This window comes from Blennius ocellaris (assembly GCF_963422515.1).
Source record: "Blennius ocellaris genome assembly, chromosome: 2".
In the NCBI taxonomy this organism is placed as follows: Eukaryota; Metazoa; Chordata; class Actinopteri; order Blenniiformes; family Blenniidae; genus Blennius; species Blennius ocellaris.
In genome coordinates, this window is record NC_137651.1 from 12,741,409 (window position 1) to 12,969,300 (window position 227,892).

The 227,892-nt window shown below is 39.4% G+C and overlaps 24 protein-coding genes across 24 annotated transcripts; 16 read left to right on the plus strand and 8 right to left on the minus strand.

Annotated features, from left to right (window-relative positions):
• Nucleotides 1–20,773: 20,773 nt before the first annotated feature.
• Nucleotides 20,774–24,483, minus strand: LOC308137471 (extracellular calcium-sensing receptor-like; the record flags this gene model as incomplete). Its single annotated transcript, XM_080506185.1, has 10 exons — nucleotides 24,281–24,483; nucleotides 23,846–24,149; nucleotides 23,559–23,645; nucleotides 23,325–23,432; nucleotides 23,039–23,205; nucleotides 22,452–22,929; nucleotides 22,136–22,366; nucleotides 21,911–22,034; nucleotides 21,316–21,788; nucleotides 20,774–21,214 (listed from the first exon to the last, which is right to left on the minus strand). The coding sequence occupies exons 2-10, from the start codon at nucleotides 24,122–24,124 to the stop codon at nucleotides 20,774–20,776; spliced, it is 2,388 nt and encodes a 795-aa protein (XP_080362311.1). The 5' UTR covers nucleotides 24,125–24,149; nucleotides 24,281–24,483.
• An 11,465-nt stretch (nucleotides 24,484–35,948) lies between these two features.
• Nucleotides 35,949–39,258, plus strand: LOC308137478 (extracellular calcium-sensing receptor-like; the record flags this gene model as incomplete). Its single annotated transcript, XM_080506197.1, has 6 exons — nucleotides 35,949–36,091; nucleotides 36,176–36,464; nucleotides 36,559–37,314; nucleotides 37,773–38,000; nucleotides 38,079–38,202; nucleotides 38,354–39,258. Exons 1-6 carry the CDS (start codon nucleotides 36,003–36,005, stop codon nucleotides 39,256–39,258), a joined length of 2,391 nt encoding a protein of 796 aa, XP_080362323.1. The 5' UTR covers nucleotides 35,949–36,002.
• A 1,658-nt stretch (nucleotides 39,259–40,916) lies between these two features.
• LOC308137483 (extracellular calcium-sensing receptor-like) lies at nucleotides 40,917–44,343 on the plus strand (the record flags this gene model as incomplete). Its single annotated transcript, XM_080506212.1, has 6 exons — nucleotides 40,917–41,053; nucleotides 41,135–41,423; nucleotides 41,690–42,496; nucleotides 42,585–42,812; nucleotides 43,168–43,291; nucleotides 43,433–44,343. 6 exons carry the CDS (start codon nucleotides 40,917–40,919, stop codon nucleotides 44,341–44,343), a joined length of 2,496 nt encoding a protein of 831 aa, XP_080362338.1.
• Nucleotides 44,344–44,940: 597 nt separating this feature from the next.
• Nucleotides 44,941–48,158, plus strand: LOC308137488 (extracellular calcium-sensing receptor-like; the record flags this gene model as incomplete). The annotated part of the gene is made up of 6 exons (XM_080506224.1): nucleotides 44,941–45,146; nucleotides 45,282–45,567; nucleotides 45,689–46,513; nucleotides 46,599–46,829; nucleotides 46,998–47,121; nucleotides 47,254–48,158. 6 exons carry the CDS (start codon nucleotides 44,941–44,943, stop codon nucleotides 48,156–48,158), a joined length of 2,577 nt encoding a protein of 858 aa, XP_080362350.1.
• Nucleotides 48,159–49,237: 1,079 nt separating this feature from the next.
• Nucleotides 49,238–52,822, plus strand: LOC308137498 (extracellular calcium-sensing receptor-like; the record flags this gene model as incomplete). The annotated part of the gene is made up of 6 exons (XM_080506238.1): nucleotides 49,238–49,488; nucleotides 49,665–49,962; nucleotides 50,213–51,004; nucleotides 51,136–51,363; nucleotides 51,501–51,624; nucleotides 51,903–52,822. 6 exons carry the CDS (start codon nucleotides 49,238–49,240, stop codon nucleotides 52,820–52,822), a joined length of 2,613 nt encoding a protein of 870 aa, XP_080362364.1.
• A 1,603-nt stretch (nucleotides 52,823–54,425) lies between these two features.
• On the plus strand, nucleotides 54,426–58,279 carry LOC308138702 (extracellular calcium-sensing receptor-like; the record flags this gene model as incomplete). Its single annotated transcript, XM_080507918.1, has 6 exons — nucleotides 54,426–54,658; nucleotides 54,835–55,132; nucleotides 55,277–56,071; nucleotides 56,168–56,395; nucleotides 56,518–56,641; nucleotides 57,366–58,279. 6 exons carry the CDS (start codon nucleotides 54,426–54,428, stop codon nucleotides 58,277–58,279), a joined length of 2,592 nt encoding a protein of 863 aa, XP_080364044.1.
• Nucleotides 58,280–58,934: 655 nt separating this feature from the next.
• Nucleotides 58,935–67,882, plus strand: LOC308137505 (uncharacterized protein; the record flags this gene model as incomplete). Its single annotated transcript, XM_080506255.1, has 13 exons — nucleotides 58,935–58,938; nucleotides 59,547–59,703; nucleotides 59,813–60,110; nucleotides 60,243–61,037; nucleotides 61,154–61,381; nucleotides 61,558–61,681; nucleotides 62,168–63,063; nucleotides 64,231–64,505; nucleotides 64,615–64,912; nucleotides 65,045–65,839; nucleotides 65,956–66,183; nucleotides 66,360–66,483; nucleotides 66,969–67,882. The coding sequence occupies 13 exons, from the start codon at nucleotides 58,935–58,937 to the stop codon at nucleotides 67,880–67,882; spliced, it is 5,136 nt and encodes a 1,711-aa protein (XP_080362381.1).
• Nucleotides 67,883–69,281: 1,399 nt separating this feature from the next.
• LOC308137511 (uncharacterized protein) lies at nucleotides 69,282–76,293 on the plus strand (the record flags this gene model as incomplete). Its single annotated transcript, XM_080506263.1, has 12 exons — nucleotides 69,282–69,514; nucleotides 69,621–69,918; nucleotides 70,029–70,823; nucleotides 70,932–71,159; nucleotides 71,253–71,376; nucleotides 71,653–72,564; nucleotides 73,006–73,063; nucleotides 73,228–73,516; nucleotides 73,662–74,471; nucleotides 74,760–74,987; nucleotides 75,133–75,259; nucleotides 75,374–76,293. 12 exons carry the CDS (start codon nucleotides 69,282–69,284, stop codon nucleotides 76,291–76,293), a joined length of 5,022 nt encoding a protein of 1,673 aa, XP_080362389.1.
• Nucleotides 76,294–85,505: 9,212 nt separating this feature from the next.
• Nucleotides 85,506–88,657, plus strand: LOC308137520 (extracellular calcium-sensing receptor-like; the record flags this gene model as incomplete). The annotated part of the gene is made up of 6 exons (XM_080506273.1): nucleotides 85,506–85,708; nucleotides 85,822–86,092; nucleotides 86,214–87,017; nucleotides 87,180–87,410; nucleotides 87,502–87,625; nucleotides 87,741–88,657. The coding sequence occupies 6 exons, from the start codon at nucleotides 85,506–85,508 to the stop codon at nucleotides 88,655–88,657; spliced, it is 2,550 nt and encodes an 849-aa protein (XP_080362399.1).
• A 1,421-nt stretch (nucleotides 88,658–90,078) lies between these two features.
• On the plus strand, nucleotides 90,079–93,097 carry olfcn1 (olfactory receptor C family, n1; the record flags this gene model as incomplete). The annotated part of the gene is made up of 6 exons (XM_080506284.1): nucleotides 90,079–90,167; nucleotides 90,286–90,577; nucleotides 90,668–91,498; nucleotides 91,589–91,810; nucleotides 91,925–92,048; nucleotides 92,199–93,097. 6 exons carry the CDS (start codon nucleotides 90,079–90,081, stop codon nucleotides 93,095–93,097), a joined length of 2,457 nt encoding a protein of 818 aa, XP_080362410.1.
• A 1,594-nt stretch (nucleotides 93,098–94,691) lies between these two features.
• Nucleotides 94,692–108,882, plus strand: LOC308137542 (uncharacterized protein; the record flags this gene model as incomplete). Its single annotated transcript, XM_080506294.1, has 14 exons — nucleotides 94,692–94,780; nucleotides 94,935–95,217; nucleotides 95,330–96,160; nucleotides 96,259–96,480; nucleotides 96,568–96,691; nucleotides 96,837–97,734; nucleotides 104,837–105,043; nucleotides 105,236–105,524; nucleotides 105,613–105,699; nucleotides 105,797–105,988; nucleotides 106,342–106,875; nucleotides 106,961–107,185; nucleotides 107,756–107,879; nucleotides 107,981–108,882. The coding sequence occupies 14 exons, from the start codon at nucleotides 94,692–94,694 to the stop codon at nucleotides 108,880–108,882; spliced, it is 5,007 nt and encodes a 1,668-aa protein (XP_080362420.1).
• A 1,025-nt stretch (nucleotides 108,883–109,907) lies between these two features.
• On the minus strand, nucleotides 109,908–114,102 carry LOC308137553 (extracellular calcium-sensing receptor-like; the record flags this gene model as incomplete). The annotated part of the gene is made up of 10 exons (XM_080506305.1): nucleotides 109,908–110,264; nucleotides 110,438–110,518; nucleotides 110,619–111,091; nucleotides 111,502–111,625; nucleotides 111,828–111,924; nucleotides 112,493–112,623; nucleotides 112,743–113,306; nucleotides 113,423–113,623; nucleotides 113,722–113,874; nucleotides 114,007–114,102. The coding sequence occupies 10 exons, from the start codon at nucleotides 114,100–114,102 to the stop codon at nucleotides 109,908–109,910; spliced, it is 2,277 nt and encodes a 758-aa protein (XP_080362431.1).
• Nucleotides 114,103–116,888: 2,786 nt separating this feature from the next.
• Nucleotides 116,889–120,586, minus strand: LOC308138709 (extracellular calcium-sensing receptor-like; the record flags this gene model as incomplete). Its single annotated transcript, XM_080507931.1, has 8 exons — nucleotides 120,423–120,586; nucleotides 119,730–120,024; nucleotides 119,357–119,646; nucleotides 118,931–119,226; nucleotides 118,439–118,644; nucleotides 118,084–118,305; nucleotides 117,875–117,998; nucleotides 116,889–117,793 (listed from the first exon to the last, which is right to left on the minus strand). Exons 1-8 carry the CDS (start codon nucleotides 120,560–120,562, stop codon nucleotides 116,889–116,891), a joined length of 2,478 nt encoding a protein of 825 aa, XP_080364057.1. The 5' UTR covers nucleotides 120,563–120,586.
• A 4,162-nt stretch (nucleotides 120,587–124,748) lies between these two features.
• LOC308137564 (extracellular calcium-sensing receptor-like) lies at nucleotides 124,749–128,398 on the plus strand (the record flags this gene model as incomplete). Its single annotated transcript, XM_080506316.1, has 8 exons — nucleotides 124,749–124,813; nucleotides 125,252–125,546; nucleotides 125,630–125,919; nucleotides 126,052–126,347; nucleotides 126,634–126,839; nucleotides 126,973–127,194; nucleotides 127,288–127,411; nucleotides 127,494–128,398. Exons 1-8 carry the CDS (start codon nucleotides 124,764–124,766, stop codon nucleotides 128,396–128,398), a joined length of 2,388 nt encoding a protein of 795 aa, XP_080362442.1. The 5' UTR covers nucleotides 124,749–124,763.
• A 1,699-nt stretch (nucleotides 128,399–130,097) lies between these two features.
• Nucleotides 130,098–133,992, plus strand: LOC308137575 (extracellular calcium-sensing receptor-like; the record flags this gene model as incomplete). The annotated part of the gene is made up of 9 exons (XM_080506327.1): nucleotides 130,098–130,261; nucleotides 130,336–130,630; nucleotides 130,774–130,860; nucleotides 131,227–131,496; nucleotides 131,637–131,840; nucleotides 131,922–132,197; nucleotides 132,462–132,689; nucleotides 132,773–132,896; nucleotides 133,079–133,992. The coding sequence occupies exons 1-9, from the start codon at nucleotides 130,152–130,154 to the stop codon at nucleotides 133,990–133,992; spliced, it is 2,508 nt and encodes an 835-aa protein (XP_080362453.1). The 5' UTR covers nucleotides 130,098–130,151.
• Nucleotides 133,993–145,374: 11,382 nt separating this feature from the next.
• Nucleotides 145,375–150,153, plus strand: LOC308137586 (extracellular calcium-sensing receptor-like; the record flags this gene model as incomplete). Its single annotated transcript, XM_080506338.1, has 9 exons — nucleotides 145,375–145,517; nucleotides 145,803–146,097; nucleotides 146,247–146,333; nucleotides 146,499–146,768; nucleotides 147,526–147,726; nucleotides 147,818–148,087; nucleotides 148,702–148,929; nucleotides 149,011–149,134; nucleotides 149,240–150,153. Exons 1-9 carry the CDS (start codon nucleotides 145,408–145,410, stop codon nucleotides 150,151–150,153), a joined length of 2,499 nt encoding a protein of 832 aa, XP_080362464.1. The 5' UTR covers nucleotides 145,375–145,407.
• A 778-nt stretch (nucleotides 150,154–150,931) lies between these two features.
• Nucleotides 150,932–155,163, plus strand: LOC308137597 (extracellular calcium-sensing receptor-like; the record flags this gene model as incomplete). The annotated part of the gene is made up of 9 exons (XM_080506349.1): nucleotides 150,932–151,176; nucleotides 151,428–151,722; nucleotides 151,896–151,982; nucleotides 152,146–152,415; nucleotides 152,920–153,120; nucleotides 153,206–153,481; nucleotides 153,746–153,973; nucleotides 154,054–154,177; nucleotides 154,250–155,163. The coding sequence occupies 9 exons, from the start codon at nucleotides 150,932–150,934 to the stop codon at nucleotides 155,161–155,163; spliced, it is 2,640 nt and encodes an 879-aa protein (XP_080362475.1).
• A 1,512-nt stretch (nucleotides 155,164–156,675) lies between these two features.
• LOC308143122 (extracellular calcium-sensing receptor-like) lies at nucleotides 156,676–160,819 on the plus strand (the record flags this gene model as incomplete). The annotated part of the gene is made up of 9 exons (XM_080513820.1): nucleotides 156,676–156,806; nucleotides 157,120–157,414; nucleotides 157,559–157,645; nucleotides 158,039–158,308; nucleotides 158,572–158,778; nucleotides 158,877–159,152; nucleotides 159,365–159,592; nucleotides 159,710–159,833; nucleotides 159,909–160,819. Exons 2-9 carry the CDS (start codon nucleotides 157,154–157,156, stop codon nucleotides 160,817–160,819), a joined length of 2,364 nt encoding a protein of 787 aa, XP_080369946.1. The 5' UTR covers nucleotides 156,676–156,806; nucleotides 157,120–157,153.
• Nucleotides 160,820–162,408: 1,589 nt separating this feature from the next.
• On the plus strand, nucleotides 162,409–173,837 carry LOC308137608 (vomeronasal type-2 receptor 1-like; the record flags this gene model as incomplete). The annotated part of the gene is made up of 19 exons (XM_080506360.1): nucleotides 162,409–162,518; nucleotides 162,734–163,028; nucleotides 163,151–163,237; nucleotides 163,446–163,715; nucleotides 164,087–164,296; nucleotides 164,818–165,093; nucleotides 165,745–165,972; nucleotides 166,061–166,184; nucleotides 166,260–167,156; nucleotides 168,613–168,632; nucleotides 169,061–169,191; nucleotides 169,407–169,701; nucleotides 169,819–169,905; nucleotides 170,113–170,382; nucleotides 170,754–170,963; nucleotides 171,485–171,760; nucleotides 172,412–172,639; nucleotides 172,728–172,851; nucleotides 172,927–173,837. 19 exons carry the CDS (start codon nucleotides 162,409–162,411, stop codon nucleotides 173,835–173,837), a joined length of 5,049 nt encoding a protein of 1,682 aa, XP_080362486.1.
• A 1,495-nt stretch (nucleotides 173,838–175,332) lies between these two features.
• On the minus strand, nucleotides 175,333–179,311 carry LOC308137619 (extracellular calcium-sensing receptor-like; the record flags this gene model as incomplete). Its single annotated transcript, XM_080506371.1, has 10 exons — nucleotides 175,333–175,755; nucleotides 176,180–176,461; nucleotides 176,686–176,879; nucleotides 176,978–177,101; nucleotides 177,189–177,398; nucleotides 177,518–177,991; nucleotides 178,179–178,301; nucleotides 178,416–178,595; nucleotides 178,752–178,843; nucleotides 179,113–179,311. The coding sequence occupies 10 exons, from the start codon at nucleotides 179,309–179,311 to the stop codon at nucleotides 175,333–175,335; spliced, it is 2,301 nt and encodes a 766-aa protein (XP_080362497.1).
• Nucleotides 179,312–181,725: 2,414 nt separating this feature from the next.
• LOC308143292 (extracellular calcium-sensing receptor-like) lies at nucleotides 181,726–185,923 on the minus strand (the record flags this gene model as incomplete). The annotated part of the gene is made up of 10 exons (XM_080514031.1): nucleotides 181,726–182,148; nucleotides 182,238–182,519; nucleotides 183,159–183,352; nucleotides 183,501–183,624; nucleotides 183,728–183,937; nucleotides 184,103–184,576; nucleotides 184,678–184,866; nucleotides 184,948–185,127; nucleotides 185,543–185,634; nucleotides 185,722–185,923. 10 exons carry the CDS (start codon nucleotides 185,921–185,923, stop codon nucleotides 181,726–181,728), a joined length of 2,370 nt encoding a protein of 789 aa, XP_080370157.1.
• A 4,345-nt stretch (nucleotides 185,924–190,268) lies between these two features.
• LOC308137631 (extracellular calcium-sensing receptor-like) lies at nucleotides 190,269–194,361 on the minus strand (the record flags this gene model as incomplete). Its single annotated transcript, XM_080506383.1, has 11 exons — nucleotides 190,269–190,691; nucleotides 191,265–191,546; nucleotides 191,634–191,827; nucleotides 191,924–192,047; nucleotides 192,122–192,331; nucleotides 192,545–193,009; nucleotides 193,088–193,276; nucleotides 193,394–193,573; nucleotides 193,679–193,770; nucleotides 193,842–194,071; nucleotides 194,216–194,361. The coding sequence occupies 11 exons, from the start codon at nucleotides 194,359–194,361 to the stop codon at nucleotides 190,269–190,271; spliced, it is 2,535 nt and encodes an 844-aa protein (XP_080362509.1).
• Nucleotides 194,362–197,788: 3,427 nt separating this feature from the next.
• LOC308137641 (olfactory receptor 2AT4-like) lies at nucleotides 197,789–198,757 on the minus strand (the record flags this gene model as incomplete). Its single annotated transcript, XM_080506396.1, has 1 exon — nucleotides 197,789–198,757. One exon carries the CDS (start codon nucleotides 198,755–198,757, stop codon nucleotides 197,789–197,791), a length of 969 nt encoding a protein of 322 aa, XP_080362522.1.
• A 2,286-nt stretch (nucleotides 198,758–201,043) lies between these two features.
• On the minus strand, nucleotides 201,044–201,979 carry LOC308137649 (olfactory receptor 2AT4-like; the record flags this gene model as incomplete). The annotated part of the gene is made up of 1 exon (XM_080506407.1): nucleotides 201,044–201,979. One exon carries the CDS (start codon nucleotides 201,977–201,979, stop codon nucleotides 201,044–201,046), a length of 936 nt encoding a protein of 311 aa, XP_080362533.1.
• Between the last annotated feature and the right edge of the window lie 25,913 nt (nucleotides 201,980–227,892).

A 227,892-nucleotide genomic window follows, 5' to 3' on the forward strand; every position in this document is an offset into this window, starting at 1 on the left:
CTCTTTCTCGCTCTCTCTCTCTCCCACTCACTCCACTTGTAGAAAGACAGATATACCTCAGTTGCCTGTATTTAGATACTTAATAATAATGTCTGATAATCACTTGCAGGAGCATTTTCTTTTCTTTCAAAATAAATCTTTCATAACATGCTTAGTCTGAAGGAGACAAGCCTTACATGGTGTGCGTGTGTATATCTTTCTGGATGTGATATACCTGCAAAGGTGTTACTAGAATAGGAGATACACTATATGTTACTCTGCATCACTGAATAAGACCGTACCTTGTCAATGAGCACATTTTAAACCTCACATTATGCTGGAAGTATGTCAATATGGTACACATGTTAATAATACATTATTCCAACCCTTTTATAGATCAGACATTGAAATAAATAGTAATGTCAAACCCAGAGAGCCGTTTAGAGCCTTAACACTTTTGAGACTGAAATCAACACCTTCATGTGTAGTTTATACATGCAAAATATTTCTACCAAGATAATGTGATGGATATCTCACCAGATTTCTGTGAATGTTAATTTTCATATTACTGAGTCTGTCACACATTATAATGTGTTATTTTCTTTAAGATAGGATGGATTGGAATAATATTTAAAAGAATTCACACTGTCACGAGCACTAGAAGAAATGCAGACGTTGCCAAATGAAGTTACTTGGCTTATAAAGTGTTAACTCTGTACTTCTTTCTAAATGTATACAGACACTGCATTCAAACCATACTGTTGGCTTGAGAGGGATTGCCAGGGATATGGGGGTTTCCACAGTGAGGGGAAACATTCATTTAAGTGCAGCATTACCTCAGATGACTAATTGTGCTAAGCAATGGACGAGTTAGAGTGAAGTTATTTAAAAGTCAGGCACATTGTGAATAAATTAACCTGCAATATCTTAGTAGCAACTCTGAATCTGCCGCTTGGTAAATATATCCCTTGCAACTATGAACCAGCAAGCACATTTGTTGGCATGCGGATGGCTCGCACCCCGACTGAAACTGGAGAGGTCAGGCATCAGAGATGTACCGAGGGGAAGGAAAAGAAAAGCTTCAAGAAATCTACAAGTAAAGGAGAATCGCGCAAAAGCGAATTGTAAGACCCAGGATGTATAGGAGGGAGATGTCAAACACAAGGACTAGAAATATGACCAGACCTTGAAGACAAGTGTCAAAAATATCTGGAGGAATGATAAATGCAGCAGGGGCAAAGGGCCATGACACACGTTGTGCAAATATACGAAGTTGAGTTGGGAATTATATTACCTTTATTTTGTTTATTTCTCCATTTTTATGACAGTTTGCTATAACCACAATGTATAAGATTTGACGTTTGAGTGGTCTGGAGTTCATAAAACACACCGTTGGGGTTGGCAGACCATCGGCATGTTTTGGACTCAATGCTTGAAACCACAAAATGTCACCACTGCGGCAGAGGCAAATGGGCGGGCTTTGAAAATTCAGCACAGAAAGTATTTCATAAAGCTTTGGCGAGTGTTCTTTTTTTGTTCCCATCCAAATACGTCATGGAAACTGTATGTGAGTAGAAGCACATCTCGACCTCGCTGAAATTCAAGTACTGTTTACAGGTGAATGTCATCTGCAATTTGCCTATTTACTGCTAATCTCTCCTTTTTTGCTCCCACTGGCTGGTAGCCCTTGGCAGACAACTGAAACTTCACACCACCCACTTTCCTCGTGCTCTCACCCTCCCTGTCATTAGCAGCTATGGTAGCTAACATCACAGCTAACATTACAACACCTCAGCATGTTCCGAGGAGGTTGGAGTGTTTTGCACTTTGAACATTATAGACTGCTGAGGTCCCTATTCCAAAGTAAAGTCAAGGCCTTTCAATCTCAACACTAACGACAGATATGACTTCATTTAAATTTGTATTGCCCATTCGAGAAAATACACTTTGAATCTGTGCACATTGAAAATGAAGACTTGATGACAATTTTGAGAAAGTGACCCATGCCAGACCTCCTCTCGTTTTTGATCTCAGTAAAATAATCTTGTACCCTCAAATGCCCTCCAGTCATAAAATGACTCAGTTTTCCTTCATGGGCCCTTTGGGTGCCCAAAACTGTGGGTCGAGTCTGCGAGTTTGTGCATATGTGTGTGTGTGTGCGTGTGTGTGTGTGTGTGTGTGTGTGTGTGTGTGGTGGTGGGGGGGGGGGTGACACAGGCAGACCTTGGAATGTGTGCCTGTGTGCATGTGTGCATTTGCCTGAGGTATGCGTTAAAAGAGCACAGCACAATGTGTGTCCCTCGCACACGCAAAACAACCATGTGTGTGCACCGACACGTTCAAATTAGGATGATAGGTGCGCAATTATAGGAAGTATTGTGGTGTTGCACTCTGAATTCGACAGGCGCTCTTATTGTGAAGTGCACCCTTACTGCGCTCTCATTTTTAATGGCCACTGATAATTACTCTTTCTGAATTCAAAGAGGCTGAGTTTTCTGTTAAAGAAAGACTTTCAACTGACATGACTGTAATACCAATACCATTCTCAAGAAGAGACATAATGATGCTGGGGGGGAATCATCACGTTTTTATATTCACCTTTAAAAATCTGTTAAAGTGGCATTTGATTTATTACAAAAATCAAGTAACTCCCAAGATTTAATAGCACATGAAGAGCAAAAGAAAACTCCAATGCATCTTGGAAAATGATAGATCAGAGATTTATGCATTTGATGATCTGACAAATTGCTTTTCACAGAACAATGAATATGAAAGATCACACATTTACCTTACACATGCTCCAGGTTGACCAAACTCAAAGACAAAGGTCAGTCACATGCCTCAAAATGTGAAGTGTTTTGTCATTAATAACACGTGTAATTTATTTCAATGTGAAATGTATGAATTTAGTCTTGGAATATCCACATTGAGTTAATTTCTAATTATGTAAAACAGTGACCTCCTGTGGTTGTTTGACAAATGTGTGTTTTCCACCTCTTCAATGATTGACTGCTGTGAAGATCTACTTAGGTGGAAAGTATAAAATGTAACTGATTTTAAAAATTACAATGAACTTTCACAGAGTTAACAAACATAACCTCTTAATCACAGCTCAAGCTGTATGAATTTGACCATCAGCTATGAACTACTCAGGTAATAAAGCATGTTTAGGTGGTTTAATCATTGAATTGCACTTATATTTTGCTGGTAATTAGATCCTGATTGAAGGTACTGTACAGTTTAAATATGCACTCTGGGAAGGTAACCATGATCCTTTCAGCAGAAGAGAGGTGAAAAATCACTTCCAATTCCTCCACATCTTAGTGCACACTGTGACACTTAAGACCATGCAAGTCTTATTAATGGCTTCAAATTCAGGACTGTCATGAAGGTCACATCATTTAATTGGCTCGGCTCATACAATACTGTCACAATCAGTAATCCCACCTTCTTCCTTAATATTCTGAACTGTGCAAGGTTTTTGTCACTTACAGATTTCACATTTTAATCGTACTGAAATGCAAAATGATCTATGAAAGCAGCAGCCATAGTTTGCCTTTTAAACACTGTTTTTCACACATATTTAGTGAGTTGAAATGAAATGGACAACAGAGACAGAGACATCAACTCCCGGATGTTTAGGACTATTTAGGCACTGAGGAAAAGTCATGCAATCGTTATAACCCAGATCATGAACACCAGTAGAAGTTGTTTACTCCAGACTTTGTACATTACCTTAATTAAGTCAAAGCTTTTATGTCTTCAGCTTGTTCAAAATGCTGTAACTCTAAACGAAGATGCATTTCTCAAAATTTGGCTGTGAGTACCAGAATTTATTTTAAGGTTGTATTGATTTTTTTAGATGCACAGCTGGATCTGGCCTACAGCTAGTAGTAAAACAACCTAGTGGTTTTCCTGTGCGTTAGTCAAAAGCACCAAAGACAAACACACACACACACACAAACATGCAGGGACCTTGTACTATTTCCAAAAACAGATTTAACACTGAAGGGAGGGCTTGCTTTTGTCAAAATATCTCTTGGGTTTCTAACAATCTGCCTAAGGCTTGGTAGTTTCAGGGCCATATTAACATTAGGAGTGCATGATGGTAATACTACAGAAATACCCTGGCCTGGTTGGACCACTTGGACTGCTACTATTGAATCGAGACTTGACGTCAGAATATATATATTGTGGTAATTCGGTTAACATAACAGACATATGTTGTCGTTTGTGATTGCATAGAAAGCAGCCGGTTGAGCTGGGTTCAAATGTTCAGTGAGAACATCTGTTTGACTGAAGTTGTAATCATGGCCTTCCTATGTTTTGTCTAAATAATTGGCAAACATGTAATCCAAACAACAGAGACAGAGTTTTTCCTGAGCTAATTTACAACACCTGGAAGATATCTTATTATCCAGCACCATGCGGCACATCTGAATCAGGATCTATTAGAGGGCAGGAACGCCAATTGGAAACCGCTTGCAGTTTTTAGTTGTGAGTCCAACCTTGTCAAGACAATGTACAGTAATGTTTTGTTGTAATTGAAGCTGATTGAGAATTCAATCTGTAAAAAACACATTTAAAGTACTCTTGCAAGCAACATGATACAACAAGATTACTCTGAGGTCGTGTATGCATGTGTTAGTGGAGTTATTGGGAGGAACATAATATTGTTGAATGGCGAATGGTAGAAGCGAGAACAAAGAGGTTGAGACAAATGATCAGCATACAAACAGCAGCAGATATGCCTCAGTACGGTAAGCTGAATTATAGCTACTGTGGATAAAAAAGAATAAAAACAAACCAAAAAACAACTGCTAATTCAAAAGCTAACAGCTGACCAAGTCAGCTGAGTGACAGCAGCTCTGCAGCTGTATTCGTGTACAGCTGAAGCGATGAATGACAAGCTCATGAAAACTTCACAAATTATAAGTATCTGTTATTTTACATCAAAAGTAGTTGCATTACTGTAATTAATTATATATTAATCAAACACTGGCTATAATCTTACGACAACCTGAATAATATTGTGTAAATCTTTCCAAGAATTTCCCTCTGGGATTAATAAAGTATTTCCATTCTACTTTGCTGCAGTTTCAACACTGATCCTTGGAGACATGAACTCCCTTAGACCTCTGCAAGTGTGATTTGGTATCTGCCAACAGGATATTTGGCTCTTATCCCTTAAAGGCAGAAATATACTGTGAAATCTGTGGAAAATGTGAAAAAAGATAAGCAACATTAGGATATGTTTGATTATGACCTGATACATGTAGTCTTCTGCTGGAAAGTGACACTGGATATTGCAGACGGCTATTGTCATGATTATATAGAAAGCCTAAGATATATGATTTACAACATATAGAAATTGAGGGGAAAATAATGTGATTTCCTACAGGAGGCATATGTATTATGAAAGGTATTGGTCAGAACCCTATGGAACGCCATGCTTAATTTTAGTCTGCGCTACCACAACTGCTTCATGCTCTTTAAGCTTTGTTTACTTATTTTACAAAAAGCAATGCTTGCAAATATAGATGGCATACCAGACAATATTGTTTCAAGTTTTGCATATTGAATTATTATATGTTGTCCCACTCGTTACCTTTGACTCAGTAGTGACATAGTGCAGTAAAACTTACTGCTGTGGCCAAGTTAATGAAATATTGCACATGTCACTCTGTGTAACAGGTTATGAATTTAGAATTCTGTCGAAATTGCACAGTGTGGAGAAGCATTAAGTCATGGATCATTTACAGGACCTCATGAACAACTGAACTTTGACCACCCAAGAGCCTGTTGTTAGTTCGCTGCATTTCCTTTCTTGAACTTTTGCTAAATACTAACCACTGCAAGGGGCATTGTAGGATTAGAGATGCTCTGACACAGTGGTCTGACCATCGCAGTTTGGTCTAAAGCACTTCAAACCTTTCACTTTTTCTGATTTTAACACCATAACTTTAAAGACTAAATGCAATGTATCGCATCCTCGAACAGGTGTTTTGACAAAGGGATGATCAGTGTTGTTCACCTCATCAGTCAGTGGCCATAATGTTACGGATGATCAGTGAGGGCGTAGGGAAACTGCATGTGTAAGCGTCTTTGCTTACATGATGTGTGAGCAAGTGGTTGTTGATTTACACATGTTTTTAACCCCATTTCAGCATTGTGGTGAAGAAAGTTTCCATCCCGAGCCTCGTTACCTTGGCGGAGCGACGGCTGCATCTGGTGCACATTTTGAACTTGACACTAAATCTAGAAGCTTATTTGGTCAGTGCAGGATTATAAGGTTTACATTTCTTTCCGACTGGGAAGTGGATGTGGCGTGACCTGCTGCAACAACCAGACAATCTAATTCCCTGTTATTAAAGGCAGACTTGAAAATACCCTTTAAAGCTGACAGTGGTACTATTAAAGAATCTGAGACTGAGCTGTAATGTCAACTTCTGCACTGGCTTCACAGGCGAACAGGAGTTGTTTGATTGCTTTCGCTGAAGTCCAAATAATGGGCTGAAATATTCCACACTGAGTGTAATTTGTGTTGGGTTTTTGTAATCCATTCAAAAGTAAAGCTGTTCATCAAGTGTTCACTTTTGATAAAACAAATTAGGATCAAAACTCCCTCTCTTCCATCTGAGCACATAACAATTAGACGCGCTGAAGAAAGTGCAACTCCCCACCCAATTTTCTTTCCATTGTTTTTCTCTGCACATCCTATGAGAGCGTGCAGCTACTCAAAACGAAAACAGATAGATTTGTGGTGTCCATGGAAACGACAGTGCAAGTCCTAACACCCGATATGTTTTGATGCCCAGCTGTGTGACATGAATGCACAGAGAAAGCACGCTCACAACTTTTGAGGCCAATTCATTTTTGTGTTGCTTTCCTCCATCTTTTACCATTACCTAAACATGACTATCACACATATTATTCCATAAAAACCTATTTGATGAAGTGGTTAGCATTCTTAGCTAGAATGTCTTCGGTTTAAAACCTTTTGGGGGAGAATTTGCATGTTTTATCTATGTTTGTTTCAGTTTTCACTGGGTAGCAACACCAATTTTCATCCACAGTCTAAAAACACAGGTTAATTGTTGACTCTGAGTTACTATAAGTGTGAATCTGAGTATGTACGGTTGTTTGTCTGTCTGTTGGTGGTGGCCAGGTGCCCAGTCCAGAATGTATCCGGCCTTTACACAGTGTTAGCTAAGATTATAGTTTTAGCCACACACAACCCTGAATTGGAAGATTTGGGGTGCTTTAAAAAGTGGCCCAGGTCTTGGGCATCAAATAATGTGTATAAGTTTCATTTCATGTCAGTCACTCTGGTGTTAATCTGTCATTGGTGAGATTGCTACTAAACTCCCCCTCCTCAACGCACACAGACACACAAACGCATACACACGCACACACATGCACACACACAGCAATGAAGAAATCCTCTCTTTTATTGAAGATTATCTGTTGAAAATTGACCACCTTCAACTACCAAAGACATGTGTTCATGCAGCATTACTGCTTATAACCGGGTTTACATTGTCGTTGGTTTATCATAGTCATCATCAGCTTTGACAAACATGGAAAAACCTGGAAAGCTCTGACAGTGACCCCAGGCCACACAGGGCAATGTCAGCTTAATGAATATTTTAACATATTTATGTCAGCACAACTTCAGTAAAACAAGCAGCCAATCACACTGAAGTATATACAAGGCTTATTTCAATCTCTAAATCATAAAATATAGCATGCTTTAACTCTGAAGAGCTTGGCTAGATGAGATACAGCAGTCTGGATATGCATTACATCTGTTAGTGTTCATAGAAACAGCTGGGTGTTCTCATTGGGACTTAATGGATTTTAATCTGCAATACTTTGAAGTGTTAGAAATCACAGTGTATAAAACATTAAACAATCTGTCCAATAGCACAGGAGAATACTGCGGAAAAATGTTCATTTGAGTCGTTTATAACAAAACACGCCATTTTTCATGTCAAATGAAGCTTTGTTTCGAGCTACAACATCATTACCACTGGACCATTGCGGAGATCCTTTGCAAGTCGTTGCTTTTTTTCATCCAAACATTTTCACGTCTGTCACAAAAAGATGACAGAATGTATTGAATGGAAAATTAATCTCAGTCATAGAGATGATGTCTTCTCTTCTTGGTCTCTGGGAAGTGATACTACATTTCAGAGATGAAGTCAATTTCTTCCTCATACGCCTCTGTTCTGCCAAGGAAAGAAAATCAAAATCCATTAGCCGAACAAACACACAAGCTGAGTCTACAGTCTGATGTGTTGGTTTTCAAAGAGATTGTTTACTGGATTTACTGAAAGGATTTATTTCTAAGTTGGGGCTGCACATCTGGACCTGATGAAAAAATTAACTGATTACCAAAGGTATTTGAATACTTTACAGGGAAAGCATGAAAATCAGTCCTAAATCAAATTAAAGTTACTCAAACACAAAACCGTGGCAATATATCAGCTGTTTCCAGAGATGGTTCAGTCTGGATAAAAGTGGTGGAGCTCCATGTCAATCTGACCTACTTCGTCCTGCAATGTCAAGACTTAAGATATTTAAAATTATTCACAATCAGTTACTTTACATTTGCAGTATTTTCTTTGTAACTTATACATAGAAAGATGGAATCATGTACCGAAGCAAAAATGAAGACAAAGTAGACGACTGCCATGCAGCCGACAATCCACCCAGTCATCAGTACAACAGCAAATAGTGATGACGTTGAACCCACAGCTAAAGAGATTAAAAAAAAACATAGACACAACCATCATGAGCTCCAAAGGTGCGAAATGATTCATTGAATTCAACCATGTGTTGTATCTAAGTTGGTGGGACGTGTTTCTTACCTCTGTGGGATGTGACACTTCTCTCTGCTCTAATCTCTGTGTTGTGATGGGTGCAAAGCCGGGCTCCGTGCTGGGAGGAGTTGACGTTGGCATCCTGCAGGGCAGAGTGAAACAAGTCTGCTGGACTTGGGATTAAATCCATTTTGAGCTTTTCTTGGGTCCCATCTAACTGTAGCACATTCCTCCCTCGCCAACATTTGCAATGGGAACTACAGTACTGACAGAAACTTAGGGTTTTTTCTTATATTTTTGAGGTGACACTATCCCCGTCACATTCTTTTCTCAATGGACCAAGTCCCAGCTGCTCTGAGCCCTATGCTTCTCTTCTAGTATCCCACAGGAAGACATTTTACAGCTGCTAACGGTGTCTCTAGAGGTTGTTCTGGATATTCAGATGGGTGAATACTCAGGTCAATAAGAAGCTACCAAAAGGTACAAACACTTATGTCTGTTAAAGTGTTGGTCAGTGTGAATGGGGCAGCATACCTTTACATAAGTGTTACCCTTGTGATGAATGTGCAAATGCTAAATGATAAAAGTTGTGTAGTGATTTTACTACTCATGGAATCTGAACATGATCAGTCACATTCACAGCAGTGATGATGGCTGCCATGCTGGATGCATCCACACCATTGGCAGTCTATTTGGAGTTCAGTGTCCTCTCTAAGGATGCTTCAAAGCAAGGACCGGGCGAGACAAAGGATCAATCTTCCAACCCCGGGATGGAAAGACAAACTGCTATACTTACTGAGCCACAGCTATGACCTGACCAGTGACCTACCAATCACTCAGGTGATCTGGGAACAGCTCCAGGTCCCCTATAATACAACCCTATGGATAAATCCGGCAGAGGAGACGGATGGACTATAATTGTAAACAATCTATTAATGGGTCAGCTGTTTCAACATTCACCATTTCCTCACACACCAATGGTAACAGCTGCTATGCAAGCTGCTTGTAGATGATTGGCAGAAACTCAAGTTCAGAGACTTGCCCAAGAACTCTTTAGCACATGGCTGAGATGGGTGACCGAACTGCCAACATTGCAATTGGACGGATTTGATAAATGACCAGTCAAAATCCTGATGGTGGGTAAACATTTAAGATAGATGTTTTCTTTTGTAATTGTTTAATATTTGTGTATATTTTCTATCTTTTCTATCTTTTCAACTATCTTGTTTGAATTCCAGATGTGAAGAGCAATACTATGCTCATGTCTGTTTTTGAAAGTAGCCACTGTTAAAATCTGTCTCTGACCATGGATGAAAGCCTCTTAATTTAAAGAGAGGGCCAGTAATTATTGAAGACCTTTTGAGAACTAATAAAGGATAAAGATGGAGAACAGAAGGAGAAAGGGATCAGGTGGTCTAGGAAGTGGAGGGCACAAAATGAATGAGACAAGGGAGGTTTAGCAGAAGGGAGAAGAAAGGACACTCGTGGTGTAATTGGATGAACACTTGCAACTGACAGGGTCTGCTCCTGAAAATGACAGCTCTCTTCTTCTCCGTCTAACCCCTCTCAACATTAATAGGCCTCTTTAGTCTTTCCCCATGGTAATTGCACGCCTACACAATCACCCTCAGATGCCAATATAGAGCACAGAGTCTTTATGACGAGATCCAAGATATATTTTTTTACAGGTAGGTAAAGTTACAACTGGATCATCTATTTTAAAACTTTTATCCCAGGCGATGTGAATAAACACATGGGGATTTCATTTCAGCTCTGTGTGCAAATAAATTGCTTTCTGCTGAATTGTTTTTCATTAAAAATCTCTTTGCTGAGGCAAATTCTTATTTTCCTCACTTGTGGTAGTGGAGCCTATGTATCAGGGGCTTTGTCGTGCCCCTCTTTGCTTTGGTATGCCATGCAAACTCCTCTGTTTGAATAAGCATCCATTCATGTTAATGAGGTGTGGAATGGGTTACAGTTTTGAGCACCAGACAGAATTTAATACTCTATTTACATCTTTCTTTTTTTAGTTCTTGTTAAATTCATTATTTTCATCTGGGTTTCTGTACATCCTCATTATTTGGATATAGATTGTATCACAAGAGAGCAATAGCGCTTTGTCTTTTTGCAGGTTTTGCTCGTGGGATTCAAGGACGTTGTATACAGACCACCTACTTAATGGCAATGTTATTGCAAGGTACTATTTCTCATGTGAGTTGCAGCGATAGTTGGAATCCTCCGTCTTTACCTTTAAGGTGCCACAAACAACAGTACAATTAAAAAAAAAAAAAACTAAAAAAGGTTTGTTTACTGTGAAATGTTGCATAATAAAGCAATGACAAGATGCTTTGCTTCCTTGTAAAGGCAACTAAACTTGTCATTGTGAGTAATTCATGCAATCCTTTTTAGACATATTTCACTATTCGCAGTTTTAACCAGCAGTATTACATCTGGTTTCTATGCACGATCTTCGCAGTGGAGTAAAATTAACAATGACCCACACAACCTAACCAGCCTCACCTGTAGGACCTTTTCTGGCAGCCGATACTTGGCTTGCAGAAAATAGAACTTTGTAGCCATTTCTATACTTAGAAAATATAATATTGCAAACTCAAAATGTGGCTCTTACAGTCTACATTTCAAATAATTTTTGTTAATGCATATTCCTCAGACTTTAATGTTGTGGCAAACACCTTTGGCGTGTTTGATATACGAGTGCTGAGGAGAAATTATGTTTACTAACATAATGATCATTTATATGCGTATTCATTTTCTTGTGAATTATTTCGACGCTGTTCTCTCATTTCACACAAGTGTTTGAGCTGCTGTGTGTTACACTGAATCCTCGCAGGACAAAGCTTGCAGCTTTGTACTTCTGTGTTCTGTTACCAAGTTTTTCCTGTGTTCACTTCTTTTGTTTCTTGCTCCCATTTCCTCACAGAAAAAAAGGAGGCAAAAAGGGATACATTTTGAACTGCTGGCTTGCTTTGGCAAAAGTCACGCTGCACAGGAAAGTTCACCTGCTTGTTGTTCTCGGTTCTGTTTTTTCTTAATCCCCAAACTTTGAAGTGGGGACTTCTAGGCATGGATGGTTGAGTTTGCTCCATAGCACACCTGCATTCAGTGGATGCATCTTAATGCATGTCTACAGAAAGCCTAATACCAAACCACCTTTTACAATTAGGAGATTTGAATACCGCAAAACCATGCAAGACTGTAGCCCTCTGGGAATGCCCATCTTTGCTGTAACCCCCCACCTGTCACAGCCGATGCTGCCATCTCTGATTTCGTTTCTGCTTGGTGCTAGACTTTATCTTCTTGTTTTATACAATATTCATCTGATGACTGTGATGCTGAAATAATACATACAACTTAATTGAATGACCTTTTTGCCCTCAGGCTACTCAGTTTATTTTACAGTCTTGTCATGTTCAACTTGTGTTAATTTCAATAATTCCTACTCACTACAATTGAGATTTACTGTTATGGCCATCATGTATTCCATCTGTCTGTCAAATGACTTCTATTTTTGTCACAGCTACTGCATCTCAAATGTGTGTTTGAGTGATAATAACAAGTACCCGCTGATCTTATGCAGAATGACTACTCATGCTGCACAAGTAAAAGGCCATGGCTGAGGTGCTTGATGGGGTCGTCTTGAGTAGGCATTCAATGCCAAACAACACTCTAGCATGAAATGACGTGTGTTTTACTATCACATAATTTCAAAGGCAATGGTAAAGCTCATTAAGTTTCAAAACAAATCCTCTTTGCATGACATTCCTTCTCATTAAAAATGGTTGCAGACACTCGCCAAGAAACTCTACAGTTGTTAAAAGAAAACCCATTTGAAAATAGCTTGACATTTTTAGTTTATGTACGGTTACATATAAAAACTAGAAGCACCCTCTCAGGTACACAACAAAACTCGGCCACTCTCATATTTGTCAGGCTTTGTTTGAGTCCGTTCAAGCATTACCTGATTGGCTGGGATCATAGGATTTTCTCTGCAGAAGGCTGATACACCCAGACTGGAAGCCTTACTAGCACACATTAATGCCAGCATGAGTTCACACAACTCTGAACCTTTTATGAAGGAGCTTTGTGGAACATTGCTGGAATCCTCTCTCGTTGCTGAGTCCCAAGAGACTTTATGTTCACTCTTTAGAGGTCATAGTTCAATAAAACCCCATGAAAATACTCATTAGCAACATTATATACAAGCATTATATTTTTTTTTTAATCCAGTGAGTACTGAGTAATTTTTTTTCTCACCCCTCTTTTTACAGAGTCACTTCTAAATGATGTGGAAAGTTTGTACACAAATGTCTATAAGCCAGGAGAGTCATAGTGATTATACATCTGTATACATACCCTTGGTCTCCCAATGAAACACATCCTGTTGTACAAATATGTAAATGGTCTCCACCTGCAAGGCCAGAGTGTCTCTGGCTGGAGGCAGCAAGGAAATGTATTTCTAAAATCTCTAACAGAGCTCAGAAAGGATAGCAAGCACCCTACTCCTCTCTCAGATTGCATGCCAGAAATATCGGCATGGATGAAATCTAGCAACAAAGGAAACCTCCAACTTGCATCAGAAATTTGCTTGTAAAGCACTTTTTGACTTTGAAAAAGGTTATACAGGTAGTCCTCCAGAGTGTGTGTGGGATGTCTTCCTCTGAAGGTTAGAAAAGAGCTTCTAGATGCATGCAGCAACAGGGAAAAGCTGCCTTTTCTGAGCATAATCTTTATAATAATTATATATAATTATTGTAACAACAAACCAGATATTTCAGATTAATAACTTGCACAAGAAGTTACAAAACATGTGTGACTCTGAGAGGGAGGTTCATACCCCTACACTATGAAAAATTCCTGGGCCACACCAAATATGGAAAAAAAGGTAATCCCATTAGTTTACATGTGAGAACAAATAAAGCTAAGTTTGGCACTGGGAGACAAAATGTGTCCTCTCAATAGTCAGACTACCTATTTCATGTTGACATGGATAGAGTGGAAAAGACCTTTGCTGCTATTCACCACCAACAAAAAATAGTTTACAAAGTAGAAAATGCATGGTCTGTCACCACTGAGGTCTTGCTATATGATGTGTTAATACTATGCTCCTTAATTATGAGTGGCTGTGTCTGTATATATCACGACTTGTGCCCTTAAAATCAAATTTGGCACAGATGAAAACCTGTACGCCTACATAGTAGCTACTAAGAGAGCAATTATATCTACAGAGGACACTTTGGAATCTTCATTATATTGAATTATACTTTTGATGAATACGTTTTATTAACTGGAGGATACTACACCTTCACCTGCAGCATTTAAGATCAACGATGGGCATAAATAACGTGTGCTCACCTACTGCAGAGTCTGACATGCAGAACAACTTCATTCTACTTCTCATCTGATAAACCTAAAATGTTCATTTGTACTTACACGACATCGCCTATTTACTCAGATATTGTGTATGACACAAATAACCTTGATCCACAGTGTTGTGATCAATTTAATATTAAATATATAAAGGTGCTTATTCTCAAATAGTGACTAATATAAATGTGTGAGACAGATCTGCACAGTGGTATAGTGTTCATTCCTCATAGAAAACCTATCCTCGGTTCAAGACTGTGTAATGCTAAGGGGCCTTTGCGTATGAAGTTTGTATTTTTCCGCCATGCATAGTTTTCTTCCGGTACTCTAGTTTGCTCCCAGCTTCAAAAAATATGCAATTGGGGCTGAAAGGTGGACTTTAGATTACTCCCAAGTGGGAGTGTATGTGGTTGTCTGTGTCTCTGTGTTTGTGCTGTGATGGACTGGGTGCTCGACCAGACACAGGGTGTATCCTTCCTTCATCCACAGTCAGCTGGGATTTACTCCAGCAACCTGCAACCATGACTTAGATAACATTAAATGCATTGATGTAAAAGAGATGAACAACTATGTTTTCAGTATGCTTCACAAAACACTAGTATTTTTCTGAATGTCTTTAACAGCACATCTAATTAATTTCATTTGGTAAATATTTGTATTCTTTTTTGGTTGCTTTTCTGTTTACTACATTCAAAATATCAGCCAGTTATTCCATCAAAAGTGTATTTGGTGTTCTCTGTAGTTCTGATCTAAACCAAACCACAGTCTGCACTCCTGAGCAGGTGGATTTTTCTTTTTTATACTAAAACCACTTTGATTATGCTTTTTATCGCCTCAGCTGCTCAAGCAGCGCTGACAGCTGCCACATTGTCCACATTCCTCCTTTATCACCACTGACGCACCTTTAGTTGGAAGTAGAACCACCCCAGATGATGGGAAATTACATTTTTAAGACACCATGGGCGTAACATCCTTATTCAAAGATAATCTCAGTGTAACAATGTTAAATTTGATGACTTGTTATCATGTATTTCACGATAAAGATATGCATGTTGTAATAAAACATCCATCCCTTGCTTTAAGGCGCGAGCCAGTGCCACGTGGAGTCACTTCTTGGACCTGCTGTCACTGAATGTGTTTTCTCTGGATGGCCTGCAGCTCTGTCCTCTCCGTGCTTAGACATGGGCTCTTTAGAATCAGCATTGTGATGTTTATCTCCTTCCTGCTAAGCTGCACCAAGGTGGTCCTGGTGGCTTTTCATTCTGTGCTACTGAGGGACAACCTGGTGCTTTATTTTAGTCATATCCAGATGAGGTTACACCAGGTCACTTCATTTGCACCCAGGTACATTTAACTCTGCGGATACAGATGGGACAATTTAATTTGATTAGATTCTATTAGGATTCATGAATGATATTCCACTTCCCACACCATCCTCGATATGAAGATTAGTTATACGCATAGAGTTTCACTCGTGTTTGAGGCCCTGCAAGCTGCCTTCATTTCACAATCTGAATTTCCTAATCAGTCAGACTCAGTCATCGCCTTTGTATTCTAAACAGGTCTCCCTCTCCATTTCCTGGCTCAACCCTATTTTCCCAGGTGTTGATGTGGGTCCCGTGGCTGACCTCCGGTCCTTCTCAGACTACAGAGAGACATTCTATACAACTGGGAAACCATGTCCATTCTTGAATGTATAATGAAGTCTATGGTGTATACTTGTTCTAGTCTCAATTGGTTTGGCCTATCACTGCAGCCTTAAAGATTTACAAACAAGGGAACTTTCTGACTGATTCAATGAAGTCAAGCTAATCGACTTTTGTATACTGACCATGTTGTCAGGAGAAACTCTTTCCTTTTAACCAATCCAGACCTCAACTTATGTTGTGTGTCTTCTCAAAAATGTGCTGAACTGTACTCTTTTTAATTTGTTTTGGGGGTTTTTTTAGTTTGAAGAGAAAATACGGATCAAACTGGGACAAAGAGATTGATAATAAGAGAAAAACAGCAAACTCCTAAAATGAAAAGAACAGCATTTAAGGATTACTTCTTTTGAGCGATAAGTGACGGTCACAACCTGTTCTTTGAGGAGGCCATGGCCGACACGTTTTTCTGAAAAGTGGCAAGAGCAGGGAGGGAGTACATCAACACAGGGTGTAAGTACGTGGTCTGTAGCCTGAATGCAGTCCGAACGCAGCAAAAGTTCCTCATGCACGAAAAGTGCTACGTTGTGCCTGCATGCTCCAAATCCATACGGAGGCGGTACTCACCATGTACGGATCCCCAAATCTTGCCCACATTTTTGCACGTAGACAGATTTGTTTATAGTGGGCGCTAGGGTGTTGAGGGTGTCAAGGTGCAGCCAGGTGCAGGAGGGCATCATGTGGGGAGGCCAGAGGGTGACTTCTCTGCTCTTTGTGGATAATGTTGTCCTTCTGACAGCATTCGCTGGAATGGTTTGCAGCTGAGTGTGGAGCAATTGGAATGCGGATCAGCACCTCTAAATCTGAGTCCATGGTCCTCTCATGAAAAAGGATGGCATGTCCTCTCCAGGTAGGGGGGGGTTGACCTTCCACAGGTGGAGGAGTTTAAAGAGCCCAGGGTCTTATGCACAAGTGATGGGAGGAGGGATTGTGAGATAGGCCACAGGTTCGGGCAGGCGGCTGCAATAATGCAGTCACTGCCCCAGACCGCTGTGGTGATGAGGCAACTAAGCTATAAAGCTTAGTTGCCTCATCACCTTAGAGCTACAAAGCTCTCTGTTAACCGGTCAGTCTTCATCCCCACCCTAACCTATGGTCATGAACATTGGGTCATGACCAAAAGAATGAGATTGTGGATACAACCTTCCAAAATGAATTTTTCCCACAGGATGGCGGGCATCACTCTTTGTGATAGAGTGAGGCGATCAGCCATTCGGGAGAGACTCAAAGTCAAGCCACTACTCTTCATTGAGAGTGGCCAGCTAACGCGGTTCGAACATCTGATTAAGGATGCCAACTGGTCGCCTCTCTTTAGAGGTCTAAATGTCTAAATGTACTCTTACAGATTATAAAATTAAGTCAACTGAAATTCATTGAACATTCAAAGAAACGTTTGTACCATCAAGTCTAAAATAATGTGAAATTCCACTTGTGTACAAGTAAGCAGCAGAAAATGTTAAATATGAACAGCTTAATGCTACTTTATACTGAGATTACATGTTAAATAATACAAATTGGCCAATATATGTCATTCTCAAATCACCGTTAGTCATTGCATTTGGAATACACAGCATTAGACATTTGAAATCTCTACATGCATGTTTCAATAAAAATTCAAAAAACATTGCATCATACCATCAGCTCCGAGTTGGCGAGGCACTACCTTGATAAGAGACCCTCATAAACATTCAGTCATCAGACAGTGGATGTTGTGAACGTGCTATGCATGTTGAGAAATGTTTGCCTTCTCATCTTATTCAGTGTGACAAACCCAGTAGTGCTGTCTTCAATTGCATTCTGTCAGCACATCTTTTTTTTTATCGCTCCTCCCATTTCAGAACACCCCAAAAAATGAATGTGGCACTTAACTTATTTTGACATTCTGACTCGTAACAAATCAAAAGGCATCATCATTCTTCAATTTCAGTAAATATTATAAACTTCCTAATCATTTGATGCTCGGTATAATGGAAGCAACCACATGGGCTCCAGTGAATGACGCCATTATGGTAAAGACCATTAGTTTCTACTGCAGTTCATAGAAACTACTTCTCCTTTGCCCATCTTGCCTATGATACCTGCTCTGAGGTGATATGACATAAATAAGACCCTTGTAAAGAGTCAACATCAAGACACACGAGGCATAGAAAGCTATTATCATCATTGTATACAAAGATCTCGTTATAGAAATCAGTGCATTCACTCAGTCTGAAAGCAATGTTTAAGGATTATAATCTACTGCTTTTCATTTTCCATAAGACACCTGACAGACACAATCCTTAGTTACAATGATTCATTTGGAAAAAGGTGAATACGATTATAGATAATCTGAGTGTTGATTTCCCTTTTGCTTTATATGAATCTATGACTTCATAATGGTTCAGATGTAAACTGCTTTCCCTTTACTAATCTATTCTCATTTAGTCACACTGGCTATCAGAATTTTTCAGCTGATTCTCTCTGGTGATTTATATTTTTACACATTACAGACAAGCCATGTTCTGTTGCATTGATGACTCAGGAGGGGTGCTTGTCAGAAAGCTGACACATAACACTAATTGCTCCTTTTGTAATTATAATTACCCTCATGATTTTCTGGTGTTGGTTATAAATGCTTCAAAATTAGGGGGGATGGAAAATCTTTGGAAATATGATTATAAAGTACAATCCACAAAGAGTCAATAGTGAAAGCTTAATTGAATATTTGCTTAACTAATCTACAAACAACATCTTCAAATATATGTTAGGATTAGGAAAGATTCCCAACCTTGTCAAAATAAATCCAACAAAAGAGGCCACAATGCAAAGATATTTACAGCATAAAAAAGTGATTATTATTCATTTTGAGCTGTTGGTATGAGATCATCCACCTCGAGTATAATCATCACTGATGGGTTTTTTGTTTTGTTTTATTAGACCGCCGCCCTGACGAGATAATGTTGATAACACTATTTAAATGAATCTAACCTCTGTCTTTGCAGAGATAAACTTTGGACATCTGGTAAACATCTGTTCTCGATTGCCTCATAAAGTCACTAATGACAAGACCATGTAAATAGCTGTATGTGCGAGTAATGCTCTTATTACATCACTGTCTCGCTTGTTTTGTTTACCTCACTGCTGGCAGGCCCAGGTTGCCAGGTTTCAATATATCCTTAGTCAATATTTCTAGGGAAGGATTTACGTCAATTTCAGGCCCCAGTATTCTCCATGCTCCCTTGTACTTCTAAACGACTGTAATTTCAGAGCAGTTTCATCTTGGTGAACAAATTGTCATGCTGTTTTCTCATTCAATACAAATTAATTATTTAACCTTCACATTCATCTTTTACGGTTTCCTTGATCAGATTATACAACTAGTGATTTGATGTGAAAGCTTTATTTAAAGTAATCAGACTTGCTGGGTTCATTTTCCATGTCTTCACAGTCACTGAACTCGTGCAGACATTTTTTTTTTCATTTAAAAAAAAAAAGGGCAAGTGGGGTAAAAGCAGGAATTAATAATAAATCAAGTAATACAGGGTTAGTAAAGCACGCCAGTAAAACTGCCAATCCCATCCCTGTTTTCTTCCTGTCAGTCCCTGATGGACGTCAGAGACCCACTATCTCGCTGTACTCCGACATATCCCTCTGCCTTGGAAGGAAGAACAGATCAATCAGCATTGGATAATCAATGCTGGCCTGAGAGCAGCTGGGGAAGGCAGGAAAATGTCTAATGTTTTAGTTTGTTATTGTAGGGAACCGCCAGGCGTGATGTTTGTATGTAAAGGCCTCTGGAGTATGAGGATTTAATTAACCAATGACAGCTGGGATTTCTACAAAGCATACCTCGGAAACCCTGGGCCTCATCATTCTATCTCAAGTCAAATCAGCTAGACACTGCTGCCAAATCCCATTCAGATCTAGTACTCATTTGTCCTTCACATTTCCACTGAGTATGTCGAACCTCTGTCATGGCTGTAGCTGGATAAACACGCTCATTTGAACCAATGAAGTTTGATGTTTGATGTTATCTGTATACTGTGGACTGTCTGATTCCTTTGATTTGTGGTCATTGAGGGGAAAAGTTGATGGAGGCTGGGTTAGTGGTATGTGAGTGAGTGTTATGAATAGATATTGGTAAGAAATATAATAAAGTGTGATGGGTGTTCATTTTCTGACAAAAACATGACAAACGACTGAAGATACCTATGATGGCACGCTACTACCATCTGGTGGCAAAATGTGTTTGCCACAATCAGTGGCACCTCCAGTATATGCTATGCATAAACATACTGTACATACCAAGAACTTCACAAAAGGCCTATTTTGGATGTGTTGTAAACAAGGAAAGTGTGCATGAATAAACATTGCTGAAAATCTGCTGTGTGCTACTTAAGATGGTATTTGACCTCTGCAGTCCCTGAACAGATATTACAGTCTCTCCATGAAAACCGAATATGATAATGTCTTAAATTATAAAGAAAAAACATAATTTATAATCATGCAGACAAGCATATTTAAAGGTGAAAAAAGAGTATATTTATTCAGGAGCTCCTTAAATAATTCAACACAAAAGCACATAACACAAAATCAGCAAGACCCAGACATGCCTTGACACTAATAGTGTCATGGTTTCATTAGAAAAAAGGGACAGAAAGGCTTTATTTTGGTTCTAGGTTGTTTTTTGTTGTTGTGGTTTCCAGCAGTACTCAGCTACAATGCATCATATTAAAAGATGTTTCTAATGTAATGGCAGCCTCTGTAGCAAACATGAGATGTGAACATAATGGATATCTCACTATCCAAAGTAATCTTGGTCAAACCATGTCAACAACACACTTAAACTTAGCATGCTACATGTGGTGGCCTAAATTCCACTTAGTGTATGGATATGATGCCCTAAAATCTCATCGTGGAACCTTTAGACATGAGGTATTTCCTAGTGTTCTTGTGTGGTCTGAGTAAAATTATGTAGCATTTTGGAAGAAAAATACAACAGAGCAGTCCATAACTTGAAGCTAGGATAGCAAATACCTCTGTGACTGTTGAGTACTTCCCTGGAGAGCTAATGTAGGCGGGAATGAATGCAACCCACACAGCACAAAAAATGAGCATACTGAAGGTGATGATTCTGGCCTCGTTGAAATTGTCAGGAAGTTTTCTCGCCAGAAAGGCCAAAACAAGGCAGAGGCAGGCCAGCAGGCCTATGTAACCCAGGACAAGAGCAAATGCTATGTATGAGCCTTCGTCACACAAGAGAATGACAATCGCACTCTCACGCGGCACCAGTCGATGTGGAGTGGGAGGAGCAACAACCAGCCATACTGTACAGATGACCGCCTGCAGGGAAAAAAGCACATGTTAGCATCAATATATATAAATATATATGCATGTATAATTGTTCTATGATTCTTCAAACCATACACGGGATAAGTGGTTACCTGAATAAGTGTACAAAAGATGATGATTGCCTTCTGTTGTGCTGGCCCAAACCATTTTATGACACTACTGCCTGGAAGAGTGGCTTTAAATGCAATCAGTACAACTATAGTTTTCCCCAGAATGCAAGAGACACAAAGGACAAAGGTGATCCCAAATGCTGTGTGTCGCAGCATGCAGGACCACTTAGAAGGCTGGCCAATGAAAGTCAGAGAACACAGGAAACACAGAGTCAGTGAGACGAGTAATAGGAAGCTCAGCCCAGAGTTGTTGGCTCTGACAATGGGAGTGCTTTTGTAACAGGAGAATATAATGACCACAACACAGGTGCTGAAGGAGCCAATGAGGGATATAGCCATCAGGGCGATGCCCATGGAGTCGCTAAAGGAGAGAAACTCCACCTGCTTAGGGATACAGGCGGTCCTGTCGGCATTGGACCAGAACTCTGGAAGACAGCGCACACACTCTATGGCATCTGAGGAACAGACAAGCAGGCCGGAGCTTATTCACTGGGACTTTTTGTAATGCATTGTTACAATGTAACAATGCATTACAAAAATTCTCAAACAAAATATGGGCAAACATGCTTCCCCTCACCAGTCTGATTGCTAATCTCCCCAGCTGCACAAACCACACAATCATGGCAGCAGATAGGGAAGTTAGGTCTGATTGCCTTTCGGGTACCTGGGGGACAAATGTTGCTGCATACTGACAAGGGAACCTATGCAAAAGAGGAAACACAAGCTACACCAGTCACTTCAGGAATATATTAATCAGAAACTATTGATTCACAAATTGTAATAATGTAATAAAAATCCTTACTATGGTTTGGTTGCCATTCCACAGTATGAACTGTTCTTGAATCTGAAGTTTTTGGTTGACCAATGTGCTTGTCTTGTCAAATTTGCCAATTGTGATGAACTCTATTTCTCCATTTTCTCTTAGCTGCCAATTAACCAGGTCATACATGGCTGTAGGGTCTCCGTTCTCATCAAACTTAATTTCATCCCCAAATGAGGTTAGATATTGCACCTGCTTTATGGAATGAAGCAGCTAATGGGAGAACATTTGATGATCATTTTGTGGAAAAGTAACATTTCTGAATTGAAATGCAGAAAGAAGGCATTTGTACTGCTACCTTCCAAGGCTGAATCGTATCGACATCAGGACAAGCCTGCTGAGAAAATGGTCTTTCTCCTTTCACACAGCTTCTCAGTGCCTCGAGTCCATGAACAATGGCATACACAGCTTTATAGACATTGTATGAAATCCTTAGCTGTGACACATCTGAATAGATATTTGTTATGCTACTCAGATTCTCTGTTCCGGTGCATGGAGGTTTGCCCATGGCATTATTCTCCTGACCTTCAGCTCGTCTACCCAAGTTGCACTGGAACACCTCCTCCCAGAAAGGGACCAGGAAAGGATCTGCATGTGCGTCTGGGCTGGAGGGTTTCAAGCGAAGCAGGAAGTCTTGCAATCCTGGTATATCTACTCGCCGAAGAGCAAATCCCATTGAACCCTGAAGGATCTGATGGTACTTTCTTGGAGTAGAGAGGACAGCAGCTGTGCTCCAAGCCTCACTTGCCAGCCACTGAATTCCAGTGAGTCCCATTCTATATTTGAGAAATATATAAGACAAAACATTTGAAATGAAGATCAATCTTCAGAGTAATATGAAAACAGTGCAGGTTGAGACATAATTAAAACAAGTGTCTTACACACCTGAGAACTTCATCAAACAATGCTGCTGCATCTTGTTCCACTGCAAATACAAGAATTACCCGAGCAGCAGATGACCGGATGTTGGAAATGATGGATGAAATGGCAGCCTGTGCTCGATTCTTTGGGATGATCTCATGAAGGGCAACACAAGCACCTAACTTTCTAACCTAAGAGGTCATGAAAACAGATAGTGTTTATTTTTAAAAAAATGTATTATTAGTACTATTATTATTGCTTCAAAAGCAAGAATATAGTGATCTATTTGATTTATGTGGGTGTGACCCACCTCGTTTGCAAATATGTTTGCACCACTACGACCATAGGCATCATCTCCTGCTATTACACCAACCCAAGTCCAGCCGAAATGCTTCACAAGTTGTACCAGTGCATCAACCTAGAGATAACGAGAGGGAGGAGGCAGAGAAACGCACATACAAGTCATGATATTGAAATCTGTGTGCCTGTGCGTGCGTGTGGGCATGCGTGAGTGCGTGCGTGTACATGTTGTCATAACCATGACCTGGAAGAAGTCACTCGGCATAGTCCTTAAAAATGCAGGAAACTCCTTTTTGTCACTGAGACAGGCACAGCTGGAGAAATAGCTGACCTGAAACCAAAAAACGACAACTTATTCTTCAAATAAAACAATGATCCATGTCCAGCATTAAAACAGCTACACTGGAAACACAGTACATAAACTATTGATCTATCCTGGTGGTGCTATATAAATATAAAAAAAGAAAAACAATCCCTTCACCAGAGCAATAAGGTTGCATGCTGGAGTTAGATAAGATAAGACAAATTTACCTGTGGAACGTGGAAAACTCCCAGGAAATGAGCTACTACCAGAGACTGAGTTGAGCCGCCATCTCCTATCACTGCAGGTACAGTGCCATGACAGCTTCCTTCAGTCTGTGTTTTTCCATCAACCCCTGCACCCTTATCACTTCCCATTAATTCCACAGCAGCCTTCAGAGCTTGATGTGGGGTACTGCATGAATCATAGATCTTATAGCCAAGTGTGATGTTTGGAAGAAGTTTGCTGTCTCTGTTGATCTCCTCAATGGCAAAGATCATAGTTTGCATCCAACGAAATGTCCGGAAATTAAATCTGGATGACACAAAAATCAAGCGAAAACAGGAGACATTTCTTTTTCCAAAATAATCAGTGGCAAACAGAGTGATGATGTCAAAGGCGAAGTACAAGTAGCCACAGGTGCACCTTTATTCAAAGCTGTTTACCTGGTGCACTGTGTGGGAGGAGGCGTGAAGGTGAAAGACAGACTGGGCTCCACCACGCTGTCATGAAGAGAGAAGAGTCCTCCCAATGTGATGTCCCCCTTTTTCTCCAATACGGGCAGGGACACAGAACCGGGAATTAATTTGCATTGCAAACTTCCATCTTGGTGAGACTCGAATGCAAAAATCCCACAGCACAGGAGGCTGAAAAGCCCAAACTTCATCTTTCTACATGAAGGACTTGGCTCAACTGATCCTTTGAAGAAAATATTCATCCTCTTCTTTCAAATATATCAGCACATATCTTTGATAGTCCATTTGAGCTCATACCAGCTCAGATCGTGAATCCACACTGTGCATTGCCTGCAAAACAACCATGGTCAGGTGAAAACAAGTGATAAGGTACATAAAACAATATTAAAAATCAGATAAAAGCACAATATACACCAATATACACTTGAATCCTTGAATCCTTGAATCCTTGAATATAATGTCAATGCAGCATTGCTGTTATTACCAATTGTAAAATATGTAATCAACATAATGGTGATACAGACACAGACATCTTAACATTACCATCTCCTCTATCTCACAAATGCATAAATAAGCTTCCAACTCCTTAATGCCAAAAACAAGATGCTGCCCAGGCAGCCTAATATATACACTAACCTGTGTAATCTGAAAGCTGTCAGACCAACAACATTTCCCCTAGGCTCTGATGAATGGAAAAGAACCTCCAATTTCACAGCAAGTTACAATAACAAGGAACTGGAACGAGCAGTTGACCATAATAGAGGAGGACATGAGCTGTGTCACTTCTCAGCTTTCTGCCTGACTAGGCCTTATTCACCCATCAGTGATCTGAAGAGGCAGACGGTCGTTCAGTGCCACCAGAGGCTGTCCAGCTACACTGCACACACACAGAGCCATGTTTTCATCACTTCAATAGGCAGCATAAAGTTTGTATTTGGTGAAATGTCCGGCTATAAGCACTGCTTGTCTGACTTCAAATGCTGATGATTGAAAACAATTGAAGACTGTATGAGAATGAATATTGTATTGGCATTTATGTATATAATTATTCTCTGTCAAAATGAAAGCTTCATATAAAATGTACATGGATGACATTCAAAGGGGTGCGTAACATTGGAGCATTAATGAGTCATTAGGGTGTTAATTATATCATTGTCAGGATAAAGCCTGCCGGCAACAAAACAGAACTATACAGAAATATCACATGTTGTGCTGCCCCAGGTCATATAGGGTTTCTTATTCACTTAATATGTCCCTGTGTGATGTGCAAAAGCAGAAGGAACCATTTGCCCAAAGACTGTATGCTTAGAATTAGGTTACCTTTGTGACCTTTTCTTGTAAGATCCGAGACTCAAAGGATCAAATGCTCTCAAGAGGAAGGGTCAGCCCTGTTGTTTCTGAAAACAAGCTGATTAGAAGTAGAAATTAATGAGATTGCAAATGTGTTCACAGTTGTCCTCTCAATGAAATGCTTCTGAAGATAATTGAAGCCCAAGAGAATATTGGTGTTCCACTGTATTTTGCTAGCCCTCCGAATGTTCACCAAAAAACAAGATCAAAAACAGCAGAATGAGGAATAGAAAAGCATAGCTGCAGTTTTATTGATTGGGTGGCGAGAATATTCATTTCAATCAACAAGAGTGGCATAATAATTAAGATGGTTTACGAGACATAGACACATCTGTCACACAAATGGGAGGAGGTACAGTCACACAGTGAGGCAAACTAAGAAAGACAGATTGCAGTGATTACGAGTAACGTCCATTGATTATTTATGTGTGATTTAGCTGTTTATTTTCCCCATAAAAGATGTACTTCAAACTCAGTTTTATTTGTCTTTGGAGATATAATCAAATGAAATATTTCTGCTTAGGATCAGTCAATCAAATTCTGTGCTTTGAAAAACATACAGAATCCTAAACAGGTGGGAATTCACGCCAAGTCTGGAGTTGAGTAAAATAAATAAAGAGGCAAACGAAATAAGTAAAAGAAATAACCAAAATAAAGTGTGGTCTGTTCATTACAAAGATATTATTAGTGCCGTGTTGAAAGAAACACAAGATTGTGCTATAAGAAGAGTGTCAAACAAAAAGTGTCCTGGTGGGCTCAGGAGACCGTTGAACTGACAGACAGACTCTTGTGGAAGGTCAGAGAGGTGGAAGCATTTGTGGCTGCAGAAGTAAAGACTATGGTCAGTCCCTGCAGAGTGGAAAATCGGATCAGTGGCTGACCACAACCATCAAGACATCATCCTGCTGAGTCCCCCGAGGAACTGGGTTCAATGGTCCCTGACTGCTAATGTTTAAAGCAATGGCATGCAGTGAAGTGTCAGTGGGGATGAGAGTCGAAAACTCCCCAGTCTGAGACCTTGACGCTTTATAGCTCCATTCAGTTTCGGAGTGACTCCCTGCTCCAAACGAATGCGATTAGGTATGTGAAAGCGCTTGCTCAACAGTTGAGGGTAAGTTGCAGCAAAAGTTCCACATGCAGCCTGGAGCTGTCTCGGCAATTATGTGAAAGCTGTAACCAAACTGCTATGGTCCAAGGGGACTGAGAAGAAAGACAAAACATTTGATTATCCAGTCAATCCACATTAGAGATTTTTATTTTTGGTTCTGAGTTTCAGGGCCAAGCTGCCACAAGAAATGTTCTTTGCAGGATGACTGCAGGATGAGGTACTCCGTCAGGGAAGTTCAGTTCATGATGTTTGGATGGTCTTTGGATTTCTCAGCCATGTTAAATCATCAGCCCACAGAGCAAATTAAATATGTGGAACATTTTAAATCTTTCATCTTTCTTCTCCTTCTAACTCAATAAGGCTGGAGTTCCTAAAAATATATATTTTTTTAAATCTTCCAAACTTTCAAAACCACTTCATAAATCCACAGTGCAGTTTTTATCTAATGTATTAAATGTCTCTTGTTTATCTTAGCATATTGAAGGCAGGTCATGCTTAAAGGAAGCATCACTTTCAGCAAAGTTACAAGAAAGAAAGGCTGGAAGATAAAAGCTCTTCTTGTGAGGCGCAAAAACTTTTTTAACCATGTTTTTATTAGACATCAAAACTCTAACAGTGAATTCAGTCCTCCAATGCTCAACTGACTGCAATGAAAATAAGTTAGCATTTTTAGTGATAAAATCTGACATTCGCATAACTGCACTTTTTCTTTCTCCAATATTCTCATACTCTATTCTCCCCAATTCAACCCTGTCCCAGGGGTCTGCGACCTTTGACTTTAGAGCTACTTGTGGTTTCTGAGCTCTTCTGCAATGGCTCTGCAAAGCTATCAATGTGGTTATTTTTAGGCTTTTAGGCCAATGACTGCTTGACAGACCAATTAGGACAGGTCAGATGTCTGAATCCAAAAGAGCCACTTCGGCCCACTTTCTAGCAAATAAAATATGTTTGGAGCTGAAATATTTAAGAATAAGAATAACGACATGTTTGATATTTCACTACTACAATTTAGGACGTGGACATATTTTTTGGAAGTTCATTTAGTGGTTTTAACTTCTTTGTTTCCAAATGCCATTTTTATTTTTGGCTGTGTTGGGGAACGTGTTCACTAGTGGACTTTCTGCCCTGATTTTGTCTGTTCTTCCTTGTCTTGTTGTACTGATTTGAGGCATTTTAAGATTTATTTTGACAGTTTACTAATTTTAGCATTTTCAACGTATTATTTTGGTGTTACTATTTCAATCAGTTTAGTTGCCATTTATTTCAGACATTTTTAGCCAGAAGATAAAAGTTTTGGAAAAAAGTTTAATGTGCAATGAAAATGTAACATGTTTTTTATACATTCAATATTCTGAAGTCAGTTTCCTTGTTATTTTAAGCATAAAGAAATTACAAAAGATTGCACAAATGACACAAATGATTAGCACAGATCAGGAAGCCTGACCGTCAACAAAATAATGGATAAAAAAATGGCAGCACTACAAAGAGAGCAACAGTTCAGTATTAATGAGGTAATTTTTGGAGATATTTTCAATTTTGGATCTCAACTTCCTGAATGAAGCACTTTTGAAAACAGCTTTTAATGTAAAAATAACAACTATATGATGAAGAAAAACAGGTAAACGGTGCTGGAGTGCTTAGATTGTACTGTTTTCTATACTTCTGCTGTTGCATGATAGAAACACCCTCAACTAGTGGCCTGGCATGCACAAAGTTTTCAAATGTGCCTTACCATCTTCGGCAGATCATTCTAGTGTAAAAAAAAGCCTCAAGCGCAACAGTCAGCTCATAAAAAGGTCAGAGAGAGAGACAGAGAGACACAAGCCTCCCCAGAAATTGTAATATTGGTTTATTTGTTTGTAATTTCATTATCTTGTCCCTTTCTGTCTGTAACGCTGCAGTCCAGGATTTACTGAAGTAGATCACACAAAAAGCTGAATTCTTTTGGTCTTAAAATAATTTCTTGTCACTCAATTTTTTGTGTTCATTATGATTTCTTTGAATTTAGTTTGTTCATTATTTTGAGCCACATAACTAAGGGAGTTAAATGTAACTGCATTGAAATAAGGTTGGATTGATTGGTTGAGCAGGAATTTGTTATTTATAATAACATTCACTGGTGCCTCTTTATTGTGTTGTTGATTTGTTGTATATTTATTTAATCCCCAACATACCCCCCCACCCCCACCCCCACCTACACACACATATCAGCAGATTCAATTAGCTGCTGTGTGACGCAATCAATTTTCAATCTTGCTGTGTTTAAATTATAAACCCAGGGAATACATTACGAGAGAAATTAAACTTGGAGGGTGATAAATAAATTGATCATAAAACCATCGCTATAAACCCTTTATCAGGCAAATGCTTTTAATTGGTAACAAACAAATGTTTTAAATAAATATAGATAGTTGTCCGTGACCAGGATTTCTATGGAAACAATGAGGCCTCAAAATGTCAGCCTTGTAGTTATTATAGTGTGAAGCTTATGTTTTTCTGCTTTGCTTTGGCAAAACGTGTTATTTAAAAAAAAAAATAAGAAAAATAAAGATTAGCTAAAATAATGGATCGCATTTAAATCTTGCTGTCAAGTTTTAGGAAGTAATAGTAATTTGGTCTGGTTCTTTTATTATTTTTATTATTTTTATTTTTTTTATTTAAACTTGCTTTACCAACGTTATTTAATTGAGAATAGACTCTTCAATAGACACCTTCCATACAATAAATGACTTGGTAAATGTTAAAGATTCAGCTGCTAGAACAAAACTACGAGACATACTGTGTAATTAAGTAAATTCTGTTGCACACAGTTAGAGGCTGAAAAAAACACAATAACAACACTTTCAGGTCAAACATCTAGTTTGTAACTGTGCTCTTTGATTTAGCGTATTATTTGTTTTAAACAGCAAATAAAATGTATTATTTAATATTGATATTACATATTGAACACACACACACGCACACGCGCACACACACACACACACACACACACACACACACACTTGGGGAGCACTTAAGCTTGTTTTTGTTTTGTGCAGGAGTTGAAAGGCAGGTGGTGTCATGACAACATTTTAAACCTGCCAATGTACCTGTATACCTGAGGGGGCTGCCGGGGAATCAAGGGGCCAGCTGGGCAAGCAAAGACAAGAAACTGTTTCCGATGTGACTGATGACATCTGAGCCTGAGGCAACCAAACAAGGAGCTCACCAGGTGTTGGAGATGGAAGTTAATTAATTTTGAGTTCTAATTGATGGTGTTTTTCACCTTTTCAAAACAAACCCCCACACATTAATTAGTGAGACTCTTGAAGAATCACTGTTCAGCCTCAGCTACTCTTAATTAGTTTAATTTGCAAAAGATGAGTTATTATCTTCATCTTCTGGAAAGAACAAACCTTCGAAACAACAACTAATGCTATAGCGAAAGTCATTTCTCACTTCTTTATCATATCGGGGTGTGAAATAAAAACAAGGAAGGTTTGCCAAAGTCAAAACTTTTATCATACTTAAATGCAAAGAAGGTCAAGATTATATGTAAAATATGAATTAAAACTTATCTGCAAATGATCATTGTACAGAGTTGTGGTCAGCTGGTGTCAAGCATGTGTATGTGTGTTTCATTGTGTGCCTCCCTGTGGTTTCCTCGTCATGGCTTGGTGACCAGTCCAGGGTGTAACATGGCCTCACCCACTGTCAGCTGGGATAAAGCCCAATTAGGATGAATAGATTTGTAAATGTACACCATATTTAATTGAACAAAGAACATGAAACATGAAAATAAGGCATGACACTATTTTAGAGGCAACGGTGACTCACTTTGAATTAGACGGCAGCCGTCCCAAATTTTTCGAATTTGGGTAACTTTGCAGAATGTGTTGTTGCACAGAGATCGATCGCTGGAAATTAATCTCACAGAATAGAGTATGCTAAGATGGCAACAGTACAGAAATATGTTTATGAACGAGGTATCCAGATTTTATCATTTCAAGTTTCTTTGGAATGCTTTAAAATCATCTAACAGTCCTCCGAGCTGACTTTATCATGTCTGAGCCAAGAATTAAAACGACTTGGCTGCAATCACTAAATTGAGCAACGCAACCTTACATTCAACTGGCTTTTGCTAATCTGATAAGGTCTGATGCAATTTGATTTGGCTGTGCGGAGGACTTAATTTTCCAGCTGCCAGCTGCTTCAGGATCAGGCAACCTGAAGCACAGGGAAATTCACAGCCTTCAGAATGTTGTGCTCATATCTTTTGCAAAAGTGTGCTCAAATCAGCAGCACAAAGATACAGTGTTTAGCAAAAGGCGCTCTGCCTTATCGACTCTGCTGGGTGTCCATCAGACATAGACATCCAGGGCAGAATGAAAAAAATTGACCACAAAAGATGACCTTCATTAAGTCCTCATGGTTTTTTTTTGAGCAGATGAAAGATTTTCTTTTCACATTTGGTCCCTGTGGGAGTTTCTAGTGGTACTTCACAACAGATTAGCTGTCTCTCTCTTAGTGAAGGTCACCCTCTGAGTTCTGGAGCATGGGGAAATTTGTGGCCACTTTAATTCTGTTTATGGCTGTTGGGAGTAGAGGCCTGTTATCCTCAGCAGAAACATACTGAGGAAAATGTTCCAAATTAATTTGTGCAGCATGCGTATGAGCAGCTATTAACACTATAAACTACCTTCAAGACGTTTAATGGTGGAGAGTTTTTAAATCACATGGGAACATTAGAACTGTACATAACGCATAGGTTGGTGGTCTTGCCTCACAGAGAGGTTGGAGGCCCCTCTATGTGCAAAAGCATGCGTTTCAGATTAACTGCTCTTGTGTGTGAAACTGTGAAGTCATAAATTTAGTTTGGGCTGCCTCTTAAATTGGTTGTGCATGTTCTCCGGGTTCCGTGTGTGTGTGTGTGTGTGTGCGTGTGTGTGTGTGTGTGTGTGTGTGTGTGCACGTAACTATTCTGTTCATTGCATAAGCAAAACATTTCCCATGATGCATTGCTCCACAGTCCAAAATTTCAGATTAAACGCTGCTTTACCATTTCTGAAAATGCTTTAATCCTTAATTAATATTCATTTAAATTCAGTATTTTTTTTTATAAAACAATAAGACTCTGAGTGCCTCCACATGTGTTTCAGAATGGTTCAGTTTACGTTACATATTTAGTTTTCACAATTTGTTTTGTTTTAATTTGTTTTGAGCTCTTATCCTATATGTTTAGGTTTGGATTTATATAAAAAGTGTATTAGATGTATATCTTTACTAAGGACATTCACCCTTTGAGTTTTATTTTGTTTAACACAAGCAAGCTATACTATGTAGTGTTCTCCTTGGATTTAAAAATGAAAGTACATTTTATTTTTAAATTGGCTCTATAATTTATGCCTCCTCTTAATTTATCAAATAATTTTCTAATAACTTGCTTACAAAATTATTTTCTTTTTAAAAAAGCATTTATTTCATGTCTTCCATACTTGTGTAGTGTCCCAAAGACTTGAAGAATGATGTTCTCCTACTTTTAAATTTAACATTTAATAATTAATTAAAAAAAACAAAGTAGATTAATCTTGTTTGCTGTTATATTCATATCAAAGACGAAAGAAGCGGATATTACATATTGAACACACGCTTGCATCTTTCACTGATTACACAGTCATGGCAGGAGATGGCAGCATTGTTCATTGTATAGCGAGGGTTTTTCAAGAGCAGGACTGATGTGTGTTTTATGTTGAGGTAATCATTGTATTGTTGTAGGAATAAAAATACTTTCAAAAACTCAATTGATATGAAATCTTCCACTTGCCAATTCAGTTAGTAAACAGGCCTCTATCGTGCCAGCAAAAACAACTGTAAAAATCTAGATTTTCAAACATCACCTCACATTTGCTTCATTAATTTGTTTCTTTTCTTTCTTCCAGATATATGGAAATGTAGCTACAGCATCAAAATAAACAGTATAAAAAAGACAATTTCCATATTTCATGGTGGTGTGTTGTCTCATATGCTAGTTGAAGTCACTGGTTGAAGGATTTCTCCTTTTATTATGATGCCATTGCCTTGCATGAAACCAGATCTATTAAGTTTGCTGTATGATCAAACAAACATCATGAACCACAGAGTACCTGACTTGAGACAGGTTAAGCAGCAGTTGTGGTGGGATGGACAGGTCATCAATGTGGTAATGAGTGATATAAATTATGGGTAGAATCGGCCTTCAAAGTAATGTTTTTCTCCATTTATGAATTTTATTTCCCTCTTAATCATTATGAAGTGATATGGAGAGCAAATAGGCCTTGTACAAACCAACTTCCTTCAGCCTTGAGGGGGAACACAACAAAAGGCATAATCCCTCCAGCAGGTCGAGGGTGACCGTGTGTTTTGTTGTGACAGAAGGCTTACATGATTGCCAGAGCTACACATTTGGTAGCAATATGTGCCAAGTAGGATCATCCAAGGCAAACATGCTTAATCTCGGTGATGACGAAGACAAACACATACAAAGCTCCTGAAACTGGTACACATGCGTTTGTGCACCCTGCTCAGAAGAGGGCCACCAGAACCACGGGCCTGTTGGCCAGGTAGCTCACAATTGCCAAACAAGCTCTGTGGGAAGCCCACATGGGCCTTTCATTTTGGAACCTAGTTTTGATGACAGATTGATTAGTGTCAGCCATCACTGTTCAAAATGCAATCAAATGTCAGATTTCTTTGAGTGCTTTAAGTTAATGTTTAAAATATTAATTTTGTTTCGCACACTTTGGTTACTTTGTCTTCTTAAGTCAATCCAAGTGAAGTCAATCCTATGGGCAAATGTTAATTGCACCATGACAGGTCAGCTGTAAATCACAGGGCAAACACAGAGTAACAATCAATCATATTCAGATCTATAGGCACCTATGATCCTAAAAGGCATGTTTTCTGATTGTGGGAGGAAATAATAGCACCATAGAAAAAAAAAAACATGGAGGCGCAGGAGGGTTATGTAAAGGAAACAGAGAAAGACAGCTACACAAAGACAACAGTATCAAGACTATCCCCATCTCTGGCTCCAGCCAAAGCAAAGGTCAACAGGTTTACAATGGAGATCTCCAGGGCATAATGGTGCAACAGGCCTGGAAGTAAGTTTCTTGTAAGCTCAGAAGAGACTTAGGGGAGAAGTCTGGGAACATTACGAAGTCCAGTGGGAGTTCTGTAGCTCGTTAGCATGCTTGTGATTTGGAAAAGCCGGTGTTGCAAGTCATTGTCAGGCCTGAGGCATCAGCACTTCAACACTTCCTACTAAACCAGATCCCAAAGGGCACAACCAACAGAGAGTTTGTAGTGTTTCATAAACAAACAGGCAGCTCCACAATACATACAAACAACAATTTTTTTTTAATTAAAAGGGACCTAAGAGACACATCAGCTGACTACTAAAAACCCCTACTGATTAAAAAAAATACAATAACACCAAATTAAATATCACACAGCTCAGCGCATGGCTAAATCAGGTGTGGTAATAGTTTGATCAGCTGTCAAAAGTGTGACTTTAATTCTCTTATTAAAACACAGACATATTTTTCAAAATAGTATGACAGTTTGAAGTCAAATGTAAATATTGTCAATATAATTTAGTAGAAGATCATGAATATTGATTGAGGATTGTCCTTGAATGATTGGATTACGTCACCTTTTGGACAAATGAAGAATGATGGTTCAAATCAAACCATAACTTTCATAGAGTTGTGACTGTGTACATAAAAATAAGATTTCAACTTATCCCATATCTTCAAACACTTTAAGTACAAATACATCAGATGATTAAAGTAAGGCATTTGTAATTTGAAGTTAAGGAGTTAAATGAGTAGGCTATGTCAGGGGAAAAAAATACACATCACATGCACACAGAGGGAGAAACTGCAAACTTCACATCGAAACTTCCTCAAACCCAAACAACATTCTAGCAGGAACCTATGCCTATAACCTGCTATGGGCCAAAAGTGCAAACCCAAACAACACTATACATACCTATGCTCATACAGTAACCCAATAAATGGATATTCTTAAGCTGCCAAAAAGTAGAATCATAGATACGTTTCTTTTTGAATGTATAAGGAGATGTGTCTGAGTCCAGGCTTTGTTCGGTGCACTTCAGAGTTTATCTCTAATATTATACTATATACAGAGAAGGGAAAGTCAATATTTAGATAGAGCGGCTGCCTATAAGTTTAACTGTCCATATAATAGCACTGGAGCCAATCCTACCTGACCATGGATGAAGTTGTAGTACATCCTGAACAGGTCACTGGCTCATCACAGGGCAATGAGACAAGAGACAGACAATCTGTCTCACACAAATTCACTGTCACAAGGTGAATTAACTACAAGCCGAAACCAACCAACCTCAGATGAACGCAAAGAAAACATTCCAAAGAAAAACAAAGAACTACACCACAACTAAATAAGTAAGTAAATAAATGAATGAATGAATAAAAGAATGAATGAACAAATACAGTAAATAAGTAAATAGATAGATAGATAGATAGATGGATAGATAGATAGATAGATAAATGATCCCGTTAATAATTCAATTTAACTGGATGTACTTCAAGTAATGGGCTGCTGTTGTGCCAGGGGTCAAAGGCCTTGATCATAATGGTAGCTTAGCAACTACAGCATTCAAACATGTTACTCTCCAAACACAAGCATGCCACTCCAACTTCTAGGCCACCAACCTAAATGAAAAGCAAACTTCTGTCATAAAAATGAATTTTACTGAATGCATGAAGCAATTTATTTTCTATTATGTGTATTGATATGCTTTTTTTTTTTTGTAACAATGCATTGTATTACATTTAATGTTATTCTAAGTGATCTCAGAAAGTCAAGAAATCATAGCAACTTAAATTTAATAACTCATCACAACCATGACAAGACCTAGGATCCATGACACAGAACCATGGCAGCCTAAGAACTAGGCTGTCCTTTCTCTCTTATCTCTGATTGGATAGTGGAGATCCAGTGGGCACTGCCATCAGCAAAGATATTGGAACTTCACATTTAAATCTGTTTTGAGCCTGGCCTCAGTTACTTTGCCTAATCAGTGAGAAGAAAATGTCATTGCTGACAGCAAGGCTGGTGTACATAGGGATCCTGTTGACATTCGAGATACTGGCAGAGGAGGAGAAGGAAGGTCCTCTCTGCCAGATACTAGAGAGTCCTGAGTTTCCACTGTTATCGAAAGAAGGGGATGTCATGATCGGAGGAGCCTTTTCTATCCACAGTAGAGTCACACAACCTTCACTTTCCTTTACAGAGAAACCTCCACGTCTAAGGTGTTCAAGGTAATTATTATGTCAAAAAGAAAGCACTGTTTAATGGGTTTTTGACTAATGAACACATTTGTACTTTTCTTCTTCTTGTGGCAGCACCAACCTGAGGGAGTTTCGCTTTGCACAAAGCATGATATTTGCTATAAAGGAAATAAACAAAAGTGCATTTCTTCTTCCCAATGTTACTATTGGATATCGTATTTATGACAACTGTGGCTCAACACTGTCCTCAATGCGTGCGGTGATGGCTCTACTCAATGGTGATGAGTGGACTTCAGAAAAGAGCTGCTCAGGTCAATCTGCTGTCAATGTGATTATAGGAGAGTCCGAATCTTCTTCAACCATCGTCTTGTCACGTACCACTGGACCTTTTAAGATACCTGTGGTAAGAACTACATTAATAGATGTCAACGTGTAAATTATGTTCAAACTGTTCTTACTCTGTCACATTCATGTGTGCCCCTGCCATGTAAACTCAGATAAGTCACTCAGCTACCTGTGAGTGTTTGAGTAGCAGGAAGGAGTATCCCTCTTTCTTCCGAACCATTGCCAGCGATCTGCACCAAAGCCGAGCCCTCGCACAGTTGGTCAAGCACTTTGGCTGGACTTGGGTTGGGGCAGTCAACAGTGACAGTGACTACGGCAACAACGGCATGGCCATCTTTCTCGCAGCAGCTCAAGAGGAGGGAGTGTGTGTGGAGTATTCAGAGAAATTTAACCGGGCAGAACCTCAAAAACTTCTGAAAGTGGTCGAAGTGATTCGAAAAAGCACTGCTCGAGTCATTGTTGGTTTCTTGGCTCATGTAGAAATGAATAACCTGTTAGACCAGCTGAGTCTGCACAACATCACAGGCCGACAATTTATCGGTGTGGAGGCCTGGATAACAGCCGACAGCCTGGTGACTCCCACCAGCTTTAGTGTGCTCGGAGGTTCATTGGGGTTTGCGGTGCAAAAAGCCAACATCAGCGACATGAAGAATTTTTTGACAAAAGACTTTTGGGAGACAGAATTTCAGTGCGAGGAGGCGGCTGATGACAGTGTGGCAAAAATAGCAAATTGCAGAGAAAACCAGGATCTAATTGAGCTGAAAGATTACAACGATGACGTGGCCGAGCTGAGATATTCTGCTAACATATACAAAGCAATCTATGCAGTTGCTCATTCTCTGCAGAGTATTCTGAAGTGCTCTGACAATCAGGGCTGTGACAAAGCAGTGAAGGTCACGCCTGAGCAGGTAAAATAAATTACTGCATTTTATTTGTTCTTCCACGTTTCTTCCAAACTGATACTAGCGATACACACTACTATCTGATACTAATAGGAAATAGATGTGTTTAGCAGGGGGATGGCATTTGTGAGGATTCCAGAATTTGTGGGAGTTCTGAAATATGTTAGTTTCACAATGTGAGAGAGTTCTACAATGTGTATAACTTCTGAGACTTTTTGAACGTTTGAGTATTCCACACTTGTGGGGAGTTCTAAAGTGTGTGAAGACTTTAGAATATGTGACCCCCCCTAGAGTTTCAAGAGTTTTCTTTTAGAGTTCCAGAATTTGTGAGCATCTGTTGAAATACCATAGAATAGGTTATGATAAAAATATTACATTTCCAGGTATTCAAATATTTGCCCTATAAAGGATGAAGTGTTTTGTTTTGTTTTGTTTTTGCTTTTGTTTCTTTTGTCTGTCTTCAGGTAGTGGAGTCACTGAAGCAAGTAAATTTTACCATCAAGAATGGAGAGCAGGTATGGTTTGATAGCAGTGGAGCAGCTGCAGCAAAGTACGAGGTGGTGAATTGGCAGCGTGGGTCAGATGGATCCATTCACTTTAAACCGGTTGGATACTACGATGCCTCCCTGCCTCATGGAAAGATGTTTGTTCTTCAGCCTGAAGCTATAATGTGGCCCGGAGGAAACAATGAGGTGAATGTCATATGAGACAGTTTTGACATTACACTCTCGACAGATTGTTTAAAACATCTATTTCTATTTGTTTCTAAGCCCCCAGTGTCAGTGTGCAGTGACAGCTGTCACCCAGGAACATACAAAGTCCTTCAGAAAGGAAAGCCTATCTGCTGCTATGACTGCATTTTATGTGCTGATGGCGAAATAAGCAACTCTACAGGTACTATAGTGCTGAGTTACAATTTACATGTACTGTTTTCTTACTGCAGTCTGTGCATTGTGATAAAATTTGCTATGGCAGGCTTACAGTCTCTCATTTATATATTTTGGATGTAACTCATTGAATAATAGTGACAATATTTTGATTACAGATTCAAATGACTGCAAAAAGTGCCCCGGGGAGTATTGGTCCAATCAAAACAGAGATGCGTGCATATTAAAAACTGTTGAGTTCCTGTCCTTCACTGAAGTAATGGGTCAAATACTTGTGTTTTTCACTTTGTTTGGAGTGCTCCTGACAATTGCAGTGGGTATTCTGTTTCTAATCAATAAGGACACGCCATTGGTAAAGGCCAATAACTCCGAGCTGAGCTTCCTGCTGCTCTTCTCTTTGACTCTGTGTTTTCTGTGTTCTCTGACCTTCATGGGCCGGCCCTCTGAGTGGTCCTGCATGCTGAGACACACAGCGTTTGGCATCACCTTTGTCCTCTGTATCTCTTGTATCCTGGGGAAGACAATAGTGGTGTTAATGGCTTTTAGAGCAACTCTTCCAGGCAGTAATGTCATGAAATGGTTTGGGCCTGCGCAACAGAGAGTGAGTGTGTTGGCTTTCACTCTTATACAGGTCCTAATTTGCATACTGTGGCTCACAATCAACCCTCCTTTTCCCTTAAAAAATATGAACTACTACAAGGAGAAGATTATCCTCGAGTGCGCACTTGGATCACCTGTGGGGTTCTGGGCCGTGCTTGGATATATCGGACTTTTAGCCGTTCTATGCTTTGTGCTTGCATTTTTGGCACGGAAACTTCCTGATAATTTCAATGAAGCTAAATTTATCACTTTCAGCATGTTGATATTCTGTGCAGTGTGGATCACCTTCATTCCTGCTTATGTCAGCTCACCTGGAAAGCTCACTGTAGCTGTGGAAATTTTTGCTATTCTGGCCTCCAGTTATGGGCTCCTCTTTTGTATATTTGCACCAAAATGTTTTATTATTGTTGTGAAACCTGAACTTAACACAAAGAAACATCTCATGGGGAAAAATACAGTCTGAATAAATATAGTCAGATAAAAAGAACTATATATTAATAGCTTCATATTTTGTGTCTATTAGAATATCTGTATTTTCGAAACTGAATTAAAAGTCAAATTCCAGCATTCAAGTTAAATATGTAATGTATTAACTTTGTGACAAATGTTTCTGGAAAATAAACCTTTGTAATCAACTTGTGCTAACTATATAAAACTCCATTTCATTTAACACAAATAAAAACAATGATGCAAAGACATCCACCGCTCTCTGTGTCTTCATTTTGATAACCACAACTGAGACATACAGAAAGGCTACTCAGCATTTACTTTGTTTTATTCATGGTCAACAAGTCACAAACACTTTCACCTTAGACACAGTTGGAAATGTTGGACACTTAAGTTCAAACTCAGTGTGGATGAAAAACAAAAGGTAGACATAAAATGTTTCGCTTTTATCTTTCAAGCATCTATTTAATCACAGAATTTGAGCTGAAACATGGAAGTTTGGAGTTTGTGGCCACATGATCACTGTGTTCTCATTAGAATCACATTTTTCTTTTGAGCTGCCAATGTTTGACAAACCAAGTCATATACTCAACAATTCAGAATAAACTATATTTCACATCAAGTATAGATAAAATGTTTTCAAACAGAAAGGCCTGTACAGAAGCTATATATATATATATATATATATATATATATATATATATATATATATATATATATATATATATATATATATATATATATATATATATATATACAACGTTTGGAATTCCCTGATATTAATCATGCCTCACATACATCTTCTAGCCACATGCTGGCATTTTTGCACACCTGACCACAGAATAAGAAAGCATACTTTTTTTAAACCCCTTGGGAAAATTCATTCTCAGCTTTTAGCCCATCCACCTTATAGCTACCCTGCAAGCACACTGCTGCAGTGTGACAGGGAGCATGCTACAATCTATCGTGGTAAATAATAAAACACAGTTGTTTATTAATTCACTTATCAAACAAATATAATTCTGAACAGGTTTTATTTTTTCATACGAATCAATCCACATGAATCAATTGATAATTAAAGCCAAAATGTATTTGTGTATTACAGCTCAGCATTTAATGATATTCACTTTTATCATATGGCCTCACTTGATATTATTTTTTTCATCAACATAAAGAAGAAAATACATTATTTTTATTCATAAATATTTTTTATTCATAAAATACATACATACACCCACTTTCATAAACCCAAATAAAATTCACCAATTTCCCCTGTTTAGCTTTCTTATCCAAACATTTAAAGACCCTCAAACAAGTTTCATACATGACTGACATTGCTGTGATTTTCAAATATCCCAATACAATATTAAGGTAATAATTCAAAACAACTAATTCAGAGGCTGACTGAGCTATTTCTAGACACCATGGTTATGATTATATCATGTTTGTAACATGTTTCCTCCTCTCAAATGAAACGTAGCTTGACATCATCATGGTCTGATTTGATAAAAAGGCTTCGGTCATCATCATCATCATCATCATATCGAGAGCATTGCAGCTTTCAGTTTTTCTGCTTCTGTGTTGTAAAAGATGTGTGACTCCATCCGTGTGATGTTTATGTTTCTGGTTGTTACAGGAGCCTTCGGAGCAGCAGAGGACAGAGCTGTGTGTAAAATGCTGGGAAGCCCCGATGTTCCACTCTTGTCTCAGAAAGGTGATATTACTATCGGAGGAGCTTTTTCCATCCATACTCACATTTCAAAGCCTTCACTGTCCCTGAAAAATACACCAAAGCCTCTCGTCTGCTCCAGGTACCAATTTATGCATCACCTTGCTTTTCTATTTCGTGCAATAAGGGGTTTTTCAAAATTTGATTTCTCACAATTTTTTAGGATAAATTTGAGTGAATTTCGTTTTGCACAAACAATGATTTTTGCAATTGAAGAGATCAACAATAGCAGCTCTCTACTGCCTAACATCTCAATTGGATATAAGGTGTTTGACACCTGTGGCTCAACACTGCATTCGACACGTGCAGCGATGGGTCTGATGAATGGACAGGAAAGGACTGTGGGACAACACTGCTCTGGTCAGTCATTTGTGCATGTCATTATTGGAGCCTCTGAGTCCTCGTCAACCATTGTGCTGTTACAACTTTCAGGGATTTTCCAAATACCTGTGGTAAATATTGACATATTTGTGTTATATCGGGTTGAGTTGTAGGCTTATATATGTTAGCTTAATCAGCATATGCTAAAAGAAGATCTTGCAAAACAAAGTTTCAGAGTTACTCCAATGAAATGACAATGAAACTCCCCAATTCACACCAAATTTAAAATACATTTTTAAATTCTCTTTTTTAGATTGTGTTTTAATTTATGCTCAAAAACTGTGCATTTGCCTACTCAGGTCCTCACGGATCCTTTGTTTGCCCTTTACCCTGCTAGGTCAGCCATTTTGCCACTTGTGCTTGCTTGAGTAACAGGAAGGAGTATCCATCCTTCTTCAGAACCATCCCCAGTGACTACTATCAGAGCAGAGCCCTAGCAAAGCTGGTAAAGAACTTTGGATGGACTTGGATTGGGGCAGTCAGGAGTGACAATGACTATGGTAATAATGGAATGGCAACGTTTATCACAGCTGCAAACCAGGAGGGGGTTTGTGTCGAGTATTCTGAGGCCATTTCAAGGACTGACTCCGATGAAGACGTTGCGAGGGTGGTCCAAATGATACGCAGAGGCAGTGCAAGAGTTTTGATTGCCTTCCTTGCACAGAGCGAGATGAACATTCTACTTGAGGAAGCCCTGAAGCAGAACTTGACTGGGTTGCAGTGGGTGGGCAGTGAGTCTTGGATTACAGCAGGCCATTTGGCTAATAAGAGGTATGCTGGCATTCTAATGGGAGCTCTGGGTTTCACCATCAGAAAGACTAAGATCAAAGGTCTGCAGGAATTTCTTTTGAAGATTAACCCGAGTCAGGACCCTCATAATAACCTGCTAAAGGAGTTCTGGGAATCAGCCTTTAATTGCAGCATTCAATCCAGTCTCAATGGCCAGAGTCAATGCTCTGGTTCTGAGAGTCTCCGGGAACTAAACAATTCCTTCACTGATGTGTCAGAACTAAGAATTTCAAATAATGTGTATAAAGCAGTTTATGCTGCAGCTCATGCAATGCACACCTTGTTAAAATGTGGACAAAGTGGTAAAGCACTTAATCACACATGTGTCTGGAGAGATGATATAGATCAAAATCAGGTGAGGGATCATCTTCATAAAATCAGTACAAAAAATGTACTTATAGTTTACTGAATGCTAAGTGATTCATCGTAATCTGCTTTCATAGATTGTGAAACACCTCCAAGATGTGAACTTTACTCTTCAATCAGGGGAAAAGGTGTATTTTGATGAGAATGGAGACCCTGCTGCGACCTACGAGCTGGTGAACTGGCAGACAAACCGGGTGGGAGATGCTGTATTTGTGACTGTAGGAAGCTACGACGCTTCACTACCAAACGGAAGACAGTTTACCATGCAAGGAATAAATATTACATGGGTTAAGGGATCCCTAAAGGTATGTATTAAAAAAAAACTGCGGTAAAGAAGATTTGCTTTTCTATGCATGGCAAAAGATCATTCTGGAAGACTGAGGAAACCATGACAAGCTTTTAAAAAAACGACTCAGATATTTAGACATTACACTTAAATAATATTTTATAATTTTTTGTAATTGAAGTACTCAGTCATGCAAATTATTTCTCGTTGAGCAACATGTAAGTTCAAGAGTTCAATTAAAGCTAAAATCAAATTTGAAAAGATGAAAACAAACAAAAGCGCATTTATTGTATATTTTCTTTCAATGTTAAAAATATATTTATATTTGAAAGAGATTACAAGCGTTGACACATTAAGTTTTAATTTTGTTGTAGAGGCCACTGTCAGTCTGCAGTAAGAGCTGTCCAACGGGTTTCCGACAGGCCATGATTAAAGGAAAACCAATCTGCTGTTTCTCCTGTATCGCCTGTGCTGCTGGAGAAATCAGTAACTCAAGCAGTAAGTAAAGTCTTTCCTATCATTTCTTACAATTTATAATGTTATAGCTTTAATGTAAATCATAAAACATATAAACAGTTTCCATATCAAATCTTTCAGCAATATATAAACATAATTCAGTTTTGCATGCTTTTCATTCAGATTCTGCAGAGTGTTCTCGGTGTCCATTGGAGTACTGGTCAAATGAAAATCACAGTCAGTGTATTCCAAAGGTGATCGAGTTCTTATCTTTTGGAGAGACCATGGGGGCTGTTCTCACTGCGTTCTCTTTGTTGGGAGCTTCTCTAACTTTGGCGGTGTCATGTGTCTTCTTTCGGTTTCGTCACACACCTCTCGTCAAGGCCAGTAACTCAGAGCTGAGCTTTCTGTTGCTCTTCTCCTTAACCCTGTGTTTCCTGTGCGCCCTGACCTTCATTGGCCAGCCAACCGAGTGGTCCTGTATGCTGCGACACTCAGCTTTCAGCATTACATTTGCCTTATGCATGTCATGTATCTTGGCTAAAACCATAGCAGTGGTGAGAGCCTTTAAAACCACAACGCCAACAAATACAGTCCCTCAGTGTTCTGCTCCACTTCAGAGAACAAGTGTATTCAGCTGCACTTTCCTCCAGGTGTTGCTTTGTGTATTGTGGTTAACGATTGCCCCACCATTCCCCTACAAAAACACAGCTCATGCCATTGAAAGGATCATTTTAGAGTGTGATTTAGGCTCGCCTGTAGGGTTCTGGTCCCTGTTGGGGTATATAGGACTTCTGGCTTTGCTGTGCTTTATTCTCGCTTTTTTGGCTCGAAAGCTGCCTGATAATTTCAATGAAGCCAAATTCATCACATTTAGCATGCTGATATTCAGTGCAGTCTGGACCACTTTCATCCCAGCATATGTCAGCTCTCCTGGGAAGTTCACCGTAGCTGTAGAGATATTTGCGATTTTGGCTTCTAGCTTTGGGCTGTTGTTCTGTATATTTGCCCCCAAATGTTATATTTTACTTCTGAAACCAGAGAGAAATACCAAACAACATATGATGGAAAGAAATCAGTCAAAATCAGTATAAATGAATATATAGTCTGTGATGTTAGTGTCAGTGTATTGGTAGTATAATTAAAAAAAAAATTTAAATTTGGAATTTAATGTAATATACATTTTTCAAAACTTGTCAGAATTACATTTTTAACTGACTTTAAAAATGTATTTAATTTTTTTTAAATTAATGAACTTCAATTTAATATCTGAGCCAAATTGACATTTCAACCCAAAGCCCCTCTATACTTGAACCTTTAGTTCCAATGATGTGGGTTATTTATCAGTGTGGCACATTACCTATTTATATCTAACACTTTTTTTAGTCTCATTTAATTAATCTTTTGTTCATTTTAACAAATACACAACAAAACTCAGCACTATGACATTGTTTGTGAAAATGTATCTCCAAGTGGGTGATTTCAGTAACTCAAAAGATGAAAAATTTAAAAAGGTCCTCCAACAGGTTGATCCGGCTGTCGGTCACACCACCAGCAACACCATTGGCTGAGGGAAACATAATATTGATAAACATTGCAACCAAGCCCCTGTAGCTTTGTGATGGGAAACTCATAAAATGCTGATAGTTGAGGGAGCTTCTCTCTGGGCCTTGGGTAGCAGATGAGCAACTATGCTGCTGATAGCCGACATCCTTCTTCTTTCCCTTCTGGCTGTGAGAGGAGTAGAGCCAATGTGTCGAACATATGGGACAAAAGAACTGTCTCAGTTTTGGAAGGAGGGAGATATCAACATTGGAGGGATTTTCTCCTTCCATCAGAATCCAGTCATTGTTGATCCGACTCTTGAAGTCAACCCGGGAACAATCCATTGTGAAGGGTAAGATGCAATTAAAAAAAAAAAAAAATGTCCATGCACTATTTTTTGTTTATTCATAATATAAATATTGTATACTGTTTTGGGTTTTTTTCCTGACAAAAACACATTGTAAAACTTGTCTTTTTTTTTGTTTAGATTGGACCCAGGAGAGCTTCAGTATGCATATACTATGATGTTTGCCATTGAGGAGATCAACAACAGCTCACAGCTGTTACCAGGAGTCACACTGGGTTATAGGATCTTTGACTCTTGTCCGAGCATCCCATTGTCTATCAGAGCCTCTCTAAACCTAATGAATAGGTATAACAATGGGACCGCCGGCTGTAACAAACTCTCTAACGTGTACGCGGTCATAGGGGAAACCACATCCACTTCTACAATAGGCATTGCACGCACCATGGGACCCTTTCATATACCGGTGGTGAGTGCTCATTGCACACCCACATTGTCATGAAAAAAATGTTTTCTAGAATTTTAAGATTGTGGAATGTTGTGGAAAATCAATACTTATGCAATCAAAATATGTTTGTTTTGGCTTTCAGATCAGTCATTCAGCCACATGTGCATGTCTTAGCAATAGGAGAGACTATCCCTCCTTCTTCAGAACTATACCAAGTGACCTTTACCAGAGCAAAGCACTCGCCAAGCTTATGAAACATTTTGGCTGGACCTGGGTCGGAGCCATCAGAACTAATAGCGACTATGGAAATGGCGGCATGGCAACTTTCTTGGATGCAGCAGAACGTGAAGGCGTGTGTGTGGAATATTCTGTGGCCATTTACCGAACAGATCCCAGAAAGTGGTTCTTGGAAGTGGTGGACATCATCAAGAAATCCACATCAAAGGTGATAGTGGCGTTTGCTGATGGCACTGATCTTGACATACTTATCAAGGAGCTTCACGCTCAGAATGTGACAGGCCTGCAGTGGGTTGGAAGTGAGGGCTGGATAACATATCGTTACATTGCCTCTCCTGTAAACTATGCTGTGGTTCAGGGGGCAGTAGGCTTCGCAGCACTCAATGCTCACATCCCCGGGCTACAGGAGTTTCTAGCTGACAGCAGACCCTCCAGATCACAGGGGAATAGGGGTCTCAATGAGTTGTGGGAGATGTTGTTCAACTGCATCCTGACTCCCGCACGACAGACTCATGCTGAGGATGCACCAGGAGCATGCAATGAGAAGGAGTCCCTGAGGGACATGAAGACACGCTTCACAGATGTTTCAGATGCCAGCTTACTGAACAATGTTTACAAGGCTACATATGCTGTCGCTCATGCACTTCACTTACTTTTCAATTGTAAAGATGGAGATGGTCCATTTGAGAATAATATGTGTGCTGATAGGGGAAATGTACAACCATGGCAGGTAAATGCTTGCATCCATATCTCAAAGTAGTGATACTTGGTAATTATTGTACAACTCAATAACACCATTATCAATCACTGTACAGGTGCTGCATTACTTAACTCAAGTCAATTTCACCACAAAGATTGGTGAAAATGTGTTCTTTGATGAGTTGGGTGACCCTGTGGCACGCTATGCACTGGTGAACTGGCAGATGGATGAAACAGGGTACATACTCTTTGAAACCATTGGTTACTACGATGCTTCCCGACCGGAAGGCCAACAGTTTGAGATGAAAGAAGGTGTAAGAGCTACCTGGGCAGGGGAGAGTCTGAAGGTGAGTAAATACTGCTAAAACATTGTCATTGTTTAAATTCGCAGACCAGAACATGTATGCCACCCTCAATCACTAATTATACAGTTACATACAGGATTCAAAATACCTGAGAGATTTCCCATTTTGGCATGATTTTTTATGAACTTTTTTGATTGATTTCTGAAACAGGTGCCAAGATCTGTGTGCAGTGAGAGTTGTTTGCCAGGGACACGTCGGGCTTTTGTCAAGGGCAAGCCTATCTGCTGTTTTGATTGCATCACATGCGCTGATGGAAAATTCAGCAACAGTACAAGTGAGACAGCAGGATTAATGTCCTTTACTCTGGCGGTCGTTGTTTTTGTTTTGGGCAAGATCACTGTAGGCACTTTTTTGGTTTATTTGAAGATGTATGTGCTGTACAGCTTAAACATGTTTATGCTTTCAGATGCAGTGAAATGTGAAAAATGCCCTCCTGAATACAAGTCCAACGAAGAGAGGAATAACTGTGACATGAAAGCTATTGAGTTCCTCACGTTCACTGAGCTAATGGGTATACTGTTGGTAACCTTTTCTGTCATTGGTGCGTGCCTGGCAATAGTTGTGGCCCTGATATTTTTTTGCAACAGGAAAACTCCCATTGTCAGAGCCAACAACTCCGAGCTGAGTTTCCTGCTGCTCTTCTCTTTGACTCTGTGTTTCCTGTGCTCACTAACATTCATTGGCCGACCCTCTGAGTGGTCCTGCATGCTGCGACACACGGCGTTTGGCATCACCTTCGTTCTCTGCATATCTTGTGTACTTGGGAAAACAATTGTGGTGTTAATGGCATTTCGAGCCACACTTCCAGGCAGTAATGTGATGAAATTGTTCGGGCCTGCACAGCAGAGACTCAGCGTCTTGGGATTCACACTAATACAGGTTTTAACCTGTATACATTGGTTAACAATCAATCCCCCCTTTCCGTACAAAAACATGAGACATTACAAAGATAAGATTATACTAGAGTGTGCCCTGGGGTCACATGTAGGCTTCTGGGCTGTGTTAGGATATATAGGGCTTTTAGCTATGTTGTGTTTTGTACTTGCTTTTCTGGCCAGAAAGCTGCCTGATAATTTTAATGAGGCAAAATTTATCACTTTCAGCATGTTGATATTCTGTGCTGTCTGGATTACATTCATCCCAGCATATGTCAGCTCTCCTGGGAAGTTTACAGTCGCTGTGGAGATATTTGCTATTTTGGCTTCAAGTTATGGAATGCTTTTTTGCATTTTTTTGCCAAAGTGCTACATCATATTATTAAAACCGGAAAACAACACAAAGAAGCACATGATGGGTAAAGGGACTAGATGAGGCCTTTGAGAAAAACACTATTATAAAGTTGTTTTTTTCATTTTAAAAACCCATTTTAAGTCAATTTAAGTACTGTACTGTTATTTCTGCAAAATATAAAATGTTTGTTCTATCTAAATGACATAGCAATTTCACCAATTATGAAAAATCAATTGTTTTCTTTATGCATATGTTTTGTATGTATACAACTTTACATGCATGCAATCTGTACTGTTTAGATTTTGATACAATAAAACTATTAGATCAACGTTGCACTATTGCTTGTGTTGTATTTGTACAGCCAGCACAAATAGCTTCGATATGAAAACAGAAGGTTTGCACGAAAAACACATGCTGTCAGATTTGTAATTTATTAATTGTAACTATGTAACTGTATTCGTTATAGTTGCCGTCTAACTAACCAATCAGGATGTTAGAAGCCAGGATTTTTCAAATGCAACCGAAAGCAGTTTTATGTTTATGTTTCAGGTATTTTAAAAGAGTTAAAGTTGTTGTAATAAATATTTCAAAGTCACAAATGACTGACTATGGTGGCATTAGGGAAGCCCATGTTCGATAATGACCTTTTGTAACTGTCTTTAAAAAACAAGATTAAAAAAAGAAAACCTAATCTGATCAGGAAACAGTAAGATAAAGAAAATATAATATTATTATGGCTACACTTATTGTTGATCAACACATTTCAGCTAATTCTGTTATAAAGATCTCCCTATATGTTTATTTTCCAAGAACAGATTAGCGATTTGGTCATTAAAGTATGTTTTCTGACATGAAGGGAACCTTTAAGGACCTTGTCGGTCTAAAGTATATTTTTTCTCTGCTCAGTGGTTTTGGTGATTACGTTAACAATCAAATAAACAAAAGTAGAAAATGCATGCTTTTGTCAAGCTTTCATAACCAAAACAAAATAGTCTGTCATCCAATAACCCTTACATGTCCAACTTTCCTATAAGATTAGACATCATGTTTTCTATGTTGTTCCAAAAGGTATAAATGCCAGTGTAAAGAGAGGCATGTGATGCTCTCTCTACTCTAAATAAAACTCTCTCTCTACCCAGTGATTGAGCACATTCATAAAGATGACAGGACGCACAAGCCTCTTTTGGTCACAGAGGCCACCAGAACGGGGTTGGTCCCTTTTACAGCTGTTATTGGTGGCGTCGCTGTCTCACACTGAAGAGCTAATATGCAGGCAAAGAGGGGATCCTGAACTGCCCAACCTTTTTGAGGACGGAGACATTATATTGGGAGGAATCTTCTCTTTTCACACCAGTTGGAAAGTTAGCCAAGATACCTACTCACACAAACCGCAGACACTGCAATGCAACAGGTAATTAAACCACATCAGTCAATGTAATCTTTTTTTTAATACAATATGCTGCTGCAGATGTTTTTTCATTTATTTGTGTAATAGCATTGCATAGTTTCAATTATTCCATTATTATCCTCAATATTTAAAGATACCTATGATTGTGAAGTCAACTATTCATATCATTCTGAATGCAGTCTGAATTTCAGAGAGTTCCAGTTTGCCCAGGCGATGCTTTTTGCCATTAAGGAGATAAATAACAGTACAGACCTGTTGCCAGGGATCTCTCTGGGCTACAAATTATATGATAGCTGTGGCTCTATTGCCCGAAGCACAAGAGTTGCACTGGCCCTGGCAAATGGGAATGAAATTGTTTTTACACCCTCTGAAGGGACCTGTACCAAACCAGCACAAGTGCAGGCCATAATGGGAGAAACCTCCTCATCTCCCTGCACAGCTATCGCTACTGCCATTGGACCCTTAAGAATACCAATGGTGTGTATACTTGAATTTTGTTTCAAAGTTGGGGACTGTACAGTTTTTCTCTCTAGTTAATTAGATTGGCTTTGTGAATGTTGTATATTTTACACTGTCATTTTCTTTAATACAAACATTACGTTTGTTTAGATGATTGGCTTGGTGTGCAATGTTTGTTTTTCCCCTCACATTGTTACCAAAGGTAACAGAAGATTTGTTGATTGTATGTACTTGAATCTAAGGAGCCCACTTCTTTTATTCTCTTTAGATCAGCCACTTTGCCACGTGTGCTTGTCTCAGTGACAAATCAAAGTACCCATCCTTCCTCAGAACGGTACCAAGTGACTACTACCAGAGCAGAGCTCTGGCTCATTTGGTCAAGCACTTTGGATGGACTTGGGTTGGAGCGATTAGAACCAATGATGATTATGGCAATAATGGCATGGCCATATTCACTGAAACTGCACATCAGCTGGGAATCTGTCTGGAATATTCTGTTCCTTTTTACAGAACAGATACAGCAGACAGAATTGAAAAGATAATAGGTGTTATACAATCCTCAACTTCTAAGGTGATTATTGCTTTCCTCTCCCACAAAGATATGGATGTGTTGATTCCTGAGTTGTCCCAATATAACCTGACTGGATACCAGTGGGTTGGAAGTGAATCATGGATCTTCGACTCTCAAACTGCAGCAATTGATAAGCAACGTATTCTGGATGGAGCCATCGGTCTCTCCATCCCCAAAGCACATGTCACCGGCCTGAAAGAGTTCATGTTAGACGTGAAGCCACTAAATCTATCAGGCAGTGAAATGTTTACAGAGTTCTGGGAGACATTATTCAACTGCAGATTTAAGCAGTCAAAGCCATCAGAAGGCGTGGACAGAGAGTGTACTGGACATGAAGATCTGACTGGAGTTCAAAACAGCTTCACTGATATGTCTCTGATGCCCATTTTCAACAATGTCTATAAAGGAGTGTATGCTGTGGCTCATGCACTTCATAATATACTCAACTGTAGTAAAGAATGTAGGATGGCGACGTTAGATCCAATCAAAGTGAGTTTCAAAACACGACAAGACACATTTCTATTAAATCAACTATGAGCAGCTAAAAAACAAACAATTGACCTATAAAAGTCTGTCATTCTTTATACTCATACTAATGAACCCAACGTTTTGCTTTTCAGATTTTACAACAAATAAGGAAGACCAGTTTCAAAACAAAGGAAGGAGATGAAATATACTTTAATGCGAATGGAGACCCACCAGCAAAATATGAAATTGTGAACTGGCAGCCAAGAGAAAATGATATTGCAAACTTTGTTAAAGTTGGCCTCTACGACACAACGTTACCTGCAGATAAACAGCTAAATTGGCAAAATAAATCTTTAATTTGGGCACAAAACTCTCATGAGGTAATCTGTTTGTTGTTACAAGGGAATTATATATGTATAACCATGTACTTGTTGTAGATATTCATATGAGGAATTAAAATTACTGCTAAGGCCAGTACATACAGATCACACTTTTGCCTCACTTTTTGTCCATGCAGGTGCCCGTGTCAGTTTGCAGTGAAAAGTGTCCTCCGGGAACACGAAAAGTTCTCCAAAAAGGGAAACCTGTCTGCTGCTATGACTGTGTACGATGTGCAGAAGGCGAAATCAGCAATAATACAGGTGTAGTTTTCTATGACATTCTATGTGTCACAATTATTAGCTTAAAGCACGATAAAAAGCTTCCACCCTAAATGGGGGCATTATATAGAAAAAGTAGCCTTACTAAAAAGATCCAGTTGAGTACCATACGTTTAAGAAATAACTACTCAACAGACAGCACCAGAGCAACCGTAGTGGGAGTGCAACAAATATTAGCATTTATAAAACTTCATTTAATATAATGTTTCCATAACGATTATCCAATGAAATTTAACATATCTGTCATCTTTACTTTGCAGACTCTATAAACTGTGTGAGGTGTCACCGTGAGTATTGGCCAAATAAAAAAAGAGATGCCTGCATAAAGAAGGAGGCTGTGTTTTTATCGTATGAAGAGATTATGGGCACCCTGCTCACTGCAGCCTCTTTATTTGGAACATGCATGACTGCTATTGTGACCTTTATTTTCTTCAGATACAGGAAAACTCCCATTGTCAAGGCCAATAACTCTGAGCTGAGCTTCCTGCTGCTCTTCTCTTTGACTCTGTGTTTCTTATGTTCACTGACCTTCATCGGCCGGCCCTCTGAGTGGTCCTGCATGCTGAGACACACAGCGTTTGGCATCACCTTCGTCCTCTGTATCTCCTGTGTGCTGGGGAAGACTATGGTGGTGTTAATGGCCTTCAGGTCCACGCTTCCAGGCAGTAATGTCATGAAATGGTTTGGGCCTGCACAGCAGAGACTCAGCGTCCTCGGTTTCACTCTCATACAAGTGATTATATGTATCCTCTGGTTAACAATTTCTCCTCCTTTCCTATCTAAAAATTTTACAGAATTCAAGGACAAAATAATCTTGGAGTGTGCTCTGGGCTCAGCTGTAGGTTTCTGGGCTGTTCTTGGGTACATTGGACTTTTGGCCATTTTATGCTTTATCTTTGCTTTCCTGGCTCGCAACCTACCTGATAATTTCAATGAAGCTAAATTTATCACGTTCAGCATGTTGATATTTTGTGCAGTGTGGCTCTCCTTCATCCCAGCTTATGTCAGCTCTCCTGGGAAGTTCAGTGTTGCTGTAGAAATATTTGCTATTCTGGCTTCCAGTTTTGGTCTGCTGATTTGTATTTTTATTCCAAAATGTTACATCATTTTAATGAAACCAGAGAAGAACACAAAAAAGAATATGATAGGGAAGGGGGATATACATCTCTCTGAAAACTGAAAGCAATCTCTAATAAAGACTCATGTTATGGGAATAAGGTTTTTGTATAACTCGTTAACCACATGTCAAGTAATTCAATATTGTTTGACATGCAATCCTGTTTTCTTCGGTTTGTGTGTTGTGCAGTCAGCATATCATACACTGCTTATGGAAAGGTGTACTCATGTTTATGTGTTGTAATATAAGATTTACAAGTATGAACGAGCAGGTGGCAATGCCAGAAGCACAGATGATTTTTTCATGCAGATAGATTCAAGCACAGGCTCTATAGACTAGAAACAGCACTTATTGTCAGCTATTGCATCTGCAATTATGGAAACCTAATTAGACCAAAAAATGTTGTATCAAAATATTTTAAAGAAGAGATTTAGAAAACTTCTTATTGTGCTTTAAAGGTACATTTTTACACCTTGTGTTTTTAGGCAAGGTGAGGCACAGTAGAGTGGCTATGACCACGTTACTTGCTCTCTGGTGTGCACTGAAGAACTGCGACCAAGCTCAAGAGTTGATCTTGAATCTCATGCTTCCGCAGCACAAGTGCAGTGTGAAATTAAGTGCTTCCTATCATGCCATGCTATGAGATATGCAAACCAAATATGTTTCTTAATCCATAGCCTCATATTATTGTAAAACTCCCCCTTTTGCAATGAGAGCAACACAAACAATACTGAATATAGACCATTGCTTCCAAAAACTGAAGTGCTTTTCAAAATTGTTTACTCCTCCCAAATTTCCTTAATATATTCTTTTTTTATTTTTTAAACATGGTATATATGCATGGAACCACTCAAACAAAGTTTAATTCACTTATTTTAGTTTATTTATAACCAGTAGCTGTTGAATAAAACCACATCCTTTATTCCAACGGTCAATCTTTTTCCAAGAACATATCATGTGGTGTACATATAATAGGCAAAGGACAAAAGATGGTGTCGAGATTCCTCAGAAACTACTGATGACAGTAGACATTTACTTAAAATCAATAATCTGCATAATATCTAGTACACCTTAAATTAAAAAATGTTTCCTGTCACGATTTTGCTCGAGAAAATTACTTTTTTCCTATAGTCATAAGAAAATGTCTTAGTGTAAGATTTATTGAGGAAATATTCTGTTATTTTTCATTTCCCATTTTAAGCATAGTAAGCTCATCTATGGGCAAATTAAGTTACTGAAGACAGCAATATCAATTTTGATTTGGTGACAAAGTGCAAATGAAATCTGGACCTAAAAACAGATAAACTGTGAATGCAAATAAATAAAATCAGAACTATAAGGGGAAAGGAACGTATTTGTTTAACAGTACATAATTTAGCTCAATATATTATTGGCAAATGGTATTGTGAGAATGGATCAAACATCTGATTACATTATGTGCTTTATTGTACTGAAAAAGTCTATAATTACTATATTAATGCGAGTGTAGTAAACAATAAAGTAGATGCTTTTTATAAAACATTTTCCATCTTACACACATTTTGATAATATTATTCCAATGTCGTATAAAAAGGCTAATGAATATATTTTTTGAATGTGGTTATGTCCCACCCTCTCATTCATACCACCATAAAGACTCCTGCAAACTGTCATTCCCTCAGCAAGCATGACATCCACACAGAAGTGGCCAGAGCAGGGTTGGGCACTTCTACAGGTTTTCCTGGTTGCATCCTTCTCTCAGGCGAAGGAGACAGTGTGCAAACACAGAGGGGATCCAGAAAACCCTCAGCTGTACAAGAGTGGAGATATTATGTTGGGCGGGATCCTATCTTTCCACAGCAGCTGGAGAGACAGACAAGAAGCCTACATGAAAAAACCACCGCCACTGCAATGCACCAGGTAAATGACACCATCACAATACCTTCTGATTAAAAAACATCTCCAGTGAATTAGTTGTAGACAGAGAAGAACAGCTTTCAGATTTGCTTTTAAAATACAACTTACATCTTTTCTGTGGTATTATTTCAGGAAGGCAATGATTTTAATATCTTCTCTTCATTATTGTCTGAATATAGTCTGAACTTTAGAGACTTCCAGTTTGCCCAGGCAATGCTTTTTGCCATTGAGGAAATTAATAACAGTACAGATTTACTACCAGGCATCTCTCTGGGATACAAAATCTATGATATCTGTGGCTCCATTGCCAGAAGTGTCGGAGTTGCACTCGCCTTGGCAAACAGTGATGATGTTGTTCTGGCTCTCCCAAAAGGATCATGCACCAAACCTGCACAGGTTCAAGCCATAATCGGGGAGACTTCTTCCTCTCCTTGTATGGCAATAGCAACTGTCATCGGACCCTTTCATATTCCACTGGTGGGTAATATTGGTCAAAGTAAATTGACATTTGATGGAGATGTTGGTGTTTTTATTCTTGAGTTACTGAAGATCAAATATGGATGTACAAAGGTTTTAAAAAAAATATGTCTTTATCTAAAGATATTTGTACTTCAATTTTAGATCAGCCACTTTGCCACATGTGCTTGTCTCAGTGACAAAACAAAGTACCCATCCTTCCTCAGAACGATACCCAGTGACTACTACCAGAGCAGAGCCCTGGCCCAGCTTGTGAAACATTTTGGATGGACTTGGGTTGGAGCGATTCGATCAAACAATGATTATGGCAATAATGGCATGGCCACATTCACTGAAACTGCACAGCATTTGGGAATCTGTCTGGAATATTCTGTGGCCTTCTTCAGAACTGATTCAGCTGAAAAAATACAAAATATAATAAATATCATCGAGGCTTCCACCTCCAAGGTGATTGTAGCCTTTCTCTCTCTCATGGACATGGATGTGCTAATACATCAGTTGTCTGAGCACAACCTGACTGGACACCAGTGGGTTGGAACTGAAGCATGGATCTTTGACTCTCAAACTGCAGCAATGGATAAGCAACGTATTCTGGATGGAGCCATTGGTCTCTCAATCCCCAAGGCACATGTTACTGGCCTCAAAGAGTTCATGTTGGATGTGAAGCCACTGAATTTATCTGGCAATGAAATATTCACAGAGTTTTGGGAGACATCTTTTAACTGCAAATTCAAGAAGTCAAAGTCATCAGCAGGAGTGGACAGAGAGTGTACCGGACAAGAAGATCTGACTGGAGTTCAAAACAGCTTCACTGATTTGTCTCTGATGCCTATTATCAACAATGTATATAAAGCAGTGTATGCTGTGGCTCATGCACTTCATAAACTCCTCAACTGCAATGAAATGTGCAAGAACAATCTGAAACTAGATCCATTCATGGTGAGTTCCAATCCAACTTGATTAGTTTGTTCATTAGGTCACAATTAAAATGTTTAGGCTTTTATTTAACAGAAAAACTATTTTGCATTTTTTTAGATTCTGCAACATATAAGTGACATTCGCTTCAAAACTAAGGAGGGGGATGAAGTTTACTTTAATGAAAATGGAGACCCACCAGCAAAGTATGAAATAGTAAACTGGAAGAGAAGGGAAAATGGCAATGTGGACTTTGTCACAGTGGGACTTTATGATGCATCGCTCCCTAAAGGAAAACAGCTGATACTGCAAAATGAATCTTTGACCTGGTCACAGAATTCATCTTATGTAAGCTATCATTGTATTCAATGATATGATCAAATGATCAAATGTTTTGTGACTACATTGAGAACAACTATAAAGGCAAAATGCATCAAATGAATATCTCATTGTGCTTTTTGTCCAAGCAGGTGCCCGTCTCAGTTTGCAGTGAAAAGTGTCCTCTAGGAACACGTAAAATTCTCCAGAAAGGAAAACCTGTCTGCTGCTACGACTGTGTGCAGTGTGCCGAAGGCGAAATCAGCAACACAACAGGTGTACAATGACTTCACTTGTACAATAAAATGAAATTTTTGTTATTCACACAATTATTTATCAGTAATTGCAAAAAGATTATACCATTTTTTTCCAAATTATGAAATTATCATCGTCAATATTTAGATTATAGCATATACAGGTCCATATCAGAGAAATAATTGAGGATTTAATTATTTAGCCTTTTGTTTTAATAATCTTACCATACCCCACAAAATGCTTTTGGGAATTCTTCAAATTTTAATTGTAATTGCAACAATGTCATCTCATACACATGACAAAAGATTTTACATTCAAGACTTAAAAGAATTAAAGTTTGGGGGAAAAAAGCCATTTCAATTAGATTCATTTGTTTTTGTAGAAAAACCTGTACTACAGAAAAGAAAGCATAATTATATTCCTCAGAAATATGTTGATGTACAGTATATTCTCATTTTTAGCCTCCTAATAATTAAAAATGGTCAAAGCCAGACATGACACAATTCTTGTTGGTGCAATTGCTTTGAGATTTCTATGAAATTACCTTACTATCTATGGACTCAAAAAAAATAGAAAAGGGTGGATTGTGAGACTGCATCTGTGTGGTTAACCAGAAATCAAAAAAACAACAACAAAATATATAGTGTATCGTGCCATTGAGTTGTCAATGGTGTGTCAATTGCTGACATGTGTAACAAAAATGCTTTTAGAATCAGATTTAACCACATTTGTCATTATGTTACAGATTCTATCATCTGTGTGAGATGTCACCCTGAATTCTGGTCAAACGAGAGAAGAGATGCCTGCATAAAGAAGGAGGCTGTGTTTCTATCGTATGAAGAGATTATGGGCACCCTGCTCACTGCAGCCTCTTTATTTGGAACATGCATGACTGCTATTGTGGCTTTTATTTTCTTCAGATACAGGAAAACTCCCATTGTCAAGGCCAATAATTCTGAGCTGAGCTTCCTGCTGCTCTTCTCTTTGACTCTGTGTTTCCTGTGTTCTCTGACCTTCATGGGCCGGCCCTCTGAGTGGTCCTGCATGCTGAGACACACAGCGTTTGGCATCACCTTTGTCCTCTGTATCTCTTGTATCCTGGGGAAGACTATGGTGGTGCTAATGGCCTTCAGGTCCACGCTTCCAGGCAGTAATGTCAGGAAATGTTTTGGGCCTGCACAGCAGAGACTCAGCGTCCTCGGTTTCACTCTCATACAAGTGATTATATGTATCCTCTGGTTAACAATCTCTCCTCCTTTCCCATTTAAGAATTTTAAGGAATTCAAGGACAAAATAATCTTGGAGTGTGCTCTGGGCTCAGCTGTAGGTTTCTGGGCTGTTCTCGGGTACATTGGACTTTTGGCCATTTTGTGCTTTATCTTTGCTTTCCTGGCTCGGAAACTGCCTGATAATTTCAATGAAGCTAAATTTATCACCTTTAGCATGTTGATATTCTGTGCAGTGTGGATCACCTTCATCCCGGCTTATGTCAGCTCTCCTGGGAAGTTCAGTGTTGCTGTAGAAATATTTGCAATTCTGGCGTCCAGTTTTGGTCTGCTGATTTGTATTTTTATTCCAAAATGTTACGTCATTTTAATGAAACCAGAGAAGAACACAAAAAAGAATATGATGGGAAAGGGGGTCCATACATCACTCTAAGAACTAAATACTATGTGTGGAGAATTAGAGGATACATTTATAGATATGTAGTATTGTATAATTATTATACAAGATCATGTGATTAAACAACTGTTAAAGGCTCTTTCTTATCTCTTCTATTTTTGTCATCATCATATAGTTTTTGACACATTTTAAAAGTCTATATAACAGATAACTTGAAATCTGCAAACTGAACCTCAACAAGAGCACACTTTCAGCAGTGGCATTATGGTGTCACAAGAATAAGTTTGAAGCTGGTGGCAAAACAAAAATAAATACACTATGACTACAGCTAAATGTTTCAGAAACTAAGTCATACCTTTGTACATGATAAGCTGTGATCAGAAACCAATCCTGCCTAAGTTGGATAATGTGTCATAGATAATGGATAATTAATCATGAAAAAAATAACTGAGACGAAGCAGTCCAAACTTAACTTTTTAACTAAAATATTGAAGTTATCCCTTGCAACATCATAAAACAAAACATCTCACTTCAATCAAGACCTTCATTAACATTACACTTATATATTTGAAGAAGTTCAACTCAGATTTGGAGTATGTACATTGATAAAATGATGCATTACAATATTTAAAGCAATATTTAAAGTTAACAGAGACTGAAACCAGCACTGGCCTCCTCGGCAAAAAGCAGAATGGGTCATTTTCATGAATGGATGACTTTCACATAACTTAATGACAACAATTTGAAATATTTTTGTTCTTTAAGTCAGAAATGCTAAAAAAAATAAAGCTGTATGTTTCTTTCAAACCCTCTTCTCACAAACTAAATTCCAGCTCCCCTCACAATAAGCTAAGCTTGTTGGTGTGAACACTACTGAAGACCTTGATTATAGACTTTCAGCCCAATTTTAAAGGAAAAATTATTTAATTGTTTACATGTTGTTTCTCAAAATAGAGAAACAATTTACATGCTACTCAAACAAGAAAAATGGTTTAACACACAACTCAACATTCGTTTTCAGATCGACAAACCTTCTCAAAGGCTGGAAAAAAAAATACTTTCAAATTGGACAGATCCCCTTTGTTGCTCCACCTTCCCTAACCAGAGGTGCATATTTTATTTAATTTTTTTAACTGTGCATCCCCAAAATCTATAAATGTGATGCAATATTGAATTGACATTCAGGTAGATGTAATGACACTCATTTGTTTGGCGCTTTCAGACAGCATGACACACACACATAGGTGGCCACAGCAGGGTTGGGCTCTTTTGCACCTGTTTCTGCTAACGTCTTTTTCTCTAGCCGAGGAGAAAGTGTGCATACATAGAGGGGATCCTGAGAATCCTCTCTTGTCTCAGGATGGAGACATTATGTTGGGGGGAATTTTCTCTTTTCACAGCAGCTGGAAAGATCGACAAGATACCTACATGCACCAACCAAGACCTCTGCAGTGCACCAGGTAAATTAAGTGAAAAATTGAGAACAGATGACAAATTAAGTGTCGTGAAGTGAATATGATTTCCTGGTGTGTTGCTATTACCATTGTGTCACAACTGTCTGAATTCCAGTTTGAATTCCAGAGGCTTTCAATTTGCACAGACCATGCTCTTCACCATTGAGGAGATTAACAACCGCTCAGATCTGCTGCCTGGCATCTCTCTAGGCTACAAACTCTATGACACTTGTGGCTCCATCGCAAGAAGTGTAAAGGTTTCAATGGATGTGGCAAATGGTATTGAAGTTGTACCTGCACTCTCTGAGACATCGTGTACAAGACCTGCTCAAGTGCAAGCCATAATGGGAGAAACCTCTTCATCACCTTGGATGGCAATAGCAACAGTCATTGGACCATTTTATATCCCAATGGTGGGTTTTACTGAGAAATATGTGTACTATATTTGTGACAGGTATATTATTCTGTATTTTCTTCGCACTGTTCAGAGCAGCACATGTATGATTGTAAATGATTACGCTTTATGATGTGAATTATTTTCTTAGATCAGCCACTTTGCCACGTGTGCTTGTCTCAGTGACAAAACGAAGTACCCATCCTTCCTCAGAACGATACCCAGTGACTACTACCAGAGCAGAGCCCTGGCTCATTTGGTCAAGCACTTTGGATGGACTTGGGTTGGAGCGATTCAAACCAATGATGATTATGGCAATAATGGCATGGCCACTTTCACTAAAACTGCACAGCAGCTGGGAATCTGTCTGGAATATTCTGTTCCTTTTTACAGAACAGATTCAGTCAACAAAATACAAAAAACTATTGAAATTATCAAAGCTTCCATCTCCAAGGTTATTGTTGCATTCATGTCTCATATGGATATGGATGAGCTCATACATGCATTATCCCAATATAACCTGACTGGATATCAGTGGGTTGGTAGTGAGGGCTGGATCTTTGACTCTCAAACTGCAGCCCTCGACAAGTACCACATTCTGGATGGGGCCATAGGCCTTTCTATCCCCAAAGCACATGTCACCGGCCTGAAAGAGTTTATGGTGGATCTGAGGCAGCTGAATTCATCTGGTAATGACATTTTTACAGAGTTCTGGGAGACACTGTTCAACTGCAGGTTTAAGCAGTCAAAGTCATCAGCAGGAGCTGACCGAGAGTGTACTGGACAGGAAGATCTGACTGGAGTTCAAAACAGCTTCACTGATATGTCTCTGATGCCTATTTTCAACAATGTCTATAAAGGAGTGTATGCTGTGGCTCATGCACTTCATAATATACTCAACTGTGATAAAACATGTAACAACACAGTGAAACTCGAGCCATTCATGGTGAGTTCTAGCACTAATCTCAATATTGCATATAGTCACAGAAGAGTAAATATTTCTTGCTTGTCAGATTTTTTTAAACTATAGCTCATGAACATTTTTATTACATATGTCCTTAGATTTTGCAACACATTAAAAATATTCGCTTCAAAACAAAAGAAGGAGATGAGGTCTATTTTAATGAAAATGGAGACCCACCAGCAAGGTACGAGATTGTTAACTGGCAACCAAGAGAAAATGATATTGTGGACTTTGTCACAATTGGCCTTTATGATGCATCGCTGCCTCCTGATAAACAGTTGGATCTGCAAAGTGAATCTATAATTTGGGCAAAGAACTCACTGCAGGTAAAATGGCTCTAATAATCACATTGAACAGATACTGTAAACTCTTAAACTCTTTCTGTCATATTTAGTTTCGATGAATTGCATAAAAAATGATACCTTCAAAAAGTCAGCATCATTTTACACACAAAATAACAAAAACAAACATGCATTTTCTTTCTACACGACTGTCCAAGCAGGTGCCTGTATCAGTTTGCAGTGAAAAGTGTCCTCCAGGAACACGTAAAGTTCTCCAGAAAGGAAAACCTGTCTGCTGCTACGACTGTGTGCGGTGTGCCGATGGAGAATTCAGCAACACCACAGGTGTAGTAAAATATATTGTATCATTAAGCAAACATGTCAAGTAAAATCTTTTTTGAACTGTAAAAAAAAGCATGTGTGCGCGATGTTTCAAAACTCAGAGTTTTGGAAATTATGCCCACCATGTGAAATTAAATCTTAGTTTGAGCTGTGTTTGAGCAAAATGTAAAATATCACAGGGTTAATTTTTCCAGTATGTATTTATCTCTTTGTGCTGATGAAATAGAAAAAAAGGGGGGAATTGCAAGTTCAATAAACTATATCACAGCTTTTGTTCTATAAAGGTTGAATCAACACAAACAGGAATCATCTATAAATGAGAAAGTATAATAGTGGCTCACTTTGTAGATTACATCTCCTGAGTTAGATGCAGCAGAAATTCTGCAATTCTGTTTCCCAACCATTACAAAAAAACCCAAAACAAAACAAAAGAGAAAGATATCTGCCCTGAAATTTAAATGGACCAGTTCTTTTGTTGTTATGTTACAGATTCTATCATCTGTGTGAGATGTCACCCTGAATTCTGGTCAAACGAGAGAAGAGACGCTTGCATAAAGAAGGAGGCTGTGTTTCTATCGTATGAAGAGATTATGGGCACCCTGCTCACTGCAGCCTCTTTATTTGGAACATGCATGACTGCTATTGTGACTTATATTTTCTTCAGATACAGGAAAACTCCCATTGTCAAGGCCAATAATTCTGAGCTGAGCTTCCTGCTGCTCTTCTCTTTGACTCTGTGTTTCGTATGTTCACTGACCTTCATGGGCCGGCCCTCTGAGTGGTCCTGCATGCTGAGACACACAGCATTTGGCATCATCTTTGTCCTCTGTATCTCCTGTGTGCTGGGGAAGACTATGGTGGTGCTAATGGCCTTCAGGTCCACGCTTCCAGGCAGTAATGTCATGAAATGTTTTGGAACGACTCAGCAGAGACTCAGCGTCCTCTGTTTCACTCTCATACAAGTGATTATATGTATCCTCTGGTTAACAATCTCTCCTCCTTTCCCATTTAAGAATTTTAAGGAATTCAAGGACAAAATAATCTTGGAGTGTGCTCTGGGCTCAGCTGTAGGTTTCTGGGCTGTTCTTGGGTACATTGGACTTTTGGCCATTTTGTGCTTTATCTTTGCTTTCCTGGCTCGGAAACTGCCTGATAATTTCAATGAAGCTAAATTTATCACCTTTAGCATGTTGATATTTTGTGCAGTGTGGATCACCTTCATCCCGGCTTATGTCAGCTCTCCTGGGAAGTTCAGTGTTGCTGTAGAAATATTTGCAATTCTGGCGTCCAGTTTTGGTCTGCTGATTTGTATTTTTATTCCAAAATGTTACGTCATTTTAATGAAACCAGAGAAGAACACAAAAAAGAATATGATGGGAAAGGGGGTCCATACATCAGACTAAGAACTAAATACAATGTGTGAAGAATTAGAGGATACATTTATAGATATGTAGTATTGTATAATTATTATACAAGATCATGTGATTAAACAACTGTTAAAGGCTCTTTCTTATCTCTTCTATTTTTGTCATCATCATATAGTTTTTGACACATTTTAAAAGTCTATATAACAGATAACTTGAAATCTGCAAACTGAACCTCAACAAGAGCACACTTTCAGCAGTGGCATTATGGTGTCACAAGAATAAGTTTGAAGCTGGTGGCAAAACAAAAATAAATACACTATGACTACAGCTAAATGTTTCAGAAACTAAGTCATACCTTTGTACATGATAAGCTGTGATCAGAAACCAATCCTGCCTAAGTTGGATAATGTGTCATAGATAATGGATAATTAATCATGAAAAAAATAACTGAGACGAAGCAGTCCAAACTTAACTTTTTAACTAAAATATTGAAGTTATCCCTTGCAACATCATAAAACAAAACATCTAACTTCAATCAAGACCTTCATTAACATTACACTTATATATTTGAAGAAGTTCAACTCAGATTTGGAGTATGTACATTGATAAAATGATGCATTACAATATTTAAAGCAATATTTAAAGTTAACAGAGACTGAAACCAGCACTGGCCTCCTCGGCAAAAAGCAGAATGGGTCATTTTCATGAATGGATGACTTTCACATAACTTAATGACAACAATTTGAAATATTTTTGTTCTTTAAGTCAGAAATGCTAAAAAAAATAAAGCTGTATGTTTCTTTCAAACCCTCTTCTCACAAACTAAATTCCAGCTCCCCTCACAATAAGCTAAGCTTGTTGGTGTGAACACTACTGAAGACCTTGATTATAGACTTTCAGCCCAATTTTAAAGGAAAAATTATTTAATTGTTTACATGTTGTTTCTCAAAATAGAGAAACAATTTACATGCTACTCAAACAAGAAAAATGGTTTAACACACAACTCAACATTCGTTTTCAGATCGACAAACCTTCTCAAAGGCTGGAAAAAAAAATACTTTCAAATTGGACAGATCCCCTTTGTTGCTCCACCTTCCCTAACCAGAGGTGCATATTTTATTTTATTTTTTTAACTGTGCATCCCCAAAATCTATAAATGTGATGCAATATTGAATTGACATTCAGGTAGATGTAATGACACTCATTTGTTTGGCGCTTTCAGACAGCATGACACACACACATAGGTGGCCACAGCAGGGTTGGGCTCTTTTGCACCTGTTTCTGCTAACGTCTTTTTCTCTAGCCGAGGAGAAAGTGTGCATACATAGAGGGGATCCTGAGAATCCTCTCTTGTCTCAGGATGGAGACATTATGTTGGGGGGAATTTTCTCTTTTCACAGCAGCTGGAAAGATCGACAAGATACCTACATGCACCAACCAAGACCTCTGCAGTGCACCAGGTAAATTAAGTGAAAAATTGAGAACAGATGACAAATTAAGTGTCGTGAAGTGAATATGATTTCCTGGTGTGTTGCTATTACCATTGTGTCACAACTGTCTGAATTCCAGTTTGAATTCCAGAGGCTTTCAATTTGCACAGACCATGCTCTTCACCATTGAGGAGATTAACAACCGCTCAGATCTGCTGCCTGGCATCTCTCTAGGCTACAAACTCTATGACACTTGTGGCTCCATCGCAAGAAGTGTAAAGGTTTCAATGGATGTGGCAAATGGTATTGAAGTTGTACCTGCACTCTCTGAGACATCGTGTACAAGACCTGCTCAAGTGCAAGCCATAATGGGAGAAACCTCTTCATCACCTTGGATGGCAATAGCAACAGTCATTGGACCATTTTATATCCCAATGGTGGGTTTTACTGAGAAATATGTGTACTATATTTGTGACAGGTATATTATTCTGTATTTTCTTCGCACTGTTCAGAGCAGCACATGTATGATTGTAAATGATTACGCTTTATGATGTGAATTATTTTCTTAGATCAGCCACTTTGCCACGTGTGCTTGTCTCAGTGACAAAACGAAGTACCCATCCTTCCTCAGAACGATACCCAGTGACTACTACCAGAGCAGAGCCCTGGCTCATTTGGTCAAGCACTTTGGATGGACTTGGGTTGGAGCGATTCGAACCAATGATGATTATGGCAATAATGGCATGGCCACTTTCACTAAAACTGCACAGCAGCTGGGAATCTGTCTGGAATATTCTGTTCCTTTTTACAGAACAGATTCAGTCAACAAAATACAAAAAACTATTGAAATTATCAAAGCTTCCATCTCCAAGGTTATTGTTGCATTCATGTCTCATATGGATATGGATGAGCTCATACATGCATTATCCCAATATAACCTGACTGGATATCAGTGGGTTGGTAGTGAGAGCTGGATCTTTGACTCTCAAACTGCAGCCCTCGACAAGTACCACATTCTGGATGGGGCCATAGGCCTTTCTATCCCCAAAGCACATGTCACCGGCCTGAAAGAGTTTATGGTGGATCTGAGGCAGCTGAATTCATCTGGTAATGACATTTTTACAGAGTTCTGGGAGACACTGTTCAACTGCAGGTTTAAGCAGTCAAAGTCATCAGCAGGAGCTGACCGAGAGTGTACTGGACAGGAAGATCTGACTGGAGTTCAAAACAGCTTCACTGATATGTCTCTGATGCCTATTTTCAACAATGTCTATAAAGGAGTGTATGCTGTGGCTCATGCACTTCATAATATACTCAACTGTGATAAAACATGTAACAACACAGTGAAACTCGAGCCATTCATGGTGAGTTCTAGCACTAATCTCAATATTGCATTTAGTCACAGAAGAGTGAATATTTCTTGCTTGTCAGATTTTTTTAAACTATAGCTCATGAACATTTTTATTACATATGTCCTTAGATTTTGCAACACATTAAAAATATTCGCTTCAAAACAAAAGAAGGAGATGAGGTCTATTTTAATGAAAATGGAGACCCACCAGCAAGGTACGAGATTGTTAACTGGCAACCAAGAGAAAATGATATTGTGGACTTTGTCACAATTGGCCTTTTTGATGCATCGCTGCCTCCTGATAAACAGTTGGATCTGCAAAGTGAATCTATAATTTGGGCAAAGAACTCACTGCAGGTAAAATGGCTCTAATAATCACATTGAACAGATACTCTAAACTCTTAAACTCTTTCTGTCATATTTAGTTTCGATGAATTGCATAAAAAATGATACCTTCAAAAAGTCAGCATCATTTTACACACAAAATAACAAAAACAAACATGCATTTTCTTTCTACACGACTGTCCAAGCAGGTGCCTGTATCAGTTTGCAGTGAAAAGTGTCCTCCAGGAACACGTAAAGTTCTCCAGAAAGGAAAACCTGTCTGCTGCTACGACTGTGTGCGGTGTGCCGATGGAGAAATCAGCAACACCACAGGTGTAGTAAAATATATTGTATCATAAAGCAAACATGTCAATTGAAATATTTTTTGAACTGTAAAAAAAAGCATGTGTGCGCGATGTTTCAAAACTCAGAGTTTTGGAAATTATGCCCACCATGTGAAATTAAATCTTAGTTTGAGCTGTGTTTGAGCAAAATGTAAAATATCACAGGGTTAATTTTCCCAGTATGTATTTATCTCTTTGTGCTGATGAAATAGAAAAAAAGGGGGAATTGCAAGTTCAATAAACTATATCACAGCTTTTGTTCTATAAAGGTTGAATCAACACAAACAGGAATCATCTATAAATGAGAAAGTATAATAGTGGCTCACTTTGTAGATTACATCTCCTGAGTTAGATGCAGCAGAAATTCTGCAATTCTGTTTCCCAACCATTACAAAAAAACCAAAAACAAAACAAAAGAGAAAGATATCTGCCCTGAAATTTAAATGGACCAGTTCTTTTGTCATTATGTTACAGATTCTATCATCTGTGTGAGATGTCACCCTGAATTCTGGTCAAACGAGAGAAGAGATGCCTGCATAAAGAAGGAGGCTGTGTTTCTATCGTATGAAGAGATTATGGGCACCCTGCTCACTGCAGCCTCTTTATTTGGAACATGCATGACTGCTATTGTGACTTATATTTTCTTCAGATACAGGAAAACTCCCATTGTCAAGGCCAATAATTCTGAGCTGAGCTTCCTGCTGCTCTTCTCTTTGACTCTGTGTTTCTTATGTTCGCTGACCTTCATCGGCCGGCCCTCTGAGTGGTCCTGCATGCTGAGACACACAGCGTTTGGCATCACCTTCGTCCTCTGTATCTCCTGTGTGCTGGGGAAGACTATGGTGGTGTTAATGGCCTTCAGGTCCACGCTTCCAGGCAGTAATGTCATGAAATGTTTTGGGCCTGCACAGCAGAGACTCAGCGTCCTCGGTTTCACTCTCATACAAGTGATTATATGTATCCTCTGGTTAACAATCTCTCCTCCTTTCCCATTTAAGAATTTTAAGGAATTCAAGGACAAAATAATCTTGGAGTGTGCTCTGGGCTCAGCTGTAGGTTTCTGGGCTGTTCTTGGGTACATTGGACTTTTGGCCATTTTGTGCTTTATCTTTGCTTTCCTGGCTCGGAAACTGCCTGATAATTTCAATGAAGCTAAATTTATCACCTTTAGCATGTTGATATTCTGTGCAGTGTGGATCACCTTCATCCCTGCTTATGTCAGCTCTCCTGGGAAGTTCAGTGTTGCTGTAGAAATATTTGCAATTCTGGCTTCCAGCTTTGGTCTGCTGATTTGTATTTTTATTCCAAAATGTTACGTCATTTTAATGAAACCAGAGAAGAACACAAAAAGGAATATGATGGGAAAGGGTCCACCAAAATCAAACTGAAAATCAAATCTTATGTCTTTGTAAATATATTTTATTTCAAAAATCAGTTTATACATCAATATGATTCAATAAGCAGCAGATTAATGAATCGGGCACAATTTAATAAAAAAGGTAGTTGTTAATATTTAACACTACCTTGTAATTTTTTACAGTGGAGTGAAGCAAAACAAACCTAAGCATTGTAAACACTCTGGATTCAGCTTTAGCAACATTGATCAAACCCTAGACATTGATCACATCCACGCCAAAGCTTTCTATTCAGCTCAATGTAATGCAATGCAAGTTGACTTCAGGCCCATCAAAAAACTACACATGGAAGGAAAGAAAATGTGCACTGAGAAATATAAGAAATATTCTTTCGTTGTCTTTGTGATAGCTCTTACACGATTGGAAAACCTCATGCCTGTACTTACTTGATTTTGTAGCGTCACATTCTTCAATGGGAAATGGATCCCAAACATTTTAACTGGTAAAATAAAGGTAAAACAAATAATTAATAATAGGAAACATGTCTTTCCTATTAACCACAAACAAATAAGATTTGGCAACTTTTTAATAGGTGCACTCCGCTCAGCACAGATTTCCTATGGTTAAGAATTTCCTTCTAATTGTTAAAGTAAATCATCACAGTCAATTAAATAATGCCTTGCCAAAACTTGAGTGCATTAAATAGTTTTATGGTAAAGTATGTACGGTAATTCTATCTCTTTAAAACATATAATAATGGTAGGTTTTGAATATATTTATTTAATCTTTATTTTAGTTGTGATGAGCAGGTTTATCTTTTCATACTGGACAAGACCACAGTGTCTCCACGTAAACTAAATCAAATTGTTCTCAGTGGAGCTAGCAGATACATATCAAAATGTACAAGCTGAATGTGGTTGTGTATTGTTAAAATCTATTGAATATATGCATTTTCTTTGTGTCACAGCCAAAAGGTACCTTGCAAAACCATAATTTTTCAATGGGTTAATATTGATACTTTTTTAGTGAGTTTTGGTAAAAAACATTTTTTTTTTTATTAATTTAGTTATTTAGGCTGGCAGTAAGACATCATAAAGCAATATGTTTTAATTTACATTTGCAAAATGCCAATAATGGGAGACTTGGTGTACATGAGAGTTTGTCCAAGTATTTTTATATTCTCTTTCTTTCCAGCCTTCAGTAATTGTTTTGTTCAACAATATTTGTATCACAAAATGAAATAAAGTTCAAATATGTTTTATTGGGCACATCTCTGTGTTTGCTCCCCATTGAATGTCCACAGGGGTGGAGCATCACCACTGTGCCTGGTTTATTTCCTATACTGGTCAAAAATGTATAAAAACCAGGCCTGATTACGCCTTTCTTTAAGCCACGCGTGATGTCATTCAGTTGTTTTGTGCTTTCAGACAGCATGACACACACACATAGGTGGCCACAGCAGGGCTGGGCTCTTTTACAGATGGTTCTGGTAGCGACATTGTCTCCAGCTGAAGAGCGAGTGTGCAGACACAGAGGGGATCCTGAGAATCCTCAGCTGTCTAAGGATGGGGACATTATGTTGGGGGGAATTTTCTCTTTTCACAGCAGCTGGAAAGACCAAAAAGATACCTACGTGCACCAACCACTGCCACTGCAGTGCACCAGGTAAATTAAATCAAACACTCATCACTAAATATTATGCACATTACTTTTATTACTGTTTCAAAGATGGATACATTGCAATGTGATGTTTGTGGCTGTCTTCATGCAGTTTGAATTTCAGAGACTTCCAGTTTGCCCAGGCTATGTTGTTTGCCATTGAGGAAATTAATAACAGCACAGACCTACTACCTGGCATCTCTCTAGGATATATATTGTATGACAGTTGTGGCTCCATTGCCAGAAGTGTAAAAGTTGCACTAGCCTTGGCGAATGGCAATGATGTTGTGTCTGCACTCTCCAAAGACACCTGTACAAGACCTGCTCAAGTACAAGTTATAATGGGAGAAACCTCATCCTCTCCCTGCATGGCAATAGCTACTGTGATAGGACCGTTGTATATACCAATGGTGGGTAATGGTGCTAAAACTGGAAATAGAGTTGTAATAAAAGCTGTAAATTTGCCTTTCATACTAAAAACTCGATGCCTGAATTCATCCGGTTTTGTTTACTTTCTTAGATCAGCCACTTTGCCACGTGTGCTTGTCTCAGTGACAAAACGAAGTACCCATCCTTCCTCAGAACGATACCCAGCGACTACTACCAGAGCAGAGCCCTGGCTCATTTGGTCAAGCACTTTGGATGGACTTGGGTTGGAGCGATTCGAACCAATGATGATTATGGCAATAATGGCATGGCCACTTTCACTGAAACTGCACATCAGCTGGGAATCTGTCTGGAATATTCTGTGGCCTTCTTTAGAACAGATCCAGCTGACAAAATACGAAATATAATTGAAGTCATTAGATCTTCCACCTCTAAGGTGATTGTTGCTTTCCTTTCCCACATGGATATGGATGTGCTAATACATCAGTTGTCTCACCACAACCTGACTGGATATCAGTGGGTTGGTAGTGAGGGCTGGATCTTTGACTCTCAAACTGCAGCCCTCGACAAGTACCACATTCTGGATGGGGCCATAGGCCTTTCTATCCCCAAAGCACATGTCACCGGCCTGAAAGAGTTTATGGTGGATCTGAGGCAGCTGAATACATCTGGTAATGACATTTTTACAGAGTTCTGGGAGACACTGTTCAACTGCAGGTTTAAGCAGTCAAAGTCATCAGCAGGAGCTGACCGAGAGTGTACTGGACAGGAAGATCTGACTGGAGTTCAAAACAGCTTCACTGATATGTCTCTGATGCCTATTTTCAACAATGTCTATAAAGGAGTGTATGCTGTGGCTCATGCACTTCATAATACACTCAACTGTAATAAAACATGTAACAACATGGTGAGACTAGATCCATTCATGGTGAGATTTGTTAATAACTGTCAATAATTCAGCACGACATGTCACTTAAATTATGGGATTTAGAAAGATTAATCTCAATGAACCTGAAAATAGAACATGTGTTTTTAGATTTTGCAGCATGTAAAAAATATTAACTTCAAAACAAAGGAAAGGGATGAGGTCCACTTTAATAATGATGGAGACCCACCAGCAAGATATGAAATTATAAACTGGCAACCAAGAGAAAATGAGGCTGTGGATTTCATAACAGTCGGCCTTCATGATGCATCACTGCCTCCTGATAAACAGCTGGATCTGCAAAGTGAATCTATAATTTGGGCAAAGAACTCACTGCAGGTAGCACGTCACAGCATGTCACAGCATCTTTGACTGCCAACCTGTGACATATATTAACCATTTGTTTTTGTAATACTACTACTGTCCAAGCAGGTGCCTGTGTCCATTTGCAGTGAAAAGTGTCCTCCAGGAACACGTAAAGTTCTCCAGAAAGGAAAACCTGTCTGCTGTTACGACTGTGTGCAGTGTGCAGACGGGGAATTCAGCAACATCACAGGTTTATGAAGTTAAATTGAATCTACTTCAGTGTGCACATGTTAGTCAATATTCTTTTAGTGAAAGAAATACATAAATTTTTCAATAGCTATACACTACAGCAAGAATCAAAAAACATCAACCCTGATAGACAATGATGGATATGAACCCATGGTTGATACTTTTTTTATATTTTAGTGTAAAAAAACAACAAAAACTGAACAAAACATTTTCAAAAAAACAATGTCTGTCTCTGTTTTTTCCTTGTTTTTCTCACTGTTTCAATTCAATTTTACAGATTCTTTCACCTGTGTGAGATGTCACCCTGAATTCTGGTCAAACGAGAGAAGAGATGCCTGCATAAAGAAGGAGGCTGTGTTTTTATCGTATGAAGAGATTATGGGCACCCTGCTTACTGCAGCCTCTTTATTTGGAACATGCATGACTGCTATTGTGACTTATATTTTCTTCAGATACAGGAAAACTCCCATTGTCAAGGCCAATAATTCTGAGCTGAGCTTCCTGCTGCTCTTCTCTTTGACTCTGTGTTTCTTATGTTCACTGACCTTCATGGGCCGGCCCTCTGAGTGGTCCTGCATGCTGAGACACACAGCATTTGGCATCACCTTTGTCCTCTGTATCTCCTGTGTGCTGGGGAAGACTATGGTGGTGCTAATGGCCTTCAGGTCCACGCTTCCAGGCAGTAATGTCATGAAATGGTTTGGAACTACTCAGCAGAGACTCAGTGTCCTCGGTTTCACTCTCATACAAGTGATCATATGTATCCTCTGGTTAACAATTTCTCCTCCTTTCCCATTTAAGAATTTTAAGGAATTCAAGGACAAAATAATCTTGGAGTGTGCTCTGGGCTCAGCTGTAGGTTTCTGGGCTGTTCTTGGGTACATTGGACTTTTGGCCATTTTGTGCTTTATCTTTGCTTTCCTGGCTCGCAACTTGCCTGATCATTTTAATGAAGCCAAATTTATCACCTTTAGCATGTTGATATTCTGTGCAGTGTGGATCACCTTCATCCCTGCTTATGTCAGCTCTCCTGGGAAGTTCAGTGTTGCTGTAGAAATATTTGCAATTCTGGCTTCCAGTTTTGGACTCCTAATTTGTATTTTCATTCCAAAATGTTATGTAATATTATTGAAACCTGAGAAGAACACAAAAAAGAATATGATGGGGAAGGGTACACCAAAATCCCAATAAAAGTTGGAGATAGGAGCAAAATAGTTTTTACAAACTGTTAACCAACTCACAACACAACTTATGGGGCACACCTGCAATGAAGTATGTAATTCCCATGGCTAGTCCATAAGAGTTTTGAAGTGCATACTGTGAAGAATCATCAATTCAATAAAACATGTTACAAAAATATTTGGTTCAACTTGTTTGTTTCAATCTCATGAGAGTAAATTGAAACTGTGAACTCACCCCCTTCTGTTGTTGGATATGTATAAAGCCCAGTGATGAGATGTGGGGCTGATTGGCTCAGCTGCGAGAGCCATGCCACTACTGGAGCTGATCCTCTCGGTTCTGCTCATAGGGAAAGGACATTTTGTATGTCAGTTGCAAGGCTCAGCACAACCACCTGAACTAACCCAGGATGGGGATTTTTTTATCGGAGGCATTTTTTCATTCCGCACAGGGCAAGATTATGTAACTAATACATTTCAGACAATTCCAGAAATCAGAAAATGCAAAAAGTGTGTATTCATAGGATATTATAACTTTTTTTTTATTTCTTGTAACAATTATTTAAATGTTTGTGCATTCAGCTTTTTCTTATATGAATGTTTGTGTTTTTTAACTGTATTTTATAATGCTATACTGTTTCACTTTCATTCATTAATCTGTTGTCATTTTTCAGCTTCAATTTCAGAGAATTTAAGTTTGCACAGGTAATGATCTTTGCTATAAATGAGATCAACAGGAACCCTGACATGCTGCCTAATTTTAAACTTGGATACAAGATTTATGGTAGCTGTGGAACAATGGACATACTGAGAGCTGCTCTTGCTCTGGCAAGTGGACTGAAACGAGAAATCCGGGATGACAACTGCACTAAAACTGAGAATGTGCAAGCCATACTGGGGCATTCGGGTTCAAGGCCAACCATTGCTTTTGCACAAGTAGTTGGAAGGTTTGAAATCCCTGTGGTAAGCAAAGTAAAAAAAAAGTGTCCACTTCAGGACTCAATTTGCAAAGTCTGATATAACAAGTGGCTTTAAATGACACTCAGACATGAATGCATGCGTCTGCTCTTTCACTCTGTGTCATATCTGTGCATTTATTTTATTGCAGATCAGCCACTTTGCCACTTGTGCCTGTCTGAGCAATAGAAAAAAGTACCCCAGTTTTTTCAGAACTATCCCCAGTGACTATTACCAAAGCAGGGCCCTGGCAAAGCTGGTCAAGCACTTTGGTTGGACCTGGGTCGGTGCAATAGCCGTGGATAATGAATACGGATTAAATGGCATTGCAGCATTCATACAAGCTGCACAAGAATATGGAGTATGTATTGAATATTCTGAAGCATTTTCATCATCCGATCCACCAGAACGTCTCCTGAAAATAACAGAAACCGTAAAGCAGTCCACTTCCAAAGTGATTATGGCTTTTATGTCACATAGAGAGATTAAGCTGCTCTCTACAGCACTGTACAAACAGAACATCACAGGACTGCAATGGATTGGAAGCGATGCGTGGATCACAGATCACTCTCTGGCTGACAGTGAAGGATTCAGCATCTTACAGGGCTCACTCGGCTTCACTGTCTCCAAAGCAAATATCTCGGGGCTGGGGGAGTATCTGAACCAGCTCCAACCCACACAGTTTCCCGACAGTCAGTTTGTCAGAGATTTCTGGGAAGACGTGTTTGACTGCTCCCTTGGTGAAAGTGTTACAACACGACAGCCCTGCAGTGGCTTTGAGAGTTTGCAAAATGTCAAATCACAATTCACAGATGTGTCTGAGTTAAGGTTTAGCAATAATGTCTATAAGTCAGTTTATGCAGTGGCTCGTGCTCTGGACAAACTGATTAAATGTGATGATGGAGGAGGACCGCTCTCTAATGTGAGCTGCGCAGACCCGAAACAGATTCAACCATGGCAGGTGAGAAACATGTGAGGGAAGCCCCATGATGAATGATAGGATTTCCACAGAAACATATTCCCATGGTGCACTCATATTCAGTATTGCTGTCTTTTTGGTTTGCTCCACGCATGTATTGATAACACTGAAACTTTTATTTAATAATATGTCACATGACATTTCCTTTTGGCAAAAAATTCCATGTCCATACATGTTCAAATAATTCTGACATCAGACTGTATTATCAGAATCAGTGCCATGTGTTTGTAAGTGAATCAGTTATTTATATTCTCTTTACTTCTTTTCAAGGTCTTGCAATACCTCAAGACTGTACATTTTACCACTGAGGAAGGGGAGCAAGTTTATTTCAACAGTGAAGGAGACTCTCCAGCCAGATACGAGCTTGTTAATTTACAAATCGCCAACAAAGGAAGTCTGGCAGGAGAAACAGTTGGCATTTATGATGCTTCTCTTCCAGACAGTCATCAGTTTATCATGAACAACATCCCTGTTGTTTGGGGTAATGGGTTGACTGAGGTAAAAAAGTAATGTGCACCACTTTACTAAAGTCATTTAGAAAATTTTGATATTGTGCTTTGATACATTTATTTATTTTTATATTTTAGCATTTCTTTTAATGTGCAAGAAATTATACTCGCGACAGGTGTTTTCATGTTTGCAGGAGGTGCCTCTGTCAGTTTGCAGTGAGAAATGTCTCCCAGGAACTCATAAGGTCCTCCAGAAAGGCAAGCCAGCCTGCTGTCATGATTGCATACCCTGTCCTGCAGGAGAGATCAGCAATATAACAAGTAAATATAATGTATTCTAGTATTTAAAACATTTAAAAAAAAGCAAATTTCGATCTTCAATTTTGATCTCTGACTTTTTCCCTCACTGGTTCCTTCCCTTGTTTTTCATTACAGATTTGATACAGTGTATGAAATGTCCATCAGAATATTGGTCCAACAAACAAAGGAACACTTGCATTCCCAAACAAATAGAATTCCTCATGTATAATGAAATTCTAGGGACATTGTTAGCACTATTTTCATTGCTTGGGGTTTTTCTGACGATGATCACAACCATAGTATTTTATTGCCACAAAGAAACTCCTTTAGTAAGAGCTAACAACTCTGAGCTGAGCTTCCTGCTCCTCTTCTCTTTGACTCTGTGTTTCCTGTGTTCTCTGACCTTCATCGGCCGACCCTCTGAGTGGTCCTGCATGCTGAGACACACAGCGTTTGGCATCACTTTTGTCCTCTGTATCTCCTGCGTTCTCGGGAAATCGATAGTAGTCTTATTGGCCTTCAGGTCCACACTTCCAGGCAATAATGTGATGAAATGGTTTGGGCCTGCACAGCAGCGACTCAGCGTCCTCAGTTTCACTCTCATACAAGTTTTGATTTGCATTCTTTGGCTAACAATTAATCCACCTTTTCCTTACATGAATATGTGGCTGTTTAATGATCGGATACTGTTAGAGTGTGATCTGGGTTCAGCTTTAGGATTTTGGGCTGTTCTTGGATATATAGGATTTCTGGCATTATTGTGCTTTGTGCTTGCTTTTTTGGCCCGGAAACTACCAGGTAACTTTAACGAAGCTAAATTCATCACTTTTAGTATGCTGATCTTCTGTGCAGTGTGGATCACATTTATCCCAGCCTATGTCAGCTCCCCAGGAAAGTTCACAGTTGCTGTTGAAATATTTGCTATGTTGGCTTCCAGTTATGGACTGCTATTCTGTATATTTTTGCCTAAATGTTACATTATCTTGTTGAAGCCAGAACAGAATACTAAGAGACACGTAATGGGAAAGACTTCTCATAGAGATATTCATTTTTAAATCCTTCATGTTCCAATTTTCACATGCTGCCATATTGTGATTAAAATGTCATTTTGTGGTCATATGTATATGTATTTCATAGCAATTGATACAATTGAAGTAAATAAAACCTTCATGATATATATTATTGTTGCCAATATGTATTTATTCCACATAACTCAAACACATCACAATGAGAACATCAATATAGAGAACATGAAAGAGAGTATTGTACAAAATACAGTGAAGCTAATAGAAAGGATACGTTTCCATTCCAATATTTATTAGAGCAAATCAGAAGCATTATATTTTATTCTAGATAGTAAACAATGTCACTGCTACATTCTAATTATTGTTATGACTACAAACTCTGTTAGGGTTAGAGCTTATTTGGGCCTTTCCATCATTTATTTCATTAACCATGTAAAAATGAGGGCAGATGGAGAATTCTACCAGACATATGTAAAATAAAACAAAAGGAAGTCATCTACAAGAATAAATAAGCCATTTTACAAAAACCTCGTGGAGTCATTTGGTCAACCCACTTGCCAAATTTTGTCCATGCACAAAAATAATACAATTACAAGCTCAGGTTTCACAGGTCATCACTACATTAAGACATTTATTTTCAATGCGAAGCCTAAAAAAAAATTATGTCAAGTATGAACATATTATTTTGGTCTATGCAAATACTTTTTTAAGGCCACATTTTGGTGAAGTGATTTGTGCTCCCACCTCTCAGCGAGAAAATCTTGGTTCAAGGGCCAAGGCATTTCTGTGTGCAGTTTGAATGTTCAATGGATGGATGGATGGATGGATGGAAGATCCTTGAAAAATGGGTTTGCGTTTCAGCTCATGGCATGGCAGCCACATCTATTTGAGTTTGAGCGTCAGACTGGGTGAATGTGACTAATATTGTAAACCAATAATGTAAAATAAATGTTTATAAAGAAGACGGAAAAATAAGAGTTACTTTTATGATATTAGTGATGTAATACAGCATTTGGTATGAAAAATAAAGCTTACAACTTTTGACACAAAGAAAAACAATAGCCTGAAGCTGTTATTCCTACAAACATTTCCGTGACGCGCCATAAAAAACAAAAAATGAAAAACAAAAAAACATCACAAGAAATACAAAACAACCCTGGAGGAAAAACCGAGATAGACAAATAGGACCCCATCTGCCGCATCCATGACTCCACTCCAGTGTGGCAGGTGCAGCAGGGCTACAAACAGCGGACACAAGAGAATAAACATTGCAACAGATTGCTTCATCCTGTGACACAACAACAGGAAGAACAGGTGGCTTATTGCTTCAAGCAAACTAAATAGGATCTGTATTAATTAAAACCTGTGTCACAACATGTGACTGTTGCATGTTATTTACAATTAAGATTTTGTTTTGATCTTTACCCCCTTTCAACTTAAATTCTTTTTTTTTTTTTTTTACTTTTAACAATTATTGGGAAATGAAATGATGTGCCTTGTTAATTGAAATAAAATGTGCATGTAACATAATTTTAAAGTTGTTTCTTAATGTCAGTGTCCTGTACATCAACATTTAAACATTGGATATGAGCTCTGATATAAAAATGCCAATATTATATATATTGGAATGTCAAAAAATGGTTTATCCATATTGAAGAATATACATTTCACAGTATTGTCTTGTACTTTCAAAATCACATTTAAATTGCATCTCATGTAGATGTCACATATGAATTTAGCATTTTTCAGCCACTTTGCCACCTACTGTATACATGTTCGAACAGCAAGGCGTTTGCAGCTTTCTTCCCAACTATTCCCAGTGATGCCCATCAGAGTGGAGCCCTGGCAAAAATAGTCAAGCACTTATGCGGGACTTTGTTAGGGGAAAATATAAGTTAAAAAAAATTAACAAAATATAAGCACCATACTTTTATTTTTGCCCCCATTTTTCAGGAATCGAACTCAAAGATCTCAGACTTTTTTACGGACAAAAAAGCCTATTTGGTATGGACCCGCAAATACACCTGGTTCAGAGCTACCATGAGCATGCCAAACCTGTAGAACCTGTAGAAACCTGGAAACATGGCCTTCGGCTGGCCACAACAAAATGCCACGCTCTGCAGTTTTACTGTATCAGAGGGTTTCAGAATTTAAGGCTACTTTTTCATGTACTCAGGTTTTTAAATGATTATTATTTCTCTGTGTTTGGGCCTTGCATTTATACATAAACGCAGCTACAAGTCACCACAAATGATAATTTGTGAAAACTCTGGCCACAGTGGAGATCTGGAATAAATCTCTGTCTCTGTTTGCATCTAAAGGGGGTTAGGCGGATATTAATGTCACAATTAGTGACGTGTTGTTTCTAGGATTCTGACTATCATGGCGTCATGCTTCTCGTTACACTGCCTCCTACAGGTTTGGCATGCTCATACTAGCTCTGAACCAGGTGTATATGCAGTCCATGTCAATTAAGATTTTTTTTAAACAAAGAGGGGGAAATATCAATATTTGTAAAAACCCGGGTACGCGTAAACGTGGCCCAAGTCAGTTTCAGACAACCATTTTCCTCACGCAGGGCAACATATCCTTCACATTCAGTTGATCAGGTTGTTGATTGTGGCCTGTGGAATGTTTGTCCACTCCTCGTCAATGGCTGTCCGAAGTTGCGGAATACTGGCTTGAACTGGAACATGCTGCTGTATTCTCCAATCCAGAGCATCCCAAATGATGCTCAATTGATGACATGTGTGCATGTGCAGTGGGTATGCTGGCCATGCAAGAACTGGGATGTTTTCAGTCTACAGGAATTGTGTCAAGAGCCTTGCAGTATGGGTCCATGCATTATCATACTGCAACATGAGGTGATGTACATTAATGAATGGACAACAATGGGCCTCAGCATCTCGTCACCGTTTCTCAACAAAATGCACCTTTGTTTGTTGTCCATACCCTTCCTTCACCTTAACCTTCACACCACGATGGGCCACTCCATTCACAATGATGACATCAGCAAACTGCTCACCCATACGCCGCCATACATGCTGTCTGCCTTCTGCTCTGTATAGTGGATCCATTAATGAACCTCTCCAAAGTGCCAGGCGCCATCAAATCTCAGCATTTTCCCAGTCAAGTCAGTTTAGAGTCAAAATTTTAGACAATGAACTGCAGGCAGGTCGTGACCCTCATGAGAATGACAAGCATGCAGACGAGTTTCCCCTGGAATTTTTTTTGACAGTTTGCAGAAATTCTTTGGTTATGCAAACTGATTGTTGCAGCTGCTGGCTGGGCTCAGGAAATCTGATGGCCTTTCCATGCTCTCCGCAATGCGCATTTGCAGACTGTGCACGGGCCGCAGGTGTGCACACGATTGCATCCGTACCCCACTCTGGCTTCACTTTCATGTGTGTTCCATAACGTAACATAACGATCCCGAAAATATCTCCACTTCCGCTGCCTGGCATTTTCATTTCAGGATGTCTCAACCATCTGGCTATGTTTATTTGCTTTTAAATAGTGATTGTTCAGACAGGGAGATGGAGGATCTCCTCACACAAGCACCCAGTAGGCTCTGACGCATGTTCCAGTCGGTGCACACAGGTCACACAGTCACAGAATTTGGGCTGCGCACTGTCGACCGCAGAGGGGTCGGTGCGCACCACAGTGCACAGAGGTGGATGACGATTTTGACATAAGGCGTACACTGAGCACACACGGAGAGCATGGAAAGGCCTTTAGAGGTGAAAATGATGGACCCAGTGTTTACATGCGATTTGTGAATGAGGCCGATTAGATGTATTGCCAAATTCTCTGAAACACCTTTGGAGACATTTGTGGTGACTCATAGCTGCGTTTATGTGTAACTGCAAGGCCCAAATGCAAACAAATATCACTGTTTTTGTAAATACCTGGGTACGCATAAATGTGGCCTTAGAAAAATGTGTGAAAAACTATTCACACATCTCTCTATTTTGAAAGAATTATGCAATTAATTAACGTTTATGAACCAAGAAACAGTATTAGCTCATTAAAAATGGGAGCATAAACAAAAGTATTGCATTTATACTTATGTTCATAAAAAATGAAAAGCAAAACAAAAAAGTTTGTTTTAAATAAAGGCTCTAATTCAACCATAATTTTATGATTGATTCCAGTTTTGTCTAATTTTTGGCTTTTTTTAATATTACATACACCAACTTTTGTAAGATTAGGTGATGAATACAATTGTGTGAAAGTCTCAGTCTGTTACAGACCAAGCATGATAATGACAGTGATATATACATTGAAGGGAATTATATTTGCTAATGTTTACAAAACAAAATCCCAAACAGCAATAACTTGGAGAAACTATTTGGAATTTGTCTTCTTATGACTATTGATGTTTGCATAGTTGTATCATTGTGGCCTTGGTGTGACACATTAGATGACATATCTTGAACATGTGTGCAATTCCAATGACTGAGTTTAGAGTTAACAAGATCAACAGGAGTTTTAGTGAAATAGGAAAAGAAAAAAAAAAACTCTCTTTGAAACTTGTGTAAAAATGAAAGTTATCTTTTAATAAAGGCACTAAACAAATAAAGGCACTAAACAAATAAAGTAAAAAATAAAATAAAAAAAAACAGTCAGAAAAATGTCTCAGAATATTTGTGTTGGATAAACAAGTCCCATGTGTATTGCCATCAGAGCTATCATTCATGCCTCACATCTTTGAGGTCTGGGAGCAGGAAAAAGGAAAGATTTGCATGGATTACTGAGAGTGGCCAGCTCAGATTCCTCCTACATTTGGGTATCAGAGAGGAAGCTATAAAACACATCCTTCCATGAAATGCACATTCCAAACGTAGAGTTGCGAGATGACAACAGTCACATTTTTCTTCTTCGCACTTTTGACTTGGATGGTGTCGTCTGGCAGATGGCTCAGCCTGAACCAGTGTGGTGACCTCAGTCAGCGTGAGCAAGATGAAGAAACGATAAAGGCCTTAACTGCATCATGTGTAAACACCATCACTCATGGCAATGACATAGCAGAAGTAACCATTTCAAGCCAGAGGTGAGTAAACTGCTGAGTAGTTGGTCACCTGTCCATTTACTTGTGAATTGTGCTGTGTCCTGCCCATTAACACTTGTTTTTTTGTCAGGACTGGAATACCCCAGTGTGGTTTCCCACAGATCCATCAGCAGACAGCATGTAATTTAATGATTTTCTCATCAGGGAGTCAACCTGAATAATCTGAGTCTAAATACCATATTGAGGGAGCCCTCAAAAGACAATTAAATGATCTCTTGAGGAGCTGCATTTGAGTCATTTACAATCTGGCGCCAATTAATTGTAATTATAGAAAAGTAATGGTCTCACGTCTGTCTTATTATGCCCTTAATATGCATTTAATTACACTGTGACATTTGTAAGTGTCTCTTAAATATTTTTCAGAGTTGACTGGGTAATTTGAATAAATCCTAATATGTGAAAAGTGCAATCTAACATGATGTCCCCAATTGTCTGTTGCATGTTCAGATCTTGTGATGTCAGCCTCGTCTTGGAGAACATTATTACCCAGAGGTGCTCAAAGGGCTTTACTGCTTTTACTGGTGTATATTTAACCCACATGCCCTTCATTGGGCATGTTTACAAGTTGCAAAAGTTTAAAGACGATGTGAATGCAAAGAAGAAAAGCAGGCATGTCTGTCAGAGCCAAACGACTCAATTTGTACTACAATTCCTGTTAAACGCCAGCTGCTATCTACCTACAGCAGAGGTGGGTATCAGATTAATTTTGTCAGAAATAAAATTTATGAAAATCCATGTAAAATGAGATAATGTTAATGCAATGAAAATTCCACATGCCAAACCCTGATAAAATGTTTCAATAATATTAGTTTTTATTAACTTTCCTTTATACAGATTAAAGTGGATACTCGAAGCAAAAACCTCAATTACAAGAAGAAATGCCACTCTGTTCTCCTGAGAGCTGTCCTTCTACAGATCTACAATTGGAAAACAATGGCTCATATCTGTAGCTGGGGCCTGGAATTCAAATCCCCAGTTGGTTTTGTGTACAAACAGTTTACACCTGTAATACTAGAATGCTTTATGTCAACCCATCAAGTGATCCCAGTTCACTCTGAAGTATTGCCAAGTGCCTACATTGGGATCTGCTCCAATGAGGTTTGTGCACCTACATTCTGTGACATTGACACCCACATTGTAAGCAAAATGAAATTGACAGTCAAATGTGCAAGACTGAAATGTTTCTGACGCACAAAGCATGTCTCGCGTTGCAAGTGGCTGTACATGACAGGCAGATATTATAGGATTTACAACTCGGTATATTCCTGCAGGTGGATAATCTATACAATTAGGAAATGAAAAAAGAAATTTCACAATGAAATATTGGTCATAGACAGTTATTTCAGCTACACACATTTGCATCTGCAAATGGAAGAAGTACTAATCTTGTGTATCATTCTGCAGATTTCCTCTATGTGCTATTCAACCCACTGTCCAGAAGAAGCATTGCTAACTTTACCAGGTAATCCAATAACACGTGTTCATCACTCCAAGAAGAGTCTACTGGATTATGACGATTTCTTAATTTCCTACAGACTGCCTCAGTGTTTCCTCAAGGAGGGTGGACTGTGTGAGAGGTGAAAAGTTATGCAGATTGAAAGTTGAAGTAATATTTTTACCGACCATATTACTACTTGCAATCTGCAGTTCAAGAATGAAGCAACCATCCAACAGAGTCAGCCATACTCATGGTAAAAACTCCACAATCATGATGCTGTTTGGACTGACACTGCCCTGTTTCTTAACGACAACATCGACATCAACTGAGCCCTGTGTCAAAATGGTGTCTCTGCATTGTCCTCTCGGGAGAACTGTCCACATTTTTATTGTCTGCAAAGCAGTTCATAAGGTCATAAGAGGTTTCTGTCCCATAAAGAAGGAATTTATAGTTCTACCTTTTAGTGTGGTCCTACTCTGGTTGACTTTTAGCATTTCTCTACCAAATAAAAGCATGAAACACTGTGTTAAAGCCATACTTTATATAAGTGCTCAGCTACTCACAGCATTGTACTCTCTGTGACCGTTCCCAGTTTGATGCAAATTATCATGACTAAAGTTAAATATCTTGAGTGTTGTCTTCTATGTAGCACTGGTTGCCTCCCTTAAATTCAAGAATGCTAATGAAATATGTGCTGGTTGTGAGGTTCAACAGGGAGATTTGAGGGTGTTTTGAAGGTGATGTATCTTTAAAGCTGTCATATGATAAATAAAAGCCATTAAAAAAATGGAAATTCAAATTTTGAAATGTTCAGTTTCATCTTTTGATTATTTGATTAGGTTATTTTAATTCTGATTATTTAGATTTATGTGAATATACATCACATAAACACACACACACACACACACACACACACACACACACACACACACACACACACACACATATATATATATATATATATATATATATATATATATATATATATATATATATATATATATATATATATATATATATATATATATTACACCTTGACTTCTTCAATAATTTCATTTTAAAAGTCTTTAAGGAGACACATTACAAACAGTACATGAGCTGTACAAAAATATATGTGTGTAAACATACAATAACATATTTGTATTAATACAGTGTATATGCATTGATCAATATAAAAAGGAAATGTAAGTATTGGATCACAACAGTAGTATCCTCCCAAAATACATATGAGTGGCCTCTAGGAAATAGTGTCGGGGAAGTACTCCTTAGGCCAGACGCTGCCATCTAAGTTACAGAAGCTTGTTTGGTTACAAGCAGTTGGGAAAGAGGAGGTCGAGCAAGCGGTGAACAAAGCCATCAAAGCAAAATCCCAAAATTCAAACAGAGAACAGTCAGGAGCACAAGGACTGCAAAAATTACAGGAATACAATCACAATTGAAACAGACAAACCGGCAGACAGGGTACACAATACAAGTCCAGTATATGCTGCTGCCAGGAGGTGCAGACAATCACACACTCAGGAAAAAGAAATAAGGGCAGAGAGCTGCAATCAGACACATGGAGGGGAATTCAAGGAGCCTGAAACAAAAGACAGTCAGTATCACAAAATAGCACTGAACGGGAACATTGACAAACTGGTCCATTAGAAGATTGATTTAGGGACTCCGAGAAAGATAGAAAAATACATTAAGCTAAACTGAGGGGCTGCCTTGAGAACATGTCCACCTTGCTGGTACCAGATTGGACCTCCTTTATCCCTTGGGGCAACCTCCATTTTGTTTTGGTACAGATTTGCCATGATTACTTAAATATTTGAGTATTAGAAAAAAATGCAAAATGGGAGATTATCCATCACATTGCAAGACCTCGATGGGATACAGCACAGAACATATCGTATAATGCAGTATGCTGTATCCAGAACAGACACAATAATAAACAGCACAAACATTTCAGAAGCTGACAATCACATTCCGTGTTAGCATAAACTCCTCCGAGTTTACTGTGCATTTGGGAATAAATGCCAATATTCCATATCAATGTATGAAAATTTACACTGAGTGGAAAATTCCAGCTGAAAGGACCACTCAAGGTGGAGGTGAACACAGATGTCCCCGTCCTTGTAGATAATCAAAAATGTTAGTATACATCCACCAAGCACATTAAACACATACAAGTTCTTTCAAAAGTGCATAGCTAAATCCTATACATACAATACAAAAAACAAAAACAAAAAATAGCATTACCCAAATTAAAATATCCAAAGACAAGCCAAGACAAAAGTAATTCTATTAGCCCCAGAGAGGGACAGAAACCAATCTCAAGTAGGCTGTGGTGTTTAAACAATCCATGTGAGGTAACTGGAGGCCTAAAATGTTCAACAAGTATCTCCAACATAACACAACATATATCATAAACCTGTGATACAAGGCAAAATGAATCTTATTAGAAGTGACAACCTTTTTATTAAAATGTCCGAATTACGTGTAAAATGCAGCATATTTGCGCAAATTCATTTCTGCTGTGAGTTTTCAAAGATGTTAATTCAGACCTTTGTGTCCTCTCAAGTCAATCAGCCAAATTAGGTTCAGTGATGTGTGATGATCAAAACAATCATTCGGGGATAAGCAACATGCACACATTGGCTGTTGGCATTTTTCTTACACCAGAAAGAAAATCTATAAAGGTCAGCTCTCAGGCCACAGTAGCTTTAGTGAAAGGGAGGGTGTGTCAGGATGGGTTGGATCATTTTTATTGTATTCACCCTCTTGACACGGATAAAGTCAGAAAATCAAACATGCAAACTGATTGGGCAAACAGGGTTCATTGAATTTTCTAAAGAAGGTGACCTTATGATTGGAGCAATTGTTTCCATGACTAGTACGCGAAAACTGGTCGACAGTGGCTACCAGGAACTTCCAAAATTCTACTGCACAAAGTAAGTGATATGCTTCAAATGTCTTGCAGGGTAAAGGGAAAAAAAAGATGTGTTGGAAAATGATCACCTTGTGCTTCATGGCTTTGTGTGGTCACTTAACACTGTCTTTCCAGGTGGAACAACAGAGAGCTGAAATTTGCCAGAACAATGATTTTTGCTGTGGCGGAGATCAACAGAGACACTGCACTCCTACCGGGAGTGACTCTGGGTTACAGGGTGTACAATGGCTGTGGGACAGAGAACCTGATACGGGCAGCTGTGGAGGCTGTAAATGGAAATGATTCAAACAGCTGCCGTGATCGGATCCAGGCTGTCTTAGGGCATTCATCCTCTGGAGTGAGTGTAGGCATAAACCGAATACTGAGCCCGCTATCAATTCCACAGGTGAGAAAAATAAATTGGGGAGCGAACTACAAGCGCTTGTTGCTATGTTAATGTATGAATCTCTGCAGGTACATGCACAATCCTTGTACAGTGACATTTTTTTTCTTTCATGTGTTTTTAGGTGAGCCACCTCTCAACCTGTGCCTGTTTAAGTGACAGAAGACATTTTCCAACCTTTTTCAGAACAGTTCCAAGTGATCGTTTTCAAATCTCTGGTCTGGTACAGCTTATGAAATATTTTGACTGGCGCTGGGTGGGGGTTATCTACAGTATAGGTGTATATTCAGAAGAGGGTACTGCTGAATTTGTTCAGGGGGCAAAAAAAGAGAGAATATGTGTTGAATATCGGCTGCCTTACTCAAGGACGTCTACAAAATCAGTCACCACTATTGTAGAGACACTCAAGACATCTACATCAAAAGTGGTTCTTCTGTTTGCATCTCTTTATTACACCAAATTGCTCTTGGCAAAACTGGAAGCTTACAATATAACTGGAAAGCAGTGGGTTGGCACAGAAGCTTGGATCACACAAGGACACTTGGCTTCTATTGAGAGAAAGAGCATTTTACAAGGGGCAGTGGGTTTTGCCCTTCCGAAGACATCCATACCAGGTCTTGGTGAATTTCTGCTCAGCTTGAAACCATCCGATGAGCCACACAGTGCTATCATTAAAGCTTTCTGGGAGAAGTTCTTTGACTGCAGCTTCTCTCCATCAAATACTTCTGTTCAGTGCACTGGTACTGAGGATCTGAAGACAGTCTCCAGTTACTACACAGATGTGGCATACTTCAGGGAAGAGAATAATCTGTACAAATCTGTATATTCAGTAGCATATGCACTGCATTCACTGCTGCAATGTCAAAACGGCTCAAATCCAACCACAGGAAAGCCCTGTGTCAACAAGAATGAAGTTCAGCCTAAGTTTGTAAGTAAATGTAACTGTTTATTGTTGACGTAAATTGTGAAAAAAACCCAAAACAAACCCTGCTTCAATTACTCAATTATTTTGAAAAAGAGGTGTTCGATTGCTTTTGTTTTACAAGCATGTATTTGGGTTTGTCTATATTTAATATATTTCGCTCTGCAGGTGTTGGAGCATCTTAAATATGTGAACTTCACAACAAAGAATGGTGCCAAGGTTTTCTTTGATGAAAATGGTGATGCAGTTGCCCAGTACGAAATAGTAAACTGGCAAATGAAAGAAGATGGCTCTGTTGAAATTATAAATATTGGTAAATATGATACCTCATTTGCATCAGAGGAAAGATTTAAACTGAAAAAAGGTGTCAACATTGTTTGGGGAGGAAACAGCACTGAGGTGATTTCCTTTATGACTTTCTATTATTTGAGATGATTTAGTGGCATATTTTGTTGTTTTATGAGAGTTCAACCATGTTGTGTCTAATCAGGTTCCAAGGTCTGTCTGCAGAGAGCCGTGTCCACCTGGGACTCGCAAGGCCACAAACAAGAACAGACCTTTGTGTTGCTTTGACTGCTTTGAGTGCCCTGAGGGAACAATCAGCAACCAGACCGGTAACAATCATGACACAAAGATACAGATTACAGTCTTTACATTTTTTTTTTTATATAAATAAAAACAAATATAGAAATATAATTGTTCTCCTGTCTGATGTTGATTCTTTCACAGATGCTCCAGACTGTTTTAAATGTCCACCTGAATTTTGGCCAAATGAAAAGAGAGACAGATGTCTCCTAAAACCAACTGAATTCCTTTCTTACAAAGAGATCATGGGGTCACTATTAACTGCAGTTAGTATCATTGGGGTGTTTTTCTCTCTACTGATATCAACAATATTTTGGACTCATAAGGAGACTCCCATAGTGAGAGCAAACAACTCTGAGCTGAGCTTCCTGCTGCTCCTCTCAGTAAAGCTATGTTTTCTGTGTTCTCTGACTTTCATCGGCCGACCCACTGAATGGTCCTGCATGCTGCGGCACACTGCATTTGGGATCACTTTTGTCCTCTGCATTTCTTGTGTTCTGGGTAAAACGGTTCTGGTTTTAATGGCTTTCAGGGCAACACTTCCTGGCAACAATATAATGAAATGGGTTGGGCCAGGGCAGCTGAGGCTCGGCGTTCTGTGTTTCACGCTAATTCAAGTTCTCATTTGTATACTTTGGCTGACAATCAACCCTCCCTTCCCTCACAAGAATATGAGACATTATAAAGAAAAGATTATTTTGGAGTGTGCGCTGGGTTCCCCTGTTGGATTCTGGTCTGTGCTCGGTTACATTGGAATCCTAGCTATCTTGTGTTTTATTCTTGCTTTCCTTGCTAGAAAATTGCCTGATTCCTTTAATGAAGCCAAGTTCATCACCTTCAGCATGTTGATATTCTGTGCAGTCTGGATCACGTTCATACCAGCATATGTCAGCTCTCCTGGGAAGTTCACTGTAGCTGTAGAGATATTTGCCATTCTGGCCTCCAGTTTTGGTTTGCTGGTTTGCATTTTTGTTCCAAAATGCTATATCATAATATTCCGTCCTGAACAGAACTCAAAAAAGCATTTGGCACTAAAAATGCAACAAAAAGCTGCCATTTAAAATATAGTTTTGTGTTGTGCTCAAAATGCGGTAGCTGTTTTAGAAGTTCACTTGTACAATGAGGCAGCTTTGTGTAATCGAACAAACTATTACTGTAATTTAAATAAATGGATACAATACCATCATTGATGTGGGGCTTCCTTTTATTGACCAAATATCTGCAGAGATTATGCAAAAGTTTAAGTTTGTAAGTGAACATAGTTATAGTAAGCAATAGTGAGAGTAGAAAATATAGTTGGTCAATAATGTTGAGGTAGAGTGTTTCACCTCGCAAGACTAGTAATTGCAAATCCAGAGATGTTATACACTCTAACCAGCATGTGCCTTAGCTGGGTTGTTATACTAATACAATAATTTCCCTTGAGTCAATCAAGAGGCTCATACAGACTGTTCTGGAAATTCATAATAGAAAACTCAGTCAATCAAAACTCAAAATCAGTGTTGGATTGTATAACTACTCTCAATTGTCAAGACACATGTTGTTTAATTTGCATTTAATGGTCTTTGTGAAAAATGTTACAATTTTTATGGAAAATTATTGTATTTTTTGTCAATAGCTCCCACATCATGTGACCCATTGACTCCAAGTCAGTGTTGGTTTGTATAACCACCCATGATTGTTGAAAAGCACATTGTTTAATTAATGTTTAATAGTCTTTATGGAAAACATTCTAAATTTCTATGAAAAATATTGTAATTTCTCTAATATTATAATAGCTTCTTAGTCATGTGACCCACTGACTCCAAATCAATGTTGGATTATTTAAATATTTAACATCGTTGAGACACAGGTTGTTAAATTTGTGTTTACTGTAATGGTCTTTATGAAAAATATTTCAATTTTCATGAAAAATACTGTAATTTTGGTAAATACCTACTAAGTAATGTGACCTATTGACTCCTACTGAGGGACGAATGGGGGCTGGGGCCTTCTCTGTTCATTGGGGTTGTGGGGGGTGGATCAGCTCCTGGGGGTTTAACTTTATTGATGAGATAAGTCAAGTCTGAATTGAAAAAACATTGACCTTTTTAAATATGTTTGTCAACAACTGACAATTTAAATCACCCTTGAAATTTCTACAAAGTTATCAAATCAATTTTAGGCCCTAATACATAACTATTTGTAAAAGACCTGTTATGCTCAATTGTTTTAATGAGCATTTTATAGCCTCTGCCTCTGGCTGCGTTTTGCTACGCCTTGTGGGAAATTATCGAACTTTCCTTGATGACATCATGTTTCATTTTATTTCAGTTGTTATAAGACCCACACCTACATTCAAAAAAAAAAAAAAACGTATACTGCAAACATGCATGGAGCTACTGTGGTGTTTCTTTGTTCTGTACTCTACTTGAATGCAGTGGCTGGCTGTGAGATGCTTGGTAGGTTTGACATGCCAAGCTTATTAAAGCAGGGCAACATAATGATCGGAGGCATTTTTCCAGTTCTCAACAAAGAGGTTGGCAGCATTTCAACATACCAGCAGGAGCCTCGGGGTGTGAATTGTGCCATGTGAGTTGTATAGCCTCTCACCTTTCCATGAAGGATTCTTTATTCTTTCTTTTGAAATCTTGTTTATACAGCAGCATTGATGTAATCTTATCTTTTTCAACCACTTGATTGCTTTTAGATTTGATCTGCGTGCTTTTCGATGGGCTCAAGTCATGATATATGCAATTGAAGAAATCAACAAAGATCCTGCTCTCCTTCCAAATATATCACTTGGCTATCAGATCCAGAACTCCTGTTCATCTCCAACAAATACTTTACGTGCAGCACTAAAGTTAGCAAGTACAGCTGAAAAGATAAGAAAAGAAAATAATAATTTTTGTCCCCCCAAGATATCTGCTGTCATTGCAGAGGCTGGATCAACTCAATCTTTAGCTGTGGCTGGGATTCTTGGACCATTTCTCATGCCAGTAGTAAGAGAGGATGTTTTACTAACTCACATATTTTGATGATTTTTCAAATCTTGGCTTCAACCTATTTTTCTGTTATTTCTTCTTTTCTAGGTAAGTTACTTCTCAACATGTGCCTGTCTGAGTAACAGGGATAAATATCCTTCTTTTTTTCGGACTATCCCCAGTGACTACTTTCAGGCAAAGGCTTTGGCAGCTCTGATCAGACATTTTGGCTGGAAGTGGATTGGTGCCATACAGTCAGACAATGATTACGGGCGGAATGGGATTCTGGCTTTTACTGAAGAGGTTGAAAAGTTTGGAGTCTGTGTTGCTTTTGTTGGAACAGTTAAACGTACATACAGCTTGGATAAATTTTTAAAAGTTGTGAAAATGATTAAACAGTCAAGTGTCAAAGTAATTATGGCTTTTGCTGCAGAGGGTGACTTTTCACCTTTAATGAGAGAGTTGCTGAAACAAAATATCACAGGTATTCAGTGGATTGCGAGTGAGGCCTGGATAACAGCACCACAGCCCTCCACGCCTGAAATGTACCAAGCTTTTGGGGGATCTCTTGGATTTGTGGTGCAAAAGATGGACATTCCAAATTTAAAACCTTTTCTTACAGCTATAAGTCCTTATGCAGATCCAAATGCAGCCTTTGTGAAAGATTTCTGGGAGATTATGGTGGGCTGCAGACCTGTTTCACCTGGGATGCACACAGGCACTGACACTGAGCATCCAAATAAAATGTGCTCTGGAAATGAGACATTGCTGAATTCCCAGGATGTGTTCTTTGATGTGACACAGCTCAGAGTGTCCTACAATGTCTATAAAGGAGTTTATGCTGTTGCACATGCCCTCCATCAGCTGATATTCTGCAAATCAGATAGTGAAGGAAGCATGCAGCCATGTTTGAATATTTCAGATATTCGGCCAAAACAGGTGTGAAATAAGACCACACAACTGTCTGCAAAATATAGACAAAGCACCTCGGAACATTTGATTTGATTAGATTTCTTTTCTTCCCTTCAGGTCACCGATCAACTACAAAAAGTCCATTTCAGGAATCTGTTTGGTGATGATATCTTTTTTGATGAAAATGGGGACCCCCCTGCTTCATATGACCTTATTAACTGGCAGCTGAAACATGGACAGGTGCAACATGTGACCATAGGTCATTTCTCTTATTTGGTGAATGGTGACTACAAGCTCAACATCAAGGAGGATCAAATAGTGTGGAGGACTGGGAACACGGTGGTCAAAAAACATTTTGAATTAAAACATTTTTTCTCAATGTAGTCCTGTTGAAGGACAAAATAATCTGGATATAGTTATATAAAACATTTGATAGTCTCTTTTCTTTCTCAGGTGCCCACATCTCTCTGCTCTGATATTTGTCCAGTAGGAACCAGAAAAGCTCAAATTAAGGGAAAACCCACTTGCTGTTTTGACTGTATACCGTGTGCTGATGGAACGATAGCCAACTCAACAGGTAAACATACATTTCAATGGCATTTAAAGTATCCGATTTTCAACTGAACATAGCGAAGCCAGTATACTGTACAAGACTCACTGATATATGTGCTTTTTGAAACCATGAGATCTAAAATTATACCACACGTTCTCTCTTTTTTTCTAACAGGTGCCTCAGACTGCACACCCTGTCCACAGGATCACTGGTCTAATGACAGGAAGAGTGAGTGTGTTGCTAAAACTATTGAGTTCCTGACATATCGTGAACCACTGGGAATTGCTATTACAGTGGTTTCCCTGGTTGGGGCCTTGCTGTCATTAGCCACAATAGTGGTTTTTATCCACCACAGCGATACTCCTATTGTAAAGGCCAGCAACAAAGAACTAAGCTGTTTCCTACTGTTCTCTCTCTTCCTGTGCTTCCTGTGTCCTCTCACTTTCATTGGCAGACCAACAGTCTGGACATGTATGCTGCGCCACACGGCTTTCGGTGTGACTTTTGCATTTTGTAACTCTTGTGTCTTGGGCAAAACTATTGTTGTTGTCACAGCATTTAAAGCCACTGTTCCTGGCAGCAAATTAGCAGGAAAGTTTGGTCCTACACAACAACGGATCATTGTTTGTTCCTGTACTTTGATTCAAATAGTTATATGTGTATTGTGGCTGAAGTTAAACCCACCGTTCCCTGATATGGTTTTCAAATACAGTAACAAGAAGATAGTTTTAGAATGTAACCCGGGCTCTGAGGCTGCTTTCTACTCAGTTTTGGGTTATATAGGAATACTCGCAATCATATGTTTGGCCCTGGCATTTTTAGCAAGAAAGTTACCTGACAACTTCAATGAAGCCAAATTCATCACATTCAGTATGTTGATATTTTGTGCTGTGTGGATCACCTTTATCCCTGCATATATCAGCTCTCCGGGAAAGTTCACTGTAGCAGTGGAAACGTTTGCAATTTTGTCTTCAGCATTTGGATTGTTTGTCAGCATATTTGCACCTAAATGTTATATAATATTGTTGAAGCCAGAAAAAAATACAAAGAAGCATGTTATGGGAAAAGTTTGATTGCAATAAAAATATTTACATTTTACAGGTGGTGGAGTCACTCTTTAAAAAAAACAAAAACATAGGCATACATACTAGATAGTTTATTTCATAAGAAAAGCAATGCATTTTGTTATAATATATAGCCGAAGGCAACAAGCACCGTTGTTATACCATAAAAGAGGAGCTGCCGGACACAGAAGTGACAGGCGGAGGAGACAGACACAGCAAGAGAGCCTGGGGCCACATTTACATGTACCCAGGTACTGGAAAGATTTTGATATTTCTCTGCATTTGGGCCTTGCATTTACACATAAACAGCTACGACTCAACACGAATGATGATTCTTGAAAACTCTGGCCACAGAGGGGATGTGTTTAAATTATGTGTCTTTGGTTGCATCTAAAGGGGTAGAGGCAGATATTTACATCCCCAGTTGTGAGGTCATGTTTTTTTTCCACGATTCTGATTGGTTATCATAACTTCATGCTTTTTGTTGCACTGCCCCCTACAGGTTTGGCATGCTCATTGTAGCACTGAACCAGGTTTATAAGTGGGTCCCTGTAAATATATATATATATATATATATATATATATATATATATATATATATATATATATATATATATATATATATATATATATATATATATATATATATATATATATATATATATATATATATATATATATATATATATATTTTTTTTTTTTTTTTAATATAGAGGGGTAATTATCAGTTTTTGTAAAAACTCTGGTACGTGTAAACATGGCCTGAATGAGGCTGTGGGTGTGTGTGTGTTTTCAGTTAGTTTTTGCTTTAATTTAATAAAATAAGGGTGTTTTGGAAATTTGACTCCATGCCTCTGTCGGAGAACCCAATAATGACATGTGCATGACTGCCACAGTGGCTCCTCGTCAGACCCACATACCATAGAGGAGTGCCTCTGCAGCAGTAGCTCACCGTGATGGATTCACTACTATTGCAGAAGGTGAAGCAAGACAGTACACATGAAAATACAAAAGAATTAACTATCCAATCACGAGTAATTCAGTGTGTAAAACTTTTGTTGTGTCCAGAGGTTCAAGCAAAAGTCTAACTTAAATACACAATTGTTACAACAAAGGAATGCAAAAGACCATCTCTGAATGCACAACAGGTCAAACCTTGAAGCTGATGGGTTCCAGCAGCAGAAGACCAGTGTACACACTACCTGAGCAAAGAACATGAAACAGAGGCGACAGTCTACACAGGCTCACTGAAATTGGGCAATGAAGAGTGTTTATTTCAAATGCACTATATACAGATACATATCATTTATTAGAAACATTGGTTAGAATACATATGGACAGCATTGCATTGATCATTACTGAAGAAGTCACGTTTCCAAATTGTACCAATCAGAGACTGCGTTGTCACGAGGGAAAGAAGTCAACCTGCCTTTAACAAAACAGTAGTTATAAAAACTGTGTCCTTTCATGCATTAGATCATGTGGCACCAACATGCACAGGGCTGTTTGGATATATGTTTGTGTACTCAGTATGAACACAGCATCTGGCTGTGAACTGTTTGGCAGGTTTAATAGGCCAAGTTTGTTTAAGGATGGGAGCATAATGATAGGGGGAATTTTCCCAGTTTTCAACAAAGAGATTAGCAGCTCTTCTTCATTTGAGAGGGAGCCTCAGGAAGTTAAATGTGAAGGGTATGATTAGGATTTGTGTACTTCACACTTGCATGTATTGTTTTGTTCTTTTTTTTGTTTTTTTTATTAATCTGCTTTTGTATGGACATGTGGAGTTGCAGTTCTGTCACTTGATAATTTCTTACATTTATTTGAAAAAAAAAAAACTTTTCAGACTTGATCTGCGTGTTTTTCGATGGACTCAAGTCATGATATTTGCCATTGAAGAAATCAACAAAGATTCTGCTCTCCTTCCAAACATAACGCTTGGATACAGGATCTTCGACTCATGTGCCTCTCCAACAAACACTTTACGTGCTGCACTGACACTGGCAGGTGGATCAGAGGAGGCAGAAATTCTTACTTGTCCTCCAGCTGTATCTGCTCTCATAGCAGAGTCTGGATCAACTCAATCCTTAGCTGTGGCTGGGACTCTGGGACCATTTCAAGTGCCAATAGTAAGAAAGAAACGTGTTTTATGGACACAAATGGTCATTTGTTATTATTGTTTGTGATATTTATTTGCCCTTTTTCTTAAAACATATGTTTGTGTTATTTCTTCTTTTCTAGGTAAGTTACTTCTCAACATGTGCCTGTCTGAGTAACAGGGATAAATATCCTTCTTTCTTTCGGACTATCCCCAGTGACTACTTTCAGGCAAAAGCTTTGGCAGCTCTGATCAGACATTTCGGCTGGAAGTGGATTGGTGCCATACAGTCAGACAATGATTACGGGCGGAATGGGATTCTGGCTTTTACTGAAGAGGTCGAAAAGTTTGGGGTCTGTGTTGCTTTTGTTGGAACAGTTCTTCGAACATATACCCTAGATGAAATCTTAAAAGTCGTGGAAATGATCAAACAGTCAAGTGTCAAAGTAATTCTGGCTTTTGTTCCTGAGGGTGACCTTTACCCATTAATGAAAGAGGTGCTGAAACAGAATATCACAGATATTCAGTGGATAGCGAGTGAGGCTTGGATAACAGCGGCTCGACCCTCAACCCCTGAAATGTACCAAGCTTTTGGGGGATCTCTTGGATTTGTGGTACAAAAGATGGCAATCCCAAATTTAAAACCTTTTCTTACAGCTATAAGTCCTTATGCAGATCCAAATGCAGCCTTTGTGAAAGATTTCTGGGAGATTATGGTGGGCTGCAGACCTGTTTCACCTGGGATGCACACAGGCACTGACACTGAGCATCCAAATAAAATGTGCTCTGGAAATGAGACATTGCTGAATTCCCAGGATGTGTTCTTTGATGTGACACAGCTCAGAGTGTCCTACAATGTCTATAAAGGAGTTTATGCTGTTGCACATGCCCTCCATCAGCTGATATTCTGCAAATCAGATAGTGAAGGAAGCATGCAGCCATGTTTGAATATTTCAGATATTCAGCCAAAACAGGTGGGAACAAAGAGAACAACATAGAAACAACTGTCTGCAAAAATGTAAAAAAAAAAGGACTTCTTAATATTTCATGAATATTCTATTTTCTTTTTCAGGTCACTGATCAACTACAAAAAGTCCATTTCAGGAATCAGTTTGGGGATGATGTATTTTTTGATGAAAATGGGGACCCCCCTGCTTCATATGACCTTATTAACTGGCAGTTGAAAAATGGACAGGTGCAACATGTGACCATAGGTCATTTCTCTTCTACGGCCAACGGTGACTACAAGCTCAGCATCAAAGAGGATCAAATAGTGTGGAGGACCGGGAAAACAGTATAAAAAGATTACATCCAAATGCAATTATTTTCTTACTTTGTGTTTAATTGAAGGAAACATTTCACAGTCCCTTTTCTTTCTCAGGTGCCCACATCTCTCTGCTCTGATATTTGTCCAGTAGGAACCAGAAAAGCTCAAATTAAGGGAAAACCCACTTGCTGTTTTGACTGTATACCGTGTGCTGATGGAACGATAGCCAACTCAACAGGTAAACATACATTTCAATGGCATTTAAAGTATCCGATTTTCAACTGAACATAGCGAAGCCAGTATACTGTACACGATTCACTGATATATGTGCTTTTTGAAACCATGAGATCTAAAATTATACCACACGTATTTTTTTCTAACAGGTGCCTCAGACTGCACACCCTGTCCACAGGATCACTGGTCTAATGACAGGAAGAGTGAGTGTGTTGCTAAAACTATTGAGTTCCTGACATATCGTGAACCACTGGGAATTGCTATTACAGTGGTTTCCCTGGTTGGGGCCTTGCTGTCATTAGCCACAATAGTGGTTTTTATCCACCACAGCGATACTCCTATTGTAAAGGCCAGCAACAAAGAACTAAGCTGTTTCCTACTGTTCTCTCTCTTCCTGTGCTTCCTGTGTCCTCTCACTTTCATTGGCAGACCAACAGTCTGGACATGTATGCTGCGCCACACGGCTTTCGGTGTGACTTTTGCATTTTGTAACTCTTGTGTCTTGGGCAAAACTATTGTTGTTGTCACAGCATTTAAAGCCACTGTTCCTGGCAGCAAATTAGCAGGAAAGTTTGGTCCTACACAACAACGGATCATTGTTTGTTCCTGTACTTTGATTCAAATAGTTATATGTGTATTGTGGCTGAAGTTAAACCCACCGTTCCCTGATATGGTTTTCAAATACAGTAACAAGAAGATAGTTTTAGAATGTAGCCCGGGCTCTGAGGCTGCTTTCTACTCAGTTTTGGGTTATATAGGAATTCTCGCAATCATATGTTTGGCCCTGGCATTTTTAGCAAGAAAGTTACCTGACAACTTCAATGAAGCCAAATTCATCACATTCAGTATGTTGATATTTTGTGCTGTGTGGATCACCTTTATCCCTGCATATATCAGCTCTCCGGGAAAGTTCACTGTAGCAGTGGAAACGTTTGCAATTTTGTCTTCAGCATTTGGATTGTTTGTCAGCATCTTTGCACCTAAATGTTATATAATATTATTGAAGCCAGAAAAAAATACAAAGAAGCATGTTATGGGAGACAGAAAGTTATGATGTCTTTATTACCTTTTTGAAAAATACTTTCTAGCAATGTCTGATTAAAAAGCTGTGTGGTGTGAATAAACGTATTGAACAAACAAATACATAAGTGTTGATGTGCTTTCAATCTATTTTGGAGTTCTGATATGAAAACATTTGTCTCATAGAAAAATATAAATGCATAGAAATTAAGGTTTTTTTATGTCTCACATGTGAGCATTATTCTCTCTTGTGTATTTTGTAACATGAAAGTAAAGAATAAAACAACTAAAGCAAGATTCTGTTTGATGATGTTACAGCAGTGATGGGAAACCGTAATCATGAAGGAGGAAACTAGAATTGTATCATCTGTACGAGAGGGCTACAATGGATTCCAATATATGAGAATTGAGCTACTAACCTATGTAGAGAGCAGACTGAATGGCTGTATATCCAGCATACTGTATCATATAATCCATGCATTAAATCATTTTCACTTTCAAATCCTATTTATAAAAAAAATATATCAGGAAGATTTGTAATAGATTTAGGTTTTTAAATGCAGTCCAAAACTATTCTACCTTGTTTGGAAATTCTATTTCAAGCCCTCAAAATACAGATAGGATGAGGGCAATGGGTAAGAAGAAGATTTAAGCATGAGTGTTTTCAGGCATAGTTGCTGACTGGGATTCATCCTCATTGAAAATGGCCAACAACATTTGTGCCTGTGTGGCACCTTGAGTAGCTAAATAGTTAATATAGTTAGTATACAAATATATATATTATATATTTAAAGTGCACAGCTCAATAGATGTCATACAGGCCTCATTTTGGACATTCTCTTTTACAACGAGTTTGATCATGACAAGCGATATGATTTCAAAAGGTTTTTATTTATTTTCATCATAAACAACTCAATTTCATCCAATTAAAACATTCTGCTAACAATGGTGTTAAACACATACTGTACACATAATTTTACCGTTGCATTAGGCTTTTCTTATTGTTTTTTTCAGGCTCAAAAAGTATGATATAGCACTTTGGAGCAAAAATGCAGAAAAAAAGCCCAAAAGCTGAGGCTAAGATGGCAAAAATATGGACAGAAACAATGTATTTCCCCACTGTGCTCACATAAACAGGAATGAAGGTAATCCACACAGCAAAGAATATTAACATACTAAAGGTGATGAACTTTGCCTCATTAAAGTTGCCAGGCAGCTTTCGAGCCAGGAAAGCAATCAGCAAGCACATGCAGGCCAGGATGCCGATGTATCCGAGAACACACCAGAAGCCAACCTCTGAGCCAGTAGCACACTCAATGATTATGATTGCACTATGGGAATCTGTATTGCTCTTAGCATGAGGTGGACTGGTGAGTAACCATATCATGCAGATGATTACCTGAAAATAGGAAAACAATCATAACACAGTTTGTATTTTCTATTCATAGTTATCCTTAGTAATTTTGTACCTGGATCAATGTTCCCAAAAGCACACTTGCTCTTTGCTGGTTGACTCCAAACCATTTCATGACATTACGTCCTGGCAGTGTGGACCTGAAAGCCACCAGGACCACTGTTGTTTTGGCCAAGAGACATGAAATGCAGAGTGCAAAACTGATCCCGAATGCTGGGTACCTGATGCGACAAAGCCAGTCTGAAGGCTCACCGATGAACAGCAAGCTAACAAGAAAACAGACTGCTAGGAACACCAATAGAAGGAAGCTCAGTTCCATGTTGTTGGCCCGCACCAGTGGAGTGTCTTTGTGCTTGAAGAATATGGCAATAATAAGAATGGATATAAAAGCACCCAGGACAGATGCAGCACACAATAGAATTCCCATGATCTCATGATATGAGAGATACTCCGTAGTTTTGGGGATGCAGCCTTCTCTCGCTTCATTCGGCCATGTGTCCTCTGAACAGCGAGAGCACTCCAAAGAATCTGGAGTCAGAGAAGAAAGAAGACTGTTCAGTGTAGATTGCCCACATTTAAATATATTCCAGGCAGTTTGAGCTCACACTTCTCCAATATCTCAACAAAGTTGTGGGACTCATTACACACCAGTCGTATTACTAACTTCTCCTTCAGCGCAGGGGACACAGTCATAACAGCAAATAGGTTCCCCTTTTCTCCGGACGACGCGAGTACCTGGAGGACAACTGTCACTGCAAATGGACCGGACAGCCTGAGAGGCAAAGATCAGCTCAGAAATACACCTGTTTACTCCTTGATGCTTAAACAGAACTGTCAGTACTATTGTCTGCAGAAAGTGAAATTTCAAGCTAAAAAATAAAGACACAGTTTTGAATAAGATATGATGATAAATTGTTGACAGGATTACAGGATTATGTCAGTTAAAATGTATTAGTATTTTAAAATATTCAGTTGTATATACAGTTTAATGTCACTTCACTAAATGCCTAAAAAATAACCAATTACTGGGAAAAGTAATTGATCTTGTGTGCAATTGAAGCAGTCACCCAATAATGACATTTCTATTTGTAGCATTGCATTGCACTTGATTCTTATGTTAAGTAACATGTATGTGAAAAGGCATTTTATTTTGCATAATTAAGAATACAGTCTGTTGCACACAAATATGAACAAGTCGGCTGACGTGCTGATCAACAGTATATACAACAGTCTATGAGGTGAACATGGTCTCAGTCCTGTTCGCAGTGAACGCACCTGCCGTCCTGCAGGCCACCGGATCGCAGAGTCATTTATGACAAGACTGCATCCAGAAGCCATTGAAGCGTCGTAGAAACCCACTTTAACCAAATGACGAGAACCATCGGGCATCTTCTGCCAGTTCAGGAGGTCATAATAGGCAATTGGGTCACCGTTTTGGTCAAAGCTGACGTTTTCTCCCAGGACAGAAAAATTGGCTCGCTTCATATAGTGGATGAGCTGAAAAGAGAAGAGAAATACGCTACTCAACAAAATGTTATGCCTTTAAAATATTAAGACATAGTTTTAAAGCTATAGATAACCTCACCTGCCAACCATTAAAGCTCTTCGGGTCGGCACAGCTACCATTAAGAAATGGTCCTTCTCCAACTTTACAGCTACTCATATCTTGCAAGGCGTGAGCCACCAGATACACAGCCTTGTACACATTATAAGATATTCTTAGTTGTGTCACATCAGCATAGGGAGAGTAAACATCATTTAAATCCTCTGTTCCTTTGCATAGTTCTCGATCAAGATAGCTTACAGTTCCATGAGAGTGACTGTTCACAGAGCCGTTTAATCGACATTGAAACAGCTCCTCCCAAAGTTCTGCAAAGAAAGCTTTTTCATGGATGTGAAAAGGTTTGAGACTGGTGAGATGCTGCTTTAGCCCTGGGATTGTTGCTGCTCTTTGGATGGCGAATCCGAGTGTGCCTGTCAAAATATCTCCAGACTTTTCCCAGAGAGACTTTCCAGTAGACCAGGCTTCACTGGCAATCCACTGAAGGCCAGTTATATTCCTGGACTGTATCTCCTGCAGGATGGCCTGCATCTCTGACTCACTACAGAAGTTAATGATGACCTTTGAGGATGACATCTGTTGAGTGAATGTTCGGAAATGGTTAAGAGATTGTAGGCATCTTCAATAATGCTACACAGCATAGGATGGTTCTTAAACTATCTGAAAGACGAATAAGCATAAAGTAAAGTTGAATAGCCAAACAGTTTGTATTTTTCACGTCTATTCTTTGATGGATTTTCAGTATTAGTGAATCAAGAAATCAGAAATATATTTAATTGTTTTTTCATTTTCAAAATGCAAGGAATAGACAACTAATTTACATTTAAATGAATGTAACTTGGGACATACTTTTCTCTTTTCCCAGCTCAACCCACTACGACAGTGTCACAATAAAACACCACAGAATGTCCTGGTAGTATTTGTTGCATTTGTTTGGGTTGAATATTTGAGTTAAATAATTTTTTTTATTTGATCTTTGTGGGCCAATTGAAGTAGATGTAGTTGTGCAGAGGTACCTGGATGATATCCACAAGCTCATTCAAAGCTTGTTGATTGAGCACTACTGGATAGAGATGAGTGTAGGCAGGGCACACACCATAGTGTGTCGACTCCTGAAGAAAGAGCTGAATGGCGAAGCGTGCGTACTCTGATTCAACTCCGATGATTCCCACCCAGGTCCAGCTGAAGTAGCTAACCAGCCGAGCCAAGGCTCTAATCTGGAATAAATCACTGGGCATTGTGCGCATGAAGCTGGGAAACTCCCTTTGGTTACTCAGACAGCTGCACGATGCAAAATAGCTCACCTGGAATCATGACACATGAGAGTTAACCTTTTTTCACTGGTTCTCAAGAATCTGTAGAAGAAGAGGGTGAAATTGCACGAAATGGGAATTGTCATGCTAATAATTTGAAGTGTAGGGTTTCCTCTACAGTCTAGAATAAAAGGAAGCTCATGAAGAGATTTACCTACTCAGTTAGGACATTAAATCTCAGGTAATGTTGATTCGACAACACATTCCAAAAAAACAAAACAAAAACGATTGACATTTTCTAGTCTTGAACTTAGAAATTACATTAACAGTCCTTATTGGAAATTCACAAGCATCTCAGAGGATGCATCTGCAACTCCACTCAAAAATAATGAACACTTGAACTCTTGTCATTAAAACCACTGTCCATCCAAATTATATGATTATTGTTTTTTCACTTTTGAATAGAAAACAATAGATAAACAATCTTAATAAGAAATTTCTAGTGACTTTCCTTTTTACTCTGGATAAAAATATGCTTACTTCTTAATCAAAATCAACAATTTAATAATTGTATTTGAGTAATAATAGTTAATAATAATAATAGAGAATTCCATTCACACAGATAAAACGTAAAAAGCAACAATTTTGAAGCCAAATTGCCACTAATGTCACAGAAAGACATTTCACAGTTCAAAAATACACACAAATAATAACTTTATGAAGACTAAACAGCTCAGGCAGACTGAGGCGGTCTCACCAGGGGGATATGGAAAGAGCCAAGGCTTCGGAGCAGAGCCATGGACACACCAGAGGCTGCACCTCCTATTATTACATGGGACACAGTCCTGTTGACAGCTGCACAGCCTAAATCAAAAACGCTGTTTACCCCTTCACTTTTGTATCTCTGCACACTCTCTGGACTTATGCTTCTCTCTGGCTGGCCATTTACCAACAGCATAGATGCTCTGAGAGACACAGGTATATCATCACAGCTGTCACGGATGTGGAAGCCAAGTTTGAGCAGAGGGAGAAGGTCGCTACGCAGGTTGATTTCTTTGATTGCAAAAATCATGGTCTGCACCCAGCGCAAGGCACGTGACCTGAAACTACAGAAAAGCAAATATTCACAACATATGACATACAAGCACACAACAATATATATAATAGGATATATGTGTATCAGTAAACCAGCGACTATCAATCTTATGAAAAAAAAACTTACTACTTATACATAAAGGGTGATGGCTTTGTCTTAAATGTTGCAAGATTAGCCACAGGACTGTAGTGAACAGGAAATAAGCCCCCAATAACTACATCGCCATCTTCATGAAGACTGTTATTATCCTCGTCCCCCAAGAAAGCACAGTTGTCCACAGCAGCGGCTGAGCCAGGTCTGCTCCTAATGAGAGAGAGCAACAGCAGAAGCTGTGCAGCAAGCAGTGCCATCACTGGCCTGAGTTTGAAAGAAAACTTGTATCTTAATGAAATAGTTGCTGCCTTTGTTGATGATGTACAAATGATTATGCTTCTCAAAACAGCCTTTTTATGTAGTGTACAGATGACACATGGATCTGAGAGGACCGCCCACACACAGCGACATCAAAGACGCTAAAATATCTGCCTTGTTTGATACAAAAAAAGGACATTTTCTTATTGACACAAAATGTCTGCAGCGTTTGACTGTATTTTGTTTGTATATATGATAATGTGTCAATTAAAGTGTATCCCCTTGGTAAATGAGTAAAATAACTTCACTGTTAGACATTTTCACTCATTCACTCACACTCACACCACAGGTGTGCCATAGAGGTGCTTCATCTAACTCATTTGGGGTTTCAGTGCACCATGGACATTTTGTCAGTTTGAAAGACAACCTGCTACAACAACCACACCATATACTACCCAACATGGGAAATTCTCTAATGAAGTCTGAATATCCTTCACCATTATTAGTTCTGCATGTGCAGACAGCTCATATATGAAACTCCACCTCATACTCAAACAATACAATAGGCCCTAAATCCCACTCAAAAGCGGCAATTTTTACAAACTGTTCTGCGGTATAATAATCCCTTTTAAGTGTAACAAACAAAACAATTAAATTAGTAGGCCGAAAGCCTTATTGTCCCACTGATAGTGTCAATTACTGTGCTAATCATTATATTTTTGATTATGCAGATGCATGATCATTCATTTGTAGCCTGTAGTGTGTGCCAAACCCTGCAGTTAAAGAGTGTGTTCAAAGACACCTCCATGCCAGTTCAAAGCCATGTTACCCAGCTTGTGGCTTTTTAGGGGTAAAAGAGCCAGCATATCTAAATGAGCCAGTAACATCAATCTAGCTCTGAAATACAGTATAACACACAGTACTTGAATTGGATTGGGTTTACTGTAATTGGTTTGACATTTCGCGCTCATCATTATGGCAGTTCCTGATGTAAAATTGGTATTCCTGTTACTCACTTAGCTGTCAAATTCCTTTGCCTTGAATTCTAGGCAACTGTCAAAGGTATGCCATGGGAATTGTACAAAACTTTTCCCTTTAATGTAAAAAAGACACAGTTACTCCCAAACTCCAAACAACATAAAACATTTTTTTTTTAATAATAATGGTTAAAAGTTTTAACTTGATAACTTGATCTTGGCAATACACGTTTTAAATGATATATGTGTTACAAAACATGACTTATTTTTCTTCATATAATCCACATTGATCATTCTTTGTAAATGAGGAGGAGCTGCTTAGGTCCAATCCTGAAGCACTGATGGATTTAATAACACTTCATATGTTGTATATAACTTGTATCATCCCTGTCTCTCGCTCTCTTTTCCTCTCTCCCTCTCTGTTTGCTGTGTGAATATGATATTCCTTGCTTTGTTTCGTTTGCTCTACTCTGTCAGTATCCTCACTTTAACCAACCCACCAACTCCCAGCTTTATCATTCCAGTCACGTCTGCAGATAAAGTGTGCTCACTTCAGAGCAGCTTTCAGCCAGGCTTTGTGGCCAAAGGTGACTATGTTATTGGAGGGATCTTTCCTCTGCATTATAACCAGGAAATGCCAGACCTCAACAGTACCTACAGGCCACCTCCAGTCAAATGCAATGGGTAAGCTTATTAAGGTGTTTGACTTGCTGTTTGCAAGCATATAATATTTGGCTTTCTTCCAGAGGCATGTGAATCTTTGTCTCTGGTCTGCATCATCTTCAAAATCTTTTATTTGTTTTTCTGCGTTGCACTCCCAATGTGTTTAATATGTGTGTGATGTGTGTGTGTGTCTGTGCGTGTGTCGAGATACAGGTTTGATCCCCGAGCTTTCCGCTGGGCTCAAACTATGAGGCTGGCAGTGGAGGAGATAAACCGGAGTCCAGAGCTTCTGCCCAATCACACTCTGGGGTACAAAATCTTTGATTCATGTGCATATCCACTGACTGGCCAGAGGGCTGCTCTGGCTGTGCTCAACGGTCTCAGTGAAGAAGACTCTCCAATGTGTGAGGGTGCGTCTCCACTCCTCGCTGTGGTTGGGGAATCTGGATCCGCTCAGTCCATTGTGGTGTCGCGAATCCTGCGGCCATTCAGAATCCCCATGGTAACAATGATGTTGTTTCTACCATCTCATAGGTATTAATACCAGTTTATGAAACTGTTTACTGTGCTCTGCTGTGCTTTGTTTTCAGATCAGCTACTTCTCATCATGCGCGTGTTTCACTGACAGGAGGAAATTTCCCACTTTCTTTAGAGTAATTCCTAATGATGACTATCAGGTGGGAGGTCAATATGAAAAGAAAAACTCTTCATAAGTCTCAGTCCTTTCAGTCATGATATGTATTTATTTATTTATTTACATTTTTTTGAACCAAGGTCAAAGCCATTGCTCAGCTGCTGCTTCGCTTTAACTGGACTTGGGTTGGGTTGATCCGAGGAGACCATGAATACGGCCGCTTTGCTGTGCAAGGTTTAATAAGAGAGTTACAGGGTACCCCAGTGTGTGTGGCATACCAAGAAATGATCCCACTACTTTACAATCGGAAGAGGGCGCTGGAGATCATGCAGGTACAAAAGAAAAATATAATTCATTAATTTTATTGTCTTAGAGAGTTTTCATTCACCTATTTTCTTTTTCACTTACTTTTCACATGGTTGGTGGTTGTATAGCGTTTACCCTTTGTCATCAAAATAATTTATATGAATTGCAATGGAAAAAAATATTTTACACCTATTTTAGGATATACTGTGCTTAGCTTAGTAAAGGGTCACTCTTAAATGTACCAGATTTGTAAATTAAGCATTTAAAATAGAAACTATTAAAACACATTTTACGTGAATATACCTGTATCTTGTTCCGTATCGTTTTGCTTTAGCTCAGATTGTTTTTACCATCTTTCTTCCCATGTGACTGTGTGAAGGTGATGCGTAGCTCAATGGCTAAAGTGGTGGTGGTATTCTCAGCTGAAGGGGAGATGACGCCTTTCCTTCGAGATTACATGGAGAAGAACATCACTGGCATTCAGTGGGTGGCTAGTGAGGCCTGGGTCACAGCATCAGTCTTTACAGGCAGCGAGTATGACCCCTACTTGGGGGGCACCATTGGTTTTGGGATAAGGAAAGGTCACATCCCCCGACTCAGTGACTACCTGCAGACAGTAAACCCTCAAACATATCCCAACAGTGTCCTTGTGGAAGAGCTGTGGGAGGCTCTTTATGGCTGCAGTCCCTCTCAGTCTTCCCAATCGCAGTTTGCACCCTGCTCAGGGCAGGAGTCACTCCTGGAGCAGCATTCAGCCTACATGAATACATCAAGTCCACGAGTGGCCTATAATGTGTATAAAGCTGTGTATGCAGTGGCTCATTCCCTGCACAACCTTCTTCTCTGTCAAGCAGGCAGTGGGCCTTTCCAAAACAAGTCATGTGCTCAAAGCAACAACATAGTTCCATGGCAGGTAGGGGTCAGCCTTCATACTGTCACTGAGTTTCCCTTTGGTGTGTTTTTTCTTACATATTGCATATTATCTTGTGACTTTCAAGCTACAGTACTACCTCCAGGAAGTAACATTTAACGTTGGCGAAGAGGAGGTGAACTTTGACCTTAAAGGCGACTCCATCCCCTATTATGACATTATAAACTGGCAGAGGGGCTCAGGTGGAAACATTGAATTTATCCACGTGGGGTTATTTGATGGAACCAAACCTGCTGGCGAGGAACTGGTGATCGAAGACAACAGGATAAAGTGGGCAGGGCATCAGAGTGAGGCAAGCTGCTCACACTGTGTTTTTACCTTCATCAGATGCCAACTGTTGAAGTTCTGTAGGTTACGGTGGAGGTAAGTCAGGTGGGCAGGACAGTGTGGATCTAGTGTGAGTCTGTTTGCATTCATATAGTAAACAGTGCATTTGAAGGCAGCAACATTTACATGTGTTTGAAGATTTAAGCCTTCGGGCTATATTGTTCAGGGTTGAATTCCTTCAGGATAAGGCATCAAAGCACAAACGTATATGTAAGATGAGCACAAAAACACATAAAAGCCTACACTTTGTAATTATTCTCCTCACCCCCTATGCCCCATCCTCCAATTCCCCACCAACTAAAAGAAGTGCGTTTTAGAATCGCAACAATGTTTCTTCAAAGATGGATTTGAAAAAAAAAAAATCAATACAAATCAATTGGTGGCTCTGTCATTTCTTGTAATTGTAAGAGGATTCACATAAACATATGTATATGTATATGGACATTTGGTCCATGTACTGGTCAAAGCATTGAAATTGGCTTCAGGTGACTCTGAAACTCTGCAGGGCTCGAAATCATCATGTTTATCTCCCCAGGTGCCGCTGTCTGTATGCAGTGCCAGCTGTCTACCAGGGTACCGGAAGGCTGTCCGTCGTGGCGAGCCTGTTTGCTGTTTTGACTGTGTACCATGTGACTATGGCAAAATTAGCAATCAGACAAGTGAGCTTCAGAGACACGTTTTAAATGTAATATTGCTTCTCAATCACATTATGTTTCAACTGAAAGGAGCTGCTCTTTTTTTGTGACCCTCTTTGGCTCAGACTCAGTAGACTGCACTTTTTGTCCCGAGGACTTCTGGTCAAACGACGACCGAACATTCTGCATTCCCAAGAAGGTGGAGTTCTTAGCCTACGATACACTGGGCATAATCCTGTCGGTGATCTCTGTGGTTGGCGCCTGTCTCACCATAGCTGTGTTTGCAGTGTTCTTCCACCACAGAAACACAGCTATAGTCCGTGTGAATAACTCAGAACTCAGCTTCTTCACCCTCTTCGCGCTGACACTGTGTTTTCTTTGTTGTCTGGTTTTCATCGGGGAGCCAACGTTTTGGTCCTGCATGCTCCGCCACACCACCTTTAGCATCACATTTTCACTTTGCATCTCGTGCATCCTGGGAAAGACACTGGTGGTGTTGGCTGCTTTTACTGCCACCAGGCCGGGGGACAACATGATGAAGTGGCTGGGTCCTAAGCAGCAGAGAGCCATTATTTTTAGCAGCACCCTGGTTCAAGTAGTAATATGTGTCGCCTGGCTCATCGATGCTCCCCCTTATCCATCCCGAAACATAAAATATGAACGATCCAAAATCATACTGGAGTGTAGTGTAGGATCCAGCCTGGCATTCTGGTGTGTTTTAGGCTATATTGGTCTTCAGGCCTGCCTCTGCTTTGTGCTGGCCTTTCTGGCCCGGAAATTACCAGGAAATTTCAACGAAGCCAAATTCATCACTTTCAGCATGCTGATCTTCTGTGCAGTGTGGCTAGCATTCATCCCTGCTTATATCAGCTCCCCTGGAAACTACGCAGATGCAGTGGAGTCATTTGCAATTCTGGCTTCCAGCTTTGGCCTTTTGTTCTGCCTGTTTGCTCCAAAGTGTTACATTATTTTACTGAAGCCAGAGAAAAACACGAAACAGCATTTAATGGGAAAAGAAAAGAAGTAACTTGCTATTGTAAATATAATATTGTGTTTCTTATACATATTATCCCAGCATGAAATCTCACTTTTTTCACATTTCAACAAGGTAGTAATGCTATGCGTCAATTTGACTGTGTTGTACTGTGTATAAAGAAAATAAAGATAACTATAAATGAGGATGTCTGTTGGGGAGTAAAATTACTTTTTTGAATACCTGCCAGCACACAGATGTTTAGTTTGGGAGTTGTTATAGTTAGTAGGTAAAAATCTATTTATATGGGGCAACAAAATGTATTTATTTAAAATAATGTTGACTTATAAAAGGATGAGTTACATGTTTGTATACTTGATTGAATTTAATGAGGTCAGTCTGTTGACTTCGGGGTACTAAAAGAAGGTGTGGTGATTGTCAGTAACTTATTGATTCCAGCGAGGTATTAAATGATGCACTAAAAATGAAAAGACAGTGAGAAACAAAAAAAACCCAAAACAACAAAAGTGAGTCCCACAAATTATTGATAAATTAATCTCAGTGCTGCTATGTTTGTTTATGGAGTTTGCATGTTCTCTCTATACTCGTTTTCACCGGGTGCACTGACTTGGTGTTAATGTTTGTGGCTCTATGTTTGCCCTATCATGGACTGCTGACATGTCCAGGGTGTATTCTTTGGCCACTGGGATCAGCACCAGCCAATACAACCCTTAATAAAATCCAGCATTCTCAAAAATGACGACATTTGTGTAACGACATCTTAATAACGTGGTCAATACAGATACTGAGCTTCCATAAGATTCACACGTTTACATTGGCTGGTTTCCATGCCGGATACCTTTTCTGTGATAATTGAGATTCAAACATTAACAACAAGGACTTGATTATATTTGACCAGAGAACAGTTCTAAGAGTTCTCCTAAAATTGCAAGAACTAAACAGAAACATGTTTCATTGGATGATTTTATTAATTCCACATTTAGACAAAGTTTTCCACCAATGACCAGTAAAAGTTGATGCATGAGTTTTTGATAGATATCTTAAGTGCACACAAACCTTTATCTTAGATATTTTCCTGTCATGCCTTTTTTAGTGTTCCTCTCTGGTTGCAATAAAATTATGTAACATTTAGGCACAAAAACGCATAGTAACAACCCAAAACTGGATGCCAAGATGGCAAATATCTCCACAGCCACAGTAAACTTCCCGGGAGAGCTTACATAAGCTGGGATGAAGGAGATCCACACAACCCAGAAAATCAACATGCTGAAAGTGATTAGCTTTGCCTCGTTGAAAGTATCGGGTAGTTTCCGTCCGAGGAACGCCAGGAGGAGACAGATGAAGGCCAGTAGGCCAATGTAACCGAGAACCAGGTAAAACCCAGGAGGCCATGGCTCTTTACACTCCACAACAATCTGAAAATGAACAACAAACTATTGAGAGATCGATTCATAGAATTAAACAGAAGAAATTAATAGACTATGGTTTTGTTTGAATCATTTTAGATAGCAGTATTACCTATTAAAACCCCATGTGGGGTGAAACCCATTTTTGGAAAGATTAATTGTGTTCAACTGAAGCTCCTTACTTTTCCAGTTGAGGCCTGGTAGGTTGGATTCCTGAATGGGAAAGGAGGCGCACCCAGCAGCCATCCAGCACAGAGACAAATCTGAGGTGAAGATAAAAAGAAAGACTGTTCCTAAATATAACCCAAAATAAATATTAAGCTACAAATTATGGTTAAATGTTAAAAATTATAATTTTCCCACCTGAGGAGCTGTCGTACAGAGGATTAGAGTCCTCTGCTGGGAAGGCCCAAACAGCTTCAAACCCCCGGAGCCAGGCAAATTAGTTCGGAAAGCCAAGAGAACCACAATGGTCTTAACAAGGAGACAGGACAGGCAGAGGACAAAACTGATCCCGAATGCAGCCTGGCGGAGCCTGCACGTCCACACAGACGGCTGCCCGATGAATACCAGGGAGCACAGGAAGCACAGCTTGAGTGAAATGAGCAGCAAGAAGCTGATTTCTGAGTTGTTCGCCTTGACGATGGGCGTGGAACGAAAACGGTGAAAGACACAGGTGATGATAGTTGTCAGGCTGACACCCAGCAGGATGAGCACAACCAGGATGACGCCCATAGTGTCATAGAAAGAGAGAAATTCTTCAATCCCCGCCACACATTTCACCTTCTCTTTGTCTGACCAGTAGTGCTCAGGACACTTTGTGCACTCGGAGGAACCTTTGGGAACAAAGAAGAGCTCTTCTCTATACCTTCAATGATTTATGTTACCTTCTTTATTCATGAAGGACCAAATGATAAATATGTATGTGTAATCCCAGTAACCCCAAAAATTGCATTGCTGTGTTATATTGAAATATAAGCAAAATGCAATGATCTGCAAATCTAAAAGAACCACATTTATTTAATTGAACCATTGACCTTCTTTTCCAACTAACGCCAATTAGTTCTAAAATACTTCTCCAGTTGATTTTGATTCATGTGTAATAATTATTTTCCTCGTGTTAATCTATTGGGATTATTTATGCGATATGCAAATAATTTCTTTGTATTTATTTCAACTTAAAATTTGAATAAATAAAAAAATAAAGCTTCTCAAACAGTTTCATCTGGGACTATAGTTAGACTACCAGTTTGGTTGCTGATCTCTCCTTCTGCACAGGGCAGACAGTCAAAGCAGCAGTGAGGCTGTCCCAGGCTTATCGCTCGCCGACTGCCGGGCGAACATGGAATACTGCACTGTGACACTGGCACCTGGAGGATGACAATGACGTCAACATGTGAAATGCAGGACACTCATTGAAGCATATATATCATGCTAAATAAGCATTAATTATTCCATAATGAAATCTTTTGGAAAATGCAAAACTCATCAAAATGACATCATGTTTCACAACCAGTAAATACCTGGTTGTGATATTTGAAGTATCATAACCATTTTGAACATGTGACCCACCCATGACTGTCCTCCTGTCCAAACAACAGTGCTCTGCTGTATCTGCAGCTGCTGTCCCAGTGGAGCTGAGCCATCATAGCTTCCCACTTTGATGAATCTATAAATAGACGAATGTTATATAACCAACTGGTGTAAACAATTCTTACAAACAATTTAGAGTGACCAATTAACAGCAGTCATATTTTAGATTGGAGTAAACCAGGGTTCCTCGAACAAATGTATGGGATTTCAGGGAGAACTTCCAAACTACACAGATTCAAATGCTATACTTCAATGCTTACCCCTCAAAATATAATCAAACCTTTTTTTTTAAACTACTACTAGTACTACTACTACTACTACTACTACTACTCCTACTACTCCTACTCTACTACTAATACTACTACTATTGCTGCTGGTGGTGTTGCTGTTACTTCTACTTCTAATACTGCTGCTACTACTACTACAACAACAATACAATGCAATAATATGGAATATGTCATGCCTGTTATGTTTTGTTCTTGGTAATTTTCAAAATTAGCATTTCAAAAATACTACAAAGTGATTCCCTAATCAGCACAACAAAACGTTTGTAAATGGCTATAGGTTTTCAGTTTCATAATTATAACATCAACCTTAAAAAACTTGATCATTTTCAGGACAAAAAAAAAAAAAAGAATTACTACCTAATTTCACCCGCCCTGTCCTTCTGCCAGTTAATTATGTCATAAAGAGGAACTGGCTCTCCGTTTGTGTCAAAATACACTTTCTCATCAAATTGATTAGTGAAATTCACTGTTTTCAGATGATGCAGCAACTATATGAGATGTAAAGAGAGATAGAAGAAACAAGTTATTAAAGAATAAATAGCAAAAAAAAAATAAAAAATAGTCACTTTTCTCTGTCTGTCTTTTCTTTTTATGAATTTGTACCAACCTGTTCAGAAGTGAATGAGGTATGTTTGTCACATAGTCCTTTGTTAGATTCTCGAGGATTGCACTTCAGTAAGGTGTGTAAAGCGTGGGCGATGGCATACACAGCTTTGTAGACATTATAGGATATTCTGACCTGAGATACATCAGTGTAACCACTATCAGTATACCTCAGATCCTCTGTGCCCGTGCACATCGGCAATTCAGCTTTATAGCTGTCATCAACCTTAAATGTGCTCTTTAGCCCATCAGTAGAACTGTTCTGAAAGTCTGTTTTATAGTCAAAAGCATCAAAATATGCAGCTAATTCTTTGGATTGGTCTTGTCGGAGCTTGAGCTTACAACCAAATTGATTTTCCCAGAACATGTTGACAAACTCCATCCCTGGTTTAGGGGAAGGACGCACATTCAAAAGAAACTCTTTCAAGCCAGGGATCCTGACTCCAGGGAAGGAGAAGCCAATTGTGCCTTCTAAAAGTGGGTGGAAGTGAGGGGAAGTTAATATGCTGGCAGTCACCCAGGCTTCACTGGCTACCCACTGTATACCGCTCACATTCCTCTGAGCGAGCTGCAAGAACAGACAGAGAAAAATAATGGTGGGCATCAATGAATCTTATTTTTCTCATTGTTTGAATTTGAATATTGTGCATTACATCGCACTATAAGTTTTGGTATTGCTCTTACTTCTCGGAGCAGATCCAGCAACTGTCCCTCAGGGGCAAAGACCACCACAACATGTGCAGTTAAACTCTGCAGCTTGTCTGCCATTTCCTGGATGTCAGCCCCCGTGGGGGATTTAGGGATCGTGAGGTGAAAAGCCACACATCCTCCCTTTTGACTAAATTGACTCGAGAAAGCTTGAATGCCGTAGTGACTGTAGTCATCCTAAAAAGCACACACACATACAAACACAAAGAACAGTAATCAGTTTGTTAAAGTAATTAATTGGAGCGCAAAAAAAACCCAAAAGTCTTCTATCTCACCGTGGTCCCGAGTGTGCCCACCCAGAACCAGCCGTAGAAAGTGACCAGCTGCACGAGACCTCTCACTTGAAAGAGGTCACTCGGCACTGTTCTCAAGAATGATGGGTACATATGCTTGTCAGTTAGACAGGTGCAAGTAGCAAAATAACTCACCTAGAAGGAGATAGTTCCTATTAATCTCAGAGATACGACAAAACTCAAAACATCTATAAACACTGCTGCATGGCTAATTATAAACATTGAGAAATTTAACTAATCTTAACCATTTTTATTCATCTTTCGTACCAGTGGTATGTTGAAAGGGCCCAAGGTTTGCGCAACAGCTCTTGAAGGGGATGAGGATGCAAGACCAATGACAGCAGGGACAGGTGATCCAGACATGCATGTGGTAGTTTCATCCTGTACTGTGCTTCTCTCTTCTGTGGAACTTTCATTGTGTTTTCCACTTTCTTCAGGATTATTAACCATGGGTTCAGCTTCAAAGCGATTCCTTTCTCCTGTGGTTAATTTTTCCTGCTTTCTTGCTCTTTCTTTGTTCTCAAAATCCTCTGTTGGAATTCTTTTCATCTTTGTCGCCTTTAACATGTTTTCAGTCTTTGTTTTTTGTTTGAATTCATTCATCCCAGCTTTGGAGTGACTGACTAAAGACAAAAGGGCTTGCAGGCTGGCATGGACTTGGTCACAGCTGTCCATGATCCGATAGCCTAGTTTGATACCTGGCAACAAGTTTGAATTGCTATTGATTTCATCCACTGCAAACACCATAGTCATCATCCAGCGGAAGGCCCTGAGATCAAAGCTGGAGATATTGTAGCAAAGTTGAACTCAATACAAACTCTTACTATTTAGTGCCAAGTGCAACTCAACTCCAATTGAAAAGTACACATTTTTATTAAAACTAAAAACATTAAAAAATTATTAAAACTGTAAAACTACTGAAATATTTGATTAACTAAACTTCAATATTGCAAGCATAACTTTCAGTTTTATTCCATATAATTATATCTTAAGTCATGCTAATCAAACATACAGTATCTCAGTTCCCTATAAAACATATCAAAACATGATTTTTCTACTTTACTAATTAGAAGCCATAATTATCACCAACAACATTTCAAAAATACTTGAAATGCATTCAGTTATATGTGTCTGAGTGTAGAGATTGCTGAATAAAAACAACTTTCAAATGAAATTGCAATTTAGTTCTGCATGCACCCATACACGTGTATACAGAGACATGCAATTTTGTGTGTAAAACGGCAGTATAGTGTACTTCCTCACACTCACCTACTGCATGGTGTGATCAGGGGTCTCCTTTGGAAGCTGTTGAGTGGCTTAGAGGCCACATAATGCAGAGGAAAAATCCCTCCGATTACTATGTCCCCCTCAGAGTAAAGGGCCAGCGTTTCGCTGTCTCTTACTTTTACACACTGAGGTAAACCAGAATCAAACCTCTTCACTCCTTCTGTCCTGAAACCATTCCTTCTTTCTTGTATAGTTTCTATTTTTTCCTCATCACCCCCTTCCACACTTTTTCTTTCGGCATCAACAGCAGTAGAAATTATACAAGGAAGGCTAAAGAAGATACTAATATGGAGACACAGACAAGTCCCGACAAGGCTTGGAGGCACAGTCCCCATGAAGCCTGTGTGTGCTGGAGATGTCAGGTCTCCAACATAGTCTCTGACAAGAAAATGAGGTGGACTGCAATAAAAAAACTGTGAGGCTGACTTCAATGATTTGATCATCTGAGTCATCATTTGATCAACCAATCACAGTGGAAAAAAAGCTTCAGAGAATCAGAGAGGACACATTCTACTGCACCCTACATGAAGTCATGAAACAAACTATTTATAGTAGTTATTCTAATGTGAATGAACACAATAGAATGACAACTACAAATACCATTTTCAGAAGTATAGCATCTTGTTCTTGTTCTGTAAGGCCACATTAATGACTTTCTGTTGACTTTTAATGCAGTTCGTGTGATTGAATTACTCCAAAGGACAACACTGGAAATCGAACCAAAAGTAAACGAAACGAAAGTAATGATGGATGTGTGCTGGAATATTAATTTGAAATAATATGTGTAAAAAATATAGTAAGTAAATTTGTTCTGACAGCTGAGGAATAAATGATCATAGAAATATTTGCAATTTTAGACAACTTTCAAAAGATCAAATTTCGGCTAAGATGCGTGTAGTTTACATCATATTCTGTGTGTTGGTTTTATTTGGGTCTTTCTTTTGTGTTATCTACAATAATACAAAAGAAAGAAATCCTGACACTGAATTGGATAAGGAGTCCTGCTACCACCTAGTGGAGATGGTGCTATAAAATCTAGAGTCTTACTTCAGAGTGTAAGGGAACACATATGTGTTTACAACGTTTGCCCAGATGTGCTGAGCCTTAACGGGTATCACAACTTTAAAGGCTGCTTGTTTGGGACCATTTCATTTTAGCTAAAATTTTCAGTAATTGTCAAGTACATTAAATAAGGTCCTCCAACAGTCTAAACATATAGCGGCTTCAATGGATAAAGGTTGAGTATGTTTAGGCTGGGCTTAAGGCCTCAAAGCAAGGTAGAGTTGGTTTGTAGTGGTTTCAGGCCAAACAGCAATTAGGGACAATGAACTGGTTAACTGTTCAGGCCTCTTAAATCAATGTCACCCATAATTCTTTGGATATAGCAGGTGTTAAGATATAGTATATTTGTCTAATCACCAAATGTGTTATCTGACTTTACAGGAGAGCTTTTTCATAAATGATACGATTAAGCACTATTCTTTTGAATATTGTATTATATTGTATGTTTGTAAAATATGTGGTGATCTTTGACTAAATATCACATTTGTAGTCACATGTTTTATTGGTAATGTTATTGTAGGAGTTATTTTTTGAGTGGTGTTGATATACAATATTGAGGAAAAAAAAACACACACTGCGTGTCAAACACACAAACACTTTCTTTTAATTAATTCTTACAATAACACTCAGCAGGATTGACACACTGACAATATACTATGAACGTACTTTACGTAAAGTTAAACTTGTAAATACATGATTCAACATTTATTTTATTCTTCAAAATATGACTAAATGCATGGAATGAGCCTTCACAATATAAACGGTATCACTACTTCTATGAATTCCAGTCTTGTCATATACTAATGTTGATTTTTATTCATTAAAAATTTCTTGGTGTTCTTTTCTGGTCTAAACAATATGATAAAACACTTTGGAGCAAATATACAAACTATGAGTCCAAAACTGGAGGCCAGAATAGCAAATATCTCTACAGCCACAGTAAACTTCCCAGGAGAGCTGACATACGCTGGGATGAAGGTGATCCAGACCGCACAGAATATCAGCATGCTGAAGGTGATCAGTTTAGCCTCGTTAAAATTATCAGGTAGCTTTCGTGCCAGGACGGCTAACACGAAGCAGAACACAGCCAGAAGGCCGATGTACCCCAGTACCCCCCAGAATCCAAAGGCAGAACCTAAAGCACATTCCAGGATGATTTTTTCCTTGTATGTCGTTAGATTTTTCATTGGGAAAGGAGGACTGAGCACTAACCAGATAGTACAAATTAAAACTTGAATAAAAGTAAAAGAAACTACAGTCATTCTCTGCTGTGTTGGGCCAAACCATTTCATGACATTACTACCTGGAAGTGTTGCTTTGAAGGCCATTAAAACCACAATGGTCTTCCCCAGCACACAGGAGATGCAGAGGACGAAGGTGATGCCGAACGCTGTGTGTCGCAGCATGCAGGACCACTCAGAGGGTGGGCCGATGAAGGTCAGAGAACATAAGAAACACAGTGTTAGGGAGAAGAGAAGAAGGAAGCTCAGCTCAGAGTTGTTGGCCCGGACTATAGGAGTATTTATGTGTCGAAAGAATACAGCCGCTGTCATGATGGCCAGACAAGCTCCAGTCACTGAAAAAACAGCCAAGATGATTCCGAGGATCTCACTGAAGGAAAGAAACTCGACAGGCTTGAGGTAACATGTGTCTCTGTTTGCATTGGGCCAGAATTCCGTCGGGCATGGGTAACAATCAGGGGAATCTGAGGAAACAAGGTAGTTGTGCACACAGTACATTGAATTTTACAGAAATTTGAAAACCAAAAAGGTTGCTCTTATTTTACCTGTAGTATTACTTATTTCACCCTCAGCACAGGGCACACAGTCATAGCAGCAGACGGGTTTCCCTTTCTGCAGCACTTTCCGAGTTCCAGGAGGACAGCTGTCAGTGCACACTGACAACGGCACCTGTCACAGAGACAAAGGCAACAATAACACTCTTTCTGAAACTGTCCCCATTTTTTCTTCAGTTAACTGTAGTTTGGCTCCTTACTTTTATGCCACCATCCACCCAGGTGAGGTTCCTGTTAATATGAAACTCCTGGCCAACGGGTAGTGATGCATCATAGTGCCCCACTGTCACCAACTCAATGAGGCCAGTCTCACTGTTTTGCCAGTTAACAAGCTCATAAACAGCCACAGGGTCTCCATTTTCATCAAACGACACATCATAGCCGTTCTGGGAAAAATTCACTTTTTTCAACTGAGCAAAAACCTGCAAAGATGAAGGAGAGATTGCAGACAGTGAGGAGACAGAAGGTAATTAAATGGGGAAAAAAATCATATGTTCTCTTTTTTCTGAAGTATGTTATAGCAACAGGAGTATAGGTTAAGCTACTTTTACTGACCTGCTTGGACTCCAACCCAGTGAGTTTATCACAACGGATTTTGGAATTGATTTCATAACACAGTGAATTGTGAATGGCATGTGCAATTGCATAGACAGCCTTGTAAACCATGTTAGTAATTCTGAGCTGAGACATGTCAGTGTACGGGCTCTGGAGTGTCTGCATGTTTTCACTACCATCACAAATATGCATGTCTTTACCAGCATCTGAAAACACACAAAGAAAGAAGCAAAAATGTTTGTTTGCATCTGTCTAAGAAGCTTTACATTTTTACATTATTCATCTGTATTGTGATTCTTGTTTTCTACATTAATCTAATCCTACTCTCACATTGGAGGCTTGAAAGTAAACTCATATCTTTGTCTCAAGAGTAAGTTACTGTATAGCTCCATGAACAAGACTCAAATCAATCTGTTTTTTTATTGCCCACTATTTGTTTGTGGACGGACTCAAATGCAAGCACATTTATTCAATTAAAATGATTGTGCTTACTTTTTCCCAGTTTGCACTTGAATGCACCTTCCCAGAACTCAGTGAGCAGTGGTGAGGCAGCGACTTCAGTGGTAGAGAGATCCAGCAGGAAGTCTCTCAGGCCTGGGATGACAGATTGCTGGATACCGAATCCAACCGCCCCGGTACAAAAGCTGAACCTCAGCATGTCTGGGTCTGTCACCCAGGACTCACTGCCTATCCATTGGCGAGGTGGGGTCGGCTCCTGCAACAGCTCGTCCAACAGGATCCTCATGTCTCCAGAGGCAACAAATGCTACAACCACCACAGCTGTGGACCTGCAGAGAGAATGCAGTGTGTTTTTTCAAAACACACTCAAAGAGGATTTTCTTAGTAGTGTGGGTTAATCAACATGGTGACAAAGTGCATGATGGTAAAATAAACACCACACAAACAAGACTTTTGAACCTGCGGATGACATCAGCCACCCTCTTGATCCTACTGTGCGGGTGTGAGCGGTAGAAGGACTCTGAGTACTCCACACAGATGCCCTCTTTGCGCGCTGCTTCCAGAAACGACGCCATGCCGTTATTTCCATAGTCTGAGTCGGAGTGGACTGCGCCTATCCACGTCCAGCCAAAGTGTTTCACCAGCTTGGCGAGCGCGTCTGCTTGAAACTGGTCACTGGGGATTGTCCTGAAGAAAGTGGGGTACTGCTGCTTATCGGACAGGCATGCACAAGTAGCAAAGTGGCTCACCTGAAGCAAAACAAGACACTGCACCATCAGCAGATCTCCACATCAGGCATTTCAGTTCAGAGCATTAAAGTTGAGATACTTACTTGAGGAATGTTAAAGGACCCGATGATGCGCGACATGCTGATGGATGGCGTGGACCCTGACTCACCCACAATGGCCATCACCCTGCCAGACGGGGTGCAGTCATCACCAGGGTGAAACACAGGGTCCAGGCCATTTGACAGCTGAAATGCCACGTGTACAGCCACGGGCACTGAGGCGCATGAGTCATGAATTTGATACCCAAGTTGGATGCCCGGTAGCAGCTCTGTGCTGTTGTTAATCTCCTCCACAGCAAACACCATTGCGCGTGAAAAACGCAGTTCACGAGAGTCCATGCTGCACAGATAGGTACATGTCAACATCAAAATGTAATTAACATTTTAACAGAAACACAAGCCAAAGGAAAAACCTGTAGCTGGTGTGTGCACTCACCCGTGAAAGAAGTATTACATTTAAAAGTCGTGATAATGATTCATCATAAGATAAATCTCAATATTAGACACACAGCCTTCATGTATGTCTGACCATAAACTCTCAGTACGGTTTCAAATGAAACTACACAAAAATTATTATTTTTCAGATACATATCTTTAAAAATTAGTATAATGCAAACTCATTACTATTCTTAGATCATTACTACAAAAAAAAGCATCATTGTACAAAATGCAACTCAAAACATTAATATTAGTTGACACTGGCTTTGCCTTCAACCAAACACACTCCCTGTTACTAACCTCCCTGTGCACCTCAGAGGCTCAGGCATGCTGGTGTAGTCATGCTTCACTGTATGCATGTAGTAATGTATGGAGAAAACACCTCCAATAATGTAGTCACCATCCATCGAGAATGCAGGCAGGCGAGCAGTGCCCTGCATCTTGCATTTCACAGATGAAGCCTCAGCACTGACCCCAGTATCTCTCTTAGTCTCTGTAAGCCCATGCAGAGACCCGCCAAACGCAATGTTCAGCTCCAAGAATCCCAGAGCCAATCTCAAGCCAATACTGAGAGCTGAGATCTCCATCCTGACAGTGGCTGCATGTGCGTGCATGTGTGGATTCACAGCTTTATATAGCTTTTCAGTACGACGTCATCCCCCACATCTCACAAGAGGTTCAAGACAAATTTTTTCTCCTTTTGGCTTCCACAGTTTGAGTCAAGGCCTAATTGTATTATTATTATTATTATTATTATTATTATTATTAATAATAATAATAATAATAATAATAATAACAACAACGATAATGTATTTTATATATTTGCACCTTCCAAAACACTCAAGATCACCTCACAAAAGTCTAAGATAACAAAAATATTGACATAGTTTATACCTCTGCTTTGTTTTGACTATATCAGACATCTGATGTAAGTTTGTATTTATATTTCTGATCTTTTTAAAAAGTGTGTCCATTTCCAACTTATCATCTTGCGTTTTTGTGTCAGTGTATAGTTGTCTACTAACCCTAACCCTAACCCAACTGTCTTCCTGGATATATTAGTGTAGACAGAAGCTCTAAATAGAAATATTTATAATTTACAAATATAGCTACTTTAGAAAGATGTAAAGTACATCGGGTCCGTTTCACGAAGCAGGTTTAAGGATTACCCCAGGTTATTGAACACCGAGTTGAGGGAAATGCGGGATTTTCCGTTTCACAAAGGGAGGTAACTCAAACCGGAGGAAGCGGTGTAACTCAAGCCTGTTTCACGAAGCGGTGTAACGTCAACTCCCGGTCAGTTACCGGGGCAACAGACGCTCTAGAACTAACCTGGTCGGGAGCAGGTTTTTGTCAGTGAACACGGAGTTTTGCTCTGGCTCCGCCCCCTTTCAGACGGGCACGGGATTTCATTTCCTCATTCAGCGGGGGAGTTTTGGCGAAACAGTTCTGCAGTGCCTTATTCCCGAGGCAAATTAGACGTCAACTTTATTCCCTCAATATGGAATGTGCTTTTGATAATGATCCGATTGATGAAGGCGCAGCATTACTTCGCCGAGAATTTAATATTCGCATCATCAGACCGCGCATAGATGTACTGGCATTTGCAGACACCTTCCTTTTTGAGCGGTACCGTTTTACTGCAGAGACCATTATGTACATCCACAGTTTAATCGCTCTGTACATTAGCAACATCACCAGCTGAGCCTTGCCCTGACGTCATAGCAGATATTGTGTGTTGCGCCGAGTTTCCTCGCAAATGGCAGAGCTGTCAGAGACATCATATGCCATCATCACTTCGGGGTCTGACCACCACCACCACCACCAAATAAAGACATGATGCACAATTAATTTGGTCTTTTTTAATTCCTACAAATACAAGAGCTAGTTTAGTTAATGTAGTTAGTAGATAGCATAATTCACCTGGGACTGTACACCCACCCTTAACTTGTGCTCCAGTAGTTCAATTTACACATCTGCATTTCCTTAGCAGTGTTTTCCATCTTCTGGAGCAGGTGGAGTCTATAGATCTGTTTTACAGATAACTGGGAGGACATAAGGAGGACATTCAAATATTACAGTTGGACATGAATTCCACAGAATGAACCTCTGGTGTTTACTGAACATCTGTCTCACTGTCAGTCCTTGCAGTGGATGTTGAGGTACCCTCCTGCTGCTGCCCAGCCAGGCCCTGTTAAAAATAATGTGTCAATACTTCAGTGTAGACAAAATATCACTCTTTATTCCACCACAATGTTTCAGAAATGTAAACAGGATGAGAACTATCATACCTCTATAGGCCTTTGTGGATCCTCCTCTGTAAAGGCAGCAGACAGGGTTTCCTCGTACTCTTCATCCTACATGAATATGTTTCAGTATATTTAAACTACCATTTTGCAAGATCTTTGGAGTGTTGCCTACTTACAAGGTATGTTGTGGCATGAGGGGGTCCAGCAGGCAGAGAGCACCATCCCAATCTGTTGGGTGACAACAAAAAAAGACATGATGGGGAAATAAAGATGAACAAAAGGAGGCTTAAAGAGATATATAGGCCTCGGCATATTATATATTATGAAGGAAGTGGTATCTTGAGGGGTGAGCTCTGAAGAGGAGCTCCTCCAGGGATTCCCTCAGCCACTGGCCTCCCAACATTCTGGCTTAGGGCTCCTCTGCCTCTGTTAAAGGTGGAGGTGCTGGGCCACCACCCGTTTTACAGGCATCTGCCTTCTTTCTGTTGGCTGAGTAAAGTCTGTCTTAGTTTAGCCTTAATTATTTGACAGCACATGATATGGGTGAGAAGACATTTATGTGTTTGAAAACAGCATTATGTTGGGAATAAAACACCTGCACAGTCAAATGGCCACTGGATATTTACTGTACAATGTCACACATGATCGAAATTACGTTAAGAAATGTATTGATTAACAATTAAATTGGCAGCGGTCTTACCCGATTGGACAATGTTTTTATATTTCACTTTCAGCTGCTGCCAAGAGCGCTTCTCCCCCGCGGAATTGCACCCAAAAGAAATAAATTAATAAGCTACCATCCAAGCAGTATTCCCTTGCAATAATATTGTGATGACAAAGACGTTTGAACTTACCGCTGCGCTGTTGCATTTTTTTTTTTAATACGTTCATATTCGCCATATGATGGGATCAATACTTCCTGCTCCACTGGCGTCAAAAACTCCGCCCTCCGCGTCTCAGTTGTCATGGTGACTCGTTGAATCGGGGCTCCATTGATGCGGTCTTTTTAGAGTCGTGGTGCACGCGCTTGACTCCAGGTGAAACTACTCCGAGTTCATCAAACTGATCAAAATCCGGCGTCGTGAAACCGAAAACTCCGCGTTTTCTGTCTCAGTGTAACTCAATTCAGAGCTCGGTGTTAAGCCCATGGCTTCTTAAACCTGCTTCGTGAAACGGACCCATCCTGACTGGGTTTTGTGTAGTCTCACTCAGCTGCTACCATCTAGTGGACATCAAGCTCATTAAAATGTCTGACGATAGAGAGATGAAAACATCATAACTGAGGTTTGAAAACAAACTACAGAGATTACGGTATGTATTTCCAACATCACCAACCAATATATCTATATACAATGTAACACAATATGATTCAAGCTCTGTTGTGTGTGGTGCTCATCATCTCACGCCTACCAAACCCTATCTGAGGAGTTTAGCATTATCGTAAGTCAAGAAAATTACCCCTTCATCACATGCCTCATGGAAATTGACAAAAGCTCCCATGAGTAATGAAAAATAAACCAAACCAAACCAAACCGCCACTCCCCGCGTGTCTATTCTGTTTAGGTTTATATAAACTCTGCTGGGTCATGATGCTTCACTGTTTCAAAGAACAAACCCAGTAAATAAGTGACATGACAATCATGGGTCAACATAGCCAGTGAGGAGTGCACTATGAGCTCAAAGCTGTCTTTTTTGAAAATTGACCATCCAAATGACGGTTGGAGGCACGCTGCCTAAAACAGTACACTGAAATGGATGGATGGATGGGTGGATGGATGGATGGATGGATGGACTTCCTTTTTTTGCTATTTTTTTGTGGAGCACAGTTTAATTAAACAAGATCCACTAGTTTTGTTTTATTTTTGTCACCCCGCATCATGGAAACTCAGATGTGCTTCAGAAATAGTTATGCAAGTGTGTGTGTGTGTGTGTGTGTGTGCGTGTGTGTGTGTGTGTGTGTGTGTGTGTGTGCGTGTGTGTGTGTGTGTGTGTGTGTGTGTGTGTGTGTGCATTCTAAGTAATTAAATATTGTTTGCACCACCCACAAAAGAGGCAAAGAAAAATCTGACAAAATTATGTCTTAAACCTCTTGTGAGACGTGGGGGGATGACGTAGTACTGAAAAGTTATATAAAGCTGTGAATCCACACATGCACTCACATGCAACCACTGTCAGGATGGCAATTTCAGCTGTCAGTATTGGCTTGAGATTGGCTCTGGGATTCTTGGAGATGAACATGGCGTTAGGCGAGACTAAGAGAGATACTGGAGTCAATGCTGAGGCTTCATCTGTGAAATGCAAGATGCAGGGCACTGCTCGCCTGCCTGCTTTCTTGATGGATGGTGACTACATTATTGGAGGTGTTTTCTCCATTCACAACAACTTGTATACAATGAAGCATGACTACACCAGCATGCCTGAGCCTCTGAGGTGCACAGGGAGGTTAGTAACAGGGAGTGTGCTGAGTTCAAAGGAAAAGAAAGGAATGGAAAGTCAATGTAAAGGGATTGTAATTGCTTCAGTTGTATTGTGTAGAATCACGCTGTAATGCTTTTGTGTAGAGATGATTAATGAAAGTTAATTAAATTAATTTTCAATATCTACATAAAACTATCTTTGAGTAGTATTCTTCAAAACAGCATTATGTGTACTGTGTGTCAGATAGACTGTATATTTATCTGACCTTTGGTCATCCAGGGGCTAATATTACTATTTATTTCATGATGAATCATAATCACTTCTGTCAAATGTAATGTTTCTTTCTCAGGTGAATGCACAGCAGCTGCAGATCTTTCATTTTACTGTATGTGACTTATGTTAAATGTCAATTAGATAAAAAAACATTTATATTTTGATGTTGACATGTACGTATCTGTGCAGCATGAAATATCGTGAACTGCGTTTTTCACGCACAATGGTGTTTGCTGTGGAGGAGATTAACAACAGCACAGAGCTGCTACCGGGCATCCAACTTGGGTATCAAATTCATGACTCATGCGCCTCAGTGCCCGTGGCTGTACACGTGGCATTTCAGCTGTCAAACGGCCTGGACCCTGTGTTTCACCCTGGTGATGACTGCACCCCGTCTGGCAGGGTGATGGCCATTGTGGGTGAGTCAGGGTCCACGCCATCCATCAGCATGTCGCGCATCATCGGGTCCTTTAACATTCCTCAAGTAAGTATCTCAACTTTAATGCACTGAACTGAAATGCCTGATGTGGAGATCTGCTGATGGTGCAGTGTCTTGTTTTGCTTCAGGTGAGCCACTTTGCTACTTGTGCATGCCTGTCCGATAAGCAGCAGTACCCCACTTTCTTCAGGACAATCCCCAGTGACCAGTTTCAAGCAGACGCGCTCGCCAAGCTGGTGAAACACTTTGGCTGGACGTGGATAGGCGCAGTCCACTCCGACTCAGACTATGGAAATAACGGCATGGCGTCGTTTCTGGAAGCAGCGCGCAAAGAGGGCATCTGTGTGGAGTACTCAGAGTCCTTCTACCGCTCACACCCGCACAGTAGGATCAAGAGGGTGGCTGATGTCATCCGCAGGTTCAAAAGTCTTGTTTGTGTGGTGTTTATTTTACCATCATGCACTTTGTCACCATGTTGATTAACCCACACTTACTATGAAAATCCTCTTTGAGTGTCTGTTGAAAAAAACGCACTGCATTCTCTCTGCAGGTCCACAGCTGTGGTGGTTGTAGCGTTTGTTGCCTCTGGAGACATGAGGATCCTGTTGGACGAGCTGTTGCAGGAGCCGACCCCACCTCGCCAATGGATAGGCAGTGAGTCCTGGGTGACAGACCCAGACATGCTGAGGTTCAGCTTTTGTACCGGGGCGGTTGGATTCGGTATCCAGCAATCTGTCATCCCAGGCCTGAGAGACTTCCTGCTGGATCTCTCTACCACTGAAGTCGCTGCCTCACCACTGCTCACTGAGTTCTGGGAAGGTGCATTCAAGTGCAAACTGGGAAAAAGTAAGCACAATCATTTTAATTGAATAAATGTGCTTGCATTTGAGTCCGTCCACAAACAAATAGTGGGCAATAAAAAAACAGATTGATTTGAGTCTTGTTCATGGAGCTATACAGTAACTTACTCTTGAGACAAAGATATGAGTTTACTTTCAAGCCTCCAATGTGAGAGTAGGATTAGATTAATGTAGAAAACAAGAATCACAATACAGATGAATAATGTAAAAATGTAAAGCTTCTTAGACAGATGCAAACAAACATTTTTGCTTCTTTCTTTGTGTGTTTTCAGATGCTGGTAAAGACATGCATATTTGTGATGGTAGTGAAAACATGCAGACACTCCAGAGCCCGTACACTGACACGTCTCAGCTCAGAATTACTAACATGGTTTACAAGGCTGTCTATGCAATTGCACATGCCATTCACAATTCACTGTGTTATGAAATCAATTCCAAAATCCGTTGTGATAAACTCACTGGGTTGGAGTCCAAGCAGGTCAGTAAAAGTAGCTTAACCTATACTCCTGTTGCTATAACATACTTCAGAAAAAAGAGAACATATGATTTTTTTCCCCATTTAATTACCTTCTGTCTCCTCACTGTCTGCAATCTCTCCTTCATCTTTGCAGGTTTTTGCTCAGTTGAAAAAAGTGAATTTTTCCCAGAATGGCTATGATGTGTCGTTTGATGAAAATGGAGACCCTGTGGCTGTTTATGAGCTTGTTAACTGGCAAAACAGTGAGACTGGCCTCATTGAGTTGGTGACAGTGGGGCACTATGATGCATCACTACCCATTGGCCAGGAGTTTCATATTAACAGGAACCTCACCTGGGTGGATGGTGGCATAAAAGTAAGGAGCCAAACTGCAGTTAACTGAAGAAAAAATGGGGACAGTTTCAGAAAGAGTGTTTGTCTGTTATTGTTGCCTTTGTCTCTGTGACAGGTGCCGTTGTCAGTGTGCACTGACAGCTGTCCTCCTGGAACTCGGAAAGTGCTGCAGAAAGGGAAACCCGTCTGCTGCTATGACTGTGTGCCCTGTGCTGAGGGTGAAATAAGTAATACTACAGGTAAAATAAGAGCAACCTTTTTGGTTTTCTGAATTTCTGTAAAATTCAATGTACTGTGTGCACAACTACCTTGTTTCCTCAGATTCCCCTGATTGTTACCCATGCCCGACGGAATTCTGGCCCAATGCAAACAGAGACACATGTTACCTCAAGCCTGTCGAGTTTCTTTCCTTCAGTGAGATCCTCGGAATCATCTTGGCTGTTTTTTCAGTGACTGGAGCTTGTCTGGCCATCATGACAGCGGCTGTATTCTTTCGACACATAAATACTCCTATAGTCCGGGCCAACAACTCTGAGCTGAGCTTCCTTCTTCTCTTCTCCCTAACACTGTGTTTCTTATGTTCTCTGACCTTCATCGGCCCACCCTCTGAGTGGTCCTGCATGCTGCGACACACAGCGTTCGGCATCACCTTCGTCCTCTGCATCTCCTGTGTGCTGGGGAAGACCATTGTGGTTTTAATGGCCTTCAAAGCAACACTTCCAGGTAGTAATGTCATGAAATGGTTTGGCCCAACACAGCAGAGAATGACTGTAGTTTCTTTTACTTTTATTCAAGTTTTAATTTGTACTATCTGGTTAGTGCTCAGTCCTCCTTTCCCAATGAAAAATCTAACGACATACAAGGAAAAAATCATCCTGGAATGTGCTTTAGGTTCTGCCTTTGGATTCTGGGGGGTACTGGGGTACATCGGCCTTCTGGCTGTGTTCTGCTTCGTGTTAGCCGTCCTGGCACGAAAGCTACCTGATAATTTTAACGAGGCTAAACTGATCACCTTCAGCATGCTGATATTCTGTGCAGTCTGGATCACCTTCATCCCAGCGTATGTCAGCTCTCCTGGGAAGTTTACTGTGGCTGTAGAGATATTTGCTATTCTGGCCTCCAGTTTTGGACTCATAGTTTGTATATTTGCTCCAAAGTGTTTTATCATATTGTTTAGACCAGAAAGGAACACCAAGAAATATTTAATGAATAAAAATCAACATTAGTATATGACAAGACTGGAATTCATAGAAGTAGTGATACCGTTTATATTGTGAAGGCTCATTCCATGCATTTAGTCATATTTTGAAGAATAAAATAAATGTTGAATCATGTATTTACAAGTTTAACTTTACATAAAGTACGTTCATAGTATATTGTCAGTGTGTCAATCCTGCTGAGTGTTATTGTAAGAATTAATTAAAAGAAAGTGTTTGTGTGTTTGACACGCAGTGTGTGTTTTTTTTCCTCAATATTGTATATCAACACCACTCAAAAAATAACTCCTACAATAATGTGATATTTAGTCAAAGATCACCACATATTTTACAAATATACAATACAATACAATATTCAAAAGAATAGTGCTTAATCGTATCATTTATGAAAAAGCTCTCCTGTATAGTCAGATAACACATTTGGTGATTAGACAAATATACTATATCTTAACACCTGCTATATCCAAAGAATTATGGGTGACATTGATTTGAGAGGCCTGAACAGTTAACCAGTTCATTGTCCCTAATTGCTGTATGGCCTGAAACCACTACAAACCAACTCTACCTGGCTTTGAGGCCTTAAGCCCAGCCTAAACATAAGAAATATTTAATCGATAAAACTCAACATTAGTATGTGACAAGGTTGGAGTTAATAGAAGTAGTGATACCATTTTTATTGTGAAGGCTCATTCCATGACCATTTAATAACATCTTGAAGACTAAAATAAGTGTTGAATCGTGTATTTACAAGTGTAACTTTATGAAAAATGCATTCATATTATATTGTCAGTGTGTCAATCCTGCTGTGCGTTATTGTAGGAATTCATTAAAAAAAAGTGTTTATGTGTTTAACCCACCATGTGTGGTTGGAGTTTTTTTCTCAATATTGTATATCAACACCACTCAAATAATTACTGCTACAATAACATTACCAACAAAACATGTAACTCCAAATGTAATATTTACTCAAGAATCACCACATATATTACAAATATACAGTATGAAAATCAAAAGAAATAAGCTTTATCGTATCATTTTTAAGGCTCTCCTGCAAAGTCTAAAAGCCTGAAATACAGCTACAATTGTTTGAATCTGACTGCACATGACTCAGATAACTTACAATGCCCATTTACACAAGTGATGGTGAGATATAACAAAGCACTAGAAGAAACAATATGATGTTTTGAATTTTTAAATACTCTGATTAAAAGTATACAATTAGTCTGTAGCATTTTTAAATGACAAATTAATAAGGTGTGTCTCTGCTCTTGACAATGGCTTACAGATTCTGCTCAGGCCTAAAGTTAAATCATTTAGTCACCTTTAACAGGAGCATGTGGTCTAAAATTTCCAGATAGATACTAAGTATGTTGACATTGGATTAATGGCAAACAGTAAACAACAACATGTGACACAAATAGAGTAAGTGCATATGCTGTATATTGTGCAATGGTAACATCCTCTGTCAGTGATTTGTTCATTTGTTTGTTGAAAGCCCAGCCCAACATGTACTTGTGGGTGGTGTGAAACCGATATCAAACCTTCAAATGAGATGGCATGACCTTGCATATATAATGACAGCCATTTATGATGATAAGATTCACTTCTCTGTGGAAGATGAACAGTTATGGGGGCATCTTTTCACATATTTAAGTGCACTCTTAGCTTGATCCTTATTTGGTTTTCCTCCTTTCTTTCCCTATTGGAGTCTTCCTCTGATTTCTCATCCTGTAAATTAAGGAAGCAGTTTGATCTTAATGGCATGCACCAACATGGCGATGTGATTCTGGGTGGGCTGTTTGAAGTGCACTACACCTCTGTCTTCCCTGAGCTGACGTTCACATCAAAGCCTCACAAGCTGAGCTGTCAAGGGTAAGTGTCACACAGGCTTAATTCTGTGCAGTCAAGCTGTTTTCAGTGACTCATTGAGACATTTCATGTACCAGCTTTGACCCTCCAGGTTTCCGACATGCTATGACCATGGCCTTTGCAATTGATGAAATCAACAGAAACGCCAACCTGCTGCCAAACGTGGCACTCGGATACAGTCTGTACGATAACTGTGCCACACTAGTGATTGGATTCAGTGCTGCATTATCGCTGGCCAGTGGCCGAGATGCACATTTTTTGCTGCAGGACACATGCTTGGGGACACCTCCAGTCTTGGGGATTGTTGGTGATTCCTTCTCCACATTTTCTATCGCCACCTCTGACATAATAGGTTTATACAAATTGCCTATTGTAAGTTTTTCAGTTTTGGGTGTATCATTAAAAAAAATGGGAAGTCCAACACAGGATGCTGATCATAATAATTATATCTGGCTTATACTGGTACCTGAAGTCCAACTTGTCTTCATTACAGACTATATTATGTTTCCTTGCAGGTGAGTTATTTTGCCACATGTTCCTGCCTGACTGATCGCCAAAGGTTTCCATCTTTCTTCAGAACAATCCCAAGTGATGCCTTCCAGGTGAAACTCCATTTTACATACGATTAGATGACAAATGTCCTAGTAAAATAATAAAAAACAGAACTGATAAAATACATTGATTTAGTACAAAACATCTCTGTGAATTTTAATAAGAACAAACGCCTGACTTTGCTCACCTCATTTACTTTGAGTTTCAGAGGGCGAGGGACCAGACTGAAAAGGAAATTGCAGTGTAAAATATATTGTTGCATTTGATTTGAGAATCGCATACAGAAAGTTAGGGAAGCAATGATTATGAAAAAAATTGACATGGAGTCAAACAAATATTTTCAGTAAGATTTGTTGTGTTGGTTAATGCAATTGAAAATCTTTTCTGTCAACTGATCCTTCTGCCTTTCCCCTCAGGTAAATGCAATGATTCAGATTCTGAAACGCTTTGGTTGGACATGGGCAGGTCTGCTAGTCAGTAATGATGATTACGGTCTCCATGTGGCCCGGTCCTTTCAGCCTGAGTTGACTCGGCTGGGTGCTGGCTGCCTTTCATACACGGAGATTTTGCCCTGGGGCAAAAACCCAGATGAACTGAGGAGGATAGTGGAAGTGATGAAGAAATCCACAGCTCGTGTGGTCATTGTGTTTGCACATCAGATTCACATGATTCAACTGATGGAAGAGGTATGCATTTATTTAGATGTGATATTGGACTTTCTGCTCTCTCTGCATTTGCATTGTAGCACATATGTTTTGTATTGAGTCTGATGCAGTGGATGATAAATATCTAAAAGTGTGTACTTAAATTAAACTTAATTGAGCAGGTTGTGAAGCAGAATGTGACGGGCCTGCAGTGGATGGCCAGTGAAGCATGGACAGCAGCAGCCGTGCTTCAAACAACACGTCTGATGCCTTATCTGGGCGGCACACTGGGCATCGCCATCCGCAGGGGAGAAATACCAGGACTCAGTGATTTCCTATTAGGAACACAGCCTGACCTCGATGATGCTGGCAATGAAAATAGCATGGTGAGATAGCACACCTATTAAACTCCATCTTCACTGCAAAGCATGAATGACTGTTGAATCTCTGTCCAAAATCTGTTTCAGGTGAGACAGTTTTGGGAATACACATTTCAGTGTAGATTTGCTCCCCCTCCAGCAGGATGGATGGAAACTGGGGGAGCGCTGTGTACAGGAGAGGAAACCCTCCAAAATGTTGGGACTGAATATTTAGACGTCTCAAATCTCAGGCCTGAATACAACATTTACAAAGCTGTGTATGCTCTTGCATACACCCTCCATGACATGTTGCAGTGTGAGCCTGGGGCAGGGCCGTTCACTGGGAACAGCTGTGCCACATTACAAACAATGGAGCCATGGCAGGTGTGATATCAATCTCATGTTTCTATTTTATTCCGAAAAAGCCTTGAGCCAATTTCCCCAGAACAAACTTCTTGCCTGAATAATTTCTGTCATTGCTGGTTTCTGACTCTATGGATGGAAAATTCTAGACATCTGGTAGTTTTCAGACATTTTATTCAATATTTACAAACATGTGTTATACAAAATATTAATAAGAAAGAAAATAGAAATCCTTGTTTATTATTACTTTTGTGGAAACTGTTTCATTTTCTCTCCTATTTGTAGCTGGTGTATTATTTGGAGAAGGTGAACTTCACCACATCATTTGGAGATCAAGTTTCCTTTGATGAGAATGGTGAGGCCTTACCAATCTATGATGTAATGAATTGGCTGTGGCTCCCTGATGGAGGAACAAAGGTTCAAAATGTGGGAGTTGTAAAGAAGACAGCCTTTAAAGATGAAGAGCTCACACTTGACGAAGACAAAATCTTCTGGAATTTTGACTCTGGACAGGTTAAATGATTACCTCTTTGTTTTAAAATGAGCTCTGAAAATAGAACTATACTAGTAATATGTTAAGCAACATTTCCTTGCAGCCTCCTCAGTCAGCATGCAGTGACAGCTGTCCTCCTGGAACCCGCATGGCCAGAAAGAAGGGGCAACCAGTGTGTTGTTTTGACTGCGTCAAATGTTCTGAAGGAAAGTTTAGCCAAGAAACAGGTTGGGAAATGTTTCATGATCTTATACAGGCAAGCAGGCCACAGCAAAGTCAGTTTGTTATCTGACCTGATCAGATTGAATGCTACACAAACAATTTCATGAATCATTGACTATATGTACAACTGTTGAAAATGTTGAAACCGTTGTGCTGCTGAAACATACAAATTATGTTCTTTTCTCAGACTCTGTGGAGTGCATCAGTTGTCCAGAAGATTTCTGGTCCAGCCCCCAGCGTGACCACTGTGTTCCCAAGAAAACTGAGTTCCTCTCTTATCATGAACCTCTGGGTATCTGTCTGACTACTGCTTCATTGCTGGGCACATTCATCAGTGCTGTTGTTCTGGGGATCTTTACCTATCATCGCAGCACACCCTTGGTGCGTGCCAATAATTCAGAACTGAGTTTCTTGTTGTTGGTGTCGCTTAAACTTTGCTTCCTGTGTTCACTGTTATTCATTGGGCGACCCAGACTGTGGACATGCCAGCTGAGACACGCAGCCTTTGGGATTAGCTTTGTGCTTTGTGTCTCATGTATCCTGGTTAAAACTATGGTGGTTCTGGCTGTGTTTCGAGCATCAAAACCAGGAGGGGGGACTACTCTGAAGTGGTTTGGCGCGATGCAGCAGAGAGGAACAGTTGTGGTTCTCACTTCTATCCAAGCAGCAATCTGTACAGCTTGGCTTGTTTCCTCCTCACCATCCCCACATAAAAACACTGAATACCACAATGACAAGATAGTTTATGAGTGTGCTGTTGGATCTACCCTTGGTTTTGCAGTGTTACTGGGCTACATCGGCCTACTGGCCATCCTCAGTTTTCTTTTAGCATTTCTGGCAAGAAATCTTCCAGATAACTTTAATGAGGCCAAACTCATCACTTTCAGCATGTTGATCTTCTGTGCTGTGTGGGTGGCCTTTGTTCCTGCTTATATGAATTCTCCAGGTAAATATGCAGATGCAGTCGAGGTATTTGCCATTCTGGCTTCCAGTTTTGGCCTCCTGGTGGCGCTGTTTGGACCCAAATGTTACATAATCCTGTTGAGGCCAGAGAGGAACACAAAGAAGGCAATCATGGGTCGGGGAACCCCTAAAGCTTAAAAAAGCAAAGGTAAATCTTTTCTCAATTAACTTGACTTAGTCTGTTTTATTAGTTTATTACAGTTTCAATAAAGATTGTTCAAAGAAAAGATAAAATCTTAATTGTGCATGATTTCCATCTTGTTTTGTCTGCTTGTCTCATATTGTTTAAAATATGTTTACCTCTCCGAGAAATGCATCTGTCAGTGAATAAATGCTGTCTATATTTCATCGAAAAAAGTGTAAGGTGTAATTGAGGTTGTTTTATGGTCATTTTATGGCCTTTTAAAGGGTTTTGTGGCTTTACGGGAACTTTAAAGAATTGAATGGGTTTTTTGTTGTTTTATAGTTTTATGTGGGGTTTTAAAATGTATTTGGTTATGGTATTTGGTTATTTTACAACTTAAATTGAATAAGTGAAGTCGAAAGGCATTTTTTAAAATGTTAGATGTGGGGGGGGGTCCCAAATTAACAGCTTTGATGTGGGGTTTTGAGAGGTATTTGGTTATTTTGCAAATTAAATCTGATCTTTGAAGTCAAACAGGTTATTTTATTGTTTTTTTTTTAAGTTTATTAAAAAAACAAATATACACTAACACAAACAAACAACAAACATAACAGAGTAGAGCAAACAAGGCAAAAAAAACAAATAAATAATCTAGCCTGGCCTCTGGACTGGTTACTGATAATTTTTGAAGTTTTCAATGAAATTTTATTTTTATTGGCTTTTGTTTTGAAAAAGTGGCATCAAAACTAGCTAATTAGCTAGTGATTCGTGACCACAGCAACCCCATTAGGCCACCTACCAAATTTCAGCTCAATCGGACAATGTTTGTTAGCATGCTAACGGGCATGCTAGGCCGTAAGCTATCTGATCCACCTGAAAATGTCAGGTGGTACTTAGCAAGTGCCACCGAGTTGGAATCTGGTCTTATGTCAATCCTGGTGGGAATGACACAGCACTGATGGAACATGAAGCATTTTTTAAATCTGCCACCGACATGAATTTGAGGACCTTAGGCCAGGCCTCCATCATAAGTAGCAAATTAGCTAGTGATTCGTGACTGCAGCACCCCCATTAGGCCACCTGCCAAATTTCAGCTCAATCGGACAATGTTTGTTAGCATGCTAACGGGCATGCTAGGCCGTGAGCTATCCGAGCCACCTGAAAATGTCAGGTGGTACTCGGCAGGTGCCCCTGAGCCGGAATCTGCTCTTATCTCAATCCTGGTGTGAATGGCACAGCACTGAGGGAACATGACGCCAACCCCAAAAGCGTGTTTCCACAACTCCATGGACACATCAAGTTTCCAACAAGGGGAAACAATATCCTGGACAATGTCTACACCACACACAGAGGGGCCTACAAAGCCCTCCCCCTCCCCCACCTCGGAGCCTCAGACCACTCCATTGTCATGCTAATGCCAGCTCACAGGCCTCTGGTTAACCCTCTGGGGCCTGAAGCATTTTGTGCCGTTTTTCACTACAATTGATTTTTCCTTTATATCTCAGATATAAAATTCTTAAACCTTGCCTTTTTTGGTGTCATTTTGTTCAGGACAACCTCATGAATGCATTTCTGAAGTATTTTCATCCCTTTGGCATACTGTATTAAAACAGTGGATCTAAAAACACCATAAAATTACAAATTCGGGTGGTAAAAACATAGATTTATTGACTATAAAATTTACAGACATGGTTAACGAATCATTTTGTTTACTTGTAAAGTAAATCTAAACTATAATTAACTCAAATGTATCAAAACAGGACTGAAAAAACAATTATATACAGATATTTACAGTGAAATAGAAGCACTGCCTCAGGCGTTTTTGTAAAACTATTTGCAAAAGGTCACACATATAATGTCAGGTGAAGACAAATTATTTGTGCCACTCAAAAAAACAGATTCTGTCCAACACAACACAGAGGGACACATCACACATGGCATTTCCATGAAGTGTTTTTCCTTTTCTTGTGTTCCTGCAGGCAATTTTTACATTTTAGCCTTTGGCTGTTGTGGTGGAGCTGGAATGATGAGGACAAGGGGGGGGACACGTCTCCTGGTCTGGGGGACACCTGTCTCCTCTCTAATGTCCTGTCGTTTCACTCCCCAGCACAGAAAGAGAGGACAGATCTCTTGATGAAAGGAAGCCGCGGCGAACATTAAACCATAGTTCATCAAACCTTGAGATTGGATTAACACAGTAATTTATTACAAAAGACAGAAACACTGGCCATCTAGAGAATCGCCTTATACTTAGCCGATAAACGCGAAGGAAAACAGCCAAGGATGAAACAGTTCGGCTCAGCACGAGGAGGAAAAAACAGAGAGAGTGAGGCAGCCTATATAAAACACGCGCTGCTTTAAATCCCCTCTTCCCATTGGCCACCGCTGGAAGGAGGCGTAAGCAACGTGCTCTCCTATTGGCGGACCTTCACACAGACTGAACAAACTACGCTACCCATGATACATTTCGGTATCTGTCCATCATCTACAGCTCAATAACAAAACAGTCCGCCGCCATTTTAACAGTTTGAATAAGTCCATGCAGGAAGCGTCACAGTTCGGAGGTCAAAGAAAACGTTATAATTCTAACACTAACAAAAATAAGCTGAGGTGTTCAATATTGCCATCAGAACCACTTTCAAACTCAATGTCAGACTCGATGCTCTGCTCCTTCAAAAAAAAAAAAAAAGTCGGAGCGCCTGATTGACGTTCATAAGGCGCGTCATTGTTTTGATAGAAAAAAAAAAAAGAGTTCACTTGAAACTAAAAAACACTCTAATCTCACTCACTACACACTCACTACACACTCACTACATGGTCAAATCATGATAATAATCGCTTTTTCTCTGATATAAATCTCAACTCACTCTCGCTGTCTCCGTCTCTCTGTTTACTTTTTCACGGGTGAACTAAACAAAATGACACCTCCCACTATGGAAACTTTTGATTGGACATGGGCTCTTCTTCTCAACCAATGAGTGAATGGTATACTGGCACATTACAAGTGTTTTTTTTTGCTGCTCCGTTACTTTCACTTTCACTCCTGACCGGTCTTCTGCACCTGACGCACACTAAAATGTCGCGGAAAAACACAGACACAGTTTTCCTCATATCTCTTTTATTTGGGCTATCAACCTCATTTAAAAACGAGCTTGTAGTTTTATATCTGCACTTTCGACACGGATTGAAACACTGGACCAGATGACGCTGTGCTATGACACTACTGCCTTTTCAAACGGTCATGTGATTTTGACGCTCCAGAGCGTCAATCGGCCCCAGAGGGTTGAAGTCATCAAACCAGTCAAAAAGCAGGTTCAGGTGTGGCCTGAGGGGTCGTCAGAGGCACTCCAGGACTGCTTCTCCACCACTGACTGGAGCATGTTCAGACAGGCAGCCACCTACAACAACACCACAGACCTCCAGGAGTACACAGACACCGTCACTTCCTACATGAGGAAGTGCATGGAAGACGTCACGGTCAAAAAAACCATCTCCATCCGGGCCAACCAGAAGCCATGGTTTACAGGAGAGGTCCACAGGCTCCTGAGGGCTCGGAACGCTGCCTTCAAAGCTGGTGACGAGACGGGCCTGAGGCTAGCCCGGGCCAACCTGGCACGTGGCATCAGGTTAGCCAAGAGACAGTACTCCAGGAGGATCGCCGACCACTTCAGTGACAGCAGAGACACCAGGAACCTGTGGCGGGGGATACAGACCATCACAGACTACAAGCCCTCTCCACAGACCTGTGACAACTCCTCCTCTCTGCCTGACCAGCTGAACGACTTCTTCGCTCGCTTTGAGGCAGACAACACCACCCCGGCACAGAAGACCCCACCACCTCCTGGCGACCAGGTGCTGACGTTATCCCCGGACAGCGTGAGGCGATCCCTCAGAGGGACCAACGCACGCAAAGCCCCGGATCCCGACAACATCCCTGGTCGTGTCCTGAGAGACTGTGCCGAGGAGCTCACAGATGTCTTCACGGACATCTTCAACACCTCACTGAGCCAGGCTGTTGTCCCCACGTGCCTCAAAGCCACCACCATCATCCCGGTCCCGAAGAAGTCGTCCCCCACCTGCCACAATGACTACCGCCCGGTCGCACTCACCCCCATCATCATGAAGTGCTTCGAGCGGCTAGTCATGCAACATATCAAGTCTGCCCTCACCCCCACCCTGGACCCTTTCCAGTTTGCATATCGGTCCAACCGCTCGACCGATGATGCCATCTCCACTGCCCTCCACTCAGCCCTCACCCACCTGGAGACCAGAGACTCCTATGTCAGAATGCTGTTCATTGACTTCAGCTCAGCATTCAACACCATCATCCCTCAGCAGCTCACCCACAAACTGAGTCAGCTGGGGCTCAACACCTCCCTGTGTAACTGGCTGCTGGACTTCCTGACGGGGAGACCACAGGCAGTTCGAGTCGGCAGCAACACCTCCAGCACCATCATGCTCAACACAGGGCCCCCTCCTCTTCACTCTGCTGACCCACGACTGCTCACCATCATTCAGCTCCAACCTCTTCATCAAGTTTGCGGACGACACAACTGTAGTGGGTCTCATCAACAACGATGAGGAGACCGCCTACAGGGACGAGGTGAGCCACCTGGCCATGAGGTGTAAGGACAACAATCTCCGCCTGAATGTGGAGAAGACGAAGGAGATTGTTGTGGACTTCAGGCGACGACACTCCCAGCATGCTCCACTGACCATCGACGGTGCTGCAGTGGAGCAGGTAAGCAGCACCAAGTTCCTGGGAGTGCACATCTCTGAAGACCTGTCCTGGAGCAACAACACTGCATCACTGGCCAAGAAAGCACACCAGCGCCTGTACTTCCTCCGCAAACTAAGGAGAGCAAGAGCCCCGACCCCCATCTTGCACACCTTTTACAGAGGCACCATCGAGAGCATCCTCTCCAGCTGCATCACCGTGTGGTACGGCGCCTGCACCGTATCCTGCCGCAAGACTCTGCAGCGCATCGTGAGGGCAGCCGAGAGGATCATTGGTGTCTCTCTACCCCCCCTGCGGGACATATACAACACCCGCCTCACCCGCAGAGCCATCAGGATCGCAGGTGACCCCACCCACCCCTCCCACAGCCTCTTCAGCCTGCTGCCGTCGGGGAGGAGACTTCAGAGTCTCCGAGCCAAAACCAGCAGGCTCAAAGACAGTTTCTGCCACCAGGCAGTCAGAAGACTCAACTCCCTCCCTGCTCTGCCCCCCCTCCCCCCTCTGCCTCTGCCCCCTGCCACAGCCACCCTTACACCCCCCCTCCCCTCCGGCACCTGACATTATGCCCCCCCCCCCCCACTGAACGAACATTCTACCTCAGTTGTACATGCCACTTTACTATACTGTTTATATGTTTATAAGGTGTATAGATTTTAGATGTATAGATTTTTAAGTCTTATAATTGTTCCTAATATATTATTACGCTGTGCACTGTGGGTCTGAGAGGACCGGAATTTCATCTGGGCTGTATGCCATGCATTCGGCACATTTGACAAATAAAGCTGACTTTGACTTTTGACTTTGATGAAGTGTTTTCGAAATCTGGCACCGACATGATTTTTCTGTCCTTGGGCAATGATTTTTCATACAAACGCACTGTCTACTGCTCAATCCAGGTTTTCGGAAACTGGCACGGGCAGTGACATCATCTTTCTAGTTTTTCGTAAACTGCCACATATGACAGCAGGTCAGCCCATAGATAATCACTGTAATGCAGTGGTTCTCAACTTTTTTCTGTCATGCCCCCCCTAGAGGACCAAAAATTTTTCAGCCCCCCCCCCCCGAATTGTACTACCATTGAGAACCTGATAATATTTATTTATTTATCTGTATAAACCACTGTATGATTTGCTGGCACCAGCATTCTGCATACAATCGCCTGATTATCAAAATAAATTAATAAAATGAGCTGGAGGCCCTTTTTTTATCGTTCAAGCATGAATAAAGACACTAATACTGAAAGTTGCGCCTGCCTCACGCCCCCCCTGACACCCCACCACGCCCCCCCAGGGGGGCTCGCCCCACCATTTGAGAAGCACTGCTGTAATGTCACTGCTATCCAGACTGTAAAAAACTCAGCACTGATGGAACATGAAGCGTTTTTGTAAACTGCCACAGACACTGTCAGACACTGTCTGTGGCAGTTGTGTGCAGTCTGGAAGATTCCGGAAGGAGACCCATAGATTTGTATACTGAGCAGTCACGGTGTCAAATTACACAGCAGTTGGATGAGCAGCCACTCTAAAAGTAGAGTGACAGAGGCCGGATTTTAATTCCAATATTTTGGAAACAAGTCCTCTGAATCCATATTTATCGAGCAAGTATGTGGATAAAAATACCATTATTTTGTCTGACTTTTTATCCTCTTTCAGTCTGTGTTGGTTTGGAAGCAGTCAGAGGTAAACTTTGGACACCAGGGGCCGCTGTTTGGCGACAAAGCCCGATTATTCTCCATAGGACTCAATGTAAAAATCTCGGGTGAAAAAATCAGTTACTCTGTCAATTTAACTCGTTATAAAGGTGACTTGTTATGGAATTTTCCCCACATGTTACATCATCTTGTTCGGCAAGTTCTCGTGGAGATGACTATGTGCTCAGTTTGTGGCTGAGACTCAGGGTTTGTGAACAGTTGGGAGTTGTTCGGGGTGTTTGATATCGGTGGTTTTGGAGAAGAAATTTCGGTTTTCCCATGTATTCAGATGAGAGAAGGCAGAAAGCCAAATTCGGCATTGAAAAACTTTGACGGCTAATAAAAATGAAACCAGACGAGGTAAGAAAAATCCCCTCTAAATTTTTGAAGTAGACAATCTCCGCTATCACAGGATATGTTCGTCAGACCGATACGACCTTCCCCTATGAGGAGTTAGATTTTCCGTGAGGGCCTTTTTGGGTGAAAATCTTACTTTGAAAGGCAAATAGCGGACTTACTGTTGGATTTAGGTCCAAAGTTAGAGCACGTGAGTTGTAGGTTTTGACGAGATGAACAAAGTTCGTATTCGTTGCATCTCTCTACGAAATTCCTACGGGCCGTGGTGGGCGATTAAAAGTTTCTAGGTGGCACTAGAGAGGGAGGTCCCTAATAATTAGTAGTCTATACACATACAGAATAGACTTCTGTACAGAATAGACTTCCTGAAAACATGGCACTGACGTGTGCATACACAACCCTGAGTGTACATGGTAATCTCCTTGTCCCATTTGCTAAAATACAGGGGGCCCACCGATGCTTCTATGGACTATGAGCTCTTCAATAATGATGGACTGTAAACATGTAGTCCTGTCTATTGACCATGAAAGACTTTTGGAAAGTAAATGAAAGGCTGGACTGTTAAGATAGTACATCCTCATTATCTTGTGGAAAGAGAAACATGTCACTTGGATTTCTCTGAGGGAGTCATCCCAAGGGACTAATAAAGTCATTCTGAATCTGAATTGATGTTAATTGACAGAAATATCATTAAATGTCTGCAAAGCTAAAATGATCCAAGAAGCAAAGTAACAAAAGCTGTCGATTTCCTTTCACCTTTTCATTCAGTTATTGTCTGTTTTTTTTTTTCATAATGTTGCACCATTTTAAAGTCCACACATCCTCCTCGTGGCGTATTCACACAGGCCTAGCCTGACTTGACCTTCAGCTTGACTCCCACCAGAAGAAGGCATGTCCAGGGTCCCTGTGAAAACTGGAACGCTCCACCGGCTTCTTCTGGCTCTCGGCGAAGGCAGGCGCTTCTCTCTTCTCTCCACTCCCCCTCGTCTTCCCCGCTTGATGCTCCCGTCCTGTACTGTCTCATGTCAGATCTTACAAGAGCCTCTCTTCACACCCACATCCAAATTTAACCGGAACCATGGAATTGATCAACTGGTCTCTCAATGCCATCGACCAAATTTTTACCACACGACGATCGGGCAAAGGAGAGCCCGCATGTCCCGATGGGACGTTTGCAGCTGGATACATGTTGGATTTCTGGGGTTCCTGGAGGTCCTTGTGTTTGGCCATTCTTTCCATCGAGGATGTGAAGGACCTCTACATATTGGGATTAATGATAGCAGGTATGCTGCTGATTGGGGCTGGCGGCTTTCTGATCTATCGCAAAGTTGAGAAGACGTGGGCAGCTGCATTGGGAAGGCTGCCTATCATCACTGAGGGATTGTGCCAAGCTTTGAATGCTTAGACTCATGTGATAAACGAACTCAAGAGTACGCAAGTCACGACTCTTGAAAGTTTACGCGAAATTGGAACCATCTTGAAGGATATTCGAACTCGATTGGGAAGCTAAAATCTTGCCACAATTGGAGCAGCATGGAAACCAGAGACACTCAAGGTCGAAAGATAAAGCTGAATCGCCTGAACGAAAACAAACCTAATCTACATTTCGGATTCACAGACACCTGGTCGCCAAGGCTGCTGTTTTGTCTTCAACTCTCCTGGATGTGAGCAATTTCGTGGTACCTGTTACAATCAAGACGATTCTGATTCTGATTCTGATTCTGATTCTGATTCTGAATCTGAATGTGTGTAATACACACCCTGGAAAGGTTGGCACGGGGCAAACACATATCGCAGGTCTGTCACAGGGCTCACACTCACATTCACACTTCACTCACATTCATCACTACCATCAACTGTGGCAACACTGGTTGTTGGTGTGTTCTTTGGGAACACATTGAAGATCATATTGAAGCTACTCATACTCATCCCCTTGTTGATCCTCTGAACATCCTGTCAGCTGCTTTCCTAAGAGACTGGAATAATCTTATAATGCCACTGGGTTTTTTGTTGTCTTTCATCAAATGTTTCTTCACCATTTGTGCCACTGTGGCTTCAACAGATCGATCTCTAGTCAAAATCAGAAGCAACACATCTTCTGGAGAACCCCATTTTTTCTGAAGACTCTTGTAAATGTCTTTGTGGAGATCTTTGAACTTTCCAGAGTTCATGATAATGTTTAGGTTGTGAACTTCAGACCAGATTGCCGTAAACAATCGATCGCTGTTCTGTTTGAAACTCGGACAGATGTGAATCCCAGCTTTCCGAAAAATCCTCCACAACAGCAGTTCCACCAACGTGTCCACGGCCACTTTGTAAACATCGCCGTGTGGTGTCTTTTTCTCCTCAAGGCTTTTCCACTGTGGCAGCGATGCTGCTGAAAAAGCCTCCACAGGTTGCTTGATGCAACCAACATCTTTCTTTGAAGCTTGGCTCCTCTCTGTGGTGGCTGTCAGATGAGCAACAGGCAGCTTTGGTAAGGGGTGGTGTAGTTTGGCCTTGTTATTAGAGGAAACCTCTGATAGCTTGTTGGAAGTAGGGACCTTTGCTGAGAGATCAGTCCATCGTTTATCCTTTTTTTGATGTTTCCGTGAGGCAATAGGCAGCTTTGGTGGTCTGTGGTGGGGTTTGGCATTGTCATCAGAGGGAACCTCTGATGACTCATCAGAAGCAAAGACCTCTGGCGAGAGATCAGCCCATCTATCCATTTTTTTATGTTTCCGTTGAGAATCATTGAGCTCTGGTGAGTTTTGGTGGAGTTTGGTGCGCTTGTTAGAAAAAGCCTCTGATGAGAGCTTTTCCTCATATGAATCATCAGTATCTTCGTCCAATGGGTCTACTAGTTCCCACAAACTCATCATGGTTGGCACTGAAAAAGCGAAACACTTCTCTCTTATCTGGTACAATGAGCGTTTAAAGTAAATGGCAGATTACATCTGTGAATGATGCATTACCATCATCATTCTCTTTCAGATCAAACTCAGTCTCTTTGGAATTCTAAACTTTCCACTGACGTCACTGATATTAAAGCCTTTGATCTCTGCTCACATGAGAGCTCCAAACATTACAACCACAGTTGCTTAGCAACCGTATCTGAGCTACAGAAGTCTCTTTAATCCAAACTGTGTTGACTGGAATACACAGGTAGAAATCCTCAAAGGAAGTCATGAGACTAGGGGTCTCAAGCTCGCGGCGATAATTTGTGGCTCCCAATTTGATATGAAAGTATAATATTTGTGCGGCCCGCAACTTTGCCACTCAGCCAGCTCCCGCCCACCGTCCTTCATTGGGGCTGATGGTCGGGGTTAGGCTAAGTTACACCGGCTTTGTGTAATGAACAGCCAGACAGCAGTCACCTTTTCTGAGCTCGCCACCCAGATACCGATCGCAAAAAGAAAGGTGACTGCTACTGGTTGCAGCAAATGCCTGAAGTTTGACAATGCCATGTGTGTTGTTGTGAAATGCATCAAACAAATCAGATCCAGCAGCTTAACGCATAGGAGGTTCCATGCTTTAGAAGAAATAGAATGAAACAAACTCACAGCACTTTAAATTTGTAGTGAGTCATGTAAAAGAACTCAAGAGCTTATCTTTTATGCCTGCTATAAGCAGCATAGGATTTTATTTTGACACTAAAACCAACAGAAACACCATGGCAGGAGGACACTTCACACAAAACCTTCTTCACTCCCAGTTGCCAACTTACAACTAATAAACTAAACTTGATGAACTTACTAACTACATGAACTAAGCAACACAAATACAACACAACACAATCATTCCCAACACTACAAACCTAATATAACCCCCAACGATGCTAAAACAAGACAAACAGTAACTCCCATAATGCATTGCAGCAATCAGCTCCCTACATGTCATTACAACAGTGGATCTATGTGGGAGATGCGCTTTCTGGAGATCATTAAGTGTAATGTTCAAGTATTGTGTGATTCCATTATATAGTTGGTTTCAGGCAATGCAATAAGTTCAATAAAAGAAAATACTACAAAGAGTGAAGCCTGATTCTACAAACCTGCTACCTTATCTTTAGAAAAACTAGTCCTAGCTAATAAATGTTATAGTGTACTTTTCTGAGATGTAATATGTAATTGAATAAAGAACAACATTTTGAGATTCAACAGTACAGAAAAAAAACAAGACATAGTCATGTAGGAAACATTGTAAGCAAGAATGCCAAAATGTTTTGGAGATGGAATCCTCTCAAAATAGAGCTATTAATGACCAATGTTTCCACCTGAGGCCGAGTGTTTTCATACGGGTATTGCCTCTTTGGGATATACAGAAATGCCTAAAACCTTTCCACAGGTGTGTAAAACTAATACCCATTACTTGTGTATAGTCAGAAATAGGGCGTTTCTTATTGTGTTTCATGTTGCCCTGCTGCTAAGTTTGTTTCGTGACACTGAGATGACGGTGAGCCCTTGGCATGACCCCTAATATAAAATAAACCAATGCTGATGAGCACATTAAACGGGGGCTAAGGTAGGAGAACTAATTATGAGGGGAGTTCTCCACATGCACTTCAATACCTGCTCGATTTTATTCTGTATATTCTCCCCTTGCCTGTGCTTGTCTTCTCTTCTTCCTTCATGTAAATTACAGAGGAAGTTTGTTCTGAATGAAATGCACAGACCTGGAGATGTGGTACTGGGAGGACTCTTTGAGATCCACTACACTGCAGATGCTCCTGAAGGGACATTTACCTCAGAACCGCAGCAGCCCCGCTGTAGTGGGTGAGTGCATGCACACATGCTTGTACACATTGGTTTTTTACATGTGAATACTATGCTGTCTGTCGAAAGCTTAAAAAAGAAATGTTAATGTCATGGAATGTTCTTAATAAGCTATAACTAGTAAAACACCATCTTGATCAGCTAAATACACCCAGAGAAAATGTATAGCAACACATACAGTGTGTTAATAATTGTGATTTTGGTATAGTTTTCTTTTTTTTTTTAGCTTTTTCTGTAACTGCTTCTGGTTTCTTTGTTTAATTGTGGGGTTTTTTTTTGTCACAGGTATGATATTTTAGGATTCAGACATGCTATGACGATGGCCTTTACTGTTGAGGAAATCAACAAGAACACCAACCTGCTACCGAATGTGACTCTGGGATTCAGTCTTTATGATAACTGTGGTGCTCTTCTTATGGGGCTCAGTGGAGCAATCGCACTCTCCAGTGGTCAGGAGGAGGAGGTTGTGCTACAGAAGGAGTGTTCAGGGATCCCTCCTGTCATTGCGATTGTGGGGGAAACTTACTCAACATTTTCGATTGCAATTTCGAATGTGCTCGATTTGTTCAGAATTCCCATTGTAAGTTTCATGTTTTCATTTCTTTTCGTCACTTACGTCTCATTTTAATGTCAATTTGAAATATTTGGATAACTATATATATATATACACACACACACACACTTGCATGGACACTCAATAGTGCACTAACTCTGTTTGGTGATGTATAGGTGAGTTATTTTGCTACGTGTTCCTGTCTGAGCGATCGGCAGCGATTTCCAACCTTCTTTCGAACAATCCCCAGTGATGCTTTCCAGGTGAAACACTAATAACATGTTGTGAACCTGCTTCACACAATTCAGCAAGCTTGTAGAAATGGTACAAATTGCAATTCAAGTCAGGTGTGATATGGATTAGAAGTGTATATGACATTAGTTGTACTGGCTGAACTTGCACACTGATCGATATCACCAATGTGTCAGGTGCGTGCTATGATTCAGATTTTGAAGCATTTTGACTGGACGTGGGTCGGCCTGCTGGTCAGTGACGACGATTACGGACTCCATGTTGCGCAGTCGTTTCAAACGGACCTGCTGCAGTCTGGTGGAGGATGTCTGGCCTATCTAGAAGTTTTGCCTTGGGACAGTGACCGGAATGAACTTCACAGAATTGTGAATTTGATGAAAACCTCAACAGCTCGTGTGGTCATTGCGTTCGCACATGAGATTCACATGATTGAGCTCATGGAAGAGGTGAGATATACAATACACATTAATTTTAGGAATTGATGATCATGATCAGCAACAATCTACTTGTTTATGCTCTCATTTCATCAATCAGTCCAATCATACAGCACTGTTCATACAAGTACAATGTAAAATGACTTACATTACACAATGATAATAAACACACAAAGAGGAAGGTGCATGCATGCGTAAGTGCATATGTCTTTTGGTCAATGTATTTTTATTATTTTTTTATACTGCCTTACTAAACCGTGATTTAGTTTTCTTAAATTCTCTTGTGACAATGACATATGAGCGGGGCGACATCAGTGGTAAACAAGTTGTCAACTCATAATGTGAGATTATAATTATAATTTATTGTACTTTTATTTATTTTAAGTGCTTCTTAAAATATATTATATATTATTTATAATGTAGCTGTATTATTAAAACACAAGAACTGAAGTCAGAAGTATCATCAATTAACAAAAAAATAAGAATTGTAAAATAAATACATAACTGTAGGCTGTAGTTTACACAACTATCACAATTATGATTTGTAAAATTATTTTTAGTATATATATTTTTGGTGCAGAAATTATTCACTAAACTATTTACTTTTCTATTATTATGTTCCAATGTGTAATTCACTTGAAAACTGTGCCCATGAAAAAATAATTCAGCTCATTGTTCTTCATCTGAACATGTCATTTTTTATTTTATTTTTTTTTTTTTTAAGATCTAAAACGTTGGTTTTTTTTGGTTTGTTTTTTAATTTGCACAGGTGATGAAACAGAATGTGAAGGGTCTGCAGTGGATTGCAAGTGAAGCCTGGACAGCAGCTGCTGTCCTCCAGACTCCCCGTCTGATGCCGTACCTGAGCGGCACTCTGGGTATTGCAATTCGTCGAGGAGAAATCTCAGGGCTCATGGAATTCCTCTTACAAATACAACCGGACAAACAAGACAACAATAAAAACAACATGGTAAGAATTGCGTCTTGACTTCAGTTGAACCACACACGTACATTCATACTGGGATGTCTATTTATTTATATTCTTTATGTATCTGTTTCAGGTGAGACAGTACTGGGAATATATGTTTCATTGTACATTTGAACCTGTTGGTTGGGGAAAAAATGGTAGCACTCTTTGCACAGGACAAGAAAGCATTACAAATGTGGATAGTGAGTTTTTGGACCTTTCCAACCTCAGGCCTGAGTACAATATCTACAAAGCTGTGTATGCTCTGGCATATGCCCTTAATGACATGCTCCAGTGTGAGCCCGGGGGAGGGCCTTTCAAGGGGAACAGCTGTGCCACTCTGCAAACACTGGAGCCATGGCAGGTGTGATATGAATTTATACTCCCTCTCTTTTATTACTTTATGAAAAACAGCTGTGACACCCAACGGTTTAAGCAGGGGATTAGTACAGAAAGCAAACTGGAGTCAGAGTTTGTGACATCTTACAAAACCTTTTTACACTGCTTTTATTAGCAATATATTGTCATTAAAATGTTTTCAATTGTATTCTAAATTGTACACTTTTATTCTTATTCTTATTCTTATTCTTATTCTTATTCTTATTCTTATTCTTATTCTTATTCTTATTCTTATTCTTATTCTTATTCTTATTCTTATTCTTATTCTTATTCTTATTCTTATTCTTATTCTTATTCTTATTCTTATTCTTTTTCTTATACGTATTCTTATTTGTGGCTGTAATGTATGACAAGTGTGACAATGATCACTATTTGCTGATGATATAACAGTATAAATGTGAATAGAAATAGATTTTGAGACTTGGCTTTAATCATACTATAAAACATTCTAAAATACTGTACATTTAGAAAAATCCAAACATGGGTTTTGTTCTTCAGTTAAATATCTTCAAAGAAAAGACAAATCCTTGCATGTTATTATTTGAATAGAAGCTGTTACTTCTTTTCTTCTATTTGTAGCTGGTGTATTATTTAGAGAAGGTCAACTTCACCACATCATTTGGCGATCATGTATCATTTGATGAAAATGGGGATGTCTTACCAATATATGATGTCATGAACTGGCTGTGGCTCCCTGATGGAAGAACAAAGGTTCAAAATGTGGGTGAAGTTAAGAGAATGGCCTCAAATGAAGAAGTACTCATACTCAAGGAAGAAAAAATCTTCTGGAACTTTGAATCAAAACAGGTTATTTCTTCTTTTCAGTCATCTGCTTTTGTGAAATGAACATTGTACCACTGTAAGAAAACATGTCCTTTTATTCCGCAGCCTCCTCGCTCAGTGTGCAGTGAGAGCTGTCCACCAGGTAGTCGCATAGCCATACAGAAAAGACAACCTGTGTGTTGTTTTGACTGTATTCCCTGTTCTGGAGGAAAGATTAGCAATAGGACCAGTGAGTGTGTTGGGTTTTCTTTTTTAATTTTGTCCTTGTTTCTTATTGAATGTAGACTTGGAATGTACAGTCATAATAGATTTTACTCTTCTCCCTGTTCTTCAGACTCTATGGATTGCATCAGTTGTCCAGAAGATTTCTGGTCCAGCCCCCAGCGTGACCACTGTGTTCCCAAGAAAACTGAGTTCCTCTCTTATCATGAACCTCTGGGTATCTGTCTCACAACGACTTCTCTGCTGGGCACATTCATCAGTGCTGTTGTTCTGGGGATCTTTACCTATCATCGCAGCACACCCATGGTCCGCGCCAATAATTCAGAGCTGAGTTTCCTGCTCTTGGTGTCACTTAAGTTTTGTTTTCTTTGCTCACTCCTATTTATTGGACAACCCAGACTGTGGACATGTCAGCTGAGACACGCAGCCTTTGGGATTAGCTTTGTGCTTTGTGTCTCATGCATCCTGGTTAAAACTATGGTGGTTCTGGCTGTGTTTCGAGCATCAAAACCAGGAGGAGAAGCTATTTTGAAGTGGTTTGGTGCGATACAACAGAGAGGAACAGTTGTGGTTCTCACTTCTATCCAAGCGGCAATCTGTACAGCTTGGCTTGTTTCCTCCTCACCATCCCCACATAAAAACACTGAATACCACAATGACAAGATAGTTTATGAGTGTGCTGTTGGATCTACCCTTGGTTTTGCAGTGTTACTGGGTTACATCGGCCTACTGGCCATCCTCAGCTTTTTGATTGCCTTTTTGGCTAGAAATCTTCCAGATAACTTCAATGAGGCCAAACTCATCACTTTCAGCATGCTGATATTCTGTGCTGTGTGGGTGGCCTTTGTCCCTGCATATATCAACTCTCCAGGTAAATATGCAGATGCAGTGGAAGTATTTGCTATACTGGCTTCCAGCTTTGGTCTCTTGCTGGCACTGTTTGGACCTAAATGCTACATAATCCTGTTGAGGCCAGAGAGGAACACAAAGAAGGCAATCATGGGTCGAGGAGCCACTAAGTCATGAAAGCAATTGTTTTGGCAAAATCATCAGCTACTGTTACCGCATGAATGTAAATGCTATAGTAAAATGTTCCACTAATTTCAACCAGAATGTATTTCACTTTATTTCAGCAGCACACTATATTTAAAAAAAAGATATAATATTGTACAATTGAACAATTATGATGAATCATTCTGTTATTTTTAATGTAAATAATATAATATTGGAATGACTTCTAAGCCTACAAATTAAAATCATCATACTTTCTGAGGATTGTTTTGGCTGATAAATGAAGCAAAAAGATGTTGTAAAGAGTAAAATGATTCACTTCACATGGATTGTCAAATATGTACTGCACAAATACAGAGTAGGTATGTAAAGCTGGTCTCACAAGTATGTTATTGCATGAATGAAAATTAATGGACACGGAATACGAGGGCAAAATAACACAACCATCTGTGCAAACATCAATAAAAATTATGTTTTTTTAGTTTTAGGTTACAATTTTCCAATAATAAAATAATAATAAAAAAAGCCAAAGAAGACAAGCACTAAGGTTATTTAGACAGTATTTAATTATCTAAAATACGCAGTTGTAATTAACGTTTGAATCTCATTTGAATGCAACATTATCATTATCGGGGGATATGTTTATTTTGTCCTGCCCCCGAAAGCCTTCGTGTCATCAGTGCTGCAAATGATTTACCAAGTGGAAATCATGCAAATGTGATGTCACAGACCTGCACATAAAATAAGTGCTCCTGCGCAAAAAAAGAGAGAAGGGTGCAAAGGAGAACAAACAATGGAGCATTTTCCTCACACATACGTTCTCCTGAGTGTCTGCATAGTCTCTGCTTGCTTCTTTCCGTTCTCTTTGTGCTTGTCTTCTTTTTCTCCCTCATCTTGTAAATTACAGAAAGATTTTCATCTGAATGAAATGCACAGACCTGGAGATGTGGTGCTGGGTGGACTGTTTGAGGTCCACTACACGTCCATCCTCCCTGAGAGGATGTTTACCTCCGAACCACAACAGCCCCGCTGCAGTGGGTAAGTACTACACGTGCAGCATCATCAGACAGATGTGAAGATAATGTTTAGAACATGTATAGTGAGAAGTATAGTCATTGTGTTAAAATATTTCTGAAATAGGATGGAAATGTACATTTCATGATCACTTAAGGTTTTTAATTCATTTGAAGACTATATCATTTGCAGCACATTCAAATTCTACAGACATCTACCACAACCTACAGTGGCATCTGGCAATTTAGTGATTAATACTAATGTCTGTGTCTCAGTTTTGATATTTTAGGGTTCAGACATGCTATGACAATGGCCTTTGCTATTGATGAGATCAACAAGAACGACAACCTGCTACCTAATGTGACTCTGGGATACAGCATCTACGATAATTGTGGTACACTTCTCATGGGGCTCAGTGGAGCAATCTCACTCTCCAGTGGTCAGGAGAAGCAGTTTGTGCTTGTTGAGGACTGTTCAGGGATCCCTCCTGTCATCGGGATTGTCGGTGATCACTATTCAACATTTTCTATTGCCATTTCCAATGTGCTGGGTTTATACAAGATGCCCATTGTAAGTTAAAATGTGAATCACGTCTAGCTTGTAGTGCAATACTTGAATGAAATTCTGATTTGATTTAACTTTAGTTCATTGATGCAACATCATGCAAATATTTCAATCCATATTAGCTGTATATGTTGTATTAATTGCATAATTATATGTTTTCTTTGTGGTTTTTCCTTTAGATAAGTTATTTTGCTACGTGCTCGTGTCTGAGTGACCGGCAGCGGTTTCCAACCTTCTTCCGAACAATCCCAAGTGATGCTTTCCAGGTGAAAAACACTTACAACAGCAAAAAGCATGTGTTAAAGGTCAAACAACCAGCTTGTCAAAACAAGGTGTTATTTGTGATTTGACTGGGATGTGCACATGACAATTGTCATAGTCGCTAAAGTTGACTTTCTGCATATTAATTTCATATCACCAATGTGTCAGGTGCGTGCTATGATTCAGATTTTGAAGCATTTTGACTGGACGTGGGTCGGCCTGTTGGTCAGTGACGATGATTACGGACTCCATGTTGCGCAGTCGTTTCAATTGGACCTGCGGCAGTCTGGTGGAGGATGTCTGGCCTATCTAGAAGTTTTGCCGTGGGACAGTGACCGGAATGAACTTCAGAGGATTGTGAATTTGATGAAAACATCAACAGCTCGTGTGGTCATTGTGTTCGCACATGAGATTCACATGATTGAGCTCATGGAAGAGGTGAGATATACAAAACACAATGATTTGTTTTTAAATTAATGATTCTGATCATTCTAATTATACAGCAATTTTCATACAAGTGCAATGGAAAATGATATAAATTACACAATGATCATAAACACACACACACTCACATGCACTCACAAATTAACAAATAGCTTGTTTGCAAAGGTGACTTTTCAATCTGTTTTTAAAAATGTCAGAAATCTGCATTACCCATGGGTCTTAGGGTAAAATGTTGTTTCAACATTTAAGTGTCTGTATTACAAATTTATGAAAAAAAATTGTAATATTGTTGTATAGTCTGGTCTGGTATAGTATGGTCTTTGGTGGTATCGACATGAAAAATTAACTCATTGAAAACTTTCCCCCCATATTTTCACATTCCAACCTACCCTTAAAAGCACTGTTTGCCTGTTGAACATAAAGTTGAATTATGTGTTTTAAAACTACAATGTGATTTTTTTTACTGAGATTCAAAAATAATTGTCTTTAATTATACAGGTAGTTAAACAGAATGTAACCGGTCTGCAGTGGATTGCAAGTGAGGCCTTGGCATCAGCAACTGTGCTGCAGACGTCACGTCTGATGCCGTATTTGAGCGGCACATTGGGCATCGCCATCCGCCGAGGAGAAATACCACGACTCAGAGAGTTCTTGTTAAAAATACATCCTGGCCAAGGAAGCACTTATACAAATAACATGGTAATTCAAACTTGTAGAATTAACTGATGCACAAAACCACAAATGTGTTTGATTAATATTGTGTGAAATGTTGCCGCTGTTTTAGGTGAGACAGTTTTGGGAGTACACATTTCAGTGTAGATTTGAACCCACTCCAGCTGGTTGGATGGAAATTGGTGGAGCGGTTTGCTCTGGACTTGAAGACATGGGAAATGTGGATACTGAGTTTTTGGACCTTTCCAGCCTCAGACCTGAGTACAATGTTTACAAAGCTGTGTATGCTTTTGCATATGCCCTACACAGCATGCTGCAGTGTAAACCAGGGAGAGGCCCTTTCAGTGGGAACAGCTGTGCCACACTGCAAACACTGGCACCATGGCAGGTGTGATATCAATTTATATCCTATCTCAATTGAAACATGCTGAGATTTGTATTGCACAGAATTGTATGAATTCCACACTCACAATATGCAGCGTTAACAATATTTGTGTTTCAAAAGTCCTGACTGACTGATTAAACTAAAATAGATATATCAAACACTGCCTGTATCTCAAGTCTCAAATAAATGTATGAGGGACAGAAATGTGTTTAATTTCAATACGTTTATAAATTCTGACAAGTTTTATTTTTGATCACCCATTCACAGCTTGTACATTATTTGGAAAAGGTTAATTTCACCACATCGTTTGGTGATGAAGTGTCATTTGACAATAATGGGGATGTCTTACCAATATATGATGTCATGAACTGGCTGTGGCTCCCTGATGGAAGGATTAAAGTTCAAAATGTGGGTGAAGTTAAGAGGTCGGCCTTTGATGAAGAAGTACTCATACTCGAGGAAGAAAAAATCTTCTGGAACTTTGAATCGAAAAAGGTATTTTTGTTTGTGTTCAAACAACTCAGTTGTGTACACTAAAACTTGATGATATATTTGTGTGTTTTTCTCCACCATAGCCTCCTCGGTCAGTGTGCAGTGAGAGCTGTCCTCCAGGTACTCGCATGGCCAGAAAAAAAGGACGACCTGCATGCTGTTTTACCTGCATACTATGTTCTGGGGGGAAAATCAGCAATGAAACAAGTGAGTGTTTCTTTCTTCTTGTCTTTCGACCAATATAGTTTTTGTCTTAAAAATGTTTCACCTGTTCTTCAGACTCTATGGATTGCATCAGTTGTCCAGAAGATTTCTGGTCCAGCCCCCAGCGTGACCACTGTGTTCCAAAGAAAACTGAGTTCCTTTCTTATTATGAGCCTCTGGGTATCTGTCTGACAACGACTTCTCTGCTGGGCACGTTTATCAGTGCTGTTGTTCTGGGGATCTTCACCTTTCATCGCAGCACACCCATGGTCCGCGCCAATAATTCAGAGCTGAGTTTCCTGCTCTTGGTGTCACTTAAGTTGTGTTTTCTTTGCTCACTCCTTTTTATCGGACAACCCAGACTGTGGACATGCCAGCTGAGACATGCAGTCTTTGGGATCAGCTTTGTGCTTTGTGTCTCATGCATCCTGGTTAAAACTATGGTGGTTCTGGCTGTGTTTCGAGCATCAAAGTCAGGAGGTCGAGCTATTTCTAAGTGGTTTGGTGCGATGCACCAGAGAGGAATAGTTCTGGTTCTCACTTCTATCCAAGCGGCAATCTGTACAGCTTGGCTCGTCTCCTCCTCACCATCCCCACATAAAAACACTGAATACCACAAAGACAAGATAGTTTATGAGTGTGCTGTTGGATCTACCCTTGGTTTTGCAGTGTTACTGGGCTACATCGGTTTACTTGCTATTCTCAGTTGTCTTTTAGCATTTTGGGCCAGAAATCTTCCAGATAACTTCAATGAGGCCAAACTCATCACTTTCAGCATGCTGATATTCTGTGCTGTGTGGGTGGCCTTTGTTCCTGCATATATCAACTCTCCAGGTAAATATGCAGATGCAGTGGAAGTATTTGCTATACTGGCATCCAGCTTTGGTCTCTTGGTGGCGCTGTTTGGACCCAAATGTTACTTAATCTTGATGAGACCAGAGAGGAACACAAAGAAGGCAATTATTGGTCGAGTTGCTGCCAAATCCTGAAAAGATTCAGATGTCTGGTTGATGTATATTACCTGGACAACCGGTATGCAATAAAACATTTTCTGTCTCCATTTGCTCACTTGTTATTTCTAATACCAAACTGAAGATCTCAGCAGACCACAGAAAAGTTAGTTCCATTTCTGAAAGATAGCTTTGTGACTGCACCATGTTGCTGCCAGATATGACCCAGCAGGGGGTCCGACAGTCACTGTAACCCATGTGAATCCTCCCCCACCCCCTCACATAGCACATCAGAGACAACATCCCACATGTAACTCAACACTGACAACTACAGTGTTTTACAAAGCAAATCGCATTCATGTAAACTCATTTTAGAAATGGGCCTATAAAAGAGACACACTCAAGAAGCAGACATTAGAGTCTACTCCTATGCAGTTATGTTCTCCCAAACACATGGTCGAGACCGAGGTCAGCCATCTTGCCTCGCCCGTAACCACTATTTTGAATATAATTTCTTGTGGTCCACCATTTTGCTTGTTGTCCCATCACACATCTCCCTACTCCCTCCACCTCTCTCGCTCTCGCTCTCTCTCTGCATCACACACACACACACACACACACACACACACACACACACACACACACACACACACACACACACACACACGCACTCACACACACACACACACACACACACACACACACACACACACACACACACACACACACACACACCTTATCTTGCCTCACTCGACCAATTATTATTATCTGCCTGTTTGGTTCATTGTGTGTATTTATTTGTTATGATGTGCCAAGCGATCACAAAACCTGTAAAACACCACGGGTACCAATAAAGTAACCTTGACCTTGACCTTGACAGCTACACACCAAACTGTATGTAGGTAGTTAGAATTTGTGTGTTTTTGTTTTATTTCATTGTAAATAAACATTATTTTTGAAATCATACTTGCTGTCTTATTAATGTGTACAAAGGTGAATAAAATGTTGACATCTTTTGTGTCAAGCACTTTAAAATCCATCAAGCTTTACTCTTAATTTTGATAGTTGTAAATTGTAAATAGCTGTTAAGGGCACTGATGAACTCATACATTTACAATAGAACAGCCGAGGAATGCTTTTATGTAAAGGTAAGAGGTATAATGCGATAGGACCAAAGTAAAAGCAATAAAATAGGCCATGATAAGTAACCATGGGTGCAACAGCTGGAAAGGTTATAAGCAATTATTACAAAATGATTATCATCCTCAAATTGAAAGCTATATAGTTTAGTAATTCATCAATTTATCAACTGATCGGCTTCAATGTTATCAATGGCCCTGCCCCTTCTTTTTCTTCTGCCCCGATGGGTGGTATCTCAGATTAAGCGATATGACTTAATAAAAGGAGGCGACGGAGGGATGAAACGTGACAGCAGAGCTCTGACGACCAGAAGTCATGTGGACCTTTTTCCACGCCAACTTAGTTTTGTTCTTGTCTCACTTTCTTTCTGCAGCGTTGTCCACTTTATTTTCTCCTACCTGTCAATTACAGGGACAATTTCATCTTAGTGGGATACACAAAGCTGGGGATGTGGTTTTTGGTGGGCTGTTTGAAGGTCACTTCTTTTCAGTCTTTCCTGACCTCTCTTTCACTTCAAAGCCACCAGAACCTACCTGCCATGGGTGAGTACCGAGGATAAAGGCAGACTGACAGGAGCAACGTGCTTTTACAGTCTGCATTTGTTGAGTACATTTTACACAATCTCTCTCTATGATTTTATAATGCTTGGTGAATATTTAGCTGGTGTACTGTTTGCATTCATATATGTCACGTGTGCACTTCTTTTTTCAATTTGCTGCATTATGTTGTAAAAATTGTTGTTGTTTTTTTGTTTGTTTGTTTGTTTTATACAAATTGGCGTCCAATTTATACAATTTGTATCTGTGTTGTGAATTTTTGCATATTGTTAAAAAAAACATTGTTTTTGTGTGTTAGATTTGATGTTTTAGGATTCAGACAAGTCCAGACCATGGCCTTTGCTATTGATGAGATCAACAGAAACTCTAACCTGTTACCAAACGTGACTCTGGGATACAGTTTGTATGATAACTGTGTCAAACTTGGCATTGGATTTCGTGCAGCGCTGACTTTGGCCAGCGGTCAAGATGAGCAAATCACATTAAATGAAACATGCGTAGGAAGTCCTCCGGTTATAGGACTGGTGGGTGATTCATCCTCAACACGTTCGATTGCCATCTCCACTGTTTTCGGCTTGTACAGAGTACCTATGGTAAGTTTACTCTTCAGCCATCTAATCACTTCATTTGATCTTTTGATTACATCAGATATTTATGTATGATGTAAAGTTGTAGTGTCAAGCGGTTGTAAGATTTGGGGTTTTTTCTCGAGATATTACAGTGTGTATTTTCCACAGGTGAGTTACTTTGCCACCTGCTCCTGCCTGAGTGACCGGCAAAAGTTTCCATCTTTCTTCAGGACCATCCCAAGTGACGTTTTCCAGGTGAAAAGCAAAACTGAAAAAAAACAAAACTCAATCAATTGAGTTGGGGTTTTTTTTGAGTCAATTGCAGAATCAATTGCAATTGATTCTGCAATTATAATTCAATTGACAAACTAATGAAAACAAATTTACTGCTATTATACTGCCATTGTTATCTTAGAATGCTGTGATACAACAATTAAACATGAACATTTAGCCTGTGCACTGAACTCTTCACAATTTTCTCTCTCATCCAGAAAAAGAGAAAGCATAATTTGGTATTTTGTTTTACTACATAACATGACAACACTTTGTACCACACAACTCACCTTGTAAGGATTGATACGGCACTCCATGTAGTATGTTAATATTCCCACTTACACTGCACAGTAACTCTTCAATAACTCCTTTCAGGTGCGTGCTATGATTCAGATTTTGAAGCACTTTGGATGGACCTGGACTGGTCTGCTGGTCAGTGATGATGACTATGGACTCCACGCTGCTCGATCCTTCCAGTCTGACCTGGGTCTGAGTGGTGGAGGCTGTCTGGCCTACTTGGAAGTTTTGCCCTGGGCCAAGGATCGAGCTAAATTACAGAGGATTGTGGGTGTGATGAAGAAGTCTACAGCTCGTGTGGTCATCGTGTTTGCACATGAATCCAACATGATTAACCTTATGGAAGAGGTTTGGCTTGGAAAGAATTACAGTTGTTTTCTTGTATTAAAAAAAGGAAATGTAGACTATGAGCAATATTCATTGAGGTTAAAAAAGCATTCCTGTTTTTTACTATCAAAGAGGAAGTACAGAAAATATTTCTGTTTGAGATTCAGATCCTTCGCGGAAGCAACGTAGAAAATTCCATCAATGTCGAAAAGTTTGATTAGTCTTGTTTATTAATGAGGAAAAGATATAAGCAAAAAAGCTTTATTTTCATATATGTCACATAGGTGGTGAGACAGCATGTAACAGGCCTTCAGTGGATTGCCAGTGAAGCCTGGACAGCAGCCACTGTGCTCCACACTCCTCAGTTCATGCCTTACCTGGGCGGCACTCTGGGCATTGCTATACGTCGAGGAGAAATATCTGGACTCAAGAAATTCCTGTTGCAAATACGTCCTGACCTGCATCATGATAAAAGCCATGGAAATAGTATGGTGGGTGTGTGTACTAAAAATCTGCTGTATGAAATAATGATGCAACAAGTTGATTTCTGCACATTGCAGCTATTCAATAACTTTCTAATATATTTCAGGTAAATCAGTTTTGGGAATTCATGTTTCAGTGTAGATTTGCATCTCCTTCAGAAGGTTTGGTGGAGGCTGGAGAAACAATATGTACAGGAGAGGAAGATTTGGAAAATGTGGAGACTGCATTCCTGGACATTTCAAACCTCAGACCGGAGTACAACGTGTACAAAGCTGTGTATGCTCTTGCGTACGCTCTTGCTGATATGCTGCAGTGTGAGCCTGGAAGAGGGCCTTTCAAAGGGCACAGCTGCAGCAGTTTACAAAGACTGGAGCCCTGGCAGGTGTGAAATCACTTTACACTCAATCTGTTCAATCCTATCAACCATGTGTGGAGCACAATCATTTCCAGGCCAAAGAAAGAGAGCACTATCTTAAACTATTCTATTAATACAAGAAGTTAGATGGCAAACCCATAGCTTGCCTGTTTGCCTGTTTTGCACTCAAATTTCATATTTGAATTTTTGAATTATTATTTTTTTTTCTATTTGAATAGCTTGTGTATTACTTGCAAAAGGTGAACTTCACGACACCGTTCGGTGATCAGGTGTCATTTGATGAGAATGGAGATGCTTTACCAGTCTATGATGTGATGAACTGGTTCAGGCTCCCCGATGGAAGAACTGAGGTTTTGAACATAGGAGAGGTGAAGGGGTCGACCTCCAAAGGAGATGAACTCATACTTGATGAGGATAGCATCTTCTGGAATTTTGAGTCAAACCAGGTTAATTTCTAAGTGAATTTGCCTTTTTGATCCCCACCTTTCATTACACCCATTATTTATCATAGCGGCAGGAACTGTTCCAGGCTTTAGTGACTAGTAATTTCTGTCTCCCTCCAGCCTCCTCAGTCAGTGTGCAGTGAGGACTGTCCTCCAGGGACACGCATGGTGAGAAAAAAGGGAAAACCTGTGTGTTGTTTCGACTGTGTCTCGTGTTCTGGGGGAAAGATCAGCAATAAGACCAGTAGGTGTTTCTTCATCACTATGTTTTCTTTTATTTCATACAGCAGGTATTTCACTCTCTTCCTTCTATCTCCAGACTCTGTGGAGTGCATCAGTTGTCCAGAAGATTTCTGGTCCAGCCCCCAGCGTGACCACTGTGTTCCCAAGAAAACAGAGTTCCTCTCCTATCATGAACCTCTGGGTATCTGTCTGACTACTGCTTCACTGCTGGGCACATTTATCAGTGCTGTTGTTCTGGGGATCTTCATCCATTATCGAAAGACTCCTATTGTACGAGCCAACAATTCTGAGCTCAGTTTCCAGCTTTTACTGTCACTTAAACTTTGCTTCCTGTGTTCACTGTTATTCATCGGACGACCCAGACTGTGGACATGCCAGCTGAGACATGCAGCCTTTGGGATTAGCTTTGTGCTTTGTGTCTCATGTATCCTGGTTAAAACTATGGTGGTTCTGGCTGTGTTTCGAGCATCCAAACCAGGAGGAGAAGCCAGTCTGAAGTGGTTTGGTGTTATGCAACAGAGAGGAACAGTTGTGGTTCTCACTTCAATCCAAGCAGCAATCTGCACAGCTTGGCTTGTCTCCTCCTCACCATCCCCACATAAAAACACACAATACTACAATGACAAAATCGTTTTTGAATGTGTCGTTGGTTCCACAATTGGTTTTGCAGTGTTACTGGGCTACATCGGCCTACTGGCCATCCTCAGTTTTCTTTTAGCGTTTCTGGCAAGAAATCTTCCAGATAACTTTAATGAGGCCAAACTCATCACTTTCAGCATGTTGATCTTCTGTGCTGTGTGGGTGGCCTTTGTTCCTGCTTACATCAGCTCACCAGGTAATTATGCAGATGCAGTAGAGGTCTTTGCCATCCTGGCATCCAGTTTTGGCCTCTTGATGGCACTGTTTGGACCAAAATGTTATATAATTCTGCTGAGACCTGAGAGGAACACAAAGAAGGCCATTATGGGTCGAGGTATTGGGTCATAGAGGCAATACCTATCTTAATTTGAACCAACATAATGTAATGAGTCATGTCCAGATATATATTCTTTATAAAATACAAAACCACCCCAAAGGACATATAAAAACAAATAGATTTCTCTTATATAGCACTTTTACATAACTTGAGCACAGGAGCTTACATTGTTAATCACATTAACCCATTCACACACCAATGACTTGGACGGTGCTTAATCCATCTGTTCAGAGCAATATGAGTGTTAGTGTCTTGGTCAAGGAGACTTGGACATAAGGACAATAGGGAAATGAACCTACAAGCTACCGATTATGGGATGACCTGCTGTCACTTTTTTTTTTTAACAGGATGAACTTAACACACAAAGCACATGTTAATTTTATGTTGAAATCAAGTTCATTTGGACCTGAATGAATCACTTCATGAAAATCCCTAAAGCATTGTGACCCTCAATAGGCTTTTTAGAAAATGATTCACTGAAGCACAATTGTTTCCATAAATTGTAAAATTGCGAATTAGTGAAGCCTGCATGTAAATTATATCATAAACTGATTCAATGTGCATAAATAAAAAAGGAAACGTTCACAGTTGTGATGTTAAGTTTAAAATTTTGATTGTTCAGGTCATACCGCCGTAAAAAGTAAGTCCAAACATACATCTTAGAAAAATAGTGTCCAGTGTAAACATTTTGTTTCTTCTCCAGAATTTAAATCAAAAAGTGAAAACTTTTGATTGTTTGCAATATAGTTTTATTTAGCATGAACTGATGGTTGCTCAGTTTATTTCTTAGAAATGAAGAAATAACTGATGAAATTATTAAGTTTGCCAATTCAGTCAGACTTCATGACCGTCCGCTAGTATACTTATATTTAATGTGGCGAGTTATTAAATTATTGAAGCTCTTTTCCATGCTGTGTTTATTTACCTCTACAACATTGACAAACACTCAACAATACTATAATATTATAGACGTATGAACATGCTGACGTTTCTGAAATAATTAATGTAGCTGTTTAGATTCATCAGTCTAATATCAAACCAGACAGCATTAAACTAGGAAGCCGTGCTTATTGTGGGCTGTTTCTCCCATCTAGTGTTCATTTTGCTGAACTCTTTTCACATGTGATGCAGAGATGCTGTTTATGCATTTGGTGAATTTTATTTATCACAGTTAAAGCCACAAATATATGTTTTGAGATGCGGGGAAAATAAACATTAGGGTTGATTTATGTAATTTTATACCAAGTGAATGTATATCATAAATGTCATGTACAATTAAATAAAAAGAAGTTGCAAATTAAAATCTTCTGATTTTGTTCATGCCAAGTGTACCTTCATGTAAAATGGAATTCTAATGAAACAAGTCAAGGCCCTGCCCCTACTTCTTGGGCATGTAAGATGAAGCAATGTTGCAAGGTAATATAAGGAGGTGATAGATCAGCAAAGCTTTATAACTGAGCTCAGGAAGCCAGACGCCATGAGGACATTTTTCCACACTAACTTATTTTCTCATGTGTTGGTTTTGTCGAAGATTTATTCTGCTGTGTCCACTGTGTTTCCCCTCACCTGTCGATTACAGGAAACACTGCAGCAAAGTGAGATGCACAGGCCAGGAGATGTGATTCTTGGTGGGTTGTTTGAAGCCCACTTTTATGCCATCTTCCCTGACCTGTCATTCACTTCAAAGCCGCCACAACCTAAATGTCATGGGTGAGTGTAAGAGGGAAGAAACAAACTGAAATCAGGGTAAAAAGCAAACTCAAATGTGTTTGTGTCATATTTAAATATCACATAAACAATGTATATGTTCATGTTATTGCCAACATCCCGTGAATTTATACAAATTGTGGTCCAATTTATGCAATTTGTATCTGTGTTGTGAATTTTTGCATATTGTTGTAAAAAACATTGTTTTTGTGTGTTAGATTTGATGTTGTAGGATTCAGACTGGCCCAGACCATGGCCTTTGCTGTTGACGAGATCAACAGAAACTCCAACCTGTTACCAAATGTGACTCTGGGATACAGTCTGTATGATAACTGCATTCAACTTGCCGTTGGAGTCCGTGCAGCGCTCACTTTGGCCAATGGTCAAGATGAACAAATCATATTGAATGAGACTTGTGTAGGAAGTCCTCCAGTCATCGGGATTGTGGGTGATACCACTTCAACAAATGCTATTGCCATCTCCACCGCCTTAGGGTTGTATAGAATGCCTGTGGTAAGTTTTCTCAAAAGACTTGTTATGATCTGTTTTTTAATTATTATTTTTGAGCCTTTTGTGAACATAAAGCAGTGAATGGTCACCTCTTTTCCTGATATTACAGCATGTATCTTCCACAGGTGAGTTATTATGCCACCTGTTCATGCCTGAGTGACCGGCAAAAGTTTCCATCTTTCTTCAGGACCATCCCAAGTGATGCTTTCCAGGTGAAAATTAGAATGTGAAAAAAAAAAAAAAAACTATGGGAGAGGGTGAAATTCAAGTATTATGAAACATGAAGAAAACTTGTGCTGTACTTGTCACTTTGTCATTGTTAAGATTGCTTGTGCATGTGATTCAAAAAGGTTGAAATGTTTCTATAATTGTTGTTCACTGTGGAAGATGTGCACATAACTCTTCAATAACTCCTTTCAGGTGAGCGCTATGATTCAGATTTTGAAGCACTTTGGATGGACCTGGACTGGTCTGCTGGTCAGTGATGATGACTATGGACTCCACGCTGCTCGATCCTTCCAGTCTGACCTGGGTCCGAGTGGTGGAGGCTGTCTGGCCTACTTGGAAGTTTTTCCATCCAGCAAAAACCCAGCTGAAATACAGAGAATTGTGGGTGTGATGAAGAAATCCACGGCTCGTGTGGTGATAATATTTGTTCATGAGCGCTACATGATTCACCTCATGGAAGAGGTAGGAACTCAAGTACAACTCAGCTCATTCTTGTCGTCTGTATAAATATAAACTGCTTTCGTATATACTCCTAAACACAAAGACCACACAAACTGAATAACTTGCATATTTTAGCTGTTAGGGCTGCTGTGAGTGGAGTAAGATCCCACAGGCAAATAACATACAATATAATTTTACGATCTAATACTTCTTTTTTTATTGATGATCTATGGGTGAATTAAAAAAGTGTTATTATGTAGAATATTTTTTAAATTTATGATGTAATATCAGTGATAATACTACATTTTGTGTAACCTCCTGATGACCAGTTGGGGATATTGAAAGTCTATCTGATTTCCATTTTTAACTATGTGGTATTATATGACACACAGGTGGTGAGGCAAGATGTTACTGGCCTGCAGTGGATGGCCAGTGAAGCCTGGACAGCAACAGCAGCTTCTTTGCAGACCCCTCGTTTCATGCCTTACTTGGGCGGCACACTGGGCATTGCTATTCGTAGGGGAGAAATATCAGGACTCATGGATTTCCTATTGCAAATACGTCCTGATCTACATTTCAACAACAGTCTTCAGAATAGTATGGTGGGTGTTTATTAGGTCAATATATCTTTATTTCAAGGCATTCTTTAGCTTGTTTGTCATAGTTTGGGCTCTTTGGCTCTCATTTGTGGCTGGTAGGGTCAGTTGTCCAGATTGGGTCTCATGTGTAAATGGGAGAACACTAATTATATAACATATGACATTGTGTGTAGTTCACTTAAGCCAATATTGTAGTAACTATTCTTAAAGCTGTTTCTGAGATTGTGTCAGTACACCATCATGTGGTGTAAACCTGAATTACAAACTTAAAGGAGCAGGGGCAGGTGAGATGACTTACAGACTATTTTAAGGTATACCAATAACACAACACACAATCACCTTCCAGATGACATTGGGACCTTTCTTTTGTAATATTTGGCTTAATTTGGGTTACATTGATTTACAATCAACAGAAATATTTTAAATTGTATGTTTAAGCTCCCAATTAGCTATTTTAAATCCCATTGCAACATCCATTGTCTAACGCCACAGCTGCTCATGTAATTTCTTTCCATCTCCTTTAGGTGAATCAGTTCTGGGAACTCACATTTCAGTGTAGGTTTGCACCTCCTCCAGCAGGTTGGGTGGAAGCTGGTGGATCACTGTGCACAGGAGAGGAAGATTTAGAAAATGTAGAAAGTGAGCTCCGGGACATATCAAACCTCAGACCGGAGTACAACGTGTACAAAGCTGTGTATGCTCTTGCATACGCTCTTGATGATATGCTGCAGTGTGAGCCTGGAAGAGGGCCTTTCACAGGGCACAGCTGCAGCAGTTTGCAAAGACTGGAGCTCTGGCAGGTGTGAAGTCCCTTCAAATTCTGCACATTTGCTATTTCTCAATCCTGACATTGATTTGAAGGGGAATAGTCAAAGCTATCAAATGAAATGGGACAAGAAAAAACAAAGTGGAAAAAACTAGTATTCATTGCTGTCAATTGGAATATTTTAGGGTTATAAAACCTTGTAGATTAATTCAGTAAGGTGTACTGCAATCAGAAGAAAAAGTCTCACAATAAAGAAGGTAGTTGTTCCCATAATTCAAATAAAACTAAATTGAAAAGAATATTTTAAATCTATTCATTATCATCATCATCATGATCGTCATCACCATAATCTTTAAAATTTTCATCTTGTGTAAAATTCTCAAAATATTAAGATATTTCACTTGTTCCTATGGTTAGCCATTATTACCAATTTAAATGGACAAAACAGTTTCAAACATGTTTAATTTCAGAAGTTGTTAGTCACTGACAAAGCTGTTGCTTCTCCACCACATTTCATATATTTCGTGTGACCTAAAGAAGTCTCTGCTGTTTTTAAAAAAGCAAAAAAGCTAAAATAAACTAAAGTATAAAACATTGTGTATTTGTTGTTTTATGCATAGTTCACCTCAAGTCACTGTAATAAACTGTTTTTAATTTTGTCTTCTTTTGATTCTTCCTCCTCCAGCTTGTTTATTATTTAGAAAAGGTCAACTTCACCACATCATTTGGTGATCAAGTATCATTTGATGAGAATGGAGATGTATTACCAACATATGATGTCATGAACTGGTTGTGGCTCCCTGATGGAAGAACTGAAGTTCAGACTGTTGGTGAAGTTTGGCGGTCAGCCTCCAGAGGGGATGAACTCTTACTTGAAGGACACAAAATCTTCTGGAATTCTGAATTTAAAAAGGTTACCTATGTTTTGTATTTTCTCCTTTGGTTATAGCAGTTTGAAGAAGTCCAGTCAGTAATGAAACAACATTTCTAATTTGCAACAGTCACCTCAGTCAGTGTGCAGTGAGGACTGTCCTCCAGGGACACGCATGGTGAGAAAAAAGGGAAAACCTGTGTGTTGTTTCGACTGTGTCTCGTGTTCTGGGGGAAAGATCAGCAATAAGACCAGTAGGTGTTTCTTCATCACTATGTTTTGTTTTATTTCATACAGCAAGTATTTCACTCTCTTCCTTCTATCTCCAGACTCTGTGGAGTGCATCAGTTGTCCAGAAGATTTCTGGTCCAGCCCCCAGCGTGACCACTGTGTTCCCAAGAAAACAGAGTTCCTCTCCTATCATGAACCTCTGGGTATCTGTCTGACTACTGCTTCACTGCTGGGCACATTTATCAGTGCTGTTGTTCTGGGGATCTTCATCCATTATCGAAAGACTCCTATTGTACGAGCCAACAATTCTGAGCTCAGTTTCCAGCTTTTACTGTCACTTAAACTTTGCTTCCTGTGTTCACTGTTATTCATCGGACGACCCAGACTGTGGACATGCCAGCTGAGACATGCAGCCTTTGGGATCAGTTTTGTGCTTTGTGTCTCATGTATCCTGGTTAAAACTATGGTGGTTCTGGCTGTGTTTCGAGCATCCAAACCAGGAGGAGAAGCCAGTCTGAAGTGGTTTGGTGTTATGCAACAGAGAGGAACAGTTGTGGTTCTCACTTCAATTCAAGCAGCAATCTGCACAGCTTGGCTTGTCTCCTCCTCACCATCCCCACATAAAAACACACAATACTACAATGACAAGATCGTTTTTGAATGTGTCGTTGGTTCCACAATTGGTTTTGCAGTGTTACTGGGCTACATCGGCCTACTGGCCATCCTCAGTTTTGTTTTAGCATTTCTGGCAAGAAATCTTCCAGATAACTTTAATGAGGCCAAACTCATCACTTTCAGCATGCTGATCTTCTGTGCTGTGTGGGTGGCCTTTGTTCCTGCTTACATCAGCTCACCAGGTAATTATGCAGATGCAGTAGAGGTCTTTGCCATCCTGGCATCCAGTTTTGGCCTCTTGATGGCACTGTTTGGACCAAAATGTTATATAATTCTGCTGCGACCAGAGAGGAACACAAAGAAGGCCATTATGGGTCGAGGTATTGGGTCGTAGAGGCAATACCTATCTTTATTTGAACCAACATAATGTAATGAGTCATGTTCAGATATATATTCTATATTAAATGCAAAACCACCCCAAAGAATATATAAAAACAAATAGATTTCACCTATAGAGCCCCTTTACACCACTTGAGCACAGGGCATTACATTGTTAATCACATTCACCCATTCACACACATATTCACAAACCAATGGATGTGGCTGCCATGCACGATACTTAATCCATCCATTTGGAGCAATATGATGTTTAGTGTCTTGCTCAAGGACACTTGAACATAAGGACAATAGGGAAATTAACCTACAAGCTACCGATTGGGAGATTGTTGAGTGTTGAGATTGTTGATATATTGAGAATATCTGTAGCTACGCCACAGATATTCATAAAACATGACAAGCAGCAGGGAAATCAAATTACACAAGCATGATAATAACAATTTGTTTTTCCTAAATGAGACCACCTGCATCATATGTGGGTTGTTTTTGTTTGTTTGTTGTTTTTTGTTTAACAGGATGAAGTTAAAATACAAAGCACATGCTACTTGTGTGTTTACAAATGTTTTTAAATCAGAATTTGTATTGTGATCCTCCAAAATGAAGTTAAATCAATTTAATTTGGACATGAATAAATCACTTCATGAAAATTCATAAAGCATTGTTACCCTCAATAGATTTTTGAGAAAATGATTCACTGAAGCAAGATTGTTTCCATAAAATGTAAAATTGTAAATTAGTGAAGCCTGCATGTAAATTACATCCTAAACTGATTCAATGTGCATAAATAATAAGGGAAATGTTTATTATGTGTATCTCTTTTCTATTTCTTAGTTATTTAAACAAAATGTGTTCAAGCACATCTGAAACATAAACAAGTTGGCTGGCAAAGCTCACAGTTGTTATGTTCAGCTTCAAATGTTGATCTGTTCGGGTCAAATCGCCGTAAAAAGTAAGTCCAAACATACATCTTAGAAAAATAGTGTCCAGTGTAAACATTTTGTTTCTTCTCCAGAATCTAAATCAAAAAGTGAAACCTTTTGATTGTTTGCAATCTAGTTTTATTTAGCATGAACTGATGGTTGCTCAGTTTATTTCTTATAAGTGCAGAAATAACTGATTAAATTATTATGTTTGCCAATTCAGTCAGACTTCATGACCGTCCGCTAGTATATTTATATTTAATGTGGCGAGTTATTAAATTATTAAAGCTCTTTTCCATGCTGTGTTTATTTACATCTACAACATTGACAAACACTCAACAATACTATAATATTATAGACGTATGAACATGCTGACATTTCTGAAATAATTTATGTAGCTGTTTAGATTCATCAGTCTAATATCAAACCAGACAGCATTAAACTAGGAAGCCGTGCTTATTGTGGGCTGTTTCTCCCATCTAGTGTTCATTTTGCTGAACTCTTTTCACATGTGATGCAGAGATGCTGTTGATGCATTTGGTGAATTTTATTTATCACAGTTAAAGCCACAAATATATGTTTTGTGATGCAGGGAAAATAAACATTAGGGTTGATTTATGTTATTTTATACCAAGTGAATGTATATCATAAATGTCACGTACAATTAAATAAAAAGAAGTTGTAAATTAAAATCTTCTGATTTTGTTCATGCCAAGTGTACCTTCATGTAAAATGGAATTCTAATGAAACAAGTCAAGGCCCTGCCCCTACTTCTTGGGCATGTAAGATGAAGCAATGTTGCAAGGTAATATAAGGAGGTGATAGATCAGCAAAGCTTTATAACTGAGCTCAGGAAGCCAGACGCCATGAGGACATTTTTCCACACTAACTTATTTTCTCTTGTGTTGGTTTTGTCGAAGATTTATTCTGCTGTGTCCGCTGTGTTTCCCCTCACCTGTCGATTACAGGAAACACTGCAGCAAAGTGAGATGCACAGGCCAGGAGATGTGATTCTTGGTGGGTTGTTTGAAGCCCACTTTTATGCCATCTTCCCTGACCTGTCATTCACTTCAAAGCCGCCACAACCTAAATGTCATGGGTGAGTGTAAGAGGGAAGAAACAAACTGAAATCAGGGTAAAAAGCAAACTCAAATGTGTTTGTGTCATATTTAAATATCACATAAACAATGTATATGTTCATGTTATTGCCAACATCCTGTGAATTTATACAAATTGTGGTCCAATTTATGCAATTTGTATCTGTGTTGTGAATTTTTGCATATTGTTGTAAAAAACATTGTTTTTGTTTGTTAGATTTGATGTTGTAGGATTCAGACTGGCCCAGACCATGGCCTTTGCTGTTGACGAGATCAACAGAAACTCCAACCTGTTACCAAATGTGACTCTGGGATACAGTCTGTATGATAACTGCATTCAACTTGCCGTTGGAGTCCGTGCAGCGTTCACTTTGGCCAACGGTCAAGATGAACAAATCATATTGAATGAGACTTGTGTAGGAAGTCCTCCAGTCATCGGGATTGTGGGTGATACCACTTCAACAAATGCTATTGCCATCTCCACCGCCTTAGGGTTGTATAGAATGCCTGTGGTAAGTTTTCTCAAAAGACTTGTTATGATCTGTTTTTTTATTATTATTTTTGAGCCTTTTGTGAGCATAAAGCTCACATAAAGCTTTTCCTGATATTACAGCATGTATCTTCCACAGGTGAGTTATTATGCCACCTGTTCATGCCTGAGTGACCGGCAAAAGTTTCCATCTTTCTTCAGGACCATCCCAAGTGATGCTTTCCAGGTGAAAATTATAATGTGAAAAAAAAAAAAAAACTATGGGAGAGGGTGAAATTCAAGTATTATGAAACATGAAGAAAACTTGTGCTGCACTTGTCACTTTGTCATTGTTAAGATTGCTTGTGTATGTGATTCAAAAAGGTTGAAATGTTTCTATAATTGTTGTTCACTGTGGAAGATGTGCACATAACTCTTCAATAACTCCTTTCAGGTGAGCGCTATGATTCAGATTTTGAAGCACTTTGGATGGACCTGGACTGGTCTGCTGGTCAGTGATGATGACTATGGACTCCACGCTGCTCGATCCTTCCAGTCTGACCTGGGTCCGAGTGGTGGAGGCTGTCTGGCCTACTTGGAAGTTTTTCCATCCAGCAAAAACCCAGCTGAAATACAGAGAATTGTGGGTGTGATGAAGAAATCCACGGCTCGTGTGGTCATAGCATTTGTTAATGAGCCCTACATGATTCACCTCATGGAAGAGGTAGGAACTCAAGTACAACTCAGCTCATTCTTGTTGTCTGTATAAATATAAACTGCTTTCGTATATACTCCTAAACACAAAGACCACACAAACTGAATAACTTGCATATTTTAGCTGTTAGGGCTGCTGTGAGTGGAGTAAGATCCCACAGGCAAATAACATACAATATAATTTTACGATCTAATACTTCTTTTTTTATTGATGATCTATGGGTGAATTAAAAAAGTGTTATTATGTAGAATATTTTTTAAATTTATGATGTAATATCAGTGATAATACTACATTTTGTGTAACCTCCTGATGACCAGTTGGGGATATTGAAAGTCTATCTGATTTCCATTTTTAACTATGTGGTATTATATGACACACAGGTGGTGAGGCAAGATGTTACTGGCCTGCAGTGGATGGCCAGTGAAGCCTGGACAGCAACAGCAGCTTCTTTGCAGACCCCTCGTTTCATGCCTTACTTGGGCGGCACACTGGGCATTGCTATTCGTAGGGGAGAAATATCAGGACTCATGGATTTCCTATTGCAAATACGTCCTGATCTACATTTCAACAACAGTCTTCAGAATAGTATGGTGGGTGTTTATTAGGTCAATATATCTTTATTTCAAGGCATTCTTTAGCTTGTTTGTCATAGTTTGGGCTCTTTGGCTCTCATTTGTGGCTGGTAGGGTCAGTTGTCCAGATTGGGTCTCATGTGTAAATGGGAGAACACTAATTATATAACATATGACATTGTGTGTAGTTCACTTAAGCCAATATTGTAGTAACTATTCTTAAAGCTGTTTCTGAGATTGTGTCAGTACACCATCATGTGGTGTAAACCTGAATTACAAACTTAAAGGAGCAGGGGCAGGTGAGATGACTTACAGACTATTTTAAGGTATACCAATAACACAACACACAATCACCTTCCAGATGACATTGGGACCTTTCTTTTGTAATATTTGGCTTAATTTGGGTTACATTGATTTACAATCAACAGAAATATTTTAAATTGTATGTTTAAGCTCCCAATTAGCTATTTTAAATCCCATTGCAACATCCATTGTCTAACGCCACAGCTGCTCATGTAATTTCTTTCCATCTCCTTTAGGTGAATCAGTTCTGGGAACTCACATTTCAGTGTAGGTTTGCACCTCCTCCAGCAGGTTGGGTGGAAGCTGGTGGATCACTGTGCACAGGAGAGGAAGATTTAGAAAATGTAGAAAGTGAGCTCCGGGACATATCAAACCTCAGACCGGAGTACAACGTGTACAAAGCTGTGTATGCTCTTGCATACGCTCTTGATGATATGCTGCAGTGTGAGCCTGGAAGAGGGCCTTTCACAGGGCACAGCTGCAGCAGTTTGCAAAGACTGGAGCTCTGGCAGGTGTGAAGTCCCTTCAAATTCTGCACATTTGCTATTTCTCAATCCTGACATTGATTTGAAGGGGAATAGTCAAAGCTATCAAATGAAATGGGACAAGAAAAAACAAAGTGGAAAAAACTAGTATTCATTGCTGTCAATTGGAATATTTTAGGGTTATAAAACCTTGTAGATTAATTCAGTAAGGTGTACTGCAATCAGAAGAAAAAGTCTCACAATAAAGAAGGTAGTTGTTCCCATAATTCAAATAAAACTAAATTGAAAAGAATATTTTAAATCTATTCATTATCATCATCATCATGATCGTCATCACCATAATCTTTAAAATTTTCATCTTGTGTAAAATTCTCAAAATATTAAGATATTTCACTTGTTCCTATGGTTAGCCATTATTACCAATTTAAATGGACAAAACAGTTTCAAACATGTTTAATTTCAGAAGTTGTTAGTCACTGACAAAGCTGTTGCTTCTCCACCACATTTCATATATTTCGTGTGACCTAAAGAAGTCTCTGCTGTTTTTAAAAAAGCAAAAAAGCTAAAATAAACTAAAGTATAAAACATTGTGTATTTGTTGTTTTATGCATAGTTCACCTCAAGTCACTGTAATAAACTGTTTTTAATTTTGTCTTCTTTTGATTCTTCCTCCTCCAGCTTGTTTATTATTTAGAAAAGGTCAACTTCACCACATCATTTGGTGATCAAGTATCATTTGATGAGAATGGAGATGTATTACCAACATATGATGTCATGAACTGGTTGTGGCTCCCTGATGGAAGAACTGAAGTTCAGACTGTTGGTGAAGTTTGGTGGTCAGCCTCCAGAGGGGATGAACTCTTACTTGAAGGACACAAAATCTTCTGGAATTCTGAATTTAAAAAGGTTACCTATGTTTTGTATTTTCTCCTTTGGTTATAGCAGTTTGAAGAAGTCCAGTCAGTAATGAAACAACATTTCTAATTTGCAACAGTCACCTCAGTCAGTGTGCAGTGAGGACTGTCCTCCAGGGACACGCATGGTGAGAAAAAAGGGAAAACCTGTGTGTTGTTTCGACTGTGTCTCGTGTTCTGGGGGAAAGATCAGCAATAAGACCAGTAGGTGTTTCTTCATCACTATGTTTTGTTTTATTTCATACAGCAAGTATTTCACTCTCTTCCTTCTATCTCCAGACTCTGTGGAGTGCATCAGTTGTCCAGAAGATTTCTGGTCCAGCCCCCAGCGTGACCACTGTGTTCCCAAGAAAACAGAGTTCCTCTCCTATCATGAACCTCTGGGTATCTGTCTGACTACTGCTTCACTGCTGGGCACATTTATCAGTGCTGTCGTTCTGGGGATCTTCATCCATTATCGAAAGACTCCTATTGTACGAGCCAACAATTCTGAGCTCAGTTTCCAGCTTTTACTGTCACTTAAACTTTGCTTCCTGTGTTCACTGTTATTCATCGGACGACCCAGACTGTGGACATGCCAGCTGAGACATGCAGCCTTTGGGATCAGTTTTGTGCTTTGTGTCTCATGTATCCTGGTTAAAACTATGGTGGTTCTGGCTGTGTTTCGAGCATCCAAACCAGGAGGAGAAGCCAGTCTGAAGTGGTTTGGTGTTATGCAACAGAGAGGAACAGTTGTGGTTCTCACTTCAATTCAAGCAGCAATCTGCACAGCTTGGCTTGTCTCCTCCTCACCATCCCCACATAAAAACACACAATACTACAATGACAAGATAGTTTTTGAATGTGTCGTTGGTTCCACAATTGGTTTTGCAGTGTTACTGGGCTACATCGGCCTACTGGCCATCCTCAGTTTTGTTTTAGCATTTCTGGCAAGAAATCTTCCAGATAACTTTAATGAGGCCAAACTCATCACTTTCAGCATGCTGATATTCTGTGCTGTGTGGGTGGCCTTTGTTCCTGCCTATATAAACTCTCCAGGTAAATATGCAGACGCAGTGGAGGTATTTGCTATATTGGCATCCAGTTTTGGCCTTCTGGTGGCCCTGTTTGGACCCAAGTGTTACATAATCCTGTTGAGGCCAGAGAGGAACACAAAGAAGGCAATCATGGGTCGAGGTATTGAGTCATAAAATCTGATTTTGTTCACATGGGACCGACTGAGGAATCTTATTCCAAAGAAATATAATAATAATAATATAATTTTCTTTTTAAAATAGTACTAATAGTGTATCAATTTTCGAAGTTATGTAGATTATGTAGATCAAAAGGGTCTGACTGATAACATGCTCTGCTTTTGTTTTATTTTTCTGATGGTTATCTTACAAATTTTGCTGGAAATGACTGACTTGGAATCAAATGCATTAAACTCCAGGTTTTTTCCATGTTGTTGCATGCACAACTCTTAATCGGTCATAACATTAGGAGACAGGTGCAACGTTGATTATCTGTTTATGATCTTATCTCTTAGTGGGGGCAGGATGTTAAGCAGCAAGTACATTTTTCTCCCCTCAAAGTTTATGATTAAAAAGCAGAAATAAATTAGTACAATAATTTGAGCAATGTTTCCAGTCAAATCCTCAAATTGTAATGGTTAAATGATGAGAGTAGTCTCTATATTAAAGGTCATGGATAGCCAATAATCAATTAATGTCAAAGATTAAGCCTGGGTTGTGGTATACAACTGGGTTGGGCTCCAACTCTCAAAAGACTATCTTATCACAAAAATGTATTTTATCCTGCGGACATTATTTGAGTATTAGGCGAACTATGAAATCTGGCCAGGATTTGTTGAAAGGAAGGTGTATATATCATTTGACATTTTCTTACATTTAACATGTTCAGCACCTCTGAAACTGCATTTAATATTTTGTTGGGGAAGACATTCCAGATGTGAGACTGCAATCCGTGAGCATATATTAGATATTGTGAGTGTATGACTGGAAGATACTGAGTGACAAGACCGACAGGGAGTTGCTCAACATTGTATTTGTGTTCAGAACTGGACTCACATTTGTTTTCAGCAATAAATCTTTGCAAATATGTTGACCATGCAGGTGGAGGACCGAATGCAACGTCCAGACTATTGCACGAAAGATAAGCAGATTGAGATCAAGGAGGAATCTCAATCAGTGGAGGAGGAGGAGGAGGCACAACAAGGGTAGTTCAGAAAATGGAGGCAGTATCTGTTATATATAGTATCCATGTAGTTAATCTGTGGCTTTCAGTAGTCTCCCATTGCACCAAAATAATAATGTAATAAACATGCATGCATCAAAACTGTTGTGAATTTCAGACCTAAAAGTGGATGTAATAACTTCATCACAAAGAAAATCCATGCTGCAGCTTGTATTTAATAGATATTTCACATGCTATACTCAGAAAATGAAACATTCTGATTAACTGTTGTAATATGTTATCAATTACAGATCATTTTAATTGTGAAAATCTGGAGTGCAATTTCAAACTCTTTTAAACAGGAATACATAATAAACATCAAATTTAAATCTGAAATTGTCACCCAAAATCTTTCTGTAATGACAAATTAGGCTTTCACCTGAAGCACAACACATACAACACATACATACATGCAGCTTTGCATAATATACCTATATATATGCTCTCTGGCTACCTGGTCATCAGGTGTTTCTTTGTGTTTTTCTCAGGCCTCAAAAGAATGATGAAACATTTGGGAGCAAAGATACAGAGCAGTAAACCAGAGCTTGAGGACAAGATGGCAAAAACCTCCACAGCAACAGTGTATTTCCCGGGAGAGCTGACATAAGCAGGGACAAAGGCCACCCAAACAGCGCAGAAAATCAGCATGCTGAAGGTGATCAGTTTGGCCTCGTTGAAGTTGTCTGGTAGGTTTCGTGCAAAAAAGGCCAGAATGAGGCAGGTACAGGCCAGCAGGCCAATGTATCCCAGGACCAAAGAGAAGCCCACCACAGAATCCATAGCACACTCCATGGTGACCTTTGACCCTTGGAAACTCAGGTCACGATGAGGCACAGGGGGACTGAGGGACAGCCATATTGTGCAGATGACTATCTGGAGAATAATACAATTAAATTAAAATGATGTAACAGACAAAACATTACTTCATTATAATATAAAAATAATTTTGCCACATAAATAAGGTAAATGCTAATAGAAAATAAAGAAATATGTGAGAAGATGAATTAATAAAAACTCTACAACGAATGTCCAAATTACATATCAATATGTCCCAAATTACTGAGACATATTGACACAAATCAGTGCCCAGAATATAATTGAAGTCTCTATAAAGACGAACAGTGCAAACAATGCTTAAAATCTGTGATCAAGCTACTTTTACATTGCATCCAAATAAAAGTACGAACAAAAATGAAGTATTGGTTACTTTTTAACCACATTTAAATATTAATCAAATATTAATTGAAATATTTGTAATCTGTTACTTCCACCCCTGTCAATAACAAATATGTGTCACCTGTATACAAGTAAGAAGACAGACACTTCCTCTCTGTTGACTTGGACCGAACCACCTGATCAAAGCTTCAGCTCCGGGACGAGCTGAGCGGAAAGCAGCCAGAACAACAATGGTCTTCACTTGGAGGCAAGAAACACAAAGGACAAAGCTGATCCCAAAGGCCGCCTGCTGGAACCGACATGACCAGGCTGACGGACGGCCGATGAACACCAGCGAGCAGAGGAAGCAGAGCTTGAGCGACACGAGCAGCAGGAAGCTCAGCTCTGAGTTGTTGGCTCGTACCTACAAATGACAATATATTACAAATGTATTTGTCTTGTTTTCAGTCACAGTATCTCATCAGACTTATGATAATGACTTCCGGTATTTATTGATCTAATTTCCAATCTAAAGAGACAGTCTGTCAAATAAAACTGATTTCAATATCAATATGCACAGGTGTTCACTGGAGACAATTTGTAGATAAAGTACAGCATAGTTTTGGTTTGTATATGAAAGTTTCTCACCACAGGTGTGTGACGATGCCACAGAAATACTACAAACACAGCTGCTGTCACAGTAGTGCCAGTCACAGCTGCTGTTGTAAGAGTGATGCCCAAGGTTTCATTAAAAGAGAGAAAATCCAGCTGTCTGAGGATGCAGGCGGTTTGTTCTTCATTGGGCCAGAACTCTAGTGGACACCGATCACAGTGGAGAGATCCTGGGAAGGAAAGATTTGAAAATAGAGGTTGATTGATTCCTAAGGCCTTGTGACAGCTCGTTGGGAGCCTGAGGGCAAAGGGTTTATAACATCCTCACCAGATTTGTTGCTGATCTCCCCGTCAGCACAAGGAAAACAATCAAAGCAGCAAAGAGGTTCCCCTTTTCTGGTGGCCTTTTGAGTGCCTGGTGGGCAACTCGCAGTGCACTCAGATTTTGGCACCTAAATAAGATGAAATTGACAGTTACAGAGGAATGACAAATACTTAATCCAGCTTTCAGTGAAACACTGGCATTTATTTCTAATGACCTGATTGGATCGTGTGTTCCACTGAATCGCTGACTCATTGAGGTGAAGGTCAAATCCATCCACTCGTCCAACCAGGACCAGTTTAAATGGTCCTTCAGGAGTTTTCTGCCAGTTGACAAGGTCGTACTGTGCGGAAACATCTGCCCCTTGGAAATAAAACAGTTCACCCTGTGGTGTGGTGAAGTTCACACTCTTCATGTGCTGCAACACCTGTGAAAGTACCCCCCCCCCCCAAAAAAAAATACTGAAACTGTAAAAAGAAGCTGTAGAATTAATTGTTTAGAGAAGTCAAAAATATGTTCTTTTCATTTAATAATGATCATGTTTACCTCTCTAGGTTTGATGTGTTTCGGAGAGTAACATACAGAAATGTTTTGCCCAGATGGGCTCTCTCCGATGGAGCATGAGAGAAAGCTGTGAAGAGCATGAGCCACAGCATACACTGCAAGATAGACATTATATGTCACCCTTAACTGTGAGGTGTCTGTGAAGAGATTCTGCACTCTCTCCAGGGACTCGGTGCCTCTGCAAGGTGGTAGAGAAGCTTTCTGAGGTGAATTGCCTCCAGGGAATTTAGCAGAAGGACTGCAACCAAACTCCTTCTCCCAGAATTCCCTCAAAAAGCCGTCGTCAGGACGATGAGATGGGTTCAGACTTCTGAGATAATGTTCAAATCCAGGTATAGGTGAGCTTCGAATTGCAACACCAAGAACTCCGCCTGCTACTTTACTACTGACAGGATGTTGCAGAAGATTTCCACTGGTGCTCCAAGCCTCACTGGCCAGAAAAAGTCTGTCCGTAACCTTGTAATAATGAGAGGACACATTCACAATCACAGGAAGGTTTAAATGTCACAGGTCTGTGTTGTATTATGCAATGATCAGGGGTTCTTTTTTTGTTTGTTTGTTTATCTCAGCTCCTCACATTTAGTTTGTCCAGCTGCAGAAACAGCTCTCCCACATCTGTATACCAGGCAAAGATTAAAATCACTCTTGCAGTGGATGCTTGAATTGCACGTGCAGCTTGTCTGACATCACCCATAATATTCTCTCTTTTGAGAGTGGCTACAAATGCAAGACACACCTCTGCTCCCTGGGTCTCCTCCTGAAATATCTGGCATGTAAGTGAATAAAAGAGTATAATGACAAAAAAAAGAAAACATATCATTTGTCTCTGAGTAAATATTAAATAATTACTGTGAATTATTCCGTGCGAATGATGTAACACCTTTAATGCTGTGCGGCCATATGCAGTGTTTCCTATCACTGCCCCGATCCAACTCCAGTTGTAGCGAATGGCAAGTTGTGCAACAGCTCGGGCTTGGTAAACGTCACTCGGGATGGTCCTGAAGAAGGTAGGATACTGAAGTCTGTCACTGAGACAGGGACAGCTGGCCAGATAGCTGATCTGAAAGACACATAGGACCACAGCATATGTTTTAGAATGGGACATAACTGTTGTATTCCACAATGGGAAACACACACACACACACACACACACACACACACACACACACACACACACACACACACACACACACACACACACACACACTAAACTCACCAAAGGTATAGAGAAGGAGGCCAGGACTCTGGCTAGTACCATGCTTGTTTGACTTGAACCTGTACCAATAATCAAAGGAACCGGGGAACCACCTGTTGACAACATGAATACATTAATTAAATAACGTCTTACATGCTGCTTTAAAATTACATGAATACATTAAACATATTGTAAATACCCCCCCAAAAAATACATAAAAACTGTAATCATAGAAACATGTTGACACAATATAATTTTGATCTTTTTTTGCTAGAAAAAAAACCAAAAAAGAAACATCTGCATTTGATTCAATTTGCTGTGATCACTCCCGGACAGTGAATGACAGAAATTATAAAGATCTACATCAATTCATCTTTCTTGCCTTTGCTCTCCTCCAGTTTCCCAGCAGAGCAATTTGGAGGTAGAACAGAATTACAGTTGATGCTGTCTCCTCCAATAAGTGACAATGTAGACTGGAGTGACAATGACGTGATCGCACAGTCATCAAAGATGTGGTAGCCCAGCTTCACTCCAGGCAGTAGAGTTGTGCTGTGATTGATTTCCTCCAATGCAAACACCATAGCATAAATATACTGCAGTGGAAGATGTTGCAAACTGAAATGATATGAAAACAAACAGTTGTGAATTTGATGTACAAATCTTTTTTTTCCCATCCAAATATAGAAAATATACAAGAATAAATTATGATTATGCTGCCATTCTAATTTAAAATAAAATAAAGTATCAAATAGAGGTAGAAATATACCCAGTGCAAGATTTGTGATGAGGCTTTAGAGTGAAGTCATTATCTGCGACTGCGGGCTCATGAAGAAGATTAAAGATTCCACCTATAATTACATCTCCATCCTGGAACAGATGTGGGCTTCTAGTTGAACCCCACCGCAAGCAAGTCAAACTCTGAACACACTGCCGGTGCCCGAGCTGTCTGCCCGCTCTCCCCACCAGCAGCAGGGATGGAGCACAGTGACACCAGAGAGCCAAGAGCCACAAGATCAAAGACATGCTGTTCAGATGCATAGAAAATGTAAATAAACTCGGGTGCATAGATGTGTCCCTGTCCCTGTAATGAAACATCAACATGTCAAACAAGTTATCATTTTGAAACAGAGCTCAGTTCAACTTGAAATATTTCACCCACCAACAACAAGCATCCAAACTGTGAGCTGCCCCCCTCCTTCTCCTCCTGCAGGTCAACTGTACTTGTGAATATTTATATGAGTAGTTCATGTTCATTATTAGTATGACTCATGCGCACACTCAGATCTCTAACAGTAACACAACAACAGCATAATTATCTATGGTTACATTTTTGTTGTTGTTGGTGAAAGTAATAAATAATAGGCTAAAGTAAGTTTGAATAATGTCATATTCAACATATTTCATAGAAATGTTCAATACATCTTTTTATATTGAAACCTTCCCTATAAACCCATATTACAAGTTAGCATTTCACTGGGAGATTGACAAGTGGTAAATTAATAATAAGAAGAAAGAGAAATCACAAAAATGCTGTTGTAAAAATTTTTGTGATTTTTACAACAGCATGAATGTTACACTTCAGGGTCACTTTTAAATTATTATTTTTTTTTAATAATAGTAAGGGTGATGGTGAACTGGATACAAGGACATCTAACAAGAAAACGACACACAAAGTTTTTACACAACAAAAGCACCTTGGCACTACTGTTAAAATCTGACTATAAAAGATAATCAATTAACTCTATGGTTGTTGAAAAGTTAACTCACAATAACTATCAAAGCATTACAGTTGTAAAAAAAAATGTTTTTATTGTCTGTTGCAAATGAAATCACTGCAAATTTGACTGGATCTCAGTGTTTCTCTGTCATTCTTTCGTTGTTGTTTTCTGTCATTCTGTGCATCCCTACTGTGCTGATCCTGTTGGGCCTGATAGAAAACTTGAACTGATGAACCAAACAGCGAAAACCACAAAATGATTCCCCCTCTTGAAAAGTGTGTGTGTGTGTGTGTGTGTGTGTGTGTGTGTGTGTGTGTGTGTGTGTGTGTGTGTGTGTGTGTGTGTGTGTGTGTGTGTGTGTGTGTGTGTGTGTGTGTGTGTGTGTGTGTGTGTGTGTGTGCGTGTGTGTGTGCGTGTGTGTGTGTTAATGATATGATCTTCCTCAGGACCAGACAGTTTAACATTGTAAGACCAATGTTTACAACTAAAGAAAAATTATTGATTTGTGAGGGTGAAAACTTTTATTTTGACATTTTTTCACTCCCAAGGTTTTGCATTTCACCATTTTTGTAATTCTTTAACTTTATATGAATTTCAAATGAAGGTACACAGAGTAGTATCAGATGAACATTGTATTGTATTTTATTCACAGTAATTAAAATAATTTCACTTTAGTGACATCAATCTTCATAAAAAAAATGTCTTATGCGTTGATATTATCACACATCATCTGGTATTTTTCTCTTGTAAATGTAGTTTTCATAACATTGTGCAAAAAAACAAAAGCTGTCAACAACATGATAACATGTTTTAATCATGTAAATTAATGCTTGTTTTATTGAATACAAGGTTTGTTACATAAGTTATTGGTATAAACATGAATGTAAATTGTGAATATTTGATGACGAACAGATTGTATTTGCCTCTCTTTTCACTGTAAATATTGTAGAAAAGTAGTAAGTGCCTGAAATAGGAGTTGCAGAAATCACAAGTAACACGCAACATTAAATTATGTCTAATTCTAGGTTGTGTTCAATGCCACTCTGAGTGAACTTAGCTTTAAATCGACAGCAAAAACAAACATCATACAGGAAATATGCACATTGTTTGCTGTTAACTCACATTTGAGTAAAACAAGGGATGAATATATACAAACACATGACAGCTCAAATGAAATAGCTTCGAAAAGGCTATATTTTTGAAGATCACACACCCCAAAAAATGTATAGTAACTTAAAGTACATCCAAAAGGTATATCAGGCTGAGAGCTCGCTTTGTTATCTGGCCATCAAGTGTTTCTTTGTGTTTTTCTCAGGCCTCAAAAGAATGATGAAACACTTGGGAGCAAAAATACACAGCAGTAATCCAAAGCTCGAAGCCAAGATGGCAAAAATCTCCACCGCGACTGCATATTTGCCAGGAGAGCTGATGTACGCGGGAACAAAGGCCACCCAAACAGCACAGAAAATCAGCATGCTGAATGTGATCAGTTTGGCCTCGTTGAAGTTGTCGGGAAGTTTCCGGGCAAGAAAGGCTAAAAGGAGACTGGTGCAACCCAAAAGACCAATGTAGCCCAGGACCAGGGAGAAGCCCACCACAGAGGCCATGTTACACTTCAGGGTCACTTTTAAGCCAGGGATATCTAGGTCAGGCTGAGGCATCGGGGGGCTGAGCGACAGCCAAATGATACAGATGATAATCTTGAGGACAGAAAAAAAATACTATTTGTTACTTTAAATGATTCAAGTAATATAATATACGAAGCATTTTAGAAGCAGAAAAGTCTGACCTGTATAGAAGTGAAAAAACATACACTCCCCCGCTGTTGACTCGGCCCAAACCACTTCATTAAAGCTTCAGCTCCGGGACGAGCTGAGCGGAAAGCAGCCAGAACAACAATGGTCTTCACTTGGAGGCAAGAAACACAAAGGACAAAGCTGATCCCAAAGGCCGCCTGCTGGAACCGACATGACCAGGCTGACGGACGGCCGATGAACACCAGCGAGCAGAGGAAGCAGAGCTTGAGTGACACGAGCAGCAGGAAGCTCAGCTCTGAGTTGTTGGCTCGTACCTTGACACAGGAATGAATATTATAATTATGTACAGGAGACCATCAAATCATTAACAAGAAATGGATATTTCAAATTATAATAGAGAATTTACGTTCACCTGGATAAAAAGTGGGCAACAGCTTACACTTTCTTGTAAAAACTGCTCTCAGTTTTGTTTGTTTCTTTTGATGTTTTGTAAAAAAAAAAAAAAAAAACATCTTTATTTTACTGATTATATTCCGCACATCAAACACAAAAGCAAATAGCATTACTGGCTGTAAAAACAAAAAAGTCTCTACATTGAGTAAAACTGTTCCCTTTCCCTTTGACTTTCCTTTTTTTATGGATTTATGCATGGTTAGTGTAACAATCAATTAAATGTGTGTTGTAAAATGTTTTCAAATGTCTTCAACCACTAAACTTGAAAACTCAATATCAACCCAAATTTAAACCAAAAAAAAAAAAAATGCAATTTATGGACTGTTGACCTGTCCAGGGTATATCCTGCACATAGCTAAATGTTAAAAATGGTATAGAAGATGGATAAACACAAATTAAAACAGGATATTAGGGAAGTTTGCGAATGCTACAATGGAGATAATAGATTGTAAATTTGTATGTGGCCTCAGAACCGTGTGTTGCAGTTGCTTAAGTCTCACCATTGGGGTTTTACGGTGGTGTGTGAACACCATGAACACAGCAGTTGTAACTGTGACACCAGAAACAGCTACAGCAGTGAGGGTGATGCCCAAGGTTTCATCATAGGAGAGGAAGTCCAGCTGGCGTTGGATGCAAGTAGTTCGTTCAGCATTAGACCAGAACTCCGGTGGACATCGCTCACAGTGGAGGGAGTCTGCAAAGAGCACACGTGGACCGGGGAAAGCTGTGCTTGATGTGAAAGTGTAATACAAAGTCAATTTGCACTCTTTTTGTTATTACAACCTATTGTAATGGAGGTTAGAAAAAAAAATGCAAAATATGGGCTACTCCATTTCGTTTACCAGTTTTATTACTAATCTCTCCATCAGCACACGGGATGCAATCAAAGCAGCAGACAGGCTCTCCTTTCCTGTTTGCCTTCCGAGTACCTGCAGGACAGTTTTCACTGCACACTGAAACAGGCACCTAAAATGAGAGAAAGAAACAAAAAAACAAAGTATAATTTCAAAACTGAATTCAATAAGAAAAATGTATTAGATTGTATCTGCTTCTTTCTGTCTTTATTAACTTGATTGGATCCGCTGATCCATTGAATCGCTGACTCATTGAGGTGAAGGTCAAAACCATCCACATGACCAATCAAAACCAGTTTCAATTTCCCACCAGGAGTTTTCTGCCAGTTGACAAGGTCATACTTTGCGGGAACATCCGCACCATCGAAGTAAAACGGTTCCCCCTGTGGTGTGGTGAAGTTCACCTTGTTCAGGTGCTGCATCAGCTGAAAGCATTGATTTAGTGTTTTTTTTTTTTTTTTTAAGAATTCAGTGCCTCAAACGGAATAGAAATACTTTTTTTTTTTTTTTACTTAATAGATTTAACTATATACATCTGCCATTATTTAATAAACATGTCAATTTGAACAATTAAACATAATCATGTTTACCTCTGTAGGTTTGATGTGTTTCGGAGAGTAACATACAGAAATGTTTTGCCCAGATGGGCTCTCTCCGATGGAGCATGAGAGAAGGCTGTGAAGAGCATGAGCCACAGCATACACTGCAAGATAGACATTATATGTCACCCTTAACTGTGAGGTGTCTGTGAAGAGATTCTGCACTCTCTCCAGGGACTCGGTGCCTCTGCAAGGTGGTAGAGAAGCTTTCTGAGGTGAATTGCCTCCAGGGAATTTAGCAGAAGGACTGCAACCAAACTCCTTCTCCCAGAATTCCCTCAAAAACCCGTCGTCAGGACGATGAGATGGGTTCAGACTTCTGAGATAACGTTCAAATCCAGGTATAGGTGAGCTTCGAATTGCAACACCAAGAACTCCGCCTGCTACTTTACTACTGACAGGATGTTGCAGAAGGTTTCCACTGGTGCTCCAAGCCTCACTGGCCAGAAACATTCTGTCCGTAACCTTGTAATAATGAGAGGACACATTCACAATCACAGGAAGGTTTAAATGTCACAGGTTTGCATTGTAAGTATTATGCAATTATCAGTTTTTCAGCTCCTCACATTGAGTTTCTCCAGCTGCATAAACAGCTCCCTCACATCTGTATACCAGGAAAAAATCAAAATCACTCTTGCAGTGGATGCTTGAATTGCGAGTGCAGCTCGTCTGGCATCACTGACAATATTCTCTCTTTGGAGGGTGGCTACAAATGCAAGACAGACCTCTGCTCCATGAATCTCCTCCTGAAATACCTGATGCATAGAATTAAAAAATACATATATTTCAATGTCAGATAGAGAGACAATTTAAAAAGCTGTCACACATTGACCCACCTTAACCGCCATGTAGCCATAATCGTTGTTTGCTATCACAGCTCCAATCCAGGTCCACTTGAAGCGAATAGCAAGTTGGGCAACAGCCCGAGCTTGATAAATATCACTGGCCATTGTTCTGAAAAAGTTAGGATACTGGATTCTGTCACTCAGACAGGGACAACTGGCGGTGTAACTCATCTAAAAGAGAAGAAAACAACAACACATATTTAAAATGTCAAATACAATTAGATTGTCAGAGTGTCATGAATACGTTATTCTCCATCTATTGTCAATAAAGCTTCTAAGTCACAAGTATAGACAAGCACAAAGTGTCTAACCTAATAACAAACAAACTATTGTGATAATTAATTTGTGACCAATTAATGGAGCAAATGAAGGAATAGAACCTTATCTTGCCACTATAAATGCATTTCAAAAATGTTGATATTTATTGAAACACTTCACTTCAAAGTCTACTTCAAATAAATCACAGTGATTTAAAAAAAAAACATTCTACTGTTTTTTTTCTGAAATCCCATTGTTTGATGCTAAATCAATTTTATCTTGAACGTTAAAGGCCTATGATTTCCTTTTGCACTTCAAAAAAACCCACTAAAGGTATGGAGAGAGGTGCCAGGGTTCTTGAAAGTATCAGAGCAGTTTTGGACGAGGCACCTCCAATGATCAGAGGAACAGGCTTGTATGCTGCAGACACACAGAAAATAGAGTCTTCAAATTAACACGAAGCTTTGAACAGCTTGACAAGAAGTATAAATAGCCAACTACATTTACTACCGCTTCTTTTTTCAAATTGCTCCTGGCTGTTGTTGGGCAGGGCCGCTGCATTACAGCTGACGCTGTCTCCTCCAACCAGTGACAGAGCTGCCTGGATAGCCCACGGAGGGAGAGCACAGCTGTCGCGGATGTGGTAACCCAGCTTTACACCTGGCAGCAAAGTTTTACTGTGATTGATTTCTTCCATTGCAAACACCATAGCATGAACATATTGCAATGGGAGGTTTTCCAAACTTGAGAGAGGAAGAGAAAACAAAAACGAGATAAAAGCTTTGTCAAAATTCAATAAACAAGCAGCATAATTATCACATTTTCTGGAAGATAGTGAACAGGTCAATGTAAAATCATTGGAATACTGCAACAGAGGAGTTTGAGGATTACCCGCTGCAAGGTTTGTAGTGCGATTGCTGAGTGAAGTCTTGGTTCAGAGCGGGAGGAGTGAAACGAAGACTGAAGAGCCCTCCGATTATTACATCTCCATCCTCGAACAGACCATTGTCGCCTGGCGTCTGCCACTGAGAACAAATCAAAGCCTGGCCACCCTGCAGGCCCACCCAGAGGCCCAGCTGTCTGCCCACAAGCCCCATGAGGAGCAGGGATGGAGCACGGGGGGACCACAGAGTGAAGCGCCAGGAGAAGCAAGACATGGATGGAACTTCTTCAGGACACTGAAACATATGCACAATAAATAACATAACTTTTCAATGGAACAACATGTATGATAACAAAGTGAAGTAATATCAGTATAATTAGCATTTCTGTAAATTGAAAGATCAAGTTGGATACTTTGAAAACTAAACATTTAAGACATCCAAATACAGAGCAAAAAATAAATGACTGACAAACAGAATAGCAAAACATCAAAATAACTCATACCCCCTCCCACTCTACACACGACAGACATTGGTCTGAATATTTATAATAGCTGTAGAGCCTGTGATAGGGCTGTGGTAAACCAGATGACGATACATCAAATTGTCTCCCTGGAAGGTATGGGCAGACAACAACAATGCTGTTGCACCAATCACCTTCATTAATTAGGATGATTGGTGCATGTTACAGAAGCCACAATATTCACTAAAGATGTCTAGTTTCTACAGGTAGGCAACAATGATTTGCAACATTTTGTGAAATGTAAAATATTCCATTCAAAAATTGTCTACAGTAGATGAAATGCAAAAACAAAGCCAAATATTTTAGCCACACTTGCTCCCCCCCAAAAAAGAAAAAAGAAAAACCTAATACATGGGTTGTACATATTCTAAACCAACATATCTATGTATTACCCCCCTCTTTAGATTGACAGTTTTAGTTTTAGGGATTTCTTTGTCAACCTGCACAGGATTTGTTTTTTATGGTGATAGCTGTAGATTGGTGTCATTTTATTATTTTGATCTGTCTGTCCATTCAATTATCATTACCACACAAGCTTAGGAATATATTCAAGGGATTCTTTTCAAAATTGACAGAACCTTTAAGTCTCATTTTAAGGCTGCTGACTTGATTTTAGTGGATGAAAAGTCAACCTGATATGTGCCAGACCCGTGTTTGCAAGGAGACATCATAGTTCATCCAACCATCCATCCATCCATCAATCCTCAAAACTGCGTATATACTGCTAGAGGGCTGTAGGACAGTGGGTTGTCTTAATTGTGATGTTATGGGTTTTATTCATCATCCTGTCCACGTGTTGAAGTATCTATGGCCAAAGTTTCGAACCCTGAATTGTTACCAATTACTTTCTCTATGTAACTGCAGCGTGTATGTTATTAAGTGAATGTGCCAAACTGCATAAAGCAGCTTGAGGGATTGAAAATGTATTTAATCAGTGAAGTCCATGAACCACTTGTACCAACATCTGCTTGTGGGGCTGACTATGGATAAAGGGACACAATGCATGCATGTTTACCTGGCATACAAGTCATTGAAATACAGTGCATTTTAGAAATTACGTGAGTAATCACATCAACTTCAATGGTTAGTAGAGACATACAACTATAATACAATAATTTTAGTTTCATTTGAACGTGCATTCCATCAAAATATCAAAAGGATCATATGCACATGCATGAATATTGAATCAATGGGGGGGGGATTATCTGTGCTTTTATTATGTCATTCATACATACATGGGATGAAGGTGTTATTAATGTTGGATTGAGTGGCCTCAATTCAGATGCGAGTTTAGACTTTAGGCAGGACAACTTACCCTCGCTGGAATCAACTGAGGTGGCCAGATGCAATGGATTTTGATAACATGGACAACTTGTTTTTTACAATCAACAGTTCTTCTCACAGCAAAGTTTGAAGCACAAAAGCATGCTACGTTCCAGCAATTACACCTCATCTACAACTACACCTACACCTTTTGGCCATCAACTGTTGATAAAGTCAGTGTTTATTATATATATATAACTGTTCACACACACACACAGATGGAGACAACAGCCTTTTAAAATGCTCAAATTCATTATAAACTAACTTAAATTAAATGTATGTTCTTTACATTTTTAATAGAGTCAGTGTGACCAGCAGGTCTTGGATGGTTTGAAATAAAGCTCTGACAGTGACGATATTCAAGCAACTCAATAAAGTTTAATTTTAAAGGGATCATACGAACAATATAAATTGTGTCATATTTGCATGTAAATGATGTGGGTATGTCCGAGCTATGAAGTGTTTTGTTGCTTCCCCACTATCTGAACTGACTTATAATTAAGATTAACACACATGTAAAACACAATCTGATTGTACAGTTTGGATTTGATCTATTAGTGAAATAGTATTTTGGATATACTGAGCTTCCACCAGTTTGGACAAAATACCTGAAAAATACTGACCACATGTTTAACTGAACATGCTGAAGATATGTTGTTGTTTTTTGTTTTGTTTTGTTTTTTTTACTAAGTAAAATTGAATTGAGGAGACACTCTGAAGGGAATAAACCACAGCTGGGTAATTACTCACATTCATTATTGTTAATTTCACAAGCAATTAAATCCAATTAAAGACAAACAGCAACATAATCCCAGGGGGAAATGGTGGTTGTTTTCGCTAAGTGTAGATAACTGAAAACAAAAAGTTTTGGAGGAAAGTTATCCCTGGTTAACCAGTAGCAGTAGCTTTAGGACACTGTCGCATACATTTTACTGAAACATCTATTGTCTCAAAAAAATGTTGTATTTATTGCTTCATCTTGTATTAAATAACATTTAATGTGCAATGACTGTACTGCCTTTGTTGTTGTGAAACATTTTCCACATGTGTTATGGATGTATTGTAATGTAAGTTATATACACTGAATGAAAAGTTAAATGTTTTGCAGAATTATGCATGTGAACCTTACAAGATAAGTTATTAAGATAAGTACAAGTCTCGCCCTCTGCAGCTTTACCTGGATGAAGGTTCCTGGGTACAAGCGTGTGCCCGCCGACATGAAACAAAACCCAGAGCATATCGTACACAATATTTGTGACTCATCACCTGTAACGCTTCCTCCAACCGAGGGTCACAGGTTCTAAAGCCAGTCTCTCCTGGACAGCTCACCTGTCCACAATTCTCACACCCACAATTGCATTGACATCTACAAACAATTCATAATCAACAATTAGTTTGATTCCATACTTGTACAGACACCCCTGATCCAACTGATATGCTACATTTGATCTAAATGTCAACATGAAGGTGACTTGCTTGCTTCAAAGCACAAACGTTCTTGGTTCAAACTTTCTAGTATGTGAGCTGTTTGGTCGGTGCAAATTCATCTGCGGTTGATGTGGATCCATAATTTGCAGTGAGTTTGATGTGGATCCACAATTTGCAGTTGAGTTTTTTTGTTCTGTCTGCATGACTTTTCTTTCAGTAGAGCTTTTACTGGTTATACAGAATAAGTGAACTTATTATTAGCTGGGGAATTGAATGTATGTTGAAATCAGAGACCTAATCATAGTATGATCCTTTCTTATCCTTTTCAAGCTCCACAATCGAAAATTCAGTGCAGTACAGTAAGTTCAATTCAATTCAATTCAATTCAATTCAATTTTATTTCTATAGCACCAAATATAACAGCCATTTCTTGACACTTTTTCAAAGAAAAACCTAACAATTCCAAGAAATAAAATAACACATCTTTACTTTTTAGCATTTATTTATTTGATATTTATTATGTAAGACATAAAAATTATATGTATATACTTACTGCAATTAGAAAAACTTGTATATCGCTATGAGAATGTGATTTAAACAAGCTGACATACACACAAAAAAAACCCTACGTATCTACTTAATGACTATTTATGACATCAATACAGAGAACGCTTGTGGTGACATTTCCCATAAATCTTTTGTTAAAAAATTCATTTTTTTTAATCACTGGTTTATGTTACACCAGCACTTAAAATCAGAGTCTCCCAAAAAGGTATTAATTTTTGAGTAAAAGAGACAACTATAACTAACAATATTCATAGTATATTTGAAAGAAGAAAACGATACAGAACTTGGGCATCAACATCTAAATGTTGTTTTTTTCCAGGACATCAGAAAGACTACCTGGCCATCAGGTATTTCTTTGTGTTTTTCTCAGGCTTCAGAAGAATTATAAAACATTTTGGGGCAAAAATACAGAGGAGTAATCCATAGCTGGAGGCCAAGATTGCAAAGATTTCAACAGCAACGACATATTTCCCAGGAGAGCTGACATAAGCCGGAACAAATGCCACCCACACGGCGCAGAAAATCAGCATGCTGAAGGTGATCAGTTTGGCCTCGTTGAAGTTGTCGGGAAGCTTTCTTGCGAGAAACGCTAAGAGAAGGCAGGTGCAGGCCAGCAGGCCAATGTACCCCAGGACCAGCGAGAAGCCTACGATAGACTCCATTGCACACTCCATGGTGACCTTTGACCCTTGGAAACCCAGGTCACGTTGAGGCATTGGAGGGCTGAGGGACAGCCATATTGCACAGATGAGAACCTAATAGAAACCAAACATGTTTTTACAGGTTATTTGTCTACTTCCCATCAAGTGAAGTTTTTCTAATTATTAAAAAAAAATTAAATAATGTAAATAATGCAGGAAATTATTAGTTTAGCTCAGAACAAATTAGAAACAAGAAACTCACAGTATCATCAGAATAATTTTTTATGTATACATTTTGCAATTTTACTCAAACCGATTGTATGGTTGATCAAGAAATGTGAAATATTTCATACATATAGATATTTAAAAATTGAAAAGTAATTAATACACTCCGTAGTTTACAAAAAGAGTATTTAAAAAAAGTAATTTGATTCATAATTGAGAAGCTATGATCAAATTTAATTAAGATAATAAAATATCAGATTATTATGAGATATAATAATCTGATATATGATTATAAGATTCTAATCAGAATAATCTTTATATGGTAAGTGATCACTTGAATACACATTTTGGCATCTCTGCCATTAAGTAAAAGTAAGTAGAATATTGCTTCATGATTTACTTGATTAAAAAAAAATGCTACTACATATCTACACGACTCAGTGATCAAAACAATCCACATGCCTGCACACCGGTAAAGAAGCATATGCTTCCCCGCTGTTGACTCGGCCCAAACCACTTCAATAGAGTTTCAGCTCCGGGGCGAGCCGAGCGGAAGACAGCCAGAACCACCATGGTTTTCACGAGGAGGCAGGATATACAGAGAACAAAGCTGATCCCAAAGGCCGCCTGCTGGAACCGACACGACCAGACTGACGGGCGGCCGATGAACACCAGCGAGCAGAGGAAGCAGAGTTTGAGAGACAGGAGAAGCAGGAAGCTCAGCTCTGAGTTGTTGGCTCGTACCTCGAGGAGGAGAATGATGGCAACATAAGGCAAAGAAAGCACACCACAAACACTTTTACCCAATGTTTTTTTTTTTTTTGCCCTCACCATAGGTGTTTGACGATAGTTCAGAAAAACCACAAACACTGCTGCCGTCGCAATGGCCCCAGACACAGCTGCAGTGGTGAGGGTAATGCCTAAGGTTTCATTAAAGGAGAGAAAGTCCAGCTCCCGATGGATGCAGACTGTTCTTTCTTCATTGGACCAGAAGTCAGGAGGACACTGCTCACAGTGGAAGGAACCTACAAGGGAAAAACAGGGAGTTGAACAAGATGAAACTTTTTTTTTTATAAATTCACAATTTGGGAAGCTCAGTGGACCTAATTTCATTTTCTCACCAGTTTCTTTGCTAATCTCTCCATCAGCGCATGGAATGCAGTCAAAGCAGCAGACGGGTTCTCCCTTCCTGTTGGCCCTGCGTGTCCCTGGAGGACAGCTTTCACTGCACACTGAATCAGGCACCTAACCAACAAGTCCAAAGATATTGTAACATTCATTTCCTGCACAATGATTATTAGCGCAATTTATTAGTCTACCTGACTGGATCCTGTACTCCACTGAACAGCTAAATCATTCAAATGAAAATCAAATCCATCGACACGTCCAATCAAAACCATTTTAAGCGGCCCCTCTGGTGTTTTCTGCCAGTTGACGAGGTCATACTTGGCTGGTGAGTCAGCTCCTTGGAAATAGAAGAAGTCACCCTGTGGGGTGGTGACGTTCACTTTGCTCAAGTGCTGCAACAGCTAAAAGCAACACATATAATCCACTGTAATTATACAGAAATATGAACTCAATCCATTGTGCAGCAATGGATTTCACTTTTTGTTGTATCAGCAGCACTTTCAGTAACATCAATTATTACTATTGGACTTTCCTTTTTTTTTCCAACTCAATTCAAAGGGTAAAGAATTTTTTTTTCTTGATGTTTATGAGATGACAGTGGTGATCCTGTTTACCTGTACGGGTTTGATTTGCTTTGGCGACGAGCAGCGTGTTGTGTTGCTCTCATCAGGACTATCTCTGTTTGAGCAGGAGAGGATGCTGTGAAGGGCATGCGCTGCTGCATAAACTGCCAAGTAAACATTATACGCCACTCTGAGCTGGGAGGTGTCAGTGAAAGGATGCTCCACTCCCTCCAAAGACTCGACCCCACTGCAGGGTGGTAGAGCTGCTTTTTGAAAGGAGCCTGATCTGCGTTCTTGAGTGCAGCCAAATTCTTTTTCCCAGAACTCTCTCAAAAACGCATCTCCAGGATTATGAACTGGGTGCAACCCTCTGAGATATTTTTCAAATCCAGATATGGTTGAACTCCGAATGGCCACTCCAACCACGCCACTCGCAACCTCGGACACAGTCACATCTTGGAGAATATCTTCACTGGTGCTCCAAGCTTCACTGGCTACAAACTGTCTGTCAGTCACCTGCGGTGAAAGGACACGAAGATTTGTCTGTGTTCAATTTTGGAGTCTCATTTTCTTAAAGCGTCCATCCATACTCACATTTATCTTGGCCAATTCCTGAAACACTTTCTTGACATCTGTATACCAGCAGAAGATCAGAATCACCCTGGCAGTTGCAGCTCGAATAGTAAGCGCGGCCCGTTTAGCATCAGTCTCAATGGTTTCTCTGTGGACCTTTTCTATGAACTCCAAACATACTCCTTTACCCTTAACTTCCTCCTGAAATACCTGAAAGATACAAGTCATGACAACAAATATATTGTAGTTGAAATGTAATAATATTTTTTTAAATATATATGTATTAAAAAAAACCTAATGCAGTATGATATAATCAATAATGCATACCTGTATGGCGAGTTGACCATAGGCATTGTTTACATGCACAGCTCCTATCCATGCCCACTTGAGGCGTATGGCCAGCTGTGCAATGGCACCAGCTTGGTAAACATCACTAGGGATAGTTCGGAAGAAGTTTGGAAACTTGGATCTGTCACTCAGACAGGGACAGGTCGCCAAGTAACTGATCTATGAAAAAAAAACATTCACTTGAGTGTTGTTGTATCATAAACAGAAAATAAAAAAGCAAACAATTGCTATTGGAGGTTTATTTCCACAAGTAAAGACACTCACAACTGGTACAGAGAGTGGTCCCAGGATCCTGGATAGCATAATACTTACAGTGGATGTAGCAGGACCAATAATCAAAGGAACACCTTGACCACCTGAAGATCAAACAGTAGTTAGTACTTCCTTTTTTTCTTTCAGGACATTTTAAACATACATCAAGTCAAACCTGTTGTGACTCCGGTTTTCTTGTTAGATGCAAATGGAGCTGTTAAGTTGCAGCTGTGTGAGTCTCCTCCGACCAATGTGAGTGCACTTCTCATAGCCCAGGGGTATCGGCCACAAGTATCTAACACTTGATAACCAAGCTTCACTCCCGGTAACAATGTGCTGTTACGATTGATTTCCTCCACCGCAAACACCATTGCATAAATGTGCTTGAGTGGTTCCAAATCTAAGCTGAAACCAAAGGAAGAGAACGACATAAAGAAGTAAAAAAAATACAATAAATATTAAGTCATTGATAGTCATAATATACGATGGGATAACATGGCATTTTAGCTACTTTTAACATTAAAGAATCCAGAAAAGGTGACGTATTACTCAGAGCAAGATTCATATTCAGGCATCCCGGTGAAGTCGGGCTCTCGATATGAGGGTGTGTGATACAGATTAAAAAGTCCTCCAATAATCACATCTCCATCTTGGAAGAGGCCCTTGTTGCCGGCTGCACCCCAGCGGGAGCACATATGCGTCTGAACATATCCCGGTCCCATCTCTCTGCCCCACACACTGAGCAGCAGGAATAGGATCGAGGAGTGCTGCTGAAAGAAAATCATGTACGAAGCAGTTCTGACCATTTACCACGCCTTACCGAGCAAAGTTACTGTTGAATCGAATTCAATCAATGTAAAAACACACTTCACTTAAAAACTTTTTTCAAATAACAAATTAAAAAAACAAAACTAAAAGATTAGGCATGGGTAAGTTCTGTATTTATTTTTCCTTATATGCTAAAAGAAAATATGCTAAAATCACTCAGTCTTCACTGCAAACAAAACATGAGACAAGTATTCGTGCAAAAGTATCCCCACCAATACATGTCCCCTCCCTCTCTGCATGTGCGGTGCAGGGAGCCGCTTTATAGAGAAAGTAGAACTGATGAACCAAATAGCGAAAATGATTCCCCCTCTTGAGTTGAGGGACGTTGATGGAAAAGTGTGTGTGTGTGTGTGTGTGTGTGTGTGTGTGTGTGTGTGTGTGTGTGTGTGTGTGTGTGTGTGTGTGTGTGTGTGTGTGTGTGTGTGTGTGTGTGCGCGCGCGCGCACGCGTGTGTGCGTGCGTGCCTTGCTTGCTGCAGCTCTTGTGATTAATAACATTTATTCTAAGTTATAGGTATTTGTTTGTTGATAAAATATACATTGTAATAAGTCCCTAGGCTATGTATTGGTTTCATTTATTAAAATAATATTGTGTTTTCACCTTTTTCTTTCAAAGAAAATAACAAAATAATTTTTTTTTAAGCTAAAACAATTGATGTGTCTGGTGGGGAAAATGCCTCTCAAGGCAATAACAGCTTTTTTGTTTCTTATCTTCAAGTGTTAAATATATATCTTATTTACCACTTCCACCCAACCAAGGGCCACTGGGTGTTGGAGCTGCTTTCTACTGACTATTGTTGAAGGCCCGACAGGTCATGAGTTCATCACCAAGTGAACTCATTGGAGACAAGCAATTACACATGATCACATTTACACCCAGTGCCGATTCAAAGTCACCAATTATCCTTAAAATGTATGATTTGGACTGTGGGAGGAAACTGGACAAAATCTAACTAGAACATCTCTTCATAAAAAAGTACAAAATTAATGTCTTTATTGCAAGGAATGAATTCTCAGCAATACACCATCATGGACCCTACATATGGTCATATAAATAACATATTTGGTCCATTTTTGCATATACAAACTTTAGTGATTTGGAAATCAGGCCCTAATTCCCTTTTCACACCTATAAACCCAGTACACATTTGTCATGTTATTAATCTTACATGCGTAAGAGGGCATTCATTTTTACATATTTTAGGATGACACTCCTTATTAACCTGTTATACATGTGTGAAATCATCAGTCACACTACCTTGTGGCTATTTTTCATTACACTTTGTAGGCATTGTTGATACACAGTCGAATGATATTAATGAATGAAGAATAAATATTTACATTGCACAACTGCATTAATATTTCTTCATTAGCTTTTACAACCATACTGATGCAGGATCAGGCCTCTGCAACTGTAATACACTTTATTATCATCATCGTCATCATCATCAATAATAATAATAATAATAATTTTATTTTTATTTGTTTCTATTTTTTGCTATATGAATTTTAACCCATCAACATAATCAATCTCGAAATCCTAAAAATATTTTCATCAAAGAAGAACCTTGTTATCCAGCTGTATTTGTTTTTCTGTAGATTTACGATGACGTTTGCACTGTGTGTAAGTGTGGCGGTGGAGATTGGAGCCAGGTTGGGCTGTTGTATTCTCAAAGCAGCAGGTGTGACATTTATCTGCTCTATTAGGCAGGATAATTATTTCATGAGTAATTACATCCCATTATATTTAAGGTGGCATATGGGAACAGACAAATCTGTTTGTGACAAACAATTAATTGTTTTTTAGCCTCAACTGCATGCTCTAATTTCCTCTCAACCAGTCAAAGAAATCTATTCATTCAGCACTTTATTGCAGGTTAAAAAGAATTTATACTTTCTGAGATGAACCACACAAGGACAAAAAGAAAAACTGTGAACATCAGAAAAAGTATACAACTTTCATTAATGAATAAAAGCCCTGCAGACATTTTAGAACATTAATACATTTGCGTCACAATTTCAAAGTGTATAAAATGAGATATCGCCATGTAAATCAAATAGCATCTAAAAGCAAATAGTTCAAGATAATTAAAACAAAATTATGTACAGTGCAAGAACAAAACATTGTGCAAAAATGAAACTAAATGTTTATATACAATTAATAATATAGGAATAGGAAGAATCAGCATGGATAGGGTACAATCAGTTGTGTGCCAAATATGCTATGGTAGACTGTGACTGTTAAGACTGAAATAAAGGATCCGCATCATATTTTCTTTTAAAGAGTATAGCCATCACAATATTAACATACTGGCATGTTACACCAGTATCTTAAACCACAACACCCACAGAATATGATGATTAGCTATGTCTGATATTACAACATATTAACTTCAAACTTGGAGAGACCTGGCTCATTGAACTTGCTGATTTTAAAACATCCTGGTCAGTACAACACATACAAATTCTAGTACAGTGACACCCAGTGGTCAAATATCGACATTACCACGAAAGACGTCCAACACACAGATTGCAGTCTTGATGAGTCCCTATGATGATGGACCATGCTTCAGGATTAGTACTGACTTCCTGTTTAAAAGACTAACATGCTTCTGTCTAATTAGCAGTCAGCGTCAAAGTGAATGATGTGAGCATTTTCACTTCATCAAACATAGCCAAATGGTTTCTGGTTGAATTTAGTGGTACTTCCTGTTCACACTGTCCTCCTATGACGATAAACACACAAACACACAAACACTCAGTTTTGGAGGTTTATTTTTGTGCATGAAATCACAGCATTAGATATGAGGAACTATGAACAGAAACAGGATGGATTATCAACAAAAAAAAACTGCAATTTTGACATGCACAATAATTTACATGATATTGTTTTTATATCAGCTACTTACTGCATGCTAATATGAATCAAGATGGTTTACTGACATATAATACACAAAACATTGACTTTGCGACACTTTTACAAAGTAGTATCATGAATTGATCCACTTCCAAGGATAAAATCAAAATATATGTCACACTTACGAAAAAAAACTAAGTACATTTTTGAACTCATTGGAAAAATCATTTTGTTAAATTGTACAAGTAGTTTGTTTGATCCAAAGAACAATTTACAAAGTGTAATTAAGTTCTTGAAAAGTTTGTTTTCAGCAAAACGTGTTGAATCACACAAACTGAGGGGTTATGGAAAGTATTATCAGGAAATGTATTTCAACAATCATCATAACTTTTAGTCAGTTGGGTTTTTTTCCTACTGCCGGAGAGCTGAAGTGCTACATCACTTTGTATTTACTGATGCAATGCCTATTTTGACATTTTTACATGCCTGTACGACAACCTTTTTAATGTCTGCAGACTTGACAGAGTATATCAGTGGGTTAACTGCAGCGGGTATGAGGCTGTACATCATTGTAATTGTTACACGAGCAAGAAGACTAAATTTAAATCCCACATGGTTGGCAATATAGACAAAACATCTGGGCACATAATAAAGGCAGGTAATGAAGATCTGGGGCGCACAAGTGGACCAAACTTTATGGCGTCTCTCTATTTGAGAGATTCTGAGAACAGCTATGATGATGGAAAAATAGGAAAAGATGATAAAAGATAAAGGAACCAAAAGAGTGACCATTGCATTTGCAGTTGCAACTTCTTTAACATATGCAACCCCATTACCACACGCCAGCCGAGTTATTGATATGTGGTCACAGTAGCATTGCATGATGACATTCATGTCACAGTACGGCAAAGTCGAAGCATGAAGCACAATTCCCATCATGCGAATTAGTGTAAAAATCCAACACAAGACACAAGAAATAGAAATTATTTTGTTTGTGAATAAAACAAGATACTGGAAAGGAAACCAAATGGCAACAAAACGATCCAGAGCCATCATCAGCAAGATTAAAGAGTGAATAGCCCCCAAAGAGTGAACCAAGTACATTTGTGTAAAGCAGGCTGCAAAAGCAGAAATTACATCATTCCACAGATACCTGGCAATGACTCTGGGAAGAGTCACAGTGCCAAATGCCAGGTCTGTCATCGCAAGGTGGCAAAAGATCATATATGTTGGTTTGTGAAGAGTTTGTGCACATATGATCACAGCTAAAATGAGACCATTTCCAATCACTATAGCAAGAAACAAGAGAAGAAGAAGAACAGCTACAGGTCCATAATACAGAGGTCGAAGTCCAGGAAATCCTGCGATGACAAAGTCTTTTACAGTTGTAATATTGTTGTGCATCATAATGTCCACAAATATATCAAGAAACCAAAATAATAACATATGAATGTGGAATTTAATGCCTGGTAGTGATTTAAATGACAGGAAGGGTGAAGACTTGTGGTAAGCAATTTTACAAAGTACAAAAAAAAGTTACTTTGCCTGCCACTCACACATATCATCTGCACTTCTCACCCCTGACTGTGGAAGATACTGTAACTTGGTGTGTTTTTATGATCAAGGTTTCCAACAGTGTCTGGTGTGAAGATGGGTGTGGAAAGGGAATCTCAGTGGAGCAAAGGCCCACACCAACACAGGTTTTTGAACTGCTCATTATATTGAAAACAGTATGAAATGGCACTTCAACTCAACTTGTCTTACTAATTGAGCATAGCAATGAAATGCTGCTTCATAATGCACTTTATATTTCATCTGTATTTTTATTGATTTAAGGGTACAGTTTGGGCCTCAGACAGACCAAAAGTCAAGCAAGAAAGACTGCAGAGACAGTTGAAACATGTCAGTTAGGTAAAAGCATCCTTCATTACTGTATTGTTATAAAAAAGAAAAAGAAAAAAAGAAACAATGTAAGACAAATAAAATAATAATACAATCAATCCAAGGAGCCAACGCCAAAACCGGACTAATGTAAACTCTCATTCTGGAAATAGTAAAGACAATTCCTGCAGCATCTGCTTTTAATGGTGTCTTCTGCTTACAATCCTGTACATACTTTGAATTTACTTTTCTCCTGCCATATTAAAGCACTTTGAAATACACTTTGTGTGAGAGCAGTGCTTTAGTATATTATGTCTTACCCTTACCATTTAACCTCATTTGTGACCAGGTACTCTGCTCTATATATTTTTGCTTTCATGTAGTGCTCATCGAATTTACTGAGAAGCTACTTAACTTGATGTCATCAATAACATATTCATTTAGAGAGCACTTTTAAAATCAACAGCTGCTGGATAAGGAACTTTACAGTTGTCAAACACAAATACAAATAGAACAAAGCAAGACATAACTGTTAAAATGAAGTTTAAAAAAAAAAAACTTTCACATTTTGTTTAATAAGTCAAAAGATGAGAAATGAAAACAGGCTATGCTGTGTACCCGATTTGTTGACGTATTGGTTCATAGTTTTAAAGTTACTTTGAGAGACTTATAGATAATTTACATTGTAGTTGATGTGCTATGTATGAAACTACTATCAGTGTTTCAGTCTAAATATGTCACTTTGATTAATGTTTATTTATGGGAAATGATTGTAGATCGCTTACCATTGACTACAAAGATAAAAAAACATAAAAACAATTGTGACCTGTCTTTATAGAATGGACATAATATATAGTATTAATAATAGTGTTATTATGATGCATAATCTGAGTTTTTAAAACTGTGTAGGCCATTTTAAAGACTGAATCACTTATTATCTTCAGGGCAAATTTAACCAATTAAATGCTTCTTTTGAATCCTGATAGCTAAAAATCTGATTAGTCCACTCCATGTTTCAAGAGTCGATGTTAAGTCATTGACATTCGCAGCAATAACAAACTATAAACCTGCCACATGAGTGCATTTGATGATTACAAGTCAGCTCTACATTAATCAATCACTACAACTTTTTTCATCATCCAAATCTCATTAAATAGCTGGCAATAATACAACAGTGATCAAGGTTGCACTACATCAATTTACTGAAATCATAAATAAGGAAATTCTAATGTTCATTATTCAGATATATTATAGAACTTATTATCCGTTCAAAATAAGACAGAATAGTGAAGATACTAAAGTGGATTGAAGTCTTCTCTGTTATTCTTTCGACTGCTTTAGGGAAGATCAAACATCCTTTTCAATCATAGTTCACATAGCTTCATCTGTATTTCATTTGACTGAATACACAGTTCCAAAATATACTGTGGAGTTCAACTATATTTTATCCAAATAATGTCTTAGTGGAGGACACCAATCATTTAAACCCAACATAAAACAATACATCACTTGCTTACACATAGGTTAGATTGTTGGCAACGTGCAAAGGTAAAGTAACAAATAAAAATTAAATAATCATAGTTGAAAATACACGTTTTTCATTACTACCTTTATACCAACAATGGAACAGAACAAGCTGTTGATTTAACAGTACATCCACAGTTTTAGAATCACACTGAGCTTCAGAAGAGGCTCATTTCAGTTTAAAGAAATTAATTCAACATTACATAGCAATTATATGTTGCTTATTATTTAATGCAAAAGGGAAAAAAACAGCATTAACAGTTAACAACGTTGTATTGTATTCCTCTTTCAGTTTGTTTTCAGCCTTTTTATCAACAACTGCTTAATATCTTGAGTCTTAAAACAATATATGAGTGGATTGACAGCAGGAGGGAAAAGACTGTACAACAATATTAATACAATGCGAAGATCGAGACTGAAGGAAAATCCAACAGTGGTAGCCACATAAACAAAACATCTGGGTAAATAAAAGAGGCACGTGATGAATATCTGCGGAGTACATGTTGATAAAGTCTTTTTACGCCCCAAAGCATTAGACATTTTTGTAATCACCACAATAATGGAGATGTAAGAAAACAGGATGAATGCTAGAGGCAGCAGAAGACAGAACATGGCAGCACAGAAAGCCATGACAACAGCTCCTCTAACGTGTTCTCCACACGCCTGACTTGAGATGGAAATGTGATCACAGTAACACTGTGCAATGACATTGGATTTACAGAAGGGTAAAGGGAGTAGTTGTACAACAATGCAAATCACCAACGGCAGTGGTATGAACCAGGCAAGCCCACACAGCACAGAGATGCTGTTGTTTGTAATGAGAGTGGGATAACGCAGTGGAATACATACTGCGATGAACCGATCAAGAGACATTACCAGCAAAATGAAAGATGTTACTGCCCCTAAATAATGAACCAAAAACATCTGCAGTAAACAGCCATAAAATGTTATAGTCCCTTCACCAAACCAATATTTTGCAATGATCTTTGGGAGAGTCACAGTTCCAAATGTTAAGTCATTCAGTGCCAGGTGACAAAACACCAGATATGTTGGTTTTTGCAGGGACTTTTCAAGCATAACAAATACTAAAATAAAAATGTTCCCAGCAGCAATAGCAAGGTAAATGAGAAAAAACAGAGCAGACACAGGCCCATAATATTGAGAGGAAAGTCCAGGAAATCCAAGAATAATGAAGCTTCTTATGTTTGTAAAATTAGAATTCATAATTATCCTTTAGGGTAAAAATACGTTCAAATGAGACATGGGAAAAAATTACATGTAAAAAGCACAGATCAGATGCAACTGAACCTATTTCACTTAACGGGAAAAAAAATCATTTAAAATAGGTATGAAGCAAAATACATATTTAGAAATACTTGTCTGATGCTCTGTCTCAATACAGGCTGTATATCTTTATAGACTGCAGCCTGGTGATCAAGACACATCACAATCAGTAGTGGGCAGGATGTTTTAGCTTTTATCATCTTTGACCAGACATATTCTTGGAGGATTAAATGGTGATTGGAAGGATTTTTGTTTAATTGATGAATTATGCATTCATGTTTTCTTTTTTTTAATCTGTTTGTTGTTTAATTTGTTTGTCTACTGGAAGATTCGGGAGGCTTTGTTACACAGCATAAGGCGAGACATCTCTTTATTAACCAGTCATTACAAACCCGTACAAAGCTGCTATTTCATATAAGGAATTCATTTTTTTCATGATGAGAGCATTTATTTCAGTATGATAATAAAACCACTGAATGAATTGTGGCAGTGGAGACCCGTCTTGGTCCTGGAGCACCTCTGTCTGGCATGTTTACCTGAATCCTTGCTGGAGTTGATCATTATTAGGATGTCTATATGATTTTGTTACTCGCATCACATGTGATGCATCAATGAAACATTGTAAAGACATGGACTTTCCTACAATAGGAGAAAATCTATTGATTTAATGGATATGATATGAATCTAATGCTGTGGCTTTGAAAGAACAGATCTCAATTCATCTAAAAAAAAAAAAAATAAATAAAAATTTCCAGAGCTCTTCATCAGCACCATTATTATCACAAAAGTGTATTCGTCATCATCAGCATTCACAAACTTACAGGCTCTTGGCTTTATGGCATACCATTTTCTAGCAATATATCACCCATGTTTTTTTTCATTCCACCTCCAAACAGCTGTTGTTTGTTGCCCGATTGTTGTAATATGCAGTTTGTTTGCCTTGGGTGATGCCTTGGTTGTTGATAAAATCAAAGCATTGGCCAAGGTACAAGTATTCTGCAGGTTTAAGCACCACTGTGGACTTTGAATACAAAAGGTTGCGTGAGGAAGATCATTTATCAGACTTGATTCACAGCATAGCATATAGCGTAATTTCTTTTAGTATTTGGAAGGCATGACATGTTTGATATATGCTCGACTTCTATTGAGTTTATGGATTGTAGAATGGGAAAGGAGAGTCTGGTCATTTCAGTCGTAGGACCTGTCGCTAGAGAAAGTGCAGCTTTGAACCCAATGAGCCTGGGGATGAGCACCATCAGTAACACACTCCTGAAGCGTAGGGCCCCACTTTTCACTCCTGTGATAAAGACACAGTATCAAGTCACACTTACACAACTAATGAGATTCAAAAAAATTAAAAAGGGAATCATATGTTTGCCCAATCAATATATGCAATTAGTTTATTGCTTCATTCTTATGTTTTCACTCTGAATCACAAAAATCTATGAATGTTTTCAAAGTCCATGAATGACAGACACTCATTGTTCAGTTTTTTGTTTTAAACAGAAGGTAATGTGGCTAATTCTTATGGCTACTGTAAAATTCTTCAACATGAATGATTATAATGACTTTTGCCTCATTCATTTTCTTTTTCTTTTTCTTTAATTATTTGGGAGGTTTTCATTATAACTAAATTCATGGGGATACATTGAATTTTGTTTGCTTTTGAAGGAACAGTCAAAAACACTCAAAATAACCAAAATTGTACAACCACTGGCTTTATCATGCTAATTGATGTATTAGTCTCACAGGAATAAACAGCAGATCCAGAACAAAACCCAGAGGTGTACCAAAATTAATACTGAGAAAGCAGTACTAATATCCCAAGGGGCTAATGAAGGTCTGTCATCACAATACATTTTCACAGCACAATTCTCAAGGGTACACAAAATTTAAGGACAACAAATACATCACACCCACACTTATAACATAGAGCATTTTAGAGTGACCAGTTAGCCTGAAATGCACGCTATTCGACTGTGGAAGAACATTCACAAACACACAGGGGAAAAAAATGGAAATTCCACTCAGAAAGGCCTCTCAGGCCAATGAGGGCTTGGATCATTTCTATTTTGACATGTAATGTCATTAACATCACTGCGTAGCCAGTGAGGCTTTTTTTCCTTATGTATGCTGTCTCATAACAATGTTAATTCCTGCACTGACTTTTTGTTTTATCTTCACCAACTGAATTCACCAACATGTAATCTAATATCTAGAAAGCACTTTTGAAAAATGGCTATACCAAACATTGTTAAACCAAAAGAAAATTATGTAGAATATAAAATGCTTTGATGATAACAACATTGCATAAGACTGTTTTGAGAAGAGAATTCACAGAGGGACAAAGAAAAACAGAAGACGAGGCCTCACACTGATACAACTCACTTGAGACTGCTGTTGACTTGAGAAGCTAATTACCTTCCTCCTGGATCTCATTTGTCTCGTTGCATGTGTCATCCTTTTTAACAAACACGTGTTAGTCTGCCTCTTTCACATAACTTTTCCATGGATAATCATTCCACTAAATTTTACAGAAGTTGGTATAATATATATATATATATATATATATATATATATATATATATATATATATATATATATATATATATATATATATATATATAGATGCCTTTTCACCATAATGGTAAAAGGCAAATAATGGGTAAAGATTCCCATGTTGATATGTGGTCAATCCGTTTTTCCACATTTCTTTAATTTTTTTGTGATTCGAGTCGAACTGAGAAAGTCATGATTTGCATGACCTTTATCCAATCCTCCTTTTCAGGTGCATCCTTTTTTAGCCACATCTTGGTGATGTCTTTCTTTCTTGCCAGCAGCAGTATTCTACATACATATTCGTCACATCTACTTGTTATTCCCTGACTCATGTTTCACAGGTATATAGCCTCAAATGAAAAAAGAAGTTTGGCTTTGAAAATCTTCTCAAAAACAATTCAAGTATTCCATTCATCTTGTATACTTTTCAAACTCAGAGTAATGGGGTGAAGTAGCCAATCACATATGAAGCTGGGCAAAGCTCACTTATATTCTTATTATCTTTTACCAAGTAAGTATTGGATTATAGAGGACATTTTCCTCAGAAAAACAATAAACGGTCCACGAAGGTTCTTTGATGAAGTAAGTGATGGAACACAATGGTGAAATTAAGAAGTGGCATCTAATGTTTAATAACTAGTAATGTTTTCCAGCTTTCTACATTTTCCAACAGTTAAATTTCTTCTTATAACAGAAATTATATGATTATGCTTTTTTCCGTCAGTTATATTGATGTAATGAAAGTATCACCCACCCTCTGCATTGTGATTGGACGATGAGTATGTCTGATGTGAGGCTTCTCAACCAGTGAGCTTTAAACTGTTAGGAGTTGTCTGGTCAGCCCAGACCTATTTGGTTCAACTCAGAGTTCTTTAGGATCTGACAACAGCTTTTCACATGCGACTATGATCCATAGTCATATTTTGATTTCAGATCAGATTTTCTCTTTGTTGCTTTTTTAATCGTGTCTTTTAATTCAATATGTCTTTACACAATTCTTCAAATGTTGTGACACGTTTTTTCTTTCGTGATCTTGACAGATTCCAAAGGCCTGTGGTAACCGGTGTGACCATCCTGATTATCTATATTGTACTTACTATAGCCAATGCAGTCAATTTTTTTATCATCATTTGTGACCAGAAATTACACAAACCCATGTTTATTTTGATTGGCAATCTTGCTGTTGTTGATATTGTGCTCACTTCAAGTGTAAATCCAACAATAATTGGCGTTCTATTTGGAAGTGTTAAACATATTTCCTATGCGCCCTGCATAATTCAAATGTTTGTTTACCACTGGGCAGCAGTGATGGAGATGTTTGCATTAGCGTTCATGGCATTTGATCGTTTGCTTGCCGTCACTTATCCTTTTCAGTACCACAATTATTTAACAAATGCACGCACTCTTGTCACAGCAATGATCCTCTGGCTCTGTGCGGCTTGTTTGATGGCTGTCATGCCTGCAACTATGATCCCTGTCTCTCACTGCTACTTGAGGCTGACGTACATATACTGTGATTATGCTGCTGTTGTGAGAAGCACTTGTGCAGATATCAATTACTATTTCAATATCATTACTGTTATTTCATTTCTTCTTATATTTTTTACTTTTGTTTTTATTTGCCTGTCATACATTGTGATCCTTTTTCAGGTGAAATTATCCTCAAGTTCAGAAAAAAGGAAAATTGGTAGCACTTGTTTTAGTCACTTGATTGTGGTTTCATGTTTTTACAGTCCTATATTTGTCCGCATTGTTTTGACCAGAGTAGGTTTGGTATTGACAATTGAGCAGTGGCATTATGTAATGTTTTCTGTCAATGTAGGTCCATCTCTTGTCAATCCTTTTGTGTATTGTCTCAATACTAAAGATATTAGATATAAGCTTGTGAGCATTTTTCAACATGTTGGCAGGCCTCACTAAATTCTGGTAATCTGTCACCGTATTTACTTGACTTTAACTTTCTATGAAAAAGAAAAAAAAAGAGAAAAAACCTTGGCAGAGTGGATAATCTTTGTCAAATCTGTTCAGATCATCTTCCAATTAATGTTTTTCTCTTGTAAACATCTTGTGAATATTATCTGTGTCCAATCCTTTGCTATTTTTGGTTTGTGGCACTGCCATTCTATTATACACTTATTATTTGGCTAAACCTTACTTTCGTACAATAGATATAATCCAGAATACACAGTCTTAGTCTTTTAGTTAAACGGAAATAACACCAATTGTTTTTCCTCAATCATGTTTTCCTGACAGAGAACAGCATGTTTAAGACTTTATTTGTACTCTATGATGCAAAAATGATACTTGAATGAGAGGCAATTACTTCATTCACACAGCTATTTTTACGATATTATAGCAGGACCATGAAATAAAGATTTAAAAGTCAGAATATGAAACTTTAGAATGTGACTTGTTGACAATAAATGCATGGACAGGTTATGAGAAGACCTGTCTCCTCGAAACCTGTTTCAGTGCTCATATCTCCTCATATGTCTGTGCTTCTATCTGCTGGTGAGAAAACACAATTGCATATGATATTTTCTTTGGCTTGGGCCTCAAATGTTCATACCAAAAACTAATGCCATGTGACATCGTATGAAATGTATATCAAAACCTTGTTTAAAAAATAGTAATATGTTTGCCCAATCAATATATGGAATGTGTGTGTATATTGCTTGGTTCTTATGTTTTCACATTGAATCACGAAAATCTGTTAAGGTTTTCAAAGTCCATGAATGACAGACACTCATTGTTCACTTTCTGTTTTAAACAAAAGGTAAAGTGCACATAATTGTTGCTGTAAAATTCTTCAACATGAATGATTATAATGCCTCATTTTGCCTCATGCATTCTCTTTTTCTTTAATTATTTGGGAAGTTTTCATTAAAACTATATTCATGGGGATATACTGAATTTTGTTTGCTTTTGAAGGAACAGTCTTCTCAAAATAACCAAATTGTAAACCCACTGATTTAATCACGCTAATTGGTGTATTAGTCTCACAGGAATAAACAGCAGATCCAGAACAAAACCCAGAGGTGTACCAAAATGAAAACTGAGAAAGCAGTGCTAATATCCCAAGGGGCTAATGAAGGTCTGTCATCACAATACATTTTCACAGCACAATTCTCAAGGGTACACAAAATTTAAGGACAACAAATACATCACACCCACACTTATAACATAGAGCATTTTAGAGTGACCAGTTAGCCTGAAATGCACGCTCTTTGACTGTGGAAGAACATTCACAAACACACAGGGGGAAAAAATGGAAATTCCACTCAGAAAGGGCTTGGATCATTTCCATTTTGACATGTAATGTCATCAACATCACTGCGTAGCCAGTGAGGCTTTTTTTTCCTTATACGTATATGCTGTCTCATAACAATGTTCATTTCTGCATTGACTTTTTGTTTTATCTTCACCAACTGAAATCAACAAAATGTAATCTAATATGTAGAAAGCACTTTTGAAAATTGACAATACCAAAAATTATTAAACTAAAAGATTGTGAAAATGACGTATAGAAAAAATTGCTTCGATGATAACATTGCATAAGACTGTTTTGAGAAGAGAATTCAAAGAAAAAGTACAGTACAAAGAAAAACAGAAGACGAGGCCTCACACTGATACAACTCACTTGAGACTGCTGTTGACTTGAGAAGCTAATTACCTTCCTCCTGGATCTCATTTGTCTCGTTGCATGTGTCATCCTTTTTAACAAACACGTTAGTCTGCCTCTTTCACATAACTTTTTCATGGATAATCATTCCACTAAATTTAACACAAGTTGGTATAACATACAATTATCTTGTCTAATGGCAGTGATCAGTATGATGCTGGGCTGCATTTGTTAACACTAAATAAAATGTTCAGATTGTGCAGGTTTAGTTTAATTCTACGACTTCTAAAAATCATCTTCTCGAGCTTTTACATTTAATTTGAAGTATGCCTGCTGCCACCCAAACTGTGATACATACCGAAAAATTAGACTGAGTATGGCGCTACCAGTTCAGTCTCTACAGGAGGGTGTTGTGGTAGCTAAAAATGAGTGACATCCCCTGATCCACCACAAGTAAGATGGACAGAAAAGTCAATTATTTCATCCAAAAGTGGTTGTTGCTGTCACGGTGTCTCTTCAAATCAGGCATGTTTGGGAAAAACAAGCTGTAACTGCCATTGCAGTTCAAAGGCAGTGTTATATGTAGAAGCAGTCCAGGTTGGTCCTTGAGCTGAGGGCGTCCACAAAAGGCTATGAAACTATGAAATAGTATAAAGTGATATAAATTCTGCCACAATATCAGTATTGAAGATTATAACCTTAATTTTTTTTGTAACCAATATGTTGTTGCAAAGAAAATATATTTTGTTAATGTTCAGAAATATGTTGTTTAATAAAATTCCAACAACTGTTATTGTTTGAATTCTTTATTTGTCTTTGGTGCAGTGGAGCCACCAAAAAACCAACAAGCGAATTAAAATTGAGAAAATTATATAAAAATCAGGTTGAACAGTAGAAATGTTCAACATAAGTGCAACACAATGATTTGAAAGTGAAATGTTTTTCAAACGGAACATTCTATTTACCATATTTTAACCTGATTCAAAATCCAAAGCAGCGTCAAGAGTTATCGCACAACTCACAATACCAAAGGATATCCTTTTCTGGTTCGGCTTCCATTTCAAGGCAGCGTGTGTGTGTGTGTGTGTGTGTGTGTGTGTGTGTGTGTGTGTGTGTGTGTGTGTGTGTGTGTGTGTGTGTGTGTGTGTGTGTGTGTGTGTGTGTGTGTGTGTGTGTGTGTGTGTGTGCGTGAGAGAGAGAGAGAAACCAACTTGTGCAAGCTTCACACTGAATCTTTGAGGTAGTAAATACAGTAAACATTGCATTAAATACTAATTTGTAAGAAAGTTCCATCATGACTTCCATTTGATACTATCAACTTCACATACATATACTACTCAAACCCCAATAGTTCTTCTTCTCTCATAGAAATTAAATGTTAAATCTCACACAAATGGTATTTCCTGTGGTTTGTGGGAGTTCATCATATCCACAAAAGGAGCAAAATTCCCCTTGTGAAACTGTGAATAACAATCAGAAAAAGGAAAGGAAGAAAAAAAGAACAAATAATAATTAGAAGAAGCATGTCATTGTTAACTTAGTCGAAGGTTCACAGTATCCAGTCATCCATCCATGTATTTTTTGGTTAAATCGGAGACTGGTTGCATGGGCAGGAGTCTCAGCAGACTGTCCTTTCTCCCAACACTTATTTCAGCAACAAGCCTTCCAGGCCAGCCGAGCAACAGTCTCACCAGCATAACCTTGAGGTCTTTCTCAGAGGCTCCTGTTGTGGGGCATATGTGAACCATCTCTCCAGGAAAGCAACCTATTACATTTAAATTTCGATAAATACCTCATCCTCTGAGGATTTCTTCAGCCATGTGTCTTCTTTGGTCTTTCAGAGATTTCTTGGATGGAGCAATGTCAAACCTCAGTGGTCTCGCTGGAAACCACATCACTGTCACCTTGGCAATCTGTTTTGAATCCAGAACAAAATGCATGCTGGTATGCTGTGAACATACCTTGGACAATATTGTTTATGCGCACAATGATTTTTGAGATCTATTTTATCTCAAAAGCCTTCCAACTTTGGAACATTTAAAAATGTAATCAAACAGTACCTGCTGTTATGTAGGTAAAATAAACATTAGAATAGTTCATCCCTCACATTGATAAATCCAATGATTCCATCATAATCATCATAATCCAAGGTAGGAAATGAAAAAGGAAGTTTTGCTTTCAAAATCTTCTCAAAAACAATTCAGGTATTCCATTCATCTTGTATACTTTACAAACTCAGATGAATGGGGTGAAGTAGCCAATCACTTTTGAAGCTGGGCAAAGGCACAGCTTCCTTGTAATCTTTTACCAGGTAAGTATTGGATTATAGAGGACATTTTCTTCAGAATAACAATAAGAATAACTCAGGTTCTCTGATGAAGTCAGTGATGGAACACAATGTTGAAATTAAGAAGTGGCATTTAATGTTTCAAAACTAATAACATTTCCGAGCTTTCAACATTTCTCAGTGCTTCACAGTGCTTTTGTCAAATAATTTCAAATTACATCGAATAGCCTTTCTTCAGCCTTTGTCAGTTATATTGATGGAATGAAAGTATCACCCACCCTCTGCATTGTGATTGGACGATGAGTATGTCTGATGTGAGGCTTCTCAACCAGTGAGCTTTAAACTGTTAGGAGTTGTCTGGTCAGCCCAGACCTATTTGGTTCAACTCAGAGTTCTTTAGGATCTGACAACAGCTTTTCACATGCGACTATGATCCATAGTCATATTTTGATTTCAGATAAGATTTTCTCTTTGTTGCCTTTTTAGTCGTGTCTTTTAATTCAATATGTCTTTACACAATTCTTCAAATGTTGTGACACGTTTTTTCTTTCGTGATCTTGACAGATTCCAAAGGCCTGTGGTAACCGGTGTGACCATCCTGATTATCTATATTGTACTTACTATAGCCAATGCAGTCAATTTCTTTATCATCATTTGTGACCAGAAATTACACAAACCCATGTTTATTTTGATTGGAAACCTTGCTGTTGTTGATATTGTGTTCGCTACAAGTGTAAATCCAACAATAATTGGCGTTCTATTTGGAAGTGTTAAAAGTATTTCCTATGCGCCCTGCATAATTCAAATGTTTGTTTACCACTGGGCAGCAGTGATGGAGATGTTTGCATTAGCGTTCATGGCATTTGATCGTTTGCTTGCCGTCACTTATCCTTTTCAGTACCACAATTATTTAACAAATGCACGCACTCTTGTCACAGCAATGATCCTCTGGCTCTGTGCGGCTTGTTTGATGGCTGTCATGCCTGCAACTATGATCCCTGTCTCTCACTGCTACTTGAGGCTGACGTACATATACTGTGATTATGCTGCTGTTGTGAGAAGCACTTGTGCAGATATCAATTACTATTTCAATATCATTACTGTTATTTCATTTCTTCTTATGTTTTTTACTTTTGTTTTTATTTGCCTGTCATACATCGTGATCCTTTTTCAGGTGAAATTATCCTCAAGTTCAGAAAAAAAGAAAATCGGTAGTACTTGTTTTAGTCACTTGATTGTGGTTTCATGTTTTTACGGTCTTATTTTTGTCCGCATTGTTTTGACCAGAGTAGGCTTGGTATTGACAATTGAGCAGTGGCATTATGTAATGTTTTCTGTCAATGTAGGTCCATCTCTTGTCAATCCTTTTGTGTATTGTCTCAATACTAAAGATATTAGATATAAGCTTGTGAACATTTTTCAACATGTTGGCAGGTCTCACTAGATTCTGGTAATCTGTCACCATATTTACTTGACGGGTACGTGCACTGAAAAGCTCAAAATCAATTCTTATTTTCATTATTGGTGGTTCTGATAATTAATTAGTTCTGTTTGATGATGAGGCATTAGAACACATCTATGCTTTAAAACTGTTTTCTTCAATGTCATGATCCACAAGCAGTATATATATTTTTTAATATTGTTTCCTTCATTTTTAATGTGTTGACATACACATTTTCTACATCATGTTTTGAATATGTTTAAGGCAAACATTTGTATATGAAAATAATCAGCTTTTCCACATTCAGACTTAATATTCAACATTCATATTTGCACTTTAATTCAAATTTGGGCAGAGTGGATAATCTGTGTCAAATCTGTTCAGATCATCTTCCAATTGATGTCTTTCTCCTGTAAACATCTTGTGAATAATGTCTGTAACCAGTCCTTTGCTATTTTCAGTTTATGGCACTTCCATGCCATTATATATGTATTTATTCTTTGGCTAAACATTACTTAACTACTATAGACATAGAATACACAGTCTTAGTGTTTGAGTTAAACAAAAATAACACCAATTGTTTTTAATTCAATCATGTTTTCCTGACACAGAACAACATTTTTAAGACTGTATTTCTACTCTATGATGCAAAAATGATGCATGAATGAGAGACAACTACTTAATTCACACAGCAAATTGTATGTTATTGCAGCAGGACCATGAAAATGGATTTAAAAATCAGAATCAGAAATTTTAGAATGTGACTTGTTGATATTAAATGTGTTCACAGGTTTTGAGATGACCTGTCTCCAGGGTGTGAACTACACAGGGACCAGGGGGGCTCAGCCCTCCTTAATGAGACAGGAGCCCCCCTTAAAACATGATTTGTGAAATGTTGCTGGTCTTTAAAATATTGGTAAAATGCAATTTTTTCCAATGCATTTCCTGTTTGTTTTTTTGTTGGTTTTCAGTTTTGTCTTGATCATGTGTACAATGAGGCAGTTTTTATTTATTTTTATTTGTACATGAGGATGAATCATCACTATTTCACTTTAACGAAGTTGCTGGCCTGCATGTACATCTTTTCCTCACCATTATAGTGTGGGGGCGCTAGTCTTAAACATCACTGTAAATCACACTGGCACTCAATTGTAAAAAGGGAAAGCTTGTAAATTTCACATTTCTTAAGAAAAATAAGCTGGGAGACTCTGAGGAGCAGCAACAGGAAGCTGATCCAGGTCTGTGGTGGCTTCTGTCTGAAGATAATGTTGATAAACTGTATTATTAATATTCAGCACTGTGTTGTGTATGATGGTGCTGAGGACTGGATCTCATGTCGTCTGGACATTTTTGTTTTTTAATTCTGATGGTCATGCATGTTTGGTGTGAGTTATTGGTTTGTCGATGCATGCTAACATATTTCAGAGGTTATTTTGTGCATGTTTTTTTTTTTTTTTCAATTAAAAGAAAGACATTTTTAAATACATGACAGTCATTCCAATTTGCTTTTATAGAGAAAATAGAAAAGCCCAACATATCCACATGAGCAAGCAGGTGTGTTTGCGACTGTGGAAAGGAAAAACTCCCCCAAAAGGGAGAAACCTTTGCAGAAACCAGACTCAGGTGGCGGCATTCTGCGGACTGGTTGGGGTAAAAGATAGAGGAGAGGAGAGGAGAGGAGAGGAAAGACAGAAAGATTTGGTGGGGAGATACATACAATACCCTTGTAAGTGCTATATACATTTTTTTCTTTCTTTTTAATAATACAGTAATCACAGTGATCTAAATATTTTCCAACTGCCATGAGATTAAACCAGCCTGAGCAGCAACAGAGCAAAAACCAAAATAATCACAGCAATTATAACAAAAGCAAAAACAAAAGGACATAAAACAAAGAGAGAAAAAAAAAGGAAAAGATAAAAATAGAACGAAACAAGAAAACAAACAAAAAACAAACAAAAACAGGAAGGGGAAAAAAACCACCACCAACAACAACAACAAAAAACAAACAACAACTTGATTTTGATAATTAACAGAACAATCTCGTCAATGAGTTGTGGAAGAGTGTGTCTGTGTGTGTGTGTGTGTGTGTGTGTGTGTGTGTGTGTGTGTGTGTGTGTGTGTGTGTGTGTGTGTGTGTGTGTGTGTGTGTGTGTGTGTGTGTGTGTGTGGTTTGTCCTCTGGATGTGAATGGAACTGTTGTGGGGGGGCCCGCAGCACCACCCCGGCACCAGGGCCGGACGCCGCCACTCTGGCACCCAGCGAGCCGCCAAGCCGGGACCGGCCAGTGCAGCGCTCCCAGGCCACGCGGGCAGGGAGCCCTCCCGGCCCCGACATCGGAGCCCGCCGGAACCCCAGGGGCCATCCCCCCACCCCCACACTACTACTTGATTCCCAGTGGAGTAACACTTTTTTTTTTTCATTGACGTTCATATTACTTCTAAGTAAGACATCCATGCAATGCCCAGGAAATTCATACAAAAAAAACTTTAAGTGTGGCTTTTTGCTCAGTGGGGAAGACAAGTCAAAACAACCAGTGTGTGCAAAGCGGCGTATGTGAACAATAACGGTGTGGCTTTGTTTCTGGCAAAGAATTGCTGCATACCACAGTGTCCTGTAATATTTATTATGTGTGTTACGGCAGTGTGAAGTATAACTGTCATAAACTGTCACTGTTCTTTGTAGCCTGGGTAATGTAGTTCTGTCAATAAAGCCGGTTTTCTAAGGCACTCCTCCTGATTCAAACACCTGATTTTTTCAGTTTCACCACTTTTTTCATTCCTCCCTTTGACAGGAAAGCCGCCGATCCCATGGCCCGCTTCAATTGAGTCTTTTGAAATGTTTATCGCTGCCGACAGGCTAGCTGGTTAATTCTTCTAGCTGGTTAAATCAGCACCTCTTGTGGCCTAAGCAATATTGCAGGTCAGAGATTTTGTTTAATGTATGCTTGAGAAGGACAATATTGTAAAAAATTGAAGATGTGGTTTAGCTCCTGAGGGGAATTCAGGGAATTGATGAGGCTGGTCCCACAATTCCTACATGCTCCATCAATATGTACTTGTTTTCACCATGTGCTGTTGAACCGAAGACAAGTATTATTATTTATTTTTTTGTTTTGTCCATTTGTTTTTGTTTTTGTATTATGTAAATAAAAGTGTTCGGTTCAAGGGCACTTACTCCAACTGAGCAGAAGTACTCTGTGGGTGAAAGAGAGGTGCTGGCCTGCATCTGGGCATGTGAGCGGTGGCACGTGTGCCTCTACAGTCAACATTTCACACTACAGACTGACCACCAGGGGTCCGTTTCACGAAGCAGGTTTAAGAAGCCATGGGCTGAACACCGAGCTCTGAATTGAGTTACACTGAGACAGAAAACGCGGAGTTTTCGGTTTCACGACGCCGGATTTTGATCAGTTTGATGAACTCGGAGTAGTTTCACCTGGAGTCAAGCGCGTGCACCACAACTCTAAAAAGACCGCATCAATGGAGCCCCGATTCAACGAGTCACCATGACAACTGAGACGCGGAGGGCGGAGTTTTTGACGCCAGTGGAGCAGGAAGTATTGATCCCATCATATGGCGAATATGAACATATAAAAAAAAAAAATAATGCAACAGCGCAGCGGCTGCTAAAGAGAGGGAGGCGGCGTGGAAGAAGATTGCTGCTCAAGTGAATGCGTAAGTTCAAACGTCTTTGTCATCGCAACATTATTGCAAGGGAATACTGCTTGGATGGTAGCTTATTAATTTATTTCTTTTGGGTGCAATTCCGCGGGGCAGAAGCGCTCTTGGCAGCAGCTGAAAGTGAAATATAAAAACATTGCCCAATCGGGTAAGACCGCTGCTAATTTAATTGTTAATCAATACATTTCTTAACGTAATTTCGATCATGTGTGACATTGTACAGTAAATATCAAGTGGCCATTGGACTGTGCAGGAGTTTTATTCCCAACATATCGCTGTTTTCAAACACATAAATGTCTTCTCACCCATATCATGTGCTGTCAAATAATTAAGGCTAAACTAAGACAGACTTTACTCAGCCAACAGAAAGAAGGCAGATGAAAAACGGGTGGTGGCCCAGCACCTCCACCTTTAACAGAGGCAGAGGAGCCCTAAGCCAGAATGTTGGGAGGCCAGTGGCTGAGGGAATCCCTGGAGGAGCTCCTCTTCAGAGCTCACCCCTCAAGATACCACTTCCTTCATAATATATAATATGCCGAGGCCTATATATCTCTTTAAGCCTCCTTTTGTTCATCTTTATTTCCCCATCATGTCTTTTTTTTGTCACCCAACAGATTGTGATGGTGCTCTCTGCCTGCTGGACCCCCTCATGCCACAACAGACCTTGTAAGTAGGCAACACTCCAAAGATCTTGCAAAATGGTAGTTTAAATATACTGAAACATATTCATGTAGGATGAAGAGTACGAGGAAACCCTGTCTGCTGCCTTTACAGAGGAGGATCCACAAAGGCCTGTAGAGGTATGATAGTTCTCATCCTGTTTACATTTCTGAAACATTGTGGTGGAATAAAGAGTGATATTTTGTCTACACTGAAGTATTGACACATTATCATCCTTTTTAACAGGGCCTGGCTGGGCAGCAGCAGGAGGGTCCCTCAACATCCACTGCAGGGACTGACAGTGAGACAGATGTTCAGTAAACACCAGAGGTTCATTCTGTGGAATTCATGTCCAACTGTAATAATTGAATGTCCTCCTTATGTCTTCCCAGTTATCTGTAAAACAGATCTATAGACTCCACCTGCTCCAGAAGATGGAAAAAACTGGAGCACAAGTTAAGGGTGGGTGTACAGTCCCAGGTGAATTATGCTAACTACTAACTACATTAACTAAACTAGCTCTTGTATTTGTAGGAAATAAAAAAGACCAAATGAATTGTGCATCATGGCTTTATTTGGTGGTGGTGGTGGTGATCAGACCCCGAAGTGATGATGGCATATGATGTCTCTGACAGCTCTGACATTTACGAGGAAACGCAGCACAACACACAATATCTGCTATGACGTCAGGGCAAGGCTCAGCTGGTGATGTTGCTAATGTACGGAGCGATTAAACTGTGGATGTACATAATGGTCTCTGCAGTAAAACGTACCGCTCAAAAAGGAAGGTGTCTGCAAATGCCAGTACATCTATGGTCTGATGATGCGAATATTATCTGCGAATATTAAATTCTCGGCGAAGTAATGCTGCGCTTTCATCAATCGGATCATTATCAAAAGCACATTCCATATTGAGGGAATAAAGTTGACGTCTAATTTGCCTCGGGAATAAGGCACTGCAGAACTGTTTCACCAAAACTCCCCCGCTGAATGAGGAAATGAAATCCTGTGTCCGTCTGAAAGGGGGCGGAACCAGAGCAAAACTCCGTGTTCACTGACAAAAACCTGCTCCCGACCAGGTTAGTTCTAGAGCGTCTGTTGCCCCGGTAACTGACCGGGAGTTGACGTTACACCGCTTTGTGAAACAGGCTTGAGTTACCCCGCTTCCTCCGGTTTGAGTTACCTCCCTTTGTGAAACGGAAAACCCCGCATTTCCCTCAACTCGGTGTTCAATAACCTGGGGTAATCCTTAAACCTGCTTCGTGAAACGGACCCCAGGCCTTAACAGCCCTCCTGGTCGTGACTGGATCGGGCCACAAACTGCTGCCTATTTATCGGTTGTCTGAGAGGCTACAGGCGTACAACTTCCCCACACAGTTTACCCCAGGCAGGGAGAATGTCGTGGCCTCCTCTCTAGAGCCACGCCCACCTCTGCACCAATCAGGACTCCTCAGAACCAGAACTGATCATCTTGTTGTCCACACCCCTTGAGTCAGCTGTTTCTGTGAAAGAACTTCAGGCAGCTTCTGCACAAGATCCTGTTCTCAATCAGCTCTGCAATGTCATTCATAACTACTGGCCTGCCAGGGTTCTTGACGAGCTCGCACTCTTTCACCGGGTCAGAGGTGACTTCTCCTACGACGTCTGGGTGGCGAGAGGGCTGTGCATGGTGGTCCCGAGTGCTTTGTGAAAACGGGCCCTGGCCATGGTCGAGAACCAAACCAGACCCCTTCACTCTCTCCTGAAGTTAAACCAGAGTGAACACTGCAGCTTCAGGATATTCATAAAACCACTTGTAGCATCCTGTTCATCTCACACAGCCACGTTCGCTTTCCACGAAGCTACAAAGCTAACGTTAGCTTCCAAAATTATTTTCACTGTGATGGGAGAAATTTGCAGCCAGTAATAATGCGAAGCTTCATCACAACCAATCATAATGTGCAACTTCATCAGAAAGCGCAGGTGCAAGCCCCGCCCCAGACAGATGTGGCAGCCCAGACGGATCTGGTACCCACATCAGCTTTCCCCCACATCCACCCTCACAGCCAATGCTATGGTCTCAGGCACCATGAACCCATATGCAGGTGGACATCTGTGGTGAACTTCATGGTACTCCACAGCATCAGCGCTTCTTCCTGGTGGCCTCTCATCTCCACTCCAAAGGGGCAGAGGTACTTCCTGCCGGGTCTGTCACCACTGCGGTGGTCATCAACTTATGTTCCTCCTTGTTTGCCTGCTGGGGTGTCCCTCATGCCATTACCACCAATAATGGGCCCAAGTTCATCTCGGCTGACTTTGCAGCTTTTGCAGAAGGAAGGGGGATAAAACACATTGAGACTGCCCTTTACCACCCACAGGCCAACGGAGGCATTGAGAGGTTTAATCAGACCCTTAATAACGGGCTCAGAGCACACATGGCTGATGGCCGGTCATTTTCAACATCACTGCAGAGCACCTTACTGCACTACAGAGCAACACCCCACACTACCGATGCCAGCTCTCTCGCCCAAGTGATTTTCAAAATGTTATCAAAAACAGTTCAAGTATTGCATATGCCTTGTAAACTTTTCAAACTTAGACTAAAGGGATTAAATAACCAATCATATGTGAAGCTGGATAAATGCACAGCTTACTTATAATCCTTCACCAACTAAGTATTGGATTATATATGAAATTTCCTTCAAAATAACTAAATGGTAAATGCAGGGCCGCCCCTGGCCAAGTGGGGGCCCTAAGCAGGATTTTATTTTGGGGGCCCCCTTCCAATAACATAATAATAATATTATTATTACTATTATTATTGTATTGACGTTTAGAAGCCATCTCTCTCTCTCTCTCTCTCTCTCTCTCTCTCTCTCTCTCTCTCTCTCTCTCTCTCTCTCTCTCTCTCTCTCTCTTTCTCTTTCTCTCTCTCTCTCTCTCTCTCTCTCTCTCTCTCTTTCTCTCTCTCTCTCTCTCTCTCTCTCTCTCTCTCTCTCTCTCTCTCTCTCTTCTCTCTACCTGTAAACAACTGCCTGCCGGCCCATCTGACCGCTGATTGGTCAGATGGTGATGCTTCGCGCTTTCGTCTCTTTTTTTCTCTCTCTCTCCTGCCCTCAAGCTGACTTGGTGGCGGTGCCCTACGCGCCTCTCGGCAAAATGCACACGCATCCTTTGCGCATTTGCAGATTATGATGATACTTTATTGATCCCGAGGGAAATTCAATTCACTTGCGCAAAATGGGGCCCCCCCATGGATAGCGGGGCCCTACGCACAGCGCGTGTTCTGCGTGTAGGGAGGGGCGGGCCTGGGTAAATGGTCCACTAAGGTTCTCTGATGAAGTAAGTGATGCAACACAATAGTGAAATTCAGAAGTGGCATTTCATATTTCATAACTAATGACATTTTCCAGCTTCCTACATTTCCCAACAGTTAAATTATGTGATTATGCCTTTTTCAGATATTTTCAGATATTTTCGAATAGCCATTCATCAGCCTTTGTTGATGGAATGAAAGTATTACCTACCCTCTGTATTGTGATTGGAAAAAAGGAAAATCAGTAGCACATGTTTTAGTCACTTGATTGTGGTTTTATGTTTTTACAGTCTTATGTTTGTCCACATTGTTTTGACCAGAGTCGGTTTGGTCTTGACAATTGAGCAGTGGCATTATGTAATGTTTTCTGTCAATGTAGGTCCATCTCTTGTAAATCCTTTTGTGTATTGTCTTAGTACTAAAGATATTAGCTATAAGCTTGTGAACATTTTTCAACATGTTGACAGGTCTCACTAGATTCTGGTAATCTGTCACCGTATTTACTTGACTTTAACGTGCACTGAAAAGCTCAAAATCAATTATTGTTTCCATTATTAATGGCTCTGATAATTAATTTCTTAAAAAAAAGAAAGAAACAATAAAAACCTTGGGCTTTTTCAGAAGGGGCTCTGTTTGATGATGAGACACTAGAACACATCTATGGTTTAAAACTTGCCTTTTCTTCAATGTCATGATCCACAATCACTATATTTTATATTCTGTTCCCTTCATTTTGAATGTGTTTACATACATATAGATAATTTTCTATACTACGTTTTGAGTATGTTAAATGACAAAAAAAATGTCATATTAAAATAATCAGCTTTTCCACATTCACACTCAATATTCAACATGCGTTCATACTTTAATTAAAATTTGAGCACAGTGGATAATCTGTTCAGTTCATCTTCTAATTAATGTTCTTCTGCTGTGAACAGCTTGTGAATAATCTCTGTTCAATTCTTTGCTATTTTCAGTTTATGGTTCTGCCATCCCATTATATATGTATTCATTTTTTGGCTAAACATTACTTTTGTACTATATTTGCTTTTGCTGCTCCTCAGAGTTCCCCATTTGACTTTTCTTATTAGGAAATCCAAATTTACAAGGCTTCCCTGTTTGAAATTTCGTGCCTGTCTGATTTAAAGTGACGTTTAAGACCAGTGCCCCCACACTATAATGGTGAGGAAAAGATTTACATGCAGGCAACTTCATTAAAGTAAAAGAGTGAGGATTCACCCTCATGCACTAATAAAAATAAATAAAAATAGCCTCATTTTACACGTTACACATTAAAGGGGGCTGAGCTTATCAGGCATCTCGTCAGAGGACCGATTTGTTCTGTGTGTCTTTCATCTATCACACAGCGAAACCCTGAAATTGCACCACCCTCCTTTCAAGGAGAAAAAACACACCACCCGGGTCGATGAACATTTATTTTCTATTTGATTTAGTTTGTTATTTTATCAGAGCTCTGATCCCAATATTTCCTTTTTTTATTTTATATTTATGTTTTGGAATAAAACTGAGTGAAACGGAAACTTTCTCAACTGAAAAGATAGTAAACAAAAGGGGAGAGACAAAATAATCAAACTGAATCTAAAAGAATAAGAAGTGTAATTTGTTCTTTGTTGTTGTTACGTAAATAAATGCTGGCTATATGTTTAGATTTTTCTCGAAAAGCGTTTTGTTCTTTCACCCATTCTCTTTATTGAAAAGTGCCTCTGATGTGTATCACCCTTAACTTTATTAGGAGAAATATACAGTAAATTTTTAGTGAAAAAAGGTGGCTTTAGACTAAATTAGATGGTGACAAGAAGTGATGGTCATTATACACATATTTTAGATGACTTTGAACAAGCTGTCCACTATTTTTTCGTCCGTCTTTTCCCAAAATTGAGATTCATTAACATTTAGGGCAGGTGGCTCTAATGATGTCATCACATAGGACTGCATGCAAAGTATGCTATTAATTCTTGCAGTGTGTGTGTGTGTGTGTGTGTGTGTGTGTGTGTGTGTGTGTGTGTGTGTGTGTGTGTGTGTGTGTGTGCGTGTGTGTGTGTGTGTGTGTGCGTGTGTGTGTGTGTGTGCGTGTGTGTGTGTGTGCGTGTGTGTGTGTGTGTGTGTGCGTGTGTGTGCGTGTGTGTGTGTGTGTGTGTGTGTGTGTGTGTGTGTGTGTGTGTGTGTGTGTGTGCGTGCACAAAATCATATAAGGCAGTTGTCAGAAATATTTTGATTAACAAGAGCATACTGAGTTTCACTTTGTTAAATGGTTCATTATAATAGATAATGTTGTTCAGATAACAATTAAAATGGACTCAATCTACTTTATCTGAATAGATGGAAATGTGTGGCATGGTTCCATTACATTAATTCAACAAACACTTTTTCGGGGATTTTTCAGGTGCCCGAAAATGCTTATTTTTTGTTTGGTTTTTGTTATTAGCACGTTTTCCAGAGTGGGGAAATTCTAAAATGTTGGCTTGGCTGTGAGAGGTGGAGGGGCAAGATACACATCTGTTGAAAATGATGATGTCATCACCCAGACTCTCCTGCGCATACAATTGTGTCCATGCTCCATTTCTGGGCTTGTGGCAGCACACATTCCACGCATGCACATTGGTCCACGTATCCCCATCGGTCGGAGCGCTGTATTGGTTTGATGCATGCACAGTTGGTTGCGCGGTCACAAAATTTGGGCAGTGCATGGTCGACCGCAGAGGGGTTAGAGCGGACCCTAGCGCACAGGGGCGGATGATGATTTTGATGTCACGCGTACTCTGTGTACATGCGGACGTGGAAAGCATGGAAGGGCCACAACAATCACAGGCCACACGTTCCAGGTCGACCATCAGAAACTACTGATACTAGCAGGAGGAGTCAAAGCATAGGCGTATTGCCCCGTTTACACAACATTTCAAGTGATAAGACCTCGGGTCCGTTTCACGAAGCAGGTTTAAGGATTACCCCAGGTTATTGAACACCGAGTTGAGGGAAATGCGGGATTTTCCGTTTCACAAAGGGAGGTAACTCAAACCGGAGGAAGCGGGGTAACTCAAGCCTGTTTCACGAAGCGGTGTAACGTCAACTCCCGGTCAGTTACCGGGGCAACAGACGCTCTAGAACTAACCTGGTCGGGAGCAGGTTTTTGTCAGTGAACACGGAGTTTTGCTCTGGCTCCGCCCCCTTTCCGACGGACACAGGATTTCATTTCCTCATTCAGCGGGGGAGTTTTGGCGAAACAGTTCTGCAGTGCCTTATTCCCGAGGCAAATTAGACGTCAACTTTATTCCCTCAATATGGAATGTGCTTTTGATAATGATCCGATTGATGAAGGCGCAGCATTACTTCGCCGAGAATTTAATATTCGCATCATCAGACCGCACATAGATGTACTGGCATTTGCAGACACCTTCCTTTTTGAGCGGTACCGTTTTACTGCAGAGACCATTATGTACATCCACAGTTTAATCGCTCTGTACATTAGCAACATCACCAGCCGAGCCTTGCCCTGACGTCATAGCAGATATTGTGTGTTGCGCTGAGTTTCCTCGCAAATGTCAGAGCTGTCAGAGACATCATATGCCATCATCACTTCGGGGTCTGACCACCACCACCACCACCAAATAAAGACATGATGCACAATTAATTTGGTCTTTTTTAATTCCTACAAATACAAGAGCTAGTTTAGTTAATGTAGTTAGTAGATAGCATAATTCACCTGGGACTGTACACCCATCCTTAACTTGTGCTCCAGTAGTTCAATTTACACATCTGCATTTCCTTAGCAGTGTTTTCCATCTTCTGGAGCAGGTGGAGTCTATAGATATGTTTTACAGATAACTGGGAGGACATAAGGAGGACATTCAAATATTACAGTTGGACATGAATTCCACAGAATGGTGTTTACTGAACATCTGTCTCACTGTCAGTCCTTGCAGTGGATGTTGAGGTACCCTCCTGCTGCTGCCCAGCCATGCCCTGTTAAAAATAATGTGTCAATACTTCAGTGTAGACAAAATATCACTCTTTATTCCACCACAATGTTTCAGAAATGTAAACAGGATGAGAACTATATCATACCTCTATAGGCCTTTGTGGATCCTCCTCTGTAAAGGCAGCAGACAGGGTTTCCTCGTACTCTTCATCCTAGATGAATATGTTTCATTATATTTAAACTACCATTTTGCAAGATCTTTGGAGTGTTGCCTACTTACAAGGTATGTTGTGGCATGAGGGGGTCCAGCAGGCAGAGAGCACCATCACAATCTGTTGGGTGACAACAAAAAAAGACATGATGGGGAAATAAAGATGAACAAAAGGAGGCATAAAGAGATATATAGGCCTCGGCATATTATATATTAGGAAGGAAGTGGTATCTTGAGGGGTGAGCTCTGAAGAGGAGCTCCTCCAGGGATTCCCTCAGCCACTGGCCTCCCAACATTCTGGCTTAGGGCTCCTCTGCCTCTGTTAAAGGTGGAGGTGCTGGGCCACCACCCGTTTTACAGGCATCTGCCTTCTTTCTGTTGGCTGAGTAAAGTCTGTCTTAGTTTAGCCTTAATTATTTGACAGCACATGATATGGGTGAGAAGACATTTATGTGTTTGAAAACAGCATTATGTTGGGAATAAAACACCTGCACAGTCAAATGGCCACTTGATATTTACTGTACAATGTCACACATGATCGAAATTACGTTAAGAAATGTATTGATTAACAATTAAATTGGCAGCGGTCTTACCCGATTGGACAATGTTTTTATATTTCACTTTCAGCTGCTGCCAAGAGCGCTTCTCCCCCGCGGAATTGCACCCAAACGAAATAAATTAATAAGCTACCATCAAGCAGTATTCCCTTGCAATAATGTTGCGATGACAAAGACGTTTGAACTTACGCATTCACTTGAGCAGCAATCTTCTTCCACGCCGCCTCCCTCTCTTTAGCAGCCGCTGCGCTGTTGCATTTTTTTTTTTTAATACGTTCATATTCGCCATATGATCGGATCAATACTTCCTGCTCCACTGGCGTCAAAAACTCCGCCCTCCGCGTCTCAGTTGTCATGGTGACTCGTTGAATCAGGGCTCCATTGATGCGGTCTTTTTAGAGTCGTGGTGCACGCGCTTGACTCCAGGTGAAACTACTCCGAGTTCATCAAATTGATCAAAATCCGGCGTCGTGAAACCGAAAACTCCGCGTTTTCTGTCTCAGTGTAACTCAATTCAGAGCTCGGTGTTAAGCCCATGGCTTCTTAAACCTGCTTCGTGAAACGGACCCCTCATCTGTTAGGAAAAAAATAAAAAAGTGTGTTTACACTGCAGCAGCAGACACACTGACAACAATGTAGTTAGTATACCGGGCCACGGGAAGGCACTGTTGCTTGTTTTTGTAATGAAACACATGTGTGTACAGAACAATAAGATATAAATGTGAAGAAAATCGAGAGAACCCGACATTCTTATTGACTGATGAGGAATTGGAAGCTGTTGGGGATTCTCAGCCTGCGTTAATTGATCCAGTCTCAAGCCAATCACAACTCAATGAAATGAATCTTAACACATTTTGAGTGTTTTAATATTAGTGGTGCAGTGGTTAGTGCTTTCTGTTCATAGTAAGAATGTCATGGGTTCAAATACTGCCTGGTCCTCTCTGTGTTGGGTTTGCTCTGCGATGGACTGGCAAATTGTCCAAGGTGTACCCTGCTCTTGCCAATAGTTAGCTGGGATTGACTCTAGTGTTGTACGACCCTGAACAGGATCAAGTGGTACAGAAAGTGGATGGATGGAATATCAGTCTGTTTTGGGTGTTTATTGTTTTAAAAAAATATTTGTTTTATCACAATGAAAGGTGCAAACAAAAACACTACGGCAAACACAAAACAATGCAGCAACTTGAAGTCATTTCACATTCTAACAGAAATAAAAGTATCTGATGCACAATGTATGCTTGTGTTAGTATTTTTAATTACATTTTCCACATGCCTAATTTTAATTTGTCAACCATTTTGTCATCAGGATTTCCAATGGGAGATCAATCATTCAGCATTGAACTGAAAAATGATTCTAAGTTAATAAAATGAGTCACATGCTTAACGTTAGCAGGTAGTAAGGGGCTTTACAAACGTCTCATGCAGGAACATTACACTAACTGCACAATTATTAAAGGTTTGGCAAACATGTTGACTGTTTGTTTGATCAATGCTCTCTCGCTTTGGTCCTGACAACTCACTGCACATAATTCAATGTCCCCCTGTTCTAACGCATATGATTTAATGACCTGGTGTCTATACAGCTCCTTGATGACCTAAAATAATAAATCAGAAAATCTAAATATTTTCCAATTTCCCCACATCATTCACTATTGGAAATGTTGCCAAACTCAGTAGATGTTTACTGTATTGTGTTACCAAATCCTTTGAGGTTCATTACTGTAGCTGTGTGGTGAGGCTCAATCCCACTGGAGCAAGGAAGTGCTACACTTCTTTCCGATCAACACGTTGTAAACAAAGGGAGTCATTAACCTAATGAGCGAGCTTAAAAGAAACATAGTAACTAACTGCTGGTAACCACAACAAAAACACAAGTTTTCACGCAGTGACAAAGTTCAGTCAGGCAAGAGATACTCTGCTGGGTGTCAACTGCCAGCCAGTAAGTTAGAGGTAAACAAGTGTAGAAACGAGTTTGGATTGATCCTGAGTTGTCCAAGTTGCATGGCTCTCAACCTGAGGAAACGGATTTTTGTTGTATTTGTGGCTAACTTTTACAATCTATTTTCTTCTGCTAAACAGCACGTGGAAGTGAAAATGTTATACATACAAATCAAAAATGTAAGTCATCTGCACAATTTGTATAATATAATGTGAGTTACCAAATGTTTGAGATCTCATGAAACCCAGATTCATCAGGGTAATATTGAATGAAACAATAAACTGGAAATATTAAGTTAAACACGTACAAAATAAACTGCCATGAAGCATTTCAACATTTGGTTAGACAAAACGCTTTCTAGTCTGCTGTTCACTCATATCGCCACATGTAAATTGCTGTGCAGAGATTTGGGCGAATACCTACAAATGTACACCAAAATCACTGTCTACACGACAAAAAAAGGGCACACACGCACGTACACGCACACGCACACGCACACGCACACACACACACACACACACACCCACACACACACACACGCACACACGCACACACACAGTCAGTCTGGGCATGCTCACTAGACCCGCCTCCTTCCCTACTCTCAGCCAATCACAGACCAACTACCTCAGCCCACAGCACCATAACCAGCTACAAGTTACTTTTTAAAACAAGTGATCAGTAAAGTAACTATTAATTTTAAAGGAGTAAGTTGTAATCAGTAATCATATGACTTTTTTCTAATGTATTACAGTAAGTTTTCCGCTTCAGCGTAGTGATGGTACTCACTATTTTGATTTATATATGATATATATAATGAATGAACAAAGGAACAAACAGTAATGTCCAATAACAATTAAGATCGTGTGTGTCTTTTCTGACTTGTCCATAAGCCCAGAGGTGTCAGAAATAAGACCTGTAGGCCAAAACCGCTCATAGAGTGTGCAGAATGATCTTGCATAGTGTAAAAATAACAGACAGTAATGTTTTTAATTTAATTTAATTTTTAATTTTTTTATGGCGGAGACTACTGGTTTTAACTTATCTGCACTGTTTTATGTGTTACTACAGTATGTGACTCCGTCCATTCATCTTATGTCCCATCACAGGGCAAATTAACTGTGAGGCATAAAAACGTTTGTTTTTAAATTAACTACTGAAAACTGTTAAAAAAGAAGAAGAAGATGATGATGAATAATGATGAATAACAAAATATGTAATCATTTCATATTTTTGTTCTAGGTTGTAATTCTTGTTTGATTTGGAGTAATTTAACATGTTGTATACGTTGGTGCTTTTCTGTTCAACATCTAATCTAATTTAAATTTATTACAAAAAAACGGTAAAAGGATTAAAAAAATATAATCAAAAAATAGATTTTCATACTTTGTCAAGTGAAAAACTGCTAATAGCCATTTAAATGCATGATTTTTTGTATCCACTACGTTTTAAATAGGAGCGGAAACAATGAACTGTAATAAATACTTTCATTTATTGCAGAAGATGAACGTTGCTATACAATTAAACGTGCCTTGCATTCTACAGAGTGTAGGACTCTTTTAAATTCACATGATGGCGACAAATACCACAAAAAGGAACTAGTGTTCACAGTGTCACGACGAGGTGAGCAATTTTTAAATAAAGAAAAGAAAACGACCACATAAA